Raw genomic sequence first — 239125 nt, 5'->3', positions numbered from 1 at the left:
ACATTAAATAAAATTCGAACTATAATATTGAAATTTTCTGATCATTCAAATCTAAACAGTAGTAACAATACTATTACAAAAGTTTAGAATACATAAATCAGTAGGTGACCGTTGCTATGCACACACGATATTATAATAATAATAAAAAAACGACAAACGCTCATTCAGCCAATAAATATTGCCAAACACAATTTAAACTGTTAGGTAAGAACATTAAATTTATGTTATTATAAATACACATATTTTTTCACATCCGTGGGGGTCTAAACATTTTTATCTTTTAACAAATTTACTGTCCTAAGTTATTTTTCATAAAAAATACAGTTACTACAATATTAAAAATATTATTCTCTCCAATCGTTGTAAGAACAACTTTTGAGTTTTCTGCCTTGTAAAAAATTTTTAAACTCAAACATCATCTTTTAATTACATACCTAATAAATAATAATCATATAATAGTAAAATCCATTTACCTAAAGTAGTGTTCTCCTACTATTTAGTATCCTACTGACAACTACTAAATTAGTAGTACCCATTAATGTCATATAAATACATCAAAAATGTTGTACAGTTATTTTAGTTTAATATTTAAAGCTAAAGAAGTAAATGTTTGTTTTATATTTACTCATTTAATATACACTAATATATAATTAAATAAATATTTCATAATAATGTTTGTCATGCATTTATATTATACAAATAAAGTAGGTAAGTTGTACTTCAATAAATTAGGTACATATATTAAACATGTGTAACTTTTTATTTAAATATTTCTAGGGTAGGATGCAGTTTTTATGAAGCAAATTATATTAGGTATTGACATATAAAAAGCTTGTTAGTTTAATTATCTTTAAAGTTTTTAAATAACTAAAACATTTCTTAATTTGCTTATTGGTTACGGGTTACCACTTATGTTGGTGCCCTTTACTTCAAAGCAGAGCTGTTAAAAACTTTTTTAAAAAAAATTTGTGAGTAGGTACTTTAACAGTTATAAATATACATTTTATTATTATGAATTTTACTATATTTATTTTTAAATTAATGATAACAATTCAGAACAATCAATAAAGCTTAATAATAATTTATTAAGAAATCTAGATAGTACTTAATAACTTTAAATTTTCATTTTTTTTTTAAATTTCAAATATTTAGTTAATGTTTGATGTTTGTTGAATGCCCAGTACATATATTTTTAGATGCTAATACTGAGTACGTGGTTCCGATGTTGCAACATTGCTTCTATAAAGATAATATGAATTTCGAAGTAGAAAAATAATGTAAGAACATTTTAATATTTACCCGAGATAATATATTATAACCAACAGCTTACAAATGTATTAAGTTTATGGAGATAAATAAATTATAATTGAATAAATGCTTATTTAATGCTTTATATATATATAGTGAATAGCCATTTTTTTATATAACTATTTATAAGTCATAGGCAATAGGTATAAATACTATTAACATCCTATGTATATAGTTATATCTCAATGTGGCAATGTATGTATGTATGCACTATATGTATTCATTACCTACCGAAAAATGACAAAATATATTTACTTTTATTGTGTATAGTAAAATTCATAATAATAAAATATTTATACAAATGTTTAAGTATCTACTCACAAATTATGTTTTTAAATGTTAACAAAATAATTAAAATATCGTTACTTGAGGTCTTTTTTGTTTTGTTGAACTTCAATATTTGAGATAATTTGGAAAAATTAACGGTTTAGCTCTTCTTCTTAAAATTGGGTAAGTTCTCTCTCATTACATTTTTATGTAGGTACTATTCCTCCCGAAATTTCAATTTAAAATGTGTCATTACAACTTCTGCTTTGAAATAAACAGCACCAATATAAGTGGTAAAAAGGTCTTTTAATTTTTCCTAAATTTTTAACAATTCAATATCCTACAATAATTTAATAAATAATTCAACAACTTTTCAAGAGGATACCACACTCGCATGCGTTGTTCTCAGTATTTTATATTATATACAATATAGTAAATTTTCGTTCAGCGAAATCAATTTTACACCTAATTTAATATTCGTATTAATTTATTTATTAAATACTAGCTGGGTAGTATATAAATAGGCTAATAGCTTATAACTAGTTATAGTGAAAACTTAACGAAAACTCTGAGTAATAATATAGTAGAGTATTAGAAATATTAGTATATTGTTCTATAAGACTATAATTAAAATTTAAAACGACAGAAAATGAAATACATCGTGATCATTATTGTACCATATCGTAGATTTGTGAATCGTAAACTACTACACAACTAGAGCGCACTGTACATAACTCAACTTGCAGATAGATCGTCGAGAATTTTAAGCTAAGGCCTGCGAAACAAATAGTGAACATATCACACTAATTTCATTTATTATGTAATAATGTCTATATACATTATAAAACAGCATCACTGAACATCATTGAAAAATTCACAATAGTATATTGTAACTGATAAATGGTAATAAATATGTGCAACTGTTATAAATCATAACATAATATACCTTAAATTAAATAGATAATAATTTTTACTAATTATCCATTATGAATTGTTATGTAACCCCGTCCCCTAAAAATATATGTTTTTAAATTAAATTAATAGATAACTCTTGATTATAAAATAGGTGAAAATAAAAAAATATTAATGCAAACCAAATGTTATTTTAAGCAATTATTATTACAACAATATAGTAACTGATGAACATTTATTTTATCAAAGATGAATTTAAAAACTCATTTTGTCTTTCGAAACAGAAAACATTTAAAAAATGAAAATAAAAAATGTAGGTATGTGAAAATAATATTTTCGTTAAAGACAATCGTTTTTTAAATAATGAACGTTTCGCGTAAAATATAACACCTGGAATATATATGTATTGTATATTAGATTAATTATAAATTTCCACCAATTCTTTAATTGAAAATTAAATTTAAATAAAATTAATGACATAAATGTGCAACATTCAAAGAATCTGATAGCACAATAATTGTATTATGATGTGCCTGAATAGTGAATAGAAATAAAAACAATGATAAGATACGTATTATTATTACCAAACAAAAATTGAGCATTATTCTAGAAGCGAAAATTATGATTCGGTGGGTTATAATAATACGGAGTTGGTACATTAAATTCGTAAACAGTCTGCAAGCGGCAGTCACTCATGGAGTAGATAAATGAACATAGTCAGCGATCGCACTGCATATAGTCAATCTCTACCGAGATCAACTCAACACGATTTAACAACGAGGTGCACTTTGTCGTAGGTCCACGTCAGTGATGAGAAGTTTGTAGTGAATAGACGACACATTAATAAAGTTATAAGACAGAGTTTATTTACTGAAACATAAGTAAAAAAATAGTTCGATAAGTCGTTAGGTTAGAACAACTAACCGTTCTATGCATAATGATGATTACTTAAATCATACCTAATTCTAAAGAGTAACTACCTACGACTTTTTTTATACAAAAAAAAATTGTTGTTCCCGGATGCTTTTGAGATGATAAACTAGAAAAAACAACTATTTGCTATATAACATGTAGCGTCTTCGCAAAAAAAAAAAATTCTAACCAGAAAAAACACTTAAACTATCTAAAATATGTTAATTTACATAACTAATAGTACGAATATTATAAAATAATTATAAAACTAGTGTCCAAACGGCTCAAGGTTAGGTTAGGTGAATAAATAGGAAAAGACCGGGTAAAGTGGGTAATTATATTCAGTAGTTCAGTGATCTCTAATTTTGACAAAAGAAATCAACTACAAGCAAATTTTTTTCTGTATTGGTACACATGGAAGTAAAAGCTAATGGCGGCTATTTTAAATATAATGATTTAAGTATACATATAAAAAAAATGTTAACAATCTTGTAAGCATTTTATTTTTTATCTATTGCACACTCAAAGTGTATTGTTGTGTAATTCTTTTGATACTGCATTTTGATTTTTACGTTTCATGTAATTTAAAAAAAAAATTTACTGAATTTTTTTTTTTTTTTGTGGGAGCGAGTAATCGAACAGACTATCCAAATATATGATACTTACTAGACAATAAGTAATGATATTATGCTTACTGGACATATTATTAAATATTATATAGTCATCCGCATACACATATTTTATACATCACACACTGCTGTATAAGAGACACATAATGTCAACTTCGATATAACTCTAGGCTAACAAAATATCATATCTAATTTAAATTCAAAATGTATATAAAAAAATTTGATTTTTTGTATTTTTGAGATTATATGAACAGCTAAAAAAGTATAAATCGTTTTTGTCGAAAACAGTTGATTTTACATAAAATTCTTGATTTTTTTAAACCTAATTGTTTTTTATATCTATTATTTTTAAAAGTAAGTTATGCGAACATTTCACAAAATAGTTATGTTAAAATTTCTTAGAAATGATATATTTAAAAATATATATTTTGGTTTTGTTTGAAATACCTACGTATTTAAATGTTTATGATTTTTTTTATTTTTGATAAAAGTTTGATAATGTAATAAATCGTTCCTACGCACAATCACAATTTTTTTATACCAAGTTATTTGTTTAAATCTTACATTATCAATGTGAAATTAATAAAAATACATAAAATTACGATAATTTGAATTTCATGATATAATAAAACCAATAAATGAAAAAAGCATAGTCGTTAATTTTTTAATAAGAATATTACTCACCAAAAAACCTAGATATTTAAAACACTTTTATTTCGATATTTAAACAGTATTTTACCATGTTGGAATAACTGGATAAACAATTTTAAATAATGTAATATCAATTGTTATTTCAAATAATTTATTTGTTTAGTATTAAGTTATATTCATAAGCATGTGCGTTGACGGCGAATATAATAAATTATATATACGCCTATACCAGAGATAAATTATAATAATAATAATATTTTTTCATTATCTTATATACCATTGTATATTAATATTACGTACAGTAAAAAAAATATGTATAATATATTTTCAGCAAATGTAGTGTCGAGAAAATGATGTCAGGCAATTGAAGTGTCAGTTAAACATATCAGACCCAGATATTTTACCCACACGATAAGATTATTGTAAGATAATATGGAAGTGAATATAATATGATAATAAAAAAATTGATCTGATATGTTTGTCCGACAATATATTTTACATATTTTTATTATACGCAATACTAGTATTCAATATTTTATCATTATTATATAGGTAGTAATATACAATAATTCAAAAGAATCAAAATCAGACGAATATTTTATCATGGATAATATCATTTGAGAACAATAATTATGAATTATGTGTATGTTGGAGGATAATGAGAGAAGGTAATGTAAGTCGCACTGTTCTATTATTTCCATTATGCCCCGTATTTGAGCTAATGGAATCAGAAATTCCTAAAACTTAAAATCACATACTGGGTTGGCACAGACGTTCTGAAACACTTGTTGGAAAATGTCATGTTGATGTTTATACAATATTTTCGAAGAAATTACAAAAAAATGAAATTTAAATGGAACGGAGAGCTGAAGATATAATTTGTGGAAGGGCACATAGGTACTCAAACTCGCAGAGAATCCGCTGAACGCTGATCGAGAAAAACGTATAGTGCAATTATTAATGACAGAGGAAATCGATCGAATTTATTATTTCTAAGGGAAATCGCTCATAACATTAAATTGTAAGTTGTGTACTATTTTTATTATTATTCATTTTTTAATTTTTACACACATTTAAATACAATTCGATATGTCAGAGAAATGCGTTATACAATATATTGTATAATTTTGAATATAACATTAATTTGTAAATAACATAATAATATGATATTTTATTGAAATGTTGAATAATTTTTGACACAAATTCATTTATAATAATATAATATTCGATGTTGTCGGGGGGAAGTGTAGTGTCGGGCAAATGTAGTGTCGGTCAATTGAATGTCGGGAAAGTGTACTGGTCCCAAAAATCTACGCATTATCGTTGACTGCGTTCAGCGTTGGCCGACGCAGTCGTGCTTGGCACGCAATCCTAACGACGGAATCGAGCTTGTCAAGTCTGGCCGAGAAAAGGGCTAGAAAAAATCGTGTGCGTGTACCTACGGCTAATTTCCGTCTGGTAAATGCACACCCTGCAGAGTTTCTACGCGTGGCAGCCACATTGGCTATACCTAAGCGGAATGTTCTGTCTCGAATAATAATAATAATAATAATAATATTTATAACCTCGTCATGGTGTATAGTATTTTATACGCGTCACTCATGCCATATTGGCAGAAGACCTACTGCTGACGCCGTAGTAGATCACGCCGGGACTACCCCCACCACACGTTCAGACGTACGAAATAGGGTCACAGATTCTTTCCGAGGCGCGCACACAGCAACCACCACCACCATCACCCCCACAACATCAGACAGGCACACACGCACACGCGTTTTGTGTTTTACAAGAGCATTTGGGTCCGTGAACTGCCGCAGCACCGTCCATTTTATATTTTACCGCTCGTCCGTGCACTCGTACACCGCTTACCAAACCATACCGACATTTTTTTTTTTTACTACCACTAGCCAGTTCAAATTAAACTGCCATCACTCACTGTACCATATTTTGGTTTTTACACACACCGGTTTAGTGTAACTGTCGGTAGAAGAAAATATAATATTTCTTGAACCGTAGTCCGTCCTGCAGTCGTTAGATTCATCTCTCGATATTGAATTATTATTATTATTATTATCACCTACACGTCGACGAACAATAAACGAGCATCATCATGAGGAGCGAAGTTCTCGAAGAAATGCCTGAAGCAATCATGGAATACTTCTGTGAACAAGTATTGAAACGCGATTGGCCAAACTGCATTCACGTGAGCATAATACGATATTTTTATTTTATTTTATTTTTTTATTAGAATTGTACATCCTGTAAAAACATTTTTACAATATGAGTACAAAATAATTTTTATATAAGGTTAATACATAGAATGAAATCGATTAGCTATACTTATATAAACATATATGCTAACCGTCCGTTGATGGCGTTTCAAGGAAAATGGTTGTATTTAGTAAACTATAGTAGTTTATAACACCATGTTAGGGTAAAGAGAGAGTTTGATGTAATGTTGAGTTTGTAATAAATATATTATAACTGAATATTACTATTATAGTGTATAATTTAAGATGGGTAAGTAAACGAATAAAAGCTATAATTTACAGAGTTAAAATGAAAATTGATTAAGTCGATAAATCTGTTAATTTAGTTTCGATTTCCGTGAAGTGATCGTACTCGAATTTTTTATATTAAAATATTGGTTCTTAAATCTTAGTACAACTTACTGTTTTACGAGTATTTCTGTTACAAGTTATACATTGTGGTGTCACGCGCAACGCGCACACATACACAGTATTACACGCACGCATATTTATTTATATTCTGTGCGGGATAATAATACAAGAATAAAAAAAATAAAAGGATGATCAATTTACGATAAATGTATTCTATATTTAATTATTTTGAGTTCGTAAAAAATTCACAAATATGTTACAACACATATTATAATATGTATATTATATTTTTGATTAAAATACTGATGACCAGCAGAAATAATATGTAATTAAGTAATTTTCAAGTATACAAATTGTAATAACTACAGGGTTCATTTAATTTGACAACGCGAGCTCATCATTCAGTAGTTATCTATAGTAGAGCTTAAAATAATGTACAATTATTATCTAGTCTATATGATTACAGTTTAACGTTTTTTATTGTTTAGATAATGTGCCAAATACACGTGGCACACGTGTACAATACTACAGTGTACACAGGCAGCTTCAAATAAACTTAATCGATTATTAAAAAACAAAAATATTCTTATTTTTATTTTGAATTAAAATTAAAATTAAAGTAGTACCTAGGTACTTCCCTTATTTTATCATCAGAAGAAATATATATATTAATAATTATTAGGTACCTACTCTATTGTTCTTATAAATGTTTACAAACTATCCTTTGACAAAATTCAATAATGAAAAAACCTACACAGATATAATATATTTATATCTTATTAGGTAATAGATAGCTGTCACTATAATAGGTATATATATATAAATTTAATAATTAAATTAATTTTTTTTTTAAATTAAATTTAATTAGATAATACTAATACATTAAATTATTGTAATAATAATATTAACAATAAATTAGTAAAGTAGTATTATATAAATATCATTATACTAGTATAATACTTAGGTATATTTCCTATTTTTAATATTTTTTAATCATCAAGTCGTAGGTACAATTTACAAAAGTAAACACAGTGTATAGTTTACGCCTAGATATCCACAGATATTTATAGATCAATTTGAACTACTTTATTTATAACCCGAAAAGTGTCATTAAAAAAAATATATATATATATAATAATGCTAGTTTTAATTAGATTGTTATAAAATACAGGTCCAATAAATTATACGTCATGCATACATACTCGTGTCTCGTACTTATAAACAAATCGTACGGCTATATTTAATTTGGGTAGTACTTCCTTGTTACAATTTAGCACAAATTATCAAAACACAAATAATAATACGTAATAAAATAAATTAATAATAATTTAATTAAGTAAATTAAAATAAACATTTTATTTCAGGAATATGTGCATAAATAGCTGTTCTGTACTTAAAACAAAATTAAGTGTTTTACATCCATTTTTATTAATTTGTTTCATACGAGTTTAATATCTTTATAACCTTAAGTTTGAATGCAATAATAATAATAATTACACCGGTAAAAATATTATGAAAGACATCTGGTCAAATTAAAAAATGGTTGAGATATCTTCAATATTTTAAACAATTTTATCTGTTTATTCTAGGAAGTTTTTATCTGTACGCTATTTTAGTGAAAAATAAAAAAAAACTATTTGTATATGCCAACTAAACATTTAAACATACAAGGTTGTAAAAAAATGTATAGTTTATTTTATGCCTGAAAAAAATAAACATAATTATAACAACACAAAAAAAAAAAAAAGCTAGGAAACTAAAAAATTATTTAAAATAGTACCTAGTACCTATATTTGCAAATAATACACTCTAATATAATATAATATATTAATGATTTAATTCTCTCGGTACCGATCCGTTATAAGTTACGGTTTAATGCACATAAATTTACTGTTTTAAATTAATTTACAATAAGAAAACCTATCTACTTCAAATCATAATACTAAAAATTATAACTTTTATTATTTTTAAAATTGTTTATTTTAAAAATAATAATGTTTTCAATTTTGGAATAATTATAAAAAAAGTTTGTGTGTTATAACATAATAAGTATACTATTATTTTAATTAATAAGTATCTGTACAAGTATTTAACTATCTTATTTATTAGTTTCGTGACTTTTACATTTTTCATTTTTATTTGGAACAATTACTTAGACATTAACCTTTTGGGAAATAAAATTTATTTGTTTATAAAATTAATAAAATTATTATTTCATTCTACGGAGTACAGGTACACGTGTAAAATAATTAAAAATTGTATTTGACTCTGTATCTCATAATTATTATATTTGTATACCTATATGTATAATTTTATCTCATTAATTATAATTTCTAAACAGACATACGTATTTTAGTGAAAAATATATATATAAATAAAATATTATGTATATAATATATTAGAAATAACATTTAACAAAACGTTATCTAAAGAAAATTGAGCATATTTATTAGAACCCTGTATTTAAAAATTAATATCTGTTATTTAAATTATTTTACGACCGTGCTAGGTACAAAGGCTACACATTTTTTTCATCCAGTTAAATTGTTTTTGCATTTTCTAATTTTTTTTTTTCAATATAATACATATAACTTTCCTATTAAACTACATATTTAGTATAGTTAGCTTAATTTAACAATGATATTTTATAATATAATATTCATAACCATAAGAAGGAAATAAACTTCTCATATTATTAAGCACCATAGTTCGGCACTTATTAATTTATACTTTTAACTTTTCAGGCATATTATTTCATTAAAAATGCGTTTCAATGGATGAGCAAAAATTCGGCATCGAGCTATAAATTATACTATATTTCTAACGACGTTGAGAACGGAACATTTATTGGGATTTTATCGCGACCTGTAAGTTGTAATAATAAATGCATTCATTGAATGTTAATAAAAAAAATTTCAATGTGATGACCATTTTATTTTCATACAGCAAAAATTAAAAAGTATTTATTGGTTACAAATGTTTGTTTTGTAAGCTGTAAAAGTTGCTATGATTTTTTAATGTGATCAGCACTGGAGGTTCGAATGTTTTAGATAATTACACGGCCAAACATCTAATTGTTGATGTTATTTTTAAGAATCTTTTTTTAATTCTAGGATTTTTTTCGTTCATGATGCTGGAAGATACATTATACGAATTGCAAAGTAATATTAATTTCAGGAAGAAGAATATCCGGACGTCGTAGTCACATACACTTGCCCGGGAAATGAAGAACAATTCCGAAGGATGCTGTATAGTACCGAGTACATCAATTGGCAGAAGAAACCGCTGTTCCAAGCTATACCGTTCAGGATGAAGGCCATCGTGGAAACAATGATTGAGGAAAAAGGATTGAAGAGTAAACTGTACTCAAATGCCGTGCTTAAATGGATGCCAGCCGATGTAGCTGCCAGATTAGATTATGAGTAAGACATTCTATTATAGATAAAACGTTTAAACTACACAATGATCTTTGACTTCAAGACTTATGGTTAATTATATTTTATATTATTACGAAACGCAAAGTTCAGTTTTTAACTTGCACGTGGGTATAAATATTATATTATACACAGTTGCATATTTAGAATCTATATGCAATAGTAATGCGTAGTACGATTATTTGGCTCGTGATTTTAATTTTTGCACACGGTTTTTAAATTTTTTTTAATGTTTTATGAACAAACGGATTATACGTGATAAATAATTAACCTAATAGAGTTAAAATAATGATTGAATTGTTCGCATAAAAATGTAAGTAATTTCATTGATGCCTCTGATATAGTGATTATGTAGTTACGAAAGGTATAAAGGTAGCTACTCATATAATTATCTACACAATAGTCAATATCGTTGATTTTCATTAACGTGAGATAAAATTTTATAACACTAACAAGTTAACGAAGCGATGAATATTACAACAGCATATTTTAATTTAACGTTAAAACTACACGAGATCTATCAGGCCATTTATTTTAATTCACCTCAACAATTTGATTTAAAATTGAAAAAAATTTCTGATCGATCTTGTGCTGAATTCAAAACGTTTTTTTAAATTATAATAATTATATGACTTAAATGTATCAATCATAGTAATCAACTTTAAATTGATTATAAGCTTTGTCACGTGTGTGAAAAACAGAGACAACAAATATTGGTAGGTACTCAATACTATAGAATAAAAACGTTTGTGTATAATTATTAATTCCACTGATCTATCCGAGTCCAATAATTTTGTTAATATTATTCAGATAATTTTCCATAATTAATACACATCTAAAAAATTATATTTTAAACATTGATACTATAAATTGACAACAATATAACCAATAAAATACACGTATAATAAATATATAAATAATTAATATTCTTAATATATCTAGCGTGCAAAAATGGCAATCAGATTTACCTTCTTCTGTATAACTATACCTATTTTAATAAAGTACGAAACAGTATTTATATGGGATAGCCATATATTAAAGAATAATAAAATGTAATGATATACGAATAGATGGAAAATTAGAAAACATTAAAAAATTAAGTAGGTACAATTTTTGAATATTTCTAAGAATTCCAACTAGAGTATTATCAACATGAACTAAGATTAAATAATAATCTGTGATGTAAATTCTAAGATCCTGATATTAATAGTATAAATACTCAAAATTTGATAAGCATAAAAACACTAAAACATGGGTTTAATTTTTGTTTTCATGATTAATTTTAAATGAAAAAAAAATCACGAGATGCTAGTAATCGATTAATACGAAGGTCCAATGTTAATTGAATTAAATGTTAAACTTATTTAAGATTGGGTTTACAATTGAAATAATGGAACGATGAGACGCATACAAAAATGTTTGTGTGTGTGTGTGTGTGTGAATGATATAATTAATGTGTCTAATATATATAAATATTTAATTTAATTTAAATTATCAAAATTACATAGGTCGATGATTAAAAGTCTATGATAGATATATCTGTAATATAAGACTAATGGCTATACAATATCATTATTTTTATTACGATTTTTTAACGAGATTCTATTCAATTGTGCTTAATTAGACACGTAATATTTACATAAAATACACATATGTGGTTAGAAAAATCTCAAAATATATTATAATATAAAAAGAAGGAAATTGTAGGAACTTCTCTAATGCATAATAGGTGTCGAGAATAACTAATAATTGAATAAGTAATTCACTATCATGAATTACGTGTTAAATTTGAATTCAATAATAAATCGTAGCATACAAAAAAAGATTTTCAACATTGACGATTGTTAGCTTACCTATATTACTTAGTATAGATACATTGATACATATACATTGATAGTCATTTATTTAATTATGAGTAATACGCTAATATGAAATGTTGATTAATTTTTTTTTCGAAAACATTTAATTTTAAACTATCATTTAGTGAATAAAATACAATAATAAACATTAAAAGCTTCAAATATGAAGAATTTTTTTTGCATTTTAACCAAAAAAAATTATATAATATATTTTTAAACTTATTGGTTCCAATATGTACTATTCAAGAAAGCCTTGTATTAAATTTTCAAGTTGTTTGTTACCTATATTATGTAACTTTTTTATATTTTCATACCTCTCAAAAAACACAAAGTAGATATTTTGAAAATTATACGATACAAACAGAAAATACAAATACAAATAATTACTAAAAATTGTTAGTAACTCAATTATGAATTATAATTTATAATAAAATAAGAAAATCAAATTTATGAAAATTCCAGTTTTGCCTAATTTTTTTTATAATTAGTTTTAACTTATGACCATCAACTAAATTCACTTTCTACCAGAAAAGATGCTGAAGTTGAATATTGAAAGATTTTTTTTGTACCATAAACACTGTCTCTAGATCAAAAATAGTTCTTATATTTAACGGAATATAAAATAAATAAAATATCATATTCAAAAGAAGAAACACAGTTTACATTGTAGTATATCATTAAAATAATTGATTGTAATTTATCAGTTCAAATTATTCATTTATCTATAAATTGTTTTTGATTGTAGAATACCGGATGATGTATTTATTGGCCAATTGAGCGTGGATCATATTGACTTTATTTACTCACTGTGGACTCATAGTGACGTTTACCCAAAATCTGATCTTTGGGACACAGTAAGACTTAATATTGGTTTGGGTGTATTCAGTCGACATAATGGTGAGCTATTGGCATGGGCCATGTGTGGAAGTTACGGAGGTTTAAGTACTTTGATAGTTCAGCCAGATTACAGAAGACGTGGATTTGGTAAACTAATTGTGTTGGCAGTAACCAAGGTAATGGGTGAGAATGGCGTCTCTCCTCATGCACTTATTAATGAAAAGAACAATGTATCGTTGGGCTTGTTCAAGAACGTTGGCTACATTAAACATTCAACGACATTACCATACGTAGTAGTTGAAGACCCGGATACTTCTGGGCCATAAATATCGGGATAATTATTTTGGCATTTACCTCAACGATTGGATTCAAAAATGTATAATATTATTCATTTTAATGAAACGCACGACTTCTGCAAAGTAAAGGGAGACCATATAGCGGAAACAATGACGACTTACACGGAAACTGCTAAAAAAAAACAAAAAAAAAAATAAAGAATTATGATGAAAATGGATTTTTTTTTTATTCATGATTTTATTTCTCATTATTATTAAAACTGTAAATGTTCAATGTACGGATATCTCTAATATATAAGTAATATAATTATTACAATCTAAAAATGTTAAATGCTATCCTTGGTGATTTGTGGAAAATATTTGAAAAAAAAATTTATTTATAATTATTATTTTTAAGACTTTATATAAAATAATATATTTAAAGTATAAATTTTTGTATTTAATTGGACTATATCATTGAAAATTTCTTCCGAATTACTCTTTTGATAACTGTATGAGGAATAAATAAAAAATAAACATAATTATATGATTGTTTTCATTATTTCTTTGTAGCACAATTACTTGTAACCTTACCTAGCTTAACCAAACTTTTCTTTTGGGTGCATACTAATGGTGATTATTTACAATTAGTTAGCCATCCCTTCAGCATTGCTATCTCTCAATTAATGTTTGTAGTTACATAAGAATAACACAAGGCACAATTAATATTTGTAACAAAAAACGTTATCAATGAAAATAATTTTTTGAAATTTAAATATCTTTGGTACTCTGAAAATTAAAAATACAAATTTTATTGTTTAATAATAAATTAGGTATAATTGTATTATTTGTAAAATCTACAATTTTAATTAAACGCACTTAAATTAATATTACATAATTTTTTTTTATTATTTTTATAGTATATATAATACTGGCAACAATTATTTTAAAAAGTCTCAGACTTTTACAGATGTTGAATAATTCTAATTGAAATATTACCAGTAATTACGCTATCCCGATCTGAATGGAATTGATGAACCCGAAGATTTACTCATTACTACAGGCTTCGCCATTTTCGCCTTCAGTCTTTTATCTGCTTCTTTTGCTTCTTCAATGTCCTCTTCTGTTATTTCAGGTAAATTTTCTTTGAAATTGTCTAATAAATTTCCTCTGGGATCATAATTAGCCACAACGTAGTACATGCCATTTCCAGGATTTCGTGAAACACCAACACCCAATTTAGTTGATTCTTTCCATAATAATTGTGTCATGTGGACTAAATTAAAAAATAATATCAGAGGTAAATATTATGTATTAAGTATTTCAAATATTTCATAAATGTAAACATTGTTTAATACATAAATCAAAGCATTTACATAATTTTCAAATCATATTACTTACATGTATCAACATTTTCTTCGTTACCGATGGTAAAAAGAGACATTTCATTATACCATGAATCGACCGCTGTTTTACCTAAATCTTTCAAATTTAGATTTCCGTACAGATTTTCTCCATAAACATTTTCCGGTCTATGATCAAACAATTGTTGTTTCGCCATATAATTAGCCCAGTTTTGAGCGCAATTGTTCAACTAAAAAAAGAAAAAACAATAATATGATAAACAAAATTTTTTTTGAAAAGATACATTTTTCTTTTAACTCTTAATAAAATACTGTTAACAACGCGATTTTGTAAAAATTCAGAAATTCTATAATTAGTTCAAGAAAAAATTAAAAGTTAATATAATGACATTTATTAATTATCATACAAATTTAGTTTTAAATATTGATATCAATAAATAATGTTACAATAATAATTGTGTATCGATAATGTATAATTATATGCCTAAAATGTTATTGTTAATTTTGTATTTAAATAGAAAATTTTCCATAAAGAATCACATACTAAAACTGTTATGTATAACTTATTTTTTTAATTGTATTGAGTATAATTTATTTATTTTGTGATTCACATTATAGACACCTGTGTATTTTTTTAAAATGTGTCCTCAATTATTCATTTATATAGTGTATATTATGGAATATTAATGTTGGTGGGTTTGTTTATGAACGAATATTAGAACCATAATATCTATATTTATGTTTTGATGTATACGTAATTTTTTTTCAAGTTAGTTATGAAGACTTTTAAGTGTCAATATCAGTGGTGAATTCCCCAGGCATGCTCAGCACTCGCCGCATGATTAAAAATAAAAACGTTATTAATCAAAATACAAAAATTATTTTTTAATCAATAATATATTACGTATTTTAAAAGAAATATAATGTGTTACATTAATTTATTTATTACTGTTATACCTACTTAGGTATCTGTGTGTATCTTTATTCTAACATTTAATGACAGAGCATACGATAGATGTGTACGCAAGCAATACGACCCTTATTATTGTTGTAAAAAAACCAATTACTCCGAAACCCCCTCTACTAGCTGCCGCGTATTAATCACCCGGGGCATGCTCATTCTGTTGTGCTTCTTCAACGTAATTTATAAAATTTACATGTACTAGTAAATGGCAGTTTATTTTTATTTTAGTTAAAAGAGTTAGTCAAGTCTCAATTACAATTATTAAAGTATAATTTAAGTAAGTGCTATTGTATATAATATGTATTAAAGTAAAATCTTATTTATAAATTAATACAAACTTGTGTATTATTTATTAGTTATAAATTAAATAGAACATTAATACATTATGATAAATGAGCATACCTATACATCAGAGTCAGTATTCGGCACTGGACAATATTGTACATACTCTTTAATTGATAAATAATTGAAATATCGTAATAACCCGACTTAAAATATTAAATTTCAATGAACAAAAATAAAAAATCAATTGCATTAACAAATTATATTAACTATTTTCATTAATGTGTGTATGGTAGGTTAGCTATTTTAATGTAGAAATAAAAAAAAAATAGTTAATTACACCAGGTGTGGGTGAAATGGTATTCTAATATTTAATATACAGTTAGCTGGTGGTATACAAGTGTGGCTTCTCACTATATCTAAAGCTATTGCATATTATTACATTTTTGGATCACAATGATAATATATGATTAGATATCCAATTGAAAACTAAACTCACAAAAATTATGTATTTAAATAGCCTAAACATGACGCCGTTTTGTATAAATTATTTTATTTAAATAATAACATAATATTAGTAATATATTATTTGCTCCTTGTATAAAATATATGTTTAACTAGAATGACGTGTTAAAGAGTTTTTTTTTTTTAATAAAAAGAATCAATTTCTATTTGGATGGAATTAGTTGATAAAACTATAGCACTTGATTATATTTGATAACGATGGTAGATATAGTATTACCTCGTTATTTCCAATACTTTTTTAATTTATAAAGCTATGCTGTTTTTAATTCATAACTCTGTAATGAATGCATTTAAGTTGATTTATTATTGTTAAATTACCTGATCATCCAAAGTAAATGGCTCAAGATCAAATTTATTTCTATAAAAATTAGATTTTTGAAGGACATCATTTCGAATTTCATTAGCTTCGTCTTTGCTTACACCAATAGGTTCTGAGTACGGATAATTTGGTTTTATTTTTTCTGAATCCATATCCGGTATTCCATTACTTGAACCAAAAGAAGGAGAGATTGGCAAGTATCCCGTTGAACCCAACCTCATATTTTTTGGGCTTTCTGTTTCTTGAGTATCGCTATCTTCATTGAAACTATGCCCAAACCTATTGAACGAGCTTAGTCTAAACATCGGTTGCTTTGTATTTCTCATACTTTTCTGTAATTTTATAAATGTATAAATTTTGGATATTATTATAATAGTTAATTCTATATAATTATATACATTATATCATATGTTATATATAGTACATAATACATAATTTATTCACCCTTAAGTTATTCCTTAAAAGACATGGTGGTGTCAAAGTCATTCTTCTATTCATACGACGTGGAAATTTATTATCATGAACTGATCTATGTAACCTGCCATATCTTAAACCATTGGTTGAACTAAATGATTCTAAAAAGTGTTAAAAATTTAGAAAAAATACATATAGTAAAAATTTTTAAGCTGTAAGTTACTCCTTCTATGACGTGGTGACGGTGATTGTGCTGCTGATTCTAGTGTTGTTGTATTTTCTTCTGCATCATTTACCGTTGTTGATGACGATAATGAATCATTATACGGATTAATATTATTAGTAGATCTATTATCTTGAACTGATTTGCGATTTCTGTCATATCCTAAAGCATCAGTTGAACTAAATGATTCTAAAAGGTGTTAAAAATTTAGAAAAAATACGTATAATAACAATATTTAAGCTGTAAGTTACTCTTTAAAGGACGTGGTGGTGGCGTAGTCATTCTTCTATTCATACGACGTGGAAATTTATTATCATGAACTGATCTACGAAACCTGCCATATCTTAAACCATCGGTTGAACTAAATGATTCTAAAAAGTGTTAAAAATTTAGAAAAAATACATATAATAAAAATTTTTAAGCTGTAAGTTACTCCTTCTATGACGTGGTGACGGTGATTGTGCTGCTGATTCTAGTGTTGTTGTATTTTCTTCTGAATCATTTACCGTTGTTGATGACGATAATGAATCATTATACGGATTAATATTGTTAGTAAATCTATTATCTTGAACTGATCTATGAAATCTGCCATATCTTACACCATCGGTTGAACTAAATGACTCTAAAAAGTATTAAAAATTTAGAAAAAATACATATAATAAACATTTTTAAGTTGTAAGTTACTCCTTCTATGGCGTGGTGGTGGTGGTTGTGTTGCTGATTCTAGTGTTGCTGTACTTTCTTCTGCATCATTTATCGTTGTTGATGACGATAGTGAATCATTATATGGATGACTTCCATACCTAAACATTACAATTAAATGATTTAATACAGGAATAAACATGCATGTATTTTTATCAAATATTCATTAAATACTTACGCTTCATATACTAAGCACGAAAATATTAAAAGTAAATTGCAATAAATTGGTTTAATCATTTTATAAATGTTAAAGTGTTTGTTAGTAAGTACAAAATGTTATCACTATACGAACAATTCTAATAACCAATAACCTAAAATTTTTACGTATATTGACTTAAATGTATAAATCCTAAACAATTTAAAAATTTTTTACCTCAAGTATTGTATGCAATTATTGTAATTGACAATAAAACAATACTGTTAAGTATTTTTCATTTAACTAAACAGCAAATAGTTTTGTTTTTTTGTTTTTAGTTTTGTAGTAAATGATGCCACATGTCAACATATGAACAGTAAAAATAACTATACAAGTATGTTTATTATAATTGGCATAGCTTCATTGTATTAACTTTTTACTTTATATTATAATTATTAACATTAATTATAAAATAATTGTCCAATATACGAAATAAACATATAATATTTAATAAAAATTGAGTAACATGTAAACAATTAAGTATTATGGATTAGATATACTAAAATAAAATCTTTTTTGTGTTTATATTTGAATTTGAATTTTATATATTTGTACAATGTTCCTTCCTCTTGATAGCATGTTGTCTCGTTGAATTATTTTTTTGAATCATTCTAATAAATAATCTTTTTTCTATTATTATTAAACAAAAGTGTATTTCTTCTTCTTTTCTGTCATTTACAACTCTAACAGAGTATTTGCCTCCATCACTATATCGCTCTACCTCTCTCGGTCTTGAACGAATTCCCTTCATTCCTTTACTCTTAGAGCTTCAAGATTCTCCTCTACCACGTCCGATACGATTGTAAAAAGCATAATAATTTACAATCTGTAATATTTATATTCAATTCAATAAATAAATTTGATGGATAAGATACAATATACACAACATGAAATGGCCTGAGAAGATTGAGCAACCAGTGTGGAAACGTCTGACTTGGGGAAAATAAAATGATATAACTTTATTGAAAGTACATTTTTTTTTTAATTTAACTTAATAAACACACAATTTGAACTTTTCTATATAGATATCTATGTAGAAAAGTTAGTATTTATTGTAATTAATAATAAAAAATATAATACCTACATGAAGATGACGTAATTCATATGCAAATAAGATAACCACGCTCTTAAATAAGTTTGTATTTTATTAAAATCAAGTGCTTTAAGATTATATTTATTAGAGTTTTGCAAAATACTCATTTTTATGAAACTGGTTTATAATATTAGTAAAATATTTTTAATTATTAATTTTAAATTGTATAAGAAATATCTTTTAGATCTATTATCAATCAAACATACAGTTTTTAATAATGTATAATATAATATTAAGTGTTAACAAAAGGATTACACTTTAGTAGTATTGAGGATAAACTTACATTTTTTTCATTATTGCTTTTGAATAGTAACGATAACACCAATAACATTACTTGTCACATAATGTGTGACTGTTGAGTATAATATAAGAAATATAAAATTATATTACTATCGAAATCTGAAAATCCAACTGTTCTTCGTTTGAGTATCGCACCATTCTTGCCAATCTATGCTACCACAATCATCTATGTACTTTTTTATTTATTTTATTTTATTTTACTTATTATTTTACTTTTTTTTTTTATTTATATATAAAAATGTATAATTTTTTTTTATATAGTTAAGGACTCCATATAATAAATTTATATTGTTTCAGCTTGTTTAGCTAGTGTAAACGATATTTGTTATTTATTAATTTTAATATTTTTAGTTAAGTTATGTATATTTTGACTAAAAGCGACGCCACATGAAAGAAAAAAAATCTATCTAATACCTATAGTTACTATTTGCTACTGATTACTATTTATTTAAATTTGTGATAGTAACTAGAACTATAGTACTGATGGATCAACTTTCATTATTTATGCCTTTACTTTATATGATTATCATTTATTTACTAGTGAAGTTTTTACTACCCAGTATAGTTGCTATTAATTATTACTTGAAGGTTAAAAATTATTTATTGGGTAAAAATACTTAAGAATCTAATACAAAGGTACTCATAATTTATTAAATTCTAAAATTAAAAAATATTGGAAATCTATAGCCACAAAATATTTGCATAAACGTTTAAAGTTGGTACATCAACAAAATATATACAATTAAATAAAAACCGTGTATTAAATGTTCAAGTTGTTTGTTACCTATATGTAATTTTGTATATTTTCATAACTCTAAGAAAATTGAAAAACTCGAGAGTAGATATTTTGAAAATTATATGATGCACAGGAAATAAATATACAGATAATTACAAAAAATTGTAAGTAACTCGATTATGAATTATAATTTACAAAAAAAAAAAAAAAGAATATAGAATTTATGAAAATTCCAGTTATGCCTAATTTTTTATAATTAGTTAGAAAACTAATAAATAGTTTTAAATTATGATCTTCAACTAAATTCACTTTCTACCAGAAAAGATGCTGAAGTTGAATATTGAAAGATTTTTTTTGTACCATAAACACTGTCTCTAGATCAAAAATAGTACTTATATTTAACGGAATATAAAATAAATAAAATATCATATTCAAAAAAAGAAACACAGTTTACATTGTAGTATATCATTAAAATAATTGATTGTAATTTATCAGTTCAAATTATTCACTTATCTATAAATTGTTTTTGATTGTAGAATACCGGATGATGTATTTATTGGCCAATTGAGCGTGGATCATATTGACTTTATTTACTCACTGTGGACTCATAGTGACGTTTACCCAAAATCTGATCTTTGGGACACAGTAAGACTTAATATTGATTTGGGTGTATTCAGTCGACATAATGGTGAGCTATTGGCATGGGCCATATGTGGAAGTTACGGAGGTTTAAGTACTTTGATAGTTTAACCAGATTACAGAAGACGTGGATTTGGTAAACTAATTTTGTTGGCTATAATCAAGGTAATGTGCGAGAATGGCGTTTCTCTTCATGCACTTATTAATGGATAAAACAATGTATCGTTGGGCCTGCTCAAAAACGTTGGCTATCAAAAATATTAACCTTCATCATAATGTAGGAGAATTTATATTAAATACTGTAATGATTTTGATTATTTTTTAACACTATCTAATTGAAACCAACTCAGGATTGTTCTAAACCCTAGTTTTTCAGAATCATACAGGTTTTAATTATAGTATCCTAATACATTTTTATGTTTACGTTTTAAAAGAAATTTAATGTCTTTTATTAAATGTCAATTGTAAAAAAAAATAATAATAGTGTTTTATTTAATGATAAAATATTGATCACTTTATTGACTCATAAAATCTGTTATTTTTTAATATTTTTATTATTATTTAAGAAAAATTTAGGTACAAATAGTGTACAGTTCAATTTTCTAGTCTATATGTATAGTAATGAATAAAACTACTCTTAAACTGGAACCTTAAATTCCCATTAAAAATTTCACAATGCTTCAAACTTTTGGGTGCATACTGCATACAATTATCCATTATATACAATTAGCTGTCCATCCCTTTGGCATTGCTTCCTCGCAACTGATTTAAAGTGTTCTTAAAGGTTTTTATTCTATTTAATGGTTATATTATCATACACATTTATTTTATACAATTTGAGTTATATTAAAAAGCAATAAAAAATAAACTACTTATTAATGTTTATAGTTACTTACAAAAAATTACACCACAAGGCACAATTAATGTTTGTAACAAAAAAAATAAAAAAAAATAGGAGCTGATTAATGATGACGTTATCAATAATAATAATTATTTGAAATTTAAATAACTTTAATACTCTGAAAATTCAACTTACAGTTTTATTGTTTAATAATAAATTAGGTATAATTTTATTATTTGTAAAATCTACAATTTTAATTAAACGCACTTAAATTGATATTACATCATTTTTTTTTCATTATTATAGTATGTAGAATACTGGCAACAACTCTTCTACTAAGTCTCAGTCATTTATAGATGTTTAATAATTCTCATTGGTATCTGACCCATAATTACGCCATCCTGATCCGAAAGGATTTGATGAACCAGAAGACCAACTCATTACTACAGGCTTCTCCAATTTTGCTTTTAGTCTTTTATCTGCTTCTTTTGCTTCTTCAATGTCCTCTTCTGTTATTTCAGGTAAATTTTTTTTGAAATTTCCTAATAAATTTCCTCTGGGATCATAATTAGCCACAACGTAGTACATGCCATTTTCAGGGTTTTGTGAAACACCAACACCCAATTTAGTTGATTCTTTCCATAATAATTGTGTCATGTGGACTAAAATTAAAAAAATAATATCAGAAGTATATATCATGTATTATTTGTTAAAGACATAAATATACATATAAATAAGTATAATAGTAGTTAAATAATAAATATACTAAGTATATTATATCCATCATTAAAAATATATTATCAACTTACTATTATCAAAATCGATTAAACAATGCTAATTTTAAATTTTAACCATAATGATTTTTTTGTTTAACTTTATCTAAGTATAGTGATAAATGTACACATTCTAAATTATGTGTTTAATTTTATGATTATTAATTATTTCTGTTTATCGTTGTCTTTTGGAGTAATGAAAATGATTCAATTTTCAAATTCGACTTAAGGAATAGTTTCTGGTAAATATCTGGATTTAGTTGAAATTGTTAATGAACTTTGGCTTGTCAACAATTTTGAAAAATTAATACAAGGTTAATTCAAGGAATTTAAATAATAAAATTTTAAGAGTAAAAATACGAAAAATGTTAGTAAATATTTGAAATTAAAAAATTTACGTTTTATGTAAAAAGTGTGAAAATTAGTACATTTTTATTATTTAAAATTCATAGCTAATATTTTAAATTTTTAACATGAGGCTTTTAATGCATTTTACAATCTATATTTAAAAAAAAATGTCTTCCAAAATACCAAATTAATGTCTTATGTGCGTTTGAAGTTTACGTTGTTATAACACTTCTATTCATTTTTGTAATTTAAAAGCGAATAACCGTAAATAATTGAAATTTTCAATAAATTTTAATGTTTGCATTTTCTTAGTATACCAAATAGTAGTGTAATTTTTTATATATATTGACCCTTTTTGAGCTATTGACCACATTTCTTAGTTTTATTTTTTTTATAGCTATGATAAACAATTTTAATAAGTACCTAATATTATGTAATAAATTCATTTAAGTGGAGTGTTTTAATGTGCTTTAAACTAATTATGAAAGTATTTCAAATATTTCATAAATTTAAACATTGTTTAATACATAAATCAAAGCATTTACATAATTTTCAAATCATATTACTTACATGTATCAAAATTTTCTACGTTATCGATGGTAAAAAGAGACATTTCATTATACCATGAATCGACCGCTGTTTCGCCTAAATCTTTCAAATTTTTATTTCCGTACAGATTTTCTCCATAAACATTTTTCGGTCTATGATCAAAGAATTGTTGTTTCGCCATATAATTAGCCCAGTTTTGAGCGCAATTGTTCAACTAAAAAAAGAAAAAACAATAATATGATAAACAAAATTTTTTTTGAAAAGGTACATTTTTCTTTTAACTCTTAATAAAATACTGTTAACAACGCGATTTTGTAAAAATTCAGAAATTCTATAATTAATTCAAGAAAAAATTAAAAGTTAATATAATGACATTTATTAATTATCATACAAATTTAGTTTTAAATATTGATATCAATAAATAATGTTACAATAATAATTGTGTATCGATAATGTATAATTATATGCCTAAAATGTTATTGTTAATTTTGTATTTAAATAGAAAATTTTCCATAAAGAATCACATACTAAAACTGTTATGTATAACTTATTTTTTTAATTGTATTGAGTATAATTTATTTTGAGATTCACATTATAGACACCTGTGTATTTTTTTAAAATGTGTCCTCAATTACTCATTTATATAGTGTATATTATGGAATATTAATGTTGGTGGGTTTGTTTATGAACGAATATTAGAACCATATCTATATTTATGTTTTGATGTATACGTAATTTTTTTTTCAAGTTAGTTATGATGACTTTTAAGTGTCAATATTGTACATACTCTTTAATTGATAAATAATTGAAATATCGTAATAATAACCCGACTTAAAATATTAAATTTCAATGAACAAAAATAAAAAATCAATTGCATTAACAAATTATATTAACTATTTTCATTAATGTGTGTATGGTAGGTTAGCTATTTTAATGTAGAAATAAAAAAAAAATAGTTAATTAAACCAGGTGTGGGTGAAATGGTATTCTAATATTTAATATACAGTTAGCTGGTGGTATACAAATGTGGCTTCTCACTATATCTAAAGCTATTGCATATTATTACATTTTTGGATCACAATGATAATATATGATTAGATATCCAATTGAAAACTAAACTCACAAAAATTATGTATTTAAATAGCCTAAACATGACGCCGTTTTGTATAAATTATTTTATTGAAATAATAACATAATATTAGTAACATATTATTTGCTCCTTGTATAAAATATATGTTTAACTAGAATGACGTGTTAAAGAATTTTTTTTTTAAATAAAAAGAATCAATTTCTATTTGGATGGAATTAGTTGATAAAACTATAGCACTTGATTATATTTGATAACGATGGTAGATATAGTATTACCTCGTTATTTCCAATACTTTTTTAATTTATAAAGCTATGCTGTTTTTAATTCATAACTCTGTAATGAATGCATTTACGTTGATTTATGATTGTTAAATTACCTGATCATCCAAAGTAAATGGCTCAAGATCAAATTTATTTCTATAAAAATTAGATTTTTGAAGGACATCATTTCGAATTTCATTAGCTTCGTCTTTGCTTACACCAATAGGTTCTGAGTACGGATAATTAGGTTTTATTATTTCTGAATTCATATCCGGCATATAATTACTTGAACCAAAAGAAGGAATGTTTGTCGAGTATCCCATTGAACCCAATCTCATATTTTTGGGGGTATCTGTTTCTTGAGTATCGCTATCTTCATTGAAACTATGCCCAAACCTATTGAGCGAGCTTAGCCTAAGAGGCTTTAATTTTCCATCCTTTAATTTAGGCATTATAAAATCATTGTCTCCATTTCTGGAAGTTCCAAACATCGAATTTTTTGGTTTTTCTGTTTCTTCGTAATCTTTGTTGAAACTATCCCCAAACCTATTTAACGAGTTTAGCCTAAAAGGCATTAATTTTCCTCTCATTAATTTTGTCATGATAATGTTATCGTTTCCATTTTGCTGTTTTGTATTTTTCATATCTTTCTGTAATTTCATTAATTAATAAACTTCGGATATTATTATAATAGTTAATACTATATAATTATTTACATTATAGGATATGTTATATGTGATACATAATAGTAGAATACATAATGTATTCACTTAGCTCGTAGACTTCTTTAGAAATTAAAAGTGCTTAAAATTTATAGACTTAGGTTAAACGTTTTTTGTAACGTTGTAAATATACAAATGATTATTCTTTGAGCAATTGACTATATTCAATTTTATTTTAAAATGTTATCTTGATTAAATTTAATCTCTGGCCCATTTAATTGAATTTACTTGAGAAAAATACAAGCAGTCTACTCGAGTTTAAGTCATTTCTTTTAATTTTATAAGCATCAGTCTGTAGTAATTACAATAATCATATTAATATTACAAAAATTGTTTAAAATGTTATGAAACTTTTAAATACAATGATGTGTCTTTGTACTTAATATAAATTACTTACCAAATAATCTTCAATACCACATTGTTCTCCTTCTTTTAACATACGACATTCATTATTAATACAACATTGTCTTAATGAAATACTAACAATTTTATGTCCACGATTATTAAATGTGTTCATCATATTCATTATATTAGAGTTCTCATTACCATCACTGATTCCTTGACTATCATCTTCATTCAAAGAAGGAGGCAAAGAATTTTGTCGTGTACTTCCTAATCGCCTAACTGAAGGAGTGTTTATTGTTTTTCCTATACTTGGAAAATCTTGAATATCTGAAATCTTATTTTGTCTTTTTCCGATGCCTTGATTTTCTGAAGTATTGCCATTTTGCATGTTTCTACTGTTTAGACTGCTTAGAGGTCTATTGTTTAGGACTTCAAAATTCATTCTATTTTTTTTATTTTGAATGCTTGGATAATCTAATGTCGTATCAATTTGATCGTTACTATTATTCCTATTGTCTAGGTCACTTAGAGGTTTTTTATTTGAAAAGCTAGAGATCATATCATGAATTGATCTACGATTTCCGTCAAATTCTAAAGCATCGTTTGAACTAAATGATTCTAAAAAATGGTAAAAATTTTAAAAAATGCGTACCTATAATAAAAATTTTAAGTTTTAAGTTACTCTTTAAAAGACGTGATGGCGATGATTGTTCTTCTGAATCTTCTCCTGCTACATTTGCTGTATTTGATGACGATGATAAATCATATGGACCAAAATAGTTAGAAGATTTATTATCTTGAACTAATCCACGATTTCTATTATATCCTAAACCATTGTTCGAACTATATGATTCTAAAAAATGATAAAAATTTAAAAAAAATTATGCATAATAAAAATTTTAAGTTTCAAGTTACGCTTTAAAAGACGTGGTGACGATGGTTGGGCTGCTGGTTCTAGTGTTGCTGTATTGTCTCCTGCATCATTTATCGTTGTTGGCGACGACGATTCATCATATGGACGAATATTGTTAGAAATAACACGCGAAGGCAATCTTATATGCCTAACTGTACGATGATTTACTGCATACCTAAACATTACATTTAAATGATTTAATATGCATTTATTCATATATTTTAATCAAATATATATTAAATACTTACGCTTCATATATTAAGCACGAAAATATTAAAAGTAAATTGCAATAAATTGGTTTAACCATTTTATAAATTTTAAAGTGTTTGTTAATAAGTATAAAATGTTACCACTTTACGAACAATTCTAATAACCAATAACTTAAAATCTTAACACATATTGACTTAAATGTATAAATCCTAAGCAATTTAAAATTTTTTTACCACAAATATTGTTCGTAATTATTGTTATTGACAATAAAACAATACTGTTAACTATTTTTCATTTAACTCAACAATATATAGTTTTAAATTATTTGTTTTTAGTTGTTTAGTTAATATTTTACCAATTATAAACATGCGTATAGGTATTAGTAAATAAGTAGGTACTCCCGAAACATTTTAGTTTTTTTTTTAAATACAATGGTTTTGTAGAACAATAAATTGTATTATTTTTACATAACTGAAAATTGTTGTTTTCAATAATGACTCATAAAGTCCGATCATTTATGCCACATGTCAATATAATATTATGGAAAAAAAAGTCAACTATGTGAGTATGTCTATTAAAACTTATAACTGACATAGCATCATCGTATTATATTTTTACTTTATATTATAATTAATAGCATTAATTATAAAATAATGAATTGTCCAATATACGAGATAAATATATATTTTAAATTATATTTTATCAAAATTGAGTAACATGTGAACAAATACGTATTATGGATCTATACATTACAGCAAAGCGATTTCTCGGCTATTTTTATAGACAGTCCCGTTATGTATGATTTTTTATTTTTGTATAATTGATTTCATAATTTTACCATAAATATCAATATAGGTACCTTACAAAAGTACTGTTCGTTAGAAATTATTACAAAAAAATTTGAGTGTTAATATATTATATTAGGATCATATAAATATTGTAGTATGCACTTGTATATCTATGCACCTTTTCTTTGCATTCGAAGTATATTAAAATGATAAACTTTCTCTTCGTTTTTTAATTATAATATTTTTGACTGTCTTTTTAGATTTACTATAAATGTGTGTGATCCTATTCTGAAATCTCATTAAAATTATATATTTGAACTGAGTAAAAATAATCATATTAACCATGTCATGAACACCAGATATCTTTGCAATACTGCCCCTTTCAGCTATGCACCAACGTATAAATTAATATTAAAAAGCGTTTTTAACTCAAAAACATGAAAATATGTTCAATGTTCAAAAATAAAATCAATTCGTCACAATTACGTAATCAAATAAATACCTACATTGAATTTTGCTTTATTTTATAATTTCATTTAAATACAACGAAAACTCGAAACAAATTTTAAAAAGACGACAAACAAGAATCTTACATATTATTATTATTATTAGTTACAGATAGGCCCATTTTGCTAGCATTGCTACTTTTAAATTTCAATACAAAACCTTGATAGTATTATGGCTATTATGTATTTACGTTACATAAGTTCTGAGCGGAGCGATGAATGTATTGATTTTATAATAATACGTGTTTGTGTGTGTGTGTGTGTGTGTGTGTGTGTGTGTGTGTGTGTGTGTGTGTGTGTGTGTGTGTGTGTGTGTGTTACTTCAATATCTATAAAAAAATAAGGTATATCACGAAATGTCAAAATATACTTATTTATAAAAATTGACAGACCTTGCTCAGAATCATTTTTTAAATAAAATTATATCATTGAATTAAAATTGAATGCCATCATAATAATGACCTACTCTACAACTAATGTACAGAAGAGTGATATCCATTTATCCCCCGTTTTTTGTACAATTTTTTACACCAACTCTCTTCCTCAACATTATAACATTTTTGTAATGCAAAAAAAATTTGTTCAGCACTTCTTTTACTTATATATTTTGTTGAAATTAAAATTGAAAATTTTACAATATTTAGATATTACAATTTTAAATTGACAGAAATGGAGCTGTTATAAATAGTGTTATTTATATTGATAAATGTACATTGCAATGGTCATATAAATTTTTACCATTGATCATAATCACACTATGCCTTGCTTTTCCTATATAGAATACTCATAAATCTGCTTTAACATTTATTTTTACTATTCACTTAATTCTCTTGATTATAATTTTCAATTAATTCAATCAGATTCTTTATATTAAATGATATATTATTACTAATTTATAAAGGTACTATAGGATTTCGGTAAGTGATTTTTGTTCAAAACCATTAAAGCAATGATAAATAAAACTACATACAAAAAAAAATTATAAACAGAAATCAGAATAAGATTTATCCAAAGACAAAAAGTGGTCAAGATTTAATTAAAAGTTTTCTTTTTACATTTTTCCTGCGTTATCTTACTTATATTTATAAAATAATTAAAAAAAAAAAACAAAAAAATCATTTAAATTAAATTTTTTTAAGTTTTCATTAATCAATTAACTCTAATAAAATTATAACTGAACATGAATTTTGTAGAATTTCTTCGCTGTTTCTAAAAGTATAAAAAAATTAATTAATAAAGATGAACTATTATGTCTCTTTGATATAATTATTTATAAATAATGCTTTTATACTAGGTGTCTACATAAAATAATCTTTTGTTTTGTGTGCGTGTACTTTAGTACCAGTATTATTTGTTTACATGTCATCTTTGCATATAAATTCAAATTATTCTATTCGCAATCTTATTATAAATATACCCAAAATGAAAACCATATACATCATAATATATTTTACTTGTATATATACATTTTACATAATATACCTAATAGCACGCAATATACTACTAACATGCACAGTGGTAATCCAAAGCTAAACGAATAGCCAACACCTGTTATAATATGTATAGTCACTCTGTCCTGTACTGTATACGGAAGTATATATTTTACTTTTGTGATTATATAAATATTAAATTGTATATTATTATGTAGATTATCAAATATTTCTCATTCTACATATTATAACACAATTATTTATTATTCGTTTAGTATTTATGAATGTAATAATCTTAAAATAATTGTTTTAAACGTAACCATTTATTAATTAATAGACTAATTTAGCAATACATAATATTGTAAATAAATCAAAAATATTATGATACGTGGTGGCATTATAATTATTTTTCCATTATTGCTTAACAAAATATATTTTCCGAAATAAGACACCTAACTTTGATACTATAAGTATTAAGTATTGTTAGTAATAAATTAATGATGATAAATATGAAATACAAATAAATCATTTATGACACACACACACACACACACACACACACACACACACACACACACACACACACACAACACACACACACACACACACACACACAAACAAATGTTATATCTTTATTATTTTATATTTTATTATTTTATATTACCAATGATTATATAGATCCGTGACAACTATAGCCCTTTAAGTACTTACGTTTTATATCAAATAAGCACATTAATACATTATACATATTTTATTAGATGTTTGATAAAATAATTAGTAAAAACACTGAATACATTATTTTTGTAAGTAGAATATTGAAATGTTTAATAGGTATGTTTATTATAATATGGAATATTTATCAGAAAATTAAAATTGTTCACTTTGAAATTTATATAAAAATTGTACATGATGATTTAATAATTATTACCTATCATTTGCAGTAAAATTAATTAAGATATAAATTAAATACAAATTTAATATCATTGATACAATTTTGAAATAAAAAATATTTTCATTCCTTGTTTAATCACTAAACATGCGTTTAAGTCCCTTAGTATGATATTGCCAGTTTAATCCTTAGTAATTGCACTTGGCCAGTTAGACATCGGATTCTCACAAATACGAGATAAAAACACATCGTAGGTATATAAATTATAAATATATATAGGAATCATATTATTATGATTATGAAAATTCTGAAAATATAATGAAATTAAAAGAACACAATGTTCCTATTAATCTATAGCAATATAAGAAAATTATATAGTTTATACTTGACTATTTTTGTGATTAACTATATTAGGTACTATTAATTAAATATAATAGGTGCCTATATTATAAACATAACCTTAATATGATTTTCTAATCATTATGTAAATAAATGTATACCATAAACTAAACACACATTATGAGTATTGCTACTTGGCTATCAACAGTTTGTGTAAATACGATTTTCTTATTCAAAAGCATATAAAGTTAATTAGTATTTTGTAGAAGTGTTGTTACACAATTCTTAATGAAAGCTCTGATTATTTAACAGTACACCAGGGCCAAAACGTTATTTGGGGTAGGAGCCTGTTTGTATGGTATTACATAAAAATATTTAAAAAGGAGTAATATTTCCCCCCTATTTGTTATGGTTTACGTGATGACATGCGCGTCTTACTTATTACCATTCACAAAACTACATATAATATATCGATGAACCACGGTGGGGCCGAGTATAAAATCAGTGTGTCGGAAGTGAGTGAAAGTGAAATCTCTTCCACAGCTCTTCGTTAACAAGTGAACTCCAAGTACCAGGTAACTTTAAATTTATTAAAAATATGGACTTAAACTAAATTATTATGCCTTTTTTTTACAAATAGTAAATTTAGTAGTATTATTTTTTATTATTAATTTTATTATGTAGGTATTTAAGATTAATTAATTTAAACAAATTTTAAAACCGTTTTAAATACGTATTCAAAATATGAAAACATGAAATATATTATTTTATTAATTTTAAAATAAACAAAAATTCAAATAAAATAAAAAAATAATTTTCAAACGATTATAGATACTAATAAAATATTTCATATTCATATTAGTAGGTAATAAAATAGTAAGAATCTGAAAATTGCTTAAAAATGTATAAATGTTTGTATTAAATACTTTAGAGAATACAAACAAGAAATGTAACTTGTGAGAAAGATTTTAATTTAATCTATAGATAGACATACATTTAATCTTCATGTAGTAACTCTGTGTATTAGCATATAGATGCTCCCTATGTATTATCCATTAGACTCATTAGAGGATTATTAAGATAGGTATATGTATTATATTTTAAAGATCATGAAATATCATTAAATTCGATTTAACATGGTTTTATTGTGTGTTTATAGACTGTAAATATCGAATTACTTTATAACTAGCTACATAAATGCATAATTGTGTAAACAATATTAATTAAATTCAAAAAGCTAATTTTACAATTATCAATTAGATTAGGTAGGATATTGTTTTTAACAAAAAATAGTATGATTTTTTAAAAAATATTACAAGATATTGAAAAAAAATTTATTGGTATATTATTACTTGTTATTTTAATTATTTGTACGTCGGTTTATTCGAATCATAATATTATAATGGTAGATAAAAATACAATGGCTAAAATATTTTTGAAGTTAAAACAATTATTTTTTAATCAATATGTTCTCATCAACAAAATTGTAGAAATATATTTTTAAATAATTTAAGTACAATATTACACAACATTGATCCAAGTTATACATTTTTCATTGTTTAATCGCATACTAAATACATAATTATTATATTAAAATATTTGAAAGAATTTCAAAAAAAAATAATAAAAACAATGTTTGTTTTTATAGGGTAACTTTTTGGGTATAATTAAATTTAAACCGGGAAGTAAATAGGTAGTAGGTACATAGATTATTTAAGAAGGAGATGTTAACTGAACATGATATAATGTTCGTATTACACAATGTTTACGAACAGACCAGTTTTAAATCTCGTAAGAGAATAATATAGGAAAAGGAAAGTGAATGACCGGTTCTGTCCGCTTCCGACGGGCGAAAGTACTAAACAATTTAAATTCCACCTCACGTGTAGGTTATACTTATATAACACATTAATTGACATACGTAATCGTTATATAGCTATATTATGTTATTAACTATTGAGGTCATCACATATTTTACTTCTCAATATATTTTCACGGTCAAACTTTACATGTGCATTTATTAAATAATAATCATAACTTCTATTACAACATTGTCCATTGATAATATAATTATGTACACAGGATGTGGATACTCGTGCTAGTACTATTCAGCGTCGTAGTAGCGCTTTTGTCATACTTGGACATGAGAAAACCAAAAAACTATCCACCAGGTACTTACGATGATATTTATTATCTATATATTATATTAAATTATTTAAGTTTATTTAAAAAATTAAAAACGTGTTTAAATTATTAGGTCCAAAATGGTTGCCAGTTTTGGGAAGTGCTCTTACCGTAAATTCGCTTAGGAAACAAACCGGGTACTTGTATCGTGCTACTATTTGTCTAGCGGAATCATATGGACCAATTGTTGGTCTTAAAGTAGGAAAAGATAGACAAGTGGTTTGCTGTGGATATAATGCAATTAAAGAAATGTTAACCAAAGAAGAATTTGATGGACGACCACAGGGGCCATTCTATGAGACTAGAACATGGGGCACACGAAGAGGTAACTATACAGATTATTCATTTTATGTCTAAAAAATGTATTACTTGTAAAATTGTAATCTTTATTTCAGGTCTTCTACTAACAGATGAAGAATTTTGGGTAGAACAACGAAGATTTGTATTGCGTCATTTGCGAGAATTTGGTTTTGGAAAAAGAACAATGGCTGAACTTGTACAAGAAGAAGCAGTTCAGTTAGTCGACGATTTCAAAAAAAAAATTGCCATGTCTAAAAATGGTATCGGTGAAGTGTTTGAAATGAGAGACGCTTTCAGTGTAGGAGTCTTGAATACATTATGGTCAATGATGGCCAGCAAACGATACAACGAAGATGACATAGAATTGAAAAATCTACAAGCTCTGTTAACTGAACTTTTTGCCAATATTGATATGGTAGGCGCTTTGTTCAGTCAATTCCCGTTTTTGAGATTTATTGCTCCTGAAGCATCTGGATATAAATCTTTCGTCAATATTCATCAACAAGTATGGAAATTTCTCAAAGCAGAACTCGATGATCATAAGGAAACATTTATTTTAAACCAACCAAGAGATTTGATGGATGTGTATTTACAAATGTTACATTCAGACGACAAAAAAGAAAGTTATTCAGGTACTTAAATTGTATATTATCATTTTTTGGTACATAAAATTAAATACTTTTTTTGTATTTCAATATTTACAGAATCTCAGCTCTTAGCTATCTGTATGGATATGTTTATGGCTGGATCTGAGACTACCAGTAAATCTTTAGGATTCGGTTTCCTGTACCTACTTCTAAACCCAGAAGTTCAGAAGAAGGCCCAAGAAGAAATCGATAGAGTGGTTGGTCGAGACAGACTACCCACTTTAAATGATAGGCCTAAGTACATACATAATTAGATTTAAAAATATTCTAAAAATTATAATTAATATTATGCTAGTTAAAATTTGTTCTTCGTAAACATTAATATATTAACACGCATAACGTCTGTATTTTAGTATGCCTTATCTAGAAGCTCTCGTGTTGGAGTCGGTTAGAGTGTTTATGGGACGAACTTTCAGCATCCCACATAGAGCACTGAAAGATACCACATTGCAGGGTTATCATATTCCTAAGGTATGTTTATTGTATATTTTAAATAAAATAAATTAGAAATTGTATATAATATTTACTTTTTTATTAGGACACAATGGTGATTGCTAATTTTGCTGCATTACTTAATGACGATGACGTATGGGACAACCCAGATAGATTTTGGCCAGAACGATTTATTGGTTGCGATGGAAAATTAATTGTTCCAGATGAATACTTACCTTTCGGATACGGTAATAGTCATGATAAAAAAAAAAGTGTCTTAAAAATATTAAATTTATTATATTATAATTAAATGTGGTATTTTTTTTAGGTAAACATCGTTGTATGGGACAAACACTCGCTAGATCAAATATATTTTTATTTTCTGCTTGTCTATTACAAAACTTTGATTTCTCGATACCAGAAGGCCAAGCACCACCAAGCACTTTAGGTGTTGACGGAGTAACTCCTTCACCTGGAGAATTTAATGCTTACGTCAGTCTCCGGTCGTGATAATATGTCTACATTGATATTTAGAACTTACAAATTTTAGTCTTCATTCTTTGACCGTAATTCAAAGACAGATTGAAATTTTTAATTCAATTTTAAATAATATTATCTTTATACTTTTTTTTATAAAATAATTATGTATTATAACACTAACGTAGTTTAAATATTAACGTATACTATTGTATGGTTAAATGACTGAATGATTTTACAACCAAACAGAATATAATATACTGTCTGATATATAATAAGATTTCTAAATCCAAAAATATATTTTATAATTTTATTTCTAAGATGTGTAATAATAAATTGAACTATTCTCTAGTACATGTTTATGTTTCATTTGTATTTTTTTTTTTTTTTTATAAAATATGATTAATTTATATTTATAGATGTATAAACTGTATCTACCCAATAGTTATTTCTTTATAGAAGCTAATTAAATACTTAAATGTGTAATACGATATAATATTATATTATGTATGATATTTATTATTATATTCAATGATAATAATAAAATTCTACGTACTTAAATAAATATTAGTACCATTAAGATAATTACAAAACAAAACTATGGTAAAATAAACCAAAATTACATAATTCATATTGTATATTCTCGATTAGAAATGGAGGTTTCTCAATTTGAACTACTCAACTTTCATTCGAGGCTTTGAACCATATTTTAATTTTCATACATTAAATGATTATTATTACAAATTGTAAAAATAATATTTAACAATTATATAATATAATATAATATATTATATTATAATATTATAAATATATTATATCCATATAAAATAATTTATTATTACATTTATACTATGGACTACCTCCCACCAATTAAGAAATTTTTAATTTTTCTATAAACAAAGTTATGCATATTTAATACTCTATGTTAAGTGCCAAACACGTTAGAGGGTCAAAACAATTTGATTTTAGTTTATGATAATAAAATAATTGTATAAGATCTTTTAAATTGCATTGGAACTATTTTGAAATGAGCAAGAAAGTACAATTTATTTATCATGTCATTACTACCTAAATACTAACTTAATTATTAGTTTCTCCGAAATCGTTGTGTTTAATCATATCCGGATTTTCACTACACCGTTTCGTATCGTAATTCATATACTCAATACGTATAAGTACCCAACATATAAAACAAATTAGATTCCTATACTATCTACTACTATTACTAGCTGAATATTATATTCAACTCTAAACGACACGATAGACCTACAATTGTGGGAAAATAATAAAGTGTAATAAATTATACTTATATTATAGTAATTTCGAAGTTGGTCAGTTAGTGACAATTACTCAAAAAAGATAACCACAAATTACAATGCTATAAATTCAATATTCATAATGCGATCATATTATTGTGACCACACTTCAAAACAGTGTACGTTTGGGAACTTGATATACACAGTAAGTTGTATCTACTTAATTTTAAATTTCTCACTCATAGCTTCAGTATATCATTAAAAATATTACGAGGAGCTACAATTCTACAATACCTATATGGTTATATTGGTATAGAAAGTAATGTAGCAAAAATGTACGGTACTTCGATATAGGTATAGGAACTGCAATTACTCATGACTATGGTTTTATATTTTAATAATAACTAGAGCATGCAATATATTAGAGAGGGAGCTATAAAATAATGTTGTTCAATTTAGCTTCACGCAAATTCTATTAGTTTTAATGTTTTACACAATGATGTATTTTTTTAATTTTTTTTATTATTGTTATATTTTTCGGCCTCTGGGTTGTTTAGACACGACGTTCGTGAGCTACTCCTACCTGTATTAAGTATATTGATTAGAAATCGAGTACCTACATTATTGGTATTTTTTTTTTCAATTTTTCTCAGTACTTTCTCTAACTCTAAGTTTATAAGAAAAATTACCGATAATCTTTGAAAATGTTTGAACATTTAATATCAGCAATAATCACATGATTATATTCTAAAAATTAAGTTAAACTAATATACTAAATAAACTAAAAAAACACTACCTACCTAAAATATAAAAATATAATAATATCTTTATCTAACACTATAAAAATGGCTAAACAAAAATATTATCAAACAGAACTATACATAGCTAGCAATGACTTTAAACCAAACTGGAAAATATTAAAAAATATTACTAACTGTTCAAAAAATGAATTTCTATCCAATTCATACAAGTCCCTCGGGTGAATAATAACGTATCTCTAATAAATCAAAAGAGTACTTAAATAATTATTTTACCAGCGTTGCACAAAACATGTACAGTAAAACTAAACATAAAAAACAATTATTACACACAATATAAATAATATAGAATTTAATCAAAACAAAAGTCAAAAATTAATCACTGTTAAAAATGTTTGATAAATTTGATAAATTTGACTTTATTAAGAACAAAACAGTCATAAAACGTATAACGTGGCTTAAACATATTTCGTCATCTGGACTATATAGATAGATTTACTATACCTACCTATAAATGCTTAAATCAAACATAAACTCATTAATAATACCACAATACCACTTCTTACATTTTTAATTTACCCATATCAAAGTCTATTCTTCCTGACAGTTTTAAAATGTTAGTATGACTAATAACTTTTATTTATAAAAAGGATAACAAAGAGAAAATCAATAATTGCAGGCTACCTATGTGAAAAATGCAAATAACTTATTTCTTAATTTAGATAAAACTTACATATTACCATACTATATGTATATCTAATTTGAACCAACTGACTATTACCAGCCTATTTACCTATTCATGAAAATGAATGCTTAATTCTAAGATCATGTATATGTCAAACTTCAATAAAATCTTGTAAATATCTTAGCATTGAAATGTGCCATAACAAGTGTATTGTATTGTGATTTGTTAGCACGTGTTATGTTAAAAGCTGTTTACTTCACTCGGACTCTGAATATTGTCAATGAGCTCAAATGAAATATTGTTCCGACTCCGTGGTCGAGAATTTTGAAAATCTCTAAGACGACGGATTATCGCATCGTTTATATTACTAGTCAGCGAGTTCAGCCCATGCTCATCATTCTAATCGGCCGGAATTAAAATTTTGCGGTCACGTTTATTTTTCCAAACACTATTAGGTATTGGAGATAATTATTGATACATTATTTACTTATAGAACTAAAATAATATTGTGTAACGAGGTTTCCAAAAATATTTCGAAATGTACTGTACCCGTTTTATACTTTTAAGTTGGTCTTTTTTCGTTTTTTTTTTTTTTTAATAATATTTTAATTCTTTCAAATTAACTCAAACCAATTTTTTTTGACCATTCAACATTTAATTATAACGAACAAGTATACATCATTGTAATGTAATGTTATTATTTAAATGATATTACTATTTAGTGTATAATAATAGATATGTAATGATTGTAATAATGTTATGTTTACCTATGTGTATTATATTACCATGGCACTTTGCCACATTGGCTCAAACAATTATTTTTGTATAGATTATCATAGAACCACTTTTTCAATACGTCATAAGAGTATAAGTGCATAAAGTTAGTATTTGACCCTGTCATTGATGAGGAAATCCTCATTCATTTTGACATTAGCTGATTCGTACAATAAGTTGCCTATAGTATGCTCCTTTTACAAAATATAATATTAAATCTTCTAACTAGTGATAATACCCTATATTATAATTTATAATACGCTAAAGCAATGTGTACCCGGAAATCAAATATTTTTTATATAAATAATTTATGTATGTTACCTTATGTTTAAAAGTCAGTTAGTTTTTTAATTACCTTATACACAAATTACAAATTATTTTTTTCTATTTATCCCTTGGCAACAAACATCTATAATTTTTATTCAACTTTTTTATAATTATATTGTAAAAAATATATAATAACTAGAACTTAGTTTTTAATGGCATTCGTTATTGAAGTATAACTAGTATGTTTAATAAGAATACTTGCTTCATTAGAAAATATAACTCTTTAATGTAATTTTTTCAATGATTATGTTTATACTTAATAATTGGCTTGAAAATACTACCTATGTAATGAGTAATGAGTCATTAGCACTTGGCTTTTAAACATTAACAAATTAAATATTAATATATAATTTGCATAAATAAATACATGGTTGTTAAATTGATTTTTTTTTTTTAAATAAACTAAGTTATATAGGTACTAAAGAAAAGCTAACAAAATGAACTATAATACTATTATAGTCTACAAATGTTTGCAATTTTTCACAACATCGACCGACCGATGAAATTTACGATAAGTAATTGAGATTGCATTGCGACTGCATATTATGTTCCTGAAAATTTGGTTTTTCTGAAGATATGCGTGGAAACTGGTTTTCAGGGTCTTTTGGAAAAAATCAAATGCAAACATAATAGGTAGGTACCAATAATAATGAATATTATAATATGAATATCTAATAATGTTTTTTTTTCTTTCAAAAGAAAAAGATTTATTTATAATCTATATTTTAAAAGTCTATATAGTAAATAAATGAGATACCTAATAATGAATAATTACATAAGTATAAGACTAGAATGACAAAAGAGGGGAAGACTCTCATTGATGGCATCTCGGTAGTACGGTTATCTAATTAAGTTACCTATAAATTATATTGTAATATTACTGTAAATTGTTATAATTTTTGTTGTAAAATATTAAGAGGACGCTATGCCCGCGTGTGTTGCCTCTGCCTTATACACGCGTAACATAGTTAAAAACTGTTTTGCCAGAGACAACTGACTTTACTCCTTCAATATTTATATAATAATTACTAAAATTTTAAATCGCATTGAGAAGAACTTTACCTGTGTTGTAGCATTTTAAATTTTTTTGATAGTGGTAACCAACAATTTTTAATAATTAAATTAAAAAAAAATAAAGTTCTCAAACCGATAACTTTAATTGTATTCATGTTATCAAAAAAATTAAAACGCTGTGACACAGGTAAAGTTTTTCCCAGTGGGACTTATAATTTTGGTTGTTTTGATTAAAATATTAAGGGAGTAAAGTTGTCCCACGCAAACAGATTTTAACAATGTTACGCGTGTATAAGACAAAGACAACACAGCGGGTATAGCATTCTCTTAATATATAATATGGATACAGTGCTATATTATTATGATATTAATTTGTCATATTTTTGGGAGCTGTGTAGGCAATCCAACTACACTTTCTCATTAATAGTTGAGTCAATTTTATTAACTTACTCTCGTCGACTTTTGCAATGGTAAAAATAACTATGAAAAGAAATAATGTTAAAATTAATGTAAATAAAATAATATTTTTTATAATAATGAAGTGAATTTTATAGTTATTCTGATTTTTTATTTTTTTATTCAATCAAAATGTTTTACACTGAAGAAAAAAAATTTTAATAGCAAATAGGTACGGTATAGTTATTAGTAGCTATAGCTACTTTATTTTTGATCATTTAGATATAGAATGTTGTTTATTTAAAATGTTATTTCATCTCATCAAAGTAAATATTAATAACATTTCTGTGGAATATGAAGTGTTTTATATCATAGATACAGGATAGAATATAGACTATAGAGCTACATTATACCTATTATTTACCTATTATTATACTTAAGTAAGTACATTATTTCACCTATGCTTGTTAACTTATTGTGATTTAATTGATATTGGTAAAATTACTAAAATGCATCCATACTGGTTTTTCCATTCATATACATTTCACTTCAAATTAATTAGTATTTGACAAAGTGGAGTAAAATTTCAAGGCTTGGAACATTTGTAAAATGTAATATTGGTTTACAGGTTGGTAATTCATCATAATGTTTAGAGAATCTAATATTTTTAACTATTTAAAGATAATGATCCTAAGGAATTAAAAAAATAATCATCATATTATGAAAATATGGTATATTTTTTTGAGAGGGGAGGGTACTTATGTCATTTATATTTCTCGTTAATTAATAATTGTATATTATAGTCCATTGAGTACTGATCAATTAATTGTATACAATAAAAAGTGTGGAATACCTACCAACTCATTCATGGTATTTAAAATTATGGATATGACATTTCTATCTTCTCTAGACAATCACTTTTAGTCATTTAGGTTAATATGACATAACAGAAACAAATTAAAATAATAATATCTGTTATTTAACAAAAGAAAAAAATGGTATCAGTTGTATTGGCTTATAGATTTTTATACATCGACATACTCATAAGTGTAATATTAGTGGGTATACAATACATATTATAATATTAAAAATTATTACTGTATTCAATATCAACTATAATAATAATAGATATTTTATATAATCATTGTATGATTGGATTGTATGATTTAATTATTTCCTAGTACATGATAATTAAGGCATTGCAATTAAAAAAAAACATTCTATTTTATTTTAATTAACTAAGGATTTTAAAGTTAAATCAAAGTATTTATAGGGCAAAGATTTGATGTATTGAATATTATATTATTATGATAACTTTTTAAAGTACCTACCACACTTAAACACACTAATATTTTAATATATTTTTTTTTACCAATGATAAATGATTGAATGATTGGGTGTTTTAAAATTTTCAATGTTGTCATAATTATTTATAATTGGCTCTTTTAAACACTTAATCTATAATTATATAAGTAATTATTATTACCTATATCTTAAATATACTTTAATTTGTACATTACATGGTTAACAATTAAATAGAAAACAGATTTTGTTACTTCAGAGATGAACTACTACATAATTTAGCTGTCACCACGATATACATAATCAAACTAAAAAAGAAATTTAACGGGTATATTTTATTTTTAAAAAATTATCCACTATAGATAATTTATTTCCCGATTTTTTTAAAAAAACTCAAAAAATTACTGCCGATGAGTGTGGAATAAGTGAACGAAACAAACAAAATATTGTTGCTGAAGTAAAAAAATACGAAACCGATGACACACCACCACCTGCAAGATGTCTATTCGTGTCATCGAGGAAATCGTATAAATGAAAGAAGGTCATGACAGATATTGATGATTTCAATATTGATTTGGTTAGAAGAACTATTCATAAATTTTATGACAAAGGCAATTGACTTAATTTATAATATTTTTTTATTATAAGTAGAGCGCGGATTTATATGCAATCGCTTATTATTTTCGTTTTTACTTTTTTAGATTTTTTCCAGTTATGTTCATGAATCATAATAATTTAAATCTAATTGTGAAAAAATATAAATATATTGTTACAAAATTCGAAGTATATTGCATAATAATACGAAATTTTTTTAAATACTTACCTAGTTTATTTAAGTAATTAATTATTGGAAGTTGTTTGATTTGTGTATTTTATATAAAAAAAAAATATTGCATATTTGTTGCAATTTTTTTATGATTTTTACTGCATATTATATGATATATTTCGATATTTTTTAGTGCATAAAAATTTGTGTTCTAATTTTAAGAAAACATATTATATCCTACCTACCTCGTATTAAATTTATAACGCAATTTTAACTGAGAATATAGTTTTCAAATGTTTGTTACTTTTACGTATAAATAGAAATTATAGTAAAATAAAAACATAATTATAAGTGAATATCCTACATTTCAAAAAATTTGTGATTCCATGCGGGAAAAAATTAATTTTGAAGGGTCAAAGACATAGGTACTGAGGATTTTTCACTCCATAAATTTCAAATATAAAAAAAAATGTATAACAATAATGGTCGTAAATTTTTAATGCAACGGAACGATATAGTGGCACTCCGAATCACATTTTTAAGAAAAATGTTTAATTTACATTTCAGTGGTGACATGAGACCTGTCATTTATTTAAATGAAACTTGGATGAACCAGAACTATTCAAAGAACCATATTTGGAAAAACGATATGGATAGTGAAGGATTTTAAGTGCCAATCGATAAAGGCGGTCGTCTTATCGTATGCCATGCTGGGGCAGCTAAATTTGGATTCATATCTGGCTCAAAATTAATTTTTCGCAGTAAAAATGACGGTGATTACCACTCGCAGATGAATAGTTAAATATTTTAAGATAGGTTCCAAAATATGCTGTACTATTGGAGGAGCCATGCGTCATTGTTATGGATAATGCACCATATCACAGTGTACTAGTGGAGAAATCAAATGCTAAATTATCTGAAATTCAAAAGTGGCTAGGCATCGACTTTTCTCCTTTATAGAAACCTTGCGGAACTCAGAGAAAAAGTGAAAATGGCGAAACCACGTGAAAAACGATACCAGCTGGACGAGTTGGCATATCAAATGGGGCATGAAGTGATCAGACTTCCACATTATCACTGCCAATACAACCTAATTAAGCTAATTTAGGCGCAAGTAACAGGTGAAGTTGCAACCAAAAATACAACATTCAAACTAGGCGACTTTGAAAAACTGATGCACAAAGCCATAGATTCAGTTACATGGAAAATTGGGGAAAATGTGTAAGAGTGTAAGACACGCAGAAAAACTATAAAATATAGATAGGTATTTTAAAGAAGGTTTCAGAGATTGCATATTGGAGCTCATCATTTTAACAATTGACCTCAACGAAAGCGATTGTAGCAGCAGTGAAGACGAAGATTATCTTTGACTTTTTTTTTTGTTACCTATTTTAAAATATATTGTACATTTTTTATACATTAATATTATTATTATTTTTAATAAATTCATGTTTTTATTGTATATTATAGTAAATTACGGTACGGTCTATAAGTATCTTCCTATGTAATACCTACCAATGAGTAATGATTATTCTAGCATAAAACATTATAGAAACACAAACATGTATATAGATTTAATAATTAAGTTATAGATATCTAATCTCTGTTTTCATGTTGATATAATTAATTAAATAAATAGTATAAAAATATTAGGTCTATGTTATTTGTGTAGCTATTGTAGATATACTATCGAATATCGGAGTATCGACCTCAGATAATATTTATCTACATACAAAAATCATATTGAATTTAATAATAACTAATTAAAAAACAAAAAAAAATGTTTGTTTATTGATGCAACCATGCCATTTATAGGTAACCCGCATAAGCTGTGTTTATTGTTTTGGTCACGGTTTTGTATATCATTTTATACAGCACTAGTGGTCTGTGGCTTTAAGGGAGCCCCAAATATAATATAATATTAATTATTATTATGTACTATGGCAGTATGGCACCGAGTTGAGTCATTAACTCTTTTGAGCTATAGTTTTTTTTTGATACTCACCGATTCATTTCGTGACCAGATTAAGAAACAGACAATATTAACATTATTAATAATAAATATTTTACTAACGACTTTTCATCTTCCTCCAAACACCTACTGCCCTAAAAATGTTGTTAGTTCCGTGCCTCATAAATTATCTTCGCGTCGTAATTGTACGCCTTTGCTGGACCACAGACGTCAATTAATGTGTCATACGATCTGTCTGAGTGTCTGACTGTCTATTTAATAATCAATGGTAATTTATTGGTAATTGGTAATAACGATTATTATTATTGATTAACCCACGGTGACATGGTTTTAGACAAAATAGATTTATTAATTTTTTAATATTTTGTAACGGGTTAATCCTTTTTTTAATGTACGTTTTAATAACATAATAGTAATAATATTTGTTTAATATTGTATATTATTATAATATCCAATATCCACCTTCATTTATATTTGATATTACTGCAATAATAATTATTATTATATCATCGTTTATTATAACGCAGTGTGGCCTGCCGCAACACAACGTCCTCCGACGACGGCTCAGCCGTCCGTCAGTTGGTAACACCGTAACCTTTGTGCGCCGTCCACGCTCCGACCTCTTTTGTTTCCTGGTCCCGACGACCCGTCGACCGTCGACCACTCGACCGAGTGCCGTTCGCCGTCGTTCACCTAATTGGCAAAGCGTCTTGTGTGTTCGTCGTCTCCGCAGTTCGTGCTTGTGTGATAATACCGACGACGGAAAGCTGCGGCGCAGCACAGAAATAATCGTTACCGCGACAACAACAGAGCAGTAATCCACCTAGGTACCTATAAAATTGGCCATACCGATTGAGACGATTACGACGGTTAGTGACTGGTGGTTAACTTGGCGGTGCTGCTGCTGTTGTTGTCGTTGTTGTTGTTGTTATGCCCCACTGCCACAAACTGTTTCGACACGATTGACAACGGATTGCCTTCGCCCGACACAAATCCGCTGTGCACGTAAGTGTTGTCTTCCGTAGCTATAATGTGGTCGTCACACGTTTGACGTTACTTCACCTATATAATAATAGTAATAATTACGTGCCCGCCATTTGACTATACCTACGAATTAACATATATATGTATATTTTAAACTGTACTGTTAAAACAGTACTTAAATTTATTAGTGCTGCCGGTCGAGCCCTAAAACTAATAATTATTCTTTTATCTTTCGATTCGAACGTCCGACAAGTGTGTGCACGCAACATCATCATTAGCGTCATACGACGACAACAACAATGACACGATCATATTTTATTGTTGTTATTGACCGTTGAACTGTTATCGTGAGCGTGTACGACACAATATCTTGATATCTGCTGCGCGTGTCGGTCCTGTTCGCCTCGGATCGACCGTGTAAAAAATTATTATCTAGAAATCAACAGTTAACGTATGATTCGTATCACGTTAAACGCAATGCGATTGCAATTGATACAATAGTGCAAGCGTGAATTGCCAAATCGTGTGATGAATATGACCTTGGAGTTTGGAATTTTAGACGGTTTGTTTTTGGTATTCGCACGTTATGCGCGTTCTTACGTCTTACGGTACGCTTTTTGCGTTTGACGAAGGGGGTAGGGGAAACGTCATTCTTGATACGGCCGTGTCGGGTTTTCTTTATGCCGTTTTTCCTTCGGTCATCCGATCTCGATAGTTCTAGACTGATAGGGGGGAGGCTCGTCGAAACCTCGAAACGCCGTTGTCGGAAATCACTGCGAACCAGTCGGCACTTCGGCTGTTGTGCCAGCCACCTGCATCCACCACCGTGTTTTTAATCACATAATCATCTTTGTTTAGTGTAGCAATCGCTCCATGTTATGGCGACAGACAACAATAAAGTAATAGATACATTATAAACGATTTTAATTTACGTTGTTTGTACGTATATCCAATACGCAATACCGTGCCCACATCATATAATCGTTATAATATAACAGAGACAATTTCTGTGTTTTAGATCATTGTATTATTTAGTAGTTGTTTTACTACTACTGCGACGCTATTTCCATTACAATAATATAATAACACTCGATCCCCATCAGAGCCTCGCACTACTATTAAAAAAAAAAAAAATGTTTTTTCGTGTTTTTAATCGTTTTTATTTATTATTAATAATAATTTTCCTATTGATCGTATACGTACGCTCATCGACGCTGTGATAACCAGTGTTCCTTGAATGGATATAATATTGTTTACATTTCTGCGTTTATGTGTAATAGATATTGTACTTGTACGATTTTGGCTCATGAGGTTAAACTATTATAGATCAAGCTTAATTAATAATTTCATAAAATTTACTTATTGCTTATAATGTAACTACAGATTGTAAATCACAAATAAATGCCACTATATTTTTAAAAAAAAATGGTTCAAGTGTCTTTTCTTCCGACACGTGTCTTGCAACAGTGAAACCATTAAAAGTTTACCTAGTAGATTAATATAACGGTTTCGACAGATCTCTTTGTAGTTCAGGTGAAAATCATTGCTTCCATTGTTGTGTGTTGTAAAATCGTATTTTTATCATGTTTGGTTTTTGTTATTTTTTATCTACACTGACATTGACACTTGAACTTTTATCAACCTCTTACTCCGAACACTTTAAAATTAAATTAGGTTTAAAAATAAAACATTCTATCTGTGTTGTTGAATTGTATTGCAAGAATTTTCAAGGTATTTCTAATTCTAACCAAAGCAGAGTTTTTGCTAACCCATCCTATATAGGTACTGTCATTTCTTTTGATAATTTTCCAATAATAGGTACTTTATTATTTAATGGACATTATTTGATTTCAATGGAAGCAATAATTATAATACTTTCTCGTGTAGGTATTTTAAAGTTTTCAAACTGAATTATCTTTAAATTTGTTTAGTTCTGAATCCTCTCTGTGTTTTATGGATATAAATTCAATATGTAAAAATTAAGAAGAGAAATAAATCATTTATTCTGTACTGTATGATTTAACACCTTTGACTGTATACCTATTATAGTTAAATATAATTTATAAATGGGTAGTCCTTAGATAGATATAAGCTTATTAAATTGTCTAAACATAATTTTACTGATATTCTACTTATAAGTTTAAAATTATGATTGAATAATTCAGAATATGAGTACCTAACTCACCATTTTAAAAGTTTGAATATATTGGAAAACGTATTTAACTACCTATTAAAAACAGTTAAAAATACCTATTGAATATCTACATCGGTACTTACCTGCTTAACAATGAAACTGCCAACTGGTTCTGTGGTCTTATCTATTATATAAAAAAAAAAAAAAATTTATAACATTTAACAATTTGTAGATTTGTTGTATGTTTGTGTTTTGAATGTTAGGTAATTGGTATCTACATCAAATATTAATTCACATGGTTGTAAGTCAAATTGATAATACTACATTCATTAAATGTCTTAATTTATATTATTAATCATTGTAATTTCCCTATTGGTACTAATATCTCTGCTAATATCTGTCTATAGAATTCATTTTCAAAATTAATTATTTATTATAAAATAGTTTGTTAACTAATAAGTAATAGAGATATAAATGTATAAATACTTTATCGAAGTAAATATTTTGTTGGTACAGTCAAAGGTTATCTGATATTGGAATGTGCACTACTTAGATACCTAATACCTACTGAGTACTACTAAGTAGGAGTACCTACTAAAAAAGTGCCAACTTTGATAGATACCTTAAAAGTATTGTTATTAAAATAATAGCCTTTTGAAATAGAAATTTATGTGGTTTAATTTACCTTACCATTTGTTTTATTTGTTATAGTTATTTAATATTTTGATATAACCTATTAAGTATTTAAGAGAGGCTTCTTTTGTTTGCATTTTGCATCTATTGCTTGATTTTTTTTAAGATTATTTTTCAACTTTTTGGTTTTATTTATTTTTATCATTAGTTTTTTTATTATTATTATTGTTGTATATTTTATATGTTGATATTCATTTGTTATATAATTTGTGTCATTATTTTATTAAATAGCCACTAGGCTATCACCATTAATCAGTGAAAGTATGTGTGCACATTTTTTTTTAACTCAACACACAAATTCAGAAACACAAGTCCTGTGGACCCCGTCATTTTAGGTTAGTACGGATCTTATATTATAAATTAATGTTAAAAAAAAAAATTGGGAGTCATCTATTTTACATACCATATAGGAGGTATACGTAATAAAATTAAAACCCATAATTTGCTTACAATTATATTTTTGACAGTTAAATTATTTATTAAATAATTTTCAAATAACTTAGTATATTATTATATTATATTACATTGAGTAATGTACCTTCTATATATGTTAGGTATAGATCCTAATATTTTCACATGCCATTTATCTTCCAAGTTACAACATAATGATTTATATTCTTTTATATTATCTAAGTACCTAAAACTATAATTTTTTTAATTTTCTTAAAATTATCTATTGTAGTGATTAATTTTCTAGTGATAAATTTTGTAGGTATCTTTGGTTTTGTTAAAAAAAATAGCTTTATTGAATAAACTATATTAGTTTGTTTGTATAGGTATTTACCTATATTTCTTTTATTAAAATTAAAATTATTATAATATTCATTTACCTTTGTTCCTAATTGTATTTATTAATAAAAATTAAATTGTCCCTATGATTATAATTTGTGAACTATTTAAAAGACGTTCTTGAAAATACTAAGATAATAAAATATTTATACCTTTTACTAGGTTAAAAAAATCGTGATTAAACTAAGTACTTAACACTAGTTTTATTTTTGTTTATTACCTACTTATTCTAGTTGTATTGTTGTGTAATAATTGTTATGATAAATTATGTAGGTTATTATAGATATAGGTATATACATTATACATACAATTATGAATTATAACATATATTATTTTTGTATATTTTATTGTTGTACCTACTACCTAGGTATTTAAAAAGTAGTTATACGTAGATATAACTTAAGAGTTCCTTTAACTAAGTTGTGTTACAAAATCATCAGTTAATATCTATGAGTTACATTAATACCAAAACATTTTTTGGAAAAATTATAGCTACCTAACTAGTGACAAAGTATAGTTTCTGTACAGTAAGTAATTACAAATTTATTATCTAATTGTGATATCAAAATTTTTACACCATTCATCAATTCAATTTTGCTTTTATTTTACAAAATGAATAATATTGGGTTTAAAATTAGTAAAAAAACATTTAATTTATAATCCATTTTAGTATTTTAAAATAATTGCCCAATTAGGACCTGTATACTTGATTATAAATTTAGGAACATTTGTGAACATAGTCCTTTATACTTATAGTTTAAAATAGATAAATTTAAACAAATATAAGATGCTTATTTACATCTATTTTTACATTGTTGATCGGTTTGCTTATTTAATAGTTTATAAAGTTAAGTCAAGTAATAATAAATATGATTGTTAGTACCTATTTTTATGATTAGTTACATTTCTATTGCTTTTTATTTGTTAATTAAATACAACTTGGTGATATTGTCTTATAATGTATAATAGATAATTTTATATAATTCTAAAACCATGCATTGAATTAGATTTGGGATTGAAAAATTTAAATTACAAGTTTATGTTTTATATTTATTATTATATATAATTCATTTGCATGACAATTTTAGTCACTACATTCCTAGTTAGATTAAAAGTAAAAATAAAATTATTATTTTTTATTCATTATTGATGCTTGCTGTCTTATATTGATTGTATGTCGTAGCAGCAAACATGTTTTGTTTGTTTATCCTATTTTTTAGATAATATTTTGTTGAGTATTATTTTAATTAAAGAATACAATTGTAGATGGATTTATGATATTTTATGTTTTAAATTTACCTATCCAAACAAATATTATACTGGATATTAAGTTTTAATGTTTAAATAAATTTAGTAATTTGATAGGTAGGTACCTGCAAAATTCCCAATTTTATTTATTTTTATTATTATTGAATATTCTTGGTGGTATATTCTTAACCTTCCAGCGAGTGTGTTTTCATAAATAAAAACAGTCTTGTATTTACCTCTTATGTATTTTATTTTATTTATAAATTATTATACTATTTTACTTATCATATATATTCCTTAAGAAGAATTTGATTACTTAATTATCTTATAGATTAATCTTGAAATGTTTTAATCATTTTTTTTTTTTTTTTTTTTGAAATTATATTTTTACTGGCAAGTTAAGTGTTTTATCATAAAATACTGTTTTTTATACCTAATTTGTTATTTTTAAACAATAGTCTGTGATTTTAAAAACACCTATTTTTTTTATTATTATTGAATATATTTGTAAGGATTATAGGTACTACTATTCGTATATTTAACTTTGGTCAACTTCTTTAACAGTAAATCAAATTAAAATGTCATTATAGCCTTTTAGCAAATTCAGTTTAAAGTAGAAACAATGTATTGATATTTTTTTATTTATTTCATTATTTGATGAATGTAAAATTATTACTACTTAATATTTGAATTGTTTTAAACATTTTACAACCCATGACTACTCTTGTTATACTAAACAACACACCCACTGGAAGGTAAAATCAATTATTAATTGATATTAATTTATTGATGCGTCGTTAATTTCTATCATGGGTATTAATACTATTTGATTTTGATTTGTAAATAAATAGAGTGATATTTTGAGTTACGGTTTAAAATCATTTTTAGTCTCTTATATTCAATATTTTTATCAGTTTTTTTTATTGTGATAGGTAATCAGTAATCACATCATATTTATTTTGTAGTATTTATATAAAAACTATCAATAATACTATTGGTATAATAATATTTATCATATGTATTGTTACAGCTTTGTATGCAGTGTGTATGCTGCTTTTCTACAATCTTTGCACAAAAGAAATGATCACATCGCATCTTCAAAATGAATGCACGTTCCCACTGCCTTGAGTTAAGCGTTGAAGGTTTCCAAGTAGATGAAGCTGTCTCCTGTCTTTTTCATACTGTACTTCTACATCGATCTCTTGGAAAATTTTGCTTTGCCCCTGATGGCACATATACCATGGGCACTGTAGGCTTACAAGATGTTGACTGCGATTTCATTGACTTTACATATATATGTTGTTCATCGCCACATTTAGATCGCAAACTTCGAAATGACATTTCAGAGTTTTCTGAATGTCTCAGGCGTGATAATCACACATTTGGGCAAATAACATTGGAGTTTTTTCAAAAAAAAAAAGCCAGGTGGCCATTTCAATCTGAGTGTACACCTTGGGAAGTGTGGAACGTGCGTGTTGACTTGTTGAAAATTTGTAATGAAACTAATAGACAAATATCTAAAGAAAAAATAAGTGACTCTTTAAGTGAAAAAATAATTTACATAGCAGAAATAATGAATAGGCATGAGTACTTGCCAAGTATACCACCACAGTCTGAATTGGATTTAGTGTTTGATACTTCATTTGCTGATATTCAACCATACTTATTTAAGACAAATTATCTGACCAGTGGTGCAAGTAGTCCATCAGTTGGATCAGCTGTTCAAAAACTCATACGAGATACATTGTCATTGTCGTAACTATAATTTCTATTATAATCGTTATTTTTCTGTGTCTACCAATCACCTATTAGTGGTAACTTAAAATTAGTACAAAGTAGAGTTTATACATAAAATTAGAATTGTGAAATTTAATATTATTAATAAGATGATGTATTTTTTGGTTTTTATTATTTTAATTTTTGATGAATACATTTTATTTTTATTAACAAATAAATAAAAACTATGTTTAAATTATACTGATAAAGATTAAAAAAAAAAGCATAAATAGTTGTTTTATTTAAAATATTTTCTTATACTGCAAATTTCTTATTATTTTGTTATTATTAATAACATACCACAATATAATTTGTTTTTTAATAATTGATATTATTCACTTAAGTTTTGTCTTCTTTAACTTTCATAACAATATCCATTTCTTATTTTCAATACGATGCTTGAAATTTCTTATATATCCACTAACTAACATTTATATGTTATGACCAAGACTGCGATTTAATTTAATTTAAATAATATATTGGTAGTCAACACAAAATATATTAGTGATTGTCTATCATTTAATTAATGGGTAATATTTCAGTATTTTTTTTGGACAGCTACTTTTATTTTTATTCCATGTGTACATTTTTGTTCTTGTTAAATTTGTTTTGTTGTCCAAAAAGTATAACTGAGTGTCAATTGTTCATTTTATTTGTATGTTGCATTAACTGATAATTATCAGCAATAATTTTATGCGCTTTGTCATAAAAAAAATGTAACTTGAAAAATAATTTAAAAAATAATTGTATGAATATTTTATTATTTTTTTTTTTGTTTGGAAATTGGTTATTTTATATAGAAATGCCTAATTATATAATTTGTAAGTTTCCATTTTACTTAAATAGATGTATATATTTTTCACCTGTATATAATTTTTTTAATTGGTGATAATTTTTATTACATTTATTGTTTTTCATTATTATTATCATAATTATAATATTAATGTTGTATATTATGTGAGTAAAATATTAAAATATTTTACTGTTAAAAAAATAGGCTTACCAACAATTCAAAAATTATTTTAGATACATACATTTAGTATGTTAATTATATATAAATATTTTTTTTCATAAATGATCAATTTGTTTAATTTTATGCTATGAAATTTCATTGTAAATCAAAAAAAATATAAATATATACATTTTTTTGTTTTGTTGTAGAAACTTGAACCACTGTATCATAATTTTCATATTGATTTTGATGTTTAATAAAAAATATGATAATAACTATATTTATTGTACCTTTCTTAGTAATTGTATAAACCTTTCTAATATTGGGTTATTTATTTGATATTAGTTGAATGCTATTATATAATTTAAAGTTATTATTATAAAAATGACTTTTAGTATGCAACAAAGTTAAAACTAAAACTAGCACATTATGTGTTTTTATATTTACCTATTTTCAAATTTATAAATATATACATCTAAAAATAGGTATGTAAATTATTTTATACACTAGGTACCAGAATTGATCAGTTTTTTATATAGACAACTCTGTATGTACCTATGTGACATAGGCTATGTGAAATGTAGTTAAAAATGATTAATATTATATCAATTATTTTACGCTGAATAATGTTTTGAATCAATTAAAAAAAAACGATATCGCAAAATTTAAAATCACAACTCATTATTATAATTTGAGTCCAAGTGTTCCTTATAAATAACTATTAAGATTGTTATTCTACAGCCAATTTGACTTTTCTTTACAAAGTGATAAAATAACGTCCGTATTGTTGTTAAAAATATGAATAACTGTATAATTAATATGTTCTTACCCTTTTACTTAATGTAAAAGTTAAGTATCGTAAATAACTGGTGTTTCATGTGGATGAAATTATGATCATTTTATAGTATAAATATTTAACTCAAATTTTAAAAGCGTTCCCGGTGCAGACCATTGCCATGGTATTGCGCGGTGTTAAAATTTTTTTCGCTCATGTCATTTCCACTGACGTCCGACTTGTCCCTCCGCAGTGTTCAGTGGACCGCAAAGTTGGTTTAATTTACGACGAAATCCGTATAATATAGGTAAATACCTAGGTGTGTGGTTTACATTGTTTGAATATATTATTATAATAATAATAGTACAATCATCTGTGCGTGTACCGACTGCATCCGCCGGTGGTTTGTTCCAACAGCAGCGCGGTAGCGACAAGCGTGCGTTAGACGCTATTTTAAATTTATTCCCATGTTACATTTGTTAGATAAGTACCTAACGATGTTATAATTATTATACGCTGTATATGTAGTGCACTCATAAATTTTGGGCGTTTGAATGTGTATTCCTGCGATGCCACGTGACCACTAAATACTATAATAAATAACTCGATTTTTGCGTCTAATTAATTGCCATTTACCAGTCGCATTGAACGTATTATAATATATTGTTATTTTGATTTTCACCGATTTGTTTCTTTCCGATTTTACAGAATTTTTATACGCGTGTGATGTCCAATAATGAGTTCACCGAGAAGTAAGCCAATCGCATACCGCTCATACTCGACCAAAACACAGTCAACAAAAGGTAAATAATCATGCCGCAGCTCGACTAAATCTAATCGTAACTTTGAACGTGCAAATGTTTAAACTTATTATAAAAATGTTTGGTCGTTTTACATTATTTAATAATAGTTTTATGTGACATTTAAGCTTATATTTATGTACTACAACGTTATACTGATGTTTCCAACGAGTTACATTATTATCTATAGATAGTTGACTTGACCTCTGTGCGTTAAACAATTTTGTTAATAACGAAATATTTATTAACTTACGTAATTTTTTTTTAACAAGCGGTTAGAAAATCAAATATTGACACGATAAAAAATATATCACTAGAAACAAACCCATCAACAATAAAAAAACATTTAATTGCTAAAAAATTAGCTGGTTTGATAATGTTTAATTTTTAATTAGTCTTATTTAATTTATTTAATAATGTAAACTGCACTCTTGTAAACAATACTTAAAAAAAAAAAAAAAATGAATTGCATAATAATTTTTACGAATAAAAGACAAATTGTAGTAAATGCTTCTTTTTAAATTTTTATATAAATATTATGATTAATAAATTAGGTAGGTATTTGAGTTTTTAAAAATTAAAATCTACTGTTAATTTTTTTTTTCTCTGAAAAAACATTTTAATAACTTAACTAATAATTATTTACATAGGCACCGAAAATAAATTATTGTGACACACTAATATTTTACTTAGTCAACTTTTCAAAAACTAATAATTGATTTTGGCTTTGAACATTGATAGTTTCCAAACTTTCTGAACACCCAATATGCATGCATTATATAATACCTAATATATGTGCTTAGTGTTGTCTTTGATTTTGTAATATTATTAAACATATTATTTTTATATTTCCTATAAGACAAAATAAATAACTCAACTGCAATGTTAAATATTTGTAATAGATAAACTCCTCGAATTCACAGAATAACCTTGTACCTATGAGTTTTACTGCTGCATCGTATTGTATTTTATAATATGTATTATACTATTATATTTTTTGTGGACCTCAAAACCAATTTATTTAACTATAGTGTACATTAGTATGAATAATGAAAATCAAACTACTGAACTGTTTAAATAACAATGTATACATTATATAGCCATATAGGTAGGTACTATCCTACACAAATCTATTAAAAAAAGGACTGTTAAAAATTGAACTCAAATTATTTTTGTCCTCAATAATATCTCATTAAAGGTAGGTATCTTAATGTAACACTTATTATTAAAAATATGTTATGCACTACGCTTACTAGATAGGGGTGCTTAAATAAAATCTTATGTTAGTATAAAAATATTTTAAAAAGCGAGTATTTATTTGGATACCTGAAATTAACTTAACAAATTTGTTAACTTAGCAAAAGTTAACTTTAATTCAAGAAATATTGTATTAACTGATGGGTAGTCATATTTTTAATTACTACTAGTTAGTGGTACCTATAAAATTTAATTTACCATTTATGGCTTTAAATTATAATTTAATTATCATTAATTTAAATTGATAATTGATAATTAATTTTTCTTATTTAATTATTTAATAAAAATCATGTGCCATGTTTAAAAAATAATAATAAAATAAAAATGTTTTTATTTCAGTGTTGAGTGGAGAATATAGCGGTAGTGAGAGTGAATCATTTGACGACACTAATGATGGACGTAGAACAGCAATTAGACAAGAACCGCAAGGACAAGAAACACATAAAGACTTCAGCTTATCATCACCTTCAGCTTATGATACACTTATTATTCATAATGATGATGGGACTAGGTTCAATTCTGGAATACCAAAATATCGTTATGGAAATAGGGAAGAAGTAAAAAGTCAAGGACATAAAAATGGTGGACGACAGACCGTTGACATGGGTGTTAGGGAAATAACCAATATACCAGATGATTATCTCAATCAATCTCATGTATGATTTGATATTTTATCATTATAATTTATTAATATGGTTTATATTCAAGTATTAATGTTTTAGGTTTTAAAACATCTTGCTAAAGAAGTTAAAGTGGATCCATCAAAACGTGACACTAACTTGTCTCGATGGCATGATACTGACAAAAATATATGGATACCAGAATATAGACCAATTCCTATTAGAAATCTGGTTAAATCTAAGTCTCAACCAAATTTGGGTACAGGTTCAAAAATTGAACGTTCTGAAACAGATCCCATGAGACACACATTAGGAAATACTAGGTATTACCGATACATTTAAAATTAAAATTTATGTAATATTAATTCTCTATCGTAAATGGTTTTAGAAAAGATCAAAAAATGTTGTCCATAGTGGACTGTTTGATGATGGAAAACAAAAGTCTGAAAATAGAACTGGAATCGTGCCATCAAAAAGTTGCCAAATCGTACAGGGTAAACATTACTTGTTTATATTTAATTACTCACGTGTTTGTAATTATTATGACACCAAATATACCTAAAATTGATCAATTGGTTCTCAACATTTTTTTATTTATTTTAAAAATATTAATTTAAAATGTTTGTATTATTTATTAGCTTGAACAAGAAGTTTCAAAGGTCTATCGTTCTCATCAAGAACTCGTAGAATCAAGTGAACGGCGGGAAAGACTTGAACGAACAGCTCGATTAAAACTTCAAGCAGAAGTTAGACGTTTACAAGAAGCGAACCGCGCTTTACGTGATCAATCATTGTCTTCCTCAAACATAGTAGATTCTAATCAAATGGTCAAACGTGAGAACATGATAGCTCAATTGATTACCCAGAGTATGTCATTTATTATCTTGAAACGAAAAATATTTAATTAACATTTGTTTTTAGATAAAGACTTATTAGCAGCTAAGGATCGCCAAGAAATTGAATTAGCTGCTCAACGTGCTACATTAGAAGAGCAACGCACTCATATTGATATATTGGATACTGCATTAACTAATGCTCAGTCTAATGTGGTTCGATTAGAAGAAGAATGTCGTAAAAAACAAGTTCACGTGGAAAGAGTAGCCCAGCTTCAAAGAGCATTGTCTTCCCTTCAACTAGCAAGTGATCGCCGTGAGCAGACTGAGCGTAAACTTCGACTTCAGTTAGAACGAGAACTGAGGAATGAACGTGCACGCAACAATAATGCTTCTCAAGATGGTTCAACTGGTGAGTTACAATTACATGACTTATTCTTTTATGTTGTATATAATATTATGAATAATGATAAAAATTATAGAAAATGAACCGGGTGAAAGCTTACCTGAATTAAAACGTATGTTGCGTGAAAAAGATGAAAAAATAATGCGGCTAGAAGGTGAAGTTGCGAAATGGGAACAACGATACCTTGACGAAAGTGAATTACGGCAAGCAGCTATAGATGCAGCTAGTGTACCAAAGTAAGTAAAATAGCTCTAAAATCTATTTTTATATTATTAATGAACTATTTTAGGGATGCAAAAATAGCAGCATTGGAAAAGACAGGACAAGAAACTGAAAAACTGATTGCAGAAGCACGTTCAGACAAGTTAAAACAAATGGAAGAAGTTCATGCAGCACAAAAAAAAGTCAGCGAATTGGAATCGCGGTATTTTAATTTAAATTTCTACATTTTTTTTTTTTTTTATACCTGACTTATATATTTTAATGTTTTACAATAATTTAATTTTTGTTTTATTAATAATTGATGTCAGGATGAAAGAATTAGAATCTAGATTGGCTGAACGTGACGCAATGATAAGGGTGCTGCAAAAAAAACATAGTTTTGAAAAAGATGTGTCTGGGTCATATCCAAGTATATGTCTTAGTCATCATACTCCACACTCAAGTCTTAACACTACAGACTTAACCTCTGATGACCTCGGTAAATATAATATAATTTATAAAAATACCATGGTGGTATAACTTAATGATAACATAACATGTACCATATATTTCATAAATTTATATGCACATTATTATTATTATTTGGTTTGTTTACCATATACCTATCCATTGATTTTCACATGTGGTTATATTTTTATTAAATGTATAATAATTTTAATTTGGTACTCACCTGCTCTGTGTTAAAATTTGTATAATTTACTAAATAAAATACTTTTGTGGGTGGGAAGATGGCTTACATCTTTCAAAATTAATTTCTTGAAATCTTAAAACAATTTTACTAAATCTTGTTCATTTTTTGGCAATGATGACCATAAATCATATTATTTAATTAAATTAACAACATTTAAATAAAAACTAATAGAACCTTCAAAGACGATTAATTTGAGTTAATTAAAGGTTTATAAATGGTAAAATAATAATTTATTGAGTCTTAACTTAAGTGTCTGCATTTCATGTTTATTAACTTAAATCTTTGTGTTATTTTCACCTTAGATACAATAAAACTCTTTATGTTGCAAATCCTGGAAATAGCTTTTGCTTTGTTTTTTGAAAAAAATACGCCTAAATTAGAATTATAAATAAGTTATACTTAACATAAAAAAAAAAAAAAAAATGTAGAAATATAAGTTTAATTTGTTATTATCTAATTGTTGGTTTTTTCTAATCTTTAGGTTTTGGCTCAAACAATTCATATACAAGTAGTGTGGACAGTACTTATCATCACCACCATGGTAATAAATATTCATCTACAAATCAGAGTTTTGACCATAAATCATTAGATGATCAACTAAAAGAATTGGACTCACAGCTATTGAACAAGGTAAACACTGTTGCAGAATCATCTTACACTGATTCAGTTTCCGATGTTGTCTATTTGTTTTGATTGTTGAATATTGTCTTGTTTGTCTTAATATATAACAAACGTTTTTCGTTTTGTCTATTTAGTTTGTACTCGATCTATTATGTTTTTATCTGCGTGGGTATTAAATGTATAAATTACCATCATTTAATTGCCGTTAATTGGCATAGCCTGAAAGGTAACGTAACTAACACGTTCTCCCTTACTTGAGAGTTTGATTTAGAACTAAATCATGTGTGCATATTTGAAAAAAATAGTATAACCAAAAACAAAAACAATTAATAAATTTCATTTGTAATGGAAAAAAATTACTACTGTGTTTTTTTCTAATTTTTAAAGTATTTAATGTATTAAAACATTTTTAATTTCTTTTAGTTTTAACGTTTTCTTGAGTGAATTAATCAGGCATGAGTTTTATTTCATTTTAATTTCGGTTTGATTAAACAAAATAAAAATATGCAAGAGAATTGGACGTTTACTGGGTGCCTGGATGGGGGGACGTGTTTGTTTTTGTTTTCAGAGAGGTCTTTGCTGTTTTCCAGGCTTCTCTCATACGGGCTCTTTGTCGCGAAAAGCGAAAACACCCCAACCACTACTGGAGGGTGTAACTGGAAATTTCCTTGGTCACCGAGCTGATGACATCATGCTTTTGGAGAAACAAGGTTTGTGTTCACAAGCACAACGCCAAACACAAGAAAGCCGTTGTGGAAGTTTACCTCCTAGTTCACTTCCTCGGCCAAAACGACACAGGAAATCTAGCAGCAAAGTCGGAGAGTATGGTCGACTCAGTGATTCAGATGTCAAGTCCAAAGATGTGAAAAAGTTAGGCGAATACAGTCATTTCAACGACAGCCGTAAGAATTCCTTGAATTCCCTGGATACATCTAGTGATACAAGCACAGCTCCAAATACACCTACTGAATGTCCCTCTTCTGTTAAATTTGAACCATTAGAACGATCACTCAGACAATCGCCTTTGCCACCAGATGGACGTTATCGTAGATCTAGCCATGAATCCGATGTCATTACTTCTAGAGAATCGTCTTGGACTGGGCCTAGAGAGTCTTCATCTAGAAATAGTGTCAACCGAGAATCTAGTTCTAGTATCACCAGAGAGTCTCCAACTAGGGCAATAATGGTTGGTCCTAGAGACTCGCCAGGAAAGAGTATACTAGATCCGCCTAGAGTAATGGCTAGAGAATCTCCAGGCCGTTCTTTTTACAAAGATACACAACGAAGTTTTATACCACCACCTAGAAAAATTGATTTTGGAAGTTTAGGCACACCGGATTCAAGTAAGATATCAAACATTGAATCCAAATTGAGGATATTCTCTCCAGGAGGAATTCAAGGAAGAAGAGGATCATTGCAAAGAGATGGACTTTATAAAGGAGACTCAAATAATAAGAATGGTGTTCGGTCACTGCCTACTCCGAACAAATATAGAATTCAGTTTTGATTTAATGTGCTATTAAAGTTAATTGATAAATCATTAAATTTAATTTAATACCTTCTTAGCGAGTTCAGATCTAACACTACTTATATTATATAATACCTAGTCATATTGCTTGTCAGTAAAATAGCTGCAGTCTTTTAGCGTTACAAGTCTAACGTACATTGAAAATGATCTGCTGTATTTTGCTCTACTTACAGTATATTTAATATGTATACACATATTAAACAATGAAAAACAAATTGTTTTTTTTTTATTAGTTTAATTTGATAACAATTCAACAAAATGTGTAACCAAAATCATTAATCTAGTCCTGCTTATTATTTTATTAAATTAATAAAAAATAAATGTATAACTGTTTGTTTCAACTATATTCTTTAATTCTTAGTTTCCTAAAAACATGATTTATGATCCTCTAATTCTATGAAGTAGTCAACTTTTTTATTTTATATGCTATCTAAAATGTGATTTAAAACAATAGTAATTACATTGGTAATACATAATTGGTAATATAGTACCTAATCTATGTATTAGTAGTCTTCAAAAATCACAAGTTTGTTTAGATGCTTACCATTTTTTGAACTATATACCATACAAGTACTATAGATAAACAACCTTTAAAAGCCTTTATATAGGTACTTAAATCTTTTAAGTATTTTGTCAAATTATAGTGCCTTTTTCCTTTATTAAAAATTTATTTTAAAAATATATAAGAAAAATTAAATATTACAATAAGCCATAACTGATGAAATAGTACTTACAATACCATGCATGAATGACACACAACACTTTAAATATATATATATTATTATATATAGTAATGAAAACTTAATTATACCTTTGTTATTGTACAATTTTAATATTTAAGTTATTGTAGGACCATGTATGATGTATTTCACAATTATGTGAGTTAAATCATTAATAATTATTGTCTGGTAAAAATCCACCAGAACTGCCATTAAAAGTTGAATTTAGAAGAATGATTTTTTTTTAAATAGTATCAATATTATATTAATGTATCTACCTACTGTTAGATGCCAAATTAAAATACAACTTGACTAGAGGTTTGATTTAGTTGATTAATTGATGATTTTGATTATAAAAATCGTGTTGTTTGGGTACATATTAGTTATATATGTTATGATATGTTTACATCATATCATCTATGTAATATTGGGTCAAATAACCTCGTCAATGCACTTCATTTTAATATTGAATCGATTGGATAGTAATTTGTGACTTGTCACTGATGTTTTGTCGCCAGATTCCCAAGTATTACCTGGTACAAAATAAAACGTAAGTTCCCAAGTACGGTAATGTCCTGTATAGTGTATACAACAACGGACAGTCATCGTAACGAGACCATAGTCAAATGTGTCAGTTGTAAACAGGCTTTAGTATTAAGCTTACGTAGGTATTAATTTATTAAAATCATACATTTATGACCATGGAAGTTTTTTCAATACTTTTTTATGATTAAAAAAATGTAATAATAATTATTATTGTCCACGGCATATCTCTTTTCTTACTAACTTATTGATTCAAACCTAATTAATATTATAGGATATAATATTATGTTTAGATGTACCGATAAAATGGAGTTAATTTGATATTTCGAGGCTACTTTGATGTGGTTTTGTTATGAAATGTAGTTGATAATCTGTACAAATTGTGGTTTTTAATACTTAGTTGTTTAGTTAGTACAACTGGTATAGAAAAAAAAATATGTATCAATGTAACCCCACTTCACTTAGGTATATTAAAATATTTCATACAATTAATAAAATTAATTTTTTTTGGGGGGGGGGGGCAACATTGATATAATGAATAAAAGTAGGGGGTATCAAAGTAACCCCATAATATGAGATAAAACTTTGATAACTACATATAACTTTAAAGATATATGTGTTAAGATTTAAAAAAATAAATTTTAATTGATTCTTATTGAGAAATATATATTTGAAGTAAAACAATTAAATTAATACATTTTTTTTACAATAGCATTAATTAAATGAAAATAAAACCAAACAAATTATCAAATTAGCTCCATTTAATAGGTAAACACTATTATTACGGTGTAGTATAGGACGTATGCAAATATATTTAAATTTGAACTAAGATTTTTGTCCACCTATATCAAGACAGGTATTGGTAGGTATTATTGAGAAATATTACTGTACATCGTCTGTATTTGTAAAATAAAGGATTAGGTTTAAAATACATTGGAATATAAATTTTTTTGCCGAGACTTAATCATTTTGCCCGTGAAGTCGATTTTTGTTGACGATCATATTAAATACCTATTTAAATATATTGTGTAACAATATTTAAATGAGTACGACAGCGAATGGTGACACGAATACAAAAATAAAATGACGGTACCTATTGATTGATCGATTTCATTCAAAATCTATATCTGACTGTCCCTCTATAATTAGAAAATTTAAAATTAGTAGGTAGGTAACTTGAAATATTGACACCTGCAAATATTATTATTGACGGCCGGTTTACAAACGTATTATTATACTTTTCATTTTTAACGACAAATGAGAAATACCATGATATATTATACCTATACTGATATCAGTTTCCGTCAAAATATTAATCATTTATTACGGTTCATTCAGTTTATTAATAATTACAGCTCGCAATGTGCCATTGTCCGTTTGTCCACCAATAAAAAATTCGGATTTTGGAAACCAATGGTTTTAATTTTTATGCAATACAGTACTTATCGGATACTTAGTATACTTACGTATAGACGTATAGTACGTACCAAATATATAGTATTTGTAATGGGTATTGTTTGCATTATACTATTATAGGTAGTGCCTTGAAATTAGTACTTACAAACTTAATCGTGAAAACGGTACAATATAATATATGTACAGCGATAGCCGATGATAACCATCAACGTTGGGACCCCGCAACTCGGTAATTTAAAAATATATATGAAAAGAATTGCATAAATAATTGATAATGATAAACATTGTTTTGTGATAAAAATCTTATAATTTAATCGAAAAAACTATTTATAAAGTACTCCAATTAATTATTTTTTTTTTTTTTACACTTAAAAAAATATATTCAAGAATTCCTACAACCTACACACTAATTTTTAGTGAAATGTTTTCCTTTGTCGAATTTCTTGTATTAAACTATTCTGTAATTTATCGAAAAATCATACAAATTTAATTGAATTGAAAATATTTACATAAAAATCTTTGTTTTATTTTCAAACCTGTTGTAATCACAGTGTTCTTTATATTTTCAAACTTAAATGAACGATAATCCATTAGAAGTGTTATATAGGTACGAGTACGTCGGAAAACTTCTCTTTACGTATTTTAAATATGTGATAGGTATCGTTGATATTCATACCATCTGGCATCTGGTAAACCATTTCAATCGTTTGAATTATATTATCCGTCTAATATTTTTGAAATTGTTTGAATTGTATTGTGTTAATGTAATCCTTATTTTTTTCAAAAAAAAACTTTAAAACTCTGTATTTTATTTATTTCGAATTTGACGATCAATTTTATCTGTATAACCTGTTGAATATTAATTATTTATACCTCTATAAAGTCCATGGAATCCGAAAAATTAATTTCAGAAAAATATTTAGTTATTGAATCTGGTAAAATATTCAAAAATTCTATTTTATATATTGTAATTAAATTTAACTGTAACTCTGAATCCGATAGTAAATCTAATACATTTTCAATTGAATTTGCAGAATTGGTTTTTTTTTAAATTTTGTGACATTTTTTATGGTCTAAAAATGTTTACAATAATTAAATGCTGAATTCAGCAATAATGTCCATCTTTAATAATGTAGTAGTGAATAAGTAGGTACTGTATGGTTGTGGTGGTAGTGGTAAGTTTAGTAATTAGTAGGTGCGATTTTTTTTTTTTTTTATTAATTTTTACTTTTCATAGGACATTTCAAAATATTTTGAGTTGATCAACCTTCGGGCAATGTTTTTTGGTTTTCTCCTCTACTCTATAGGTAGGTATGTAGTTTAAATACTTGAACACAATAATTTCTCGAATTAACCTTGTTGAGTGATGCACTATTGCATCGCTATTAATAAAACAATACATTGTAGTATGTTAAGCTGCATTCGATCAAACCACCAAACAATGTAATGCGAATATATTATAATGTATTGTACAAAACCAATTTTGTTAAAGAAATTTTATAATTAGTATTTTATAAATTTTCTTAGAAAAAAATAGATTTACACAAACTTGTATAAAATATGTACTTTTTATTAACAATATAAATATCTATAATTTACCTTTAATACATTTATTTTGTTAAGTATAATATTTTTTTAATTAAGCTTAAAAATTGGCATATAACCCTATTTTAAAATTATTCAAGCCATTTGTGGCACGTGCAGAAGGGGTTGAGTAATCACGACCAAATTTAACAGAAATTACTTTCCTAACCTAATCTAACCTGATCTATTAAAATGTTTAAAAATAATGCTGTGATTTCATTTTTCTATAGAACTTCGGTATTAATAAAAAAAAACTCTAAAAAAAATACATGTAAAAGCGTAGAAATATAAAAAAGAAATCATACATAGGCATTTTTTTTAGGCATAATTTATTTTATAATAAAATCCATACGTGTTGTATTTCACTAGATAACAATTTGTCTCCTAATGAAATCTAGTTCTTATAAAAATAATTTAAGTGTACTGACATGACAGAGCTTTAATTTAATTTTTTTTCTACGGGAGCCGTTTAGGTGTTTACCTGTTTGTTAGACCTTTTTTGACGGGAGCCTTTTGGAAATAAATAAGCAAACAACAGACGGGAGCCGTTTGGGATCCGACGGAATTTTTATACTAAATTATATTTTTATTTTAACACTGGAACCTACGTATAGGTAACTTTCATAATTCATATTAAAATATTTGCTAAGAAGACGTCACACCCGCATGTGTGTTGTCTCCGTCTTACATACATAATAACATAGCAAATTTTCTTTCAGCGCAATCAATTTTATGCTGTTATGTAAAATATTAAAACTTTAAAATGCTCGTATCTCACTTAAAAATTAAAATATCAATAAAAGTCTACGAGATGCCTTAGATAATATTATTACTTTTAAGTTAGATAATAGGTAAATTGACTCAATAATATTAAAGCTAATAGCATAAAATTGATTCGGTTAAACGAAAATTTGCTATATTGTATTTATGTATAAAACGGAGACGGCACAACGGGAGCTGTGACATTCTCTTAAAGCGAAATATTTTAAATTTTCTTCGGATAAAAACTTTATTGCCTTTATATTGATAATTGATATTAAAAATTATATGCTATTATAAATCGAAATTTAATTATTAGCATGGAGCATCTACGTAAAGATTGTAAGCTGCTATATAGGTATTAAGTATTAACCCTTGTAATCGAAGCTCATGTACTTACGCATAAAACATTGAACATATTTGTAAATTAATGAAAAGGAATCTGAGCAGGTAGTGTCTACAGATGGGCTAATTATTATTTAAGTTATCGTTTTAATATATTATTTTTTTTACTGTTTATGATAGTACCAACACTACAACATATTATAGTCGGAAAATGTTAACATTTTTTTTTTTTTTTTTGTTGTTCATAAATTATTAATAATTATTATTATGACGCGGAATTTAACGTACCTACCTATTAAAAAAACAAAAAACCATTTCCTTAAAAACAAAATTAATTATTTATTCATTAATATATACCTACATTATAATAAAACTTTAAATATTTCCTTTAATATCGTTTTTAATTTAATGTTAAATAAAGATATTTTTGTATCATTTTAATTTACGCGATTTAGCGTCATCACGATTTATGCAAGTCGTAAATAAATCGATCCATCTATTTATATGTATACAGAAGTTCTCACGTTAAGATGGAAGTTCCACTAAATACTTCACTGTTTTTATCGATATTTTAACCATAATATTTATTTTATACTCGAGATAACCCCAATATTGTTAAATAACTATTTGTACACAAATAGAATTGACATTACCATTAAAAAAGTATATTGTATTGCACATGCGTGTATAGAAATAATTAAAGTGTTGATATTTTCTTAAAATGTGTATTTTGGTATAACAGAAAGAACTTATAGGTACCTATGGTGTATCTACTCTCTACATATTATGGTCATCCAGCTGAAATATGTGGTGGTTTCTCTTATCTAAAACGGCTAAAACACATTGTATATTCATATACATACCTATAATAATATATATCTGCCTCCAGAAGATGAACATTTTATTTTTCAGACCGTTGTGCAGCCGCTGACACATTTATTTAGCTGGGTCGGTACTTATGTGTAAAAATATACGTAATAAAAATATTATCACACCGAAGTAAAATTATTAATATTTATTTAGTTTTTAATTTTTTTTTTTTTTATTGTTAACGTTTTCTACATGAAACGTATTTTGATAAAACGAATTTCTATACAACTTAATTCATTCTTACATAAATACATAACATATGAAAAGTGTGCAAAAAAATGTACAAAATACAAAATAATAGTTTAAAATCTTAAGTTCGTTGAAATATAAAACTGATTTTATGTTTACACGAAGGCAATGTTTCGGAACATTAAAAAAAAAGTGCAATTTGCATTTAAATCCACTCTCTAATAATATTATTATCTCAGTTATAAATAAAATTTATATTGTACATTTTAATACTAAAATACCTTTACCTTTACATTATGCAGCGCTGCTGTAGGTATACGCGTACGTAGTAGGTATAAAGCGTATTTTGGATTATATAAATAAATTTACATCACATTTGTGGCAGAGAATTGTCAATACTATTTCTTTCGGATATTTTCACTTTCTATATTCTTATTTTAAATTCTATGTGTAGCTAAATATATCGTATATATATAAATCGGATTTATATTTTTGATTGATGAAATTACCACGCTGAATATGTCTTTTGATAAAGGGTTGATTGCAATAATGCTAGTATAATCATTGGTGTCAGCCACGATATGACGTGTTCCCTAAACTTCTATACGACTTCTATACCTACGTGCAAGGTCCGTCGTATAATAAAAAGTATAAAAAGGCATTTAAATAGGTAATATTTTCAATCCGAAACGAAAATCGGTGGTTATTACTTATTGTTATCTCCTTTAACGAAGAAATATAATTATGAATAACCCATACATGACAAATCAATATAGCCTTATAGTGTTTATAGTACTACTAATATAATACAATATTTCTTTTACTATATAAGTATTAAGTATATTTAATTTAACTTAGGTATGAAATAACTAACGCCGGACGGTTTTGAACAATAGAACTTGGTTATCTTATGACTAATAATTTATACCTAGCATTTATCAAAACTGCAAGGCCGGTAAAGTTAACTAATAGGTAATGTTAAATTAATACAATATTGAAAAATATAAATTTAATTTAATACAATTTTGTTTTCTTGTAACTTTTAAAAATGACAAGCTAAAATGGAAAAAAATTAATATATGTAATAAAACATCAGTTACATTTTTTTACTAAATTTTTATGTCTATGCTACCTAATCCCATATGAAAATATGGTGTAAGTACCTACCTGTATAATTATAATTGTTTTTATTGTTTTTAATTATTTATTCACAGTTACATATATATTATATTATTGTATACACACAAAAACAAAAATATGTTCCTAGGTAGTAAAAATAATACTTTATATACGTAAATTATAAGAGATATACATATATTATGTATATTGTATAATACATGCATGAAAAATTATCAAAAAAAAATAACTGAATGGAAAGCAATCCAATCGAAAAATCCTGTACAGTCTCTACAAACCGAAGTCATAAGTCATTTAGGTCGATTTTTAGTATAACATATATACGATCGTACAATTATACACTTGCGACGTATAATTATAATTATAATATTTTAATATAGTTTTAAGGTTATTGTCAACTCGTAAATGTTATATTTCAAATAGCGTAAGTTATTAGTTCGAGTGCGAAATTATTCGAGAGCTTAACATTTTAAAATATACGTATTTACGTAAGAACTACCTACATCTTAAATACGTAATAAACTTCAACAGTGGTAGGTACTTGAGACTTTTTCTTTTAGTCGGCGGTATTTTGTATTTTTTAAATTAAAATTTTTTTTTTTTTTTGAATATTATGTACTGTATTGCGGGTAGAGTCATCGTCGACACTTTATTTCAGGCGCAACACGTAACTATATACATACATATATATACATATATATCATATATTCTAACGTTTATCGCGAGCACAGGACTTGCGGCCGATACGCGGTTGCCGGGGCGACGGCGCGCGATGTACCGCAGCCCAGGGCCTTATTTATTTGGCGCGCCGCTGCCACCAGTGGCATCGGGACCGGCGACACGCGCGCATTACACCGTACACCGGGCTGTACACGGGGAAAAACATCGCGGCCGCGACGATAACGGCTTACCATCGTCGCTGACCCGTCGGCGGTACATCGCCGGCCTCGTTGGGGGGGGTCCGAGCCCCGCGGCGTCGTCGGCCACCGGGGTGGGGGAGGGACTGCTGCAACAGTAGTATCGAGGGCGCGCGACGCGATGCGACGCCGCGAGTGCGCCGCCGACGCCGGAGAACCGCCGGACGCCCTGGACTGGGACCTGGACCTGAACCTGGAGCTGGAGCTCCGGGACGACCAACAGTCCAGGCTGTACCGTTACCTGTCCGAAGGGCACAGGCCCAGGTACAGGAACGAACCGCCGAGGAGGGCGGCCACGGTCACGGCGTTGGCCAACAGGTCAGTCGGTCGGCTATGTACAATAATTAATAATAATAAGACATTAACTCGCAATACGTCGTATTAATATTAATATAATATTATTAATTAGTATTATTATCGTGACTTTATTATTTTGCGGTCGAGCTGTTTACGAAAGTAACAATAATATGATGGCTTTTTATTTTCGTATTTTTTTTTTTTTTTATTTATTATTACTATTCCTTCTGATCGTAACAATGTTGCAGCGCTCTAAGGGCCCAGTCGACCTTACTTGCACGTTTATTTTGAATCATAATATTTATACAATGCGCATGTTGAAACCTTTATATGTACGAAATTTAGTTTTTCACATTTTTTAAATTATTATCGGAGGATCGGAGATATAGGTTTACATAATATTATTTCAATGATGATTATTATAATGGCAATAAAAAAACGCATTCTTTCGCAATATGTATAACATATACTATTATGAATAAATTCGTATTTAATAAAAATAACTAATGTACTATATTATAGTCATACTACCTAGTAAACTTATTTTGATTAGGTAACGTGGTTTCACCGTTCAACAGCAATGTAGTATAATGTAGGGTTTCTCTCTTTTTTTTTTTCAAAAAGTTCAAAAGTAATAATTTTTCATATTTTATATTATAGTACTGAAAAAAAAGTGTATATTAAATTTAAAAAATTTCTGTTTATACTTAAAATGTAAAATATTTATTGTAATTTTAATTTTTAACTGTATATTTTTAAAAAAAATTTAAAGTATATTGACATTTAACGTCATAAAAATATAAAATATATCCCAACCTTTATGAATTAACCTACCTATCATATCAATTTATATTATACGACCATGATAGATACGATTTATTATTATATTATTGGCACACACGAATTACCTTGTATAATTTTAAAAAGAAATTTACATAAATTTGGTTTTAATATAAATAAAATCATTTGAATATTTAATCTTATACCTGGTAGTTAGTTGAACAGTTTCTTAGTTTATTTCGTATATATTTATAAGGTTCATATTATATGTATTGATATAATTTTTCTAAATAATAGCTTTTGTTATCCCTGGTTCGAATATATTTTCATTACTTCAAACCAAAGCTGTATCCGGTGGAAGGTTAAGAGTTAAACTTCCCCGTACATTACTAAAAAATTATTTTAATTAATGCCCTGTTCAAAATATTATTTTAATGTACGTATACATTTAAGATTCCAAAATCCTTTTAAAAATAATATTAATAGTGATGCTTATTGTAATAACGATGAAAGAAACAAACAATCATACATATAATTTTTATTATTTTATCAATTATGATTTTATATTGTTGTTGATTATTTTTAATCTTAATAAAATTAATTTAATGAAATATAATATATTAATATATAACATAATATTATATATTATTTTATAGTACTAGATCTTATAACTTATAAAGTAAATATTAAAATATGAGAATATTAAATTGTTTACTACACAATATCAAACAATTATAAACTTTGAAAATATAAATTATATGAATAGGACCTGCAAACTTTAAAACTTTATTGAACCTACAATATATAATAATTTATCGTACGATAAAATGAATCGATAGATCAATTCATAATTTGTGATTACATTTACTGTATACAGTGTATTATGTTATTTAATGTAAATTATAAATGGCTGTTTTTCTGCTTATTATCCATTGTTTTTTTTTTATTATTATACATAATTTTTGTTTTTATTATATTTTATAGTATATGCTACGTAACGTTGGTTCGTTAGTAATAATATAATGATATACATACTTATTTGATTAATGATATTATTCATATAAAAACCAAGTGGTAGATAAAATTAATTATATTAAATATTTCATACTAAATTAATTCGACTGGATTCAATCAAACACAATAAATTTATTAGATTTTTAACAAACAGTTAAAATTTAATTGGTATTTAAACGTAAAAGTATAATATTAGTTCACATTTATTTATGTAAAGTAGTAAAATTTTTTTAAAACAAATTGAGCAGAAGTCTGAATTAAATAATCTGCTTTTTTTGATAATGTTTGATTCAGTAAAAATAATTTTGTTCGTAATATTATATGGCGATTTGAATTATTCAGTGGGCGGATTAAACGGTGACTGCAGTATAATATTATTCATAATATAATACTGTAGTGGTCCAGGAATATTATTTTTTATTAAGTACTTTTCTCTCACTCCCCCTCCCCTTACTTCGTTGAAAATTATACATAATATGTATATATTATATATATATCAGTAACAACTTACATGCTACGACTACAGTATAATGTATAAATGTTTTAAGTTTAATGAGATACTTCTTTTTTAATTCTCATAGGAAGGATTCAAACATACTTGTAAAAGAAATTGTAAAATATTTATTAATTCAAATTATATAGCTTAATAATATTTAGCTTTTGGAAAAAATATAATTTATTAATAAACCTAGTATAACTCATGAGATACACATCATATAAATTATTTTGTATATTATAATACAATTTTTTCTAACTATCTATTTATGTTAATATCGTTAATTTTTCGTTCAATTGAATTGTACCTGGCTATAATATAACATTATTATTTTTTAAATATTATTATTATTCTACCAATGTACACACACCTTAGTATTATTATAACTAATATTTACTCATGCGTATATATAACTACTATAATATAATGTTCTTGTCTCTAAATAATTTTTGTATTGGATCTTTGATGTTCCTTTATTTGTTTATGAAATATTATACCAATTTCAGTTGTTTTTTTTCAGAAAGCAATGCAAATATTATGTTCATGTTATTCATATTTCTATGTTAGTACACCTACCTAAGCTTACTTTTAAATTTTAATGCTTTGTGCGTACATGGTGAATTTTCGATTTTCATCCAAAGGTGTTTTAAAAATGTTTACAAGAAAGGTTACAATAGGCATGATGATTGACCTCTTTTCTTGTACTATGGTGGCGATATGAGCCACTATGAAAACTCAAAACAAAAAAAAAGGTTCTTAACGATAAAGAGAAAAAGGAAAAAGATATCTCGCTACCTATGTTTAATATTGTATAGATTTTAGTTATAAAAAAAATAACAAAATAGTAATATAATAGTTATTATAATTATCATCTATGCCTTATACCGGTAGCACATCAGTAAGTGATATATTATATACGTTCAATGTGTAGATAAATATTTACTAAAATATATTTATCATTAAAATTAGGTATCTAGTGATTATGTGTAAAATTGTATTACAAAATATTTGGAAATAGGGTGAATATGACAAAATAAAATTAGAGTATTAGATTAGCGGTTTAATATTAATCAAAAGTATTTCATCTCAAGTATGTTTAGATCACAAAAAAGACAAACATTTTAAATTTTATTTAAAAATTAAAATAACTGAATTTAATTTATTAAAATAATAATAATAATAAATATAATACATGATATAAATATTGATTAATAGATTTAAATGTAAAATACATATTACTCGCATTTCATATTATGTTTAAAAAAAAACATTTTTAACCTAAATTAGTTGGTTTTATAGGTACTTAACCAAGATTTTAAAAGCTAGAGGACTATATTTAATATTTATAAGTATTGCTTAAACACAGTATTAGGTATCTTGTTTTAAAGTGCTAAAATAACAATACATGTTTAATGCATCTTACTAAAATATTAAGTTATCTTTACAAAGTAAATACAGTTAATTTGAAAAATATTTTATGAAAATCAATTTTATGTAAGAGTAAATATGCACATATTATTTACCTATATAACATTCATATTTTATTACATTTTATTATACCACCGTGTTTCGTAATTTTACTTATATGTCATAGTTATTCAACATATTTTACATATTTTTAACATAGCATTGGTACATGACATGGGATATCTATATAAAAAAATATAAAATAATGGAACTTGCATTTCAGTGATACATTTTATAATCTTATAAATGATAATAACAACCAACTGAAAATATTTTTAGCAAATTATAATATTTTACCAGTATAAACTCAATAGAATTTTATAAGAATAAAACATCATTTGATTTTTAAATGAACTGTAAAAATTTACAAAATTTACACGTAAAACAAATTATAAAATAAAAAAAAATAAGGATTATATTATATTTTGTTTAGTTTATTAATTCATAATTTAAAAAAAAAACATTTTGACAATTAATATGCATATTATATAGACATGATCCATTATTATTGTTATAAATATTTATCGTTTTTACAGTGTTATAAGTTTATAACCACGGTTGTAGATATAGGCACAACGTGGTAATACAACTTTTTGTTTAAATAATTTTAATAGTTGAGTATATTATGATGGGTACTATAATAGCTAATATAATTAATATAAATATAAATATTATATACACAGAGAGAGATGGGTATTTACTACCTAATATTCGTGGATTAACTTAACGTTATGATTTATGATTTACGTGTGTACTTGCATCCTAAACATTACATTTGCTTTAACGTATCATAGTTTATAACATTGTTCTAGTTGTCTTTGTTTACTTAATAGATACAGATCAACTATTTTTCACTATATATTCTTTTTATTTGTTTCTGAATGGTTTAGTTTGGACAATAATAACTAATAAATAATAATACATAAGGCATATCGATAATATAATATTATGTAACACTACATTTAAATACGCTTTTTTGGCTTTTTTTTTAAAAAAAATACATTATTATAATAAGTTTTTAAACAATTTAAATATTGGAAAAAAAAAATCATCACGTCATTTCTAATTTTTTTATTATTTTTTTAATTAAATCATAAATAGGTACATAAATGTATGTTTGATAAATGACGAATGCAAAGAGAGGTTTTGGCGTTTTGCCAATATAGGTTTCTTTACACATACAGCGTGCGTACAATTGACGTAAATAAGTTGTATTTACATCATTATGCGCATTGTACAGTAACATTTGAGATTTGGTTAATTCATAACTGCAAGGGTGTCCTCCGGATTGTACACCAGCTGTTTACCTGCTGCTATAACGGAATGGGCATGGACCGGTTGCGTCTAAAACAAAATTTATAATTTACGATTAGTGTATTCATTGCGATCTTTATATTTTTGGTCGGTAAATCAATTGTTTTTACCTAATATATTGACCTTCAGATATGAAAAATATATTCAAACTAATTTCATCTATATTGAATCATCATATTATATATTATACGTACATAATTAGCTATGAATATTAAAATAATTACAAATTAAAACTTGTATTAATCAATTATTTACTGGGTGACCGGTTGAGTATTTGTTGTTTTGGGATAAAATGATTAAATGATTTGGAGCCAATAATAATCAATAATAGTGTCAGGATTTTTATGAAATGCCTTCATAACTAATCAATTAATGAATGAATTTGAGTGATATACTGATATTGATGTACTATATTATATTCAAAATCAAGTTTTCATTTGTTGCAAGTTACTTATTGACGTAATCGGTTCAATGAATTCCAGTGATTCCACAATATTTTACAATATAGGGTATTGAGTACCCTAGGTACTCAATGTCATAGATACGTAATTAATTATTTTTATTATATTTATAATACTTGAGTGTTTATTACTGTGTGTTTTTATTTTATTTAAGTAAAGTAATTAAAGGTGTACTAAATATAATAAATATTGTTTATATATAATTAATAAGTAAATTTAATAAGTAAATGACCAATACTTGTAACCTTGAAAATAACCAAGCTCAATTATTGGTCTTTGAACCCTAAAAATAATCGAACACAATTGGTTTATCAACCCTGAAAATAACCGGGCGCGATAAATTGGTGTATAAAAAGATCATTTTAAGCCCAATTGATGAACTCCCATTGGGATTTGTTGGTTTGTCAATACATTTTTTATTGAATAATTATGTTACAAAATATTTTTTTATTAACTAATTATATCATTATTTTTTATAGTTGTGTATTATTATTGGTAATTGGTGTACACACATATAATATATACCTACAACTTTTGTTATTTAATCGTACTATATATATTTCTAATTGTTTAAAAAAATACGTTCTTAACGAACCTTCCATAAATAATTGACACATAAAAAAAATTAACGACTTAAAAATGAATAAAATAGAATTAAATTATTAAAACTCTATGTTTAATAAAGACGTAGATATTTCTATAAACTGAAAGTGTTTAAATTTCAATTTTATTCAATACCACTAAAGTATTATTGGCATACATGATACAAATTTATGTTTTAATAAGAAAAAAATACATATCGCTTATCCATTTTTAATGAGTTGCCAATTCACCAAAATTAACATTACAATAAAAAATGTAGCAATTCTCAAATTTTTGTCGTCTAACAATTGTTGTCTATTTTTTTTTATGTAATGGCAAACCCTAGATTATGTATAATTGATTTGTATTTTATGTCTAGTAAAATCCAGAGAAAGAATAATTGCCCACAAGGTATAATAATTAAATTATTTTAACTCCCTTTACAGTTGTGATTATCAACAATAAAACAACAAGGTTATAACTTATAAGTGGCTATTTATGTTAAAAATAATGATTAAAACTATACACTTTATACATCTTTTCAAATATATGCTATAGCGAAGTTGAGCTACGTTTTCTGATTGAAACTAATTATTATAGTAATGTTAATTATTGTTATCGATACGTGTAACACTAACATACATAAATACATTTTAGTTACAAGTAAAATACTAAAAATAATAATACAACAATATTTTTAAATCGTATTGTGTAGTAACAGTTATTTTAGTCATTTCTAAATTTTAACTCATACGTCATTATCATGTAATAATAAGAATATGATGAGATAAGAATAATATTATTATGTACTTATCTATAACTTAAAATAATTTTTTAACAAATAAACAAAAACTTAAATTTAATTATTCGTACCCACACAATTTGTTTTTTTATTTTATTAACCGTTAAAAATTTAAAAATCACTCTCTTATTATTTTCGAACCACACACGCGATTCATGTCACAATAATAATAGAGGTCAACTGATGCGCGACCGAAAACCACTCCAGAGTGTTGATTCTTTGTTGCAGTATTTTTGCCTCCCCTAAAAAAAAAGGGGTTTATACACATTTTTTTATTCGCATTATTCAAAATATTCCCCCGGTAACTGCCATAACAATAGAAAATTTCTTTAGCTGACTGGATTGGTAGTGGTGAGTGGACAACAATAAAAATCTCCCTCACGAATACAACTTTTTTTCTCTTGAATTGGATATCGAATATTAAAATTATTTTGGGAACCACATTTTTTGTTTATCAATTTTTTCAATTCAAGTTGTATTTGAAAAATAAAACAAGAGAAATATTGAATAAAATTTATCTAAACAAAACTCATATAATACAAGAACGTGACATAGTAAATCACGTTTTTAATTTAGACGATGAAACGTGGTTTTATTTGACGAAACGCGAATTGAGGAGTGAAACCCTTAAGGGCTTACTTCTTTTGTAAAGCCAATGCCAATCAGAGGAAGTTTTCATTTTTTTTTCATTTTCGAGGAGATGTTTGTACACGCAGCAGCAAGTAATCAAATATAGACAGGAGAAACCAAACAATTGAGTACTCGACAAAGATTTAGGATAACGTCTATAAAATAGTTATTTATAATAGTTTTTTTATATATAGTTATGTAACAATGGAGGTTTACTTACTTTACTTACTCTCCTAAATATTTCTTTTTAAATAGAAGCCATAAAGAAAAAAAAATGGTCAATATCAGTATGTAAGAACTAGGTTCTATGATTTTCCAAGTTCACTTTACCTTAGCCTCTAACCAAAATAATGAATCAGAATTTATATATGTTTAGTATTAATTAACTGTATAGTAATATTTTAATACATTGTAGATGTTTATTATATTGTAATAATTTCGTGTTTAATACTGCTGTGTTTTAATAATTTAAAATATTATGCCAGTCTTTTGTGCATATAAATACAAATCTTACTATTATAGTCTATAATATATATATATATATACATAATACATATATTATGTAATATTATATAAGATGAGCTAACTTAAATAATTATTATTTGGTTAATTTAAAAATTGAAATCTTTTTTTTAATGCACCAATCTTTTTTTGTGCTTTAGTTTATAAAATACAATAATTAATAAAGTATTGATAGCGAATAGCAATGCATTACGAGAAGTGAGAAAATGAGTTCATGAATTTATTAGTGATCTACTATACCTGTATGTTTCTGTCATAATACGTTGCTGCAAAAAGTGTAATTTTATTTTTTATAACTGATGATTATATGAGAATATATAATAACTCATGTAGGTAGATACAATATATATATTTTTATGCCAGTGTGTTATGAATTTACTAAACAATATTATAATGATGAATTCATTATACTTCAATAGAATGAATAATCAAATAATATACCTTTGTATATAGCCACGTGCTAAAACTGAATTAATTCAAAATCTATTAGGGTACTCTACGTCTCTACGTTACCGGAGGGTCCAGTTTTGTAGTATTTTTGAAGGGTCAGATCAAAGAAAAAAAATGTATAAATAATAACAATAATGATAGTGAAAAACTAACCGATATTTAATTCATATTAAACTGTAACGACAATTTAGGACAATCGATCACAACTGCAAAAAATGCAAAAGCATATACAATTAAGCGATTACCCTTCTCTTATGTAAAAAGTTTAGTTTTGTCATTGCATATTATTTTTTATATATCATCATCACTGATTCAGAAGCCATTTATCAAAATCAGTATTTTACATTTGATTCGGATGTAAAAATTAACAAAGAAGATGAGTAAAAAAAAAAATTGTGCAAACTATTTTATCCCCCTCCTTTTATCAACACGTTAATGTATAGTGACAATGATAGACGACATAGCCAAGTTTGTTATTATTATTATTAATTTTTTGATAACGAACTATTTCTATTGTTAATAGGTTATAATATGTTGGTACACAATAATGTTTGTTAATTTTTAACATATTTTAAACCTTCCTATTTACTGATTGGTAGTTTTTATATAATACATTTTGAAGAATCTTGTAATTCCTTTTCAAACATTAAATGTTCATTTAAAAACATGTTTATGTACCTATTTCTTAAAATATATCTAACTAAAACATTCATCATAAAAAAATTGTATAAAGTTTTGATGGTTTTTCATTGAGTTATAAAAAAAGAAAATCTTTGAGAATCTTTGTCCAAAAAAACTAAACAAAAAAACTCATATATAAATCAAAATAAATGTTTAAAAAATATAAAATTTAAAATAACCATAAATAGGTAGTACAAAAAATTCCAAATGATTTTAAAAATCATATCATGTCAAGTAAATTCTAATGTTAATATTAGATAAAAATTATTTTGTCGAACAGTTATTCAACTTTAAATTATAACAAAATCGGTTTTTTTATATCCTATTGTTTCATTCATTTTTCAGTATATTATAGTAAAAATATCATGTCTCCATACTGTGTATAATAATTATTTTTTGAATAAAAAAAAAAAAAATTCGGTATAGAAATAATTGGTGATTTTCGTAATTTTTGTTTAGCCTATCCCGAATATTTAAATACGAGGAATTTTTATTTTTTACTCCCTAACTAAAATTTCTAACCTAAAATAACCCAATTTTCTATATAAAGCTCATTTCAAATTAAAATTGAAACTTCTCTCAATAGATACTTATATTAAATAGAAAAAAATGTGATTTTATAAAATTTAAATTGAAAAATAAAATAATGATTATATTTATTTATTTATGTAATTTATTATTCACATTACCTGTGAGAGTAATTTTTAATTCTTATAAAATTAAGCAAAACGTTTAACCAATTTAAAAAAAAAAAAAATGAGAAATTAACTCAGTTAAAATATACACATTACACATGCATTATAATATTATATAAATTAGTTTAGTGTATAGTAAGAGATATTATGAAACGAGACTATAGTGTAGTATAATACACTGTTTGGGAAAGTGGTAATAAAAATGTAAGTAAAAATTGTCATACAATAAAATTATAGACTTTATAGGACAACTTCCCTTATGCCCACATTAAGTTTTGTGTGAGTTATGAGGATTACCATGGTCCGAATTTTAATGAGGTTAAAACAGGAACCGGAATGTGCGTAGAATATACCCTTGCTTATGTTTAGACTGTCACAAAACAAACAGCCCGCCCCACTTCGCATTAAAAATACATAAATAAAAAATTTCTCCCCGGTATTTATACTATTATTACAGTGTATTTGTAATTAAACCCCCACTGGATTGCTCACGACACTTATGATTATTATTTTTCAGACATAAATCATAAACCTTAACAATAGTTACAGCTTGGACGCACCCTCGGTTTGTTGACAATGAAAGGGCGAAACTAGAATTTTATTCTAGTCACTTTGAATATTATATTAACGGATTTTATGCAAACAATAAGCAAAAGGAGTGGTCACGAGTATTTATGGTCATATCATTACAGTTCAGTGTCCATACGTTTAGATTATAAAATATTATTATAAGTATAAACTATAAAACATATTATATAGGTGTGTATTTGTTATTCTGTTTTGACACTAATATAATGGTCGATTCCCAAACTAATTTCTTAATTTCCGTACACATTATTTAATGAAGTAGGTATTGGAGAAGTGGTTCATCCAGAGAGACTTCATAATTTCATACAAAATGCAAATATATTATTAATTATTATGTTTTATCCGTGTTTATTGCACTAATTATTGTTAAACCGTAAATTAGTACCTACCTGTTTATGAAGTTTAAATGTTTTAATAATTATATCATTTCCGAGTTATAGTTAAATTTAGGGAAGTATACAAAATATATTTTGTAAAACAGTTTCAGTAGGTATCGGTAAACTTGGTGTAATTCTTGCAAGTTCTATAATAGCTTCACTGCTACACAATATGCTTTAAAAGTATTGAAGGTAATAATTAATTTGTATGCATGTTTATATATTTTTAGTATTAAGATAAAAGTCGGCAAGAAAGTTACTGGTTAACAATATTTATTTGTAGAATTTAAGCTAATACATTTTTATATATTTTGTATATAATGAAATAATAGGTTCTACACCAGTATAATAGCTACTGAAAAAGTAACATAATATGTTTAAAAGCCTTTGGATATAAAATTTAAATTGTTAATTAATTAAAACTTATTAAAATTAAATCATATTAATGATAATTTATATATAACTTGACTCATTAAACTGAAATTCTAATAAGAATATGGTTTAACACTGTAACTACGTTTATAATATTCATTTATTGATCATTATACTTGAAAATTTTTAGAATATCATCTCATCTTCTTATTTAACGAACTACTCCCAACAGAAATCAATCCTAAGAATCAACTAACTACTTGTATTCAAATAATATATTTAAAAATAAAATAATTTTGTAAATTACAAAATGTGATATATCTACCGACCTGTAATATAATAATATGTAACAATACTTACTATTTTCAATATAGTAAAGTAATTAGTTCTTCTTTTAATTGCTTAACTTTTTTGGTGGCAATTAAATTGCATTTAATGCTCAATTTTTATGAGAAGTAGTTAAATTACGTTATTGAGATTCCGCAAAAATAGTTCAAGGAAAAGGTTAAAAAATAAAGTTTTTTTTTATTCGAATGTTTAATTAAAATAATTAAATGTACCTATCCAAAAGCTCATGTACCTATTTATCTTATCATTCTGAAAAACTTAATTGAATTGTAATTAGTTACTTAATTAAAAAAGTATAATAAAGATTTATTTAGATTGCAGATACATTTCTCCTCACAAAAATTAATTTCACTATTTATAAATCATAATACCGGTAACATTTCAGAAGACTATATTTTTCCATTCACTTTTGGGATTAACTTCCTAAAATTATGTATTTTTTTTTTAGTTTCTCAAAATTGTTTTATATAATTTTAATAGTTTTTTTTTACTTTTAAAAAGATTTATAAATAACGTAGTAGTTGTTTTAAGTAAATATGCTACTTGATATTGTATGTAATTATTTATTTTAACATCTCAAGCTTATCGGTATCATTTTAGTTTCCAATATAATCATGATTTATAGATAGTCACTAACTATTAAAGTAATCATTGTATTGAATGAATGAATAATTAAATAAGTCGGAAAATTAGTATCTAGTAACCTACTACCGTATTAATATTGTAAATGTATAATAATAACAACGCATTATAATTATTTTTATTGAGATAAATTACAATGTAAAAATAATAACCGATAAATTTAAATAGAAAATAAAAATGAAGAGTAAACTTTTTTTAAATTTATATGTCTTATACATATATTTGTATATTAATATAATGTATAACATTAAATATTATAACCTTTAAGTGCGTCTTAAAATGCGATATAACATAAAAATCTGTTTATGAGATATTTACTCATCAAACCAAAATACATTCATTTCTCATTAAATACTTAAATACTTAAATATTTATAAAATTATATGAATAAAAATATAATAAAATAAATAAAGCATAAATTATTTATAAGAAACAAAATAAACAATACATTAAAAAAAAAAAAAAAAATACTTAAAAATATAAATATTATTAGAATAAAAAATAATGAAAAGCTGCTTAAACAGGTGATAGACAATTGGTACACGAAGTTTAATAATTCTGCTCAGTATATTATATTAGCATATTATAATTGTATGTTTTGAAAGCAATGATAAATTTTTACAGTTGAACAAATATTCTTAAAGAGATTTTGAGAAATTAAATAATACATAAATGATGAATTATAAATTTATTAAGTATTTTAATACCTGTTTTCTCGAAATAATTTTTACAAAAATTATCGCATAGGTATGTTATATGTTTACTTCTTTAAGATTAAATGGCAAATTATTGTTATTAGTTTTAGATTTTTAGATCAATACAAATGTGTAGGAGAATGGTAAAAATAGTTTAAAATGAATCTAAATACTTTGAAGATTACTTAGGCAAAACATTTCAATCCTTTGTGGGCTTTATATTGTATTAATATATTTTTTAAATTACAAATATAATGATTCATACCATTAAAGAAAGATTGTAGTTTTTCATTTAACTATTCTATTTCGTTAGATTTTGAACTTCAAATATCTCTATAAATATTATTTTAAAATAAATTGTTGACATTTTCGAATTGGCGTAACGCAAAAAATTGGCGGAAAAATGTTAAAGGAAACCTACGACTATCTACATAGGTAATAATATTTTTTTTACCCGAATTACTTTCCAGGTTTCATGTACATTGTACAGAGTATAAATATGTTGGTTTTAAAATACATTTTAATTAATATTGAATATTATTTTGTATCTGTTTGTATTTTAATATCTTTAATTTAAAAAAATGAATAATCTTAAGATAGAAAGAAAAGCAAATAACAAAATATTTTGTAGTTCTATGGTATCTTTTGTAATAAGTTATCATGATTTCTGATTAAAAAAATTAAAATTCAAACGCTTTTCATTATTAACAGTTGATAGCTCATTATTTAAAAAACCTAATTTATCATGGAGAATTTTATTTCATGAAATTATTTTAAACCATTTTCTGTAATTAAAATTTGTTTTATTACATATACGGGTTCAATAAGTGTGTTTCTTTGATTATATCCACTATACTGTGGACATTTAGTGTTAATTATCCTACATTTACAATATATATGGGTTATTTAATATTCAAGAACACTTTCTAATAATTTAACTTAGATATGTTACAATTTTGCAAAACAATATACTTTGATATCCAAACACATTGTCAACAAATGTTGTATGTTCAACGTGATATTATGATAAGCATAATATTAAAAAATTTAAACTACCTATAGTAGAATTCATGAATATTATTTGTCTATAATGAATAAGCCGTTACAATAGAGAAATAAACCAATTACAGTAAAAACATACTTATAATAAATCTTTTAGAATAAAGTAAGTATAATATAAATTAAAAATTAATATATCTTTATTTGATTTTGTTAATATCAATGATAAACAATATTTTTAATATAGGTACCTATAAAAAACATAAAAAAAATTCAATTTTCATATATTTTAAGATTTCTCAGAAGGTTTTTAAGATTAAAAAAAAAAATAAATAAAATGTCTGGGTTGTAGGTTATTAAATATTGATAAACAATAAGTGACATATGTGAATTATAGTTTTGTCTTAGGATCTAACTTATTATATTTAACATATGAATGACATTTCTATAGATATTCATATCACAACAATTTTATAAGACAAATTTACTATAACGTTCCTTAATCAACCAAAGTTTTAAAATATTATTATTAAAGTATAATTGTTACAATTTTGATTATGTTTCATAATATAGTAGAATACAATATTTAGGTACCAAGATTAAATTGTAAAAGAGTTTGCCTGGAGGTTTTCAACTTAAGAATTCGTTGTACGTTCACGACCATGTTTACTAAAATTAAAAATAAAAGAGAAGAACCTTTACGAACTATTCTTGCTTGAACAGTTTATTCAATGTTCCGTAAAACGCAGTTATGCACCATTGATGAGTGAGAAAATAAGTCAAAAAGCAAAATTCATTGGTGTTTTATGTAACAAAATCTAAAAAAAAATTAAATGGATGTATAATATTTCTTATAAATTACTACTTTTGTGATTTGAAAACAATTTACTTTAAATAAACTGTTTGGAAAATTAAATTTCTATTTTTTTAAGTTCTTTGATACTTTAACCATCATTCATAAAAGATTTTTAATGTCTTTTTTATATTTGTTACATTTTTACGTAGTAGGTATATCGTAACTGATTTTAAGAATAATAATTAGTACCTATAGTTATTGATGAAATAATACTTTATAGGTATCATGATTAAATATCTGTACGAGTATAAGTCATTAAAAAAATTTTATTTTTATTTTTTTTGTAATTTTTTAATATTTTTTAAAAAAAAAAAAAAAGTTTTTAAATTTATTAGATATCTAAAGAATAATTTATTTTTAAAATAAAAGAAATATGAATTTTAAATGATCTATTAAATATAAAACTCTTTTTATACAACATAACACTTTTTTTACAATCAATGAATAGGTGTTGAAAGAGTTCAGTACACCTAAACGATTTTAACAAAAGAAAGGGGGAAAATATAGAAAATATACGATTATAATTTAAAATATAATATATCTATTCAATTATTTGAAACATATACAACATTTTGGAATACTAATTCAAATATCTACGAAATATTTGTGATATTTAAAATATAATTTAAATTTTTTGTAATATTTTTATACCACAGTAAATAATAACAAGATTAGGTTAATATTATTCTTAGTTTGCAAGCAAAATTGTGGATTACGTGTGCGCACGAAGTAATTTAATTTATCAATAAAGTATTTATGTCATCAGTATTTAGTTATCATTAATAAAATGCTATTAAAATTATATTTTATTTCATTTATAATCCAAAATTATCGAATACAATTTTTATTTTACCTCCGATAATTTTAATACAATCGGGAGTCTGTAAAAGCTCACGAATATTATAAAACTTAAAAATAAAGTATTTTAAGGGTTTATTTAAATACTTTTTCTGAATGTTTGTATTTATATATAAGTGCTTTTTTTAAGTGCCTATTTTTAAAGGATATAAAAAGTATTTTTTTTAATTGCCAATTGTACCTATATATATACTATATACATTGAAGTATTCAAAACTAATGTTATAAAAAATATAATATTACATTCAATTCTGTTTTAAGTAAGATCGCCATGGATAATATAAAAAAGATTATTTTACAATCCCATAAAGTATAATTATAGAATTTCACGTAACAACTAAAAAGGCGTGGATCGTATAATAATATCAATCATCGTTACACGTATTATATACCTACATAAACGCCACATAGCCGTGTGACATTTGCAATTTAACCGTAAACTGGACATCTGTTGTAGCGAAAATAGGGTAAGATAATAAAATATATAGCTATACATGCAGCTATACATACATTGATCGCAATAAATTGTGATTTTAAATTAAATTTAATTGATTTCCATAAAAGCAGAACTATTAAAATTCTCGCAGCAGTTAAATGGGTTAGAAATTATATTTTTTTTCGCTCTGTTGATATTTGGAATACAGTCTCGAACGGCCACGTAGGGCCTAACATATTATGTTTTTCGGAACAAATACAATACAACGTTGATTGACTGAATTGTTCACCGGGCAACCGGAACACGGGCGAACCGGTGTTGTAGTTCAAAAATTGATGAATGATGTCTTTCTTTTCACTATGTGCAGTATGCACCCTGTATATTATGTGTTGGCCTATTATACCTTCTCACTCTACTCTCTCTTTTATTTTTATTACACCGCACCATACAATAGTCCCCCATCCGATTGAACTCGATACCAACGCTTCCGCAGAGACATAAAGATGTCATGGTCAAGGATGTAAAATCCAATAAAAGTCATTGAAAATATAAAACGTAAGTTATTGTTGTGTATTACTCGGCAGGGGGTTTTTATAGAGCTTAAAAAAAATAAACGTTTATATTATATTATTTTTTTTTTTAAAACGCGGTCAACCCCCAATATTTTGCACGAGATTTCAGAAAATTATTTTCTACTAAGTGATAGAGTCAATGTAGGTTAATGTATAATATAATAAAGGTATACGCTGCGTATGCATTATGTACTCGTGTAATCAAACTGCAGTTCACATGATATACTCGTATTATGCACATTTTTTTTTATAAAATGCAGATGTATTTTATCATAATTTACAGTAATTATATTTTTATAAATATTGTTTAAAACATAATAGTAGACAAAGAATGTTTTATTGATTTAATGTAAACAAAATAACAAATTAATGATGATGACACATATTTAGTAATGAAATGAATTAAAATCTAGTGAAAATCTACTAAAAAATATTTCATATAGTAAATATTATAACATAAATCACGTTTATAAAACCAATACTAACTACAATGATAAATAATTAGGTACAATGTAGGTACATGTTGAATTATTAAAGGAAATTATTGTTATTGGCATTATTAATGGTTACATTATTATATAAGTAAGGTAAGAGTAATAGCCCATATACTGTTGTACATGTCGTATAGAAATGTAAAAATGTATTTTCATCGTGTTTGAAGGAGCAGCAGATTTAAATATGTAATTTTATGAATAGGTAATAAGAATATCGAGTGAATATTGAGTAGGTATACACTATACATACTGTGTAACTACTCATTTAATAGTAAAGTATTTGTTAAATTATAATGTAAATAGGCGAATTTTTATTCATTGAAATGCACGTCTGTCATTTTTTTAAGCCATGTTGTGTTATTTTTCTCATAAAAATATTTTAGTAAGAATTGCGTAATATTAGTCATTTGTGCATCATAATTATTTGTTAGTTTTAGTTTGGTTATAAACAATAGCTTCAAAAGTTTTAATTGGAGTTATTTTTATTAGTAAATTTGCGTTTAACTTATAACTTTTTGGAAAAATCCATCAATCAACAAAAATATATAATCAGTTAATTATAATAAGTATAATCAAATCATGTTTATGTTTGTTATAAATAAAAATACTTTCATTAAAAATAAAATGAAAAACAGTAATTATTTATATTACTATCAAGTTTTTTAAATTTAAAATGTAAATTATTAATAAATGTATCTATAGTTGAAAATATATTTAACTTTCAGGTAATTTTTGTATAATATAAATAAAATCCTTCAGAATATCGAATATACAATAACAACTATGAAATTGATAATATCCAATTATTGGTATGCTAAATAATGTTTTTCTTATAAAAATAAAAAAACATTTTTTTTCTGTTTATTATACTAACCTACATTTAGATTTGTTTTATATTATTTTTTAAACACAATTTAACAAAATACGATATCTAGGATTCATTTATTAGCAATCACTATAAACTAACATTGATATTATTTTAAAAATGTAATTCCCCTGTGATAACTACATTACATATAGGTATTTAATTCATAAAAAAATTGTTTCAAATATATAATGATAAAACAATAACTATAGTTGTCAATAGAATACACTTTATTTTATATTCAATTTTTCCGATGAAGTGTTTTAATTTATGAAGTCAAAAATAGTGAATATGTAACCAATGAAATCTATGAACGTTGTGTGTCAATAAAGAGTATAATATATTAACAAAACACTAGTTCACTAGTTTTTAACAAAGAATGTATATCTATAATGTATTTGTAATATAAAATTCTACATTTAAGTATTTTTTTAAAAATAACTATCTTAAATGTGTGTAATACTTGTCTTACACAAAATACTTACTACTTTAACCTATATTATACTTTTATATTTTTCACACTCATAGCTATTTTGATTTAATCCAACTACCTATTCCAATAATGACAAAACACATTAATAAACGATTTTGTTCTATTCCTATAATATACTTTATACATTTATAACATATCATTTGGAAGTAATATAGTCACGTGGTCGGAAATTATTTGTTTTATACATCAAGAAAGTCAGAATCTAACTGTTTCCTTATTTTAATGAACATTTTATATAAAAAAATTCTAAAATCTATACCGTATGAAAAATCTTGAAATGTGTATAATATGTTGGCAACTTAATATATAATATTATATAGGTTACTTAAAATTTTTTGAATTGTTAACAATTTATAATTTGAAGATCAATCCGATTTAATTTTAAAACCATTACAATACAACAACTATAAATCTACATTAATGGCTTGATGTTGATGAAATGTTTTTATTGGCATTTATTTTATAAGTTTGTAATAACTCAATGTATATATTAATACACTGAAAAAGTATTCATTATTAAATATATTTGAAACTAAGTCATACAAATATTGTATGTAGCTTTACGTTAATTTTTTTTTTAAATAAATTCTGATAAACAAACTTAGTAAGAATCTTGCACTGAATTTTCAAACCTTAGATATAAATAAACTAATGTATGCATTTCTAACTATAAAATAATTTACAAATTTTGTTAAAAAAAAAAAAGAATATTTCAAATGACTTAAAATAGCTTTAAAAAAATGTAAAATCATTTTATAGACATAATATTTTAGAAAATATGTTATAATTATTATTATATATTTATATTATATATCATGCTAACCAAATTTGATGAACATTCTAGCATTTACGATTATTAAGTTTTGAATTAAAACAAAATGCCAAAATTTCAAATCAAATATAGGTATTTTAAGGTATTGAAATTGAACATTGATTGGTCAAACATAAAATAAAAATTATCATTGTAAAACCAATGTCACTCTCCTTAAAATATATAAATAAATTTAGAAAAGAGTGATAATAGTTGTTATTTAATATTACAGAATTTGTTTCACAATTATTTTCATTTTCAATGTTGAAAATTGTTAACATATCAATTATTATCAAACTTACTTATTTATAATATTACATAATAATGTAGTATGCACCATAACATTATGTATTATTGAAATGAATAATTTAAAAATGCCAATTAAACTGATTAGATAACTTGATACTTTGATTGTTGATAGTTCATGTCTAAATGGTAAAATGTAAACAATAAATAAACTATCATACATTAAATATAAATTTAATAGATTTTGTCATTTAGATTAGTCTAATAACTTAACAATAATGCGTTGAATAAAAGCTTTTATCATATTATTATACTACATGTATAATAAATTAGTATAATATGATCTAAGGATAAAAGGTATTATTGATAAATAAGTAGCTTCTGTACTAAAATTTAAAAACTATACTTATGAATTAAAATACTTTTAAAATGTAATATTGGCTATGAAAGTTATGTAAATAATAATAAAACATATAATTTTTATTAATCACAATAGTTAATGGAGGATTTAGTCTATAAGAATCTAATTTTTAAGCAACATATAATATGCCTTCAAAATAATTCTTTTTATCTACTTAATGAAATTCGTATTTTATTTGTTTTATTCGATTATTAATTTATTATCTATGAATATTAATTACTTCTAAAAATTTTTTTTTTACATACCTATCCCTTAATAATTATTTAGATATCATGATCATCTTATGCTCTAAAACAACATAATATTATCTATTTATATGATAAATAATATTTACTTTGACTTATTAAAATATATTTATTACACAATGATAATATTATAACTTTTAAAATCTTAGCAACCAAAAAATAGTATTGTCAGAATAACATACTTAAATTGATTATATAATTTTTGCATTATTGTTTAAATTATTATGAAACGTAGATTTAAAATTTAGACAAACAATTTAAACTTTTTAACCTTTGGCATATTAATTAATACTTATAGATAGGTAATATAGGTATTTTAAATATTTCAAATGTAGAGTAATTGTTAGAGAGTTTAACACTTTGTATATTATACTTTAGAAGCTAGCCAAAAACGAATTAATAGTTTAATAACATTTTAAATATACAAAATACAAGGAAAAAAAATCATCATAGACTACAGTGTTAAATACATCTAAGTATATGTAGTTATACAAGGTTACATACTATATTAAATACTAAGAAATTATCGATTTTTAGAAATAATTAAAACGCCTTATCTTATAACAGACTTGTAGAGTTGTTGATAATAACATTTTAAATTATCATTAATAAAAGTTGTTTTTTATTTTAAATTTACAAATTACTATAACGTATTCAGTAGCATGTTCTTGTAAATTTATTCAAAATGAATAATTTAAAATACCTATATACTGTTTAATATCGATTTTTTGAATGTTATTTTAATTACATATAAGTTACAACTTATAATATAGATTTATTGGCACTTAACAATTTAAAATAATTTTCATTAAAGTACATTTTATAAATAAAATAAGAATAATAAGATGATCTTAATAATAAGTTAAAAGTATTGGTTCGTCCTCAATTCATTTGAAGTCAAGGTAATAGTGAAGGGTTATTAATGACAAAGAGTGAAGCTTTTTTTTTTTCAGGATGTGATGTTTTGAAATAATTAAATAATTAAAATTTGGTTTTTAACAACAGTGTATCCGAATCCGAAATATCTATATTAATTTTAAAGAGTAAATAAAATTATCAGTTTAGATTTGAGGCCATACAATTGATTTTTTGGAAAATGAATTAGTGTATAATTATAAATTGTTTGTAAAATTATTATTATTTTAACTTTGGTTCAGTTTAAATAATATGATAGTAAAAATATAGGATAAATTATTTATTTATTTATTCATTTACTGAATATTATTAACATAATAGTTTTAAATTGTCAATAGAAAAGTTATAATGTAAAATGAACAGTAAATTTACTTAACTGAAATTAATGAGCTTTAGACTAGAGCTAATAAACTGCTTATTTTTTATTTAAGATGAAAACGATAAAAGGAAAAATTCGTGTAGATGTCTACGAATTAAAAATGTGCAATAAAATATGTATTATAAGTCAAGTACTCAAGTCTTTAAATTATATGGAAGTACGAGTACATATACATGTTATATCAAAAATGTTAGAGATAAATAATATAAAATATAATAACTAAACAAAACTCACATAAATACAATTATAACATTTAAATATAGATTATATTATACGAATAACAGGTTAAAATGCATTATTTTAAACAACTATATATTGTTCTCTTTGTAATAAATTTAAAATTTATGAAATATCATTGATTATAAATAAAATATTTATAATCAATGGTAATATCTAATAAATATGAATTTACAATAAATTAATCTTTGATAATTTTTCAATGAATTTTGCTGTTTTTAATTTTAAATTTATGTTAATACAAACTATATAAAATATACATTTCAGTCTAGTATATAAGTATATTTATAACATAAAATATATATCATAAAAAAGCATTTTTAGAATATTCCTGTATTTAAAAAAATATTCAAATAACTCTAAAATTAAAATACCTACTGTATACTATATAGTATTATAATACTATGTACTACCTATATCTTTTTACATACTTTTTCTATCTGTTCAGTAGGTATATGTTAGACAAACAATCGAATTTACTTACTGGTTTTATGTCAAAGTATAATTAATTTGGGGTCAAAAGTTTCTATAAATTAAAAACACCTTATGTTCTTTATAATGATGGTTTAAAAAAATATCGTCTTATATATACTTGCTGAAGTGTAACCGAAATTAATTTGAACTCCAACTACTTATCCGTTATGGTTTTGACTTTTTTGCTGTTTTACACGTGGCTCATCCTTTTTTTCTTCTGTTCCATGTAGGGGATCATCCTTTATGTAAAAGAAAACAATAGACGTTACCGAAACAAGGGGTCCTTCCGGTTCGCGAAGCAAATGATCGATTTCCGTCCAATGTTATTTATCATGTTATTTTGTATGCATATGGACTTCATTATCGCGATGTAATTTTTTTACATCCCTTTTTGCTACCTTTTCATAATTTATCCCTCACGGCTATTTTAACACACACCAATGATTTTGGTAATAACATTAATTGTCACCAAACACCTAGCTATATGGCAAATCTGTTACATAAATGTTTATTTTTAAACTGTATGGGGATTCGGTGAAGTGTGAAATGCCAACTACCATTTCGTTTGTGAATGGATTGTGACATTTTTTTTTCTTCGTATTAAAGGGGGAAAAATATAATAACTCCAGGAAGTTCGAAAAATCACAACAAATTGTTCTGGGGTTTAAAAGTAGGTAAATAAAGTAGAATAATACAAATATACCTAAGGGAGTGAATGGGAGTACCTATACTTTTGTAATGTTATTTTGCATACCTAGTAATAATAAGTTCAATACCAATGATTTTTTTTTTGTATTTTTTATCATAACTTTGAATATCTACTTACTTCTTTATGAACGCTAAAATATTGATCTTAATTCTTTACACCATTATAATGATTATAAATGAATACGTAATATACTAACATATTATTTTAGTCTGACTAAATTTTGTAATTAACTAAATTGTTAAGTCACTAAGCTAGTAATTGCAATTTTTGTATTTCAAACATTTAAAATGATTTCCTTAAGTTTTTTTCATTGTACTTATTTATTAATATTAGTTATAAAACATTTTTTGAATAATTATTCCCTTACAGGGGAGGACTAATTTTTTTTTGAACTCGTTGATAAATGAAGTATTCTATTCGGAACTCTATTTGATATGCATAATAATATGAATAAAAGAATACTTTACCGGATGTTTTACATCATATTGTTCAAAACTGACAATAGATAGAAATAGAACAATGAAGTCCCCTATCCGATTTGTGAAAAATAAATGCATGACAAATTGACTCAAAGGTGTGACAGCCGTCAGGTATGGGGATGGATTCAGTCAGATGAGCCATATCGTTTTTTAAGGTTCGTCATAATCAAATGCAATTGAAACATGTTTTTTTCATAATTAAATCATGGGGTTAGACCCTAATATGAGATTAACCCTTATTTGCTACTTGATTAAGAAAAATAACTAGATCAAAATGTTGAATATTTTACTATAAACACAAATAAAATGTAATATTTTAATTTTTATATGGTTAGCTATTATAATGTATTTTTAATAATATAATGACATAAATTAATTAACATTACAATTCATAATATTTTAAGCAAGTGATAATTTTTGTGTGGTCAAAAAAGTAATAATATATTGTGTATTAATAAAATGTTTACCTGAAAATCTATGAGTCAAATATGTATAATATATCTATGATATATTTTATATTTGAAATTCTAATAAAATTAAAATAGTTTTTAATTTTAATATTTATAATTTTAACAAACTTGTTAGTTAGTACTTATATGAACTTATTATCTATGATTTCATGATGTGTATATAGGTACTAAAGACCATAGGATGTAGTATACATAGATATTCATAGTTAATGAAATTAATGTGAACTGTCTACTGTCTAGTTTACAAGATATCCAATTTCTTTAAATAAATGTGACATTAAAAAATGAATTCGTCTAGAAAAATGATTTGGATTATTTACAAGATTATATAAATATATATATTTAAAACTAAGCGAATACTCAAATAATTGAGAAACAATAACAAAAAAAAAATACATTAAAATTTGATTTACATTGCTAAGCAGTAAGTGTTAACATGCCGCAATTTAGATTACAAAGGTGTTACCATTTTAGTATTCAGATTGTGAATGAAACAACTAATTTGTATTACAAAAAAATATTGGGGAGACATATAAAAGGGTGAAATCATTTTTACAACTGTACATTTTATTTATAATTACAGGGTATTGTACATTTGTGCTATTGTTACTATGTAATATGTAACAATAATTTAAGCAAAGAGTTCTGAAAGGTATATTTTTATCAGTTTAAACTATATTATGTGAATCAGACGTTGAAACTACACATATATGAAATGGATTAAAATAAAATAAAATAACAATTTAACTATCTTATAATGATTTATCGCTTTTTTTTTCTTAAACTTTATTTACTTATTTGTAATTATTGGTATAATTACTTCGTATTATATTGCGTATCTTAAATAATAATATCACTGTTTATAATAATATTATGGCAAAATTAATTTAGCAACCAAGCAGATATAATTTTTTTAATCGAATAATATGTATGCCCAAATCAATATTTTAAACGTATTTTTGATTTTATTAAAGAAGACGTATAATCAGTTTCAATTAAAATATTTTGTATTCTAACTTAATATAACTGATAAACCAATTTATATAATTCATATTTTGATTCTAATCCAAGACATATTAAGTCATTACTTTCACAAGGACATTTATTTTATTTTTAGGAAACTTTTATGCAAAGCGGCAACATTGTCACATCTATTTAAGCTATAAATTACCAAATGAATACGAGTTGTGTTTGAAAGATATCACTTTTTTAATTTCCTAGTAGTATTTGAGAAAATATGGGATTCCACTACAAAGTTAAAATTTAAACAAAATTAAAATAAATATTTGGAATATTATTTGATTATGAACCTTTATACAAACATAGGATTTAAATATTATACAAAATTTTTAATTATAAAATATTCTACTGTAGTATAAAATATAAATCAAAATATTTTTTACAAACGTATGTTAGAGCGCTGCAATATTAGTTATAATAGTTTTTACTAATTTTAAATAACTGCAAAATAAATATAAACATAAATTAATTACCGGAATTAAAATTGTTTAAGCTATTATTAATTTAATGTAAATCAAAATCCTAAATATTATTTAAATTATTTTAGTTTGTAAATATCTCGACTTCAATAACTTACTATCTTTATTTACAATTTATTATTTTTGTTTTTGCTTTTAGGTGGGTTGACATCATTGAAAATACCTTAAACATATGATCATATTATGGATTAAGGAAATGGATATCCTGATTTTCATGTTACACAACCAACCGTCAAATATTATTTTCGTTGAACATTGGCAGTGTTTACCTTATATTATAACTCGCCATACTGTATGTATATTATATATTATAAACAAGGGTGTCAGAATTACAAAATGTATCTGATTGGACACGGACCCAATTTCCATTATTGTTAATACTTTTAGTAGGTAGGTAAAGTTATTCTGTATATGATAATACTACAATATGGTGTATTATATTTACACTTATAGTATAGTGTGTTATAACATGTATTCTATATTTTATACTATTATGTTTTTCTATTCCGTTCCACTAGTGCAGATAGTACCTACTATATATTTCGGTCCAGTAACGGTGAAAATTGCCAAAAAATCCGATGAACCGAATCAACGGAACTAAAATTACTGTGAATTCTTATAATATAGGTAAGTTTGGCGTCCACCTTTAGGTGCTTGAAAATCGTCCTGTGAAACGTGTTTATTATACATGGTAGGTAATAGAATGACCGGCAACGAGTTTGAATATTGTTATAATTCGATTGGTATATTTTCCTTATCGCCCACGTCTATTCACGCTCTACAAATTCAGCACATCTGTGTACTGTGTATACAATAATATGCCATTTATATGTCGAAAAAAAATATAATATAATATAGTAAACAAATGAAGAGTAACGATGTAAGATCAGCAGAAAAAATTGGCGTTGATAAATAACGATAGTTTCAATAATAACAAATTGTTATTATTTATTACTGTCGAGATGACTGCTGACACAAAAATCAAGACTGATAAAATGAAAAAAAAATCCTAGTCAGGAAATGTTTAAATTAAAAATTCACAGTTGGGGCGCAGTATACTTACAAGTTACATTACTCGCAACACGCATATTATAATGTATCTACATAATATTATATTTACACAACGGACGTGTTAATGAGTTTTATTCACAAAGTTAATTTCCCTAAGAACATTTCGTAAACATTATTACAGAATGCACTGATATTAAATGAATGATGATTTATATATAAATAACAAAATATAACTTAATAGTTATTCTTTAAGTATGAGCCTTTGTCAAGTAACTCAATGAATAACAATTAGATATCAATAGAAATTTTTATTTTTTTATTTAAAGATTTTAAATTCAAAACTTAAGCGCCTACAAGATTTATAGTAAATAATTAATATATTATCTTCTATTAAATTTAGTTTTCGGTAAAAAAAAAATACTTTTAAACATATTCCGACAGCTATATATTTTACTCAAATATATGAATTGATAGTTTTTTTTAATGTTATTAGTTGATAATTCTACGCAAAAAGAGGGGTAATAATACTACTAACTATATGAAAATAAAAAGATAGTGAACAAAAACAAATTATTTTACGAGCACAACATCACACGTTTTAATGTATGGCAATAATATTATACAAATTAATCATTTATTGCTACCATTAGTGATTCATAACATATACAATATACATATTATAAAAGTTATAAAGGCTTTGACTTCAAAACAAAACATTAAAGAAAATATTTATATTTATAAAATATGAGTATTTTTTTGGTAATGATGAAAATATAAACTTTCATAGTAGATGGTGTTCAAATATTTAGTCAACAAATGTCTATTAACAATAGTAATTAAAGTTCAAATGTCCAATGTTGATTCTAAATTGACATAATATGGTACTATATTAATTAATTCCGTAGGTGGTAGCTGGTAGGTATAATTAATGATTATGTTAATAAGGTACTTATATTGATATAGGTAGCTATGTCGTAAACGATGGCAAAAAGAAGATTTACCTATTAATAAAATTAATTGTTTAATACCGTTTTTGATTTTTTTATTTAAATTAAAAATATGTATTATCGCTGAAAACATTTAAGTATTTTTAAATTACATTTATTATTATTACATTTTAAATTTAAAGCAGATTACCGTAGCTATGTATATTTAGTGTATATATATCATATTATATTTATTACCCAGCAAATAATGTAAATTATTAAAAAAATATTTGATTATAAACCCCGTTTTATAAAATATAACATAATTAAATTATTATTGAATGTTGTTCTATTAAAATACAGTAAATTCACATTTTCAAAATAACTTTATATCGAAAAAATAAATTATAATTTTCAATTCTATCACATTTTTTTATTATAAATGTCAATGAGGACTATTGTGCGATTCCTCCTCGTCTTACCACGTAAATAGGTTTGGATTGAATAACTTAGATAAAGTAACATTGAAAGAAAAAGTGAGTATATCATGTGGAGTTTCAGGATTATAGAATTATACGCATTTTCAAAACATATGATACCTACATAAAATGAAATACCCAGTAAAAAGAAACGGTTTAAATTTTGGTCATATTATTCACCAATACCTTAATTTTGTAAACAATTATTATTTAGATTAAGGAGAAAACAGAGAAGAAACTCTTACAATTAATTTAATTAGGCAATGACCAATGTTAAGATAGTTGTTGCATAATGAATTGTATTGGACATTATTTATTATTCTTCAACAAATAATTATGCTCAAAAAATATTATACAATTATAAAATGAAGATAATTTATCTTATAAAATAAATATTGTAAACATCGAATTGAAAATAATATTATGTATCATTCAAATAATATATTATTTGAATAATTTTCATTTTATAGTGACAAAAACTACTATTACTAGAATTCCATCATGTAGTGTTTTGGCGAAGACAAGTTTGACGGATATTGCAATAGGGTTAACATGATATTGGCTGGTTGACAAATCTAACATCCAATTTAAAACTTTTGAAATGCGTATTAAATTCATCGCCCACATCTAGCAAAAAACCTATGACTACTATAAGTTTTTGGAAAATAGAAATATTTTAAAATGTACTGATATCACTACCGAAATAAAAAACTTGAATACCTATTATACATAAATATTAATTTATAACTATTTAAATAGTTATTTTAATAAAAGGTTATATAATTCATTAAAGAAAATTACTTAATAAACGTGAGAAATGTCTTAAAACGTTGACATTATGTAATTGAAAATTTGAAGATAAAAAATACCAATACCTACCTATATAGCAATAAAATTAATGTACTCTATTTATATTATTGAATAGGCTATAAAAAGATATTAGTATGAACGTACAAATAATAATATAAAACAAATTGGTCGCAATCAGGTATCTAATATAAATGATAATAGGTACTAAACTTATATTATTAATCATATAAGTATTATAATAGTAGTATTTAATTTTCACATTATTTAATTTCTTTTATCGGAGTACTATACGCATGATACAACTAAGAAAAAAATATTTTTTTTTGTCGAAAAACTATCTTTTTAATACTTAAAAATATAATATCGCATACAGGAATAGGATATATAATATAGGACCTACGTCAAACTATTAAAATCCCCTAATATCTGTTCTTGGCTCGAGCACTGGATCCGGGCACTATTTCAGTCAATCCTTTCCGAAGAATTAATAATGTATTAAAAAAGAGAATTAAAGAATTCGTAGTCATTTAGAAAAATAGTCTAGACTACTTGATGAATTAAGTGTTTATCATATATTGTCACCATTGGCCATTAAGTGACTATTTTTTTTTATGTATAATATTACATGTTTATCACATTATAACATTTATAACTACACTTAATAGTATACTTAAATTGTATTAAATATTAAATTTATAGATAGTATCATATCATATATAAAAAATAAAATTTAAAAAATAATTATTACAGACAAATTTAAAATTGTAAAATAAAACCTAACTATTATGTAAATACTGAATAAGTATTCTTTATGAATTACAAACTGGATTTATTCGAACTTTAATAGTGATATATTTTTTAATAAAGTTGTGATTTTTTTAAAAACAGCACTAAAATTTTTTTATACTACGAAAAAAAAATCGATTAATCAAAGTGTAGAATTAACAATTTTAACGCATATTTTGAAAGCCTTCTGCTAGATATTTTAGTTTTAGCGACAATCGATTAATAAGAAAAACACTTAAAGATTTTAATTGCTTTCGATTTTCGGTAATTATACCGTTTTAATGTGATTAGATACTCGCAGATCAGTAATATAAAGAATAATATTCTTAAAAAAATATTTTTGCTATAATAAATGGATAATTTTTTTTTCATTTATTGTGTGTGATTAAATCGTATACGGTATATCTTAACTTTTCTAAAGTTTAACCATTGGTATAATAAAAATAATAAATAATAACACTACGACGAAGAGCACGAGTAAGGTGTATATTATATATTATACTAGTATAAATTATCCTATACCAGCTACCTATAAATAATTACAGCTACTTCGTCTACGCGATCGGTTAATTACGGGTTTGTTACTGATTTACCTATCGTATTATAGAATTAATGTAAAAAAAAAAAATTCATAATCAGAGCCGTGTTAAGGGGGGGGGGGGAAAGAAGAAATTGCCCTCGGTGCCTCAATTTTGTAAAAATAAGCGGGCGCCTTTATTTGCCAAAATTTGCTACCTGTAGCCTCAAATGAAATTTTTCCCCGGGGCGCTGAATTACTTGGCACGGCTCTGGTCATAATGCTTCTTATACACGATATATCTATATAATAACTCGTCTTTTTCGTCAATATTTTCTCGAACACGGTTATAATATTATTATAGTATACGGTCGTGACAACTGACAACCGTATAGGAAAGAAATATTATTGACACTGCAACAGCGTATTTACTCGCCGTATGACATTTGTAATAGTGTAATATTATATTTTAATAAGCCCATCGCACTGTTATAATATTATACGAAAAACAGCTATACATAATATTATAATACACAAGTACGCTCTTGAAAGGTGTCGCGGACAATGCGTAAACGCGGATTATTACACGTCATAATGGTCTCAAATACTATACATATATATAATAACGGTGCATATTGTTGTACAACCTATGTGCATTATACACATTGTGCATGTGGCAATTTCCGAGCGGCTCAGCGCCACGCAAAAACGAAAAACAAAACCCATACCGCTAAGTACTGCGATCATCGTCATAACATTATTATATTATATTATATTATTATTGTGTGTTTTATAATATTGGCCTCGCTTAATCCAGTTCAACAGCACTTCCCCGTCGGGCGCGGTTTTTGTGTTGCTGCAGCGCGCGACGGTGACAGGTAATGTGCAGCGCGTATATCCGACAACCACCCGCCGGTAATCCGTAATCGGCCGCAGAGGGTGGTCGGAAATCAATCACACCCCTCGCCCCCAGTGTTGCTCCGGATCCGCCAAAATTATTTATTTATTTTTTTTTTTTTTCCAATTTTTTTTTTCGCCGCTCTCCGTCGTTTTCAAAATCGGTTTGCGTCACCCGCCGGACTCTGCTCCTCGGCGTTAATCTGACGTCCGCGGCGGCGACGACGTCGGATGCACATATTATTATATATTATATTATATTATATACAGTCGAACCGATTGTGGGTCACGTCACACGGTTGTTTTTGTTGTTATTATTACTATTATTGTTGTTCCCCCATTGGTCGCGAGCCTGGAGGGGCTATTCGCTATACACTATAATATTATTATTATGTAGGTACACGCACACACACACACACACACACATTCGGTGTCAGAGTGGGCACGCACCGCTCGTCTCGTTGCGGGGATAAAGACCAGTTTTGTAGCGATTTCGTTTTATACACACGAGCGCTTGTGTGTGTTTTTATACATCCATCCGCGTCCACCGGTTCGCCGGGCGGTGTCAGTGTGCTTTCGTGAGTACTGGGCGACGCGTCTGCGTAATTCAGTGCGGTCCGTTATTATATTTTAATAATAATATCAGTAGATAAACCGATAGCGAATTTTTTTTTTTTTTTTTTGTTCGAGTGCAGTGAGCCGAGCTTTTGATAAGGTCGACGTTATATTTTATCGACATCATAATACGTATAATAAAACACGGTCGTCGTCGTCGTCGTTCTTATTATTATCATTATTATACGATTTATTTGTTTTTTGGTTTTTTTTTTTTTTATTTTCCAATCAATTATAACGCGGATCGATCGTGCTCTGTTCGAAGATTATCACGTTTAAACTATTAAACTTTTTCGACAAAACTCGGCGGCGTTCGTTCTTTGAATCGTTCGTTTTCGTTTTCGTTTTTTTTTTTGGCCCAAACGTGCGTTTTCGACACTTTGTTCGTTATTAATTGCCGACCGGTCGTGCGTAATTTATTGACGTGTGCGGGAGTGAGTGATAATCGCGGGGGCGATCCGTGTGCACATGATCATGGTTTGGCGCGCGTCTGGCGGTGGCTGATACGAAATGATCGACATGCAGATGATCGACAGGCTGGCGCAAGACGACAAACAAGACGGGTAACTGATAATATGACATTTTCAACGTTGTTATTACTTAGGAATTACTAATATTGTTGTCATCATGACTCAACGACCGTTGAGTCGCTTTGGTGGATTATGAAAACACCGCTCTGAATATTACTCGTATTATTATTATTGTCATCGTCGTTATTACTTTAGGCGCTTGTATACAAAATATAATATAATTATGACGAATATTATTTTGTCATTTTTTTTAAGATTTTTGTTTTTTTTTTCGGTAAAATTATATTAATGCGTTGTTTTATGTTTGAGTGATCAGTTTTTTTTTTTTTTTTTATCAAAACAAAGTAATAAATGTTTTTAATCCAGTTAAAATTCGGGTCATGTATTTATAATGGTTTTCTTTGCGTTAAATTGTTTTGACTTGTAAATAATATTAAAAACTATTTCCAAAATAAATGCTTGTTATGTTTTAAAAAAGTAATTTTAAATTTATAATGAAATTCCTTTTTATTTAAATTTGAACAACACATTTTTACTCGGATATTTAAAAATGCATATAGGCGAATCTACAAAGTGGTTTTTATTTGAAAAAAAAAGGTTTTTGATAGCGTTTCTAATAATTATTATGACAATAATATGACGTTGGTTAGATATGTAGAATGTTTCGCAAATTTCATTAAAAATGGAACAAAACCCAATTATATCGCAAAAGTAATCTTATGCTTGAAGTCATTTTATGATGTACCTTCCTTGATACATATCAGAGTTATACTTGGTTATGGAATTTGTTATTTTTCTCGAATGTAGTTTTTGATTTACTCATATAAACTTTAAGTGCATGCAACTCTTATTACAATAAGTTTCAAGATGAAATTAAATTAGATGTTTTTCATATCAACACAACTAGAATTCACAATTTATATTATACAGCTTAGTTTTACTATAATTACCTTATAATGATTTATAAATTATGCTAGTTATTTAGTTAATCCATAATGAACATAACGATCCCTAAGGAAAATCGTTTACTTACCTAAATGTGTAATAAATAACGGGTTTATATAATACAATAATACTTCACACACTTAAGAAAAATATTTACTTACTGTATATTTTAAATTCTTCTCACAATTGTGTTGACTTATAGAATAGCTATAGACATACCTTATGCAGGCCAATTAAAAATTTGATAAATATTTGTAATATTATATAGTTTACATTTTAAAACTGTACAAGTAAAATTATACAAAAATTCATTTTTCATATTTTGTATAATACTGTAATCATCATTTGTTAATCTAAACACTACAGTTAATACATTATTTAGTGATCTATCGTACATAATCTAAATTACAATTGTATAAATAATATCAATAATAATTTTTAAAGCATTACAAAACACTTTTATAGTTTTGTACAGACTATAGAGTGATTAAAATTTCCATAGTAATTTTGAATTGTGTATAATTTCATTATTACCTATTATAGTATTATTTGTTCACTAAACAATGAGTTAAAAATATAATTTGCATATTATTTTATACACTTGGGCAATGTCTATACTACGTATATGACCTAAACATTAGAATACCTACATTTTTAAGATATCTATAAAACTTAGTTTTAACGAGGTGAAAAGTAAATTATAAAATTCGTCTTCATTATACATTACTATTATATTTTAATTTTAACAAACAACACCTGACGGCAATTAATATTTTAAATACTAAATAAAACAAAACAAGAAAGTAATAAATACAAATAAAAACTTGGATCTTTTTCAAATAAGAGTAGGTATTCGTTAATGATGTTAAATTGGACCATTTGAAATTGTATTTAATGCAAATTATGAAACGATTGTGCAAAACAATCGTGTTCTTTGATACCAAGGGCTGAATAAATGCTAATAATACACGATAACCCACGTCAAAACACGTCCGGTATCGTTTTACCTGTATTGTGTCCACCCAACGGGTTATCGCAGTCCGAAATCTTCGTGAGGATATTATGTTTCGGGTCAATACGTTTATTTTATTATTATGATTTTTTTTATTTTTTATTTGTGTGTGTGTGGACCAGTTACGTTATAAAAAACCAAAACAACTCGTCATGTCGAACGTTTTCTTCGATGGCGGGTTCTATTTTTTTCCAAATAGTTTTTGAAACTCAAATCATGCACAATCAATATGTTTTGAACAATGTGCATTATATACATATACGATACACATAATAATATTAATAATAATTAAATCAAGTATTGTATATAAAAACGTGCGATTCGAATCGGGTAATTGTGAAGTGACATCAGACCATTGCCGGGTTGTCATCTGTTCTGGGTCGCGTGTCTGTGCCACTACAATGGCGGATTCATAAAACGGGATTCATCAGCAGGTTGGGTTAATTTTTTTTTTTTTGTTTGTCACCGGGTATTACAATACGCGCTTACGGTTCATCGTTACCTATTAACATGTATAACTGATCCGATTAAACCACACGAAGGACCCCCCGGACAACGATGGGTGTTATTATATTATTATACGCTAGCAGTCCAATGATGTGGTCCTGATGTCGATGAGCTTGTGTGTATAATATTATGCATACAGGTAAAGGGAACGAGGGGGACGTGCCCGGAGCGGGTTTCGTTTTTCACTTGACAGTAGCTAATAAATTGTTATCTATACAGTGGCAGAGGGGAAATTTCTAAGAGAATAAGTAATAATAAAAATAATAAAAAATAAATAAATCTCGGCTACCACGTACCTATGTATAATATATTATATAGGTACGTATAAGCTACGTGTTGTGCTTAAGTAGTCGGCCGTCAACGTTGTTTTATGATAGCAAATCGTTTGCAATGGTTAATTTGATTCGACCAACGCATTGAAAACGCAATAATTGTGTGGGCTATTACAACTATAATACGTAATAGACGTAAACTAGATCAGAGATTGAATATTATTTATCTTTAATGTAGATACACCGTTTTTTGTCTTAAGTCTACGGAAATTGTAGTGAACTTAAAATCCAAAGTATGAAAATAATGATTTTTTTCAACAATGTTAGAGTCCGCGATTTGATAAATCTAGTAGTATTTTATTAAAGTTTATAATATATCGTTATAATATTATTAAAATGTAACATGTTTATGGTTCTTAGTTGAGTAATAAATCATCAAACTTTTTTTTTAAAACCATGTCTTCATTGTAAAAACGACAAAAACTTAAAAATCGATAATTTGTTTGTCAAACTGGTTATATTGAAATAAAATAGCCTTAGGTAATGTAATTAGGGTGCATTTTTGATTTTCTATGAATTCAGTGTTATGAATAAATTAAATATGTTTAAAATTTAATAAAAAGTATTTTAAATAACAGTTTTATTTTTTTTTAGATTTATCAACTCTATACTTACGTATCTGAAGATAAGTTTGTGCTTTTGGTTAATTGATAAATTTATATTGTTGTAATTTATTACAAAGTATATTATGCTTTATGATTATAAAATTTAATATTCAAATGCTCAAAAGTCAACTATTAGTACATAAGTGTACTCAAATCCTCGAGAAGTGTCATTAAAATAATATTAGAACGTCATGTTTGTTTGAATAAAATTTATAAAAATAAAAAAATGTCATAGAGCCTGTACATTTTAAGCAATGGGTTGTGCAGAATTTATTAACCCGTAGGGAAAACAATTTACAAAATTTGAAAATTCCACTTTTTGTGAATAACTTATTATGAAAAAATGAATTTATGCCAGTTATATATATAATATTTAGACTACGCCGAGTAAAACAAAAAGAAAAAAAAATGTTAAGTATGAAATCAAATAGGTAGTAAAAAAAAAAAAAGGAGACCAGTGACAAAGATGTAGAAAAAGAGTTACCCTAGCTATACAGACGGTTGGACATTTTTATGTTTATAAAAATTACCACATGTTTATTCAAATATATTCATAGCCAAGACACAATTACTGATCCGAGTCTTTGTATAATAGGTGTAGAAAAGAAAAAACAATTTACGTTCCCCTTCATTCGCTGCTAACGCGATTCCCCCGTGCCTGGACAGGTGTGTTTCGTAAAAACTCAAGTCACAGTTGGCCACTAAAAAGGGGTTAAAGCAAGAGCTCCCTTTCATCATTTTCTGTGTCTAAGTATGAGTGGTCGACTTTTTTTCTTCTAACTCTGTGTCCCTTGCGATTGTGTGCGCGCCGCGTACGATTCGTTATTGTCTGTGGGTAATGCGGGCGAAAGCCACTGTTATAAATGTTATAATAATACCTACTGCCTTTTACGGGAGTAGCGAGAAGAAAAAAAAACGGCCATCGACCTCCCGCTAGCTTTTCAAAGGCGTTCTACAAGTGTTAAAAACTAACCACCCATGACCGTTACACAATTTCATGCGAGTATTGCAAATGACGCAACAGTTTGGATAGCGTCTATAAAAAAAACAACGAACGACGGACAATAAAATGGAATCGAATAGTATACTTACCTAAGTAGGTGTAGTTAGTCGACGTATGACTTTAGAGCACGTGTCTGTCCCGGCAAGTAAAATTGAAATGCACATCTGATCCACGCGACGAGATTATGAAAGGAGTACCTAGATTATTGCAAAAAGAAAAAAAAATATTAAAATTACCTATATTATTTTCGTTTTACTTTTATTTAGTTGTTTGATCTGATAAGCGCATGTTTTTAAGACATCGTGCCACTTGACCACGGTATAGTAAACATAAGACGATTAATTATTTTAATGTGACTTATAGTCTATTACCATTTATTATTGAAACATTCATAATAGTTAAACCTGTTTAAATTTCTGTCTGCAGCACAATAAACTAATATGTTTTTTTACTATTCAAATGACTGATGATTGACCGCGATATGACGCGTAAAGCCGTGAAACACAATAATAATAATATAATATATGCCTATGTATGTATGCGTGTACGTCGTTCTTCTCTCATTTAGCTCTAGAGATACACGTTTTGATTACTTGGATGCGGTGTGTGAACTACATATATTTATATGACTCATTCGTTTTTCAATAACGTAAGCTTATTGTTGTAATCTTATTTCGTTCAACCCTTTTATTCCAACGAAATACATAGGTACACGCTCCGGGGAGCGTTTCTCACATTTGAGTGGCATATAATATTTCTGTATATTCATTTTCGATCAAGGCTCATTGAACTTTTGTTACAATTTAAAACAAAATTTCGAGTGTGCTCTTGACTAGGACGTAATGACGATTTTCAAACACTCGACTGTTTGCGAAAAAAAAAAGCTAACGTCGTATTTATAACTCCACATTGTAATTTAGTACATACTAGCCACGATTATTTACCGTCACATAAAACTATATAATAATAATTGATATAGTATTGTTATTATATTATATTGGAGACTTATTCAGTGTTTTGAACCGGTTTTTATTAATAATTTTCTTGACATTTTATGACCGTCCCACACTTCTTGCATTATATAGTTCGCTGTGTATGCGTTGCTCATTCGAGAGGTGTACGACGAGTGGACGTGTAAAATAGTAAATAAAATGTCCCGGAAAATGTAGTTATAAATTAAACCGGAAACTAATTATTATTTTGATGTTAGCACGTCAAGTTTTGTGAAATGTTAATATTGAATTTTAATTGTCCGAAAGCGTTGTACTTGCATCACAGTTTGGTTTCGACGAAGCCACTGTAGGTGTACAGGTACCTAAATAAAAATAAAATCGAGTATTTTATTATTATTTTTATTATCTCTGTATACCCATTTATTATGCCAACACCTACTATTAACCACCGGTGGATGTTTGTTTTACGTTTTTATTTACTTTTCGTGTCATTTTATAAAATATAGTATCATAATAACTCTACTATGTAATGTTTTAACATTTTAACTTAATTGAATAGTTATATTTTAAATTATTTGCACTTGTAATGAAAAAAAAGCTTGGAAATCACAAAACAAACAATAGGTACCTATTACTTAATACCTAGCGTTAATTTTATGTTTATTTATGTATGCGATAAACAATTAACAGTTCTCTGGTCATAATAATAAATAATAATCATTAAAAATATATGTTTTTAATTATAATTTTTTTAATTAGAAATATAGTCTTCAATGACATGGGTTATAATAAAAGCTATATAATGTTAAATTAATACGTTGTTTAAAAAACTAAAAATAACAAATTATTAACAATATTAAGTTTATATTATTATAAACTGTATTTTGAAATTTAATGTTATGTCCCTTTTTATTACTTATTATATTATGATTTTATGATAATGTGTAAGGACGTTTATATTTATATAATATCAAATTTATTGCATTTTGAGATATATTATTTAGTTAAAAAGATATTTATGGAACTATATGTTTAATATCATGATGAGACTTTTTCAGAAAATATATTTAATTTATTATTAATAACGCGTTCTTTAGAAACGATAAAAAAAAATGTGTCAATGTAATTTGTATTTCAAAACCATTTTTACATTTGATTCATGCGTATAATACGCACCTATTTTTAAAATATAAATACTAAATATTATAAGGAAATTACCTACCCACTAAACATTATATTATCATAAAATCATGTTTGGCAAATAAGTCGTATCTGTATATTATAACATAAAAAATAATTATTAAGTTTAACAGCAATTACTGTTATTGTTTTCAGTCGTATATGGAAATCAGTACAGACATTAGGTTTGACGCATATGGACTTTGGCGATTTACATTTTGCATTAATACATTCCACGTCCTGTCATTCATATATTATATAATTTAATGTTTGTGCAGTATTGCCGTTTTATAGTACCAAGTATGGTTATACATAATATATAATAGATTGAGTAATACAATACTGCTTCGGCTTTACAAAACTATTTCAATACAGTAGTGAAGTCTCTTATGCCAGCATAAAATAACCGGTCTATGCGATAGGTCGAATAATGAAAGTTCATAGTGAGGAATAAACAGATATTAAACTTATACGATTACTATCTAAACTCTGCCGTCAAATGTTAAAAGTTCGTAAAGTCAAACTTTCGTGATAATCTTCAAAAGTTATTGTTGTGCTATCCTCGTATAGAATAAAACCATTGAGTTGAATGTCTGTAGTATATACGTATCATACCGTACACATCGTACTGAATGGGTTACTCTGCTAGGCAAAATATACGTACCTACTCCTTTAAAATATCATCATTTTTGCATTATTATAATAATGGACGAATAATAATTATAATAATAAAAAATAATGATAATGAAGCAGCAGAAACAAGTACCTGTTTTGAAACGAGTCTATATAATGTAATGTGTTTTATACTGGCACCACTAATATTTGTAATTTTATATTCTGTAACACAAACATAAAATATGTTGTACTACAGTTACTCGAGCTACTGCACGCGCATAAGATATCACATGTCTATACTAGAGCAGGTACTACCTACCGGGAGTTTTTCAAAAATTATAATTGAATACGTCACGCGTCAATTATCATATACGCGATTTCGACAGTTTCAAAGTCGTGTTTAGCGATTTTTGTTCGCCTGTCGTTGTAGTTGTTGTTGTTGTTGTTGTTGTTGTTGTTGTTGTTGGTAATTTGCAAACCTGCAGGTTTTCTTCACGTTCGATAATACGACAGTCAGTCAGTCAGTCACTTCATCCCGAATAATTCACCGGCGGCAGCCGACAGGTAACTCTATACGCGCTAATACGCCGCGACGTACCTTCGTCGTGTTATAATACGGCTTTGCCGATTTCGACGCACGTGCTCGGAGATAATATTATTATACGATGGGAGTGGTCAGACACGTACAACTATAATATACAGCCGAACGCGTTATATCCGCAAAACCAATACGATATTATAATATTATAACCCATACCTATATAGGTAGATAGCCGGTACTCCGCAGCTACGTCTCCGCAAACGAAATTAATATATGTATATGACGGCCTGAAAACGACAGTCCTGCGGTACCGCGTATAAAATATAATTATTATTCTCACCCTCCCCGACGATTTTTTTTTTCGTTTTTTAATTTGTGCTACCTCGACCGTGTTTCGCGGTACGATTGACCCATCCGCATTCGAATACAAACATCATATTGTAATATATAGGGCACCGGAGTAAACAGAGACACTCGAGAACGAATAAGTACTAACTCTATGCACACACACGGTGTACTCGTATCGCGAATAGGTATAAGTATACGTATAATATTATTATATGGGCGCCCCGAGGCGACCGTGGAAGAGATTCCCGTTTGCATTCTGCGCGCCATTAATTACGTCGTTTAAATTCCTGGCAAACCGTTTTTTTTTTCCATCGAAATAACATATTCTTCGTATGTGAATGCGCGCGCATGTGTGTGTCTACCTATAGTAAATGCCTTGAGCGATTGTTTGGAGAGAAACCCGACGTCAAGCTCACAGCAGTGTGCGTGTGCGTCGAATACGTGCCACCAATAAGAATATATGTGTATTACATATATATATATATAATATGTATGTGTGTGTTTTGATTTGCTGCGAAATTAGATATGATTGAAAACAATTACCAAACGCTTAGCTTAATCTATATACGTTACGTGTGAAAAGTTGGTCGCGACTGTGTACGTATAATAATAATAATAATAATCGTCGTACTACGACGGTCGAAGAGGAATTATATTATTTGAACGAACCGTTATGGACTTAATGAGCGCATAATAATTGTTATTCGTAATTCCTCGATGATTATTATTTATTACTATTAGGAGGTATCACCAAAACCGGAAGCGCGTGTATGATGTTTGTTCGACATTTTAAGTGGCCGAACTTTTTTCTTTTTTTTTTTTTTTTATCCCCTTTTATTACCTACGCTTATAATACAGTCGAATAAATTGTCAATCGTGCCTAATTTATAATTATTAGTCACGGCTAATGTAATATGTCCTGTTTATAAGTTTATTATTATTATTATTATTACGTTACATATAATATTATGTGACTTTTGGAGGAACAACATTATTTAACGACCATTACATCGATTTTTATTTTAACGGATAATAAAGATATAATTTTTTCATATTATATACATTAAAACGATTATCGTCGAATTATTTTTGAACATTCGTAATAAAATATTTAAATTTTTATTTTATTTTTTGAATAATTATATTAACTACCTAGAAATATAGCATCTGCTCGATTAAAAAATAAAAGTAGTCTTTTTTTTTATTATTAAATTAAATAAATATATTGATTCGTTGTAGACATGGATAAAATAATATATTCATCGAATGTTTAGGATTTTGTGGTTTTTAACGGTCACAATACACAATGCTATATCTGAACATAGTACCACATATATTTCACGGTTAAGTGATACCATTTATTTAATCATGTTATCCTATACTAATATATTATATCTACTCTCACTGTGTGCTATTATCTGCCTCAATTATAGTCAATATACCTATAGCTATGCGTTATTACAGTGCAATGCAGTTTGTTTAAGAAACATTACGATATAGTCGATTATAAATAAATTGCTGGCAGATCAGCGCGTCGGTTGAATGAAGGAAGGCACATCTACCAGTGAATATTCCGCATCCAGGAGAGTTATTTAGAAACCACACAATTAACGAAGCATGCATAATAATTTCTGAGGAGTTTTGAATAATTTATGCCGGCCGTTTTAATCCGGTTATTCGGTACGAAACGGGGGCGGGAGCGGTGTAGAGGTTTCTGACTGGAAAAGGACGAGGAAATTTGAATTTTAGCACCTATCTATGTGTAAGCAGACGCAAGTGCAGCGAATACACTGCATATAATCATATCCCGCGGCACGTGAATTTGCCGCGACTCTCTTCCATCATGATCAACTGAGTCTGGTGACCCTTATTCTACCATATAGTATATTTTGATAAAATACAAACGTACTGTATTTTAAAAATCGGAAAGTGCTAAAGATGGAACGATGAAACGATATAATATTATATGGTTTTGGTCGTCAAACACTAAATAATAATATATATTATGTTGCCTTTGGCTTCGTAGTAATATAACGATATTATAACCCCGACAAACTATCATAAACCTCGACCTTGGTTCAACACTTATTAATGATTTGTCCACAGAATGTTTACCAAACATAGACGGTTTAATAGCGCGTTAACGACATACTTGTGAATTTATTTTATTACATTTTATTTTTGTCATTGCAATAAGTTTGTCCTCGGACGTTCACGTTTAAAAACTTTTCGGAGACCTCGGCGTGTACAACATTTTTCTTATTTTTCTTTTAAACGACGTCCATGAGAAGGATAATTTTACTGCGCTTTGGTTATTACAGATGCGAACAATCAATGTCGTTATAACGCTAACGTTTGGATTTCGAAAAATTTTTCTCTTCATCTTGCTTGTGCAAGAAAACGGCTATGTGTTGACGTTTGCGATTTTATTTACGATTTTTGTTGAAGCATTATTTGTCCGACAAGTTTATTAATAGCATTCTTAAAAAGTGCTAATATAACTATAGTCAAGTTTAAAGAATGCTAGAAAATCTTTAACGTTTCCTTATGAAAACAAATTGACATCTGGTATTTTTAGTAACGTTGTCGTTAAAACGAGAGGACGAAATTAATTATATTTATACGAGCAGTTATGTAAACATATAGGTATATGTATTTTTTTTTTTTTTTACTTATGTTCACTAATTAAATCATTAAAATATTTATTGTGTTGTACCTTTTGATATGTTGATTAAAATAAAATGAATCATAATTAGATACTATACCTTAATATATATATATATATATATCGTTTAAAAACGAATCGTGTCGCAGGTCGTTAAGAAATTGTGCATAACAAATATGTACATAATATATTAAATCTTGGCAATTATTCCTGCGTTGCATTTGAGTTTGAACTTATTGACGTTCGTTTTTTCCTATTCATCATTTGTGTATCGTTACCGTTTACCATTATCGTAAGGCAATCAGCAGGTATTTCGTTTAACCGCTGATGACCGATGATCGTTGTCTGGGGCTGACGTGAATTGGGCATCGGGTGTCTGCTGTTGTTGATTTATGAAAACGCTCGTCACTGTTTTGAATAAGACATTTTCAAACTTTTATGAGAGAGACACGAGTTTGTATGATTATTGTATATATGTGTTAACTTTGAAATAACCGGACCTGTCGGTGGACAATGTATGGCCCGGGGGTTTTTTCTCAGTTGGAATGCGGACGATTCTCACATACAGTCGCTGTCATGTGGTACGAGTAACACCCAGCAAATATCAATAATCTCAAATGATGAATCATTGAACGAAACTTAGCTCATAATCACTAAATATTATTTACATTTATTCAAATACGTTTAATGTTGTGAATTGCCGATGAGTCTAATTTTAAACCGAAATGTTTTATAAATTAAAATATTTTTTTTAGTTTGTCATACATTCTTTTGAGTCTTCTGAGATTTATTCATTATTATTGTTGAAGACGTTTAGTTAAAACCGAACAGTGAATACTGTTTGTAATATGTACAATTCGATGTGGTGAAAGAAGCGTATGAGTACCTTTTTTAATGACTAATATATAATTTATTTATACGTATATCTGATGTTACATGTTCTGACTAGTAATTACATCATTTAGTATTATTTTTTTAAATTTTTAACACGGAAAAGTATCACATTACATAGGTATTATAACAACTACCATTTTACCGAACCAGTAATATTATTTTAGAATTCCATAGAATCAAAGTGATTCAAATTCAAAATGTTGCAATTCAAATTGGTTTATCAACTAATATATTATTATTGACTATTGACTATTGAGAACCTTGCAGAGTACCTATCTTTATAATAGTGCAATCCAGATAATCCATAATAATGTATTATGAAATTTATGGTTTAAGAAATTTAATATGTTACAGCGTGCTTTTTGGTTAACATTTTATACGTTAATCAATATTTTTATTTAGTTTATTTTATTATTTCATATTATAGAACATGAAATCATCATTTATTGATCATTGGTATTTGATGATGGTGAATCTAATGATAGTAGAAAATACATGAGTTTCTCAAAAAGTTTTTCCATTTTATTATGGCATTTCTGTTATATTTTGTCTGGCTTCCAGTTGGGTTGACGATGGATCAGACTCGAAAACAAATTACAGGGACACTCACTTTAATCATATCACGATGTTCGACAGGCCACACAACCCACACGCACTGAAGTGATGACGAATCGTTATTGGACAGCGTTTTCAAAAATTATCGGCAATAAATGAAGAATATTATTGGAAAATGTAATATCTAGCTGAGGAATAGCGGAGATTCGACGAAAATTTATGATTACACACTGTAATGGTCACTCGATTAGTTATTCACTTGATTGGTTTTGACGTACAGAATAACCACACTGCGTCTACTGATCCATTATAATATGTTTTCGTCATATTTTAATTATATGCATAACAAATTTTTAATTCGTGTCCGACAGCTGCAACTTCCGATTTCTTTAGTTCATAATATTTGAACCTAAATTCCGGTCTTTCCATTTGTCACGGTTCGTTTATCCGCTTAATGAGACACCTCGGGCAACATCATTGTCTTCAGTTCATTGTGTTTCCTTAGACAGGGTGACGGCCGCTATGGTTAGTACTTAACGTTTAAAGGGGATTCCAAATGTCGTAACCAAGGGTGCAGAAAGATATGCTACTTTGTTAAAATTTGAACTGCAAGACAGTTTATAGATTGCTATAAATAATTTATCTTTGATCGTTAAAAATAGTAACGTTCCAAGCTGTTTAAAATAAGAAATCTATATTGAAAGTGTATTGAATTTACATATTTTTATAAAGTGTATTAAAGTTAATTTGAAGATACTTAGGTTTCAGGTGAAGATTAGAAAATAAGATCATATTTATTTGATTAAAGTCTGAAACTAAGTAATATATAATTTAAAATATTCATTTAAAAGTGAACAGTTTCAAAACGACGGAAGTCTATAATACTCTTGCTATACATAAAAATATAAATAATTTTACTTCCTAGAAATATTATAATACTGCGCATCTTTAATAAATAAATAATTAATGAATTTTAATGACGGGCTCTACGAATGGTTTCTATTCTCGAAACCCTACATTTTAATTTTCGTATAGATTTTGTACATTTCAAAGTTATTTTCTATAAAGTATATTTTTAGGTACGTTTATTAGGAAATATTGGATTTAGAGTTTTAAGCAAAATATACGAATTTTTTTTAATAATATTTAAAGGAAAAACTTATATAATGTGTAAGAATAAACCATAAATTATCAAAACAAAAACAGATGCATAATGTCTATTACTACTAGTAATTTATATTTTTAAGTGTTCTAGTATTTCAGTGATATTATTTGAAGTAATGTGTATTTATATTGAAATTTAATAGCTAACGTCGGTTTTTATGGTTTTACTTCGACAATTTTATTTGATATATTAAGCTCAATGTTTTTAATAAAACAATATGAAATTTATAATTGAGAGATTATTTTTTTATAAACAATAAAACAATACTATTATGTTGCATCTTTGTGAATAAAGTATTTTGGAATTTTTTTTATTTTTTATTTATTATAACTTTATATTAATGATTGTAGATATTTGGTGTTTTTAACTCTAAATATTATGTACCTAGTTGATCATAAAATAGTACCTACTATAAATTAAAATTTAATCCAAAATATCTATAAATAATTTAATTAGGATAAGTAAATTAAGAGTTACCAGTGGATAATATCTTCAATCAGCACCAAGTAAATTATTACATTACTATTTTTAATCAAAGTAATTTATTTTATTTTTAAGTCAATATCATTTTATTTACTATTAGTATTGACACAATTAAATTTTAATAGTTTATTTGCTCATAACAAGTTTCTCTTTTTTATTTCTAGTCGTTTCTAAGTCTAACCGTTTTCATGTGATTGCGATGAACTTCTCCCTAGGGTCCGGATATTAATCATCTCGAATTCCCGTTCTTTATGGCCTAGTAAATTTCAAAATTTCGAATCTTGCTAAATGTAATTTTCACACTATATTTCTTACTATGGTTTTTATTATCATTTACTGCAGTGTATATATATACTCTTATTTATGACTTAATATAGTATGATTTTGATTTTATATGCATTTAAAATATTTTTATTATTACCTTAAGTAATAATTCGTTATATTTAATAGCCTATATCAAATCATATTAAATCAAGTTTTAAAATTGTAAATTACAATTTCAACAAGTAGTAAACACTGCATTGTTATCAAAATATTCTTATTTAACTAAATATTAAGTATTTAATAAAACAATAATTATTAATAACATTCTTATCGAAATTAGAAACCACGGCCTATAAAAATTAGGTATATTACATTTTGTTGAATATAGTCATATAAAGAAAATATGATAGTATTTAATATAAATTACGACCAACAAAATACTGATTGACTGTGTTGTGTCTTAAATGTCTAAAGAGCATTTTTATGTATGTTGGATCTCAATAAATATAGCTATTTTTGATTATATTGGGATATTAAAAATGTTTCATAAAATATATTAATAAATTAAAAAATAAATATTTTATTTTATCGATAATATTTAATTATAAAAATATTATTATTATTATTATTATTATTTTATTTATTTTAAAATAAGAAAGGCAATTTGGGTGACTAAAATTATTGTTACATTCAAAGTAGTTGAATATCGTTGTGGTCGTTATTCATTAAGTTAAAATACCCGAGTTAGATTTTTTCCATATCAAATAAACATTGTGGAAATACAGGTTCTTTAGTATGATAAAAAAAAGTCGGCAAACTAGAAAGCCACTCATTAAAACGACTGCTTTCGTTGTCCCCAAAACATAAACATATCGAGAATTAAATGTTATTATTATTTTTTTATTATTCACTTATTGAACAATGGGCTATAACAGAATTTTCGCCATGAAACCCTTAATTTATAGCCTTGTTTTAACAGGTTAATACGAGAGGGATAACGGAAGCGCAAATAGTAGCATATAATATTCTATTATTTAGTCAGTATAAGCCCGTTTGTTTTTTAAAACTGCATTTCACACATTGTTTATTACACACAATTTATATAGGTATTATAGCATTAATACCAGTATTTTGATCTGTAATCAGCATTTGGTAATAATTAGCTAATGGTATTGTATACAAATATATTCGTTCTGATTAATAAATTACAATTATTTAATTAAGATCATAATTCATAATAATAAGATAAACGATAAAAATACACAATTTATAACATTTATACATATACATAATATAGGTATGTATGTTCGCTTAGACTTAAAATAATATTATATTTTACGCGCGTATTAGAATATTTAGGATTTCAGCACGGGGTTACAAGACAAAACAAAAAAAAAAAAATGTTTGTGCGTTAGGGCTTATAAAGAAGCGGCATTTATTTAGTGATGAATGAAATAACAACAATACGGGTGGGTTTCTATGGCCACTTTCCCAGGTGTTCGGAGTTTCAACCCTTCTTTGTACTACAGCATCGTGTTAGAACGTCAACGGCTGTATAATACTATTAAAGTTTCTTGACCCTTTGATTTTGAAACAAGTGTCAGCAGCTATGTTTCATATATGTATGATACCTATTATACTGTAACATCGTCAAACTCGTTTCAGGTTTAAGAGTAATATCAAAAAAAAAAAAAAATCTTTTTGTACACTATGCAGTAGTGTAGTGAATTTGGGGAGCGTGTGATTACGAATATTCTTTACATAAATCTTATCTGTCTTCCCTCGCTGCAGTGCAGTACGTTAATGTTAAAGTTCGATGAAAAAACAATTTCTGAAGAATACACTAAGAACTCTGCAGTATCAATGAATTTTCATGTATTTTTGACGCAAAATATATCATATTATTTTTGTAAAGTACAAAAAAAATATATAATAACAATATTCTTCTATAGAAACCTGTAGGGTTTTAACAATTGTTATGAAAATATATGTAATTTTAATTTGGTTTAACTTATAAATATAATACAGAATAAATAAGAACATAATAATATAATAATGTTATTATTATTGTTTGTATGTTATGTATTTGCTTGAAAAGTTGAAAAGGGTAAGTAATTACGCAACTAAACATGTAGATGGCCAAAAGGCAAAAGCGTGTAATAATAATAATATTTCTCTAATTAAAATATAGTAACAAGCGTTAAAATAATACAATAAATGGTTAAGCTTAAGGTTCCCTTTTATTTTGATAATTAAAAGATTTATTAAACGTCAAATAAGTTGCCTACCTGTTATATTTTAAGGGGTTGTAGTCGTTTTATAAATACATTGTATATTGAAACAGTTGGTGTTTAATCTTTATTTTAATAATAAAGAGGTATGACCGAAAAACTGTAATGCCAAGCTTCTATTATTGAAGAAAATATTTGAAATTATGAAAAATGATAAATTACTTTTACGTCCATTTCGTGAATGATTCTATTTTTCATTAAAAATTGCTCGCCATTATTTTTTTTACAAATAACATTATTTAGTTAAAGTACCAACCTTAATTGAATAATTTGTAACCCTAATGCTAATGTCTATTGTTGTAATTTAGTTAGGTAGGTATTTGACAAAAAAAAAAAAAAGAAGAATAATAAAATAAACAACGGATATAACTTTTAAGTGGTTATATTTTTCTGGAAAATAAGATTACTGTTAATTAGTTTTAAAGTCTTATGAGTTTACTTTAGTCGGCTGAAATATAATAATTTTGCATTATTCTTAAGCTTATAAAATAAAATATTTTTTCTCCTAAGTACCGATTGGTAAATTATTGGAATGTAAAAAAATATAGTTATTTATTTTTAGCTCACAGGTCGTTACAAATATTTATCAGCCAACCTTCGAATGTGTACATATAAAACCTATAAAAACCCAATAAAACATAACACAAGACATTATTTACATAACATAACAGCGGGTGTGGTAGTAATTTAGTTGGGTTTGTTTTTTTCCAAATATGTACAGACGTGATGAGAAATAACAGTATGTCATCCGCTTCGAAAACTCGAGGGAATAAAGATACGTAAATACTTTTTTTCCTCGAATCCAAAATCAACACAAGAGGTAGATTAAACATATGAACATACACGTGTTTTTTTTTTTTTAATAATAATTCCAACCGTTAGTAACCCCATCGATAGTTGATTAAATACAAAGACATCCCCCCAGTCAATTTATACTTATTATTTTATTTTATTTCATACAGCTGGACCGTTCCCCCTTCCACGGATTTTATTCGAAATTCGCAGTTATACGTGTACCGAACATTCAATATGACGTATTCCCCCAATTGATGTCATAGAATTTAACCTGCGTGGACGCGTGACAATTGTACTATAATGCATTTGTACGGACGTTACATTCGCATAACACCGCCGCTAAGCCTTGCCATATCGTTCTAAAATCAGTTGCAGCCTCTCTATTATCTCAGACGTATGAATCGTCGTTTAGTGTATAGAATGAATACTGTGGACAGATTATGATGTTGTACTTAATCTATACATAATATTGTTAAGTACTGCGAAAAAAACTGTTGCATCCAAATTATGTTCATCGAGTGCCCACTCGACAATGTAATATTGTTCTCATTCCCAGGGTAGATTCAAATAAACGATAAAAGTGTTGTCCAACCATGATACGAATTAGATATAAGTATATAATACTAATACTTTAAACATAGTAAAATAGTTATAATTTTTGAGTATTTGGATTGCATTATTATTTGTATTAGTTACAAAAAAAAAACTCCATATATATTATGCTATTATTGATAGCATCTATAGATTAAAATTAAAACGTGACGTTTAAAGTTGAAAGTGCTTGACGCGTATTGAAGCTTGCATTTGAAATCATTTTGTATAAAATATGAATTATAAAAAATGAATTTATTTCAATATATCTGTGCATTATAAAATTTAGTTCTTAACTATTTGCTTTAAAAAATATGAAACTCAACAAAGATATGCTGAAAAAATTATTTTCATACTCAGTTTTATTGGTAAATACATTTTTAATAAACTTAAAAGTAAAAATGTATTTATTTAATAATATAATAATAATATTTATTTTCATTTTACTTCTTCTTATTTTTAATATAATTAAACTTCGAAGTTTTAATTTTTTTATTATTATTATTATTATTATACAAGTATATTCAAAGTTTAAAATTGAAATGCCAGTATAAAATCAATTTTTTTTTATTTACTAACGAACGGCGTAGTAACTGATTTACATTCGAATTTTTAAAACAATATTATGTAACTCTTAAGTGGATGGAGTTACCACTCTTAAAACTTTTCAAATAAAATATAAGTGTATTGAACAACTATAGTATTATACCATTTGTCATTTGGTATTATTTGTTTCTGGAAGTCTATATGTCGGTGACAATGTTTTTTCTTTGTTAACTAAAAATAATATATATATATAATACTGTTATTCAAATATGAAATGTATCGATTGTGTGTATAGTTCGTAATTTCATACACAGTCCGGCAAATTGTTTTTTTCGGGCCAATAAAATGCAATTTTCAACCTTGTTTATATTGCACAAAATTCAACCCACGTGAGTTTTATAAAACTATTAAAACTTATGGCCCTTATATTTTGTTTATTGTTCGATAAATTCATCACTGTTGTCGTTAATCGTACCGTAGAAGACTTTTTCGACCTTTACGTGGCTGTTATTAACAACACGGCCCGACCTAACAACATGCCGAATAATAGTCTTAAATGATTCCTAGACAGCAGTTTATAAGGTTAGGTAACATATGATATTTATATTTTTTTAATAAAACACAATAGGTAAAATATTTATAAAACTGCAAATCGTTATAAATTTTAATAACTAACATATGAACATTGCGTGTATGATACCTACTATGGTTATAAGTTATACTTATTTGTTTGATTTTAAAATCAATCAACTGCTGCAGATTGCAGTTAGTGTCTTGACGCAGTGATGTAAAATTATATAATAAATATAATTATTACTGTAAGTCGAACAAGATTCTGACCACTGGTTTTTACGTACGATTTTCAATTAGCTCTCTTACCGCACCACCTCATCTCCGCGACCACAATTCGATATCCCTACAATAATAATAACACATAATGGTATAATAAACACTATAAACTGTTCAATTATAACGCACGTACACGTGTAAGTATACAAATAATAAGCCTTGCCGACTATTCTCAAAACACGTTCGGTGATGGGGTTCAGGAGCTCCGGCGGATCCGTTACCGATGTGTGCGGAGGGGGGGTACTGCTGTAATAGACACGTGTTATTTCTTTGGATTAAACGAGGATTCGGAGGCGGCTGCACAATTACACAACATATTATGCTATATTATTACATTGCAGTACGAGCAGTGTACATCGCATTATACATTTTATTATGTGTGTGACGCAAACATCACGATGACACTGCTGCGGACACGCGTGTTTAAACGATAATCCGTTCGCGCGAGTTGAATTATGTGATATAATCATAATATATTATTACGTCAATCAGTCGTCGTCGTCGTCGTCGCCGCCGCCGTCGTTGTCTAACCCCCCCATCAAACGGCGGTGGCAAATTTGACGTGCATTGTGCGAACGGATTTCGACCCCGACCAGGTCGCGGCCATTCGGAGGGACTGTTTGTCGTCCGTTTGTAGCTCGTGACGATTGCGACGACGGCCAAGCCGACACGATAATATTATTGTTGTCGTACACATCGATATATTACTATTGTACAGCACCCGGACACCGCGACTCTGCGATCCGTCGAGATTATAGTATTATACATTATGCGGAATAATAAATAATATTATAATTTATGCACGCGCGAGTGACGACCGGTTTGACATACCTCGCGCGCATCGCCTTTCGTACAGCGTGTCGCCCGACGGAGAGTTCGTCACGTCAGTCGGTCGATGCATTTTTTCCGATCGATATCGTACTTATACAATATTAGTCGTACTTTTGAAGTACGGTCGGAAAACCGTTACCTCGTATTGCTGATGAGATGACATAACGCCATCAGACACGCGCGTGACCATTTCTGTGGGTTTGTAGTATCATTTATTATATTCGTGACGTTTGTCCGATAAGTCGTACGCGATGTATACATTTGGTATAATATTGAACTCGTTACAAATAATTTAATTTGGCGGTTTTACACAATAGCAGACTAACTACGTACACCCGGTACACTCCCTTGGACGCGGATGAATTTTATCTAATACTATATACGTAATATGTGCATATTTCTTGATTTTAATCGTATTTTTATGTATTATAATATATTTTACACGGATTATATTATGATAAATAAATAATAGCATCGACATTAAAATTCAAAACTGCTAAAATCTTATATACGAATCCGGTAGGTCAGGATCGATTTTCAACAGTATAGGTATCTACTTACATCCACGTCAAAGATTTCACTACAAAAATAAGTCATAAAAATCGATTCAAAATATTAATATTCAGACGTAGTTGGTGAAGCAAATAAATGGCTTTCCTCGGTAAATATAAGGTATTTACCTACATATAGACGATTATAGCATAGAGTTACCTCGAAATTATACGATCGCCAGACCACTGATATCGGTATCATTATTTTGGGCTTAGTCGGTCACGCGCAGCTGATAATGGTTTGACGACGACCCTCGGTCAGCCACGTCGCCGGCCGTTTGGATTCGATGTTTGCACGCGTGGTCCGGTTGAATAATTATAGGGGACAAAAAAACTAATAACAATAATAATTATAATAATAAAAGACGTCGTATTGTGATCGAATTATATAATATAATAGCTTTAGTTATATTCTATACGAGTATATACCTATCTAGTTACTAACGGCGACAGACGTACCTTTTTGTATGATGCATTGATGTCAAACTGGCCGTCACATGACGTAATCATCGCCAACGTCGGCGAATATCCGTTTTACTCGTGTGCTATGTATTATAGACAAAAAGATACCCCGAAAAGTCGATGGCGTCATAATTTTTAGTCTATTGTAACTCCCTTCGTCTATCCTAGAACTTTTTTTTCAGAAAAAATAAATTTATATTAAAGTTTTTTATTTTTTTTTTAATATTTGTTTAACCCATCACGATTAAAGAAATCATTACTTGAACATTTTGACCCATTTCGTCTCACAATACGATAGAAATGTATTAGGATGGCAAAGGAAAAATAAGATCGGAAAAGAACTGAGATATTGGGATAAATCAACCGCGACAACTTTGGCAAACTCAGAAATCGATTACAATTTCATTAAAGTCGACCGCCCGTTTTATAGACAACACAATATCACATAAGTAAATTCGGTGTATTTGCAGTACAATGTACCTAACTATGAGGATTCGAATCATTCGTATAACATCGATATTTATCATACATTTATTTAGTATGTACTTAATATTTTTATGATTACGTGTTCCGTACAGTCACGATTATAAAAAAAAAAAAAAAAAATACAAGTTTTCACAGTTGTTTTGAAAGTATCTGTCTCACCAATTATAAGGTTTCTGCCTATATCATTATTATAGAAGTAGGTATACATAGTACATACTATAATATAATATCGCTGCAATTTTAATAACATATGTCCATAAATATGGTCCACAGTCGTCGTGATCGTCGATTCCCCTCCCATTCACGCTACATAGACTTAATCTCGCATGCGGTAAATCGTCCGCTGCTGTGGAACGCGCAACCAACGATTTTTTTTTTCCCCCGAGCTTTAATCGTCCGCTGTTACTGCTACTGCTGTCACCGAATGGGTAATGTCGGTTACGTTAGGTAAACCGAACGCGCACAATAGGAACCACGCCGTTTATACGGTACATTATATTATTATAATACATTATGCGGTATCGTCTGTAATATGTACACAATATAATATACCTCATCGTCGTCCGTTTCGATTTCGTCCTTTCCCCCTGTCCACCTGGTTTTACGACTTCGTGACGGGCTCTCTGCGAGATTATGAATTTATATTATTTATAGTATAATTTGGTTTTTTATTAGGTACTTATATAGTTTTTTTCGCGTGCGTGTATAGGTCGATGAAACCTACCGGGCTTTTTACTGCTCAATAATCATATATAATATTATCCGAACTACGATATTACGCACATTGACGGCAAAATCGAACCGTTATTAGTTTTAGGGCCGTGTGTTCGCTCTGTGTGCATATATAATATCGACGCGACTGACGATTACAGCGAATTTAAAATGATATAATACATACCTAATATGTATTGTACTACATGTCAGTATACATATTATAACACAGAAGTCAAAGCGATTTGTTAGTAAGATTCTCGGAATTCATTCATCGACGCATACGCAGACACAGAAGCAAAGGATTTAAATTGTAATCATATGATACGTTCAAAGTGTTAAATATGGATGGATTAGATCAAATTAGAGATTACAATTTAATTCGCATAAAATCGTGGTTGATGTATACACAATATTATAAAGAGCAGGTTTTCAATACCGAGTAGGATCTTTTGAAGAATCAAAGTATACTCGTATATAGATACATAAGGTAGATATAAAATAGACAACGAACATTTATTATCATTATTTTTACAATTTTAATATTTCACAATATAATTTCATCACAAATGATCGACTGTCATGTTAGTGAGTATAAAATCCTCAATGGATTACATGGAGATGGGATATATAAAACGGAAATTCTTATACGGGGCAATCCTTTGAAACCAGTATAGTTTCCTGTTCTTTGTATACAGTGGCATTACGAAAAATAATAATAATAATAAAGAATTAAATACACCGAAAATGATACAATCGTTCGTTTTTATTCTTCGTGTCTTTTTTCACAACAGTCTTCCAGACAACACGACGGTGTTGCAGTATGGGGCGGTGACACGACTATATTTGCATAACGGTTCTATTTTTCAACAGTTCTCATTAATGAAAAAAAAAAAAATACACACATTTATTTACATACTTACAAATTGTCTCTCAACCGTCTCAATATCACTCAAGTTATATGTTACAAATGACACACGAGATTTCTCCCCTCACCCTATAAGATCCATTTAATAATATTCAACATCATGAGATATATTATGGGCGGCGCCAGTCGTACAATAATAATAGTTATGATATAATATTATATTGCGCACATAAGACAATGTTAGAACAATTCTTTTATGGAGATTATAGTTATTGTGATAATTTCATTAAGGACGAGGACCGACAAAAGAATAGAGAAATAAGCGCTTCAGGTTTTTTCTTCTTATTTTTATAATCCGTGGGGGACTTGATGCGATTTTAATACGATGAGAAAATGGATTATGATAAATTTAAAACACCGGAGGACAAAAAAGTTATTATGAAAATTATATTTTATAGCTAATACGAAGGTAAATTTATTAAATACTAATGACAAATTGCCCTGTTCTATGGTAATTAGTAATTACTAATTACAAACGTAAATTGTTTTCAAATAACTTTCAACGTATTATTTTCTTACTTAGTAGGTATTTTAACATTTACAAAATTAACTTTTATTATCTTAATCAACAACTTCTATAATAAATATAGCATTTATTTTTTAATAACTTAAGCAGCCAGATCCATGGTAATTAATTTAATTCATCTTGATATTGAATAATGGAGATAAAAATAACAAAATAAATAAATTAAAGAAAATTAACTTATTTTTGAAAAAAAATAGTATTAAAAATTTTAAACAATTATACACTTATAATACTGTTTTTTATTTTTAATTCCTGACATTTTAGAGATAAGATTAAGTGTGTCGAATTATTTTATTCTAAAATGTACCAATTTTGTAAATAGAAGAATTTAATTCTATGAAAAGTCGTATTTTAACAGTAGCAAATGTTGGTGATTTTTGTGGTTGTCAAGACCTGTGAGAAATTTCGATCGTTTATAAAACAGTCGGATACAGTGTTTCTATACTTAGGAAAAACATTTGTTGTATCAACAGTTTCCAAAAATTATTTTAGTACTGAAGTTCGTCTTTTATGAGATTCAATTACGCACATTAGATTGTTTATCCTGAAAGTAATGTTAGTTTAATCAATTAAAAAAAAAGCATGAGATATCCCAAATAATAAAATTAATAATGTTTGACAAATAATTTATTATACAAAAACAGTGCAATGTCTACATTTACGTTAAGCGAATGAATATAATGTTTGTAAAATGACAGATTTTTTTAAGTTTATTTAATATAAATGTATAACGTTCACTATTGTCATTTGAATAAAATCATTATATGTGTTTATTGTGTGTACAATATTAAATATTATATAAACAATAAACATACATACATGCACTAAAAGCTAAATGGTAAATTTTAAAATTAAACTTTACAGTGCGTAAGCATTGCCTATACGTATGATTTATTTAGTTTAAAAACTTTTTTGAATTCTCAGAAATGTAATTTTCATTAATATTTTATTAGTATTCTACAATGAATCATAGAAAACTATTTTTCGACATTATAGAATTGTTTTTTCAGTAAGTATTTTAAAAACAGCAGTACACAAATTATGGCCAAGCATAGTTAAAAACTAAAATCGTAAAACGTAGTTCTTTTGAAAAACAAAGTAAAAATGAATAATCATTAATCATTGATAATACATATCAGCATAAGTAGTCTTTTTATCATATAGTGAAAAATAAAAATAAATTCAATTGTAAACATTTTTATTTTTTACATCTCGAATATACTCAATAGGTTAATAGGTATTCAGTAATATATAAGTGTTATATATAATATATGAATTAGATACTGTTAGTATTTTCAATGTACGCTTTACAAATGACAAAAATGGTTAGTGAAATAGCGAGTAATTAATATTTAATAATATAAATACGAGTACCATAAAGTAAAAAATTAATGTTTGCAGTGGTGTAGAGGGTTTTTTAAATATTTTAATTATTATTATTATATAGTATTAAATTGTTATATTAATGCAGTTTTATAAACTGGTTTAATAATACACGTGGTTATGAAAAACTTAGGTGTATAACTGTACAAGTCACTCACCTTACCCGTAATTGAATAATATTCAAAAGTGTAATTTTTGCCAGTGAGGTTTTTTAGTTACAGTGTTTATTTGTCTTGTTATGCGTGTTGTGTGTAATATACACATTGTTGTCTGTCTAATATTCACTCAAGTTAATCTAATACCTACGTAATATAAAGAACGCGTCGTAAATTTCCAGTCGTGGTTTCCAGTAGTATGCACCTAATGTTGAAAATCATTTTTTTTCAATAAAAAAAAAAAAAAATGTAAATAAATCAACAAATTATAAGGGTTGGGGGAAGTAGAGTCTCGTTTATTGACAGTATTGCGCTTACGCCATCAATTACGTAAATGCTGTTGTTTGGGGTGTTATTGAAATATTCAAGTTGTAGGTATTTGCACAACGATAACATTGATTTAATGGCTTTTAACGTCCTTATATAGAACGTAATGATATTAATAAACACACAATAATAACTCATTGAAACACATAAATATAATATTTTTATAGTAAATGCCAATAAAAGGTTTTATTATTTGTTTATGAATGATTTTTTTTTTTTAATTGCCCTTTGACCTCATAAATCTTAGTGTTAGTATTTTATTTTTATCCAGTAATCTTCCTTGATTTATTTACATCACAACGGTTCTATAAATTAGTGCACTTTTATTCGGCGTCCGGTAAAAAACATTATTCGAGCGTTTATACTTTGCTTTTACATTACTACGTCGTATTTTAATTTTAATTATTTAACATTTAAATTCCACTATGTTCCGATGAAATTTCTACCTATACAATCTACCTAGTCCGGTAATGGCTTTAATACTTTCAGACGCTTCGTTAATTCAAGATTATTATAATTTCTAGCAATTAAAACCGCTCCGGGATTAACCTTTTCGGGGAATATAATAATAATATACAATATAATATAAACACATTATTATTATTTATTATTTAATATTATATTGGTTTAGCTAATTAGTACATCTCGTTGTCAAGACGTCGGTCGCGATACAACAGTATTTGTTTGTAGACGGATTCGCTATATTATTTCAGACGTGATATTAGTATTGTGTTGTTTGTTAATTTTCACTATTTTCATTAGCGTTCAATAAAAAAATCCATTTTTTGAGTTTTTCGTTGAATCCCTCACCGCAAAATGTCGAGCGCGACCGCAATCGCACATAAGGTTTTTAGAAGTCTCGCCAGCGGCGTCCGGCTGATGTCGAGCGCGAGACCCGTCAGCTGCGCCAAGATCAACGCCGACGACAATCAGCCGCAGTCCTTGCAAGTGACCTTGATCGAGGGCCAGGGCACGGGGCCAGTGATGTGCGCGGCCGTCAAGAAAATCTTCGAGGCAGCCCACGTGCCGGTACAGTGGGACAGTCAGACACTAAAAGTGTACCGGGAACCAAAGACCAACCGGATGACCGTCAGTCCGGAAGTACTAAGTTCGGCCGCAAGAACGGGATTAGTGCTACGAGCCCAAGACTCGACTGTGGGACAGAGCGAAATGCAGTCGTCGGATTCGTTGGCGCTCCACAAGGCGCTGAACGCGTTCGTCGGAGTTCGTAAGTTCGTGTCCGTGGAAGGGCACCAGCCGTATGGCCCTGTCAAACTGGTCAACATCCGCGACAACGTGAGCGGCGAATACTCTGAGATCGAGCACCTCGTCGTTCCGGGTATATATAATATTATATTTTATTCAGTCATCGATCGTCGTGGCGAATCTGGCGATGGGTCTCTCCGGACCGGTATATGATATTATAGATGTATACGACATAGTATGTGGGTAGTAGGTATGCATTTCTCGATACACCCACACCATACCCGCCGCAGTTATACTTATGACACTTTAATCCTACTGCAACTGTAGTTTCTCCACCACAGACGACCGCCGTCTTCGTCGTTGACTGGTTGACTATTAAGTAAATTTGATAGTATTTTCAAGTTCTGATTCACTAGTTTTTTTTCCATGGCACAACAAACAAAGGACAGGCACAAACTAATAGCAACCATCTGTAAACAAAAATGTCCATCGTAAATCTCAAAATGTCTATCGATATTATGCTCTTTTTACCCTTTAAAATGCGAATTTTGAAAAATCCTTTTTTAGTATGCCTATACAATATACATTATACATAGTAATAAGAACATTTGTCATTTACTGAAAATTTCAAATAAATCGGGTCAGTAGTTTTGGCTGTACGTTGATTCCACCCTTCATTTATACATATATATAGCCGGATAATCTACAAGATATTTTTCGGATTCATATTTTCGATCAGAATATGTGTTTAAATCATTATAAGGATATTTTGATGGTCTCAATATGTAGATAATATTATGTAATAGCTATAATATTATATCAGATACCTTAATAAAATAAATTTATTTTATTATAACTTATGTAGGTAGGTTTTTTTATGTACATTTAGTTACAAGTTACGATTATTCCTCACATTTTTCGGAGTAAAAATTTTTTTAAGTCTACTTTTTCTATAATCATAGAGGTGACACGAAATGATACATGCACGATTAATGTTAATTTATATTATCATTTTGATACCTTCATTTCCGTTTGTACTACCGTTTGCTAAACATAAACTCATAAATAATAAGGAATAACGATGTTTATGTATTTACTATCCCGTACAAAAACGTTAAACATAACTTTTAGTTGAAAATAATTTTCTCAAAAGGTGCAGGTGGGTCCATCACTGTTAAAACTTTGTTATGAGATATGAAAAATTGGATGTTTCTGAGACGTGGGTTTGGATAAAAGGTAATAGAACGATCCGATGAGAGAAATGAATAATAGTCCTTAAAGAAGTACATAAAAACATATTAATCATTGAAAACATCAAAAACAGAAAATAAGAATCGTAATAATCGTAATAATGGTCACGTCTGCTGCTATACAATGTTATGATATCATGTCACTTAAAATCGATAATATTTTTGAATAAACCGTAAATAAGCATTATTTTTAACATTAAACGAGTTAGCTCAAATTCACTAAATTATTAGACTTAACTAATAATAATAATAACGACGAAATAACGATTTATAAAAGTTATTGTGAAATAATCCATAACCTTTATATAAATACAGACTGTTGTTATATTTGTGATGTCTATTACATTTTATTCATTTCATTTTATTTTTATTTTTTTTTTCCTATAAAGATTGAGATTGATTGTTTTTATGCAAAACGTTTTAATCGTTGTTTTTGATGAAAAATAACGTTCAATAAATATCTTTTGTGATTTTGATTGGTTCAACTATATTATTCTTTTATTCGTGGAACTTCTTACTTTCAGCAGCTTTTTATAATAAAAATGCATTTTAAAGATGTACGTTTTGAGAATAAGTTGAATTGTGTACGAGAAAGTTTTATTATTCATATCGAGAAAAAATTATTATTTTGATTTTTTTTACAATGATTTCATTTTTTCGTTATCAGGAAGTATAGCACAGCAATAAATTTCTATTCACACAGAAGGAACAAAAGTTTTTGAAAATATTGCTTTAACGTTAAAAATTAATGAGAGTTTTATTTTACGAGTTTGTTTTACTTTAATTTATAATTGGGATACCCGAGGGATATAATTTAGGTTTAATTTTAAACGAACGGTGAAAACACTTGTAACAGAAGATGGCGCGATTAAAGAGTGTCCCTTGCCCTAGCAATCGTTTACCGTCAGTGACAAAGTTTAATAAATTACTCAATTCTTAAACATTGTAGATTTGTGTTTTTCTAAATGACTAAACATAATTTACTGTTATTATAGTCATCGTTGCGTGTTATTAAAAAAATGAATTTAAAATGTATTATTAAGTTGGGAAAATTAAACCTACTAACGTCGCGGTCGATATTTATACGATTTATGTATTATAACTCATAACATATGACCACTAAATACTGTTCAACTGAGGTGTGGCTTGGTGTAGAAGCGTTTTATTATAAACACAATTTATTAATCTGTAACGTTATTTTCTGTATACATAGAAAATGCGTATAATATAACACAAAAACGCACGTTGACATATATCTAATATACGAGGTCTTAAACGTATTTACGATTCAAAATTTTCACATATTTTAATAATATTGTACGCTGAAAAAATATAGATTTACATATTTATTGTCGAATTCGGTGCGTGAACGCAAATCGTACAGTAATCTGCGTCTCCGTTATATACACACAAATGACGTTTTTAGACAGGGCGTTTTTCAGATTTGCATAACCTTTACCGTATCTAGTGAGGGGAAAAATATATTTATAATTTTTTAAACTGGTTTATAATGCCTCACTAACATTAAAATGTGAACGCGTGTTAAAATCGTCGAGGTCATCGAATTGGTGATAAAATACTAAGCTTTTAGTTCAATATTGTTTCATTATAAAATCACAAGCGTATATTATTTAATACAATACAAACAGAAAATTTAAGGGGCGCGTTTCATAAATAAAATCGGTTAGTGAAATCAACTTCAGAGAAAAAAACACCAATACAATATTATAACATATTTGTCATATTATAGTGGATACAATGTGGCGTCAAATCGAATGTTTTAAAACGTATCAAACTGACAAGTAAAAAACTAATTAACTGTAAATTTTCTATACGTTTATTTTAATGTTTTATCAAAACGTTTGAAATTAAATAATAACACAACGTTATAGTAATTTAACATCAACACGTTCTTTATTATTTCTTCAATCTGTAGATATACACGCAATACCATTCGTTCCAATTTTTGTAGCGTAGGTACAATTTATTAATGTAAAAATCTACGAGTTTAATATTAGATTATATACAGCGTGTTTATAGAAACACGCATAGAAACTTTGATTTGATTAAATTTTTACCATTTATAATAATTTATGCTGAACGTAGGTTTAAAAAAAAAAAATTGTTAGTTATTAGAAGCCTATTTTTTTATTCTTTGAACCTTGAAACCGCTTCCTCTCTACAACACGTCGTAGATATACTCAATTTACCTAGGTACTGCATATAAAACGTAATTTAATCCTAGAAGTTTTTAAAGTAATTTTTTTCTGAAATTATGAAATGATGTGGCGAACGGACTAAATATTTTATAATACGTCGTGATTATTCACTTATTAAAATTCCGGTTCTATTTGATGATTACGTGCAGTCAATTTTATTAACCTAAACGTATGATACCAATATATTTCGTAGACGCATTTAGTTCGTATGTATTACAAAAGTTTCTCCAACCATAGTAATGATATGATATGTATATATATTTACATATTATGTAGCATTAATGAACATTGCGCGAAATATACGTAGGTACGACAGTTTATGTGGTTAGACTTATTCTTGTAATCACGGTACGTTGCATTCGGTAACCCTCCGACTAAAAGATACTCATATAAGCGTGAAGGGTCGCCGTCAGCAGAGACACGCGAAACAGTTGGTTTCCTGTTGATGGTGTAGGGTGGGATGTGAACATCAATGAAACCCCACGCGGGGTAGTACTCATAAATATATAATATTTTTTAATGTACAATATAGTTGGGTTCGTGCCGGTGTAAAATGTATAAAGGGCGCGACGAAATAGCAATGAACGGTCGTGGTGGCGGCGGTTCGGTGAGACGCGTTATATAATGATGATAAATATATAAATATTATATAGGTAGGTTATTCTAATATGTATATGACAACGACGGTCTCATCAGTCATCCCGTATCCGTTACATGTATTACCTATAAAATTAAATTATATTTAAAGTAGTAGACAGCACGAAAAAAAAAAACAATTTTTCTTCAAAGTATTATTAAACGTTAAATTGATTATATAGAAACTATTAAAATCGATTTGGTCAAAATCCAAAGTGAAAAATTTAAGGAAATACCGGGATATTTTGAAAAGCCACGTTACGTCATATGAGCTGGGTTCCCCATAATGTTTCTTATATTATTTTATTATTTTACACGTTCAAAAATTACTCAATTTATAAAATGATTGATCAATCTAAAAATGATATTATAATATTTGCATATAAATGTGTGATTTTTTGCGCTTGAGACAATAATATAAGTATCTATAAAACATTTTTTTTTCAAATATTAAAAACATTAATAGACGTATTTTTGTTGAACACGTCTGAAGTAATCGTATTGTGCGGCAATACAAAAATTACTTAAAATTCTAGTACTATTTTCACGTGTTCAGTGGCATAAAAACAACATCACTCGCTTATGAAAAAAAAAAATCGAAAATATATTGCAAAGATAATATTATGTAAACTAGTGCAAGAACCGAGCAACTTTTACACGTATACGAGATGGGCAATTATGGTGAGCCCCGGCCCAATGACGTAACGCTCGTTTTCTTTTTCAGTATTCCTCATAACTCATTAAAAACGGTGAATATAAATTTCAACTTGCAGTATACCATTTTTCTTAGAACCAAAAATTTTCCAAAAAACTTAAAAAAGAAAAGTTAGTTTTTAAGTTTTTAGGGGCTATACTCAAAACGACGTATATAATACAATATCATTATAACTGCACGATGCGATACTCACGACCGTCGTCGACGTCTAAATGCATAAATATATTTTCGTATCGCGCAGGCGTCGTGCAGTCCATCAAGATGGTGTCGATGAAAAGCTCGTTGGCCGTGGCCGAGATGGCGTTCAGATACGCCACCGAGAACGGTCACTCGCAGATCACGGCGCTTCACAAGGCCAACGTGATGCGGTTGTCGGACGGGTTGTTCTTGAAGGCCTGCCGGGACGTGAGCGTCTGCTACCCGAACCTGGTGTACAAAGAGGAGAAGCTGGACTCGTTCTGCCTGAACGTGACCAGCGACCCTCAGCTGAACGGCGACCAGCTCGCGACCGGCGAACCTAAACGGTACGACGTGCTGCTCACGACCAGCCTGTACGGCGCGTTCGTCGGCGCCGTTTGCGGCGTGCTGTCCGGCGGAATGGTCACGGTGCCGGCTGCCGCGTACGGCCCGAACGTGGCCGTGTTCAGCACCGTCAGCGATTACGGCTACAGCAGCTACTGTCGCAGCAAAGACAATTGCGTCGTGCCCCGGATGCTGGACGACCTGGAACCGATCGTCAACCCGACGGGCATTATCCGAGCGGCCGCGTGGATGTTGGACCACGCCGGCATGACGGTCGCCGGGCGGCGCATCACGGCCGCCGTGGACAAAACCATACTGGACGGCGTTCGCACCCGGGACATGGGAGGCCAAGCGTCCTGCGCCAAATTCACCGACGCTATTATCGCGAACCTGGATTGCCTGATGAGCGAAAGCGGCGAAGTAGGCGGCAAATGTGATGAATGCGGCAAAGGCGACAAAGGCGGTGACGGAGAGTGCTGCTAGAAGTCGTGACGCGTCGTCAAAAGCTTGCCGGTGACGAACCCCACCGTGTTTTTGTTTCTTTTCTTCTGTTTTTGAATTATAATATAATATTATAACACTATGAGACGTACAGTTTTTTCAAATAAATAAATAGTGGGTCGCAAGTCATTCGTAATCGGAAAAGATAATACCTAATATTTTAATATTAGGTAAAAGAAACAGCGACTTCAATAAAAGAATTATTATATTTTTTTAAAATTATTTTCGTAGTCGCCGTACGACACTCGTCGAACGTTCGATGCGATCGATCTGATCATTGTCGGGTTGTGTCTTGCCTTTCGATATAATCGTGACGACGCATACCACGGCCGCTACTCGAGGCGATCGCCCTTGTCGTTAATGTTGGTGGCAACTCGAAGATAATGTAAAAAAAAAGTTTAAAAGTTAAATTAAAGTTCAGCTAATCGATAAAAAGCAAAATTGTTTTTCAAAATATAATTATAAAAAAAAAACAACGTTAGTATAATTAATGTTCCCGTTGAAATAATAATTAAACTAGTAATTGTGGTAAGGATGAGGTACCTACCTAAATATTATCGTTAAATTATTCATGGATATAACACACGTTAATACACATATTCATAAAACACACGTTAACAAATAAAAAGAACACACTTCCATGATTCTATATACCTATTAATTGAATCAAATAATCTATAGTTCAGATTTTATTTATAATAGTAGTGTTAAAAACAATTTTTTTTCTCTTGTGAAATGAGTTTACTTCAACGTCTTCAATTAATATTTTATAGTATATATATATATATATATATTTTAGGCGGTGGTATAATCATTTTTAATTTCTTAAGTGGTTAAGACTATAGTAGTTTCCGTAAAAGTTTAACTTAGACAAAGCAGATGTCAAATAGTATACTATTGTTAGTATACTACATTAATACAAACCTAAAATTTAACAATGTGTATTTATCAATTATGTCGGCAGTACTGATAAGTTAACCACGTTTGACTATAAAACAGACTACTTCTCTAGATTGCTTGACCAAATAATAACTGTACTTACAGAACAACCCTAGAATCTACAATGATATTGATTTTATTTCGTGACGTGAGTGGCTAGAGTTAAGCCACCAATAATAATTTCATTACCTAATACACGTAAAAAAATATTATTTAATAATAATAGATGATTTTCACAATTTTCACGGACTGAACAGGTTAAAACAACAACTGTATATCTGTATAGCTGAAACATGTATATTAACTTTGATTTTTTAATTAGTCTCAACTCGTCTGCGTTCATATCAAATGTTATATTAACATATTATAAGTTTTTATATAACACAACATTAGTCTGAACCCACAAATTAAAAACAAACTATTGAATAGGTACATTTTTGAAAATTGATTAGATCAAATATTATTACAATATTACATGACATTTTCCTCAAACTTTAAATTGTGAGCATACAAATTATAATAAGTATTTAGATTCATTAATAGATAACACCTTATCTTATGCCTACTATAGTATTGTTTTAAATAATAATTTTAAATTTGACACGTTATGTTATACAAAGATATTCTTAAATCATATTTTATATTTTGTCATTAGTTTTTAATAATTAATAATATATTATCAATTATCATTGATTAAATATATTTGAATATAATTGATTTAATCTATTATATGTAGCATGTATGGATATTTCATACAATAATATTATATATAATAATAATCAAGTACAAAACATATGAGATTATATTTATTTTAATTATTGAATATTGATTATGCTTAATCCATCATTTGTTTAATACAATGTGCATTATGGATTATTTGGGACGAGAGTCTATAATGACAACTACAATTTCGCAACAAATAACAATAATTATATATTTTAACATCCTTTGATGTTCTTCAGAATATCAACAATGTTCGAGCCGGCAGTGTTATGAACAAATGGTACAGCGACTCGTCCTTTTCTCATAACAATTTACAATAAATTATTAAAAACGATCAGTTTAAATTTAAATTTAAGGAAACTGCATTTTAAACAGGTAACTGCGCATCATATTTTGATGCTTCATAAAGCATATATCTGGAAATATAAGTCATGTGTCGTAAATAATGCGAATATCGAACGGTGGAGATTGGAGACGGGGAAAAAAGATAAAAAAAATAAAAAATAAGAAAAAAACTCCGGTCTCCGATTTACGTGTAACAGAACTTTTTTTTATTACATAATACTATCGTCCAATATAAATGAAAAATAAATTCCATACTTTAACAATAGATATTCAATGATCGAGTTATGAGCAAGTATTATGTTGTTTCTTATTAATTTTAATGAAATGATTCACGTTTGTATTTTACTGTAAATTAAAATGCGTAACAATACTACCAAGTACCAACGTATTCCTAGACAAATTAATTAAAGAATAATTATATATTATACATTAAATATGTTACGAAGAAGAGAATGTTCGTATATAATATAAATTAATAAATTAGTCTAACCTGGCTACACTTTTCAACTGTTCCAAAAGTGCTTTGTCCGTTATATGCAATAATGCCTTTCGGCAACAGCCTCATAACAATAGTTAGGTATGTCTATTCACCCACAACATAATATAATTTTACATTTTAGTATATTATCGTAAATAGGGGGATTTTTTTTTTTTAAATCTGTTAATAAACGTGTCTACGCCACATCCCCCACCATACAAAAAAAAATCAACTCAACTCAACTACCGAATAAATGCTAGTTTATAATGTACACAAATAAAAACACCCTCCCCCAACACGATACCTAACCAAAAAACGTTTTTAATACATATTATACATTACATCGACCAATATATATGGCAGGGTGGGATTTTATATTATATACGTTCTTATACAATAGGTTAATAGGTGCATCACGTGCTGCGTACAAACGTATAATATAGGTACTATTTGGTTATAAATATGTATGTTTTCCCTCTTCTTTCCGATTTATAAAACAGTTTGTGAAGATGATAACAATAATAATAATCTAACCGTACGATACCGACTAATGGACCGTGTATTATTGTGTTTCATATTGTATGATAATTTTTGTATATATATTATTATACATATATATATATATAATATATATATATATATATATATATATATATATATATATATATTATACGTACCGTATAGCCATATTATATAATGTGTGTTATAGAGTTCGCGTGTTTGGCGCCCACAACCGTGAACCGTGTAATGGAGCTCTTTTTTTCTTTTTTCTTCTCTTTTCGAGCGATGAGAAACGCCGTATACTTGCAGTGTTAATCTGGAGGGTCGGTGAGCGAGTGAAGTGGAGCATAATGGGGCTATAATGATGATGTTGTGGCTATACTAAAAAAATGATGAAGCCAAAGAAGCTGTAAAAATGTTCATCCACTCCAAAATTCTCGAAAAGATTATAATTCGAAAAAACATAAAAAATACTTTAAAAAATGTATTAACATTCAAGTTGTTCACTGCTTGCACCTACGACTACATTCATCCCAAAACTTAAACACAATAATAATACGTATAGGTAAACTATTATTGTAGTAATGTAGTGTTATAGTTTTGAACTTAGTATCATAAATCCGATTTAGAACTATAAATTTTAATATATAAAATATTATTACTATGTAATAGCATTTAATTTTCCCAATTACGAACTAAAAAATTACATTATAATTTACGGCCCACGATTAAACCAGTCCACATTTGTAAGACTGTCAGTAAGTTTATTTTGATGACGATTCGCTTACTTTACTGAGATTGTCTTCGGGCAATAAATATTCAACATCTGGTATTGCATAATAGATACTAAGATACACTTTGTTCAAATGAGACGCTGAAATCATTTTCATTATACGTCTACAGTTGTAAAAACTAGAAATAAAAAAAATCGCACATTTCGAGCACTCCAACACTCAGTTGTCATATTATAAATGATTTAATATAATTATATTCCAAACAATTTACGAGTTTACTATTAAATATAAATTATAACCAATTATAATTGATGTCGTGTTGCCTGAAAAATTAATTATTTTTTTTTCCTCAAATTTATTCATAACTTTCAAAAAGAATAATCATTGATGCATAAACAACACTTATTAAACTACTGGCCGTTATACATTACATATGTATTAATAGTTTACGTCTTGTATAAACATAATATAATAGTACAAGGTTTAATTCTACAAGACGTTTACAGCAATATTATGATGTGTACAATATATTATTATAACTATGACACATATACCTATAATATTGTAATAACAATATATATATATTATAATTTATAACCGACGGAGTGCAGACCAGAAATTAATATGATTTGGTAAATAATTTTCGACCGGGCAAAGAGTCTGACGACGGAACCGACACAATTGGATCGAGTATAGGTTTTATAGAGGCGTTTTTTATTTACGATTACAGACGGAGAACACGCGGGACTTGGGTATGCCTAAAACTTTGACGCGTGAGCGTGTGGGTGTGTGGGTGTTTGGCCGTTTGCGAGAGAGGAGAGTATAACATTATTATTTCGTTGTTATTTCTTCGGTAACGAGAACGTGCGTCAGTCTTGTCCAGCCGGGCGAATCGCATTTATGCACTCCGCGCCTTTATTCGATTTTTCTGCGGCCCCACCCTCCGCTGACCTATGCGAGTCTCGCCCGTCGCCACTATTATATTATTATTAAATGTTAACCGTTGATTGTCGACGTTGACCGCGTGCCACGATCTAATAATATTACGTAATTCGATTTAACATAATTCTATACTGTTATGTAATTATTAAGAGTCTATTCGTTACACATATACGCGAACAACATAATAAATAATACCTCTAATCTAATATAATAATTAGTGTATTGAAACAAACGACGTCGTTTCGTCTCTGCGACAATGACGACGACGATGACAATAATAATAATAACGACAACAATAACAATAATAACTACGAAATAATAATAATAAGTTTTCGATCGCAGTGAGTTGTTGTAATTAATCAACTCGTTTACGGGACTTGGAACACATGCGCGAATTTCCTTTGGCGAGACGGATCGAAATTTAATTTTAAAATCTCGTCGCTAGTTCAAAACATATTATACTGATCAAAACCGTTGTTGAATGCTTTAAAACTTCAAACTTCCCGACTATATCGCGCAAATTGCCGGTCATTCGGGCGTGTGGCTATAACGTGTGTGACGAACGCGAGACAATGAAAACCTTGCCTTTGCACGAATCTGGAATTCATGCCAATTATATTTGTTTTCAAACCGAACGTTTCTCATCCAATTCAATTCCGACTGATGCGCCCTAAAATGTCGAATCTAGCTCCTTTGATGTTCGTTTTCCGGCCACAGGCTGTATCATGCCCGTCTAATCTTCACACACTTTCAACGCTTTACATTCAGAAAACAACATGTTAGTGTATACATAGATATATTCGGTACGTGTATAACAATATTTGTACTTAATTAATTTTTCTTTTAACGAATCTCATAATTTTAACATAATAACAGCATGACATACATTACAATTGTATATTTGTCGACAAAACGGGTCAACAAGCAATTCAACTGAATATGTGCTCTCGAAAGAGGGTGGGTGTAAATTACTGGTAGGACATAAAGCTAAATATGTATATTAAAATAATTAATTTTTCAGACTAATTACGTGAACAAAAATGTTGACGAGAGTAGCGAGAACATTTATTTAAATATTAAAAAAAAAAAAAAGTAGTGGGAGGTAACACTTTTGTCAACTGTTTGTGCAATTCCAGTCTGTGGCGTCACTGAGACTGTAATAGTAATTTAATATAAATACTTGTGAGCTGTGACCTACTGTTTTTATATTATATTATTAAATGTAGGTACGTACGACGGAATGGTTTCAAACATTTAGGATTGGTTCTATATAATTTATATAATAAAATATTCGAATAAGCCGCATATGTTTAATTCCCTGCGCTAATAAAATCACGGTCTTCTTTGAAGTTATAATATGCTGTTAACGAAATTACTCTTAACATTATGCCAAGTTAAACTCGGAACTCGACTTCAAAGTACTTAAGTAGTCATTAACAAAAACAACATTAATATAATATTGTATAATAAATTCTAAATATTATTAAGACAATAATATAATTACGACAATTTCCTAGTAGGATGTATATGGGATCTAGGAAGTAACTGAACTATTACCGATTCAAATATTATTTATTTATCGATTAAAAAAAAAAAAAACATTGTCTGTTCAACTACATATTATTTGAATATTTACCTAAGATTAATATGATGTACTCAATGATTATAAATAATATATACACAGTAAATAACTTGTATATGTAGGTAGGTAGTAGTACTATATATTAAAATAATTTATGTGAATAATACAAAATAATATGGTTCTATTTAGTATTTTCTTTGTTTTGTATAATAGACGGGTAGACGGCTATCAATAGTGTTTTGTACGAAACAATTAAAATAGTTATATGTATAATTAAATATTATATAATATATTAAAGTAATAAATAATATAGTAATTTAGTATTCATTATTCCGATAATGAGGTACAAACAGTGTGGCTCTATTTTAATAATTACATACGACTTAGGTATTTTTTATATATATTATTATACTATATACCGTTTGGTATAAAACTCATCTTATACCAAGGTAAAGTAAAAATAAATTCTGAGAATTAAAAATAAACATAATATCTCCTAGGTACTTACTATCCATAGAAAATAGAGGGAATAATTTCTGCCTATTTACATACTATATAAATTCTGAATAATATTCACGTAACCAAGTGTAGTAATGAGTACATACTGTTATAATAATAATATAAGATATTATGTGGTATTTCGTAAGGTATTTCATTCATATTGTTCATACAACAATAATTTATTGAGAGTTTTCAATTTGAAACTCCATATTCATCATATTAGTCCATACTATCCATATTATAATGTGTGTCTTTATAGGAATAAACGTTTTATTACACTTTGTATCTAAATTATTAATTTGATTTTAAACATATATTATACGTATAATTTCCTCGCGTATAGTATGAGGGGTGGACTAATGGAAAACCACGTCAGCCATGAACAAATGAACAATATAATTATTATTATCGTCTAAATATCTAAAATCAACAATCATATTATACGTATATACGCCGATAATACCGTCGCTACCCAATATTGCATGCAATATAGGCCTGCAGGCCTATAAAATTTATCTACGAAAAAGAAACATCAGAGGTTTTTAACGAACAAAAATAATATTATGAACACCTATCAGTGGTCCACTGCAGACAGACAGTGCATCGACCAGATAGGTTGTCGGATCCGACCGGTTGGCTACCGTCGTTGGTCGTAGATCGCGAGGTCCGACAGCGGCGCGACGCCGGTGGAGAAGTTCGTGGCGCGCTGATGTGCACCGTGGCCGCCGAGTGGCTGGACAAATTCAGCCGGCGCCGTGTTCGACGATCGGACGCAAAACCTGTGCGACGCTCTGGCCAAGGAACAGGATTGCCCTGATGCTTCGGTACCGGACGAACGCCCAGCGAATGCTCACTCGCGCTCAGAAACTTCAGGATCACGAGCGCGAACTGATGCCGACGTATCAGTACGACGAGTACTTGAAGCACGGCGACGAACACGTGATCAAGATGTTGCGGGCGAAGACGACCTCGTCGACGCCGTGATGCCACAGAAAAAGATGATGTGCGCGCTCCAGTGGCTGAGGTCTGAAGTGGAGCGGGCGAGAACGCGAGACTAGTCGAACTGTCGCCGTAGCGGCCATCGTCATGGCCAGCAACAAGAAAATCGCCAACGATTGTCGAGCCAAGGCGCGAAAGCTGTAAACCGAACTCACCGAGGTCCGAAAAGAGGCAGTCAAGCAAGAGGCGTTGATCGACTGCTCCGTCGGAAAAACGAGTTTATTGAGTTCGGGCAATTCATCATCACTTTCAGCTGTTTCCGGCTCGCCGGAAGTCAATTTCACCGGTGCCGCGTCTCCCGCATCCGGTCCTGCCGTGCCCGTCTTCTCCGCCCGCCCGGACCTCGTCGATATCGGCGAGCGCTCTCGTTCGGTACCAGAGCATCAGGGCACGTGTTCCTTAGCCAGAGCAGTTTTTGCGTCCGCCGTCGCACGTCAGCGGTCCAGCCGTTCTGCTCCGTCAATTTCACCCCCCCAGTCGTGCACGTTGGGCAAGTGTGGGTCCTTTACCCGGTACAGCGACCCCCGGTGATCTCGCACTGCTCGTGACCTGCACCGACGACGAAGTTCAAGTGGTCGACCGATGACGACGACGGTGGCGGCGGCCAACCGGTCGGATCGGCCAGCTGATCGTCCGGCGAAGGGTTGGTTAACGGTTCTTGGACTCGAGGAAACACAAGTAATCCGTCTCCCAGCTGTTCGGCTCGTCAGACGTCAATTTGTTCACGTCGCAAGTGTTTCGGACTGATGGTCATACGCACCGGTATATTTGTGACAACGGTTGTCTTCCAATTGTGAACCTCAAAATATGACTTTCATTAAATTTAAATAATAGAAATCAATTTATTTTTTATCTATTTTGTTCGTTTTTTTTTTTTTTATTATTATTATTATTTTACTCACGGTGCAAAATTTTACTAAACATATCAAAACTGGTCCAAAAACTTAGAGAATGATATTATAAAGGAAAATCGTTAAATGAAAAACTATTTACATATTATCATACTTGTATGATATACGGATCTATACGCGAGTATATAACATTTTAAAGTATGACTGAACAAAAATATTTAAATATAATATTTCCACTACAGTTAACAAAATAAAATAACGAAAATACATGTAGGCGTTTTGTAACTGTCTTTTCATACACAGAAGTCGGTTTCGTTTTTACACCAGCTCAATCACTTCGACGGAAGGGTATGTATAGTATCAGCAAAAACAGTATATATTTCAACTATATATAATTTGCATACAAATATGTTAGTAGCATGTCAGAGTGATTCCCTCGCCGCAGAATCGAGTATAATTCAAAAAATTCAAAAACAAATTCATACTATGAATTTACAATATAGGTGGTACCGAACTAAAATATACAACGGTTTTTATTATTATTTTTGATAAACATAATGCCCGTCAAAATAAAATATTACAATATTATTGTTACAATACATAGAATTAACTGAGTTTCATGTCGTAAACCATATCGTTGCAATAATATTATGACGTACGTTGTACGCATGCCATATATATATTGTGTTTTTTCTTTTTTGTGATAATATGTTTTCCATTCATAGCCTTACCACCGGGCAAAATACGCATATTATATAATATGTGTGTGTACACCGATACTTACGGTCCGTACACAACTAAACGTATATTATGTCTATTGTTATTTGTTTGGTGCTTTGCCTTTTGCGGGGTTAAATGCATGTGTTTCTTTTTCAGAACACTAAAATAATACAGGAATCGTACAAGCGGAATATTTGTATTCAACTTATTATTTATTTGTAGGTATACAGAACAATATAATATAGTCTATATTATATTATATTATAGTTTAGGTAGGTAGGTAGCTGGTACATAATATTATAATATTCGTTTGCGTCCGCCCCAGCCGTCAAAACGATAATAATTGCAGTCTACCGGTTAGCGTGGAACGTATCATTTCATCGTACTCGCGGGAGTCTATTATAAATTGTACATTATATGCACAGGCGGCGCGTTTATGTGTCCATATATAGGCGTCCGCCCACGATAGTTGGGATACCACAAATACGCACCGAACCGTTTGTACATTATAAACTTGCCACACTGTCATCCGTCTGTGGATAAGGATACAAATCGTGACCTCTGAACTATATATGCACAGTATGCTTATTATAATATTATGTAGCACAATAACAATCGTCGCTATGGGGTAGACGGTTATTTGTCGTAACTCGTAAGCCTCTGGCGTCTACGGCTGTACAGAGTATATGACCTACGTAATAATATATAATATTATGTGGAATGTATATGACAGCTGCTGGATACATGTATATTTGTAACACGGGATATCGCAAGACATATAATATAGTCTGGACAGTTCCCGACATCAGTGTGTCTTCTCGTAGTCGTGTGATTCGTTTTTTCGTAGACGACGTAATATTTTAATCGAGTTTTCGATCATTTTTTATCGAGTGTCCTGCGCGCTCGCGATCCTTATGAATAAAATATTTAAGTACAGCAGCATCAACGTCCGTAATCCTTGTCGACAATCTAATTTACAAATAAATATTAAATGTATTTTTATGATTAACAACTGATCGCGGTACATATTTAAATACGCGAAATAACGTCTAAAGTAATATAACACTGATGTTTTGAGTTTAAAAACTTTTGAAAGTTGAACATTATAAAATGTATCATCATTGACCAAATAATGTAAATTCTAAAAGTTTGGGCGATCACAATCTTACCACTCACTGTACGGCATTATTCGTATACGCATAAAAAAAAGTCCTTTTCTCTCGGTAAACAAATGAACAGACAACCCGGAAGGCCTTGTATACACACATATTATGCAACCTAGAATTTACGGCAAACTATCGCATACATAAATTTTGTAAAAGACAAACGATTGTGTTTATCTAAAATATTCATTTTATGCTCGAATTATGTCAAGTCGCGATTCAAAACAATAGGTAAACATTGCTACGGGGCTCCACAAGTATTAAAGTTATTTACTTGATTTTCAATCAAATGTCACGTTTCAAGATATTCCGTTCTTATCCCGTGCAACGCCTGATAATATTTTATTTTATCCAGTATTTTACAACTTTAAAATTAGTAAACCACATGTACAAGAGAACAAGGAATGTATGAGAACTGTTGCATTATAAAAACATTGAAAAAATCCTGGTTACTGTATTATTTATATATATTTATTAATTATTTATTAACTGTCATAAAATTAATAAAATCAATGTTTTACGTTTTAACCCAATCAAATTTAACATATGTAATCAAAATTGAATTAAAATTTAAAAACGATACAAACACCCCTTACATTACTATGCAGTATTTATTACTACCGGTTACAATTTGATTTTTATTTTAATATCAAATTAATTCAAACAATAAAAACATTTGTGTACCTATATCATTATTCATTTTATATAATACATCCAGGATTGAACGTCAAATAGTATTGTCAAACAAAATTATAGTAGGTAATACTAGCATCATATTACTATCACCTATGTACAAAATTGAACACCAAAACTAATTATTTTAAATCAATTTATTGTAATGATGAGAGTTGTGTAAAACGAATAATAGTAACGTGCGTATTTATAATAATATTAAACTACCTAAATATGTTGAGGCGTATTATTATAGGTTTTTGTGCACAATACACCAATTAGAAGTTATTCAATTCCAACTGTACTAAATAAGGCAGAGATGTAGGTTTATTTGAATAATAGAGTATTCAATTAAAATAGCTTAATAGAATTTCGTTTTAATTAATTAATGCCCGTATTACTCCGCACACTTTTCTCTATCTATATGAAAATACAATTATAAATTTTAATTTTTAGTCAAAATCTATAAAATGTTCGTTTTATTCTTTATTTTTTTAAACTTTACAAGTAATTGTTCGTATTCTGCGAAAGTAAAAGTATAAAAAATTTAATTTATATATAAAAATTTAATAATATTATATTATATATTATACCAAATATAGAGGTATTTCATTTATTCTGACATTATAGTATAACTGCGAAGAGTGGATGGATATATAATTTATGTGACCCATAAAAAGAGGATTATTTGTAGGTACTAAATCTTGTTGGTTACTAGTATCACATCGAATATATTGGACATTCGTATATAAGCCCTTCACCACAAGATCGACCACCCAAACTTTAATATTATTTCGATTTATTGGCGTAAAAAAAATATTTTATTCTTTCATATGCCGCCACGCTGGTGATCGGAAGAGATTACATTTCCAATAGTGTTCAGCACCGAAAATAATTTCGGTGACAATCAATGGTTCAAATATATTTTATATTACGGGTTTATTATTCACATTACTTAGACGTGGGGTCTTGGTGTAATTTATAATCGGCCTTTGAAAAATCGACGTACATAGGATAAGTATATATATTATTATAGGTAGGTAGGTACATTGTATAACCATAACTAACTACGGCCTGTACTTGAATCAACCCCATTTGCGTGACAAACATGCAATGATTGATTTTATAAACACAAAACCAATGATCTAAAAGTATCATTAAGATAAGGTTTTTATGAATATTTTATTTTTGACAAAAGATTTTATTTAGCGAGACTGGTTCCTTTTCCGTTTGTGGTTACATAAAAACGAATCGTCACCGTTGCATCGCAATAATTTTTAAAGTACCTACCTTGAATAATGCTTTATTTCTTTTCTGCGAGAAAAAAAATACCGTTGCACGTAGGTATCTACAATGTATCATTTCGTTAATCGGCTAAGTATAGGTATTGTCATGTTATTTTTAATATTTTCAGCATTCAACAGAACTATGATCATCAGTAATCCATCTCACACTAAACAGCAGAGTGTAATTATATTTTCACATCTTATATACGATAGGGCCAATATGGCAATATCATTACAACATTTTTTTAAGTACACGCTACGTCAAATTTGATTTAAAAAAAACTACACCCGTCTCGGTAATTATGAGCAGCGAATATGTTATTCACACTCGCTGGCTAGTACGACGGTATAATATCATGTATAAGTAAAAATATTGTAAAAGCAATATGTGTAGGTACGTTCCTTTTGAAAATATAAACTGCAATACTCTAATAGACGAAACTTTTTAGTATACATATATGTATATAGATTATATAATGTATATATTATAAAATTATTTTTGCCGTAATACATAATAATAAATAATAATAATACCCACGAATTTTGAGCATATTTATATGTATAAACCAGACTTTTGAACTATGTGGACCTCTGATAAATAACTTTTTCAAAACGCGAACGACCCTATACCAAATATTTTTTTGAATAATCTATTATTTTTTTTTTCATAGAAATATAGAAATGTATACAGTTTTTTCAATAAATTTCGTGCGTAATAAAGATATTAAAGTAAACTTCACGAGAAAACTCGAGTATACAGAATAATAATCAATAATATTGTACTCTCAAGCGTATATCATAATATATACCCGCAACAAAAATCGTATTATTTCACACGTGTGTTGTGGTGACATGTCCACGGCCACAGCTTGGCGGACAACCTGGCTCAAGAATCCTCCCCTCACAAAGGGTGCCGTGAATCGCAGTTAAAGAGTAGCCACCGCGGTATAACTCTTTAATAATATCGTCGTGCGTATCGATGGCTTTCGACGGCCGGAAGTTTGTCGAAAGACACACCCTGTATGACGGACGTACTCACGCCGCGGTCGTACGATGCCATAATAATAATAATATATATTTTGATATACATTATCGTCGCACAATATTTTACATGGGTGCCTACGATGATAGTAATATTATTATTAATGATAATATTATGGTCTGCACACGTCCGATGCGTCGTCGGTACCTACCGCCACGGTTATAATAATACCGTAAAACATTGTAGTCGGTTCCCCTCTTCTGAAAATCCGTGCACGACGCGCGTTGCATTCGTACTGTGCGGGACCTGCTGCTGCGTCCGCCCGGGATTGACAGTGCGAACACGTTGTTCGGTGCATGCGGATGATGCGCGCGCGCACAGCACACAAGCCGAGTCGGTACCAAACGTAACACATTATCGTTGCAATAGTGTTATAATTTTTTTTTAGTTCTCATACTATTTTCCGCGGTATACGGCCGTCCGTACGCGTCTTTTTTTTGACATTTTCACACGCCGAGTGTGTTGTATAAAAAAAAAAATAAATATATTGTTTTAAGATGTAGATCGGAATCGAATCAACCCGACACTATAATAATATTATAGTAGTGTGATAACCCGTATAGGTAGCTATACATCCTACCGGTGTGACCGATGCGACGCGTCGGATTTTTGACTATAACTCGAGACTGAAAAATTTGGTTCGATGAAATTTTCCACCGGCGGTCGTAAGGATTCGTACTCCCTGGACAGACACAGGTACGTAAATAATTTTACACTGTACCTCCGGCCTTTTGGTGTAATAACTGACGGCAAATTACTCGGATCGTCTTTCGCGGAAGACGAGATGTGAGCACGACGACGTGCATAAATAATTTTATAAATCTCACTATAGTATTACACATAATATAATTTAATTATAACATGCGTTTTACATTACGTGACATTCTTCGCCATTCGGTGAAAACTGAACGCTTATCATGAACACGTAATATAATTTATATTTTTTCAACCATCTACTCAAAAGCATATTTAGGTTTTAATAAGTGTTTTTCATTTTTTTATTACTAAAATAAAATGTTTTAAAATAGTCATAATGCAATGAAAACTATAGTTTCTATTTTCAAACTTTGCATTTTTTATTATTATTATAATTGTTAATCAAAATTTATAGTTTCATTTTCGTAAAATATTAAACAACGCGCATATGTGCCAATAACATTTTTATAATATATAATATGTACTGGCTGAATATTTATCACAAAACATTCATTATTTCAAAATCTATTAATCTTTTTGTAAATTTTTCTGTAATTAATTTAAAATATAATATATAGTTTATTTATGGTTATAATTTTTTAAGTTTTTCTTTTTTTAAACGAAAATATACATTTTTAATTTAATATTCTGAACTAGATTATTTTTCAGAGTACCTATTTTGATGTATGAAAATCAAAATTCGAACGAGAAGTTTTTAAGCTATAAGTATTTAAAAGTTTAGGTGAGTAGAGGAATATACCAACATTTTGCAGGATATCTGTACCTCTCTACTCCGCTAACCTAAACTTTAAATACTATTATAACTTAAAAACTACTCGTCCGGATTTCGTTTTTTATGTAACGAAATACTCAGAAAATTATTCTGCCTCAGAATATTAAATTAAAAACCTATGTTGTCATTTAAAAAAATGAAAACTTAAAAAAGTGATAACGATAAAAAATATTGTTTTATTTAGATTAGAAATTATGGAAAAAAAATATTTTAAAAAAACTTTAATATATTTTGAAATAATGAGTATTCAATGATCTAAGAATCAGTGAAATATTATAGTGCATTTAAATTTTTTTATTACAAACTATATAAGCTAATGTTAAATATCCTAATAATTAAATTAAGTTAATGCTTCTTAAGTTATGATTTTAAACTGTTTAAAATACAAAAGGTATAAAGTGTCCGAGGAAGTGAATAATGATAAAACATACTATTATATTTTTGTATTACTACATAAAACCTAAAAATCCCAAAATGGTAAAACAAAATTATATATTGGACTTTCAATTAATAATATAAATGTTTGGATAATATAAATTATTTTAGTAATCTAAATTAAGATCTTAAAAACAAGAATGTAGTATAGAATTAATAATTAATTATTATACGTATTAAGTTAATATTTAAATATATAAATTATGATTTTTATGTATTTATATTAACTTTTACTCTATTTTTAATACAATATAATTAATTGTATTAAATATTGGGCTTGTATAAATCCAAGTTTAATGTTATGTAATAACTTATATAAGAAAAATATTAATATTAAATTTTACATTTAAATGATTTGTACATAGATTAATATCCTATCTTGAAAATAATATAACGTTTTATATGGTAGATATAAAATGTAATTTAAAAAATTTTTATACATATAAAAGTATCTACTTCATATATTTAACTGTTTGAATTTTAAACTTTGAAAAAGTACATTAACGTAAAACACTTTTTAAATTATTAAATTATTTATTTTTGAGTAATATGATTTTAAGTGTATTATTATTATTATTTTCATACTATAAGCTTAATTTTATAATAATATATTATAAATATTTGCATGACCTATACATACGTATAGTAAGTATATGATACTATATTTTATCTTTATCATTATGCTATTATTAATTATATAAAAAACTGTGGTATTAAATATTACAGTTTTACTCCGATTTATTTACTGAACTTATCTCGAAAGTTTTTGTTCATGATAATTTATCGTAACGTGATATGTACCGTGATGTTTTAGACTCTTATATGTATATCACATTTTCATTCGACTTCGTAATCATTTTTCTTCCAGGAACGTTAGCCTTTTTAATGTTTTGCATTTATCTTGACGTTCTGTGTATAAGCACTAACAATTCTGCCGAAACTTCAACAACCAACTTTGTTCTTGGTGTAAACGTCTATACAAGGTATATAAGTTTTCTGATTTATCAGTCTTTTTTCCTTCAAAAAATGACATTTTAACTATTGCTATTATGGCGGGAAAACACATCGATGCGTGAGAAGGGTTTCAAGAAAAATACTCGCCGAGTGACTGTAGTGAATTGGCCGAGCCGTTAAACAGGATCGTTAAAAATTAAAACCAACCCGTCCAAATCTCTTGTGTAAACGAACGATAAATATAACTTCGATGTACGCTTATTTCGTTTAGCAGCACATTTAATAATAATAATAAAAATAAAAAATAAAAATAAAACGAATTAAGTACAAACGTAAACAGTTTTATAATATATTATTATTATACTCACTTTTATATCGATATTATGAGGCAACATAATAGTATATTATACGCCTGCGCCGAAGTTAAACTAACATTATACTCGTATTTTATATCTACCTTTTATAAACACCTTGGCGCTTATACAATCACAACGTGCACTTATTACTTACAATACTATATATTATTATGTAACCTCGAATGTAGCGATTTTGACGGGATTTGCGTTTGTGTGAAACGCCATCGGTGTCTATATAGCCATAATATACACATATTGTAACCGGATCTCAGATCATTACATCGCAAAGTGGTCGAGTACAAAACATAACCACGGTAAATCTATTTCCCTGTCAAAACAACTATAATTGTTGTATACATATTATACAAATAAACGTATATCTATGCCACCATAGCATAAGTTGTACTTACTCGATAATATAGTATATTGGTATATTAATTGCTACACTCGGTGTGTATTAGGTACTGTGAAGTGCGTTGATGTAAAAACTAACCTTAACCAAAAAAAAAAAAAAAATTAAATTAAATTAAAAACATTAAATTTATATGCTTATTTGTATGCTTGACTGAAACCTTTATTCATCTCTCCGACCGATTTTACGTCTCACACGGAATAATATCATTTTAATATTCGTGTAGTAATTTTATGTAGATCAATTAAACTCTGTTCGCCCACGTTCGTAACGCAAACGACCGTCAAGAAAAAAAAGACTATGGGAAAAAAAATTTAAAAAAAAAATCAACCCTCGTCAGTGTTACGTATATTATGTACAGTAGTCGCAATTGTGTTATGCTGATTGACGGATGCGATGCTGTGATAATAATATAATTATCATTTTTTCGGTATTAAACGTATGTACCTACATAATATAATACGATGTACGTGCGATATCATATTGCGGATTATACGATATACAAAATATAATATAGTAATCGTTCTGAAATCGTGGCGGCGTATGAAATTCGACCGGTTGCTCTCAGCTGTTCCATAATAATAATATAGTATACAACAATATGCGATTGCGATTTATAATAATAATATAATATATTATATCATTATCCTGATCTAACCGGTGCACCGTGATATAATAATTATGTTACACTCGGTGCGACGAGCAAGGATGACGTCACGATAATCGTTTCTCGCTCTTCTCACCTACCCTTCATACGAACGTATCATATCGTATATTTATCAATAGGTATACGCCGTCGAGGGGTGGTGGCGTTGACGCTAATCGCCTTTACATGCCTTCCCTTATTTGAATATAAATATTATAATATTTATCACGCTCCGACTGAACTGGGATTCGCGTGCGTTGTGCAAACGTACAACAGGTGTGCCGATGTGCGGCATATTGACGTAGACATAACTGTGCACGGCCCCGTACGATGATATTCACCGCCAAACTAATGCGTAATATTAATGTATTAAAAATAATATTATTATCATTATTAATTATACGTCCGTTTACGAAATATAATGCGTTATAGAATATAATAACCAATAACGATAACATTTTAATAAATAGGTACGTACCCTTTTTGCATTTTCTCCGACTTTTTATGATGTATTATTTTATTATATACGTCATACATCATCTCTGTTAACGTAGGTATTTCCGCAAGGGTTGTTGTGCTACAACGTAGTAAGGACCAAACGATATTACGATGCTTGAGATAAATATTATATCATATCGTACACATCATATTATACGTTTTGGATATACTACGTATACTTAAAGTAATTGGGTATATATTTATATTCTGTGCGGAAATCAACAGAGTTCGCAAACTCTTCTCGGCGTTACGCCATCCCGTCACACCATAATAATTTAACGTTACATCCGAATTCGTGCGCATGTATATTCTAACGCCAGTATATAAATATAGATCGTATACGCTCGCAAATAATATTAAAATTAATACATATATCTACACCATTATTACGCACGTGCAGGAAAGCATTAAACGAACCACTGACCTCGGTAAAAATTATCGTAATACTAATAATAATTCGCGCGCGGTGTAATCCGCGCCAACGGTGACAACCGTCGATTTCCGATAGCCTTCGTCGTTTCCTGTCTATATACCATGCGGTTTATAACACTATTATCGTTATGATTATTATTATCGTACCTATTTATGTATATATACCTACTTGGTTCTCGGGGAAGTATAATATCCTTATTCGTTTTGTCTTTCTTCCACCACCGCACCGTAGTCGTGAGTGGTGTGTTCATATAATATTATAATATATTTTATATTGTTTGAATGGGCGGCGAGGGCGGCGGCCACCTGTCATGTTCCGGTTTAAAATATCAATTTCCCCCGTAATTAATATTCAGTATTCGCTCCCTCATCGCGTCCGTCCCGTTCTCTTTATCACTTTCCCTAGCTCCTGCCCTTTCGTCTCGTTAACGAATAGTCGTGGGAAGACTGGGAAGTATCTGCGTCACCCCGAGTCACGTCGTGTGTCACGCGAAGTTGCTGCTGTTGCTGAAACGACCGCTGTCGACTGCATTGACGTAGTTTAATTTTTGAGACGGCGAAAACAATCAATTTTTGGACGTTAACAATGATAATAATAATAATTGCATGTTTAGTATGGATGACGTATTCAGTTTATAGGATAGTAGAAGTATATAGAACGAACACCGACGAAACCGATATCGAACCGGTGATCGAAAGATTCGGACGTACGTCAAACAATTTTGAGATTAATTGATTTATAGCATAAATAATTTTTTCTCTACCTTCTTAAAAACTATAATATTATAATAACGTTTTTAACGGTTTTTGGCGTTGATCCGCAACTCCAAAAACCACAGTTATGAAAAAATCAGATTATTGACAAATGTACCGAGCTAGAGGGTAACGTCTGAGTCTAAAACAAAAGGAAACAATTATAATGAAATCTGACGGCCAAAATCAAACTACACGGTTGGAACGGCTGAAATGAAAAGATTCGTGTTATTTCTCGAGCACACCGGAGGTAATAATATTGCAGTTGTTAATAAAAATTACGAGCTGCAGCTAACCCATAACGCCTCGGCAGTCTACCGTAAAGGTGTACGACTATACGACGAAGAAGGCATTAAATATGTATAATATTATTACGCGTTTCTACCATCTCATAATTATCATTATTTATTATATAGTCGTTGTTGTTATTATAATATTATACTTTTAAACATTTCTGGCGCGCACGCGCTGGACCGGCTCAGTCCAATAAGAAACGGCGGCCGCGTCACGCTCAACATGCGCCCGGCTAATCCCTCCGGCTCCGGATGTCCGTATTGGTGACGGGTTCACGCCAAGTAATCTACGTCGTCTCGAAACAATAAAACCTTATTACGGTCTGCAGTCACGTATGTGTGTGTGTGTGTGTGGTGTGTGTGTGTGTGTATGTGTATATGTGTGGATTTTAAGTATTAGGTATGTTATACTATACACATATAGTACTGTATTATTATTTTCATTATACGTACGTCGGCGGCGGCGGCGGCGGCAGTTGGCTCGACGGGGGCGTTACAAATTACTATTATTTTAATGCAACGGGTAAATCCGTTTTTTACGTACGGCGATAACAATATTACGCCTTGGCGCTGGTCGCAACGACGGTGGTTACGAAAATAAAAACCTAAAGCCGGCCAGCGGATGCGTTTGGATCATGAGCGGACACCGGGCCGGGTGACACGTGCGACCCCGGTACATAATAATATATAATATCGTCGCATGGTCCGAGCTGACATAAATTATTGTTACGTGCCTACATCTGAACGTTGAATGCCCATATAATAACGCGCGGGGCGAAATACCTTTTTGCCACAGTGTGCGTACTTACCGTGTTAAAACAGTGTACGTGGACGTCGAGATTAAGCGGGCGCACGTCATGCGCGCGCGACTGTCAATATACTCGTCGGATCTGTCGGGCGGTTTTCACAAATTGTATTTTACGATTTCGTTTTACAAGGACGTTTCGAAAATCCCAGTCGACCATATAGGTACGACGAGTCGGCCGCCGGTTTTCATCCTTTTTTTTTTTTTTTTTCATTTATTCTCTGTACACGCTTTCCCAGAGTTTCCTGTGCGGCTATAATATGCTCTCTGCGTGCGACGTGACGTCGGAAACCTTATCTACGCGTATAATAATAATATATAGACAGGCAATAGCTATAACGGTTACCGTTCCACGAGCGTGAAACGTCCAGTCGACTGCGTGGCACAGCTCGATATCTAGAGATCCTTCAAGAACACACATCCTCAAATAACGTTATATATACTAATACTACTAATATTACTACTACTACTACTACTACTACTAATAATAATAATAATAATAATATAATAATAATAATAATATAGATTTGATGATGACGATAATAATAATAATGGTAATAATGCTTCATTATATACATGTGTGCCCGCGCGTCTGCAATAGTGAAATTCTTCCTATATTTCAAATCGAATTCCCCCGGCAATAATATCGATCGATCGTTCGTCGGAGCTGTATTATAATATTGTTTCGTATACCTGTGTCGCGTATCATAGTTCTGAGTGCGTCGAACCCGCGAACAATGGACGTACCGGCACTCTGCCGTGGCAGCACAAGACTTCAGCAGAATATTTCCTCTCTTCACGCGTGCGAGCATTGTGTATACGTTTATTACATATACACCGTGCACACCACTCACACTATCACACCGATGTATTATTTGTAAATATATATATATGCGAACAGTAGTTTTTAATTAATCAATCTGACTTATCTTCGTCGCTAATAATTAGCCTCGGGACCGATGACACCTATAGTTTAAATCGCAGTCGCACGACTTACACGTACGAAGGCGATAGACGATGAAGATGCGCGGCGGCGGCTGCAATGGCTATCGACTGAAAAAAAAATGCAATTAACCATCTCGAGTTCGAAAACCGACCTCGGCCAAAAGGTCAAACTCGACAAAGATAATTTATGTATTTTTTTTTTTTCAAAATTTACTGCACATCGTATTACATATTATACTGATATTCCTGTACGTATAATAAAGGCTGAAAACATTTCGATTTTTTGATGGTCTGTATTGACATACTCTAGTATTATTGGTTCTATTCATAATATTATTATTATTATTGTTTGAACCCGAAAGCTGATACTTTTTTTTGCGATCCAGACTGAAACTCTCGTAATGAAATTCGATTCTAGTTTTACATTTTTGAATTAAACCGTGAGTTGCTTTATAGGTAATTATTAATTTTTATCGTGTATGTCACCGATTGATTTATATTTTTATTTCGAATTTCTATGATTTATGTTGGGAAAAAAATACTAAACTAATAATATGTATACAACTTCGTATTATTTATGAAGTATGATCACACAATATTCTTTCAAGGAGATTTAGTACCTGCCTAGTTTGTCGTGTTATGTCTCAGGTTTGAGTGGGCGTCATATTATATAGGTAAATACAAAATAATGCAAAAAACACAATAAGTATAGGTATGTCGTGTACACTGCAGTTTTATACGCACGCTAATACCTATATTATATTTTAGTGATTGTAAAAACAACTATCGCAATACGATTAAACTAAACCGTAAACATGTTAAAAATCAAAATATACTGACATGATGAATGGATACGTGAAAAACTCGCCAATTCATGTGGTCGAACGATATAATGATTAAGAATACTAAATTTAACGATGTCTGCGATGTATATTATTAATCATAATCTGCCGCACGTACATTATTATATTATTATATAGCGATAGGTAACCCAGACCTAGCATAATTGACAATATATATATAATAAAGCTAGCTATAGATAAAACTCAATAATACTAGTCGGTTCTTGGTTTAAACGGTCGAGTGCTTTATCATAAATGTAAAAAAAAAAAATAATGCCATTTTTGCAGACGTGCCCGAGTTGACGACGTAGGCGTTAATACGCTAAGCAGCTGTAATGGTGATGGTCTGGCATCTGCAGGCAACAATAAAATATATCGGGCACAGCCGTTTTAATTATTATTTACGATCGGTGCCGGCACGTACGTATATAATATAAGAAACATTATGTGTCAGCGGCGTATACGTACTGCAGCGGCAAGCTGCAGCGGCGGTCGTGCGGTCAATTGCTAAACTCCGTTGACGATAAAAAATAATTAGTTATACGTATAGTATAATATCTATAATGTACGTGTAAGACGCGTCTAAGCACGTTGCTATACGCATTTAACGAAGTAAAATCGACCGTGACGATATTGTATTTAATATAATAATGTGGATATCGAGTAGTTTATGTACATCGTTGTTCTCGATATTTATTATATTATGCATTTATACAGGTACACACCATATGTATATATATGTTATAATATATAGTATACTCTAATATATATATATAAAACACAATATTCATATAGGTAGTGTACGTGCGGTCCTCATGTCCTTAATAGCCCTAAACCGATTTTCGTTTAACCTCGAAAACCTATTGTGTGGTATTTTAAGGACGCGTGTGCGGGTTCTCAAGGAAAACTCTGACCGATTGTGTGCGGTTTCCATGAGAGAGGATTCATTGTGTATCTCGTTTATGAGACGTGTCTGCCTCTGACAGACGCAAACGAGCGTGTGTCCTTCGTGATGTGAGTTTTCGGGTCCACCAAAACTGCGGTAAAAATCGCTCAAGCCACTGTTTGTTTGACTTACCCCTTTGGCCTCAGACAGTTGTTGTTGTTATATTAAGGTCAACGGATTAAGCAACATACATTATTATGCTCTAATCGAGACACATACTCTCTTTACTTGGAGGTAGAATGGAATTATGAAAACACCCGCGTGGGTAAATTAATAATGTATAATATCGCATCACGCTGTTGTTATTTTATAAGTGATTGTACACGGTTATAACTGCAAAATCTTACATACGAGTATTAGCTCGTAAAATGTGTACAACTATATATGCCGCATACATGTATTATTTGAATTAATTATTATCACAAACATGGTGGTGGGCAGATACACAACAAAATATTTTAATATTTTACCGCAATATTCCTGCAGTAAACGGATCTATGAGTATTATAATAATCTATAATACATGTGTAGTATTATTTATCTATTACACACTTGTTATTATGTCCTTATTTATAAACATCATATTACCTATTTCCTCTCTATTCAAACGCTCGCACTATCTCTTTCGTTTTCGATCACGTAACATCTACACATTATTGGTACGTAATAATATTAAGAAGTGAAACGCGAAACGTCTTCGACGCCTGACATTTTATCATCTAATATGTCATCAGATGATATTGTATTGATATATTACATTGCGCGTTATTTTTATGACTACAATATTCCAGAGAAAAATATTCAGAAGGAAAGGTCATTTTACCTGAAAGTTCTTATATGGCAAGTGACGGATCATTTCTTTTATAAATAGCCACGGGGTCTGATTGTGTATCATACTATACACATAGTACTTGGTATACACTTTTTTTCAGTTTTTACCACCTAATAGAAAAATGTTTTACGTTTATTTTACAATGTTCACTGTAGAGACAAAGAGTTTACACAATGAAGATGTGACACATTTCAATTTACAATTATTATCAAATAATCATTGAATATACACCCTATAATACCCTAGTTCGACGTATTAATGTATTATGCATACATTTCAATTCATATTCCAATTTTATTTATTTTTCGTCTACCGTGTACCTAGTATCTGTAACGATTGTCACCACAACTCAAAATCATAATATAATAAACATATGAATATTGTATCACAAAGTATGACGTTTGCAGGCATATAGTAACTCCGTAATATTATACGCTTGTGATGTTTAGATCCCAGAGATAAGCATTTACATACAAATGCGATGGGTGTAAATAGGGTAAACCCGCATGGAGTATAATGAATTAAACGGACTATAAACTATACCACAGTACATTATTATAATATTATAAAATTATTATGATGATGGCTCGCACTTTTATATTTGTTTAACACGTCAAACAATTGATGAGTGTTTTTAATCGATTAAACACGGCATACGAAAATCTCCCACGATATCTGTGGTTACTGCAATCCATATAATAATATACATTATTATATTTATATATTGAAAAAAAATACTGAAATATACAAGTGGTATTATATCCGGTAATGTGCGGCACACAATACTGAAATAGTGTAACGTGTGTATATGCGCGTTAGAAGAAGCGCGCGTCGTGGGAAAATTTGATCTTATTTTTTTTTTCGTTTGAAGATTAAAAAAAATATATATTAAATAAAAAACACCGTATATGTGTTTGTTTAAAATTACGTTGTTTACCGTTTTTCTTATTTTCATTTAAGTGCCAAGAATATAATATATATATATATATTGTGTGTGTAAATATATATAGTTTATATGTGTATATGGAATAAATGAATTGAAACACAGAGAACATGTTGTCTTTGCACGCTCGGACATGGTTTCCTAATGGAACACCTTTGTTGTAGGTCAACTTATAATACGCAATACAATGCAATTTATGTACCTGCGGGTTTTTTCTCTTTTTTTTTTTATTTTAATTTTATTTTGCCTTGTTTTCGAATGCGATCGAGGTACGACTAGTATTTTTGCATCGTTAGGTTGTGCAATGTGCATATAGTATATAGGTAGAGTTGATATACGTATAATGAGTGAATAGCATGCGTTCGTTCTTTCTGGAATTAGTGTAAGATGATGCGCAGATAAAATGTCTACGAGCGGTTTGCAGACTAATAAATAACACCTAGTGGCATGGAGTTGCTTTCGTACAAGCCGAAAATTATGGAGATACTTTGCGATTTTTGTCAGCACGATATATAATATTTCAAAACAAAAGTTTAGTCATAAATAATATCCAAATATGGGTTTTATTCGGCTAGCAGCCGTTTCGAGGATATTTTATTTCCATTTTCTTTAACGTTTCATAGTACCAAGACAGCACTTAGACTTAGGAATTAAGGCATGATATTGAATATTCAGACGTCTCTGCGCATCGTATCATGTCCATAATATTATGTATATCGTAGTCGAATTCGTTTTTGTAACCTTCATAATATTACCAATAGATACCGTATATAAGTGTAATATCGTATACACGCCATATTATACCCCTTCATTGTTATGGCTGTCATATTCCAACAAAAATCCCATACATAAACCGATATCTAGCTAATGCGTTTCAAAATGTGTGTGTGGGACGAAATAATGAATAATGGTTTTTATGACGTGATAAGACAATAACATGTATGTATTTAATATCATATTATATAACTATATAAATACTTAAATTGAATCATCTAAATAACACGTCTCCTCCATCACGGCAATGCATTAATTTTTTATACTTTGAATAAAAAAAAGAAAAATGATATCAAACATCTTAAATATTATGTAGTCAAATCGATTTATTTTTTTTAAAATACTATATACTAAACCATATTATATCATATATCATAATAATTATAATATATTATATATGTATAGCATACGTATATACATAGAGATTATAATTAAATTGTATAATAATATAATGTATACGTTTTAATTGTTTTACCTACTGTGTATTGACATTACTCTTAACTGTTTATAGGCGGCAGCAATCTGATGGACAGCTCTATTGTCAACACGTCAGGACCTGTGCCACCACTGGACATCATAAAGCCAAAGTAAGTAATTTATTTAAAACGTTTATATTATTTAGATGTCTATAAAATATATGTATTAGAAAAAAAAATAGAAAAATATTCCTTTTAAGTCTAAATGATGAATAGCTGGAAGTGAAAATTGGTTTAGTAATCTTTGTTAACCTGCACAGCGGCAGAGTTAATTTAATTTATAAACAATACATTCGTCATTCAATATTCACAAGTATACACTAGTCCAATATATACATTTAATAATACCGACATTATTTCGTTGTTTAGTTTATTAGTGATATAACAATTTGTTTTGCTTTTTATGCGCTTTTATGCATAATTCAGTTATCCGGGATTTGAATATTATAATGAAACTTTTTATTCTTTTGTTTTTGTGTTGTAATAATTTATACTGGCCCTTGGGTAGTTTTAAATGAACTCTAGTTCTTATATAAATATATATATATATAGGTACAACAAATGTCACCTCAATCCTTAATAAATTTTGTCTCGGTTATGCGTTAGGGATTAAATAGTATTTTATTTTTTTGCATAGTAGTAATTTTTATAAAACTCCATAAACCAACAACCTTATCTAGCTTTGGTAGATTATTTTATAAAGAAATGCGAATAATACATTATATCAGGTATACAAAATATACTATCGATCTTTGACCGTAATGAAACTAAATGCTAGATATTAAATTATACATTATTTAAAATAATTAGTAAGTAATTTTTGCTCTATGTGCGTATAAAAATAAAAACAGATGACTTCGTTGAATGTTGTCGTTTTATGTTTCTATACCAAGCACGGTCCATAAGTACTCAAGTATGACAGGACAACCCAAATTGGTTGGTCTAGAACAATGTTTCCCAAAGTAGACGATAGGACTATCTAGAGGGAAATTAAAGTTACAATTTCGACTAAGGGACATCGCGTTATACAGCAGTGGCTGTTTTTAAGTGAATTTTTTCAATCTGAATTTATTTTAGGACAAATATTTAGCAATTATTGCATTCTGCATCTAAAATAACGCTGTCTGAAGACAAAAAAAGTAATTAAAAAAATTAATGAGAATGGTGGTGTAAGATTTTTGAAAAGGTTGACGAGTAAGAAAAGTTAGGAAAATATTAGCATAGACACTGTACACGTGGACGAAACGTATTTTAATATATTTTTTTGGACCTGCCTGTATAATAGCTATCATAGTTATCATAGTCGTGACAAACTAACTTAATTCGATTTTATATAACCTACAAATTTACATTTTAATATATACGAAAATAAATATTTGTAATGATTAAAAATAAAAACTTGTTTGAATGAAGAAAAACCGGTCAAAAAACTGAAGTAAAATGATTAAATATTAAAATATTATTGTAAATTATTAAAACAAAACTGAAGTGTTTTTTCATTTACTCCGACATTCAACAATCACCGTACAAAGCCAAGTTTGAAAATAAGAGTTTCATTTGAAGTGCAAACGTAATCCTTAGGTACTTAGTGATGTATAGTTAAAACTACGAACACGATGAAAAAGATTCACTAAACATATAGGGGAAAAGATCCTGGAGAGATTTTAAAAACGAGAATGACGACCTTTTAAAACAACGGACTTTGAATGATCTGAAGAATTAAAAAATGTTTTCGACAATGAGGGATAACAATTAAATGTTTATGGCAACACATCAATATTGTACACGTTCACTGCAGTGGATGCAGTAGATAAAGACAAAGGCGAACACACTCAGCGAAATAGTTTTTCAAAATCACTAGCTCCGGGGTTACATCTATACGTATTGTTATACTTGAATTATTGTCATTTGTACGAGATTATGTTTTATTTAGGTACTAATAAAAACGATTCATCGTGCGCTTACAAATCTAACCATCAAGTGGAAATTACGTCGTTCATAAAAAAAAAACCCGTATTATAATATTGTCCGAGAAAAAGCCGCGAAATAGTTATGAAATCATGTGGTGGATGCCCCAGAGCTTCGTGCCGAATAAAGGATGTCACCGGGAGCATAATTATATATTATTATTATCCGATTTGCGCGGATTCAGGTCTCGTTCATAAAATATATAACATATCATAATAATATAATATACTACTATATACGTCTTTATAGTATAATAATATTATAATAATATAATGATGTCATAATAACGCGCGCATTGTTACGATACATTATTATTATTATAAGTCTTCGGCGAACACAATAATATTATGATAATAATATAACTAATCAATATATACATGCGATATTGAATCCTATAGCCGGATCCTTCGCGCTCCTCGGAGCCACGCGCGCCGTCTCGCCATAGTCGTCCGCCGAGAGACCCATTAGCAGAGACTCGGCGATAATGGCGACACCGGCTGTATCGTATTTTTTTAATAATATTATATACCGACTTAAATATATATGCGTACACGTGTACGTCACACCACAGCGATACATAAACCCGTTTGCTTATCTGCAGTGCGGTGTACGTATTATAATATACGCTTGTACGTAGATTGCAGGATGCAATACTCGCGGAGAGTAAATTGTGTGCGTCGGTCTTGTTGTACAACGGTCGTTTGTCGCCCGCCCGCCAATGGATTTATGCGACTAGATAAGTATCAGAGAGAATATGGAGCTATATAACGTGTATATATACGCGTGTAGCGACAGAAAAGTGAAAAATAATACGTAAAATAAAATAAAATAACATAATAAACGCGTCCAGCGTGTGTTCGTTGTTAGTTGTTAATACGACTCGGCGTTGTACGATATAGTCGGAGTTGGAGGTAAAAGTGTAAAACAGAGACGTCACCGTCGTTCGGTGTGTATGTATGTGTGTGTGTGTGTTTGTGTGTTCGGAGTGATTCGCCAATCTTGCTCGCCCCCATTTTTCCTTTATAATAATTAGTATCAAATTCTGATTTTTAGCTGAAATTATTAAATTACCTACTTAAAACCCGTACGTTAAATTCGAGATGTTTGTTGTAACTCTATTAATGAGTATCCTACAGTGGAACTAACTTACAAAATTTTGTTTTTCAAATGAGAATCATTTTAAACCATTTTTACCGCTGTAAATAATTTAATAAGGATCATTTTTTCGATAATTCAAAACAAGTAGTTTTGTAGTTGTTTGAATAATTATTATATCAAAGAATAAGGTTAATATTCCTTAAAAATTGTTTTGGTAAAATTTAAAATAGAAGTTATGTCAAGTATAGTATTCGTTATACTATTTGACTATTAAAAAAACATGTACTCGTATATATCAATTACTATGACTTTCAAAATTCAAATACGATATCTTCTAAAGCCATTATCATGAATGCATTGTCCTTAGAACTTAAAATTAAATAGCTCAAAAAATTTTGATTTTATTACGTCAAAATGTTCAGAAAAATTATTTGCTAAATAATTTTCAGCAAAAAAGGGGGTTTTCATAAGAAAAACGAAATTTGTTTTGTCTATAATATACATCTTAAATCTTGAAGTAGTAATTAAAAAAATCTAAAGAATTTTAAAATATGGTCTATATAAAATTTTCAAAAATCAGATTTTGAATAACTGCATTATTGAATAAGAAAAAAGGATGAGCATCTTGCATATTATAATATATAAGCGGTTTAGATTCGTCCGTGGCTCAACGGACAACGCAGTTGCCTGCTATTATTTGTACTGCAGATGCGAGCGCGTGTGTTTGTGCACTTAAGGTTTCAGCGATGATTAAAACAAATAAAAAAAAATAAAGATAATGGCGCTTCTAGGTGAAACGGATTGCAGACGTCTTGGCTAGCTAACAGTCTGCTGCAGCTGAGAACGATATAATATTATTACCCGGGTACCTATAAAGTATATAGATATACATTATTACTATTCTACAAGAGTCGTAAATACATATTTACTTGTATGTCAGCACGACACGGAAGTTACCTGTTCATACCCATATAAATATACAATACACATAAAAAATGAATTTTTTTATTATTTAATAATCACGTTATTTTTTTCAAATGATTTTAGTGATTTCAATTTTCATTTATACGTAATACGTAATAATAATAAATTATAATATATTAATATGTATGTAGTTATAGAGATAAAATCAAGTGTTGACATAATTCTACATATATATTTTTTAAATAATATACTTTTATAAATTAAAATAACAATGTATATTGATTTTAAAATATATTTTTGAATATCGAAGGTATAATAAATATTTCACATCGATATATCGTTTGAATTAAATTTTTTACGTTATTACTAGGTTGTGAATTTTTATGTGGTAAAAATTTCATATAATATGTAAATATTTATGTTGTTTTTTTATCAAAATATTTTTTAAATAAAACCAAAATATCTCATTTTTTCATCAAATGCGTAGAACAAAACAAAAATATAATCAATTATACTATTATTCATTATATTATTATATATTAATTTTAAAAACTATAGAACAGTACATAGGTAATTTGTAATTACCAATTGATAATTATTTCTATTTGAATGATATCTAAATATAATTTGTGATGGTAAGGATGTGAATTAAATTTTGATTTCATCACTCTTCAAAATATTTTAAGTTCATAATTCTTTTAAATTCTAAAGTATAAAATATACTCGATACATATTACACAATACACATAATATAAAATGTATATATTATATACATTTTATGTATACACAAATGTTTTCGAAAAATATCGCATTGCAGGAAAAAAAATTAGGTACAATTACTACTATTTAAATAATAATAATAATAAAAAGTAAAAACCTGACTCGTCGCAGTAATAACAATATTTATGGATTTTTCGTAAAAATTTAATGTTTAAACTTAAAAGTACTTTTATTACACGAAACATTTTTTCCTAAACATTAAAAATAAAACGAAAAACCATGTGTCTATTAGTGGCCGCTGAATTACGTTGAAAAATCGTCTCGCGTATTATGTGCGAGTGTGTTTTTTTTAACGACTGCATAATTAAAATTTGTGGCTTTCGTATCAATTAACGGGTATAGTGCAAAATTTAAACACACACGCTACCGTTACAAAAACATACACACACACACTACGCGCACACCCGTTTACACTCTCTGACGCAGTTTGAAACCAATTACCAACGCTCTGTCTATAATAAATATAAATAAATATATACATTTATAGCGAGAGAGAGCTTTTAAAAATAAGCATACACGGCGTGTCTAACATTACATTATATAGTACTTGTACCTACCTGTACACGAAAGGTTCAAAACGGCCGTGTTCGACCATTGTCCTAATAGTGAAAACGTGACTGTCGTGGTTCGCAATATTCCGTAATGTATTGAGCCAGCACATTTTTTTTTTCGTTTCGATTTTTTGTCTTCCACTGCTGTTAACGTCAATTTAAATACACAAGACATTTCGTAGAAGTTATAAAGCAAATATCTATTGAAAAACTTTTTCGATGCGCTGCGCTGCGCCGAGGCTGCAAGTTAACCGCAATACCGCAATATTTATTCATTGTGTTTTTCCGATTGTAGTATGGGTATATACATTTTTATATTAAATCGAATAATATAAACTTTCGCAAAAAGATTATACGAGGCGTTATTAAATGGTTTTACAGGTACCTATATAATATAGTATTTATAAATCTTTTTTTCCTATATATATATATATAAGTTTGTATTATTATTGTTATTATTTTTTGAAAACTTATTGATGGTTTTCTCGTTAATATTATATACGTAGTCGATACTGCAACATTATTGTTATCATACAGTGTTTATTTGAATCATTTATTTTCGATGATTTTCGTTTCTCAAATCCGCGTACACGAAGTTAAGGCCGATCCCGGCATCACGAAAATATACTATAATAATATTATATAAAATGACATTATTCGGTGTATACTTTATACATTATATTGTATATATTTTGAAAGGGTCTTTTTCGGTTTTGTTTACTGTACCTGCATTAATAACGTTTAAATTGTCTGCACACGTGTAGATAAAAATATAAAATAACAATCGAATCACATAAGAAATACGAATATTTATATTTCACACGACTGCGCGAGACTACTGCTGCAATCGGACTACATTTATAACAAATTAATGAATAAATAGGATCGAAGACTACGTCCCTGTAACGGAACACAAATCAACGTTCGTTCGCTATCACACCTAATTCCCGTGAAATAAATTTTAATTTTTTTTCTATGTCTCGTATTATCGGAAAACTTTATATTCCGTATGACATACACGCTGTGTCCTTGTAGGCGGCGGTTTGTTGTATTTGTTAATAATATAATAGGTATTATATTATGTTTTTTTTCCGACCGGATCGGCGCTGGTTTATTTTATTCTGCAAAACAATGTAGCATAAATTAGGTAGTAAAATCGGCATCATCCGTTTCCGCCGAAAATATACATTTTCCTTTTCTCTAACCAAGAACAGTATAATATACAGTACATATCTTTTCTGCTCGAAAACAAACTTCTAACCCAACTCACCTAATCAGCTCGGGTACGTAATTTAAGTGTTTGGTCCTGTACACGAACCGAATATATTTCTCTAGAAACCACACCGGCTCGATGTATCAGTATAATTCAGTAGTGCAGTAGTACTGTAGTAGCTATATAGGTGTTCTTTTTTGCCACGATTCAATATTATAATATACGTATTGAGGGTAGAAGCCGTCATCCGATTGGTCATGAGCGGTTATGAAAACGGTGTAAAGATATCTAAAGAATAGGGATCTAAGTGGATTATGCCTATTCAAACGCGATTATTATTCACATTCACTGATTCATATTTCTTATTTCCATATAAAACAGTGTAATATTATTTGATATTTTAATATAGAAATGTGTGTTTTTATTATTAGTATCAAATCGATGAAAACATAACGAGTCATGACTAATGCGTTTGTATAATAAAATTATCATGTTAGCATTTCAGTTCAGTTGGTCGAAACGATATCATAGTAAATAAATACTTTTCATATCTTAATATTTTTAAGTTATATTCTTATATTTTGTGAAGAATATTAATTTTATAATATTACGTTTTCATGCCTTATAGATACCTAAGTTAAACATTATATGAATGTTAAAGTAAAAATCAATATGCAAATTCTTGTAATAATTGTGAATAGATAGATATAAAAGGTATCAAAATAGGTAAAACTTTAATAAATATTTTTAGTTATTGCAAGTTGTTAGTCCTTTTCCTTTCCTCTCACCGAGTTTCCACCTTATTTCCACTAGATAATGGATATATATATTAGAAAATAGCGGGTGGTTGGATAAAAAAAAATGTATATAGCACTGTTGATCATTGTTGTAATATGATTCGCGACACATCACTGGATAATATCTGTTACTTCTTATAATCGCTATGATACGTATCACACGGCTGAAAAATATTTCGTAGAATCAACGTAGCCCCATTTAATCGATAAGTCTGTGGTCAGAACCATTATTTTTTTGTTCTGTTATAATAAATAACAATATAATATAATATATATTATGGTGCTCGACCGGACAACATAATATATCTACGTCAACGTTGAGATTTCGATTGAGCGTCGGACATCCGGTGCGAGTATAATACACACATAATATAATAGTATAAAATATATGTTAAGTGCTTTGGCCCCATCGTGACACGTGAGAACATTTTCTTACACAAATAAAACGCAAAAAATGGACGAGCTGCTCGATTATAAAACGGCTACTCTTCGTACACGTGAATATTACTGCGTATTATAATGTAATAGGTACAAATATTGTTATACGACATACCTACTAGTACGTGTCTGAACACTGGGAGACGAAAAAGTAAAGTAAAAATTTGAAAATTTGCTAGCTTCATCAAAAATTTCGTTTTTACACGACGCGGTCGTCCAAATATGGACATTTTTTATCCATCCAATATATTTGTATACATCTCTGTCAATTCAAATGAGCGATGATTTATTTCAATAAAATCAATTTCTTATCTATATAGTAAGTTGTGTGATTATAATATTAATCACGAATAACAAATCGTTTGTGCGAACAAATCTACTGTCGAAAGTATATAATTTTTTTTATTATTATTATCATTGAAAGTAAATATACGAAGTATAAATAATAAACGTAGTTGCGTGTGTGCTGATCGTATATAGGAGCAGAACTTTAGAACAATGATTAAACTCTTAGAAATGTAGCAGTTTGGAAGATTTTCTAATTTATTGCGGTAGTGACGATGACGATGAATAGTGAATACCTTTGTAAAATTGCTAGTACGAATCATTTCACGAATGTTGTTTATTATAATACGTGCATGCTTTCCACAAGGGATACATCGATGAAAATTCCGCATTTACTCCGTTTATTTTAAAAAGCGGCTTTACATATCTGCTCGTCAAAAACAAAAACTGAATTTCCACTCATTTTTAGAACAAACACACGTGAAATATTTATAAGTAAAAATATGTATAATCAAAAGGCATTATTAATTATAACCTTTTCTGGAAAGGGCATAGCATATAGGTATGTTTCAAAACGAACGATTCAGTCGAGTAATTATACAGGTCAAAATTCCATTTAATTGCATTATTCAAGTCATTTCCCTGCACTAATCTAGAGTTTCGAGTCCAGACGGGAAATTGGTTTTGGGATTAATTCAATTCGCGAATGAATGTATTAATACTTCTTAGATATTCTAGTATTCATGTTGTTTATTAAATAAAAAAATAAAATTTATTAAGGAAATGGATTTTGTGTTTCAGTGTGCGACTCAAGATTTGTTCGAATTACTCGAAAGAGTTCAGAGTAATCGATTGGATGACCAGAGATGTGTTCTACCACCGTACTTCGCTCAGGTAAGCAAACGCCACATATTTAAATCATTTTAATAATTGATTATATTACATGAAACTAAATAATTAAGACGCATATTATGCCATAATTTTTGTATATTGATTCTTTAAAAATATTTTTAATTTTAATTTTACGAGGCCCACCGTGAGTGGGACTGTATAATAATAATACGCATATATATATATTATACTGTGCACAACATAACAGCATAATATTATAGTCGTACCTATAACATGTTTGTTATCTTAAACAGCGCGTGTGTGCCTGACGTGCATTAGGTATATAATGTCGCCTTTATAGACTATTATAGTAACAGGCGCCAACTGAAATATTTAGTCTTGTCACGGTATCGGATATCGCCATAGCATAATATGTTTATTTAATAATGGAGACGACTTAACTCTTTAAGACAGCGTATAGGTACTTACTTATATTCTTAAATTATACGGGGTATTAGTAAAAAATAAATATATGCTGATTAGTTTATACTTAACATGTATACCAAGTATAATATATTATATACAATTACTATTATTACTTATTATTATGGATAAACAACTAATAATATTACCCAGGGTTACCTCTATTTAACTTGAAAGTTTAAAAGTATTTTTTATCAAAACTTCTCAATATAAAATGTGATAAATTTATATTAATATTTTACTGTAAAAAGCTATAAATTATATACCTACACAATATCTTTCATTATTTTATGAAATTTAAAATGGTATTTTATATTAATAAATAATAATAATAAAGTAAATATCTGAAATCTTCTACTTTGGTAACTACCATTTTCACAAATTTGGTTTTTGTTTTTTTTTGATATTTGTTTCTTGGATAATAATTATCCAAGAATCAATAATTCACAAAATATAATGAAAATATAATGAAAATATAATTTTTCATAACAAATTTAATTTATTTTTAAAAATATATTTTTTGAAAGAAATTATTAATTCGACCATCAAGTAGAAAATGTTCAATTTCCTTAAGTTAGTCGTCCCACGCATGTAGGTACGTGCATTTTGGTTTATCTGGCGTTCTTTATATTCAATTAAGAAATGGCTCCGAACAATATCGATTAGAAATTACCAGCACTATCAAATACAATAATAAAAATATTCCATCTACTCATCATTTCCTGTTATATTTAAGAAATTCGTCTAGTCTCGCTCATATCGGAACAGGATATTGACAAATTATTATTTTTAACTTTAATACGTGTATAAAAATATAGCATTTGAATAAACAGTATTATCACAAGTATATTTAAAGATCAGCAAAAAATGTTTGAACACCTGCGAGACCATTAACCATTTACATGTATAAAACTAAAGGTATCGTTTTGTTGCCAAAGCGGAAATCGCATTATACCAATTATAATGACGGGTAAGTAGTATGACAATTGTTCGTTTAAGGTACTTTCGTATTTGAAACATTTCGAAGAGAAAAACGAAGAATTACAGCGTGCGTATGGCCAAAATAAAACCGGAAGACGGAAAACACAAATAAGATTTACTTGAAATTAGTGACGGGATCGTATAGTGTAGACCTTACATTTAGGCCAGGAAATGAAACAGTCACATTGAATTTTTAACCTGCTATTAGCGAAATTTCTTCGGTTCTATTGACTTTAATGAAATAGTATAAATCTTATTAAACCACGCCGATTCAATTAAACGTATCCTTTTTACTTGTACTGACATATTGCAAACTCTAATTAAAATCACAAAGAGATTTTCCTATCGGAAACGTCTGAACCGGATCGAGTAAACAATAGTTTCGAAACGAACATCAAATTTCACGATTAGCATTTAATCGTAATTACATTTCTGAATTCCGGCAAACGGAGTCGGATTCCAGTCGCGAAACACTACCGAAAACGACAAAAACACAAAATAACGTGTTCGCTACAGCGAGTAATAATAATATTATGTTCGTAAACCCAGACGAGATGGTTTGCTTATATAGCGAATAATCAATGTGAACAATAATTACGATGTACATTTTATATCCTATGCGCCCATACGTACCCATACGCCGCAAGTCGCAACATATTATAAACATAACACGCGTATAATGTCAAAAAAGGTAAAACCGAATGCGGTATGGGATAATAATATTATTCTAACCCCCGAGTTTTATCGTTAAGTATTTGGCCCGTTTACAAGACTATACTCTGAACCACAGCTGCGATTTCTTATTGGAACACAAATAACAACAATAATAAAATAAAATATATTATGTATACAATATTATAAAGAGCGTTTGATATTATTATTATTATTATTATTATTATTATATTTTGTGGAGTGTAACAATGTTTAAACTCGCCACTTTCCGGTCCACCGAGCAGACTGAACCCGTGAACCGTGTAATTAAACCAACGACGCGGTGGTACTAAAAATAATTGGGAGATGTTTCTTTTGAAATTAATTTTCTTATAAAATATTATATATATTTATTTTGTATTTTTTCAGTATTTTTTCTTCTTGCGAACGGCGTGCAATTAATTTGCGCGGGGTGCCCGTTGGCCGCCGCCGAAACTCACTGCGAAACGCGCCGTCTGCGTTGGTGTACTCTGATGGAGTTTTCGCGCACGCCGTTCGCGTGCGTACCGGCAAACGCACACACACACTATCGATTCGGCCGCATAACAATAATAATAATAATAATAATAATATGATTTCGACGGTGGGTTATCGATCGACGGAAAATGCCCATAATATAATATATAATCGTGATTTATCGTTTAATTGCCGTCCTATACCACAGGACTGCTGCACGCAACGCCGCCGTAGGTATTAACAATAACGACGGTATATACCTATATATATATATATACATATAACAGCTTCTATAAGTCTTTTACGAGACTCGTCGGACGACGGCGGATATACGGCGGTTTTTATTATATTTAGAGTGCGTATGGGCTCGACGATTTCGTCCTCAAATCGGCCTAGATAATGGTATATTGTGTACGTATATAGGTATTATGTAATACGGCGTGTGTGTTGTTATTTTACGCATTCCCGTCACGTACCTACACGTACAAATATTATTATATATAACATAAAACATTACACGGCGACGGTGTCATTCGTGGCTCGCGACACACGACCCGGTTACTACGCCTTCGCGATCCAACAATATAAACTTTCAATTATTATATTTTACAACAGATTATTATTATATATAGAGAGACGCTCGCACAGTTTATCTCACCGGTCGCGTCGCACCTGACTGTACTCGATAAAATATTACCTCGTGCGAGGGGCGGGTTATGAGAGAGAGAGAGATTATATACGTTTAAGGACCGAGAGAGTGACGTGACGCATCAAAAAATTTTTGTCCGACACCATATACCCAACCCTTTCGGCTTTATATAGTCAACAAATTACCTGCAACGTATATTTTATGTAGCTCTGTGCTCGTCGACTACGAGTTGGTCCTTATTGCGTATATATACACAAATCTGTAGGTTACATTCGAAATATGAAACACGATATATTGTATTATTGATGTATGGGTTTTCGTTCCTACACGATCGCGTACGTTACCGATAATCGACCTGCAGAATATTAGCAGTAAATTCTATTTATAACCATTGGTGCGTATTTCGTTTTATATCGGATCGATATCGGTTTACCTGCAATATAGATACGCGAATGTGTAGGTCAGTACCAAAGTCATATTTTATTATACACAAATAGTTTAAGTCCATTAGGCGTATTGCATTATCGTATCGTACACCGAAGTGTGGGTTAACGCTGAAAGGGATAACCCACTTATCTGCTGACCCGATATTGCGAAGACGAATTAAAATGAAAACATATTGACGGTAGTACAACAGCAGCATCCACGGGTTGTATCACGACTACTGCAAAAAACAGATATAAACGAACACTGTACAGCATATACGTTAGGCGCCGTATTATATAATTCGGTATGTATTATTATAATATTTATGGACACGCCACCTGAGTATATATTTTAATGCCGTAATACCGTTTATAGTGCGTTTAGTTTCCGCCTTGGGCGGGATAATTTGGGAGGACGGTAGGTAAACGGTTAGTCTATTCCTTTTATTACTATAATTATTCAAAAATCTCAACTCTTGTATATAAACCTTTTTTTTTTTAAATAAAGTCGACTGTTGGATAGAAAAAATAAATTCTTGTACAGTAGGGTATAGTGAGATGGAGTGGCGAAGAGTTAGGTTGTAATTTGAATTGAAAATAATTCGACTCTGCGTGTAAATAATACAATATTGTACTATACATTACAATTTATAAAAAACATTTATGGACTTTAAGTATATTATATTATATAGATATATAGTTCCAGATCGACGGTTACTAATATAATATGGTTGTGAACAATAATTATTCTCTTCACGGTTAAGCGTGTTTAGGGTGATGGTAATTGTGATGATTGTTCTGAGGGGTCCTATCTATGTAATTAATAGGTACCTCAGGTACCTGTATACATTATGTACAATATATAATATACGTGATATACATGTAAGTATATTACGAGTACTACTCCGGCAAGCTCTAGGGAATTCAACGTAAATTCACTCACACCATACTATATTCGGACCTTTGTTTTACCGATTAGATTATTGTTTTGTTTTTTTAGTTTTTTATATTCGAAATCTGAATGCGATGACAAATTTACCGTATGTATACCAATTCAACTTGATTGGAAGTTGCGAAATGCATTAAAATCGAGCGGTGTGTATACCGCCGAGATACCTAATACATTAATACATTTAACATTATTACGTTGTAGTGGAGTAGCTAAGGGGGGTTTGGGTTTTCGACCCCCCCCCCCCCTTGGATTTAAAAAAAATTGTTATAATAATGTATATAAATTTATAGTTTTGTTAACTGTTATAATTATGTATGAAATGTATTATTCAATTAGCGTACAACTCAGTACATTTTACCGCTCCTGGACAATATATTTTAAAGGTGAGCAAAAAAAAAGGTTATTAACCCCCCCCTCCTTCGGGTAAATCCTAGCTACGCCACTGCTACGTTGTCACGTTGACGTAATACATAAATATATAACAGTCGACTTTTGGCAAACAGACAGTGACATGAAATTATTATTATACTTCGTTAGGTATACTTTAACGTTTTTTATTTCTACGAATACGATACGTCAGAAACGACAGATGATTCAAAAAAATAAGTAGGGAAACATCTTCTATTAATTTAGTTTTATTATTTTATATACCATTTAAGCGAAACTCAAACGACTCATTTGGCAATCAGACTCAATCGTTCTATTATTTTTATCTTACAATTTAAATACAGTCTTAGGAATATAAATAGTTTATTTTATGGTAAAAAAAAAAGAGTACAAAAATATTGTTCATTTTTCCGCATACTGCACCATAAAAACAGAGCGAATAAGTGATGAATTATAAATTATTATAATTAACTATACAAATCTCGGTATTCAATGTTTATTTGCCTTTGGAGTAACGGCGTTCGAGATTAAAAACAAACACGGATATACCAAAAAAAAAAAGTACTAAAAAAATGTAGCAATAATAATTTAAAAGTTAAAACCGAATTCGTCCGGAAGAAAACTGATTTATCCACTATACTAATTTACCTACAATATTGCGACGTACAATAATATTATTATACGTTGATCTGTCGGGAAGATCGTTCGTCGGTATCCGCAGTCTCATTAGTACAAGTCATCGTCGTCGTCGTCGTGTGTATACGATTAGAAAACAATAACCGAATCGACGATGATTATTATTACAGCACGCTCATATTATATATTTTGGGCCGGGCGTGCGACCCGTTAGTTTCTATTCGGCATTTTGCATCAACGGAATAGATTAAATTTCGTCGGCATATAATATTGTAGGTATAACGAATACTGTTTGCACAACAATGTATTATAATAGTATAATATATTATTATTGTGTTTTGCGTACGACGCTATACCCTTTTCTTAGTCACTGCTGCAGCAGTTACAATCGCAAAACTTTACGGCGCCGTCGAAGAAAAAAAACTCAAGCCACCCCCCCGTTTTTCGGCGAACGCAATTAATATTGTGTATAATAATATTATAATATTATTACGTCGGCAATGACATCGCCGCCGGTCGTTCGTCGTCGTCGTCGTCGTCGTCGCATTAATTCCACTACCCGCACATAGTCGGTATATATATTATATATACGGAAATCGCGTCTCGCCGTACACCGTCGTATATAATAATATATACAATATAATATAATATAATATTATTAAATTATACTTTCAACATCGCCGTGACCGTATACGATTCACGTCCGTCCCGTCGCGAACATATATCTCACGCGAGGTATTGATAAATCTTCGGTTTGACCGAAATCCAATTGGGGTTGAAGGACTATACGCTCGTCTCGTCGTCGCTGTCGGGACGCCATTTCAATTTGTTTTAAAAGCCACACGCCGAACGAATCGCGGCGGGCCACTTTGAAAATTATATTCACATGGCCGCCCGCAGAAAAAAAAAATAACGTCTGAAACGAATTCTGAAATTTTCCTCCGCGAACCGCAGTATGTTTATATATTTTATTTTTCGCTCTTATAACGCGGTTTGATTCGATACGGCGGCAAATGATATATCGTAGGTAGGTATATGTCGTCGACATGTCTTAGCTAGGTTCCTAGCTATTTGTAAGTTGTAGACTTTTGTAGAACGACGAAAGTGTACTGCAGTTTGCGTATAAATCTCACTTATTCGTCGTGACGGGATTTGAATTAATAACGATAATAATAATAAATTTATCGTAATGAAAATAAATTTCTTAAAATTATTATTTAAGCGATTGAATAATATATTATGTGTTATACCGTCGTAATACCTTACAATAAGATAAACTCCGCAGCAGCGTAGAATCGGGTACCTACCACATTGGTACATAAAATAAATTCCGTTCTAGGCGAATACTGAGAAAGGTTATAATAATAATAAAAAAAGAAATAAATAACCACCACCCCGTCCAACGCCCATAATGCCGACGACGACGACGACGACGACGACGTTGACGTTGACGAAGCCCGTAGGTTCTATAGCTGATATTCCCGGTCAACGGGTCGACGATTCGCGTACGCCGACAATTCTCTGGCGCCCTCTAACGGACTGGCGAACGTCCGGCTGCGATCGCACCGCCGCCGCTGTCGCTCGTTTGATCGTCCACGAGAGCGCGCTAAATATTACGTTTTTCGGTAAATAATTTCGTTCAATACGTACCTTATTTATATTTCATAACAATATTTTCGTGTTATTATTTACTGTCGTGCGACGGCCGCGATACGATCAGTCAACGTACTTCGGGGAGTCGTGCGTGAAAAAAATGTTCTTTTCCGAATATCACGAATTTATTGATGTGAAAATATGACCAAAAAAATAAATAAATAAATAATAATAGCACAATGCGTGATGATGCGCATCACCGTTTTGGCAATGGAGTTCTTCGGCCAGCAGGTGCTATGAATAATATTATATCGATTGCGTCGTGACTTGCTTAAAGTTTAATTCGCATAAACATCGTTAACCATATTAATATTAAATTCTCACTGAACGGTATTGAGCAGACAGAGCGGTAGTTATCCTATACAGAGCAACAACTGATAATAACCAAGTCCTAGCATTCTACAGGCATTAGGCGTGGCCTCTGAGTACCTGAGTAAACATTTAAGAATAAAAGTATCAAACATTAAAACGTTAAAATATGGATAATCTCATTCGTTGCGAGGCCACCGTGAAAAAATTGATTAAATCCTGATCTGGAAGTATGAATTTTTTCTAGTCGCTTACTTCGTCCTATTTTGGATAAGTAGGTACCTAATATAGGTATTTTTTGTCAGTTGTATAATAATATTATGGACAAACAACGAGATAAATGTTTTCTTTGCGGTGAGTTTAAAATTTTTAAATGCTCCACGTCCTATTTTTTGGTTAAAACATCGCTTTGGGCTAATGGAATATAGTACTTACAAAATTACAAAGTAGTCGAATTTTTACCTAGCAAAGTTCTAAATTCCAATCATGTAGTTTGAAATTTCACTGACTGACGTTAAATGTATGCATTTCATTACTTAGGTTTATAATCGTATATCGCTCGGTTGTTTGTAGTGCATTAATTATAATAACAATTGTAAATAATCAATGGGTTCCTCTTGGGTTATACATCAAAATATAGGATATTTATACTTAGTGAGACAAATTATTTATAATTCATAACTTATGACTTATGAGTTATGAGTTATGAATTATGATCATTGTCTTCGCTGTGCACGTGGAGGAATTAATCATTTCATTTGATTGGTATATTAAATAATGTATTTCATATATTACAAATAAGTATTATTACCTATACTTATTATCTTTACTTTTTTTTTTTTACTTGCAACAAGAGTGTTGTAATTATTCTTGAGATATTAATATTTAAAACACGAGATTGTAACAACTAGGTTCATACATATATTTTTTTTAATCATCATAATTTGCACAGAACATTTTCATGAATCATAAATTTTATGAACCTTAATGTCACTTTTCAGTATCACGTATCACAAAATTTTAGTGCACCAATAACAATTAACAATAATTACCTATTTATTATAAAAAATTAACAACGACGATGGTTAATTACGTTTTAAATTTACATTATCAACATATTTCCATTTAATTACGTCTAACATTCCATAAATTACCTTTTATTTTTGCATTATATCAAATCAACGTTATTTTTTCATACCTAAATTTGATACCATATAAAAATGAGAAAATTGCTTAGAATTTATACAGATAATAAATACATAAATTTCCGATACCAAAATATTATTATGAGCATTATTTACCTATAATATACCTTCATATAATCACACTTATTTTAGTTATTTTATTGTTTCAAATTAGTATTTACTATACATATTGATTAATATTTTCATAATTCTAGTGAATATTTTAATATGATTTTACATTTATACATATACATATTTAATTGAGCAATCATAAAAATTAAAATGGTATTATAAAAAGTATTATAGGTACCTATAACCTATTAATAATAATGACTGCTATAGTACACTATGTAAAATTCTTCAATTGGCCATATTTGTTACTTTTAGTCTTTATTGTTATTAAAATTATTGTATCAATTTACACTCCACTGACATATTAAATTGGTCATTATTACATTTAATTAACATTGCAGAACTTGTGTACTGTGTACAAATTGTTCATATAGTACAGTTCCGATAGGAAATATCAATCGCGTTGTGTCTTCAAAGTTCAAATACAAATGTAACAGATTTTTACCTTGAATCTTATAACTTCCTATTAGTATATAAAATACAATTTAGTCTGAAAATACATCTGTTATTGGCATTCACTTGGTTTCGGTAGAAATCTACTAGTATTATACCTACATTTAAGATCGTCTGCGTATTTAATGTTTTTACGTTGTATTAAACGTTGTTATTCTTGTATTTTAGGTTGCAAACTTAATTATAACAATTTCCATTAATTTGTTGTCCGATAAATATTTACTGAGGGGGATTGTATTGTATAAACAAAAATGACTTAACAGTAAAAACTCGCTCAAGCCTCATAAAATTATCAGATTTTGTTAACTTTTGTTTTTTTTATCTGAAAAGAAGTCTTTTTACAGCCTTAAATGAACTCCTCTTTTATTTTAAATAATAGTATAAAATTATTTGTGAATAAAATTTTCTTTAAAAAAAAAACTATTATTAATTTTACGATTGAAAATTGAAAATATAGTTCAATGCAAATAGTAGGATATTTCCTTCTATTAATTAAAAAAAAAAAAATCGAACTTGAATGATTCTACTGGAAAGGATGACTATTTTATAGTGTATTTTTAAGGGAAAAATGATATTAGTACCGGACACCATAATAAAATGTGTTGCCAAATAGAAAGACGATATTAATGACGATTGAAGTAATAAATAGTCATGTATATATTTATTTTACTATAGAATTATGAAATATAATATGATTATTATATTTACCTACGGAATATAGAGATCATCGATCATTGGTTTTCTGTATACAATTATTATACATACAGTCTCGGTTCTTCAATGATATATACTATATGGTGTCAATTTTGAGTTAAAATATGTTACTTACTTAAATTTATAAAGTTTCCAGTTTCGACTATGAGTTATATACTGATAGTTATGCTATAAAATGAACTTTGTTATACAAACAATGCAATTCTTTTTCTTATTGGCATTTTATCGTTTTTGGGACAAACATTGCGTACGTGTTAAAGAGAAGATTTTCGAACACTGCTTTGAATCGATATTTTAATCGTTGTATACTCAGCTGTTTATAAAAACACTTTATTTCGCGTGGACTGTAGTTAACGTTGCGGCTTTATTATTTTTCCCCAAAAAAAGAAAACAATGGATTTAATATAAATGTACGGAAACTTTGAAAATGTAATTCATCGAATTCATACATCTGAAAATCTTTTCATTAAATTATAATACAATATAATAGATGCGTTTGTTTTTGATGTTATTATACAAACGGTTTTCAAAAAGTAAATAGTTTGGCTCAATTTTATCTCTTTATAACAGTGCTGTTTGTGTTCTGTCAGTCACGTCGAAGCCGAAATTAACTCACTAACGCTTAACGCGAAATATATACTATTGAAGTAATATATTATTGTATAATGCGTATACCTATCTCTGACCAAATTTATATGATGCGATATGCTACGCGTTCCATTGGGAATTATTGGAGCCGTTTAAGTTCATACCTACTGTATGCCAAAATGGCAAATAGACAACAATAATATTATAATTTGGTGAACGATGCATACACATTATATGTTTATTAATAAATCGTCAGTATCTATAAACGTTTTAAATACATACTGAAAATAGAAAGTGTTTTCTGTGGAGTATGCGGATGATTATCTGCAACGGTATGTTCATAACAATTTACGTTATGTTGCACCGCCGGATCGCGGAAACCACTCGATTGCGAAATGTGTTGATTGCCTCTCACATGGTAGCTAAATAAATATAGTCTTACCGTGCTGAAAATCATAATTTTTTCTATACGTGCGAATGACCCCAAACCTTTACTAGAAACGAGCCACAAACTACTATATAGTATATAGTTCTTGTTAAAAAGTAAAGTATTGTTAATAATAATATTGTGATGGCAAATTGCATAGTTCATGACAATAATCCATAAATATTATTATTTTGTACGATTGTACTGCGAGGAAACTTAATTCTCTGTAATGCGTGTATAGCATGAACATTAATTGTTTAACCTAGCTAGTCGCCTTAATATTATTATTCCAATAAAGCACATACAGTTAGAGCGTATCAAGCGTTTGCACCAAAAATGTATGATTGCGTTAATATCATTATAGGTACTACAAATGTCTTATACATAATATTATACTTGATTTATGATATTTGAAATGCGTTATTATTATTGTCTGACCTATATCTAAATATACGCGCGCACGACGACAACTGCAAATTTACCGTCGCTTGTGGCGCTCGTGTCTTATTATTGAAGTGGAAAACTCAAAAAAAAATCCGACGACCTGTAGCACGCGGTACACTCGCACAGCGGTATTATACGATGGTTGTACATTTCGCGTATATTAAACAAAATAATAATTGAATAATAATATATCGGCACCAGCTATACGTAATATAATTCAATACCACTGCACGGCAAACCATTCATCACCGCCGCCGCCGCCTCCGCAGCAGCAGCAGCAGGAACGCGCGACAACTCAGCGTTTGCACAGTTGGTCCGAGCCGAGAGGTTCGCGAAAACGGTTTTTCTGGGCACTTTACGGGGAAACCTCCGGCGCGGCTCGTACGCACGACGACGACGGTATTAAAAAATAATACGTGTTGTGGAGGTACATATAATAATATGTAATATTATCGTATTCCGCAGTATAATCCGACCGATATCAGCGGCAACCGTCTCTCGCGAAAAAAACACGATTCACCGCAATTCTGTGGCCGTAATAACAATAATATTAGTATATAATATATACGATTGCGTATACGATTCGAGACTGTGTTACACTCACGTATTGTCGTCATAAGTACACAATTGTATATTATATATTTGGTACAGAATGTTGCCCAAAACGCGGAAGTCCCAAGCGGGCTCCAACAAGAGGTCAACCGTCAAGCATCCGCTGATCGAAGAGCCCGAAGAGCAAAATTCCGAAGTGAGTTGTACCTACCTGTAGTACCTTTTTGTACGTGGAACCGAGCGTTTCAGCGTTTTCATAATTAATATTATAATTAATGATATACCTATATTATTATAATAGAACAGCGTGCGGTATTAAATTGTGACGATCGATTATTTTGTCGACTTCAATACCCGAGAGTTCGGCGGGTTAGGACTGCTGCTGCATCGACGTATAACGTAACTGCGCTGTGACATTACAATGATTTGCGTATACGTGTTGTATATATGTATCATCACAGCGATGGCGTCGTTCTCGTTTACCATTGGAAATAAATTAAAAACCGAAATCATTACTCACTTCTCCGCACCGGTTCGTTAGTCGTCTGTTTACATTATATTGATGTTTATTTTATTTTTTTTGCTTTTTTTTTTTTATTAGCTACTCTAAAAAACGTTGATAGCTTGACATTTGTACAAAACATAAAGAGCTGGTGATATAGATCGTTATAAATGGAGAAATATTAAACGAAAATAGATTAAGGAGAAATAGTGCATTTAGCGATAAATGCATATTAAAACTGAATAAAGAAGTGAACTTAGTGAACTATAATTGTTGAATTTAAATTTAAATTTAAAATGAACTGTGGTAAAAATTACAAATATCTTAAGTCGCATTTTGAGTTTTTTTGTCTCAGCATATGATTTGTCTTTGAGTCAAATACGAGTATCTGAAACTTGGGCTAGCGGAACATTTTTAGAAGTTTTTTTTTTTACTTAAGTGGGGTTTGAAAGAATAGAGTATATTTCTTGTCTTAAGAATATTTTAACTTCTTATAATATGATTATGGGCAATATTTATAATTTGCGGTTTGAGCGCTGTAACATAAAACAAATTTGGTCATTGACTAGGTATCAGTTATTTTTTTAGTATTCAATCATATTTTCATGACATACTTAACGTGGTGATTATACAGTGTGAGTGTGTGACACTTCGGTTATATTATGTACATACAGTATTTTAAGATATATATTATATGTAATAGGTACATAGTAAATAATTAATAGGACATACTTGTGTTGACCATAATCAAGCAAATATATTTTGTCTCTGAAAAGGGACTGTTGTGTTTTTGCTCTTAATATATTATAATATCAATATAAATATACTAGCATTTGGCTGATTTAGGAACGTACGACAATGAGAACTGTTTTTTTTTTATTAATAACATTCACTTGATATCTATGTCAATAACTTTATTAAATATTCAAATTGTCTTCAATTGATGATATTCGTTTCCACTAGGTTTTCATTACATTTTTTTTTCATTATAATCTTTTTTTTATGACTTAGAATATAATATAATACCATTAGCTTATAAGAATATAGTTTGACTATTATTTATTTCTAATATGAATCATTTCATTAGATGTTTCGTGCGTATTAAATAAGGTCAATTTTGTTATTAAAAATAGCATAGATAATTTATTTGATTTATCTTAGTTTCTTTTATTTTTATTTGGAAATTTATGATTTTACACTCCTTTGAAATTGTTCAGTTTAATATACTTCTTAATGATCCAATATATAAGATAGGTTATTATTTAGATATTTTTATATAATAATATAAATAGTCTTAAAAAACATAAACCCACTAATTATAATCTTAATAAGTGATTAATTATTTAATAGATACTTACTTAAATGTTATTAGAAATTTTCTATTAAAAAAGATCCTAAGTCTAATGTTGTTATTATATACATAAAAACTAAATCTATTTTATCTGGCATACTTTTTTGGAGTAAAGTATTTTTAAATTAGTGTGAACAAAATAATACTTAACTGTAATTTCAAACTATTATTATAATAATGTCTCTAACTGCTTCTGCTAAGAAATATTTTGCAGCAGTATTTAAATATTAGTTACCTGTAGCGTAATTTTCTTATTTTTTTTGCTATAAAAAAAAAAAAAAATATAGTATTAAATAAGAAATAATGTTTTTCCACAAATAATAAGTAGCTTATTACAATTACATATCATAAAACTCTGGACTTCGGTGGAATGGAGGATGTATTGTTCGGAAAATAATAACAATGGGAACTCGTTGTTAGTACCGGTTCAAATTAAGCGTGATAAATGAACTAATATTATATTTTTTTGTGTTTTTTTAAAAAATATTTATATTCAATAGTATTTTAAATAACAATTGTAAAACGCGTTTTTAGTGCAAACATATAATATTATTTAGGACATCCATCTGGTATAACTGTATAGTGTATAAGTACATGTTTACTTATTATACACATCAAATTCATATCATTATGTTTAGACCTAAATAATCTATGTAATAATTATTTACTATTACTATATGTATATTATAGGTTGTAAATACTTATATTTAAAATGTTATTAAATGCATTTTTAAACATTTTTTTTATTTTATAATTTTAAAGAACTTTGATTTTAATTTACAAATACCTCTATTATTACATACCTTTAGCAAACTATGATACCAATCTACTATTATTTATATTTAGATGTAGATATTGAAATAATATTATAAAGCTAAGTTAATTATGGCACTAGTTAGGGTGATAAATATAATTATAAATTTACATTGTTGGATTTAATTGTATATTTTATTTTTTAACGTATTAAAATATAGTAGGTGTACATACGTGCATAATGTAATAACATATGATAACAAATTAAATGTATACTATAAAAGTATAAACCTTAATCATTTTTATATTCACTTCTTAACTCCTGAACAAATAATTCTGATATTAACTTGAAGACTTATATTTACCTGAAAATCTATATCTTGTAAATGTTTTCATTTATATTAATCGATTGATTATTATAAACGCAACTTTAAAACTTCTTAAATTTAAATTTCCGAAAATGCCAAGGGTTTTAATAATAATAATTATAATTTATTAATAATTAATTATACACTTTAAACTTAACGCTAAAATTTAGATCATATTTTTAGTAAATTATACAGTACATGTATCATTAATAATTTAAGTCATATATTATATCTTGCTTTTGAAAATAACAAGAATCTACTCATGATAGAGTACCCTCACTAAAGCTGTACACCAAACTTAATTTTTCAGTTTTCATTAGGAAACTTCTTGCTTTAAACTTTCAGAGTACATACATTTAAAATGAATGCGCAACTAAATATCCGAGTGCAATCATAAGTAGGACATACGATCTCGTTTGATGTTTTTATAATTTATATTTTACAAGACCCGTTTTGTGTTCTGAGTAGACTGAGTCCGGCTTCTTCCTTTTGTATGACTTCACAATAGATGGCCAAAATAAATTTTTCTCCAGCTTTTCACGAGTATTGTTTTTATTTTATTTTTTTGATTAGCCAATATTGTTTTTGTACAACCATTAATATAAGAATAAGAAAAGAGTTCCCATGGGCATGCCTATCTTGGACACTATCATTAATTTCACAAAATATCTGACAGTTTCTCAGTCGACCCGGAAAATTAGTAGCGTAGGTATTTACAGGGGAACGAACTACGTTTTCTGAATCTCATTTTATTTCGCAGTGTAAAAGCTTCGTCGAGAAGGTAATCAGTTTGTTAGTAAAGCATCGGGGTGTTTTTATTTCATTTTTTTTTTATCATTATTAACGCCATATTTTCAAAGGAAGTAATGCTCTCGGAACAAATTGCGCGGCAAAGCGTATATTAAATGTATCTCATACAAAGCATCTAAGCAATATAATTATACTTTGAAACTCTTGTCTTATCTGTTAATTAAAACGCACATTGTCGTATTAAAACATTTTTAACGTAACCTTTGCGGTCACAGCGTTTATGCAGTCTTTAAAGCTGTGAGGAAAATGCAGAACTTGAAAAATACTTCATGAATTATTAACTATAACGTTACTGTATAGCTGTTTATAGTGCATATCGTATTCATATGTGTAGGCATTCGATAAAGTGCGTGAGTCGTACCCACCATTTAAATCATTATACCTATATTTTTATTTCAAACAATGTATTGGTCATATTGTTATTACTTATTACCAAAAAAAAAAAAATAAATAAAAATATATTATAATCATGCATTTTTAATGTGAAAATATGATTTTAGTGTTTATGGAAATAGATTTTTTTACACAATAAGTATGTTATATTTATCAAAATAAAAAAATATAATGCTTGGGTGGTCTGATTGTTTACATATATAAATAGTCAATATTCATTGTAATATGTAATTTATGAAAGTAGTTAAGTCTGTGGTTTTATATTTTGTTATGTAAATTTGATAATTCGTTATTTAATGGTTACTATAGTAACTAGTATTAATAGTAATCAATATTTAAATAACTAATTAAATTTATAATTAGTTATAAAATATTTTCGTGTAAAATCAAAGTAAAATGTTTAAAAGAGTTTTTAATAAGGATACCTACTATCTAGATGTATTATACTTTTTTTTCAACAGAACGATACAATTAGGTATTCTTAATTTTATAATATTTTGTTTATTAAAACTATATTATATTATAATAATAAAATTATATTCTGTTTTGTTTCATTTCTATAATAATGATAATTAATTGTGAAATAAAAAATTAACACTGAAATATTCAATGCTTGATAAATAAATTGTTTAACAGTGCACCTATGACGATTTTATAATCAAATTGATCAATAAAAATTGTATAAATTTAAATTATTTCACTGACAAAAAACCAACTTATTAAAAATTGAATTTATTGTGTCCTAGAATAAATAATAATCAATAATTATTTCAGAGAGTTAGATAATATATGAGCTAAATCTTTAAACTTAAGCAAAAGTTACATGGAAATTTTGGAAATACGTTTTACTATAGAAAAAATGTTTAATAATAAGCAGAATATAGAATGTATGTGCACCTATATGGCTATGTATATACAATACTATATTAACAATGACCAGAATCTGTAATTATACAATATATCAGACATAATCACAGAAAGCATAATAAATTCACAGTTGCAAGTTCGCCGGGTTGATGTTGTCGCTGTTATGGTCGTCGAGACTTGAGAACCTGCAGCTGTGAAATTATGAAATATCGAAGAAAAAGCAATTGGAATTTTCCCCTCGACTGCGCTCAAATAGGATAAAATTACAATCGCGGTTTCAAATTGCGTTTTTATCGATACCATATAATTTTTATACGTACAGGACATATAGGTATAAATGTATAATGTGAATATCACGATATAAATATATATATATACTCTCGAAACGGGACTTCCTAGTGAAGAACTGCAGTACCTATATAAATGATTATATATAGGTGCTTCGCACAGCTGCAGTTTGCGGAGGTTGCATTACACGACAACGTTTCGGTTTCATATGGTTAAACATAATATTACGAAACGATACGTAGAATTTTATTGGTATCTAATCTTATCGAACTTATCGAGATAACACGACTCTCGCGTGGACTTTTGAACATAATATCAGCTCTCTGCATCGCGTATTATTATCATATAGTATCATATTATCGTAAGCGTAATAAAATGTAGTTTTCCCCATCGGGCATCGAGCACACCACCGAGTTATAAATGCGAGACTGTGTCGGGTATTTTGGAGACCGAAAAATAAAAATATAAAACCGCAATACTTAGTAATATTATTTGTATGTATTGTATACCCGAGCCACTCGCAGTTATTTAGCCAATATAACCAAATTTCCCTTCCCCTAAGCGGTACACACGATACAATACGGTATAACTTGAAGTCGTTCTCTGTCGGACGTTACATTATATCATTCTTTAAAAGCAACGTCGTTTAGGTAAAACGAAACCGGCACTTTTGGTGTATTATAATATCGTACTATGTACGGCGCACATCTGTAGGGTAGTCACGTGCGACAAATATTACTACGACTGTTGTTTACAGCGGCGGCGAGTATATTATGTAGTATACTCGTACACCACACCAGCACTATACAATAATAATAAAGTATAAAAGTGGTTATAATAGAGATAACAGAATGTTGGTCTGCATACCGTATGGAGTAAGTCGTATATAGATAGTACAAGTCTGCGTGGGTTGTATATACCGCACTATAAAATATATTATATACCCAGTTATAAAATAATATGTAATGATATTATTTTAACCGTTGGTGCAACGCAGTAGTCACGAATACTAAAAGCATAGTATAAAAACATATTATATATTATTATCTCTAACGGTCATCATCGACGTGCGGGGAAGTGCATTTTTTTTATTTTCGTTGTACGTAATACAAACCACAGCAGTGTAGTTAAGCGTGTGCACTGTACAATTGCATATGATTCGAACGGTTTATTATTTTTGTGTGCCTTCGGTTTTTCAATGCACACACTATAATAATATTATACCTATCTTCCGAAGCCGCGACGACGGGTAGTACAAGTAACCCAATACACGCGCGTTTGATTACAATCGGCAATCCACGTCGTGCATAATTCACTATATTTTATACTTCTCGTAGGTATAGTAGCTGCAGATGGAAATATTATGGTATATTATTCCGACGCACGCAAGCAAAACTGGAGTTACAAATCGTACTTGCATTTAAATTTTAATAATAATAATATATAATATAACTTTGAACGTTGTTCCCAATTCCCACGGTCATATTATGACGATGTCATGATACCACGGTCGTGTGTACAGAACTTATTTGACGAGCTAGCGATCACCACTGTACGTCAACCCTAATACAGACTTTATCCATTACCACCGATATTATTACGGTTCTCATAACGAGTATAATATATGGGGGGACGAAGGTGTATATACGTGATAATAGCTTTCCGTGTTACCAAACATTTATATAATATAACTAACTAGGTACCTAGCTAATAGTATGATACTTTGGGGAGCCACTTGTTTGTCGTCGTCAGTTACTGGAGCACTAACCGTTGTTTACGGACGGTTTTTTTCTTTCCCTATCGACTTTTACCGCAACGCGTCATTTAATCCGAGTTTATCCCGCGTAACTTTTTTTTCCATCAACGCCCCGTAAAGTGGTCTTTTGTAAACACGCAATCGTTAGAAATTTAAATAAATTATTTAAAATGATTTTCCTCGACGATTTATTTTAATAGCATATAAGTACTCATATTTTCTTCTGTTTTATATCGCTGCGAAACCCGTTATTATAACAATTTACCTTCTAGTATAATGTTAAATAAATATTTCGTAAACGTAGAAACTTTTCTAGAAATACCTAAATTACAATTAATCTTGATGTTAAACAAAATTTATGTAGGTATATCCATTGGTATTAATAAAAAATGTGTGACTATAATAGACTATTTGCGGCATCTAGATTTTAGACTTTATATCTGTTTTTCTTTTTACGCTTACCAAGTTATTAAAATATAAAGAAAAGAAATTATATTAATAGTATAAAATAAGATAAAAGTTGAGAATGAAAAATTTTAAAGCTATTAAAACTAGTAATTTTAGTATATTGTTCACCATTGTTTAAAACTACAATGTTATCAGTTTATAATGTTTTGTTTTTATTGAGCAATTATCCACTTTTTATTTCAGTTATTAGTTGTTCAGTTCATATAATAATATTATCATATTATAAATATACTTTGAAATTTTAGTGCATTGACTTAACAATAGGAATACAAATATTATTGTTTTTTAACTACAACATCTCAGTATCGTTTTACCAAATTTATTAAACAATAAAAAAAAAATATACACAAAAGTACACGAATCGGTAAAGTAATTTTACAGATTATGAACTATTACTTACACAATAGTTGGTTTTTGATATGTTCCTACCGTTATACGTCTTTAATACGTTGTACTCGTATGTCATTGTTTGTAAACGTTCGAAGGAGACACATCGCCATAAATACTATTATAATGATGATACATGTTTGACAAAACAATTATAAAAATGACAAAATGTATACTATTAAGTACACCTACTACATAAATGTTTACTTTAGTTTTCAATACTTCATTTTAAATTAAAAAATATATAGTGCATTGTCACATAAAAAAAAAATCAATTCAGTTTTCGAACTTCATCTTTTTATTTGATTTAAATTTCTAAGTACCACTAATTTACCATTACTAATTTATAGTAAGTACTTCACTGTCGACCATAGTATATACATTATAAAAACTATTATCAGAATTTAAGTATTCGAATAATGAACTATAACGGATATGCTTTTATTTATTTTTTATGAGTGTATAAATTAATAATAATAGTAATATTTTTCAAATTAATTTTAATACGTTTAATACTATTATTTATTACCTTTTAATTTATGGGTGTCAGGAACCTTTTCAAATTTTATTCGATGACATTATTAAATATAATCAATAGAACTTACAAAATACGTAGTAAAAACGATTAGGTATAGTATACCATTTTAAAATATAATTTATTATAAAATGTATTAAATGTCAGTATTCCTTAGAAAAAAATGATTTTATTTTAACCATTTTAAGTTCTAAGTTTGTTAGGTATTACCATTTAATTATTTATCAACATAATAGAACAATTAATATTACCTGATTTAAAAATATCGATTACCTTACATTTTGTAGTTTTAATATCTTAGTGTTTTATTACGTTCATTTTTTTTCCATTTACTTTAGATAATGAAACCGTCCGGATCCTTAATTATTTTATCATTAATAAAATGTCAAAACCAAATGCTGCAGAGAGGCATTTTATTTAAAAAGTAGTAAACTCAATTTAGTCTCTGAGTCGACGCGACGTAGTAATTGTCTTTTCATGAAAACATGCAATAGATCACGTTCGGTTTACTTCACTATATTGACGTTAACTGATATTGAACGACTACAAACAAACATTACAAGCTATATTTTACTTACACATTCACAACTCCCGAATATATATTTGGCATGTGTTCAGATCATAATATCAACTTATCAATCAACAATAATTTTTTAATCGTAGCGTGGGTCACGTGGCTAGTATTGTAAATAATAATTGTTTACATATCAGTTCTCCGTATATTATTATTTTATCTCTATTAAAATTTATTACACACGTTTTATTAATTGATCATCACATGTGCAAACATTTCAAATCAAAACTATCAACTTTTACTTGTACTTTTGAAATGTTTAGTAGTTTGAATACTAAATTACACTAGTAATATATACTATTTATACTAGTAAAAATATTAAATAGTTCTATAATATCTTATGTATTATTAAGTATTTAGTATTTACTAAACTTACACGGGACAATTATTATTCGTTAAATAATAATAAGGTAACAATGAATTGTACTCCGGTGGTATCTATCTATTGGCTTCCATATCTGTTGTAAGTAGGTAGTGCAGATACCAATATAGAGTAAATAATATATATACCTACTTAAGTTATTACGGCGTTTCGTATGTACAAATAGTGTCGTTTCACTCTGTCCTGTATATTATCCATGTATACGCATTATGTTTAAATAGGAAGTAATTTATACTTACGTTTTACCTCGGGCGATGTTGAGTTTAATATGTATAATGTATATGTATATAAAAAAAATGAAAATAAAAAATACCTTCACATTTCAGACATGATTACATGAATGACAGCCTAGATACCTATTTAAACATAGGATTTATTCATGATTGAAGTTGAATGGTTATATTGTCACAACTCACAATTTGAATTGTTTGAAGAAATATGGATTCCTACTTATATGATATAACTATATAAGCATACGTAATATTACAATGCATTGAGTTAGATTCAAGTCAAAATGAGCTGTTATTATTACTTGGTTATTTATATTATCAATATACGATGCAATTATTATGCAAATAATGAAATATTTACATCAATTTTTTAAACAACTTTTATTAATACTATAAAGTTATAGTAGGAAATTTGATTATTTATTAATTATTAGATAACACTTACAAAATACAAATTATAGAGATTATACGTAAAATTATTTTCATAAAACAATATACAATAATTAATAAACCTAATATACATATTGATTACTTACTTTTTGTATTAATAATATTATTATTTTTTAAAGATTCATATAAATGGATACATAGATTTTCTAAAAAAAAAAAAAACAGGTATTTTTTTATTAAAATATGAGCTGTAAATATTTTATGAATATAAACTGTAGGATTACAATAGTCTATATGTTGAGTTCATATTTAGCGAAATAAAAATTATTATTGTTTAAGGATATAGTTTTTTTTATTCATTTTTTTTCAGATTTTATTCAAGCTTCAATTATTTTTTTTAAATTTATGAAATTCTGTTTATATTTATGGCATCATTAAATATAAAAAAATACAATGTCTAACAATTAAAATTAAAAATATATTTATTATTTTATTCTAGATATACATGCTTTTAGTAACACTTTGTCGTTTATTATTATTTCTAAGTTATAACTTTATTAAGAATATAATTGCATTGGTTTTGTAATAGGTATAATAAATTGATATATTGTTATTTTATTAATTAATCAAATAATCAATAATAAAAGTAAACATGTTAGTTTATTACTTAACTATCAGTCATCATTACGGAAAACACATATTTATTAACTATTATGAGAAATTGAAATTATTATTATGTAAGTTGATTATATTTTGTATATTGTAAATCCTAGTTCAATATTGTGATCACAACATATATATTTGCGTATAGCATTTGTATATTGATTTTTTGTTATAATAATTTCGTTTTTATACTATAATGTTGATAAAACTTCAGTACAAACTATAATCATACTATTTATATTTATTATTGAAAACTCAGAAAATTACTTATTGTTTTTGCAATTTTGGCCAAAATCATATTGTGTATAAAGTATAAAATTTGTAAAAAGTTAACACGTACCTACGTGAATAGAGAAAATTACACTGTGGTTTAACAAAAAGCAATATTGGCAATGTGCATGGATGACCGCATAGTAAGTTTGGGCAATAATTTACTATGCCAAATATTTATTCAGTCCATGAAAAGTTATCACCATTTATTAGTTATTGTTGTTATAACACAAAGTGTACGAAATAAATATTAATTTAATGAAGATAAGAAAAACTGAAAATGGTAATCTATGTAATTAGGTGTGTAAAAAACGTAAGGTATACGTCATAATATAGTCGATACAACATAATATAATGGATATTAAAATACATATTTAACATTATGTATAATAAAGTTAACGCTGTTATGTTTACCTGTTATGTTTATATACAAGACATTAACCACACAATATTAGATATAATTTATAACCTTAAAAGTATGTATTTTTTATTTGTTGATTTTTGGTAAGAAATATACATTTTCTCATCAAAAAAGTATTCGGCACAATTTCTGTATATCACGTGTCTACTATATATTATTTTATTAATACTATTAACATTGTTATTAAAACGAAAACACACTATATTGTTTACAGCGTTTAATACTGCACAATGCATGTGATGTGTTTGTGGTGTTTTAAATAGTATAATATTATATAGGTATATACGGTTAAAACCATAGGGTTGCGTAATCATATTGCAGGGTGTATTAACCATATAGAAACGGGCTGAACAAACACGATTCTTGACGAGCTTTTGTGGAATAATGTTTTCCCACGCGTGTCCACGTGTCTAAATCGTCGCTGCTCTGTATCCGTGAGAAACTTACGGTGTGCATACACCGACGGGACATTGGTACATTATTACATACAGGGTGATTCGTTCAATGACTGAATGGTTAAACCTGCCAAGTTGATTTTTTAAAACATTTATATGATGGTTCCTTTTTTCAAAAAAATTTATAATATTTATAATAGCTGTATAAGGTGACTATAACATTATTAAAAAAAAAAAAAATGGGATTTTTATCAGTATGATTTATTTGGTTTTAAAGTTATTTTAACGAAAGACAAAGATACCTTCATTTTATTTTTTATAATTTTCAGCAAAATATTTGCACGAATATTTCGATGTATATACATACAAATGAAGTGCCAACGCCTATAATAAATACAAATACTAATAATTTAAAACCAGTATTTCTCTAAATCACAAAAAAAAAATTAAAGTGGCAGGTTAAACGGACCATCCTGTACACTATAATATATTGAGCGCTTGCACGAGTGGCATATATAGGACACAGGTAGGCAACGTTGGACATTATACGTTGTAGGTCAGTACATTATATCATATATATATGATATATTAAGCTTATGTGTACGCGTATACACGCATCGAAGGATGTGATAATAATTGTATTTTATACATCGTAAACGTTTATATGTTATGACCATCACCCCTAATAGTTCTATACCAAGTCATAACCACTGTCCGCGCTTATCGATTATTACTATTATATACATTTGAATCACCGAACACTGATGTATACCTATATAATATAAAAGTCTGGCGTACGTGTTTATATTTCACGTGACAATAATATCTTTTCGTCGTTGGACGTACGTCGAGTACATATAAAAAATATGAATGTTAAAATATTACAATGTTGCTGAAGTGCACATTCGATCCTGTAAATCCCCTATCCGCGAGGGTCTGTGATATTAAACAAAAAAAAATGCACATCGCAGCTGCGAGCAGCTATATGTTCGCAAACCCCTCGGCGGCAACTGTCACGCTAAAAAAAATTGGCCGTGGAATAAAACCAAACGCAAAAACTGGCGGTCTGCCATCAGGATCTAATAACAATACTGCGGCTATTATAATATTATACTGTTAACTCTTTCTTTTTTCGTGCGGTACGGATAAATATGCGACGCGGTCTCAACTCACGGTGTGTATCCTATACACTACGCATAGGTGTATATATGTAATATATTATACGCATTTATACTCGGATTCCGCTATACGTTATAGCTATTAATTTAATTTACAACTTATTCAAATCTAAATATTATCAACAGCGCGCGATGCGGTTTATTTAAACTCAAGTAAAATGTATTATTTTACCATAACGAATAGGTATTTAATCGAAACAGTCTTATTGTTAGCTGTTACCTAATTTATTATAAGCATAAAATAATATAATACATATGCATGAATAATATACCGTGCACCTACATCCAAATTTAAAAGTGCTCGGATATTTATTTGCTGTATAACATGTATTTTTGATAAAAAGTATATTAATTATTTCATTTTTCATACCTAAACGGTTATACCTGTTGTACTACAAAATATGTTTTGATGATAATAACAATACTATTAAAATCAATAAACAAGTTTATTAAAATGTATAGAATATTAATAATATTAAATGAAAATATTAAAACCGCTCGGATTCTAAAATAATTTACTCGATAAATTGATTGTAAACCTACGGATATCTAGAAGTTTTATTATTGAATTATTATTTACATTATTAGTTTAATATAAAGGTAAAAGGAATTACAAAACTAAGGAAATATAGGTAGTGCTGCAGATTGATTTTCCTACCTCAAGCCTTGCCATTATACATGCACGTTAATAATCTATTTCAAGTCACGCACACGTATAATATACGCATCGTATAATATTATTGTATATTGATAATAATATTATGTGTGTTTATTAAAAGTCAGTTGAAATAATATTTTCTCAAACCAGATCAATAATATCTCTTTGGCGTGCAGCTCATATTATATGTGTATATAATATTATATACGAGTCTGTGTTAAACAGGAATATTGTATTCCATATAGAAGTCGTGGTTGCAGATTACAATATATTTTGCTGGAACATCCACACACAACATATATATATATATATATATATCATCGTGACCTATATATACCACGAGATAATACGCATAATATGTCATATTATATTATATAATGCGGTAAATCACCTATTATAGTAGCCATCTAACATATACATATAACCACCGCAGGGTCGTGGGCGCACATCGACAATGGAAATAATACAAACACTACACGACTCAGAGCTGCAGTAAAATCGTATGCGTCGACGTAATACCCTTCGTATATAGTACACGAGAGCGAATTAAAAAAATGTATACACAGTCGTTAACTAGTCGTGACACGAGTTCGTGTGTATATATGGGTGCACGGCGGTATAGTATAATATGGTATTTTCGTCAAGCCGGCGACTTTCATCAACTCGGCGGTACCTATATTATGAGATCGTACGGAACGGTTTTTTTTCTTTGTCATTAATAATATCGTTATCGTTTTGTTCGCGCGGAATTATATAAAAATAAAAAAACACAAAAAATATAATAATACGATATACCCAATATTATTATTGTTATTACAAGACGGAGCGCGACATTGACGGCAACGACAACGATAATAATACTATTATAACGTAACACATACTAATAAGTATAATAATAATATCATTTTGTGTGTGTCAATCGGCGGTGCAGCGTGTCGCGGCCGAGAACGGCGGCGGCGACTTCGTCGTCGGTCGCCCACGCATCCGGCACTCGATCGTGCCAAACGGGGGGTGGGGAGGTACACGTCACCTGGTCGTCCGTCGTCGTACCTGCGGCGCGCACCCGTCCGTTGCGTTCGCGGCGCGACCGGTCGCTTTTTTATCGCGTCCGACCCGCCGCGTGGAGGGGATTCGCGGCGGCGGCGGCGGCGACGGCGGGTGCCGGGTTGTTCGTGCCGGCTGGTCTAGTTACCCGACCGGTGTCCTTCGCGCGAGCACGTACCCGTCCGGGCATGTCGCGCTGGTGGTCGTTCGCCGATCGTCCGACGTCGTACGCTTTTTTCGTTTAGCTGCCGATCGCAGATTTAAATTAACAATCCAGTGAGGCGGTGCGATATTTTACTCGCGGATATTGTGCGGTCGCGTGTTTTTTTTTTTTTCAAAAAAAAATTTACTTTTCGACCGTTTGATTACCTATCTAATTATCGTTCGGTATAATATCGGGTTGTGGTCGACGGACGCACGACGGCGCTGAAAACGGCACGGCAAACGTCCTGCGTGGACGTCCGCGACTCCTCTCCGGGTTGGATTCATTCGGTCATGGGTGTGTTAAAGTGGCGCGAGAGGCACGGCAGCCGGCACAGCCAGAGCTCGGATAACGTTAAAGGACTCCAGGTAAACGGCCTGTTATATCATAATAATATACATATAATCATTAGAAATCACGCCTCTTTATAGTTTTGCTAACTATTGCCGATAACAGCAATAGTCAAATTTACGATGTGGTCCAAAACGTAGATTGTCGAAATACGTGTGTGGCACGTGCCTTTAAAATGTCAGTGTGTATACTCAGTGCTCACGCGGCCTTTTATGTGCCGATTACCTTACCAAAATCGAACGAATGTACGTTCTACATAATTAATATATGCGGTTCTTGTGCAATTTTCGATGTGTATGCGTGACGTATGCTTTGGATGACCCTGCATTCCGTCGCTAATCCTATTCGATGTAATTTGAGCGTCTCCAAACATCTACGAGTGGGACGACGAAAGTCGAATCGACTCTCCTCGAAATAATATGGAACTATTGATTGAAGACTTTGTTTCGATAATTTCAACCTCGATTTCAACGCTTATAATATTGTTTTTATACGGTGTACATAACAAAACAATATTATATTACATGAATATTATTATTATCGTTATTAGAATTGTCCAACAAAATCTGTTTTGAGTTTTGACACGACTTAATGTTTTTCGTGTAATCAGTGGTTCCAATCAAAAACTGAATCTACCGCAGCTGTAGTGGCAGATACATAATAATAATAATATTAATAACACGTTATAATGTCACACCGTGACTTGTCTCACATTTTTCGTTTGTTGTCACACGGCGTCGCACAACGTACACCGACAACATTCGTGACGAGTTTAATCAAACATTGTTACTGTATAGTGGTATAATAGTATAATAGATCCATAGTATACCTACAGCATTGATATACACAGACTGTACTAATAGCGGACGGGGAAACACATAAATTATATGTATAATATACCTACCTACATGGTATATGTATTTATTTATCAAACACTCGACCTGGATTCGAAGTCTGATGAATAAACACAGTGTATTACTTGAATAATAATTTTGTATGCTGAAATCACGGTCCTTCAACCGGCCGTCGCGGTTTAAAAACGCGAGGTGTCGCAGAATATTGTGCATTTTCCGTTGCCTTTCGATTATACCATTAAATCTTAATATACCCGTTGCAGTATCCGGTATCGAGAGTGCACAAACACAATCGTATTGCGATCTATTCACATTAAGCGTTCGAATCAAAAACTTAAAACCATTAAGTATATTATAAATACTATATACACATATACATGCGTACTATGCGTATAAAGTGATATTTCCTATCAACCCCTATTTTATGTATTAATATTATATGCATACAGCTAGCGCGGTGGGTAATGTGTATCCGGCCGACGTTTCCCAGCTGCGTTAGTGCTCGCGTTTCTCACGTTTCGATTCTCACCATTGTCGTTTTAATATCTCGCAGAGAAGCTGATGTTCGCTGTTATGGCGATGCGATGGTGTCGGTGAGTAACCAGCGAACTAGAACGACAAACAACTCACTAGTCGCGGCTACAAATGATCTAGTACAATAATATAAAACGTAAACATTATATACAGGTATATTATTAATGTTACATGTCCGTATAGAGTCGGTATAGCGTGAACCGAGAAGAGAAACGATATATCCATAAAAAAAAAATAATAATAATAATAATAAATTATCATTAGTATTGGGATTTCGGAGAAAGCCGATGGAGTGGCAAACTACTACTACTGTAGCAGGGTATATCGGCGTGAAAGGTTCGTTTATATTCGAACGTGTTCTCGTATTGTGCATTGCCAGATTTCGCCAACCAAAGAACAACAAAATAAATACAACAATAATATTTATGCCCATGATGCAACAGTATAATGTTATTTAATATGGTAATACACCAGCAGTCTGTCGCAGCTATAGTAACATAGTGCGCGGATCATCGAAAACACAAATATTTACAAAACCATTAATGCCCCTCCCCCCTGAAGTATATTATGCATATTTGCGCATGTCAAAGTATTCGATGCGTGTCATCGGTGGATGTGGATTTATTGTATTGTAGGTTTGTAGGGTTTCGTGCATATTTAGTCCGGTCAAAAACAGACCAGTTGTTTCTACAGTAAGTACGGGTTGAAATCCGATGCTCGTTTGTCGTTGTATAGTGGCGGAGAGGGCGGAAAGGCTTATTATACGTTATAGCTTTTCGGCACTCGAGACTAACACCTGCTGTTTGTAGTAATGTAGTACCTAATTAAGCGAAATTCCATTATCGACCGAAGAAAACTGTCTATTTGGACGGTCAACGTTTTACGGATGCAAGTATCGAGTGTCGTACTAATTATTTTCTTTACGACTTGACAGTTGACGGGAGAGACTTGGCGCGCGTGGGTTTCAGGACATCCGAGACGGTTGTACTTCAATACATCCGGCCAAATGTCATGAGTTGTATTTAGATATTATACCTCTGCATATACCTTTGTATTATACAATATATCGTTACCGTAAGCCGGCCATCGGGTGTTTTCATTGGTTTCGAGTATTTTGACAATTAACATATATTGATTTAACGTCTATAATAATGTGGAGACTTGTTAAACTAAAAAATGGTAAAATGAACAATAGGAACAAAAATGAATTGTTGCCATTGGCTTCTGTTATCAAATAAATCATGTTCTAAAACGGAAACCATAGTTAGTTATAGTCCGTGATTTTGGAGCTGCTGATAGTTATTTTAAAATATACACGCAACGTTAATCCTTTTTAATACCGTAATGTATGGACAATATATGGATAAAGGGGAGGTACAAAAGAAGAAGATTAAAATGAAATATCAGTTGTATGCAGTGTGCGAGCAGTAACTACTGATTCACACGGGACTAATATTCCTTTTGTAGCATTATTTTTAACGTACAGCCGAATTTTATATTTTACACAGTAAGTTATTGCAGGTATCTAAGAGATAAATTTAATCTTCCAAACAGCCGTTGTTGAAAGAGTTGTTCGTTTTATTGAACGTGTTGGTAAACTCCTACAGACATTGCGGTGTGCCACGTAAAATAAATATTATATTTTATTAATATTTACTAAGTAATATATATATAGTAAATATTATTTTGTTATTTTAATTCAAAAATATTGTATTTATACTGCACAGACAGCATATTTATGTACTTTTCCAAACTTCTACGATTCTTGGAACTTTATAAATACATATCATATGTACCTATTAATATATAATATTATAGTCTATTGGTATAGAATTAAGTTAGACTAGACATTATCGCTGAACTGAAATAACAACAATAGTGAAAATTTAATTTCCTGTTGCAACCGGAGCCATAGATATTATATTATTCAATTTATGTTGCACATACAATTATCTTTAATTATGCTTTTATCAATTTCCCGGTAGCCGTCGCCGAGTACCTAATACTAGCATAATATTATTATCTGTTTTCTATTGGATAGCAAAAGTCTATATTCTACGATTATTATTACAGCCAACACTCAAAACTACGTGTGTTGTAATTATTGACTGATTGAAATAAAATCATCATTTTTTTTTTTTTTTTACTATTTAGGTACCTACCTAATAATAATAATACTAATTAAGGATTACAAACACTCTAACAGTTAACTAGAAAGTTTTAAAATCCACTAAAATTAAATATGAAATCAATCAAACATAATATTATTAACTACTAAGTTTTTATTCAGTGTTGAATGTTTAAAATAAATAATACGTTATTATGATTACGGAAAATTCGATATTAAACATTCGAACCCGGTAAAAGTTAATTCATGTTGCTTTTGAATTTAATTGAATTGGTGAACAATAAACGTGTTGGTTTTAACCAAATAGTTTTATGTTGTGTTTAAAAAAACACTGAGCACAATAACCTCAACTCAAATAGTATGATGCATTGATGCTGCATATTATAAAAATTATGTTTGATTTAATTTTGTACAGTATTTATTTTAAAACTATTTTAAAAATGTATTTTAAACTTTAAACGGAAAAACGCCTTTATTATTTAAAATGAAAAGTGTAGATAGGTACAAATCTATTATAAATGATGTTCCATAAGGCGGACAATCGGTAGCGAATAAAAAAAAACTTTTCTCATTATACCTCACCGTATAATGCAGAATAAGAAATATTTTCGGTGCAGTTAAGCACAATGAGATTCTTTACTTAGTTCTTTTTTCATATATATTTCTTTTAGTGTTCAGATATAGGAACAATTTCGTTTATCCGAGTTTCATAAATCATACTCACAACATACAGTCCCCCAGTATCGCTTTCCAGATGTCTTCTTATTAAAATCCCCCGTTCTCTCGCCACCACCCACCGCCCCTCCTTTAAATATTGTTTCTTTTACGGTAGCGTTTCTCGGTTTCCAACTGTGCAATTTATATTTACAACACTGTCCACCCCTCCCCGTCAACTGACACACAATGTTTTCTCAAAACCGGAAAAATATACTCATACTCGTATTATACGCAAATATTTATACGTGTGTAGTATAATATTATAATGTATGGGGTTTTCTTTTTTTTACTGTACGTTCTACGCGTGCTATAAAACTGTTACTCAATCATTTAGCGGACTAGTGCGCTCTTTTTGAACTGCAACAGCGTTACAAAAAAATATATATATATTGACGAACTGTATTACATATATTGTGTATTATATTTTATTCAGAGCGACGAACGCACCGCTCTTTCTATGGTGACGATTACGTGCCCATGAATAATTCAACGTCGTTATGATACACGTTCATTTCTTCTCGTACCCCGTACACACATCTATACGACACCGGGTATAGACTACCCCTTCCCATCTCGTAGTCGTCGTCTAAAGAAGGGATATTTAAATTGCAAAAGACTAGTTTCGCGCTACACCGGTAAACGCACTTCGCCCACAAGTCCGTTACGCGAGACCGCCGTTGTTGTAAACCGGTATAAGGATACACGATTTCCTATTATTATTATTATTATTATATATGATACGCATTTTTCGGTGGATACTTGGTAGAATAAATAAATACAAATTTCCATACACAAATGTTTTATATTATTGCGTTTGAAAATTAACTGTGATGATTGCAATTTATCCAAAAATATTTTATAAAAACACCCTTTTCCCCAATTTTTTCTTAATTTTTTATAAATGATACGATATTCTTTTATTACTATACATCTATAATATTTAATAAACAAAACAACTTTGAAAACCTGTATGATTTATGTTATATTTAATAAGCAATACATTTATTGATATTTTAAAGTTAAAACCCTATTAAACTCGATGTCACATGATACTGTTTTCGTAATAATTTCATACATAGAATTTACTTATAGGCTATTTGTTAAAATAATAATACTAAAAAAAAATTGATACTTAAATTATAAATATAAACACGATTCTTTTTCAATGTCCATTAGATTGTTAGATTAAGACGTAATAGTTTATAGTATAACTTATAAATATCAGTATTATTGATTATTATGTAATGTGTTATCTTAAGGTTTGCGATAAAATTAATTATTTTTCAAAATAATATTATATTTTATTATTTTATAATGGCCTGTAGGTAAACTTTTCTGTGTTCCACCGCAATCATCATGATAATTGATTAGCGTCGGATCGTGGCAACGTTGCAATTTTTAACTATCAGGTAAACCGTACGCAGTCGTAATAACAGTGATAAAACGATTTAGTATTTTTGATAAGGAAGAGCATATTTTTCAATCGTACCCAAATGTAAATAGGCATCCGACAGTTTCCATCGCGGAAAAATAATGTATCAGTTACGATAGATATTACACATGCGCTTCGCTCGTGACACGGGTACTTTGTGTGGGTAATATATGTTTTCCTACCCAACCTAGGAAAAAAACCCCATGGGCCATGGCCCGGTAGTATGCGGGAAATGTCTGACCAAAATACCTCTCCGTACGTATAAATTGTATTATGGCAATATTTCACTTACACCCAAGTAACACAATATGGGAACTATAGGCTTATTTTCCTACCATAAACGTGTATGCAGAGTACGTGCAATATTTTTGAGTTGAATCAATTTTTTAAACATAATATATAGAATTGTGTACAATTATTTTCGTTTTTCATAATATGTCCATTAAATCATTATAATAGTATATCATTCGTACATACTCTGATGTCGTTTAAATAAGTCGAGGATTGGTATATATTTTTATAAATTAGACATAAAAATAAGACAAACAATTTAGAAGACATAATTTATTTGTATTAATTTTTTTTTTTTATCATTTTACTAGTCTTCCCAATTATTATTAATGTGTGTATGTGTAATGTGTATATTAATAATTCAAACATTTCATGTAGGTACACGCCCTCTTAAAATAATTTTTTCATTGAAATATTATATATGTACGTATGTAGGTATCTAATTGTTGTTTTAATTGTGTAAATAATGTTCATCTTGTGCAATATCTTTCGATTAGTTTGTGTATACTTAGATTATGTAAAATCTTAGAGTTACTTTTTAATTAATTGTTAAATAATAAATATTTATGACTATGAAATGACTTGTTAAAAATGTAAATAACAATTTAGAATATTATTATACATTGTTGCCTTGTAGAAACATTACATTTTAAATATGAATTACCGAAAAAGGGACAAAATAAAAGTTATTCTTTTGGGGCACTAAAAAGTGAATAACGAATGGAAATTTCTAACAACTGCATAACCATTAACTATAGCTTACCTTTTTAGTTTTTTTATCTGACCAAGATACCTGAATTTCCTGTGTGGCACAGGAAATCGAGCTCACGGTCTAGTAACCAGGTAGGGGTCTGTTGTGTTTTTAAAATATTATCTTTGTTCCCATAGTTCGTTTTTAAACTGACATTAAAATTATAATATTACTGTAGGTATGCACTCTATTTAAACGTTAGGTACATACAAATCAAATAGTTTCGCGGAGAATTTAAAGTTAACAACCTCATTGTTTGAAATTTTTAAAGCTGAATGTTAAAAAAATATGAAAAAAATCTTACTAAATTAGTAAATAATACTGAAGAAAAACAACTCATCTTGTAGTAAATATAATAAAAAAAAAAACCACCAGAGATAAATTAGGGTGTAATGAATAATAAAAAAAAAGTTAATTATCATGAATTTCCGTTTCAATGTTTAATGGAAACCAACTTCACACAAGGACAGCGGGTGTTTGAACATCATGTATATTAGGTTTATAAGTATATATTACTATATTATGTACAATACAAATATGCTGCGTACATTCATTTGAAATGGGCAATCGTCAATTCGACTACCTAGTATATACATAATACTAATCATTTGTTTTACAGTTAATTCAATTTTGAACATAATTGGATGGTTAATTTTAGGTTATAATAAAATAATATTATGTATACAAGGCAAATTTCAAGGTTTTTATATTATTATTTTCGGTATCGGACATCTTATTATTGTAGTGTAACCGTCCTTCTAATATACTTATAAGTAATAATATAACATAATAATTATAATAATAATAACAATATTATAAATTGTTATTATGCCAATGAACTCTATTACATGGTATTATGATGTAATATACAATTTAGTATTATAATTAAAATTATATATATTTTTTTTTTTTTATGAAATATAAATAATTATATCAACTGTAATAATATAATAACAATTGTTGTACGTTTGTTTACAGACATCTAGAGATGAGCGGACGACTATTGTACCGACGCCGGAAGCGGCTGGAAATGGATCCCGTGAACTCTTAGAGGAGACATTGAAAGGTCCTAAACCATATCCCAACATCGTTTTACCGACCGGCGGTGGTTTTTGGATTGATGGCCAGGATCAAAACGAATACGAGCCTGCTGCTACCTCCGGTGGAACCTGTACGTGGAATAATAAAATCGAAACCGATGACACAGCCAAAGCCTATCGCAGATACTACATGGGAAGGGTAAGTGTTCCGTTTATCAAATAGAGCGTACTTATTTAGTTTGTACTAGGTATTGTTTTTTATTGTCAGGATTACTTTTTTTATATCTGCATATTATTACAATTATTATTTACAAATAAAAGTGAATATTAATAATATATATTTTAAAGAGGCCAATACGGATTTAAGACCTATATGATCATACTTAATTCTTAACATCAACCTTAATATAAATTTGTAGTTGACGAATAATATAATAATGATTTTGAAAACAAAAAAACGCTTGTACCATATATTATTATCGGTGGTGCCCCGAATAAATTACTACACGACCGCTGCGGGTAGTCGATTGTGCGTGGTGTGTACATATTTATAATTTAGATTAATTATTATTAATTCATAATAATAACGTAATGGTAGTGGTACCTTCTTCTATAGTTGTTTAGTTCGATTTAGTCCAAGGTAATTGCCTTTTTTTTGCGCTTTTCGTATGCCCCAGACACAATTTATATTGTTATACGACCTCATAAATTTGAACGTGCGTTTTAACGAAGACAGTGTCTCATGTTTACCGTAAACTGTCGTGCATTTCTCGAGAAATCCGTTTCTTTCTTTTTTTTTAGACTAAATTAATAACAAACTGCACGCTAAGCATTCAATTTATTAATTTTTTTTATCGAGGGTTGTACTATTACGTATTCGATATAATCTAATATTTATACCATGACATGGACGAGCAATCAATGTTGACTTTTATTTATAAATTTATAGTGATCAGACATACATTTTTTCGTAAAACAGTGCTCATTTTTATGCACTGTTCTAGCGTCCTTAACATTAATGTTGTGTGCAAAAAATTTTACTTTTTTTTTAAAATATAACGTGTTAGTAAAATAATAGTACATATGTTAATCATTTTTTTATAATTCGATTATTCATTAATGTTAAGTGGTAAAGTGGTTTATTCAATTTGTTATTTAAGTTGTGTCACGTTATTTTTTTTATCAGTGATAGTTATTATCACATTACATAATACAACAATCCACAGAATAATACGGTTTACAAACGTTGAATGTTGTTTTAAATTTTTGTATAATATTTTTAAATTATACAATTTATCAACTGTTATTTAAGTTAATATGACGTAGAAAATATATAAATAAATATTTGTATTTAGAGTTTATTATTTATTCAATTATCTATTATAGAATATTTCTTGTATTTTCATCAAATTTTATGTATTTTAATGTTTTCATTATAAAGAAATACGTCTAATGAGTTGACATACAGAATAGCTATGAAATTATAATTTAAATTAACTATTTTCTATAGTTAATAATTAAAATAGAAATAATAGAGTAATCAGATAACAAAAAAAATATTTGTATATAAATAGAGATGACCTATGTGCAAAATGTGTAGAATAGCATACACACTGGCCAATTATTATCTCAACGGAAAAGTTTTTTATGATTGTGAAGCAAAGTTTTAAAATATACATAAATTTTTTTTTTTTTGATTTTTATAACTGGTCACCATATTATAATAGACATTTATTGCTGTGCGCATACGTAATAGTATACAAATACGGGATCCTTGACGTAACCCCCAGAGTCTATTACCGCGGTATAATTGCAATTTCGCCATCGTAAAATACCGGACTCTGGAATGATTTACGAGCTCCCCCGCACCTCGCCGTTTCGGGTTGACTTTGCTAGCTCTAAAATTTGTTTTCAATCTAATGACGCGGTGTTTTACCTTTTACGTGACTGTGACTTATGTTCGCGCCCGCGCTATCCGAGCTAATCGTTTTGCTGGATAATATTTATCTTTATAATTCACCGCTGAGAACTCACGCACTTACGACGGAGTATATCACCTATTTACTATACTAGATATACAACATGCAGACCGTTGAGGGAACGCGTTTATATGAGTAATTATAACAATACAGTATATTATACAATTATCCAGGTAGGTACATAATAGATATTAAATTATTATACACCCAGAGCGCAAATTATGGACAATAATATTAATCATAGTGTATTATATAAATTGTAATACTATTTATTAATATCGCATTCACCGTAACAGTCCTCATCGTCGCCACAAGTCGAACTCGTCCCGCACATGTAGAAGTTGATGACCTCACACCCGCGTGTTGTACACCGATCGCTTTTTTTGATAACTATTCACCGTGTTGCGTAAACTCTAACGAAAACGGACGAGATTTATAATTTAATTTATATATTACCTACGGGAGTAACATGCGTGAGTCTTACGTTTAATTTTTACAAACAGAAATTATAATTTTTGTTTACGTCTTCGTTTGGAATCGTGGCGACCAGTGAAATCACGGCGCGTGGTGTTTAAAAAGCGTATCGGGTAGTCGATGCTTGGTATACATAGTTGAACGTGTATAATTAAAAAAGTGTGTTTGTAAACATTCAGTACTGACTAATGTTTTTCTCTATGTTTAATCCGAAAACGAAAAGTGCTATTATATTTGAAATCGAGTCTAATTTTAAATAACTTCCTAAAAAAAACGATCGAGCAAATATCGTTGTATAGTACGGTATTGTATTATGTAGTTGTCTGAACGACACTTTAAGTGTAAATATTATTATCTTTAAAAACCACATTAATTTTCTACTACTTAGTGACGGACATAGTTTAAATATTAAACAATAATCGTTCGTTGAAGTCTGGCAAATGACAATAATCATAATTATTAATTATATTAATATACGAGTATGTAGGAAAAATGACTTGTTCAAGTGTATAATTTTATGTCCTCCGGTTAAAAAGTCTTTGTCGGCTCTCGTAGTTCCGTGACCTCGCCATCACGTTAATCTAATTTCTATTTTATTTTCAAAATAAAAAACAAAACCACTTCATATTTGAGATGCATTTTTATTGCCTGCCGGGGACCGTTCGAGTGTTAATTCGGTTTGTGTGGATGGTTTTAATATTTGGTGAACACACTCCGACGGATGAGCACATTATAATATATTATTCGTACAAACACACACGCACACAATTGTAATAATATATCATAACGCTCGTGTCGGGTCCACATTATGTTAAACCTCGCTTCAAACGACCGCCGCGCGCACGCGAGTACATAATAATAATAATATTATATCTTATATCATAACATATTTTTTTGTCCATAATATAACGCACTTCTATTTCGACCTTCGGCGTAATTTTTATAATTCTAATATAGCACTGTAGTGGAGAGAAGTAACTCGATGAGAGGTAATTCGAAGCTGTAACCATTATTTTTATCCATCCCACGTTGTTTTTGTTATTTATCTCGTATCGCGCTCGACGCTCGGTAAACGACAGTTTTGTAGTTGTTTTTTCCTTTTTACTATAATAGTTTTCGACACACGATCGTATTAAAATATTATGTGTTTGTGCACGTTTTAATTTTGTTGTTATATTATATTATTATATGTGTCCGACCGACCGTTTTAATATAATTAAAACCCTGGCCGCGAATACGCCTCGTAACATTTCAACACCGATGACCGACCGAATGTGTGTGTACCTACATGATATCTATATTATTACGTTTTTTTTTTTTTTACTCCGCTCCGTCATCGTATGCGTCAACAACACAGGTCGTCAGACTGACAGAAGTCTGCACAAACGTTTCTATTCCACTGCCGCCGCCCCGCGCGTTAATATACCCACTGTAAGCTGTCACGTGAGACGTAGAGGTACAGCGAAACGAAACGATTACGTACAACGCTCACGGTTTGTAACTTAACATCATTTAGAGAGCGATGTTATACTACCTATATACATTGATACTACAGCTACTAAATTCTGTTTGTATCGCGTGCAATATGGAAACAACTTGATTTTTCTTCCATCTTGAATAATATATGTTTTCATTATCGGAGATCTCGATCTCGCAGTATATATTATATTATACATATAGTAGATAAGTATGCAGATATACTATAGGAGCCGTTTACGTTAAACATAATATATATATATATATATATATATATATTATATGTGTGTGTGTACATTATAATAATATATGATTTGAACGCAATATTCGAAACACTCTTATACTTCGCATTACGTTCACTGTGACGGCGACGGCTAAACTTGGGTATCAAAGCTTTTTTGATTTTTTAATAACCGCACACATAAGAAACCATCATTAAACGCGTATAACATGACGTTACATATTATATGTATACTTAAAATAAATGAAACGGAACAAGACGTGTAGTCGTAAAAACACGTCACATTTTACAAATCCCTCGTACACAATCACTCTGTATAAAATATTATCATAAAATTATAGTAATATTTATCCGATTATATTTTCCTTTTACTACACGACGCTGTTGAAATATTTTTACAAAATTATGGCTACACATTTTACACATTATTACTTCTCACATAATGGTATACTTCATAGATTACACGGATTATAAACTCCGATCTCAGTATATTATAGAATATGTATTTCGTATTAGGAGTAGAATATTTCATGACAAATTAAGGATAAAAATTTTATATAAAACGTATTATTACTGTTACATTTTTAGTTGCATTCTCTATAAATATAACGAATTATTATTTTTGTTTATTCTTTGTTATAATTGTATAGCTTAAGTCCCGTATATTGTTTAAGCGTGTTGTGTATCTACCACCTATGTAGTAAACTTTCGAGCATTTATCGCATTCATCTTTAAATGTTGTAATCCCTAACAATAATTCTCGTTCTTTGTTGTGGTTTAATCGTGGTCATTCTTTAATGTCGTGTTTGCGTGCAAACTTCCTCGACAAACCAAAGCGAATAAAGGTTGACAATAAGTCAACATAAATTTAAAACGGCCAAAAACGATTTATTTTCATAATGGTTTTGATTTTTTTTTTTTTTTAGATTCTTTATTTTATTTATTTAACCGAGTATAGTTTCCCCAGCCACAATATAATAAAATTCTGAAATATAATCCTATAAATGGTAGCCGTTTGGACGGTACACAATAATAATAATGACATTAAATATTGTATACAGGCTGACGTCGTTGTCTTAAAATAGACTATAAAAAAAAGTATAAGTCTATGACCCTCGCGCAGTTTGGCGTTGGTCGATGGGATACGTATAATAATATATAAGTTATAATATATGAGCAATACACGTTTTTGTTCACCGTAATCGTTATTTATATTATTTACTATGTATATTATAGTTTCTATTGGATAATATATGGATGAGAACTCGTTACGAGTGTTACAACAACCGCGGTGTAAGTTGTATATATACTGACATTGACCAACAGTAACCATTTCACCTGATAAATCGGTTGGCTTTTCATCGGTTTCCAGTGAACGTTAATGTATTATGCGGGACTGGCGTTTTCGGATGAGTGCGTGCTGTTTCCGGCCGGATAAGAGGCTCGAGGGAAGAATGAGCAGGTATTACGTACAAGGTGTTGGTACTGCAGGGTTTGCGCATACAAAGCGGGCAGGTGGTTTTAGTGTGCATCGGGTTTGGACGAGAAAATATATAGTTTACAAGAAAAACGTGCTCGGCGTATGCTATCGCCACAATGTACACAATAGTCGCTATAGTATAATACGTGTATAGGAGTAGGTTAAGACGCAGATAGGGTGGTTAGAGTTACCTATATACATTATATATTTATATATTCCTACATTTGTTCGGTTTTACGACAAACGTTTTTCCAACACACCAGCTGACGAAACTGTTTTTTTTTTCACAATTTTTATTCTGTTTTCACCTGCAGCATTAATAATATATTATGTATCGGAAATCCACCTATAGGTTAAGCGGCCGATTTCCTTTAATATGTTTACGATGGCGAATTAAATTTATACAAGAAATATCGTCACTTGGGGTAAACAATTTAGTCCATATAAGTATAGAAAACACAACTGTACCATTGCATCAGGAGGTTAGATACAATTTTTTTCGATTTCTCGATTCAGAACACATTTAAAGCGCGTAAACATTCTCTAAAAAAAAAAAACTGTTTTGTGTAAAGTTTGCTCGTCATGAGGGCATAGCATAAATATATTATTGATCGTTTAGTGTCTATACAGTAGGTACCTTTCAAATAAAAATTGTATTAACCGTGGCACACTAGGTGACCCAGAAAAAAAGGTCTCTCGGGCCTGTGAATAAAAACCCACTCCGAGTTCTCCTGTTTGAACAACGACCTTTGTCGAATTGAAATTCTTTAACGACCTTTTATCTTTCGTCGTTCGACCTTAATGTATTTGGATAAATAATAGGTATTTATTTGTATTTTTATATATATATTTCTCTCTCTTTCTATAGTTTTTTTTAATTCGTTGAAAGCTTTACCTACGTATATTATATAGTCAACAATGAACTTTAATAATTATGCACAAAGGCTCGTTTTCTAAACCACATTAATGATTTATAGTTCGATCACAAAATTTAATCTATTCTGTGGTTTGATTATCGTAAACAGACATGTTAATTTTTGGGGTTGGAAAATAATGACGTTCAACTATGATATATAGATTCATTAATATCATAATTCATAATATAGTAGAGAGGTCTTACAACACGATGTACACGGGTTCCTCATTACATCACCTATTGGTAACCATACAGTTTGATCCTTTATTAATAAAAATGATATTATATTTTTCGTTAAATAAATAACAATATTTAATATCTAATATATTAGTTGTTTATATTACAGCTTAATAATTTAAAGACCCATGGAAATATTAACTACACTTAAAGTTTATGTCTAATTAAAACAAAAAATTCACTCATCTCTTCGTTAAGAGTCTAAAATTTTTTTTTACTTGTCAGTTATTAAATTTGAAAATGTCTATTTTTTCCAGTACCTATTTTAATCATTAAAACAGCTAATACACATGTAACGTATTTACGTATGTAGATGTTTACTGTTATTTTTGTAGATAGATTCATTTCTAAAGCTAAAAAAAAAAAATAGTAATATTATAATTTTTTTGTACCTAACTATTCACTGCATTCTATTTTATACCGTTAACAAGAGTCCTTCATTAGACGGTCGGTAAAATATGAAATGTAATCATTTCTGACTTCGTTAGTCCGTAATTGATGATTGTTATCATTATACGAAACACATGGCGGCGGCGTCTCTTTTTTGTCCAGTGGATGTTATGTTATTGTTATTTGTATAATAATATACACAGCGCGTCCGTCATCGCGGTGAACCGTTCGTAATTTCGATATTTTTCTTTTCCTTTTTTTTCGGAACCAACGGCTGCGGCTAATACTACAACGGATACCCGACGACTATAATACGCAATGTCACCGCGGGAATATTATAAACTTCCGAGTGTGGGACGACTTGCACTGTATTGTAGTATTTTAATATAACTACAGGTCTACAGCAGTCTGCCTGTATACATGCGCCTACACGTTTCCCTGCAGTCGTGGTCGTTCCCGACACACGTCGTGATTTCTTTGTAAATACCTGTATTAATAGTAGTACCTACATGTATATAGAATTCGTATGCCGGAGGTCTATGACCCTCCTGTGTACAAAATATCAAAAAACGTATATTATAATATATTGCGTTGCGCTATTTCGTTTAATCCGTTTTTTACTCGATAATTTTTTGGACGGAAATTTAACCACAGTCCTCGGCATAATAATATTATACACTTATTTTTGACGATAATATCTCGCGGGTCGCCCTGATACGGCGTAAACAGTATATAATAATATACATAGCTAGGTACATGTGCGGCACGTGACGCATGCACCTTATATCACTGTGATCACCGATGTCTGCTCATTGCTGCTGAGAACTACAGTTGTCACGCGTCGGCGGCGTTCACGACTGCGGCGACGACGACGACGACGACGTAATGTGCCTCCTCCACAACCCATTATGATGCCATTGTCTAAAGAAGACTCGAGCGCCATATGGTTCGCCGTCGTTTTATGTAATCCATTGTTACCGAGCACCCTTACCCTACTTCCTCTCGCACCATAATCATATGAATGATTTCATGTGGCCGGTTATGCGTGCGTTTTTACCTGATTGCGCTCTGCGGGAGGCGTATATACAGACACGGGAAAATATGGGCCCACGCCGGTTTGCCGCCTAGATCGGTTAAGTCCCTGGCGATGTATAACGTGATATTATAATACGACATCGACACTACGATGTTATTATTATGGTGTACACGCCCGACGGTTTTGTGATGGGGGTGAACGGTGGGAAATAGCTGTTTAGTATGCAAACCGCTGCAGAGGTGGCAGCCGCTTTCGGTGAGATTTAGCCGATATGTATGCACTATGCACATTATCATTATTATAATAGTGATACATTGTTATCACGATCAGACGTCGGTCTGTCCCTATACAAGCGCCGCCGCCGCTGATCCGCCACCCCCGTCACATCGTGCTGGTCGAGCCTCGACGTAAACGTTGTTCTCTTCCTTCCGGATCAACCGTGATTATTATAATACCTTCATAAATACATAATAAATAATGAAACTAGTTATAACTTATTCAGATGGCTCGTTCGTGTGAATTTACCACGGGGGTGTGTCGATACAAAGAAAACCGCAGCGCATAATATAATATATTTTGTCGCAGCGCTTAATTATAGAACTCTATAAGTCCTTCGGTATATACATGTACCTATATATTATTATATATTTATTACTATATGATGTCGTCTTACGCTATCGGTGTTTTTTTTTCAAAAGCCGACAATGTTATTGTACGTTTTTTCTCTCTTCGAGGATACACCCTAAGTACTGCAGTGTTTTATTGTTTTTCAATCCGTTTACCGAGCAGAGTACTGCAGGCATCTGCGATGTAGTTTACGGAAAACGCGATGGCGTTGATATTATATATATAAGTATCTAGGTAATATCGACGACCGACGAGAGTCGAGTTCTCAAAACAATGGACGTATTTTTTTATACTGCAATGTCAAAGTCGTATTATTTTTTTTCAATTCTCTCTGTAGTAGTCCTAAACAAAAACTCCATACACTTGAAGCAATAATATACCTATAGCGTAAACGTTATATTGTGTTTATATTTTGTGCGATTGTACATAAACATTTCAATACTTACGGCGAAAAACCTGAAACAATGACATTAAATCTTACAACAATAATAATAATACCTTTACATGCGTACAGTATAATATAATGTATATAGCGTGGTAAACGTAGGCTTTTCGAGACGATACAATATTGTAATAACGATAAAAATAATACAAAAATATAGAGTTCAGCCGAAACGCGCGTTTCTCGTTCGCCCACTCGATTTTGCTATCTCCGGGACGAAATATCTCGGTTTAACGGCGATGCTGGCGTATTTCCCCCCGCCTATGTATAATGAACGACGACGAAACGAGCGTATGACCGCAACATGGCGTGCGATAACTCGATATGATTGATCATCATCATCATCATCATGTGTAATGAAATATCGCAGTATTAAAATGTACATATGCATTTATTCGCATTTGGAATTTAGATAACTTTCTCGCACCGCAGATTGTTATATAGATATAATAATATTGTTGTTCGGACAATACACGATATTCAATAGTATTAACATTATTTATTAATTTAAGCTACGCGCCAATTGCAGTGTTTCGATTAACGAAAAAAAAAACGTATTACGTATAATAACATGACATTAATTTTATTTTTTATTTTTTTTTTTTAATAACACGTATTGGTATAATAGCAAATTTGGTTTTGTGAAGGCGCATTGTTGTAATAAAACCTTATAGAAGTATATTAATAATTATTGTATACGGTTTTAACCATACGAGGCGTGTGATTTCTTTCCTACGCGTTTTTATTAATTATATCTGCATTGTATGTAATATTACACCTAGTTAACGCGTATATCGAGTCTTATAAGTGTGTACTATATACTTACGAAGTGCCGCAATTCATTACACTTGTTTTCTTCATTTTTTTTTCGCACAGTTGCCTTTGATATAACAAGTATACATCTATAATATAGCATCATCGAAGGTCGTTTTTACGACGATCGTTTCTATATTTTATTTATTCATACACTGTAAAAAATTACGAACTGCAGCGAGTGCGAATATACGAGACTAACATCAGTTATCGTTACCTATACTCGAAATCGTATATAAAATATAATATATAATATTACCTACGTGACCGTCGGGTCGTGACAAATCAGGCATTATTCAAAAAACGTTCCAGTGGCGACAATTAATATTGTAATTCGGATTGCTATATTTTGTTTTTGAGACGGTTTTTATGTACGCATAGTAACTATTATATACCTATATAAATATTGTGCGCGCGCAGACGGGCCATTGTTCTTATATATACCTAGCTATAGCTACCCATAGTATAATAGATTCTCATCAATCCGATTTAGCTTCTTCGGTAACTGTACGTCTGCAGATTTTTTGTACATTCCGACGTGTACGCTTTTCTCGTCTAATTCGATTTTTCCCGCTTTTTGTATCGTCGGCGCGCTGCATTCGACGACTAGAGAGGGAAAATTATCTTTGCGCGACGAACGGGTCTCGCTCCACCGCCGAGGCAATCGTATACGACGATGACAATATATATATAGTAATGTTATTACGATATTTTCTCAAAATACATCGACAACTGTGACCATTTAGTAAACATTATTTATAACGTTTTTTTTCTATATATTTCAAGTGAACTATAATGCTTTGCGTTATTGCGGAACGCTATACTGTTTTTGCTTTGGACAGAAATTCGAGTCCCGCAATGCCTATTTTTCGTACAGGACTGTGGAATAGCCTTCGCTTATCTTCGTATATTTTTTATTGCATTTAGTGATAATTTAGTGTGTTGTTTAATTGTTAGACGTTATTATAACGTGTACCTATATGACGCATACACACGACGTGAAGAAAATTGCAGAGTCGCTATAATAAAGTATGACCTTTTGTTAGGTTGGCATGTTCTACGACGTGTAAACGATCGATGAAAAGTAATATTATTATACCTACCTATGATTAATTAAATATCACGCGTTGCAATAACAATAATAATAATAATAATACGAATGTACCTGTTGTAGTGCCTATACTATAATATTATTATACCATTAACGCGTAGAAAAAATATACACCTACGATATTATGGCGTGTGTGTACAATTTGTACGTTTTTTTCCCTATCCATATTCGAGTTCATTTCCGTGGCAACCCGATGCGTTTGTGGACATCACAATAATACACTACGAAACTATTATTATTACACACGTATGGAATGTACCCATACATTATGTCTATGTGTATTGCACTGTAACGTTATAATATGGTATTACACGTTTTGATGTGTGTGTGCGCGTGTACGCGGTTCGCACGACGAAAAAAGAAAAACCAAACATATAATATAATGATACTTTTTCTGTTTTTTTTTATGTAATAGTCGTACGTTTTTTTCATTTTATTATTGTTGTGTTATTATTATATTTTCATAATGGGTGGTGCGTTGAATATTCACGTTTCGGTGACGTCACGTAGGTACCTATACGGACCTGTACGTGAATACCGCCGCAATTCGGCCGTTTATCGTTGACCGACCGTGAAACAACGCCACCGTGCCGTGTCCATCGCAGACCGCAGCTGCTGTACAACAGTGTTTTAGTATTCCTATATATTATTCCTAATAAACGTTTGTTCTCCCGTTTAAAAAGTGCTTACAACGTCAGGAGAGCGTCGATGGTTTTTTTAAATTAGACTTTATCGGTCACGACGGTTCGGCTACCGTTCTATACACCAATATAATAATCATAATCATTTGTCGGAGTTTATATTTTATTCTCTTATACCTATACTACATATATAATTATGTGCCTATACACATCAATATTGCCTGTATGGGTAACTAAAATATTTTATTTGATATGCGCCGTTCATTTTATTCCTCATAATAATTAATATTATATTATATTATACATTACAATATATATATATGTGTCAGTACACCGCTAACGGTTTCCGCAAAATTTCCCTGAAACAATAAGACTGTAAAATAATAATATATTATAATGTACACAACATTGTACGCGTTATAATGTGTATAGTTATCGTATACCGAGAGATAAGTATATATATATATATATGTGTGTGCACACTGTAAATGGACGATATTGGAAAATACATTCAACCGTGATTTGGCAGCAAGACCGTTTGTTTTTATTTTAAACTCAAGCCATTAAACAGGTTAAAAGTTCTGCCTCCAAACAGCAGCAGTGGTCGCATATTCATGCATATATGTATATAATACGGTTGTCCCCGGTCGTTATTTTTTTCTTTCTTCACTTGAATCTATTAAAGTAAAGTACCTTTTCGAGTTCAAAACAATATATTATTATAAGCACGGCAGCGTGCTTCTAAAAGTAAATAAAAATTTCATCTAAATCATTATTTTTATTACCGTAATAGTTGTACGAGTATACAGCTGAAGTAGCACTTTTACGAGACCATTAATGACGAGGGTGAATTTTCGTGATTTTCGGTTGGCGCGAAATCGTTTTACAATTGGTATAGCATTGCCAACGGCAAAAGGTACATAATACTCGTCGCATATAATAATATATTAATATGTAATTTCCTCCATAGTGTTTGCCTACATTCCTCTGAACATTGTTCTACCCTACAAATCCCCCTGTCTCGATCGTTATCAAAACATCACAAACAAAACGAAATTGTAAATTATTAGGTTTTCGGACTTTTGTCGTTGCACCACCACGTACCTACCTTTGTTTTCATTCACCGTCGGTGGGTTTACATAATTCTCGACGACTGTTTAATGGTTCTTTTAACGTCGGAATAACTTTACAGTATACGCTGCAGATGTTATGTTTATTATTATATTATATTTTGTGAGACTGTTTTGTTTTGAGTACACTTATACGCTCACCGAGTCGTTATTATAAATAATTCAATCGGTTTACGCGTCATGTATTCAGACGCAAGAAAAATTGAATTGGTTTCTACTGTATACAGCTATTATGTAACGTCTGCAACGTTCGAAATTGAAGTATAATTTTCAGAAACTAGACTCTAGAGCAATATATTTTTTATTTTTTCATGTGCCGTAATAATGTTATATTCTATAGAAATAATTAAAGAACTTATACGGTTAAGTAATTTTTCGTTATACATTTACTTGTTCTTAAAAATATCAAGTACTTTTTAAAAAAAAACGTGCTTGATTTGATTAGTTCTATATAATATGTAATATTGAAATAAGTAGCTATACTATTTTTTTCGTATGGTTTTTCAAACGTAGTTAATAATTTTATATAATGTTCGTAGTATACTGTTCTACGTAGGTACTGATAATATTATAATATCTTTTTATGTGTTTTTTTTTTATATACCAATTCGAGTTGACATTATACCTGCATATTTTAATTTATCATGTTTATACTTTGTGTATATACTTACCTATAATGATAGTATATACCATTAGCTGCAATGTAATCTTGTACATTTAAATTAGGTTTACCTTTCACAAAATATAATTAAGAAAATAGTAGTGAGATGATTATTTTTGCGTTGTGTTTAAATAATTTTTTAGATTTCCCTTAGCACGAAATCCACTGGTTGTGCGATTAGCATGTATTTGTATATGTGTATTTATATATACACCCACACACACGCACACACATGCACATAATAATATATGTGTGTGTGAATTTATACAAATATTTCAAAATATCAAGTGTTAACAAATCATAATAATATGACTTAGTTACGTGTATGGTGCACTGTATTATAAATCATTATTATTTAAACAGATTATTAATAGTATATATTTTTGAATTCAAAATAATACAAGTTCCAACATATGTAGACAATTATTTAGTGATTATTACCTTTTTTTTTATTGTCATTAGATAGAAAATTAAATAAAATTCGCAAATATTATTTATCGCATACAAATACAATTATTAATACATTAATACATATTTTATGAGTTGAATTTATAGTTTTGTTTTTTTACCACATAATGCGCCGTTAAAAAATTATCAACAGTTTGAATTATTGAGTAACACGTACACAATATCAAAACAATTCAAATTTACAATTTCATATTATTATACGAGTATATTATTTTAGGTTAGGTTCACAAATTACTATTTCAAGCTACATTTAATCGGTTTTTCAGCTAAATGCATTTTTTATTTTGTGCGTGAATTTCAACTGTATGTATTATCGATATTCGTCATCACTCAATATTATCGTAAAAACAATTAATTTTCTACAGTATGTATTACATGTATTATTTTCTTCATTGTTACTGTCAAAACAAGATTATTGCCAAAAAATAAAACCGTATATTATAGGTACATCATCAATTAATGCTGATGGACAAGCTAGCACTTGGCATTTTAGCCCCGTCCATATACATATTTTTTTTTTTAAATCGAACGATCTGGTACAAAAATCTTGTAAAAGCAAAATCCGAGTGCAAAATATATTACAAAAATATAACAGTTATTTTTATCTAACATTATTTTTTGTGTTAACCATCATATTATATTATTATTACCGCACCGCGTACGTTATAACTATTAAGTTATAATAATATTATCGTTTGCTGTTTATTATCTCGTTAAAATTCCGCGTTTAATAACATAATATTTTAAACACCGAAATAATTGTTCGTATTCTGTAGAAATAAAACGATTGTAGTTTTTTATGAACTTTAAACTCGATTTAACGGATAAGGCCCTGGAAAACGGCCGTATCGCAATAGCTTCCAACGCTGTTTGCTCAACTGAGAATTGTTGGCACAGTTCTTAAATATAATATATATATATATATATATATACCATTTGCCGATCTTTAAAGGAGTTTGATGTTCTCCTCAATTTGGGTGAATAATAAATATATATATTATATTTACCTATTTAAAAAAGAGTCATCACGTGACTCATAATACATAACGTATATACTGCAGATATAACCGGTTGTCTTTGCGTATTTGTGGCACATATATATTTTAAAGGCACCGATATAAAGTCCACGGCCACAACGTGACGCTTCAAGGACAACATTATACTTAATATACCTATAAACTTAATAAAATACAAGTATACAATACTTTTATTTACAATCATAGTCGAGACAATATCGTAATTATGCAACGTATAAGTTTGCGAAATATTCACGATATCATGTGTCAACCAGTGCTGCAGTCTCCGTCATCGATTGGCTCGAATGCAATAATTCCTTTTCATTGTATTTTCTCTCTCTCTCTTTCTATTCCTTTATCTCACTCTACGTTTTTATATATATTTCTTTCTCTCTAATTCATTAGTTCTCATATTAATAGCTAGCTGTTTGATGTATATAAAATATTATGATAGTTTAAGTACGCGACCTGTCCACCCATCCTCCCGGATACAATTGATTTCGGAAATCATACATAATAATTATATTGCTTTGACCCGGCCACGGTCATGGGCGAAATATACGTGCATACATGACTCATTTCTTATTGTCGTCTGTTTGGTTTCAGGAACACTTTAACTTCGTCGGAACGGACGATCAACTGGGTCCGGTACTGTTGAGCGTGAAAACCGAAAGCGTGGCTTCCCAAGAGCAAACGAGACTTTTGCTGCGGCTGCGGACTGGCACCACGCACGAACTGGTGCCTTCATCATGCGCCACTTCAGCTCCCCACCACATGGCCAGGGTAAGTAATAGTATTACACTATTATATTGTATTGCATTATAAAAATATCGTTGGAGACAAAACCAATTGGTAATTACGTTAATTTCCCCCGGAGTTAAGGCATTTCAATATCGACAGTAGCTAGGAGGTAACCTTGCAGAAATATCCTCTCTCAGCCTTATCCGATAATAACATTGGATCGTTATCCGACAATCATTAAATAAAAGACGATAATAAACAAAATACCATTAATCTTAAAATATTTTAGTCATAACTATAGAAACAGTATTTTATTTTTATTTTCTGTTATTCAGTGTCTTTATGATATCATGCATAATAATATATTTTTTTTTATACATTTGTTTCGTTAATAATTTCTGAAAAAATTCACCGAAGCGAAGATTTAGAAATAATAAATTAATAAAAGCCGTTGCGTTATATTATTATTTTCTTTTATTAAACAAAATTGTATTTTGTATCGCGCGTAGATGACACACGTGTCAGTAACTCATTAAAAATACATCATTCGTGTAACTAAACCACACTACACTTCATTTTATCTCTAGGTGAATTATATTTAATGTCATATGCAATTTATAGACAAATAAATTATGTTTTATTTGTACTATTCCATTTCATAATGTTCATACAGGTTTACTTCGTATAAAACTTTTCAACAAAATATAATAGTTATGAAAAATTGAATTTTTGTGAAATGGTCAAGGTCCATCAGAAACTTGATGCCCTCTTAAATTGTTTTAAAAGTTTTAACTCGCCACTTACTAGTTGGATAATGGGTCTAAAGTGAAAATTGAAGTATTTGTGGGGATGAAAAAGTTTTTATAATAGATAAAAATCAATTGTACCAAGTAAAACTCATAACAGTAAATAACAAATATTATGTTATGCAGTTCAGAATTTCAGATAGGTAGATAATATTTTCACTGATTTATGTACTACTTCTATCTAATGTTTAACCAGATAATAAATTACGTCTGAATATAAAATGTCCAGAAAAAACCGTTAGCCGCCCAAGGTTGTCTTTTTAAAAATTTATTTGAGTCCCCTGCAATTATCGATATAATTATTATTTATTAATTAGTTTATAATACTATTTAAAATATTTAAAAAGAATGTCAATATGTAATTGCTTAAATTTAACAAACAGAATACCTTATATTAATCATAATTATTGCACTCCCTTTTACTATAGTTTTAAACAAATCACGTAAAAATAAACGCAATAATTAGGTATAAAAAAAATGTGTTTTGATAAATCCATTTCAGTTTTTAGTACTTGATACGTAATAATTACATACTTTGTTATTAAACATTTTAAAGTACATGAATTATAAGTCTCCAATATAAAAATGATATCAATACATAATTATCATGATTATATAATTAAATTAAAAATTGTCATAAAAAGTGTTTGAATATATTTTTATACTAATACTAAGATTTAAATAATAATAATAATTAATTAAAAATTGTCATAAAAAAATATTTTAGATAGAGATTGCAATCTAAAAGAAATAACTTTAATACAATTTCAGGTTTCGTTTCAGAAATGCTTCGACTTATAAATTTTATATTTCTTCAAAATATAACACAACCTATTGATTTTTGATTCATAATTTATGTATTTGTATACATTTTTATTTTATGCTAATTTATTACCCGCTTTATCGAAATCTGTGGTGCACACTTAATAGAATACGAACCTCACACGGTAGATGTGCAGATTCCTTGCACAAATGGGGCATGAGAGACTCACCAAAATGTGATTGTGGAGCAGAGAAGCAGACCATCTATCACATAGCATTTGTATGTCCTATCCACGCCTACCAAGGTCCCAGAATCGACTGCCTCACAACCCCTCCAAAATTTATTAAATGGCTGGAGGAACTAGAACTAGATCTCTAATACCTTATCGTTACCTTATTAATATTACTCATATTTTCTCTTTTTTTACTTGTTTATTTTTATTTTATTCATCTTTTATATTATATTAATTAATTAAATTTACTGTACGTTACCATATTATAATTCTAATGCATGTAACCACAAACCATACGCTAAATAAATAAATAAACCCGCTTTATAATTTTCTCTGTTTGATGAAATGTTAATTTATTGTTATAAAAAACCAACAAAACAAAATTTTTCTGAACGCAAATTTTCTATTATATAGATTATAGGTATTATGTTTATCAGACGGTGATCACTCGTCATGTGGTCATCGTGTGCTCTTAACGATTGATTGGGTCGTAGAAAAAGAAGCGTGCACCTACTATATAGAATCTCCCAATAGTCTCCATTCGCATGATGTTTAGGTTTTATTACCACGGCCGCAGTACGGTGCACTCGGTGCAGACGCATAATAAAAATAATAATAATAGTATAAACGAAAAGAAAAGCAATAATCTAGGATAGTTGGCGACCCGCCCACGAATGGAAACACGATAAATATCATAATAAACATCATTGGATCTCTGCACTGGCCTGGATAAAAATAGTCCAGACTATATCTGTTGACGGCAGGACGGTTTTTAATAATAACAATAATGCGCATTCTCGTTCTAGTGTTTTTATTATTACTGAATTTCAGTACCACGTGCTGCTGCAGTGCTCTCGCTGTTATAAGATATTAAGATGTATATTATTGTATATATATAATATATAATATGTATATAAGTATATTTATTATTTCCCTGCTCAGCTAGTGTTTATCAGTGCAATAGACGATCATCGTTATCACTAAATAAAATTTTAAGAGGTTTTGGCCGTTAAAAAATTATTCATTGCGTTTAAAATTGTACATATTTTAATATGCGTACTTTTATCGATTTGTACAAACACTAATATAACATACAACGATACGGTACGATAAATATATTTAATGTTTGTGTTCATTATGTTGTAATTATATTATTTTAAACGTTTAAGTTTTTAACTCTGCAGTTTGCATTAAATCTTATATTATAGTTTTAATTTAAAACTCGTTTAAGCTACTGTATTCAAACGCCCAGCTAAGGTCGTTTTTATACGCAAATCACAAAAACTAGTACTCACTATTCTCACTATCGTCTATCAATTATTTGCGTTGTAAATATATTATTGTCGTAACCTTCGATATTTTGTCCCAATACGTATTTAAAATTAACAAATATTTTATTTTTCTTATATTTTAACCTATAAAGGGTCTAAATATTGCTTATTTTTACAATAATATCAAAATTACAAATTCGCCTAACTTTTTTTATAAACATTTGAAATTCAGGTATAAAATAAAAATTCTTTACATGAGTATAGTTTTAGATATCTTATAATTTAAAAGATAATGTTTAAAGGACTAAACACTTTTGACAACAATTAATTAATCGTATACGGTATTACGTATGTACAAATAAATTACTTATATCAATAAAAATATAGGCTGACATATATATCTTTGATCAGAATTGTTTTTCACGTGAAATAATTAATCATTGAATTTAAATATAACGCAGTGATATAACCTTACAGTGATTTACTTACCTACGATTCTTTCAACACCTTAGTTATTCGTATAAGAGTGACTTATTTTTGTCTTGAAAAGTTACCTACAAGATAACAATACATTATACGTAACCTAGTACTGTTGAAATTTTACTCGTTTTTAATATCTTTCCGTAATGCGATAAGAAACGATTTCAAAACTTTTTTTGTTTTGTTTTTTAATATACCTAATACATAATTAATTATTTTCTATAATACATATTTATGTATAAACAATTTATATGAAGTTACGGCCTGTATATTTATTTATAAAGCGTAGATAATTTATCAAAATAACGACTTTGAAATGTATTTTAATTTTTTTTTTTGTTTCTATTAGCTGTTGAACGATCAGCTATCAGTTACCAATATGTCACCCGTTTTGAGTTGTAAAACATCTCAACTAATTGCCGCATATGATGAACATGTTCTTGTGTCGCACTTCAAATTTGGTGTATTGTATCAAAAGCACGGCCAAACTAGCGAGGAAGAATTATTTTCCAATCAACATACTTCGCCCGCGTTCGATCAGTTCCTCCAATTACTTGGCCAGCGGATACAACTAAAAGACCATAAAGGGTAAGCACATACGAACTTTTACTAATGAAATTGACATGATAATTAATAATAATGTATTTACTTTGAATAAAGGTATCGAGGAGGCTTAGACACGCAGTTTGGTCAAACTGGCGACGAAGCCGTTTATCAAGTGTTCAAAGACAGAGAGATCATTTTCCACGTATCTTCTTTGCTTCCGTACACCGATAATGATCCTCAGCAATTGCAAAGGAAAAGGCATATCGGTAAGTGTATAAACGCGCATTGTTTTATAATAATTTTTAAAGATTAATAGTTACATAATTTGGATATTGAATTATTAATTTTAATTAATTGGTTTTTCTTCTAGGTAATGACATCGTGGCAATTGTTTTTCAAGAATCCAACACCCCGTTCACCCCAGACATGATAGCGTCACATTTCCTACACGCCTACATCGTCGTCCAAGTGATCGAGCCCAACACTCCCAACGTTAGGTATGTAAAATTTGAATGTCCGACTAATTAAATTAGTATGGAATTTTTCTAACAACCGGTTATCATGAATTATTTTAATTATTAATTTTCGTTTATAGGTATAAGGTCAGTGTGACCGCCCGAGACGACGTGCCTTTCTTCGGACCGACGTTGCCCAATCCAGCCGTGTTCAGACACGGTCCAGATTTCAAACAGTTCCTTCTCACCAAGCTTGTAAACGCAGAAAACGCCTGTTACAAGGCCCACAAATTCGCCAAGTTGGAGGTGAGTTTTGCGTCACGTATAAATGCAACGTGTTGTCGATCGTGTGTCGATTTATAATACAATAATATTACTTTTTTTTTTTTACTTATTTCTGTGTGGTGTTTTCAGTTGAGAACCCGAACGTCTTTGTTGCACTCGCTGTGTGAGGAGCTGAAAGACAAGACCAAAGACTTTCTGGGACACAACGAAGGTGGCAGTGGAGGCACCAGTGCCGGGACGGGTGGCGCGAGTGGCGGCCTGGGCTCTGAGCTGACCAAGTCGTCGGCGGCCTCATCGTCGTCGTCGTCGGAATGCGGCAATGGTACCATCTCAGGAGCAGGCAGCCGGTTCATAGACACTGTACGCAAAGCGCTCATAGCCCGAGTCAAGACGCAAACATTGTCTAACGTCGAGGCGAACAACAACATTTCGGGCGGCCTATCCAAGAAAACCAGCAGTTGTTCGGCAGACGGGTCCATACCGAGCGTGAGTTAACCACACCTGTCTATTGTTGTTATAATTATTTTCACGTGTATAATTATTATGATCGTGACTAACGAAATATGTGTGTTTTTATTCATGTTTTTTATTCTCGTTTGCAGTTTGGTAGATCGTTGTCGAAGAACAGCAAAAAGAGTTCGCCCTCATCGCCCATATCCAGTCCGGACATCCATCCGGTGCACAGGACTTCCAGGTATGTTTACCATACAATAATATTGTGCACCAAACGTGCAAATGTATAATCGTCGTCGACCTGAGTCGTAATCTCTGTGGTTTCTTGTGTTTTCGCAGTGGAGCTAGCCGCGTGGCCATGTCGGAAAGCGATTCGTCGTCGTTGAACAGCGTGGAGCTCGACGGACTGGGCATGGCAGGGGCCGTGGACAGCGACACCGGTCTGGAAAGCATGTCGTCGGCCGAAACGCCTAGCGGTAAACCTTGCGGTATGTGCTGCTGTGACGCACCGAACAACGAATCTCGGGTAGAAGGTCTCCGACAAGACATAACCAGGTTAAAGTGCGACAAATTAGAGCTGTTAAGACAGAACGTGGTAAGTATCTTTTTTTCTACTGTGTCTCTATACACACTTCGCGAATTCGCGATCATTATCGCCGTCGCCCGTCTGTCCGTCTACTTTTCGGTTCGCCGATATTTACATAGTTTTCTTATTTTATTTCTATTCTCTTCCAGAGTTGTCAACACGAAATAAAGAGACTGCGAGAGAAAGAACTGGTATTGCAGTCGGAACTCACGTCCGCGTCCAAGGAAATTCTCAGGTTGAGGGAACTGTTGAAAAACTACACCACCAACCCCAATCCGTCGACTGTTTGAATATAGGTAAACAATAGTCATCGCGTTTGTCCTTTATTTGTAATTATGTATATTCACGCCAAACTAGATTGCCCAAAATGTCCGAAACTTATCAATCTATATTACATTTACATATAATATTTTTAATATTTATTCATTTTTGGTGTAACTATTTGTCGAAACATTCTATAACGAATTTAGATTATCATTATTACTACAATAAATTGCACATGTACAATATTATAAGAAAGTGTATTATTCACTTAAGTTGTCATTATCGTGACGTTAATTTATTGCTATAGCTTATATGTCGATAAATCTGCAATCTAGTTGGGTCTTATATGCGTGACAGGGAACTAACGTAGCCTTTGATTTTCGTATGTTTGAATTGCATTTTTCTAAACAATTATATGTTTGCAGGATACTTACTGATTTGCGACAAAGTTAGATAAAACCGTCATTTGTCGTTCACTCGCACTGTCACAATATCATTCAACGTCTACAGCGAATATTTCTTCTGGGACAACCGTCTACCGGCGAATAACAATATTCCGTCTTACAAGGTGGAAATAATATAGCGTAACGCGATACCAAAGTATTACATTATAATATAATTATAATTTTCAAAACGATTTGAATTTATCGTTATAAATTTATGTTGAATTGTATTTACCTACTAAAATTAGCGTTAATAATGTAAATCCATTATTATATTTATTTTTAATTGTGCTTGTAATCTTTAAGAGAAAACAATAATATTGTATAAAGCATATACCAAAGTATTAATATTTGACGTTTTAATAATATTATTTGACACTTGATTCCGTGAGACAACGTTAATTCGTTGTGTCAAAATAGTATCGTGTATGACGTAATCACACAATTTTATGTTAATTTATTTAATTGGTTGATAATTTATTGACTGTAAAATTCATCCTATACGTCACGAAAATTGTAAATACAATTATTATTACATAGTTTTAAGTCTTAAGGGTTTTTTTTTAAGTGTGTAGTAGTAAAAAAACTTAACAAAATTTTACCATTTACGTGTCGGTACAAATAAATTTGAGCGTATATTATAATACATAATATTATATTATACTTTTATTTATTCCATTTTTATTTTTGAATCATATAGAAATTACCACCGTAATAATACCTAACCCATGTATGAATTATACATTTTACTATTAATATTTATAAATTTTTTTTTTTAAGTTTTTTTTTAATTATTCAATTGTTTGATATATATATATATATATATTATATGTTTATTTCTATGAAGTAAATGTCCTATGTGTACTCATTATCTCATTATTTAAATAAAGCTGCAGAAGTGCATGTATTTATATAGTAATAAGAAACTAATATTATATCAATGATATAATACTTGTATCTATTAAACTTTTTGTAAAGTCTATCGTGTTTTTGTCAAAAATTTATCGGGAAGAGGAAAAATAAAAATAAAAAAAGTTTAGTTAATATTATATTGTTGATTATAAATTATAATAGACTATAATAGTATTATTATGGTTATTTTAACAGTATTAATTCATAGATATAATAGTAGTCTAATTTTAAAAAAATACGCACCTAACATTTTAATATTATAATACTCATGTATACTTACATATAAAATGTGATTTTGTGACGCACAAATGTTTGTTCTTCAGAAAAAAAAATGTTATTGGAAGAAATGTATGTCAATTTATATTATTATTTCTAATTGTATAATTTTTAAATATCTAAAATTGTGAATGTTTATATAAAAACTCATAAGTTCAAGTAGGTACACACATATACACAGAAAACTTGTGTCCGTTCTGTTTAAAAATCTGGCACACCAATTATATTTTTAATTTAGCCTATATATGACTATATGAGTGTATTATGTTTTGTTATTATTATTATTATTATTATTATTAATGCAATAAATGTTAATTTTTATGCAAGACTCATTTATTTAACGACTAATCCTAAAATTAATTTATATACATTAGATTTTCTTGTGCCTAATGTATGTTATCTACTCATAAAATGATATAAAGAACATATTATCAAAACAATATTTTTTGATAATGTAGATTTGTGTTGTGATGTATACAAGAGGAATGGCTGTAAATATGTGGACATATTCACTTAAATTGACTGTGTGAAAACCTTTCTGATTTTGAGCAAACTAATAGATAATATGTGGTAATTAATATAATGTTATTTTAATATAAGAAAAATTCTCTAAAACAATGCATTTAAGAATTCAGCGTATCCCTTGAAAATATATTCTATAAATACGCCTGTATTTATAATCCACATGCCCTGACTCTTAAAATTTTTAAGGTTTCATAAAACTTAAACACTCTTAAAAATGTATTCATAAATTAATTTATGTTCTAAAAAGTTACTAGATATGCATTAAAAGTATTATTCTTATAAAAAATATTTATTTTATTATGAATATTAGGTACTTTACATAACTATCTTTATTTTTATAATGAATTAATTATTAAGAAATAAATCATCATCCTGTTAGAAAAAATTGTTTTTATCGTGTTAATCCATAAATAAATAATTATCAGATATATAATTTTGTAATGTCTATCTTAAACGAGCTATTTGATGCGTTTATTTAAACGAGTCTTTATGAATGATTGTTAATATTATGTTTTGTAGTTTTTTTACCCAAAAATAGTCACGTTATTATTTGAGTATTATTATATTTTTTATAGATTCTAATAATCTTTATTTAAAAGTGATTTTATAAACAAAAAGTTTATTAATACAAAATTAAGTATAATATTCATATTTTGTATTTGAACATTACCTATTCATAACTCATAAGAGTCAAAAGTCATAATCTACTTAAAAATTAAAATATTAATTTATAAAGATATATTTCTTCTTACTTTAAAATTGTATGATGATTCAATTCACCAATAATAAGTTAACTTAACAATGATTTATCTGAAAACAAATATTGACAATTTTTGTATCTGTACCTATATTTATAAAACGCAGAAAGCATGCTTTATTTTAAGGCATTTTCAATTTGATTTTATGCATTTGAATTTTGTATTATTTTTTTTTTTTTTAAAAATTGGCTTCTACTCCTGGTGGTAATTAAGTTTCTGATAAAAATCAGGTGATAAATAAAATTTTTTTTTTTACTGAACACGTTGTGCCAATTTTAAATTATTCATTATTCATTAATATGTTTAGACATCTTATGCATTTTTTGTTATACTATTCTTTCGAATGAGATTATACTCACAGATTAATACAAATTTAATTAGATTAAAAAACTAATTGATCATTTGAATATAACATTAAAATATTAATGAATAGTTCCTGTGTAAATGCTGTAATTGTATATAGTGTAAGTAATTATTTTAATACAAGAAAACTAAAATAAGATTTCAATATATACTCATAGACCATAGTATTATTATGTTGTAGTTTCTTTATCTAGGGAAGTATTTATAAGTTAACTATTTAACTGTTACCAAGGTGCGAGGGCCGCCTTCGTCTTTGATTTATCATAAATCTATCTACTTGAAATGTTCACCAAATGTTTATATAAGTGTTATCTATATACAGAAAACTTCAAAATATTTTGACTTTATTTGAGCAATTTAAAAACAACTGAAATTTTCGATTTTTCTGAGAATTTTTTTTTTTTTGAAGTGTCAATAAAAAAATGTTGCAATGACTAATGAATGTACAATATACATTGTACATGCATAAAAACGTACAAGATATCAATTTTATATTTTTGATTGGGCCCACAGGGACAAAGCCACTTTTTTTCGAAAAAAAACTAGTTTTTCGTAGTTTTCACAGCTTAAAAAACTGCGATTATTTAACAACCGCACAATACACTTTAAGGAAACGTTGCAGTATCGTTTGTGTCTAGGACAATCAAAATATGAAATATCTCAGAATTTCGTTTGAAAGGCCATGAAATACCGTTTTTTGAAAAAATCATTTTAAGTATATTACTTTGCGAAGGAATAAATTTTAACATAATTCGAAATTTCAAATTTGTAATCTAATGCGATGACTAACAAATGTAAATGTATAAAAACGTACCAAATTTCAAATTAATATTTTTGATTAGGCCCATAGTCACTTGTTGTCACTTTTATCAAAAAAAAAACTAGTTTTTCGTATTTTTCACAGTGTGAAATTCGTGTTATCATTTCACAAACGCACTATACACATTAAAATAATGTCACAGTATCGTATAGAGCAATAATAATAAGAAATATCTCCGAATTTATGTGAAAAGATACGAAATAACGTTTTTTTTTTTTTGTTGAAAAAATCATACAATGTACAAAACTTGGTGAAGGAATTAGTTTTCACAATTGAAATTTCATATATTTCATTTTATGCGATTACTTATGAATGTAAATGCATTAAAACTTACAAAATGACAAGAGTACATCATAGTCTATTAGTAAAGTTCTTATCAAATTGTATAGCCAAACTTATATACAAGGTGATTTTTTTATCAAACAACATGAGTGCACTCATTATATGAAAAAGTATTGACTTCTTTCAAATTTTTTTTTCTCAAAATTTAAGATCCATAGTGTTCTAGAATTGTAGAACTCTTCCATAGTTTCACCCTTATATTTATTAGGTAAACCATTATCAACTTTTGATTTTAAAATGACAACCCATACTTAAAATTTCATAAACTAATATGGTTATTTTTTTTATAAGTTATCAAATTCAAATTTTCATTTTTTGTTAATCCGTTGATTAGATATAGATTCTCAAAGTTGGTAGTGTTTATGGAGTGTAAATGTACAATAAAACGTAATATAATTAGTTATAATTAGTAATAATTAATAATATTAGTCCAATTAATTATAGTTTTATGACAATGTTGACAATAAGCTATATGGGGCAGGTAGTAGATAACAGGTACAAATATTATCACCACTCTCCGCTACACCATGGGGGTCGACGATATCGAATTCAATAGGTACTATTATAGCTACTAGATTTTATAAATAAAAATCCGAGATATAAAGGTGTTAATTAGTATTGATGTATAACACCTAAAAACCTTCTAAATCCAACAAATTTTAAACAGCTATAACTCGCCGACGGATCAACGAAAGTTAAAAATTTTAACATGAAAATTCATGAAAAAAATGGCTTTATTGATTTATGAAATTATTAATATAGGTTGCCATTTGAAAATCAAAAGTTGATAATTTTTAACTATTATATATAAGAGTGAAAAAAATTAAAATTTTATACAGTTTTATAAAAACATGTATCTAGAAATTTGAAAAAAAAATAGGAAATAAAAGCATACATTTTGAAATAATGAGAGTTGTTTGATAAAAAAATCACCCTGTATAAAACTAAAGGTGTATCTCAAATAAATAAACTGAAAAATTTGAAATAATAAAAAAAACAATGATAGTGTTATGAATAGGTATACTAATAGAGAAATACAAGACTTAGAATTTTTACAAATTGTATCACATCATTTTAGTCTTCATACATGACAATATTTATGTTGATTATTTACTTTTTATTATATTTTATTATATTATGTGGACGATTATTTTTTTAATATGATTTATGTAAATTTAATGTGGTCGATTATTAACTATTATTATGGAAAATATGATTTTATATTATTAGGTATAATGATTATTTATTATGATTTTTTTATTATGATTTAAATATTTAATGTGAACGATATGATATTATATTACGAGTATATAATTACTTTTTTTTAAATAATATATCATTTTGATGTTATACTAATATTTGATTTTTTTCAGTGGCGGAGTTTACATGAACCCATAATTTCTTACCCTTTGAACAACACATCTATAGGTACTATCTTTAAGATACTGTTTTAAAAATAACTACTTAAAAATTTTAACAAATGCATTGACCAAGGTATATATTATAACAATATAATTTTTTTCCATTTTTACCCCTTTTACTCACTTTTAACCCCTGTAGGGATTGCATATAGAAAAATCCTTTTTTTAGGAGTTTTTCGCATCATTGACTAAATACTGACTAAATTTCATACTCATAAAGTCGACGGTTCCGGCTAGGATTATTATTAAAGTATACTTTTCTATCTATAGAGATTAATAAATACCTACCTAAGATTTTAGTTTAAGCGAACAAAATAATAGAGAAATAAAATATAATAAATAATAATGTTTTTAGTAAACATTGCCCAAGTGGTACCTATATTGCGGCTGCCAGCATCATTTATTATAAGAAGACGGTCGGTTAACTAGTTATTGTATAATATATATCTGTGATATTTACTTATTAAAATTTTATCAAAGTAATATTTTTATCTTATAGCATTTTTTACTAAAATTTATTATAAGCGGTGATTATATAATATATATAGTTCAGCCGCTATGTATTCTTAATTTAATTATATAGCTGGTTCATTTATGTCCTTTTAGTTCAATGGACATAAAACTCTGTATTGTACTTATCGCTGAGAAAGCAAGAACGATAAACTAGTTAGGTACCTATTAGATAATTGACTTGGGAAAATAAGTTATCCCTTTATATATACTTGGAAAAATTTTTTAAGTATAGCACAGCTGATGTTTACTGAGCCCGGGAAACTTTGATAGTTTTACGCTAACGATTTATAATATGATATTTTTTTTCAAACCATATTTTGGATTAAAAAAAAAATTCATACATTTATGATAATAAACATTATTATTTTTTTTTTTAAATGAATAAAATATATAAAATAAAAATGTAATATATATACCTTTATATTATATTATAAGTTTAGTGCATAATATATTTATATCATGTATTTTCACTCGGAAAGAAAGCTAATTTTGATAAAAATAATAATAATATATTTCTCATGTAAACTTAAATTTTAAGATATCATTGAATTAGTTATAGATTTTTACAATATCAGTAAATACCAAATAGCAATCGAGTTGATGACAGTCAACATACTGGAGTAATTGTTTATACCTCATGTTCGTTGCGTAAAAACATAAACTACCTTAAAATTCTTGTATCCCCTACTTAATCATTGTATTATTTGTTTATATTTTGCCTTTGAAAAGATTGAACAATTATTAAAGTAGTCTATTATAAACGATAAACTTGTTTAAAAAAATTTTAATTGAAAAATTAATTAGATTTTAGTTTTATAAGAATTTGATTATTCGACCTGAGACCAGCGTCTAACAATATAATAATAATTTCCATCGAAAACAATGGTTTATTATCTGAAAATTTGAATAACTTAACCCTCTATCCGTTTTGGCTTCTTGTGCATAATAATAACTAAGAACGTAGGATTAAAATAAATAAGATTATATAAGACTAACTGGGCTTTATTATATAGAAAGCAATATTTATAATAGTATAGGTACTTACTCAAACAAATAGTATGAACAGCTGAATATAGTAAAAAAAGGTTAATTTATAATATAAATAACTAAATTTAATTTAAATTTATCAAAAATTGCACTTCGTTTATCAATTATTTGTATGCGTCAAGTGATAACTGATAAACCAGTGCAGTGATCGTGGATGGTCGATTACCGTATTTTTACAAGTACCTACTTATTTGATAATAATAAATCCTTTCAAGATTTTGCTTGATTATGTTTTAATAGTTCTATAAGTTCTATATACCTAATTGGTGATTAACAAGTTTCAAATATACTGTAGCTAAACGTAATGACTATAGTTTTATGATGAACGGAATGAAAGGTAGTTGGTATGAATTTTTTTACTGTGGTTTAAATAATCTTTTTCCACACAACCAATATTTAATAGGTACATCAGATCAATTAGTTTTTCTATAACGAAAGATTAGTGCATTTCTTTTTTGGAGACTCATTATATGTTGATTACTCTGTAAATATTTCATAAAAACAATACCATCATTTACATATTGTATTAAAGTTTAAACCACAAAAAATTGAATACAAATTTGAGGTAATACAGTAATTGTTGTATTAGTTTATAGCTTATCTTTTCTTCGAATAAAATCTTAATGGCTTAATATAGTACTTAAACTACTAAACGTATATTATTATTTATTACCTGGTGACAAATTATTTGAAACTAATATCTTAACATTTTGATCATTATGACATTTATGCATAATATACCAAAATGTGATTTAAAAATGATTATAAAATAAATATTATTTTATCATAATATTACTAGTCACAATTCATCTGGTCTTGTCAAAATGAATTGTGTGTAACACTGTAACTATTAGTTAGCTCTATTATGTGGTTTCTTGAATGAGTATAAACATACAACTTGATAGTTTACAACTACCTACTAGAAGTTTTAAACTAAAGTCCAGTTATTCCTTCATATATACATAATTATTCACTGTTAGTGTTTATTCTAATTAGTTAACTGGGGTAAATCATTATAAACTTAATAGTTATACTTGAGGTGAAAGCTGTTCTAAAAAAAACATTTTCTCTAAACTAGTTACCAGAATACATCATTAAGAAAATCGTTATGTACCACAGCTTCTAATTCGCCATTAATTCAATTAGTAATTGATAGAAGCCACGTGTTATGCTTAACTGACGTGATTTTTATTATTTAGCTTTAGTATCAAACGTAACAACTATTAGTTAGGGTATATTATAAAGGTATACCTATCATGATAATGTATTGTACACAGAGTGAGTGATTAGTTTAAAAAATTAGCTTGATTGTCATTCAACGCTTGTATTTTATTGTTTTGTATGTTTTATGATTTAAATTTTAAAGTTTTAAAGTATAACATGGAAAGATATTTATTTTTATTCATTGTACATACATATAATGTGTATAACAATATTTTATATACATAATAATTAACTATTTATTATTATTGCGTATTAATTATAATAAACTATACAAGTAATAATATGTGTGGATGTACAGAGATCTTAACATAATACCTTGTATTATTTGTACACTTATCACCGCTCATCATAACATAATAACAGTAGGTACATTTAGTAACTACTAATTAGTTGGATACATAATTATTTATTAAAATGTTTAAATATATATTTTGCTTTAGACTACAAATTACTACTTATTATCGTATAAAAAAATTAAATAAAACATCTAATGACAAATAAAGAATAAAAAATATAACTTACGTATATGAATCAAACATTTAAATGATAAAAATAAAAATTTATTTATTTCATATTTAATATTAAAAAATTTTTATTCAATAGTCTGTTTTCATAAAACAAATCTATTGTATAAAGAGTAGGTATATTTATTATTTACTGTGCCAAGTTATGGTACAATTATAACTTATTAATAGCATGTTATACAAAATGCTTACAAATGTTATAATTCAAAAAACATTTATTGTAGAAACTTGAAATATTCCACTATTATTTAAATTAAAATATACGTAATTCAATGTCCAAGTATATAAACTATTTTTTATCAATTTATAATCATTTGAAATATTCTAATCTTTTTTTTCAATTTAATGTTCATATTAATTTTTAACCCAGTGAAAAAGCTTTAAAATACAAAACAAGATTCCTTATATGTTTTACTTATACAAATTGGAAAGTTAAATGTATTAAAAATTCATATGCACAGTTTTTTTTATAAATGATTGAAGTTTATATTTTGATAAAATTCATCAAAATTACGATAATTATTAAATTATTTTGTAGTTAAGAATTCATAAAATTTTTAATAGCTAATGCTTGTACATTTTTCATAGACATTATGTATTCATAAGTTGTTTTTACAACAACTTAAAAACCCATGAATAATATTTTCTTTTTTTAGAAATTATTTAAGAAAAGTTAGTACTTAGAAGTATAAAAATCGAATATTATTAGAGAGAAAATAAATAAGTTAATAGTAGCTAGTAATATTATATGAAATAATATAATAATTACTATTTTAAGTATATACCTACATATAGGTAATATATCATTTTCGTTTTGACAACAATTAGTTCAACCTACTCTATAATATCAATAATAAAAAAAAATTAAATTAATGATTTATATTAATATGAATATATAATAAAAATCCTTATGAAAATTTAGATTAACATATATCTCAGAATCGTTTTAAACAATTGATGATTTATTATTGAATTCAAATTTAACCCATCCAATACAATGAACAACCTAATAACGAAATATATTCAACACTTACTATACAGCAGGGAAACTCTTATTGGGTTAGTTTTTTTTTGTTTTCCACAAATATTTAAAAAACTAGGGAAAGAATTTTATTTTTGAACCCTCCATCGAGTCCATCGTATCAACTGGATCAAATTTAGTATCAAACAGCTTTCCGAGATGAATATTGAAACATTTTTAAAAAATTATTAAATATAGATCATTGTAAAATCAATATAATACACAGATCACCGCTCTAAATTTTATAGCATTTATTTAATTTAAAAAAATAAAATTAAAATACTTACATTACTTGTAAATAAATCAAGCACTTTAAATGAATTTCAAATTTACATAGTTTAAATATTGTAATCTAATTGCTAAAATATTGTTATGTAATTAGTAACTTAAAATTCGACAATTGCAGTGTAAACATTGTTAAAATAATAACTTATACCTAAATATGAAATAAATATTTTAAGACGTCTGTTATATTGAATGTCGTCGTACTATTCATTATTATATATTCCTATATTGCCTATTTTATATGACGTATATCTCTATTATTGTAATTAATATTATTTTAAATCTAAGCAGGACAACGGATATCGAATTCACGTTATGTTTTAGGATACTTATTTCGCTCCTTATGTTACCTTGTAATGATATAGTTCATTATTATTATTATTCACAGATATAGATAATACATTTATTTTTATAATATATATTATTATATGTATCTGTGTTGTTATTTGAATCAACAAAAAAAAAAATAAAAATAATAATAATAAAAATTGCATAGAATATAATATTTAACGGGATTTCTGTAATACATCATGTGATGAGCAATTATTAATTTATTTTTTCTAAAATAATTGTTTCAATAAAATGGTTTTCGTTCAAAAATATTATTTTCTACCAAAAAACAAATAACTCAAGTTGTCTCAAATCATCAAATGTAACGAACAAAAATCCATATTATTTTATAAATAAGAATTATATTATAATACATTTAATCTGACGGGTGACGTCTTGTGAAAAGTGTACGAATTCATTTAATTGGTAGGAGAATGGTTTTGTGTTTAAAAAAATAAAATAAAACTAAAATGATGAAATAAACAAAAAAGCAGATCATTATTAAAAATTATTGAAGCACATTTAAATTCAAATTCTTTTCGTTAAAAATTAAAAAATCTTAAAAACTACACATATCTAGTTATCTTTATGACAAATTTGAAATAAGTACTATCTAAAACATTTTTTCAAAAACACGAGATACAATATGAATATGTATTATATTACATATTCATATATTATATATTGTATTATATTACTTGAATTTTTTTTTTTTACAGTATTTTTTCATAATTTAAAATAATAAGTTAAGAAAAAATTATTATAAAGGATGTTTTACATTTACGGGTTCAATTTTCTTATGTTCCAAATTCATTATAACACCTAATTATTACTCATGTTAAGCTATATACTAACTTCTTTTTATTTAAAAATAAAAACACATATTCAGTACCTATAGGTATTTAAATCTTTAGTAATTTATTTTATTTATATTCAAACTTGTAATCGAATATTTTATAGGTAAGTCACAAGTGACGATGATATATATAATATATTTTAAATATAATATTGTGTTTATGAACAACTCATAAAAATGTGTATATTTATGAAATATACAAGATATAGGTCTGATTATACTTACAAAATTATTGGTAAACCTATTTTGATCACTTTTAAACCAATTAATGTCATTAATGAGATTATTATAAATTAAGTTATAATAATATGTTGGATATCTATAATAATAGGTATAGTTTTATATAAAAATGTACAACTAGGAACTAATTGTTTTCAAAAACATTCATTATTTATTTTCTTTTATTCCAAATAATTGTTAATCCTTTTTATTCTACCGTCAACTATATAAAGAAAAAACATACACTTATACAATTAATTAACATATTTAATAATTATATAATTTATAATTTCACCTTTAAATTATAATATTATGCTGGTTTTGATTGAAAGAAACAGATATCTATTGAGAGGTGAATGCAGGTATCATAACATAACAGGATGATGTTTGATTACTAGTGACGACTGACATTCTGCCGTTCTCGGAAAATTTAAAAATAATGAGTGCGGAGTGACAGTTGTACAACTTTTACTTATATTTCAAAAATACAGGCTAAAATTAAAATTTAATTTAATTACATTCACGAATCACGAAAATTTCTCTACGAAAACATTCACGATA

At 28.6% G+C, this 239125-nt stretch overlaps 8 protein-coding genes across 18 annotated transcripts; 6 read left to right on the top strand and 2 right to left on the bottom strand.

The window, feature by feature from the left end:
- Window positions 1-6400: 6400 nt before the first annotated feature.
- On the top strand, window positions 6401-14267 carry LOC114124823 (uncharacterized). The gene is made up of 4 exons (XM_027988246.2): window positions 6401-6882; window positions 10045-10167; window positions 10478-10722; window positions 13339-14267. Exons 1-4 carry the CDS (start codon window positions 6790-6792, stop codon window positions 13754-13756), a joined length of 879 nt encoding a protein of 292 aa, XP_027844047.1. The 5' UTR covers window positions 6401-6789; the 3' UTR covers window positions 13757-14267.
- Window positions 14268-14501: 234 nt separating this feature from the next.
- LOC114124821 (uncharacterized) lies at window positions 14502-18838 on the bottom strand. 6 transcript variants are annotated; one of them, XM_027988243.2, is made up of 9 exons: window positions 18677-18838; window positions 18481-18599; window positions 18230-18418; window positions 18048-18167; window positions 17797-17985; window positions 17604-17734; window positions 17159-17491; window positions 15107-15299; window positions 14502-14981 (listed from the first exon to the last, which is right to left on the bottom strand). In XM_027988243.2, the coding sequence occupies exons 1-9, from the start codon at window positions 18733-18735 to the stop codon at window positions 14716-14718; spliced, it is 1599 nt and encodes a 532-aa protein (XP_027844044.2). In that variant the 5' UTR covers window positions 18736-18838; the 3' UTR covers window positions 14502-14715. The 6 variants fall into 6 exon arrangements, with proteins under 6 accessions (XP_027844044.2, XP_050052999.1, XP_050053001.1 ...); XM_050197042.1 differs by lacking the exon at window positions 17797-17985; XM_050197044.1 differs by lacking the exon at window positions 17797-17985 and having other exon boundaries at window positions 17604-17697; window positions 18131-18167.
- A 3644-nt stretch (window positions 18839-22482) lies between these two features.
- On the bottom strand, window positions 22483-27717 carry LOC114124820 (putative uncharacterized protein DDB_G0277255). The gene is made up of 7 exons (XM_050197038.1): window positions 27552-27717; window positions 27306-27478; window positions 27073-27243; window positions 26443-27008; window positions 25440-25973; window positions 23995-24187; window positions 22483-22965 (listed from the first exon to the last, which is right to left on the bottom strand). The coding sequence occupies exons 1-7, from the start codon at window positions 27608-27610 to the stop codon at window positions 22664-22666; spliced, it is 1998 nt and encodes a 665-aa protein (XP_050052995.1). The 5' UTR covers window positions 27611-27717; the 3' UTR covers window positions 22483-22663.
- A 4167-nt stretch (window positions 27718-31884) lies between these two features.
- Window positions 31885-35874, top strand: LOC114124824 (probable cytochrome P450 303a1). The gene is made up of 8 exons (XM_027988247.2): window positions 31885-32040; window positions 33548-33636; window positions 33723-33974; window positions 34045-34581; window positions 34654-34834; window positions 34950-35067; window positions 35135-35276; window positions 35357-35874. Exons 2-8 carry the CDS (start codon window positions 33549-33551, stop codon window positions 35536-35538), a joined length of 1500 nt encoding a protein of 499 aa, XP_027844048.1. The 5' UTR covers window positions 31885-32040; window position 33548; the 3' UTR covers window positions 35539-35874.
- A 9519-nt stretch (window positions 35875-45393) lies between these two features.
- LOC114124825 (uncharacterized) lies at window positions 45394-61428 on the top strand. 2 transcript variants are annotated; one of them, XM_027988248.2, is made up of 12 exons: window positions 45394-45760; window positions 54815-54909; window positions 56503-56819; window positions 56886-57106; window positions 57172-57277; window positions 57422-57650; window positions 57705-58028; window positions 58099-58258; window positions 58312-58446; window positions 58553-58722; window positions 59417-59565; window positions 60125-61428. In XM_027988248.2, exons 2-12 carry the CDS (start codon window positions 54843-54845, stop codon window positions 61061-61063), a joined length of 2817 nt encoding a protein of 938 aa, XP_027844049.2. In that variant the 5' UTR covers window positions 45394-45760; window positions 54815-54842; the 3' UTR covers window positions 61064-61428. The 2 variants fall into 2 exon arrangements, with proteins under 2 accessions (XP_027844049.2, XP_050052992.1); XM_050197035.1 differs by lacking the exon at window positions 54815-54909.
- On the top strand, window positions 48700-53609 carry LOC126548827 (autophagy-related protein 101). Its single transcript, XM_027988250.2, has 2 exons — window positions 48700-48901; window positions 51634-53609. Exon 2 carries the CDS (start codon window positions 51706-51708, stop codon window positions 52360-52362), a length of 657 nt encoding a protein of 218 aa, XP_027844051.1. The 5' UTR covers window positions 48700-48901; window positions 51634-51705; the 3' UTR covers window positions 52363-53609.
- Window positions 61429-69528: 8100 nt separating the features above from the next.
- On the top strand, window positions 69529-228637 carry LOC114124827 (rap1 GTPase-activating protein 1). 5 transcript variants are annotated; one of them, XM_027988252.2, is made up of 14 exons: window positions 69529-69881; window positions 160697-160772; window positions 169517-169609; window positions 204604-204864; window positions 220410-220586; window positions 224446-224684; window positions 224757-224908; window positions 225013-225139; window positions 225238-225403; window positions 225512-225868; window positions 225985-226076; window positions 226175-226430; window positions 226571-226717; window positions 227111-228637. In XM_027988252.2, the coding sequence occupies exons 1-13, from the start codon at window positions 69685-69687 to the stop codon at window positions 226709-226711; spliced, it is 2334 nt and encodes a 777-aa protein (XP_027844053.2). In that variant the 5' UTR covers window positions 69529-69684; the 3' UTR covers window positions 226712-226717; window positions 227111-228637. The 5 variants fall into 5 exon arrangements, with proteins under 5 accessions (XP_027844053.2, XP_050052993.1, XP_027844054.2 ...); XM_050197036.1 differs by lacking the exon at window positions 69529-69881 and adding an exon at window positions 101310-101838; XM_027988253.2 differs by lacking the exon at window positions 69529-69881 and adding an exon at window positions 148114-148526.
- LOC114124828 (isocitrate dehydrogenase [NAD] subunit alpha, mitochondrial-like) lies at window positions 127578-134434 on the top strand. Its single transcript, XM_050197046.1, has 2 exons — window positions 127578-128642; window positions 133571-134434. The coding sequence occupies exons 1-2, from the start codon at window positions 128120-128122 to the stop codon at window positions 134332-134334; spliced, it is 1287 nt and encodes a 428-aa protein (XP_050053003.1). The 5' UTR covers window positions 127578-128119; the 3' UTR covers window positions 134335-134434.
- Window positions 228638-239125: the final 10488 nt, after the last annotated feature.

This window comes from Aphis gossypii, chromosome 1, assembly GCF_020184175.1.
Source record: "Aphis gossypii isolate Hap1 chromosome 1, ASM2018417v2, whole genome shotgun sequence".
Classification (NCBI taxonomy): domain Eukaryota; kingdom Metazoa; phylum Arthropoda; class Insecta; order Hemiptera; family Aphididae; genus Aphis; species Aphis gossypii.
The sequence above is the reverse complement of the archived record's forward strand: the minus strand, read 5'-3'. Positions and strand labels throughout refer to the sequence as shown.

Excerpts from the sequence above, each read along its gene's own strand:
- LOC114124823 (XM_027988246.2), top strand. The coding sequence starts at position 6,790 with ATGAGGAGCGAAGTTCTCGAAGAAATGCCTGAAGCAATCATGGAATAC. Across the intron at positions 6,883-10,044 it reads ATTGGCCAAACTGCATTCAC|GCATATTATTTCATTAAAAA; the intron begins GTGAGCATAATA and ends TTAACTTTTCAG. Across the intron at positions 10,723-13,338 it reads GCTGCCAGATTAGATTATGA|AATACCGGATGATGTATTTA; the intron begins GTAAGACATTCT and ends TTTTGATTGTAG.
- LOC114124821 (XM_027988243.2), bottom strand. The coding sequence starts at position 18,735 with ATGATTAAACCAATTTATTGCAATTTACTTTTAATATTTTCGTGCTTA. Across the intron at positions 18,600-18,676 it reads TCGTGCTTAGTATATGAAGC|GTATGGAAGTCATCCATATA; the intron begins GTAAGTATTTAA and ends TGTAATGTTTAG. Across the intron at positions 18,168-18,229 it reads GTCACCACGTCATAGAAGGA|AATCATTTAGTTCAACCGAT; the intron begins GTAACTTACAGC and ends AACACTTTTTAG.
- LOC114124820 (XM_050197038.1), bottom strand. The coding sequence starts at position 27,610 with ATGGTTAAACCAATTTATTGCAATTTACTTTTAATATTTTCGTGCTTA. Across the intron at positions 27,479-27,551 it reads TCGTGCTTAATATATGAAGC|GTATGCAGTAAATCATCGTA; the intron begins GTAAGTATTTAA and ends TGTAATGTTTAG. Across the intron at positions 25,974-26,442 it reads GTGGTATTGAAGATTATTTG|AAAGATATGAAAAATACAAA; the intron begins GTAAGTAATTTA and ends ATGAAATTACAG.
- LOC114124824 (XM_027988247.2), top strand. The coding sequence starts at position 33,549 with ATGTGGATACTCGTGCTAGTACTATTCAGCGTCGTAGTAGCGCTTTTG. Across the intron at positions 34,582-34,653 it reads CAAAAAAGAAAGTTATTCAG|AATCTCAGCTCTTAGCTATC; the intron begins GTACTTAAATTG and ends CAATATTTACAG. Across the intron at positions 35,277-35,356 it reads ATACTTACCTTTCGGATACG|GTAAACATCGTTGTATGGGA; the intron begins GTAATAGTCATG and ends TATTTTTTTTAG.
- LOC126548827 (XM_027988250.2), top strand. The coding sequence starts at position 51,706 with ATGAATGCACGTTCCCACTGCCTTGAGTTAAGCGTTGAAGGTTTCCAA.
- LOC114124825 (XM_027988248.2), top strand. The coding sequence starts at position 54,843 with ATGAGTTCACCGAGAAGTAAGCCAATCGCATACCGCTCATACTCGACC. Across the intron at positions 58,029-58,098 it reads TTCTCAAGATGGTTCAACTG|AAAATGAACCGGGTGAAAGC; the intron begins GTGAGTTACAAT and ends TAAAAATTATAG. Across the intron at positions 58,723-59,416 it reads CTTAACCTCTGATGACCTCG|GTTTTGGCTCAAACAATTCA; the intron begins GTAAATATAATA and ends TCTAATCTTTAG.
- LOC114124827 (XM_027988252.2), top strand. The coding sequence starts at position 69,685 with ATGCGACGCCGCGAGTGCGCCGCCGACGCCGGAGAACCGCCGGACGCC. Across the intron at positions 169,610-204,603 it reads TACCACCGTACTTCGCTCAG|ACATCTAGAGATGAGCGGAC; the intron begins GTAAGCAAACGC and ends GTTTGTTTACAG. Across the intron at positions 224,685-224,756 it reads CAACTAAAAGACCATAAAGG|GTATCGAGGAGGCTTAGACA; the intron begins GTAAGCACATAC and ends CTTTGAATAAAG.
- LOC114124828 (XM_050197046.1), top strand. The coding sequence starts at position 128,120 with ATGTCGAGCGCGACCGCAATCGCACATAAGGTTTTTAGAAGTCTCGCC. Across the intron at positions 128,643-133,570 it reads CGAGCACCTCGTCGTTCCGG|GCGTCGTGCAGTCCATCAAG; the intron begins GTATATATAATA and ends CGTATCGCGCAG.